The sequence below is a fragment of the Chamaea fasciata genome, unplaced genomic scaffold, assembly GCF_029207755.1.
Source record: "Chamaea fasciata isolate MVZ Bird 193981 ecotype frontalis unplaced genomic scaffold, bChaFas1.0.hap1 SCAF_12, whole genome shotgun sequence".
NCBI classification, from domain to species: domain Eukaryota; kingdom Metazoa; phylum Chordata; class Aves; order Passeriformes; family Sylviidae; genus Chamaea; species Chamaea fasciata.
The window spans coordinates 148,113-424,258 of record NW_027094097.1 but is presented as its reverse complement, the minus strand read 5'-3'; the positions used below and the strand labels follow the sequence as shown (position 1 = coordinate 424,258).

The window sequence follows — 276,146 nt, the reverse complement described above, 5'->3', positions numbered from 1 at the left end:
AGCAGGAACTGGGGAAACCTGTGCAAGGTACGGTTAGGTAGAGCTCAGACCTGGTGCACCAGCAGCCCCTTTCAGCTAGAACACATCCACGCTTTTGTTTTCACATACAGAGATTGATTTTCTCCTGTAGATGGATATCCAAATCTGGGTGAGATATATATATATATCTCATATATATATGTCTATAATAGAGAAATGAGATCCCATGTTCTTACCACAAACATGATAACCCAGGATGTGATTTCCTGACCATGGCTGAAACCATGTTCAGGTGGCATTGCTCTTAGGAAGTCTTTTCTGATTCATTTGCCTTGCAGGGTGTCCTGCAGGCCTGTGTGGCATCCACAGATGACTCACTGCTCTTTCTCAGACATTCACCCCCCAACAAGTACATCTCTTTGGGGCAGCATAGAAGCAACTATGTTCTGAAGTCACAGAATCACAGACTGGGTTAAGTTGGAAGGGGCATTTAAAGAGGACCTAGTTCATCCCCTCTGGGCAGGGACACCTTCCACTATCCCAGGTTGCTTGAAGCCCTATCCAGCCTGGCCTTGGACATTTCAGGGATGGGGCAGCCACAGCTTCTCTGGGCACCCTGTGCCAGGACCTGACCACATTTATCACCACCACACTTGGTCTGCTCAAGAACTGCAGAATTACTCTGGTAATATTGGATATTTTTCTGTCAGATGCATCTGAAGGAGAAAGAGTGGCTGTCAGGGAATTGTGACTACATGGTGTGAAAACCCTTCAGGTCAGCTGGAAAGTGTGTAACACAGTTTCCACTCTGATGAGTAAGGAAGAATGCAAAGATTGGTGGCAAAGTGTGGTTACGTGGATCAATAAACCACAGGATGTTTTGGATTCTGGAGCTGTAAGGAACAGTGGGAGGCATTGGAAAGTGTGTGTTCACCAGCACCTGGGGACTGCTCCCATGCCTGAATGCAGGTATGAAACTAAGAAGTAGGAAATGGTAACAGGAAGCCTCAAAATGAATTGGCAATGCCACAGAAAAAGTAGGGGAAAACAGGAAATGGGACCCCAGCACATCTTTAAACCTACTGTGCAGCAAGATGTTTGTCTGTGGAGTCTTTGTCCTTTACTGTGTGGGACGGTTAAAGTAAAAAAGGCTCTTACCCTGAAGTATGACATTCTTTCCCTCTGCTGTATTCCTAGATTACTGACATTCTAATTTTGAGCAGATGTCTCTAGTAAGTAGATGGTGGTTTAGTTTTGCGTTGTCCAAGTTCATGTTCTGGCTGTAGATAGGAGGGACACACACTGGTTCCTGTGAATGCATCAGAGCTCATTCTGTGACTCATTAAATTGACATGGCCAATGCTCAGGTTCAGTAACTGTAACAATTCTATTCCCTGAAAGTTACCAGCCATTGCAAGGAGAGAAAAACCATGCTGGGATTTCTTTGGCTTTGTGAGAGGTGACTGATTCCAAGGAGTATTTACACCTGCCAACCTTTGCTACTGCTACCAGTGCTCAGGGGATCAGGTAACGGTGCAAAAGAGAGGATCTGGAATATTGTGACTTTTGCTGTAAGTTTAAGAGAAGATAATTAGAGTTGCTGCCCCTGCATTCAGCTGGATCCAGAACAATGTTGATGCAGCTGCAAAAGGCCCAGAGCTGTTGGAGTGTGGCCTGTGATGTGGTTGACTGAGCAGCTGAACTGAGGAATTTTATCTCTAAGAGCTCTTAACCGAAACCAAAATATACCAGAACAGAAATCTCCCAGCACTTTTAAGCAGAGTCCTGGTTAAGCTGCCTGGTTAAACAAAGTAGTTTGTGAATTGAGGTGATTGTACTAATTGGATGTTGGACAGAGGCTGATTGAGTTCATGTCTCGTGGTTGGAAATCACGAACACTGAAAGTTTAATTACCATGCCTTTATCACATCACCTCCTGTTTCAGGAATCACGGCCTTTGTTCATGCCAGAATCAAATCCATGTCTGAATGGAGAGTGCTTCCAGTAGCCTGAGATGTGGACGCTTCTTTCAAGGCCAAGATGATGAAGGATCTGGGCCTTGATACTCATGAGCTGAGCAGCTCTGCTTGGTGTAAGAGCAGGGACAGTCACCTGTGTTCTCTGAGCGAGTGTCTGATACTGGGATGGACTGGGGAGAGTTCCCTGACCCCTTGTCCTCTGATGCACTCCTCTGGTCACCCAGAACGCAGGATTCTTGTTCTCTGCCTCAGCAAAGCTTCTCTGTTGTTAAGTTTTCACTTTATTTGCTAAATTAATTTTCTATTAGCTGAAAAGAGACAATAAGGTTTTATTTGTGTATGTTTTGTTGGGGTTTTAAAACAATTTTTGGTCCATCTTTCCTTGCTACTAGCTCTTTCAAATGAGGAAATTCACAGTCATTTTCCCTAGTGCTTTTCATACCCACTTACTTTGTTGACTATTTTGTTTATTGGATTTGTTTAATTTCTTAAATTTCTCTTCTTTAATTCTCTTTAATTTCCTCTTCTTTATCAGGGTTGCATGAAGGTAAGCTGAGTCCCAAAGCTATTCCATCCTAAATTCTGCTATTTTATATATATAAAACTTCAGGGCTGATGGTACCTATACCTGGGATTATTTATGGCTTTTCATAAAAAAGAAAGAGGAAACACAGAATTGCATGGCTCCTCTCTTCCTTCTCCACTTCCCAACCCCCTCCCCACAGAGGAGTTTAATGTTAAATGATAAATGTGGAAATTAGAGACCGTCGAGAAAATCCAATTTGGTGAGGAGTTTTAAAAATCCCATAATAAACGCCGAGTGAAATGTATGATTTAATGCGGGGCGCCAATGGCTGCTATTATGTGCTATTAGCAAATCGGGGTTGAGAGTGAATCTTTATCACGGGCGCGCGCGGGCCGGGGCCGCCTCTGCTGCTGCTATTGATTTGTAGCCGCTTGTCATAATGACATGGGGAAGCAATGAATGGAAGATGTGCTTTTGATAGGATTGAAGGGGTGCAAAGGGGGGAGAAAAAATTCAGCAAGTTTTCTATCTCTTCTGCCTGATTAGATTTTTTTCTTCTTTTAAGAGCTTTCACATTCCAATAAAAATGCTAAATCAGCTCTGAAGCAGAATTGTTAGGGAGTAAATAGCCAGTCACATTTAAAGGAGGAAAAGATCTGACTTTACAGCTCTGGCTTCACAGCAGCTGATGAGTCTAAAGAATATTTTTGGCTCCGCAGAAATTACAGTAGTGGGTGGTGTGAGGGTGCCTGGGACCTGGTCAGAGGACCTGCAGGCAGTAGGCATCGACATCTGTGGGCTGCATTTTGTCAGGATGCACAGGAATTAAATCCCCACTGCTGGTGTTTGAGGAGAGGAGGGTGTGTCTCGTGACCTCTGAAATAAAAGTGACTGCAATGAAAGAAAAAACCTATAAGCCTTTGCTTTATAGTAACAAATAATAAAGGTCTCATTTGCATCTGGAAAGAAGATTTTTGTCACTTTAATTACAGATGTTCCTTGTCAGAAACCCAACCCAGGTTTAATGGGAAAGGAGTGCAATCCCTGTGCTGTATGGGGAAAGTAGTGAGACTGTGTTGGGAGCTTTCCTGCAAATCAGGCTCTTAGGAACCACGAATAGGCTCCTGCCCAGCCGTGGCTCTGGTGCATGCAGGGAATGAGACAAAATCCAGGTCTGCTCAGGAGTGGATCTGAGGGTGGGTCTGTGTGTGCCTTTGCCTTTCTGATTAGTTGATCCACATGCTTTTAACTTCCTTGTCTTCCAAACATTTTGCCCACCCTGGGAAGGTGGAACCTGCCTACATATCAAGGTGCAGAGCTCCACTTGGAGCTCCGTTGCATCAGTCTGCCCATGTCTTCTCTCATTACTACTATGACTATTATTGTTCTTGTTATTCTTTTTATTATTATTACTCTGGTTGGCCAGGCTGAAGAGCTGTGGGCTGAGTAAAGGTTGGAGCTCTTATATTTGGGTCCTTCCTTTTGGCCCGACCAGCCTCAGCTGCTCTTACTTACAGAAACCCTCAAAGAGCAGCTGAGAGAACGTGGTTTCCAGGGCTCACTCTCAGAGTAAGAAATAGCAGATTAGAAATCAATGCAAAGAGTCCAAGTGCCACTTCATCACTCAGGAGAAAGAAATACAGTATTCCTGGTCTGAGCTGTGTGCTCATTAAAATCACATCCTTTAAAACAGCCTTTGAATTAAACAGTGATCAGTGGAGATGGGCGGATTTCATGTCACAGGCAGGCAGGCTGCTGGCGTGTCTGATGGGGTGTTCACCTCACCACCCACTGGTCCGACTGGGCTCTCCAGATGTGCCCAGCTCATGTCCAGCTAGAGGTGGCTGCACATCTGCTGCAGAAATTCAGTGCAAACCCTTGATGTGTCAAATGCTGGTTTTTGTGGCAGACAAAACAGAGAGGATTAGCACCTGACCTGTTCCTGCTCAAGAGCACTGACTATGAATCACACAGATTTGGACACTTTAGCAATCCATCTCACCCCTCAAGCCATTCCAGCACACTCACACAAACAGAATGGATTATTCCTACAGGAATGAATGAACAATGGACCAGTGGGAACCCTCTGCCAGAGGAAAGTGCTATTTTGGGGCAGTCTTTTGTGGTGTTTGATAAGATAACAACTTTATTCTCTACATTTTATTATGAAGGTAAATGTAGGCTGGGAATCAGCTTTGGGAAGCTTTTGGTGCTAATATGGTATTGCTTCTAGGATGGCTGCTCATACTTCTGAACAGATGAGTCAGCCGAAGTACAGAGGCAGTGTTCCAGCTCTGGTCTGTCCTGTCTTTTGGCTCCTAGGTACAAATTTTATGATAACTGCAGAGGAGGTTGATATGACAACAGCTTACAAACGTGAAGATGCTGCTACCAACGGGAAAGGAATAGTTTGTTTCCTGTGTTTAAGACTTAATGGCTTAAATAGGTTAGATCAGCAGCCTGGAACCTGAAGTCTGTGGACCACTTGGGTTCTTTTGAAAGCACTCTGGTCAATCTGTCTGTAAGCGTTCAGTGCAACTATTCATATGGTATTACCTGCTTTCAGGGAGCTCAGAGACACCTTTCTGCAAAATGACAGGAAAAGGCCAACTATGGTCCCTCCTTGTTCCTGCTCCTGTCAGGGGTGGGACCTTGGAAGGTCCCTTGCAGCCCGAACAGTGCTGTGAGTCTGTGATCTGTGTGTTTTATCCCAAGTGCATGGGAGTTGTGTGGCCCATGGCATTGGGTGCAAATTCTGTCGATGTCTGATCATTATTTAGAACCCTGTATTGTGAGACAGGAACAATCATGTTCTTTGGCTTAGTATTTCGTGAATAAACCTGGACACAGAAAACCCTAAACCCACAGTGACAAGGATAAACAACGGAAGAGCAAACAGTAACATAATTTTGGTAAGATGCTGTCAGGAGAGTGAAGCTGTGGAATTCCTGAGCTCTTGTTTTCCTTCTGCCCCTCTTTCTTATGTTTTTCCTTGGTTGAAAAGGGAGGAGAGAGCAGATTCTAACAGGAGCTTCTAAAATCACCTCTCTTCTTTCAGTGAGGACAGGTGATCTATCTCCACAGGCTCCTAAAAGCACATTGATCATTTTCAGTTTGGAAGCTTTTCTGTAATAAAACTGTTTTGTTACAGCAGACAAGTTTGAGGGTGTTTACTGTGTTGCTGTCTGTTGGAAGACCTGCAAAACCCTTTTCTGTCATGCTGAGCGTCCGAGGCTCCGTCATCCAAGCATCCCCTTGCATGTGCACCCTTCCACTCCCCAGTGCCACTGGGGCTCTGCCAGGCACAGCTCTCTGAGCCCCTGCCCAGGGCGTTCAGGGGTGTCAGCAGGCACGAGCACTCTGAGAGAAGGGGAATACAGGAAAAAAGATATTGGGATAAATCAGATGTTGACTTAATCACGATCTTTTTAACAAGACGCAGAAATATTCCTCTGCAGGCAGTCATGAGGCAGTAGGTCCTCTGCCAAATGTCCCTTCTAATTCTCTCATTAAAAAAAAAATTACTATCTGACCTCCTATAGCACAAGTTGCCTTCACCACGATGCCATCCAAGGTGGTGTGGGAATTGTCGTGGGTTTTTCAGGTTATCTCATTTCTGTCAGCTCAATGCAAATGTTTAAATCTGTCTGTCTTTGCTGCAGACCTCCTCCTTAGAAACCAGGGGTGGAGTTTCTGCAACTGTTTAAACCTAAGTAACTGACCATGCTAAAAGAAAGTGTTCCAGTGTTCTTCCCTTCTCAGCTTTGAAATTTTATTCCTGCACCTCCCTTGTGCTGGCATCAGAGCCAAAGCTGAGGCAGTCTGGTGAGTGTTGATGTGGGGTAACATCCCATGGGAGCTGAGAGGACATCCTCCTCCTCCTCCTCGAAAGCTTTCCCAGCATGTTAGGTCAAACACACAGTAAACCACTGCATGACAGTTTTGCAGGGTGCTCAGTTCCCACTGCCCTGGGGTGGAGGGGTGGCAGGGTGGGTTCCGAGCTCTTTTTGGTGCTCAAGGTTCGTGGTGGCAGCCACACATCCTGTTAGCCAACACGGCTCCCACATGCTCTGTGGGACATGTGCTGAACCGGCACCCCAGGGCCACAGATCTGGCTGGGCAGGCTGGAGGAGTGTGCTCAGCAGTAGCACAGGCTGCCAGGATGACAAATATTCCTTGAAGGAGACCATGAAGTAAAATAAACCCGTCTTAATTTATATAGGAAACATCTATAACAAAATATATGGTGCCTGTGTGTATATTTGCTGTATTTAAAACCTGAATTTGTGAGAGGGACACAGCATGGCCTTTGTCTGAAGTATGCTCAGAACCCCTCAGTGGGGACGACGTGCTTGGGGTAATGTGTTGCCTGCTGAAATATCTTCCTGTTCTGAGATGGGTGTGCAAGATACAGGACACAAACCACCAGTTCTCCTGGGAATGTGATCCAGCTGGTCTGTGTGGCCTTTGAAATGTGCACTTCATGCTGCTGGAGATGAGTCTGTCATGGCAGCATACAAGAGTGCTTTAGCTTTCAGAGGCACGCTGTCCCCCCACACCCCTGGGGCAGCTCTGCCCTGCACCACTACAACCCTGGAGCAGCTGCTCTCCACGTGTGAACAGTTCGTTCTCCATTCACAAAGTTCTGGCTCCAGCCATGGTCAACAAACAGGCTCTGCACATGTATGTGGGTAGGAAGATGTGCTTGGGAGGTTTGGAATGGCTCAGATGTGACCCCCTGAATGCCTGAGAGGACAGTCAGCTCCCTTGGTGCTGGTTGAAATAGCTGGGCTCACACAGAGCTGTGTGTCACTGTGTTTGTCATTACCTTTCTCCTGGGGTTTCCTGGCCTGAGTGAGGCACGTTAGCTGCCTGACTAATTCTTGGCACCAAACCGAGACCTGCAAAATGGTTACGGAGGAACAGCGAGCACACCTTTAAATATCTCCTCTTTATGATTCGGCCTGTGGGTCTGGTGCTTGCTTGGGCACACAGGTATTTAATCCATACTCTGCTGGAACTGCTTACCTCCATCCTGCAGGTCATAATGCTAGCAGGTGAGAACATGCCAATAAAATGTGCTGATAATTCTCATCCTGCCACATGCTCTCCGAGCAGTCTGTCTCTTCCTTGTTCTCCATGTCCTCACAAAGAAGGTAAGGTGAGAGCTAAGGGGTTGGGGAATTGCTGACTTTACAGCAGTTCAAGCAGGTGACAGAAAGGCCTCCAGTGGGATGGGACTGGGAGGAGAGAGTACAAAACATGTGTTAGTTACATGTCCATCCTGGTCTGAAAGTAGGGTGGGGTTCTTGCATCCACACCTGGGGAGCAGAGAGAGCCACAGCTGTGTCCAAAGTGGCTCTAGGAAAGAGGTTGGCTAAGGTGTCAACATTAGAAATGGATGGCAGCGTTGAACTGGCCCTGTGACAGACAAGGGAGAAGGAACTTCAGGTTCCAGCAACACAAAAACCCACTGAAACACCTAGGTGGAAGAGAGGGAGTCGGTCATGGAGAGGGATGTGAGGAGGTGTGAGTGCTGGAGGGTGCCTGGAGATGAGGGAAAACACTGAAGGAGCAAAGGATCATAAATAGTAACTTGAAATGTGTGTCAAATGTGAGGTCAGTGAATTGTGCCATGAACTGATGTGTCCTGATGGCCCTGAGGGGTTGAGCTGAAAGGAGGTGGGCACAGCACCAAAATCTGCCACAGCAGTGATGGGGGCAGGCCAAGAGCGGGGCTGTGTGTCCTGCAGAGAGCTCCTCAATGAAATGGAGGCACGACCCTGGCCACTGCTAAGTCCCAGTATATGGCACTGTGTTCAATGATTTTAGGACTGCAGGGAAGGAGAGGGATAGAATAATATTTGGTAAAACCACTGGGGTATAGAAACCTGTTTGAGGGTGCAAAATGTCATGGTGTGCTGATGTGGGGACAGGTGAGATCTGGGCTGGAGGAAGGGAGAACAGGGAGAAAGGAACAGTGAAGCTCAGCAGATATTGTCCTGGTTTGGGGTCTTGCTTAGGGAGCCTTGCAGGGCTTAGTGGTGGAGCTTGTGCTGACAGCAGCAGCTTTAGCAGCACAGAAACAGCAGAATTTGGTTATGATGCTCTCTGGGAGGTACCACACTTTCCTGAAGCTAACAGGCTCTGGGCTCAAGAGAGAGAAACCACTCAAGCAATCCATCTGGAACTAATGGGGTTTGTGCCTTTGATAGGACTGTGCTTTCCAATACACCTGCTGTAGCCTTTGAGTCTGGTGAGACCTGAACCTTGCTATAATCATTTCCACACAGGACAACAAAGGTTGCTGTTTAACCCAAAATTTAGTCTGATATACCCTCCCTGGCAAATAAGCGTGAATAATTACTGCAAATTATTGGGAAAAAAAAAAATCTGTCTTAATTACATCTCAGAGGATGGAAATCTCCCACCTTGTCTGAGTGCAGAAAGAGCAGCTGGCAAATGGAGGTTTCTCTCTGTCTACTAAATGGAATCTGTCTTCACCAACCCCAGACAGTTCTTGGCCTGCTTATTCTTGTGTTAATTAACGTCGGCATCTCATAAGGACTTACCTGAGTCAGGAAGGAGGCAACAGCCATGCTCCTTCCCCACCTGTGGGCAGATCCCACCCCTGTGTGTCAGATCACCCTCTGGCTGCTGCCTCGGCAGGGTGGTGGTCGCTGCAGTGCCCACCTGAGGCATGGGGTCAGTGGTGACTGGTCCTTTCAGGTGGGTCTGAGTCCTCATGGCTTGCAAAGAGAGTGAATTCCAAACAGTCGTGAATGCATGGACCCCTTGGGAGTCTCATCCACCCCACCAGGCTCGAAACTGTGGGGACAGCGATTAGGAATCTGCCCAGAGGTGACCAAAGGTGTTAGTTGACTCTATATTAAAAATCACTTCTGGGCCTGGGCTTGACTGCACAAAAATATATAGTCTGGAGAGTCTTTCATCTCCACTAGTAACAGAACAGCAGTCTCCTCACGACTGCTGTGACAGAAGTCTGCTGGAAAATGAAACCTGCTTCATGCAGGAAAAATGCCCATTACTACCATCAGCTGCCATTTCCCCCAGCGTTGCCAACAAAAAGGTATTCCTGTCCTTGGGGTCTGCCACGGCCTATTTGTTCCTCTTGAACAGTCTGAAAATCTTAGTTGTTCCTTGCAAATGTGCTGTGTCTGTGTTGGAGAGAGCTGCTGATCTCCAAATACGAGTCTGGATGCTCCAGAGGACGGCTGGGGACAGGGAAGCTGGTGCCTGGGGCTGTCTCTTTAGGGAAGGGGAGGGGAGGCAAGGGCTTTGCAGGGAGGGGACCTTAATATGGATCACAAACTTTAATTTTGTTGGAAATGGAAGATTAGCTGCAATAGAAAGCTAAAGAGGGGAGTGCCTTGAACTCTCTGAAAATTCCTGAACTTCCTATTAATAGATCTGTGTTTAGAATAACGTGAAGCATCGAGTTTGTCCGAGCACTGAATCATGTGCACTCCCACGAGTGCTCGGCGTGTCTACAGTCACACAGCCCCATCTGACCCCATCCCTCCTATGCTGGCTCTGGGGTCATGCTGCAGCAAGAGCCTTCATGGGGTCTGTAGCATCTCAGCTGTGGAGATTCATCACTGGCCTGGTGATTTTATAAAACATTTGTGTTCTCCATACTTTATTAGTCCCTGACAGACTCAATGTTTATAACATACTTCTCAGCAAGCTGTTTGCAACTCATCGCCCTGCTTGCTTTATAGTCTATAAATATTTAATTCTTTAATAAACTGCTTATATGTAATATCGAATGACTGATGTACTTCTCTCCCCTCTTCAGCAGTGCTACTATTTGCAAAACAATTCTTTTGGTGTTTTGAATAGCAATATATTCTACAAATGCTTGAATTTCCTTTTCCTAACTAGCAATTTCTTCAGGGTATTTGGTGAATTGACAAACAACACAATGGCTCCTACAGTGCTCTGGGAGCTGCCCTTTCCTAAAGTCTCCATGGAGAGACTTCCAAATGGTCAACTGACCATTCCAAAGGGCTGCAAGCTGAGTGTCTTGTACCCTGGGGGTGATATTCCTGGTAGCACGTCGGGAAGTGGCAGGAATCATTTGAGCAGGTTGGGCACTGTGCAGAGCAGGGTGCTGGACGCCCCATGGGGGTGTCGTGGGTTAGCATCCTGACCCTCACTGTGTGCTGCACCCCCACTTCTCCTCACCCACTATCTGCTCTATGCTCATTATCCCAGCACAGTGCACACTCTCCTTCCTGCTCCTCTTTGGCAGCACTTGTGGAAAGAATGACTCTGATTGGATTTGGTCCTAAGCTTCGTTCCATCTTCCCTGGGAGTTTCTCTACCTGAGGAGCAGGCAGCAGGCTCTGGACTCCTTGGTCCAGTCCCCAGCCTTTGGGCTCCTCTTGGAGTGCCAGATCCTGTCTGACATGCAACAGGAGCAGGGACCTTGTGGACTGCAGAAGTGTCAGCCAAGTGAGGCCATGGCTGGAGCCATCGATCTGCTCTGCACCCTGCTCCATGCCTGGGTCAGAAAACCCTCTGAGGCCGTCAACCAGCCATTGTTAGGATGGGCTGCACCTGGCTACACCAGGATCTATGGACAGAGTGGACAGGCCTGTAGAGCTGGCAGGGAGGGCTGTCCATCAGCATGGACGCGGGAAGGGATGGTGACACTGCACCACCATGTCTGTGCCTCTCAGCCTGTCCATGAGTCCTTGTCTTACCCTGCCCCTTGGGCAGGACATTCACACACAGCTGCTGGGTCAGATTGCCTGTTGGGTTATCCTCAATGTCCGAAATTTTTGCAGGCAGTTTGTAGTGGCAAGCCCAGGTTTGGAATTGCCCAGAGGCCGTCCTGGTGTCCTGGTTTTGATCAGGCCTGGTAGCCTGTTGCCTTTTCTCAGTTTCCTGGGTGCCCTTGCAGAAGAGGGAGTGCAGAAGGGACACATCTGTTGCCATGTGGGAAGGGGATGGAGGGAGGTGACAGCTGGATGGGCCTGTGGTCAGGAGTCTGAACAGCATGGGGCAGCAGCTGTCATCTTGTCTACAGGTCACTGCACCCTCTGCACTTCGGTCTTCAGACACACACTGGAATGTAACCCTTCTGTCTGGGCTCTCAGTGTTCTGTTGAGGCTGGCCTGCCAAGGTGCCCTGGTTACTGTGTGCCTGGGGGTCACAGCCTCCTTTGGGCAGGCTCTCACACCACTGCTGTGCCTGTGACAAGCAGCACATCCTTAAAGACAGTGGGGCCACCCTGCTCTGACCACCACAGGACTGCTCAGGAGCTTTTCGGGAGCCACAGGTATGGTCTGTGCATGCCCAGAGCATGGGAGCAGAGGAGGATCGTCTCACAGCGGGTCTCATCTGCAACTGACCTTCCTCTCCACCTGCCTCTCCCTTTTTAAATGGAGAGGAAAACAGAACTCTCTCCCTGGGACCACATCTTTCTGCAGCCTGAGTCCTGCCCACCACCAAGGGTGTGAGGAGGCTGTAGAGCTCTCCAGGATCAGAGCAGGGCAAACACATGAGGCACAGATCCCTGAGCTGATATCACAACAGTTGTGGTCATCCCAGTTGATGTCACAACAGCGTTGCTGTTGACTGCTGGCTCACTCTGCCTCTCTTTGTTCACTCCTTGCTGGTGGATATGGGTGCAGGTCCCAGCCCAGAAAAGCAGATGGACAGAGCAACCAAGGGGTCCTGTTGCCCACAGATGTTTTTGTAGTTATTATATCCAGGTACCATTCACTACTCTGAGGAAAATGGGTGAGGGTGCACCTGACCAGCTCTGGACTCCCTGTCCCCAGCAGGCTTCCCAGTGGCACAGTGGCCAGAGCTGCTCTGCCCCAAGACCCCTTGTCCCACTGACCTGTGGTGGGGACCCACGGGCCACCGTGTCGGCGCTCTGTCCCCTGGGAAGCGTGCACGCCAGCCTGGCATCAGCCAGTGCTTGGATGGCCTGTTGTCACTCCCTCGTTGAGCTGTCATCAGGCCCCTCCTTTGTCACTGAGCTGCGGCAAAACCGTCTCCCTCTGGTTCCTTTTCTCCTGTCCCCCTTCCACCGCACACTTCACAGTATTTCTGAATGATAACTAGGAATCATCCAGGCAGCTCCCAGCACTCCAGGTCTCCAGCAGCAAGCACGCCCGGTGCCCTGGCTGAGGGATGAATGATGATAAATAAGTAAATCACATGGTGGGCTGAACGATTTCCCCAAATGAGCCTGTTTGTCCCAGGCACAGTGCAAAACTCTCTTCTCCTTGGCGATAACCTTCTGTGTGCTCACATTATGCATGTATTCATGCGACTTCCTTTGCCTCACTGCCACCTCTTGATTTAAATAAAAATAATTTATGTGGACATTCCTTCAGTTAGGATTCCCCCCCCAGTAATATTTCGTTGATGCTCTCAACCCAAATGGGGTCGTTATGCTTTTGCATATCATTAGGGCTTTATGAAGAACAACAGCGACATCTGCATGTGCCGCAGTGCCACGGAGATGGGGGGAAAATACGGAAAACAAACCCCAAATGAGCTCCAAGCTCATCTGGCTCTGTCTTTCCTCAGTGCCTTTGGACACAAGTAATTGTACAGTGTAATCACATCACGGCTCATCTGAATATTCATAACCGACACAAAGACTTGGAGGAGAAGAGAAGTGGGGAGGAAAAGGAAGGTAATTTAAATATAAAACAGCATTTCATTTGGAAGCAAAGTTCCCCGTCCAGCTCAAGAGATTGTCTTGGTACTGATTCTGTCTGTCCATCTCCCATGCAGAAGCGTGGGGAAGTGGGAGCATCGCACCCACAGTCCCCGCTGTGGAGAGAGAAAATAAAGCACAACAACAAACAGCGGCAGAACTGCCCCCAGCCAAAGGGATGTTTGAAGAGTCGCCAACGGTGGCTAACCAGCTGCTGGTCTCCAGGAAAGAAATAGTCTATTGAGGGAGCTTTATAAAGACCCCAATTAATATGTTGTGCATGTATAAGATCTACAAAGAGCCCACTGTGTTCCTCCCCCCGCAGCCACCACCTTCTCCTCCTGATCAATGCCAGTGGAGAAGGATCTGTGCAACCAAATAATTGATTAATCACTTCAGCGGTGAAAACGCCCCTCTCCAAAACAGAGAAGAAAAACAAACACAAAAAGAGGCAACAGTTCGCTAATTAGCGTGTAAATTACTGCTGGTCCCATCCTTCTTTGTGCCTTTAAAAAGGAAAAAGAAAAGGGAAAGAGTAAATATAATCCCCATCTTAATGTATATGCGGTCTTCATTTCTTTTGTATTACTTTGGTATCCTTCACCAGTATGAACACAGCAGTGTGATGTTGAAGCTGTGGCTGGCTCTGCTAGTTCATTCCCCAAAGAGCTCCTATTTCCATTCCACTGGAGCTTATATTCCTTTAAATGTCTAGCGCAGCATCATTTCCCCCTTTCTAATACATCACTCTGCTGGAATTAGAAGAATCCAAGGTTATATCCAACTTCAAAGGTTTCCAAGTCATCATGATTTTAGTAAAAGTAGAAGACAGATCATGGAACAAGTCCCTGGCTTTTGAAGATAGACATCACAGGGACCTTCCTCCCTCTGTCTCATTCTCGCTCTCCCACTCTCTCCCCCCAACTTTGTACCTCTCCAGCTCTGAATGTCCCGCGCTAGCGTGGTTTAATGATATGCAAATGAAATATGCATAAAACCATTCTACTGTATGATGATTAAACACTGGAGACATTAGCCGCCGACGTTTCACTGTTTGACTATAATAATCTTCCCCGAGCATCCACTTTGATTGCGGAGTTATGGAAACCCATAGCAGTTGGCAGAGAGGGACTAAGAGAGAGCGAAGGAAGGAGAGGTGCAGGGATGTATCACCCATCTCTGCATTTATCCCACTCCAGGAGACATTTCCCCTCTTTGTACTGCGTTCCTACTGCTGTCTTTTGTAATCCATCCATGCGGTCGCACCAGGGCAATTAACGGGAAAAAACCCTCTTTTCTCTTAATGTTTCAAAGCTCATTAGCCAAACGATTATTCCTCATTAACAGCGAAAGCTCATTCATTAAAAGAAAAAATATGCCCAAAAGATGCCAGCACTGTTAATCCCGAGCCCTGTAGCTGGGCTGTAGATCCCATGGTAGTATTTTCCATGCAGAAGGGAAGTGCACCAATCCACAAAAAAAAAAAAAAAAAAAAAAAAAAAAAAAAAAAAAAAAAAAAAAAGCCACCAGGCAAATAGAAAATATTTTGTGAGTTTTGTAAAATCCGCAAGAGAGGCAATTAATATTCCCACTGTATGACTTTATTTTTTGTGTCTCCCTTTTGTCTCCAGTGCCCTTCCCTGGCTCAGCGCCCAGTGCCAACAGAACACCTTGCAGGATCCTCAGCAGCGCAGACAACGTAAGTAGCCAGCTGTCCCTTGACGCCCTTGTCCAGAAGACCCCGCGCCCTCCGGACCCCTGGAGCGCCCGCACGGCTCCTTCCCTTGCTCGCCCTCCGAGTGCCACCTGGGTCTCACAAGTAGCACCTTCCAAATCTCTCTGTCTTCAAGTTTGTGCATGTCTGTGTGGCATCCCTCCTCCTCCTTCACTCCCATAGTGGATCTCGTGAAGGGCTTCAGATCGGCCCCATTCATCTCCCTGGTGATAGCAGTGAATGTAGATAAATCTCTGCTGCCTGCTTGCTGCTCCAGTATGATTTTTATTTTGTCTTCCGTGTACACCTAGGTCAAAAAGTGGGATGTATACTGACGGTGGGTGAGTGTGTGTGTGTGTGTCTGTGTCTGTCTCTTCCTCACTCCCTGTCGTTCTCTCTCACTGAGGCACACAAACATACATCTCCCTGCGTGTGTTACACGCGTGCACACAAATAAATACCCCCACGCGGACGCACGCGTGTGTACACAGAGGCACACGCACATCTCCTCACCCCCACTCACACAGCTCCTCTGCACCGACCCGAGGCAGTGTGTGCATGTGTGTCTGTGTGTCTGTACGCACTGTTCCGTGTGCGTGTGCATACACAGGCATCTCGCTACACCGTCAAACATTCCCTCTCCTCCCAGCAGAGGCTGTGTGCAGACTGATCCTGCCCTGTCAGAGCGGTATTCCTTCCTCCTTTCCTTCCCTCGGCAGTTCGGAGACCTTTGCGTTCCCTCCTCGGGGTCCCTCCCGGGCTGCAGATTTGGCACCTTTCCCTGAGGTTGTCCAAATGGCAAATGGCATCGGCCGGAGCTCGCATTCTTGCAGCTTCTCTGGGCATTTCTCCCTCCATGTCGACTACTCCCTTTTGTTTGTTGTTGACTGGGCTGGGTGTGGTTGGGGTTATTTTGGCATTAATTGTAAACGAACCTGAATGGCAAAACACGCCAACAGCTTGCGGGGAAAAAAAAAAAAAAAGCCAAGAAAAAAAGCAAGCCCCACACAAACGCCTTCTGCTGCGACAGATGCCCATGTTGCCCCTGGCATGGAGAGCGGGCACGAGGGGTTTGTTGATGAGGTTTTTTCGATTGCTGTGTTTATTGTTCGCATTTCCCTTTTCCATTTATTTTTAAAGACTCCAAGATGCCGGCCTCGGCTTGGAACGGAGCGGTGTCATGGCGGAGACGACGGCCTTTGTCTCGCAGGGTGTGAAAGCATCCGTTGTGCTGGCTCCACTGCGGCAGAATGATGTCTAAAGGGGGGAAAAGTGCTGGAAGTCCGAGTGGTGCGGCGCTGGCGGGGGAGCCCCATCCCCATGGCGTGCGTCCGAGGAAGGGCTGGCGGCGGAGGAGCCTGGTCTGTAATCCTGGCACTTGCGCCTCCGGTCGCTGCCTGCCGTTTGCTCCTGGGGGTCTGGATAATCTCCCTTGGCTCTACGGCACTGTCTGGCCCGCGCTCAGGGCCCCCGTAACATATACCCGCTGCCGCGATCGCAGGGAGCTGTGGCGTTGCCACTGAATGGATGGCACTGTGCCAACTCCGCTGCCATCCGCCCTTGCAGCTCTTTTCCTCCCTCCTCCCTCCCGCTCTCCCCTCCTCCTCCTCCTCCCGTCGACTTGATGTTAATTAACACACGGGTTAATTGATTTTAAAAGCTGAAGAATTACAGTTAAGTTTTCCCACAGGGTCCGGCCGCCAGCCGCCTGGCACGGCTGTGCCTCGCTCGGGTGCAGGGGGGCCGGGAGCGCCCGCAGCTGCACCGGCCCCTGCCAAGGGATGGACGGCGGCCGTCGCCTGTTGGAGCGTGCCGGGGCGGCTGGCACTCCTGCCTCGTCCTCCCGCCAGATCACCGCTGCGTTCTGCTCCAAACAATCGACACAAGCCCTCCCCTCGCCTCTCCCATACACCTGTCGTTCGAAACGGGCGCTGCTGAGGTTTCAGCGGGGACGCCGTGCCCCGAAGCCCCCTGGCAGCGCACGAACGTCTCCCAGCGCACGGCTCCCCCGCCCGAGCGCCCCGCATGCATGGCAGCCTGGAGCAGCAGAGGCCCCCAGCCGTCACGGTCTCGTCCTGCCCGCCGGAGCTCAGTTCCCCTAATCGGCTCCGGTGTCTTGCTTGGGCTGAAGCATCAAAACACCAAGGGAAAGTTAGTTTGTTGCAATTACGAGGGAAATAACCCATGAGGGCTTTGGTTTTCCGCTCTCCCTCGCCCCAGCTTGCAGCTAGTGAGGGTGACAGTGTGGCAGGAGGAGGCGCAGCAGTGCTGGGAACTTGCTGCTTTCACCTTCCTGTGCTTTCATTTTATTTCATTTTGTTTTTTAAAAGCATGAAGCAAGTGAAGCGACAAGAGGAATCCATTATGCAAATCAGGTCACATTTGCATAATGTCTCATGACTGGAATATGCAAATGAGTTGTATAATTTATGAGTGCCAGTGTCTTTCTAAAAGTGTTTCCCAGAATTTATAAAAACTGCAGCGTGGGGAGGCAGCTGCCGGCTGCCCTGCCAGGAGGGTCCACACTCGCTTTGCAAAGTCTGCTTGAGTCTGGGAGTGCAAACGTCTGGGAATGAGAACTGAGCTCCCCTTCCCACCCTGTCCTTTTGCTTTATTTATTTCCCATTTCTCCCTCTACCAAGCTCCCACCTGCTCCCCTCGAACTTCTCTGAGGATGCAGGGCTAGGGCCAGGGCACCGGGCTGGATGGCCAGGCAGTCCCACAGGTGGCTCAGCCAAGGCTTGCTCGTGTCTCTCGGGGCTCTCACCAGCCACAGAGCCCCTGCATTCTTCAGGCCAGTGAGCTCGTGGGCACGATGTGCGTTGAGGAGCCGCCTCGAGCCTCTTCCGAGCTGCGCAGTGGGATTCCTGCTGGTTTGCTCCGCGCCAGGTGCAGCCCCTGCTTGGATGTGAGTCCTTGACCTTGGGGAGAGCTCCAAGCTCAGCACAGGCTGGCATTGCCAGCGGAGGGACCCTGAGTGTCCTGCCCAACGCCTCAGCGTTTGGTACCAGCACTGGAAAGGTCTCTGGAATATCCGGACAATCAGGACAGGTATTACGACATTTTCTTTTCTCCCTGTTCTTTGCATGTCTGGTGATCTGGGGAGCACCAAGAGACTGCATTTGGGCTCTTACTGCTGGGTAATCCACTGTTTTGAGCTGTCTGCGCAGGGAGAGGATAAATAATAATGTGCAGGCCCGTGGAAAGCTGTGTGGGTCACAGCCTGCCACTCTGGGCAGCATCGGACAAGGAGCAACGGGATGGGAGAGCCCAGGGGTCAGTGCAGCTCAGCGTCAGCCTTCCTCAGTTCTGTGAAGTCCCCAAAAGGGCTTTTGGGCAAGAAAGTGTGATTTGCTGTTCTTGAGAGTCTGTGTTTCAGTTGTAAAACCCAAATGTTTATCTCTCCGGTTCCAAATCACTTTTGGTGTTAGATGCCTCAAAAGCGAAGAATCTCACACTTTCTATTCATTTCAAAATACTGTGGCTGTGTGTGTGGTTTGTTTAGTGGATGCAGGTACAGGCTGTGACAGTAAGAGTCACACTGAGCATCCCCAGGACAAAGCAGTGAGTTCATAGACTGTGCTTTTGCCTGTGACTGGAGATTTCTGGTGTGGGAATATGAAGAGACCCTCCACATCAGGTACAAGGCAAACCAGCATGTAGGCTATGCGACACACCAGTGAGAGGCAGCAGCACAGCCAGACTCTGAAGCATCTTATGCTTGTTTCTGCTCAGGGTTGGTGCCTGCCCCCACACCAAGGGGTGACTGTCACCCCAGCACCAAGGGGAGACTGTCCCCATGCTGGTCCCTGCTGGCACAGAAAAGGAGCTGCGTCTGACCTGGAGAGGGTGCAAGACCAGGGCCACTGGGGAACAACTGGTGTGTCCCTCTGGAGGCTGGGAGTTTTATGGAGAGCAGGAAGGGCTGAGAGCAGTGGGAGGAAGTGGGATGGTGGCCCTGGGGAATTTCCCACAGCTCCATGATCAGTGGCCCTGCAATGTCAGGAGACAGAGATCTTCTTGACCTCAAAGCAAACCACCCTGCTTCACTTGTCACAAAGGCTCCTGCAGGCTGGAAAGGAGAGAAGGATGTCTGCTTCCCTGTTGGGGTCTTCAGAGTAGCACCAGCAGATCTTACACTGGGACCGGTGTGGTTCTCCAGATGAGATCAGGGATGGGCAGGCTGTCAGGGCTGACAAGCACCAAGGCTGGGCCATGGCTGGGAGGAGGAGCTCTTCCTGTGGGGCAATTAGCAGGTGTCAGGGGGTACTCACTCTCTGTTTGGGGAGAGCCCACTGCCGTGTCTGGAGCTGCCTCACCATGTTCTGGGCTCTGCAGATCCCAGTGCCACTCCTTGTGCCGAGGGCTGCGTGGGGAGCTGGTCCCAGTCCCCATCCTGCTCTGGGCTGTTCAGTGTCCTAGTTCTGGTCCTCCAACTCCCACTCTATGCTGCTTTCTGATATTTTTATGAAACCACCAAAACACCTGAATGTTCTGTTGCGGTTTTGATGCTGCACCAAGGGCTGGTGAATGTTTAGGGATGAAACAGCTTTTTTGGGGTGGGAGAAGGAAAGATCATCCAGAGTATGCATCAAAAGCTCTGTATCTGCCAGACAAGATTGTCTGGTCTCTGTAGGTCAGTAACAAGGGACTGTGCATGGGGAATCTCACACTGCTGCTCATTCATGGTCTGGTTTCTATTGAGGTGGCTTTTGCCAGCTGAACAGAGCATACCTGCCAGATTCCTGTTGCTCTCCTCCAGTGTTCTCCTGTGGTCCCTCACCTGTGGCATTGGAAGTATTCCCTGCAGTTCCATCCTTGGGATTTCCTTGGGCTTTTGCCTGCAGGACTTCCTCTCTGTCCCTCTATGAGATGAACTGTCTGAAACAACAGATCCAGGGACTTGTGCCTTCTCTGTGCCTGGGGCTCCCCAGCAGAGCATAGGTTAGCCATGTGCCTACTGGCATTACCTGTTATCATTCCCAAGAAAGGTTCCCATTCAACTTAGAGCCACTCCGCTGCCCGCTTCCATTCTTCCAGTACCAGTGCTGTTTTGAGCAGTAGGATACAGTTACAGATAACCCCTAGGCACTTCAGTTTCCTTCCCACCTCTCCTGGGTAAGGCATGCACCATCAGGCAATGCCAGCCTCGGCTGGATGGATAATCCCAATTTTCCACTCCTGTTGATGCCAAACTCCGTGGAAGTGGCAGCTGCTGATGCCAGTGCAATGACCCACATTCTGGACTGGCAGCTCTTTCCGCCCCTTACTCAGTCTTGCAGAAGAAGGATGATGTACAGACAGACTCAAAGCATTGACTGAGCAGGTCCATGAGGGCACCAGTGTGCCAGCAAAAAGCATCAGCCATTAGCATCACATCACCTGCCCTGGCACACCTGATGGATGTGCCCAGCATTAGGAACAGCTTACCTGCATGGGGCCTTTTGCCTGATGGTTATAGATAAAAACAGTTGTAAGCAAAGTGTGTAAAATCTTTAGATCTTTAACAAATCTCTCATTAATCCCAGCTAAGTAGATTAAAGCTGACTGCAGGCTTTAAAAAGAAGCAAGCTGATCACTTGCAGGACAGAGAAAATAAATAAAACAATCACAGTGTAAATGTGCAGCTCCTTTGTTCCTGGTGTAGATAAAATTAGGGTGGCAGGATGGCAGCCAGACCACTGGTCCTGGGTTTGATGGAGGAAAAGATTCAGTGAGATGAGGCAATACGGACAATTCTAAATCAAAAGAACTACTCAAAAGCATCAAAGATGCTACAGGCAGATTTTGTCAGGGTGCTGCAGATTTGGGGAGCAAAGTGGTGCTGTGTGGACAGCATCTTCAGCAAAACAGGACAGGCTGCTGAATTCCCAGGCAGCAGTCAGGATCCTTGTTAAGATTCATCCTGGTGTTAAGGTCCCAAGCATCAGACAGGTCTGTTTGTGGCTCTGGTACTCTCTCCACCGTGGTCACTGAAGCTGATCTGTGTTTGTAAAGATAGCTCTGATTGGAAATTTTATCGTTAAATATCTCGGCACAGTGGAATTCAGCCACTTAGACTTTTCTTCAATAACTGAAGGAGCAGATTTTGTAGGATTAGGCTCCTAGATGGAGAGATCTGGTGTTTCTCTTCCTTAGAACCATGTGTTCCTTTCTTAAGTGCGTTTTCCAAGGTATAAGGTAGAGGAACATCATTGGCTGTAGCTGCCACAACACGGGTGAAGGACCTCCAGCAAAGGCCAGCAGTTCTCCTACAGATCATCACCACAGTCACTCAGCATTCACTGCCAGATGGTGCCTCCCCTCTGTTCGCCTGCTCACACAGTGCCTGTGGCTCCTGCTCCCCCAGACCCTCTGTCACCCTTTCTTGTGTTTTGCCCAACCTAGCAGTGCCCACTCACTTGGCCAGCTCGGTGATTCTGTTTACTTTGATTTTGTCACTGTCACTGTGCTGTCCCCTGACCCAGGACTGGGACTTTCTGCTCCAGTACTTATATATGTGTGTCTCAAAGGCAGCACCATGATGACCCATGCTAAAACTGCAGCAGTATCTCCTGCCGCTGCAATGATACACTTGAATGTAAGCTCTGGTGTTTCATCCTGAGGATCCAAGATAACATCAGGTTTTCAGGGTTTGGTGGTGAGCCAGAGAAACAGGTGATGCAGGATAGATCTTCTGAAGGGACAAAGGCTGCTCAAACCTCATGAGCATATGCCCAGAGAAGGGAGATCTTGGCATTCCCCTGCTTTGGTAGGCGGTGTTTGGCTCTTTGAGAGCAGCTGAGATTTGGGAGGGTTTTGTGAGCAGGGTGGGTGGTCACATCCCTTGTCCCTCTCCCATCCCGTGCGATGAGCAGAACAGACCTGGCACAGGTGACTCGGGCTGGGCCCTCACTGCTCAGTCAGAGAGCTTCAATGGCAGAAGGAAGAAGCTGAAGGTTCCAAAGCTGCCCCAGAAGAGGGCTCCTAAAATGGTGACACTTCTGTTCCAACGAAGTTACACTTTGCCTAGTCACGGAAGGAGATGGCTCAAAACAAGGGTGGGAGGGTGCCCTGCCTTAGCCCAGCTCTGCCAAAATGACAAGAAGTTCATGTTGTTTCTCTCAGGTGACCACAGGATATTGTACTCAGCTATTACTGTACTGAGATCTGCTCCCCTTTCTCCCAAACACACAGCTTCCTCACCCTGCAAACTGCCCCAGGGCACAATAAGTAGGTTAATGCTTGCTTTAGGGTTAGCCTGAGGGTGAGGGTTCCCTGCAGGAACAGCAGAGTGAGGTTTCCTCTGTGCCTGTGTTAGTTCATGTGTAGGGATGCCTCCAAGGCAAATGAATTTCTACTGCTCCCATTTTATCGCTGTGTGCCTCTTCCTCCTTCTCTGGGATGGTGACGTTCCTTGGGATGACAAAGCTTTGATTTTAGTTCTGCCAGGCTCACATGCCTTTCTTTGCATGGTTTTTCCATTTGTCATTCATTCTTCCATTTCCCTGTATCCCAGTCCTCGTTCTGGCCGGGGCAGGGAGTGGGAGCTCCAATGGGTTGTGTTGGCCACGCCTCATGCTTCAGGCTGCCTGTTTTCTTCTATGGCTAGACTGGCTCCCAAAAAGGAAAACAAACCAAAACATGTCAGTGATTTTGAATTACAAATCTGGGTGTTCAAAATGCATGAAATGAGAAATTTCAGGCGCTTACTGCAACACGAATCCACCTGTGTTGGACATGAGTGGTATTTCCTATTTATGCTCAGACTCCTGAATACAAAGTTAAAACAGACATTGAGGCAGCTGTGGATGGGGAAAACAGGGTCAGGTTGGAGAAGAGGGAGGGTTTGGTGCACTCATCATTACAGACTTTGGTTGTGGCAAGGGAAAGTTTAAAAGATGCCTAGAACCAGATACTCAAAATTAATTTCCTGTTTATATAGTGGGAGTTGCCTTTAGTGACAGATAACAGCTATAGGGTTGTTATGGTTGTTATGTTACTGGAGGCAATAGACAAGCCAGGATCCTTGGAGATAACTCCTTGTCTTCCACAGCTGGAACAGGAATGCATTTCTTTGCAGAATTGCTGAGCACTCACAATTTTGCTTGAAACATTTGAAGTGCTGTGAAGTTGTCTAGTGCTTCACAAATTAGAACTAGACACCTTGAACCAAATGCCTAAAATTAGAGGACAAGTCTTGCACTTGAGTCTGTCTCTATTTGGCACTTGGAAAGAGCAGATGATAAAACTTTTTTCTTGCAGGGGTGTCGAGATTAGGGACTGCCCCTGGAGAACTGAGAGTGATGGATGTCATAGAAGTTCCACAAGCAGATTGATAGCAAAGTTCTGTGAGAGGTTTCAAAAGTGGGCACTAAATGCAAGTTGGAGCTGGAGCCACACACTGAGCTGTGGCAGGAGGCTCTGACTGATGCCTTTTCCTTGCCCATATGAATTAATAAGTACAGGATAGTGTGAGATGTGCATCAGAGCCCATAACAAATGCTTATGCAGAAGATCCCAGATTATGCTGGCAATCTTGATTCTGTCATATCCAGTGTTCCAATAGTGTCTTGTAATTGTAGTGTTTTTCTAAAATAGTTCTACTGTAAGCACTGTTCATAAATTAAGAAATTCCATCTGCACTTGTGCATGTTTCCATACTTAGTCCGCCTAATGAGAACTGCGAGGTTCACCGTCCTTTGAAAGCTTTCTCAGTAGTAAATGTGATCAGAGACACCAGAGCATTCTCCTGGCTATCAATCTGCAGATAATAGAAGGTCCATTTCTTAAGTACACACAGAAAAGGAGAAGAAGAAATACTGGCTATGACATAAAATGAATTGTCTTCCTCCATGCCCTTGTAACCTAGGGCATGTAGTGCAGGCTGCCAGCCATCGCTTTACAGATTTAGAAGTGCTGGAATCTCTCCGTCTGTAGCAGGCTGCCTGATGGATTGGTGAGTAATGGACTCAGGGAGTGCATTACCAGCGCCCAGACTAATGGCTAGCACTTGCCCATGGCTTTGGCTATAGATCATCCACTGTGCTATTCATAAGCTCTTGCCAGTCTGTCTCTGGCACTCGTGCAGCAGCTGTAACACCCTTTGCCTGACGAATTCTGCACCAACTGCCATGTTTTCAGAAGGTGAAGAGTAAACAAGGAGAAAAGAGAGAGTACCAGTTTTCCAATTCTCTTGCTCTTTGGAGGACAGGTTAAAGGATAAGGTGACAGACATGGTACTCACTCACCCAGTGTTACTAGCACACTAGCATGGAAAATACATTCGGGCTCGCTGCACACCGTGAGGCGCTGTCCTACCGCTGCCTGAGGTTCCTGTGCCTGGGATCTTTTCCTTCCCAGGCAGACCAATGTTCCGGGTCATGCCAAGAGAGGGAGGGGAGGGATAGGTGATTGGGGAATGCCTCTGACATGGCCTCTGGAGTGCTGGAAGAAGTGCCTGGATGGTGCTGTCAAGATTTGGCTGTTTGTGAGCTAAATGAGGTAGAACCAACCTTCACAGCAAAGACCATCTCCGGGGCTGATCTCTGGGCTGGCTCTGATGGACAGGGCAGGTGTGTGCAGAGAGGAATGAATTGCTCCCGGTCCTGCCTGGCTCAGGAGCTCTTCCTTTAGACTCCATGACATGAAGAGGACTCCAGGGTTGTGGCTTCCTTGTCTGATTGGAATGAGCTGGATTCCTCTCTCCTCCTTTCACTTGGACCGCTGCCCAGCCATGACAAAAGAGCAATCCAGTCAGCTATCAATTTCAACTGGTGACCCACCCCACTGCCAGCTGTGTGAACCAGGCAAGACCTGTTCCAGTTCCAGCCTGGTCGCTTTACTGATAGTGAAGGTGTAAGCCTTGCTCTGCTATTCTGGGCTCTTTGGCTTTGTATTTTTTTGCAAGAATTTATTTAAATAAACTTCTGCAACTTTTATTAACATATTCCTGATGAGTTTCTGGAAAGGATGAAGCCTTCATCTAAGGAATTTCCTCTACAGCAGTCACAGTAAAGATTGCTGCTAAAACCAGACAGCAGAAGCAAAATTGTAAAAACACTGCAGATGAGGGAGGGACGTTTTTCAGTTCCAGGGGTCCTGTGCAATAAGAAATAGCCCAGACTGAGCAACAAACACTTTATATTTTCTAGTACTACTTTACTTCGTGTGTTAGGGATGTTGTGCCTTTTAAGGGGATAGTAGCAATGACACGGATGTTCTTGGGGTGCTACATATTACACTCTTCTAGAGAAAGACCTCACCATGAATTCACCAGAAGTCTGGGGGTATTGTGCATACAGAAGCAGGAGGCAGATTGAGATTGTTGCAAGGAAAGGTGATGCTGCTGAACAGGAGAAGCTATAAACCCACAAATTCCCAGCGAGTATTATCCTTCAGTTTATTTGCCTGCTATTTTGGGAAATGTTTCTGGTAATAAAGCGTCATCAATCTATTATTTCTTTTGGCCAATCTCTCTCAGCCTGCCTATATAAAACTCATTGTGGCCTATATTTAACTGAGAATAACCTCTGCTTATTTCCTCTCTTCCACCATGAGTTTTATTCCTTTAACAAGCACAACAGCATGCTGCTCCGGCTTCAAAGAGAAAATTAATTCCGTCCACAAAAGGGTCAAGTGCTGGAAAGTGCATAGCAATGCAGTTTGCATGGCAGGATCCAGGAGATATGATGCTAATAAGATTCCAAGATGAGAACAGCAGGCTGGCTCTGGGGATTCAGATGAAGGGTTCTGTAAATTTTAAAAGAAATGGTCTCCAAAAACTAATGATGTCTGCTTTCCAATTCATTAATAATGTGAAGCAGGGAGATGGGAGTGAGAAGCAGGCCATGCTTTGAAATATCAGAATGTAACGAGGAAAAAAACAGCGAGAGCTCATCTCACTGGGGTCATAAAGCTCGGAGGAACAGGCGGGCTGCAGGGGAACACAGTGTCGGTGCCTGGAGGGAAGGAAATTGCACTGTGTGTTATGCCATGTGTAATTTATGCACAGACTCTTTGCCAGCATTGATGTAAAATTTCTGTGCAGAAAAAGATGCTGTTGTATTGACAGATCTTTTTCAGTGTTCTTGTTTAAGGTGACTTAGTACACAGGATATTTGATGAGTTTTAAAAACTGATATGAATTGCCTTAGCATATACACAAATGGCTTTTGGCAAACCTTCCCCTTCACCTTTCTGCATTGCATGCACGAAACCTTAAGCTTGTTTGTAGTTAATATTGGAAGAAAACCCCTCAGGCAAAGCCTAATGAACTGAGAGCAATTCTGAGCTTCCCTCTGCAATATCTTGAGAGCCTTTGCCTTTCTGAGGGCTCTTGGGCATATCATGTGACCTTGCTGCTTTGCATCACGACAGTCTTCCATTACTGCTGCAGGATTTGTTGGTGGTGCTGCTGTGCTGACTTGGTGCTGGAGTCTCTGCCTTGTGCCTGCAATGGGCAGTCAATGGAAAATGTCTGTGCCTGAGCACTTTCCGGAGTGGGAAGTTGTGAGGCAGCAGGATTTAGCTCTGACTTTTATTCTGACAAAGCTAGTATGCTTCTAGAGTGAGGTTAAACTCTTCGTCCTATCTTTTCCGTTTAGGTGTGTGATACTTCTCCATCTCACCTTGAAACCTGTCAGCAATGGCTGATGAGGTTCTGTGAGAACGTCACCGCCCCTGGGAGCCCTTCAGACGGAGAGGGGCTCCAGTGCCAGCCCTCAATCTGCCCACGGACTGCCACTCCAGTGCCACTCTGTGCCAGGCTCCTGCAGCTGGACCCGCCTGTACCAGGGCAGTGAGGGCACAGCCACGGCGCTGATCTTCCCTCCCAGAACTCAGCTCGGTCCTGCTGCTTGGCAGTGCAGGTTTTAGCCCAAGTAAGTTCAGTGTCTCCTCTCTGCTGCATCGCACTGCCCTGGAGCCCTTTGCCTGTGTCTGCTCTTGCAGCCTACAGGGCCCATCTGCTTTCTTTAGCTCGAGCTGCGTTCTCTCAGCCACAGGCTCTGCTCCAGACACGTGGCCTCTCTTAAATGCAGGATTCAGAGGGGTGTTCAGTAAGTGGCAGCATGTGCTGGGAATCCCTGTCCCTTCAGAAGAACTGTTTTCATGAGGGCTCATGCTGAGCTGCAGAGTCAGGGGTGTCTGGGGTGCGGTGGGTGGTTTGGGGTAGACAGCTCATACAACCTGAAAAGGAGACTGGAGCTGAGGTTTGCTTCCTTCCTTAGCCTCGGCTGTGAAAATGGGTGAAGTGGGGCTCTGCATCATGGCTGCAACATGTTCACAGAAAAGGTTTCTCTTACAGTGTTTGTAAGTACTGTGTATTTGTTTATCCAGAGATGATGGGGCTCTCAGTATTGACAGATGTGCCTCAGCTGTCCCTAAAGCAAGACACGGAGTCATTTGCAGCAGCTTCAAAAAACCACAGCCTTCACCTGCAGGGTTTTTTTTTTTTTTTTGCATGTCCTTGGTCTCCAGTGAACATTTATAGACTGACTTTAAAGTGAACAGCAGGGTGATACAGCCATGTGTATCAAGTTCTCATATTTGCATCTCAAGTGTTTCCTTGGGGAATGTGTGTCTTCAAGAAATCTCAAGAATTTCCTTGAGGGTTTTTCCAGTGAAGTTCTTGGTTGTTGTTCAGTATTTCCACACTTGCCTGCAGTCAGTGGAAGCAGGTAGATGCCCAGAGCTGCTGCAGTTGTGAGCATCAGGACTGTCTCATGGCAGTGGTAAAGGGGTGAAAACCAGCTGGTATGTGGAGGCCCTTCTTGGCGCTGTTCTTCACCCAGACACTGAACATCAGGGTTGATTTCTGTGTCAATGATCTTCCGTCAGAAGCTGCTCTGGTTTGCAGCTTGGCAGTAACATCACTGTAGCTACCAGGATCTCAGAATAAGCTGCTAAATTTTTAAGGCCTTTGCTTATTCCTGTGTTTGTCTGTGCTCCTCTGTCTATTCAGTCCAGCATCCATATTTTTTTCTGTGCTTCCCCTCACTCTCATGAGAGCATGTGCCTGTAAGTGATGAGTGTAGTCATTTTACAGCTTCTGCTTCCCCTTCCTCAGCATCCAGCATCCACGTGATTCTCAGATCCATTGTTCCTGAAAACCAGACCCTGTGCTTGCCACTTCAGTGAGTGCCCAGTAACCAGTGTTTCATGTGTCATCGCCTGATACTCCAGCCTGAGATGAGGAATGCGGCAGTGAGGGGAAATGAGCGGTGGGAGGAACATGTTTGCACCCTTTGCCCAGCAAATCGGGACACAGGAATGTCAGGCAGGGAAGATTTATATTATCTGAGCTGCCTAGTTGCAGATTTCTTGTTTTATCAGAAAACCCCAACTTTTCCACTGATGCAATCCAGAGCTCTGCCAGAGGGTCTGTGTCTTGCTGGTGTTCAGATGTTGCCATATGATCCCTTTTCCACTCCTTTTCGCACACACAGTGTGTGAAAACACACATTTTCCCAGCAGTCCCCTTTCCAATGTTTCAAACCAAGCCAGGCTGTCTGATTATTCCTCATGACAGGTGTAAAAATGCTGGATCCATGGCAGAAAACCTCTTGTGATGAGGAAGCTCTCGCTGCAAATAATGAGCCAGATTTCCGTGGAAACCTGCACTGTTCCAGACCCTGGACAGGTCACAGATTCTACAGCAGGATTCTGTTCTCCTAACAGATACCCAAAGGCAGATTTTCTTTTAATTAAATATGAAAATCTATAATGCAGTCAGCATGATGCCTCTTGCTATGTTTATTTTTATACTCCATTTATTTCTTTTGTTCTCAACATCTCCTTCCATTGGGAGGGAATTTTCCATACCATCTGTGTATGGGGGGTGGATGGGACTGAAGGACTATGAGAGCAAGACAGAGGTCAGTTGTGGTTTTTATTATCTGAGTGAAAATGGACACCATTTGCAGTTGTGGATTAACACACTAACTGGTCTTTTCTGTAGAATAGTATTGACATTGCAAAGTTGATATTTTTAAGCAGTTGTCTTTAGGTTTCAGTATTACCAGGCTTTGGAGTCCAGTGAAGTATTTCATTTCTCATTACACTAATGCTTCACTTTCTGTGTCTACACTCAGAAAAAAATATTTATTGTTTCAGTAATATTCTGACAATATTTTATTATTTTTCTCTGCAGCCAAAGGACAAAAATAATTTTATTTCCCCAGCATGAAGATAATGCGATGAATCCCAGCTCTGTGGAGGGAGCTGCTCCGCAGGACTGCTCAAGAGCCTCTTCCCCATGTACAGACTCCTTCGGGCTCCTAATGCCTCTGTGTCTCCCAGCTTTGACTCCTCCTTTCTCTTTGCCTTTTTTTCCTTTTGACTACTTTTCTGTGCTCGAAGGTCCAGGGTTTTCCCTATGGAAAGAAAAGGTTTAGCCTTTCCTAGCCTTTCCTACACCATTTGCACACCTGGCATCACAAGCAGCATACCAAGCCTGGCAGTGCTTGGGCACACAGGCACGACCAGTAGTGAGAACATCCTCCAGCCTCCCGTCCCTTCACCTGCAGCCCGGGGCGCAGGAGAGGGCTGTCACCCCTCACTGCTGTGCTCCCATCCTGGAGCTGCTGTTCCGCTGCTGGAGCCAGGCGCAGCAGAGACAATGTGCTGGAGCCTTCTGTCTGAGGGGAGTTCGGGGAGGGGAGAGGGGAAAAGGCTGTTAGATCTATCGCTGGCAATTTAGATTCAGAGACATTTCATCTGCAGTTCCCTCAAGTGTTGAATTGAATAAAACCAGAGCAGCGGTGGAAAAGGAGGTGGGGGAAGGGCTCCAAGCACTCTCAGCTAAACAAAAAGAGACAGGCGGCTCATAAAAAAGGAATTGCATCCTTGAGTTGAAAATCTGGATTCACAGGGCAGGGAGGAGGCTGCGTGGCAGAGCCCACCCATGGGCAGGGGCCAGGCAGCACTGCTAAGGGCTTCTGGCACTCCTGCAGCCGGTGCAGATCACAAAGGTCATTCCTGGGTTTCCTGATTTTCTGTTAATTTTTTGAAGCTCCTGTTGTAAAATCAAGCAGAAAGAACAGAGTCCCAGGCTTCGGTTGCAATTAAAAAAAACCAACCCTATCCCTCACTTTCCAGTGCTTCAGGAGAAAAGCACAAAAGCAAAACCCTCAAGGATCAAACAATCAGAAGAACAACTTATTTAGCACTTAGGATTTTGTCAACACTTTCTGCTGGGGGCCAGACTCATCATTCCTAAATATAGCTGTGGGATGCTAGAGCTGTAGATGGTAGATGATAGCTCTGTCATGTTCTCACCATTGGGCATTTTTGTTCCTCTGCCTTTGAGGGAATTGTTGCTGGTGGCTGCTCTGGCTGTGCACTGCAGCACCAGGATTTCTCTGGATCTGTTCTATTCCCCAGGTGTCAGGTGAGGATGGTTTCTCAGGAGCGCTCATCCTGGCCAAGGCTGGGACGAGAGCGAGAGCCACCAGAGAGAATTACAGCAGACAGTACATCCTCGGGGTCTCTCCTGCCTCGTGTGAGTGTGGTGCCAACACATCTGCTGTGCCACAGGGGTGGCTGTGGCCTCCTTTAGGGGGGAAGGCAGGTCTTTTGTTCGCCCCCCTCCCCGCCTTCCTTATTGCCCCTCTGCTCCCTTGTAACATGTTAGTGGCAGATCTGATGCCTTACACTTTGCTCAGCCCTGCTTCAGGCCAGGTACAGGTGTGCATACAAAGGGCACGTGCTCAGCCCTGCTTCAGAACACGTCAGACTTCACAGCCAAAGCCTGACCAGCACTGAGGTGATCCTGTGGTACACCTGAGCAACCTGGGCAGGTGTGTGGCACGGGGCTGATGGCAACTTGACCAAGTGTTGTTGTTTGCATTACAGTGTTCCCTGCCTAAAAATTGTCCTCTGCCTTCATGGTGCACCTGCAGAATCCCACATGAAACACAAAGGTAAGACCAGGGTGAGGAGCTGGGACTGCTCACAACAGCACTGACACCTTCCCTTCAAGTGATTTCAGCTGTAAAACGGGTCATGATTCTTACCTGTGTCCCAGAATTTGGGAGTCTGATTAGCCACATCCTGTAGAAGACTGAAGCAGCCTTACTGTAAATCCTGGACCAGAGACCACAGAACAGGAGAGGCTGCCTCACAGGCATGTATTTATGCTGCCCTGTTTCCCTGTGCTATCGATCCAGCAGCTTGCTAAGATACAGCCCTGCCTGCTGTAGTGGTCTAATTCATTTTTAAGCATCATTATTTTTCATGTTGTGGTCTTCCCCTTCTTCGGGTGCTTCTCCCCACCCATCCCCAAAAATGCCCATTCCTGTTTGTCTCTAGGCGCGCGATGCTCCCACATGTGTGTGTGCATACCAGGGAGATGGAGAGGCAGCTTCAGCTACACTAAGCAATTAAACTCCAGTAGCTCAGGGATGAGCAGGAGGCCGTGATTTTCTTTTCCTTCGCAGTAATTGCCTCTGCAATCAGCTTTGATCACCCGAGAGCAGAAGAGATGAGTGCTGCAAGTTGACATCAGTGGTTTTAATATATCCATTTACATATACAGGAGCAGTGCAGCATACAGCTTTCCATAGCGCCTCTGACCTGAAACCATCGCCGCTCCATAGATACCTCATTTAATTTAATACTTCACCACCACTGCGGAAGCCATACGATGGGGATGGGAGGGGGCATAATCAAGCCCTCACTCTCTCGCTCTCCGTGCATGTCTGTAAAAATGACATGAAAGTAATTGCTTTTGAAAAGCAAAGCAGAAATGGCACAATTGATTCCACTTAAATGAGAGGAGAAGGGGTGGGGGTGGGGGATGCTCACCCTAAACATGCCACCTTCTTTCCTGCTGCAAGCACATCACTGCATGGGGCTGCACTGGGACAGAAGAAAGGTGGGCTTGCCTGAGTGGCATGGGAAGGAGGGAAGCTAGGGCAGGCAGTGCTGCTTTGGGCAGGATGCACCCCTTGGCGACCTTGTACCCACAGGCAGATGCTGCTCTATGGAGCCATGTGACATGCCCCGTTGTCACAGGCACTCCTGGCGCCCCAGAGCTGGCAGGGAGCTTCACTGCTCTGAAAATCCCAGAACCACTCTGCCTCCCAAACCCACTGACCTGCCTGGCGTCTGGGGGAAGGGGGATGATGAGGAGACATCAGCTCCTCTCCATCTCTAATGTATCTCTCATTATCCCTGTTGACGAAGCCTTGTGAGCCAATGGTTTTGCAATCTATCCAGTCTGCTGCTGCTGGGGGATGCTCACCCTTCTGCCAAGGATCTCCCAGTGCCCCGTCTGTGACCTGGCACACCACTCAGCCCCCATCAGTGGAAGCCAGGACCTGGCTCCATGGGCTGTGCACTGCCTGTATGTGCTGAAATACATCTTTAATGTAGACATTAACACGATGTTGTGTTTACTACATGCAAATTGATTGTTAGTATATTTATTGAATTTTGACAGCTGGGTGACAGTCTTCAATAAATATGTTTTACTAATTAGTTAGAATTAATATCAAAATCCTCTCTAGGTTTAGCAAGTCAGTGAACATTGATGAGGTCCCTCTGTTACTGCCAGCATTGCTGGACATTGGCAGTGTTGCTGGCAGCACTCAGCTGTTCCTGGCAACAGTGTGGAGCACAAGTGGGCCCAGGGGCTCCAAGGGCAGTGGCAGTGCTGGATGGATGGATGGATGGATGGATGGATGGATGGATGGATGGATGGATGGGCACATGCCCAGAGAGACAAGCCCCTGGGAAACATTGCTCTTGGGGAGAGCCCCCCACGCATCAGGACCCACCTGAGGGCAGGAGGGCTGCCAGCTTGAGCCAAGGTGGTGGTGGCCAGGCAGGGCTTGCAAGAAGCTCTGGAGACTCCTTCCTCCAGGACACAGGGCTGCTTCCAGGAATATCTGAGCAGCAGAAGCAGGATGCTGTTCCCACCTGCAGTGACCATGTTGCTGCACACAGGACCCTTGGTTATGGCAGGGCATGGCACAATGCCCAGCCAGCAGTGCAGAGGAGTTCTTCTGCTGAATTTAAACCACCAAGCAGACCTACTCCTAAGCTGCGTGGCCAACATTTTCTCTTGCCTCCCTATCCTTAGCAGGGCAAGACCCCTAGAGTGCCTGCTGACTGTGGCTTCTCTCGCCCATGACAAGAGGAGGAGCAGCATCCCTGAGGAGTAAATGGCCAAGGCAGTGGGGAGAGTGGCTCTGTGCTAGGGCCGATACCTGAGTCTTGTCATGCTAATGCTCCTTGGTTGACATTTATGATTCTTCTCTGCTTCCGCCCTGCGCAAACACCTTAGAGCTGGGACACCAGGAAGTGAACACGCTGAACCCTTAGAGCTGCTTCTGTTCAGGCAGAACGGGAGGGACATGGACAGGCTGTGGAGTACCTGAGCCCCTTTGCTCTGTTCCAAGGACAGCAGACACAGGGAAAATGCCTGAAGAGCTCAACATGCAGCTGCAACAGGAGCTGGGTGTTTAGTTACTGGTTAGAATAATTTTGGTCTTGCTCAGCTGCTCTTTGCTTCCCTCACCACAGGAGTCTGACACCCCTTCTGTGAGCAGAGGCAGGTGCCCCAGTCAGCAGTCTCTGCTTTCCCGAGCTGGACATGTCTGCCTGCTGCAGGCAAGCATGTCAAATCACACCTACCATATTGGCTTCCTGTCCCCAGAACATCAGATTTTTGCAGCTAATGTGTGGGGGGTGTCTCCTCCTGCCAATCCCCACCCCCAGCAGCATCAGGTCTGTGCAGTTCGGGGTTTTGTTAAGCTGTTTAGTATTAATTGATTTTTTTTTCCATTTTTTCTTTCTTTCCCTGGGCGGGTCAATAGCTGGATGCTCAAGAGCAGAGGATCTATCAACTGCAGACCAAGCAGAGGGAGAGGCAGGCAGACCTGGAGCAGAAATGCAGACAGAGCAGCAGCTCAGCCAGGACGTGGGGGCCAGCCACCAGCTACGGAAGGGAGCTTGGAGCAGGTAGGAGAAGATACCGGTCCACTCTAGCTCAGCAGCCCAGGCTGAGAAGGGAACTCTATTTGATGCATTCACAGCAATAATGATAATCTGCTGCTCTGGTTTACATGGCAGCATAAGGAAAGGCTGAAGATGTGAGAGTTTGTCACCTCCCAATGAGGAGGGGAAGGTCGGAGGCAGCAGGGAGATGGCTTCAGCTCTGCTGGCTGTAAATGGGTGGTGGGACTGCAGTTGCTGTGGGGGTGTGATGGCTGTCATGCTCAGATGTTGTGGGTGTTGCTCTTGCTGCTGACCTTGGAGAGACAAGAAGAGGATGGCCACAAAGACACTGCCTCAGGACAGAGCTGTCCTGGCTAGTGGTGACATTTACACGCTGTGAGCCATGAGATTAGGATTGCTCAGACCTGTTCAGCCATACTGCTGTGGACGAAACCCTCAGCTTGCTCAGAGTGGGAGCGCCCTCGTTGCCTGCTGGAGGCCTGCTGGACAGCCTATGCCAGTCTACCCCATGCTGGGTCTCTTTGCCCCCGCCCTGCCACCAACCCCTGTATTTCAGAAGCTGTGCAAGTCAGACCCTTTGCTCAGCGTGTTCCCTGCGTGTGAGCCTGGCTTGGAAAAGCACATTGCTCCTACCTCTGCAGCCATCAGGCTGTCTGCCTGATGTCTGGTCAGGCAGACTCAAAGGACTCCAGCCACAAGGTCTCATTTGGATCCACATGGCAAACGGGTGGGAGAGCTGATCCCGGAAACCTGGGGAGCTCCGGCTGCCGCACACTGCGGCATTGCTTGCTCAACCTCGTATCCACTTGTCATCCCTTTCAGCACCACATAAGCCATTGAAAAAAGTGTTTATTTTAACAACTTGCTAGTGAAATATGCTTGGGGTTCTGGTAGAATAAACCAGGTACTTTTGACATTGGAGCACCAGGTACCAGCATATTGGATGACAGGATGAGCTCAGCACTGCTGGTTTGTCTAAGCAGCAGCTCAGAGGGCAGCATTTGAAATAAGTTTGGGGGGTGTCCCCCTTATTAGGCAAAGTGGGAACATTTTGTTTCATTTAATGTGGTAATGATAAATATATTCCTATAAGTATATTCATATATGTAATGATACATACATTGCAATATATATGAACACAATGCACTTTTTACATTTATTGCATTTGAAGGAAAGTTACAAGATGTTGTTGTATTGACTCCCACACCATCCATTGTTCTGTGTGTGAAGAGCCAGCCCAGCATGTGGGCTGAGCCGCGCATGGCAAGCCCACATTCCAACTGCCCACAGTGAAGGTGGGAGCAGGATGTATGTGCCTTTGTCTGTGTTTGTGGATGGTGGCAGATGGATGAATGCAGAAGAGGGTCAGCATGTGCCTTTGTTTTGCTCTGCATATGCATATGGATGACTGTGTGTTGATTGGGGCAAGGACAGCATGGCAGGGTGGGAATGACACTCTGCTTCTTCCTACTTCCCTTCCCTTCTCGTCCCTTCCCATCTCTCCACGTATTGATACCAAACTCAGCTGAGCCTTGTGGCTGGTTTCAGTGTGAAAGTGGCAAATAAAACAGCCTAGCTCTCAACTTTCTCTTACAAACCTCCCAATTAAAGAATGGAGCATCAAGCCTCTTTATATAAAAATATAACACTATTCTGTGGCAGAACAGTGTTCCACCTGGCTCTGTATATAGCAGCAGCGTATGGCCCTGTCTAGGAAAGAGCTCTTTTCCCCTGGGAAGAACAGGGGAACCTTGTGAAATTCACCCGGATGCTCATCCATCTTCTGTGGTGAAGGGGCTTCCTGAGCCCAAGGGGGAGCCTTTGTGTTTAACAGCCCTTGAGGAATTTTCATCCATAACTTGTCAAACTAATTCTGTAACTCAGACTTATCCAGCTTCTGCAAAGTCCTGCAGCAGTGAGTTTCCCTGCTTGACCATGCTTGGATAAGAAGCCACCTCCTTTGGTTTGTTTTGAACCTGTCCCCTGACAAATTCCACTGTTTTACCGGAAAAGGCCGCGACAGTCACTCCTTAATCACTTTCCTGTGACACTTCTGATTTTATAGATCTCTGTCATCTTTTCTTTCCAGTATCCTTCTTCCAGATAGAAGGACTCCAATCTATTTTTCTGAGCCAGCCCCAGCTGCTATTGTGGGGCCCTGGGCCTTCCAAGGCTGGTGGTCTGGGGTCCCTGCAGCAGGCAGCGGGACTCCTGAGCAAGGAGTGCCAGGTGTAATTTAGCACTGAGAGCATGAGTTATGGTCCTGCCCTTTACAGAGAGACTGGCAGCACAGCCCTCTTTGTCAGCGCAGTCCCCCACCTGATCATGAGCTCTCCTAGTGAATTAGGATTTGGCATATCATCCTTTAACACAGCCCCATGCTAATGTCCTTTTGAAATGAAACCGAGAAAGCTGTTAACCTCAGTTAGCCAGTTGTCCTCACCATGACCTGGATAAATCATCCAAGCAGGAGCACTGAAAAACAGTGCTCTGGCTGTTTTGCAAAATGGAGATGGAAGGGAAGGACTGTGCTTCCAGCTCATGCCATGAAGACTCCTCTGCACCAGGGCTGCGCAGCAAAAGGACCAGTCTGTTCTTACACCGGAGACCCTGATGGGGCTCCAGGCTGTGCACTGGCACACCCTCTCCCCTGGCAGCTGCTGAGGGGTCACAGTGTCACACCACGGGTGGGAAAAGGTGACGTGTTGTATCTGGAGAAGAGAGGATGGATTCCAACAGGGACCCCAGCAACAGGTTCCTTCTGCCCCTGCCATTGGGCATGTTTCAACGTCCAGCCCTTCTTCATGACCATGTGGTTTTCCACGTTCCTTCCCTTCAGCTGGGGGCTGGACTTTGCCCAGGGATGTCTCTTTCACCACATTCTGAAGGCAGCTGTCCTTGAGCTGGGAAAAGAGATGAAGAGGACACTGGTGGCTGCCACCAGAAGATATGGATCTACAGGAGTAGATCTGTTTTGACTCTGGGAGCTGTTATCTTTATAAAGGCCTCATTACTTCATCTGCTTTTACAGGGCATCTGCTCTCGTAGCTCCTGCTCTGTGTGGCAGTGAGTTCTACTAGACAGGGTTTCTTTTGTGATTTCTGATCTGGCTGCTTTGTTGGTGTTTGGGTTTTTGGTTTTTACTTCTGCGTGACTGAGGGAGATCACAACACCCGCTGTATGTAAGAAACTCCTGGAAAGAGGAAAAAAGCCATCTGCTCTCCATGTCCATGAAGGAACACTCAAGAACTACTGGTCAAAGCCTCCATCAGGAAAGATTTGGGTTAGGAACAGTTTTCTAAAGGGAAGGAGAACAGAACAGGTGAGCAGACTGCCAGGGCCTGAGGATCCTGCATCACAGGAGAGCTTTAAGGACAGATACACAATACACAGGGTACTTCAAGGTTCCCCTGTCTCAGAACTGGAAGACAGACTATCAGCCTCTTGACATTCACACCGGCATTGCTCATTCCCTAAATCTCTCCCTGCTCCTACCTTGTAAAGCAGCTCTGCCTCTCCCAGAGCCCCACCACAGTGTTTCCCCTTCAGTGTTTCCCCTTTCACTGCCAACCTGCCTGGTCCCAGGCTCCCCGGGAGGCTGTAACACATGCTGAACAGTGCCTGGAGGAGGTCAGTGGGTGAGGAAGACTCCAATACCACCATCTGCATTACATGTGCTGCTATGCCACAGGCTTTGGCCAGAGTCCCGTCCATGGTGGGGAACACATGAGTGGACGAGGCAGAGATGGGAGTGTAGATATTTTATCAGAACTTTTGGATTCAATTTCCCTTCTCAGCAGAATAGCTGTGTGCAGTTTCTGACATGTGCTGCTCTGCAAATGAGTTGTGCAGGACATGGCTGCAGTCAGAGACCACCTGGAGAGCTCGATCCGCTTGGGGCATGCAGTTTGGCTGTGCAGGGCTGGCACAGGCAAGGGCAGGGTCTGGCTGATGGACAGAGCTTGCCTCGGCTCCTCAGGGGCTGCAGGAGTCTGCTGCCTTTTGCCTTGCCCCACTGTACGGCAGCAGCCACGGAGTGTTCACAGAGGAGGGAGGAATGGTCACTGGCAGAATACCCTATACCATATACCATGGATTGTAGACCATCTACCAGGACTCGGGGCCGTTCACAGACACCCTGTCAACATCAGCAGAGAGACAGGGGCTGCAGCACATGGCCAGGACAGTCAGGTGAACTGTGAGCCAAGGTGAGCCATGTTATTTGTGTAGACATCAGTGAGGAGTCCCACGGGGTACCTGTATCTGAGAGCCAGTTCTACAGCACAGTCATTAAAGAGGGAATAAAGAAAATAATAGAGCATTGATTAAAATGGCTGGCAAGGCTGATTTCCCTCCATGCAGGCTCTGATGGAGCAGACTTTGGGGCTGGGGAGGAATAGGCAGCCTCCAGGCTGTGAGGCTAATGCAGAGCCATGGCTGTTTGTATAACTGCAAAGCTTTTAAGAGAGACTTGGGAAAACTAGCTTGGATTCCAATGAATATTTACAATTACACTGCTCCAAAGCTGAATCCAATCACAGCACTGCAATGTGCAGGCTTTGTGCATCAAAAGAAAATGAGAGGAAAACAGGAAAGATGGAGTTGCCTTTCGAGGGACTTAGAAACACAGATCTCTCTGCTTCTGGCAGAACTAAAATCCTTTATTTCTGATAGGAGCAATTTATTCTTCAGGCATTTTGCTTGATATTAGCAAGTGCCTGGTTGGTTTTTGAAGTGAAAGTCTTCAATAGAAGGTCTTTAATTCAAAATGAAAGTAAGAAATTGAGAGTGTTGTGGTTTGTAATTTTGATATTGTGCTAACAAACTCCAGAAATAGGGGAGCATTACCAAACTGCAGCAGGGGCCCCTTCCACTCCCTCCGTTCTTGATCACCATGTAGAAGCAGGCTGGGTATTTAAACCATGTGGCTAATACTGAATTTGGCTGGTTACCATGCTGGCTGAGCATTCACTGCAGCTCAGTATTGGCCTCTTCTTTTTTGAGGTAGAAGGTATACAAAAATAATGGTGAAGGGGAATTACCTCAATAAAAAGATGGAGGATCTGTGACTGCCGGATCACTGCTGAGAGCAGTGTGTCACAGACTAGGAAGTGTGTGAAAAAGCAGAGACACTGCCTGAAGTAATAACAGAACAACACCACACAACTGACCTTTGTCATCTGCTGCCCTGGTGCCCTGTCTGCATGGCCTACTCTGGGCAACCTGTCCATCCTGCCCACACAGTCCATGCAGCCTGCAGCTCTGACCTACAGGACTGTAAATAGTCAGTGGCCTCAGGGTGGTCCCACAGCCCAAAACAGTACTGCTCTCAATTAATTTGGAGTACTTAAGGTATAGCCTCGCATTCCATCATGCAGACACTCCTTAGGACTGCAGCAGCACAACAGCAGGTGCTTCAAAGAACCAGATTAGGTTTTACACCACAAGAACACGCAATTTGTTTGCCATGGTGTCTGCTTACAAGCACAGGACCCGGGGAAGGCCACCTCTGAAGTGCAAGCCTCCTCCTTCCCCAGAGCCCACCAGGCAATGTGTCCCACCCTGGACAGAGGGCAGCAGGGGGCTGCTTCCAGCCTGCGCTAATCCCTCCATGTGGTTTGAAGATGATGCTGTCTTCTGGTGCCTGTGACCTCGTGGATGCACAGATCTCTGCTGCTGGATGGCAGTCTGAAAGGATGCTGGTGGGAAATCCCAGGAAGCTGGTTTCTGATCTGAGTCAGTCACGCTGTTGGGTGCAGAGACACGCTCCATCACACGCAGGCATGGCACGGGGCATTCCCTGCAGCTTGGCACAGGCTGGAGTCGATAGCCCTCAGCAGGAAATTGCAGTCAGTATTATGCTGTCTAAGAGGCTTAAAATCAACTGTGAAGTTTCAGTATAGCTACAAAACCCCTGCTTTCTATTTCTCCACTGGTAGCTTGTTCCAGGAGAGGACAGTGCAATTTGGTGATTGATTCCTGGAGTCTGGTTGGTGCATCCATGCTGGGGTTTAGAGGCCACAGATCCCACGGTGCTTCCCGGAACACTCTGCCAGCCTCAGCCACCCGCAGCTCATGGGCTCTGGAAGCAGAAACAGGGTCTTGCCTTCCATCAGTGTGACTGGATATTTTCCCCCCATTAAAATGTTTAATTGATTTTTGAATTCATATGAGCTTTGGGGGCGCACCACGCCCTGTGTGAAGCAGTCCAACACAGCACATGACATTCAAAATAAGATCTAGTTTTTGGTTTTTTGTTATTACCTGCTAATTTACAGGGTGCTGCTGGTTCTTATATTGAAGGGATGACGAGAAATCATACTGCAGGCAACCTCTATTTGCTAAACTTGATACTATAATCCTCTTCAGTCTATTCTTTTTCCAGCCTAAAGAGACTTTTTCCTCACATGGAAAATACTCTTTGTATTTGATCATCCTTGTTGGTCTTCTCTGAAACACTTCCAAATCTTTTTCTTGAGAGAGGCAGACAGAGCTGCATATAGAAATCACAGTGCGGCTTTCACTACGAATCTGCTCATTGACAGAACTGTGCTCTGCTCTCCATTATTTTCCTGATAATTGTTAACTGTCAGTTTGCCTTTTGGGCTGCTCCTAGGCACTAAAAAAACGTTTCCACAGATCCATCCCTCCATCTTCATCTTATTTTATTCCAGCACAGCCCCAAGCCCTAATTCCTGAGGAGGAACAGAGCTACAGCACCTGAGACTGCAGTGAGATGTTGTGAGAAAGATGGTGCAAATGCCCCAGACCTTCAGTAAGGTTAGGACCACCTGCCTGTGTCATACCTTGGAGACTGGGGACAGCTGCTAAACATCTGAAAAAAAGAAGAAATTATAAAAGGTCAGTAGACCTGGCCTCTTCCAGACAGACATACCTCTAGTGTCTGCCCACCTAAGGGGATAAGTAATGCTGTGGAATGCCGATGTAGCCAGATGAATCAGTGCTGGCCTGAAGTCCTATCCAAGAGCACAAATAGCATCATGTTCTTGTGATCTTCCTTTGCATTTCCTTCCTGCAGATTCCCGGGGTGAGCAGGAAGGGATTGGGCTGCCTGACCTCCTGTACCTGTGGAAATTTCACCCTGTTACACTGAAATCAGTAACTTGTCTGACTAAGATAGCTTCAGACAGGCGTTTGGCTGGGCGTGAAGACATCAAGAGATGGCAAATGCATGACATCCTCCCCTGGCAGTCAGTCCCTTTACATCACTCCTACTGGGTTTTTTTGGGGTTTTGTTTTGTTTTGGTTTTGGTTTGGTTTGGTTTGGTTTTTTTCTCATGACAGCTATGCCAACAGGGCTAATGAAGCTTTCTATGCAGCAGCAATATGGTCTCAACTTTGTTTCCCTTGGGTTTTATCCTTTGTCCTAGAATACTCCTTTCTTTTTGGCCAGACTTAAGGTTAACCGTAGAGGGAAGGGAAGGGAAGGGAAGGGAAGGGAAGGGAAGGGAAGGGAAGGGAAGGGAAGGGAAGGGAAGGGAAGGGAAGGGAAGGGAAGGGAAGGGAAGGGAAGGGAAGGGAAGGGAAGGGAAGGGAAGGGAAGGGAAGGGAAGGGAAGGGAAGGGAAGGGAAGGGAAGGGAAGGGAAGGGAAGGGAAGGGAAGGGAAGGTCCTCTCTTTCTGCCTTGTCATCTACATCTGTATCCTCATGTCCTCCTACCCTTATGAGGCTCTCTCTGTGCTCCCCACCACCAGAGTCTCTTTCCATTTACCAAGCTCCCTCTGGTTTTTGTCTCCCCTCAGCCCCCTTGCTTTTTCTTGACCTCTCACACAACGCTGCCATCACTGCTGGCTTGGAAGGAGGCCCCAGAACTGTTGATGTGGCTGTCCAGGGGCACTATCCCTCTTCCAGCAACTTAAGTGACTGTAACTGCAAGAACCACCAATACTTTGTGTTCTGTGACCAGACCCAAGCAGCACTGCTTTCCTTTCATTTGTTCCTTCCATTCTCCAACAGAATTTCTACTTCCTGCTGATTCACATCTCTTGGTTTCTTAGAGGAACACATGACAGGTCCTACAGAGTTTGTGTACATCCTTAACCCACAGATTCAAAAAACTGAGATGCAGTTAGTTGGCAGAAGCAGCAGTGGAAATGGTGCCATAATGGTGAGAATACACAGCAGCACCAGCAGTGGGCAGGAGGCAGCCCCAGGGACTGCTGCACACCTGTGGGGTCACTCCCACGCCCATCTGCACCTTCCCCATGAGCCTGGGGGCGAGGTGTTTAAACTCAACCGGGCTAGGCCTGGGCGGTCTGTTCTGGCTGACGCTGCTTGGGCAGGACAAGGGGATGAGCCAGGTGACCCGGTGTTTGGGCAATGGGAATGCCAGCGGATGGCTCCTGTGTGATTGGGCTGAGTGGGCCTCCTCACGCACCAACACTCCCCACTAGAGGTTCAGGGGAACATGTGGTAGCTAGAGGAATAGAGCAGAAGAAAACCACTCGTGCACTCTGGGATCTGCCATGGCCTTTCAGCCTCCACTAAGAACACAGCAGGACAGAGCAGGTCCTGACCCGTTATTGCTACTGTGGGTGTTTCCCCCTTCTGTTTTTACACGTCCAGTTTGTTCTCTCTCCCTTCCCTGGCGGGGGCCCTCTCCCTAAAGCTGCTGTGGTTTTTTAATAAGTATTTTTCAAGTAGCTGGCCGGAACCCCCGCAAGGATAATGAGATCATTCGCACCGCGGAATGCAAAACCCTGCAAGTCCCGATTGTTGTCGCTCCCGGTGGACTGTGCCCACACTGCCTGTATTTCTGTCGCTGTTCCTCATCCTAAACACAGCAGCGTTCCCCGGGGAATACTGGATGGGGTCGGGCCGGGGTACGGCTCCCTGCCAGCACGAAGGGCCGAGAACTGTCACTGGAACCGCTCACAAATACCCTTTAAGGCTTATTAAGATTCTACGGACGGAGACGTTGACTCCGTTTCCCCGTTCATGAATCCCATTTCCAGTGCGGGACCTGCCAGCCCTCCGCCTTCCGCGGGCTGAGGCTGAGCTGCGGCGGGAGCACCGGGCACACTCGGCACGGGCACTCACATCACCGGGCAGCCCCGCTCCGGGCAGCCCCGCTCTGGGAACCTCGGCCCGGCGCCCCCGGCCCGGGCACCCCCGGCCCGGCACCCCCGGCCCGGGCACCCCCGGCCCGGCACCCCCGGCCCGGCACCCCCGGCCCGGGCACCCCCGGCCCGGCACCCCCGGCCCGGCACCCCCGGCCCGGGCACCCCCGGCTCGGCACCCCCGGCCCGGCACCCCCGGCCCGGGCACCCCCGGCTCGGCACCCCCGGCCCGGCACCCCCGGCCCGGGCACCCCCGGCCCGGGCACCCCCGGCCCGGCACCCCCGGCCCGGCACCCCCGGCCCGGGCACCCCCGGCCCGGGCACCCCCGGCCCGGGCACCCCCGGCCCGGCACCCCCGGCCCGGCACCCCCGGCCCGGGCACCCCCGGCTCGGCACCCCCGGCTCGGCACCCCCGGCCCGGGCACCCCCGGCCCGGGCACCCCCGGCCCGGGCACCCCCGGCCCGGCACCCCCGGCCCGGCACCCCCGGCCCGGGCACCCCCGGCCCGGCACCCCCGGCCCGGCACCCCCGGCCCGGCACCCCCGGCCCGGGCACCCCCGGCCCGGGCACCCCCGGCCCGGCACCCCCGGCCCGGCACCCCCGGCCCGGGCACCCCCGGCCCGGCACCCCCGGCCCGGGCACCCCCGGCTCGGCACCCCCGGCTCGGCACCCCCGGCCCGGCACCCCCGGCCCGGGCACCCCCGGCCCGGCACCCCCGGCTCGGCACCCCCGGCCCGGGCACCCCCGGCCCGGCACCCCCGGCCCGGCACCCCCGGCCCGGGCAGCGGTCCCGCCCCCAGCCCCCCGCCCAGCCCCGACCGCGGCGGAACAAAGGTGCTGGGGGGTGCTTGGGGCGGGCCCGAGGGGTGCTCGGTGGTGCTCGGCGGGTGCCCAGGCGGTGCCCGGGGACGCTGGAGGGGCACCCAGGAGGGCTTGCTCCGGGGACAGCCGGGGGCAGTGCCCGGGGGCGCTCAAGGGGCGCCCGGGGCCGCTCGGGGCGGAGCCGCCCTCACGGGCAGCGCCGCGCGGGCCGAGAGCGACCCCTGCCGGGCGGCCACCAGGCGGAGCCGAGACCGTCAGCGCGCATGCGCCAAGCTCCGCCCGCCGCCCCCGGCACTGCCCACCCCGGGGGGACCCATGTCCCGCTCCGGGCAGCTCCGCTCCCGGTCAGCCCCCGGCACTGCCCACCCCGGGGGGACCCATGTCCCGCTCCGGGCAGCTCCGCTCCCGGTCAGCCCCCGGCACTGCCCACCCCGGGGGGACCCATGTCCCGCTCCGGGCAGCTCCGCTCCCGGTCAGCCCCCGGTATTGCCCACCCCGGGGGGACCCATGTCCCGCTCCGGGCAGCTCCGCTCCCGGTCAGCCCCCGGCACTGCCACAGGTTGCCCAGGGAAGCTGTGGCTGCCCCTGGATCCCTGGAAGTGTCCAAGGCCAGGCTGGACGGGGCTTGGAGCAGCCTGGAAGGTGGAAGGTGTCCCTGCCCATGGCAGGGGGTGGAACGACATGAGCAATTGAACAATCCTGGCTCAGGGCACCAGCGGGGCAGTGAAGACCTCATTGTCTCCAACCACAGGAGCAGGATCAGTGTCTGCTTTGGGATCAGGGACTGATAGAGCTGGAAATGAGCCATCCAGACTTGGTTCCAAGTGGCCATGGATGGCCTATCCACAGTGTTCAATTTGCTCTGCCAAGAGGTAACCAACCATTCCTCTGTGTGCTGAACTCCAGTTTCAGCTTGGTTTGTTATCTCACAGACATCAGACCGGGGTGCACTTCTGCCTGCTGATGCATGAGCCTCCTTCTGCTCTGTTCCCACTTTACTCTTGCATTCTGATGTGTGACCAAAATACTGCTTGCTCTGCACTAAACCCCTCACACAACACTGCTTGAGTTGTGCGGGCTGACCAGTGCCCGTGGCTCCTTCTGGAGCCTTCCCTAGAGCTCCATAGTCCCCTTGCACCACGAGCAGTGGTAGCACACAGGTTCCCACTGCCACAAAGGGCCATGCCACTGCTTGTACAGCTTGTTTGGCTGCACAAGCAGCCACCAGCGTGTCACACACTGCTGGGATGTGCCAGTGCAGCAGCTGCCTCATGAGCTGCTTGTACATTCGTGTAAGTACAAGCAAGACCTTAAGTCATCTCTTTTTCGACTCAAAACAGGGATCACAGCACTTGTTTTGCAGAGGGACCCTGCAGTTTCATTCCTGAATATCAAGTGGTTTGAACTCCTGTGGTGGAAGGTACCAGAGATGGACAAAGGCCGAAAGCTGATGGAGGCCCAAGCAGTGGTCTCACCCAGCTGCACTGTGTTTGCTAATCAAGTGTGTAATCAGCACACGCAGGCAACGTGTTGGCTTGGGCTGTGTCACACATCAGCTCAGAACACTCACTGTGAGCTCGTGCTCCCCAAGAGGGGTGATTGGTGTCTGCGCAGCCATCAAGGCTGGGCAATGTGCAGGGGAGGACAGAGCTGGCATGGAGAACGTGCAAACCTCCTTCCTCCCCACCCCCTCTGCCTGCCAGCTCTCCTGAATGAAGTCCCAGCTTTGTTTTTCTGATTTCCATTTTGTATCCTAAAATATTCACTCCAAGTTCCGCTTGACAGACATGCCTAATCTAATCTCCATGTCTGCTTTCTAATTTTCGCAGCCAGGATAAAACAAATTGGCTGGCGTTAATTGCCTGTGCAGCGGCCTGGAGCTTTGAGCCGTGATTTACGAGCTCGGAGCAGGCGCTCTGCAACACATTTTTCTTAATTTATTTTTAATGAGTCTCTCAATTAATTTTCTTGGAAACATCTTAATGATGTTGGAGGCGGGTGTTAATGAGGTTTGTAGCAGCACCTCATTTTGCATATTTTAAAGTACTGAATGGCATGAAGCAAACTCCTTGTCCTAAAACAGAAAAAACCCTTAAGACTGGAGAGGACTCCTGGGCTGACATTGCTGCCCTGGCTTGAGGCTGAGGCACCGCGTGGGCTAGTTGGTGACTGTGAACATTGTGAGGCTGAAGCTGGTTGAGCCCACAGGGATGGTGGGACCCTGGCAGCATGGGGGTTCGAGGGGCCATGCTGGGTCGTGGTTGGTGGCCAGACACTTCTTAACAGATGGAATGAAAGCCTGGGCACAGAACCTGGGCCCTGGGACCCCCGTGCTGGCCTGCCCCATGTTGTGGGCACCTCATTCCCTGCACACCCCCAGCCAGACCTTTTGGGCAGGAGCTCTCCAAGACACATTGGTCTGCCTGGGGCTGATGGCTGCGGGGTGCCCTGGGGTGTCTCTGCCAGCCCGCAGGGTCACCGGTAACTGCTGATGCATGTGCCAGCAAGAGGCAGCAGCAGCTGGATCGCCTTTGTTTTCTCCCAGCATGTCAGTCTTCATTAAACTGGAAGAGAATGAAAAAGGATTCACTTTTGTCCTAGCCTGAACACGGCAGCTGTTTAATTTCAATTAAGGTGGCACTGAAAAGAGTAACATTACGGCAGTAATTAAAGTGAGACAACTCCCACCCCCAGGACTGTGCTCACACAGCAGAGGGGCCAGTTTGACCCCCCCATCCTCCCAGGACCAGCTGAGTATGGGCAGGCAGTTGTGGGTCAGGGCTGTGGGGCTGCCCCACACACTTACAAGGAGCTGGAGCAGCGCTGAGCCCTTCAAGGCAGGCACTGCCTGCAGCTCAGCACGGTGTGGCATATCTGTGGTACAGAGCAGCATTGCCTGTGGCACCATGCAACATCGCATGGCACAGCACACATGACATGAGGCTTTGTCCCACAAAGGCTCTGTGCACTGTGGGTGCTCTGTGTCCTGACTGTCGCTGCCTGAATGCAACTGAAGTCTGCAGGGAAATTTTATTTCCTTGCAGTGGCAGAAACTGTGGCCAAATTCAGTTGTGTTGTGGATGCAGGGTGGTCAGCAGCCCAGCTCACAGGACTGTTGGTGCTGTGCCTGCTCCCATCACCCGTGACTGCGACCTGCTGGTGGAGCAGGTCGTCATGGCAACTGATGATTTCTCCTATGGTACATCTGCGTTCACCTTCTGGGCCCAGTTCAGCCTTGGAAATTTCCAGTTAAAACACTTACCTGTGAAACTGCACTGAGCGTTGGCAAGGGATCACACGCAGCTCAGGGAGTCCCACATCACCAGCACAGGCCAGCAGCAGGTCTGTGCTCACACCATCACCGTGCATCCACAGTCAAGGCACCACTGGGACCCGGAGGGCCCCGTCACCGATCCGAGCACCTGGGCTCTGCGGGGTGGCCCCAGGCAGGGCGGGACAACAGGACACATGCACGCTCAGCCTCCCCTGGACACGCTCAGCCTCCCCAGGAGCCTGTGGCCTGTGGCCCTGTCAGAATGTGCCCCTGCAGCGAGTCCCCCCCAGCCCTGTCCCTTGTGTGGGTGGCGGAGCACGGGGCACAGCCCTGAGCACAGCACTGCTGCCGTCCCCACTGTCACCTGGCCCTGGCCACAGCCCAGCGCTGTGTTCTGCCACAGGCTGAGTTCGGCCTCAGGACGGTGCAGGGGCAGCAAGAGGGTGGCAAGGCCCTGCCCCGACACAGGGGTGCTGCCATGTCCTGGGCCAGTTCTGAGGATGATGCCCAGGACGTGGTGACCTCACAGAGGCATATGGGGTGGTGTCACACAGCATGCCAGGGACACAAGATGGTGAGGAGCATGGCACAGGAAGGCTGCGGTGAGGACTGCGGGCAGCAGCAGGACCAGGTGCTGCTGAGGAGGGCCACAGCCCTGCACAGCTCTGCCCTGCTTTCCCAGGAGCCCCAGGCTAGGCCTCTCCTGCTGTCATCAGGTTGCTCCTCAGGGAGTGGCAATGCCAATACCATGGGATGGTGGGGCTGCCCTAGGCAGGGCTGAGTGACATCTGTGGGACTAAGAGTTGTCTGGGGCCGCAGGACAGGTTACGGTCCTTCCAACAGCGAGAGAGTGGCCAAAATGTGGCACATCCGGGGAGGTTCCTGCACCTCAGGATCAGCCTGAAGGCTCCTGTAGAGGTCTGCCAGGGGCAAAGGAGACAACACCAGAGCTGACCAGCTCCATCCAGCAGCTTCAGCAGGAAACAGAGGCCTGGCAGCCCAAGATGAGCAGTGCCAACGGTATGCTCAACCCAGGCACTGGTTGCATAGCCACAGATTAGTGGCCAGGTGGTACCGGAGGCCCTGGTCAGCCCTTGTCTGACAGACACCTCTTGCCCAGGGCTGGGGAGAGCACAAGAGCTTAGGTGTATCCAGTCCTGCTGTGGCTGTGCTGGTCCCACTGCCACCATTTCCCACAGTGGCCACAGTTCACTTCAAGTGTGGAGGGCCAGTGGTGTCAGGGGCCTGGCTATTTGTGAGCCCAAAGGAACTGTCTGAACATTCACACGTGGGGCAGTGCTGCCTGGTGGGGAAGGGCTGCACCCACCCGCTGGCAACACGGTCCATTGCTGGTCTGCACAAAACTAGGACGGCCAGCATTGTCCGGCCCCAGTGCCTGCCCAGACAGGAGCTGCAAGATGGGCTGGCTGCAGCGGTGACCTGGACAGATGCTGCTCATGCCATGTCCTAGGGCCAAAGGCAAGCACTGGTGCAGGAGCCACAGCATGGGGAGCCCAGAGTGTGCCAGGACACGCAGCAGGAAGACCTGGACCCAGCTCAGGTGCTGGCCACGATACAGGCATTGCAGCTGGACCTGGACTTCTGCAGGGGCACAAACCACAAACAACTGATCCAGCTGCAGGAGCAGGAGTGTGGAGTGGAGCAGGAGCACCAGGACTTGGTCATTCTGATGCAACAGTTCCAGGCACTGATGGGCAAGGTACCAGTGCTGGGCACATCGGCCACAGACCAAGCTGCATGTGTCCCCCACTGCCACTCCACCACGGGCTAGGCACCATGCCTGCCCCATAGCCTGAGCAAACATCTGGTGACCCCCCAGGGGAGGGTAGAGAACATCCTGCCAGCCACACGTGGCTCTAGCAGCACCTGTACAGAGCAGCTGAGCCACAAGGCAAGCCTGGCTGGCACGGCCCAGTCCACCAGCTGAGCAGAGCTGGAAGAATGCAGACCCTAATAGCCCCACTGACACCCTGGGCACTGTCCCAGGGCTGGTGGCACTGCTGCAGCCCACAACCTTGCCAATGAGCTGGGATCACCACTCTGCCTGTGTCCATGCCACTCTGCCACTGGTCTGGGACCACAGGAACATCTTTCCAGGGCTGCTGGGTGCCCAACAGGGAGGGCACTGTAGGGACTGCACAGAGATGAGGGCCAGAAGCCAGCAGCCTTCCTGCCACCCACCTGGTGCAGGCCACATTCCTCTGTCACAGGCCCTGCCCAACAGCCCATGGTCCATGGGTTGTCCCAAAAAGGCTTCTTCGGCAGCCTCAGCTCTACACAGCGGGAGCACAGGGTGATGCCACACCCTGCGGGGTACTCACAGGTCAGTGATACACCCCTCCACCTGAAGGACCAGGCAGTGCAGACAGAGGTCACCTCCTACTTCGCTGGCCACAGTGATGTTGACACCAGCCACGACATCCCAAAGGAGAGCAGAGAGCTGCTCAAGCAGGTCAGTGCCAGCAGACCCCCAGCCACTGGGCACCAAGCCTAGGGGCAAGCAGCCAGGGAGGCACAGGAGCTGTGACAACCACACTGCAGAGCTGAGCCCTGCTCCACTTCCCCCAGAAGCCCTGGGACAGGGTGGGAGGCAACAATGTCAGCCTGCCCCCACCACCTCACACAGCCAGGCACTGACCAGCCCTGAGTGTCCTGTGGCAGAGAGGGCAGCTGTGCCTCTGCTCAGGGAAGGGCACACAGCACAAGGCCAACCCACGAACCACGGCCTTCTCTGCAGCTGGGGGCACAGCAGCTGAGTCAGGGCCTGCAGCGCAGCCCAGCCCAGCTGGAGGAGCAACTGGGAGCCACCCAGGCTCAGGAGCAGCAGAGTGTGCAGCAGCTGAGCAGAACCAAAGAGATCATCCAAGGCCTACACCGAAAAGTGGCAGAGCTGCAGCAACAGGTGAGGGCAAGGTAGGACAGGATAGGGATACAGCCTCAGTCCCAAACCCCTCTCCTGCCTCCAGGAGAGGCTCAGCCATGGCCAACGACCCTCCCTGCCCCACAGCTTTGCTGGCAGATGCAGGACGTGGAGAACCTCCAGGCAGAGCTGGCCAAAACCCAGCAAGAGAGCACCAAGCAGGTGGATAAGATTGCAGCCTACAAGACACACAGGCAGCAGCTTCATCGGGAGCTGAGGAAGATGCAAAGCTTCAAGGAGCAGAGCAAACGGAAGGTAAGGAGGTCTCAGGTCTTCCTGTGAAAAAGCAGGAGTCTGTGCTTAGCCTGTGTCTCTCACTGTGCCATGGGCAGACCTACTCCCTCCAGGAGAGGCTGCAGGAGCTGAGCAGCCTAGTCCAACACTGGCAGCAGCTACACCTGGACAGTGAGCAAACTCTGGCTCTGCGAGAAGAGGAGCTGGTTGTCTGCAAGGTGGAGTTGGCATTCCTTAAGGAAGAGCTCAGCAAGATGACAGAGCAGGTGCAGGCCACAAACAGGCATTCGAGACACACTAGGCAGGATGCAGGAGGAGAACCCGTACCTCACGTTCAGAAAACCTCAGCAGCCCCAGAAGTGTGAGCAGCTGAAAAAGTGAGCAGAATTCCTGGCACAGCCTGGCCTGAAGCAGGGTTGGGCTGATGGTCCCAGGTGTGCAGGGACAGCGGGCACCAGCTGCCTGTCCAGGGCATGGGCTGTGGGAGAACTACCTTTTCAGGAGGTCAGGCTTGGAACAGGGACAGGCTGTTTTTGTCCTCCAGGTCACTTTAATTTTGTGCCCTCTTCCAGGTTCTACAGGGCAACAACTTGACAGCACCAGCCCTGCATGATTCTCCACCCAACACCCACCTCCAGGACAAGCAGCAGTGCAAAACAAAGCAAGGATTAGACTGACAACCTTTAAACAAATAAAATTCTTTCTGTTCTGTAGCAAAATTAGTGCCAAGCACCAAAGTCTTCCAGGGTCACAAGCTGTAGAGACCTCAGAACACACTGATCAGGGTAGCTGGGCACTACCTTAAGCCTCAAAGCAACAAGTCGTGCCTCCTTAGAGACCAAAGCGGGCCGGGGTGCGTCGTGGTGTCAGGGGCTCCCCCTGCTCCTTTCGCCCAGGGGTATAGATTTTAGTAGATCTGTCAAAGAGGACACGGGCAATTAATGGAAAATACCACCTCTTCCTGCACCAGAACTCCCACAGGTAATCTGGGATCTGCCACACAGGCAAGCCATGGGCAGGCAGGGCTATCACCCACCTTGCACTGCCCAGTGGGTTACGGCGCTCCTGCTCCTCCCGGCGGGCACGCAGCTGCTCCTCTGCCAAAGCCATTTCCTCCTCCATGGCAGACACTTCCTCCTTGGCACGGCGCCGGTTCTCCTGGAGCAAGGCAGCAGCACGTCAGGGACAGCAGACTCCCTGCAGGCCCACAAGCTTGCTCCCTTTATGTCAAAACACACACATACAGCAGCAGAATGCAGAGGCCCTGCAGTTTGCCAGCTCATCCAGGACAGAATACTTACCTGGCGTGACTTGCCAGCATGTTTGATACTGTAGAACATGGGGCCCAGCTCTGCCAGCCACTCTCCATCCACAGCAGTGACACACTGCATGTATTCCTGCAGGGACGGAAAGACCAGGATAGCAGGATGGCATCCTTGGGGCCTAAGCACCATTCCCAGAGCCAGAGCAGCTTCCCCCCCTAGTTGCTGATGGCACTTCTCAGGCTGGGACTATACCCCTTCCAGAAAATTCCTCCTGGCCTCAGAAGCTGCTTTGGGTTGGATTTGATGAGACCACAAGGAGGATCAAACATATCTCACAGAAGTCAGAGAAAAATAATGGAGGGAAGGGACAAACAGATGACACAGACGTGCCTAGCTGGTATAGATGGGAAAGGCTGATATCTGCCACTCAGACAGATCTGAGTCTCACAGCAAAGTCCTCCCGTCTCCCTTGGAGCACTCATCACCCTTCCTGCTAGCCCTCAGCTCAAGCTCACCTTGGTCGTCATAACCAATTCATGGTACACAATGTAGTCTGGTGTGTAACCCATGCCAAACAGAGAGCTCGTGGGGTGCAGGTGGCAGGGCATGCCTGTGCGGATGTTCACATACTCCCCAATGCCCTGCAAAGACAACTGTGCTTAGTCCACCTGTTCCCAAGCAGCGCCTTGCAGCCCCCAGGCAGCTCGGACACCTCTCACCTTCAGCTTTGCAGCCTGATGGAAATAAGCAGCACAGATGCACTTCCTGACAACGTCCCAGTCTGTACCACAGGATGCCAGGCTCATTCGCTGCTGCACCATAATGTCCTTGAGCTGGGCACGCACCTCCCGCACCTGCAAAGGTGTGTGCTTGTCACATCCCTCTTCTGCATAACGCTGTCTCCCCCAGCCTTATGGCCACAGCCTCACCTTCCGCATGGCCTTGGCGTGGATGAAGTGCTGATTGCACCACAGGGTAGAATAGCTGTTGTTTTTCCACTGCAGGTAAACATTCAGGTAAGTTAAGTGATCGCTCTCTGGAACAGCAAATTTCTCCCGCACTTGGTCACTCTCCTCCTCTCGGCCCTGAAGGGTAAGCAAAGAACATGGGTTAGTCAAAGGGCAGGGAAGGGCCCTGAGCTGCTGGAACAGCAACATCTTGTACCTTAGGCCGGTAAAAGATGGCAGGCACAGACAACATGGAGACGACGAGCAAGATCTCAGAGCTGCAACCCATGTCACAGGAGACAATGAGCATTTTGGAGAGTGCAGGGTCCAGTGGGAACTCCACCATGAGACGTCCTGTAGAGGTCAGACCACCTGTAGGAACAGAACAGGGATCAGTGATCGGCAGCTGGGCAGGCCCCAGTTCCGCAAGCTGGCAGCTTACCCCAGCAGCCAATACCTGTGTTATCCAGGGCCCCCAGGATCCACAGCTGGTACATGGAGTTCAGCATATTGTCCTCAGGGGGTGGATCCATGAAGTGGAACTGCAGCAGGTCCTGCACACCCAGGGACTTGAGCAAGAGTACTACATTGGCGAGGTTGGTGCGCTGGATCTCAGGCACCGTGGTTGTCAGCAGCTCATTCTTGTAGGCACTCTGGGTGTAGAGCCTGGGAAGAGATGCCAAGAGCATGCTCCTCGTGTTCCGGCCACCGTGTTCCTTATGGACTCGACAGCCTCTGCCCAGCCCAGACCAGCCCAGCATGGCACAGGGCAGCAACCTGGCACCCAGCAGCACGACCCTGGGGAGGCACTCACAGTCCAGCCAAACTGCGGTCTCCCCAGCACATTTGGGGTGTTTGGGCTGCAGCACAGCCTATGACCAAGCACAGCCCTTCCCTGATATTACAGCATAGCCAGGGAAAAGCCTTTGGCCTGGCTCTTATCCAGGGCAGACCAGCCACAAGTAAAGACGGCTACAGGAACAAAGCGGAGCACATCCTTTTCTCTGCAGAAGCACTGGGTCCAAAGAAGGCCTTCAGGTCTGCCTACTGCCCACATACCCCCAAAGTTCAAGATAATGAACAGCTCCAGTGAGAAGAAAATATACATAACCTGATGCCAAGCTGAGGATACAACAGGAACAGGAACACCAGTGATTTGCCCACCTGAAGCAGTGGCCCGGGCCTGTCCGGCCAGCTCGGCCAGCCCTCTGATTGGCATTGGCCTGACTGATGGGGTAGATCTGCAGTGCATCCATGCCTATACGGGGGTTGAAAACCTTCAGGGCACAAGAAGATCAGACAGAAGTAAGAGGAAGGCTGGATCATGACCTCAGAACTCCCTCAACCTACCCTAGAAATCAGAAGACAGACAGTACAGAAAACCCTGGCTCACCTTCAATTTGCAGTAGCCAGAGTCAATCACAAACATGATACCATCCACTGTCAGTGAGGTCTCTGCAATGTTAGTGGCAACGATGCACTTCCTGACCCCATCAGGAGCCTGCAAGCACACTACACATCAGTCATGCCTCTGGGCATGGCTCTGCTCCACTGAGGAGGAGTGCAGAGCAGAGAGACACGGGTAATTTGGGAAGTGGGGCGGGGTACATGCTCTCTCTCACCCTCCACATGCAATACTGAGGTATTATCTACACCTCTCACTTCTGCTCTGTACTGTCTCCTGCTCCATTTTTCCCTGTCCCCACCCTCATCACAAAGCACACATCAGCACCTTCTGGAAGATCTTGGCCTGCAAGTCCGAGGGTAGCTGAGAGTAGATTGGCAGTACAGCAAGAGCAGGTGCCTTCTCCAGCTCCTCAAGGTGCTCCACAATTTGCTCCGAGGTCACCTAGACACAAAAAGGGGTGAAAACATCAGACTGAAACAAGGGGGTAGGATAGTGCCTGTCCTTCCAACTCACCTCAATATCCTCCTGGCCAGGCATGAAGACGAGGATGTCTCCAGGAGCACCAGACAAGTGGACCTGCAAGGCTTGTTTCACTGCAGCCTCCACATAATCCTCCTGTGGGGTCTGAACAGCACAGCCCAGGTTAATCTGGACCAATATCCTTACCTGCCCTGTCCTGTGTGCAAGACTGTAGCACCACAAGCTTAACTATACCTTGCTGAAAAGAATATCCACAGGGAAAGTGCGTCCAGGAATGTGGAAAATGGGAACGTTCCCAAAGAAGGAGGCAAACTTATCTGCATCCATGGTGGCCGAAGTGACAACAAGCTTCAGATCCGAGCGTCGGGCAACCACCTACAAAGCAGATGAAAGGAACAATATGGAAGGCACATTCATGCATGGCTGTGGGGCTGTTTTCATTCTTACTGAGACAATGGCACAGGACAGAGCTTCTGTTGTCCTCCAGAGGCAGTGGCTGTGCATGCCAGGGAACACTGATGCTCTATAGTCAGTGCAGTTAAAAAGACCCGCCAACCGTGGGCCAGGAAAACTTAATCCAGCAAAGACCTCTGCATCAGCAGTTCTGACATTCCGCCAGCAAGACTCTGCTAGCATTACAGGAGACTTAACCCCCCGGAACCAAGGGCCAGGATGCTGGAGCAGTCAAGCGCCAAGAGATGTGGCAGCTCTGCTTCCCTGTCCTAGGCCTGGCAGAGAAGGGCTGTCCCAGATCAGGCGCCCCATGCTGCTGTCCCCTAGGCCAGGATCACACACACCTCCCGAAGCAGCCCGAACAGCACATCCGTGTTGAGCGAGCGCTCGTGTGCCTCATCCATGATGATAGCACTGTAGTTGTCCAGGTCAGCCTCCCGCAGTGACTCACGGAGCAGGATCCCGTCTGTCATGTACTTGATCACCGTGTTCTCAGACGTGCAGTCCTCAAAGCGGATGGCATAGCCTACCTGGGAGGGCAGAGATACCAGAAGTCTTCCGGCAGTCCCAGGCACTCACTGTCATTGGGGGGCACCCTTGCACTCCTTAGCAGACTCACCTCCTCCCCTAGACGCACCCCCATCTCTTCACTGACCCGCTTGGCCACCGACATGGCAGCCACTCTGCGGGGCTGCGTGCAGCCGATCATGCCATAATCGGTGTAGCCATCCTCATGGAGATACTGTGTCAGCTGAGTTGTCTTCCCGCTCCCCGTCTCCCCCACCACAATCACAATGCTATTGTCTCTGAGGAAAAGGAGAAGGAAAAGGTTTTTCTTCATACACCTTCAAACAAGGGCTTTTGTGTTCTCTAGCTAAGCATCATCCTACTCAGGTGGGACAGCTGAGCAAAAACAAAGCAACGGGTTTGTTTGCTGAGAGTACAGCTTCCCAACAGTCATGATTATACAATTCCGCAGCTGAGGCGAATGCCCTGGGGATGCCCTCGCAGCTATACCTGAGGATGGAGAGCAGCTCCTGCTGTACAGCAAAGATAGGTAGGTATTGCCTCTGCTCCAGGATCGATTTCTTCTTGGCAAACTCACTGCTGGCTTCACTTTTTTCTTTCATGTGTTCAGCAAACTTCTGCTCTGTTCTAAGGAAACAGTGCAAGTCATGAAACTGCCTCTCCATACATTTTGCTATGCCCATAGCCCCTGTTACCAGCTGAGTAGAGTAAGTCAGAGCAAGCCCCTACTTGTAATCCACCTTGCCATCTTCTGTTACCATCTCATCCTTCTCCTCCTCTTTCTTGATTCCCATAATGTCTCCCAGTTTGGTGCCTGCCAGCTCCCAGTGCTTGTGCTGAGCCTGGAAGGAGAGAGAACAGCATGACTTTGGCACAGCAAGCACAGACAAAATTCTTCCCCAGTCCCACTCCTAAGACTACAAAAAGGATATTAGTACCACAGTTCCCCAATGCAGCATGCACACTCGACTCCTACATCAGGTTCCCCTCTTCCAAATGAACTGAAGCAGAGTTTTAAGACACTGGGATAGATACGGAGACTTTAGGCAAAGTCTGAACTCCTGGGCAGTCTGACAACTGCCTCCTAAGAAAATAGTTCCAGCTGCTGACTCTTCTATTAAGTTTGAACTTAAACCTACACAGATGTGAACCAGAGATAATCTTCCTGCCCTTGCCAAGTGCTTAAAGGCTTTCCTCCCACCTCTGCTATCAGTTTACCTACCACCACCATTCCAGTCATAGCGCAAGTAGGTCAAATCCAGCCCAGTTTCAATGTACAAGGAACACATCTGTACTTTCCTCACAGCAATTATGTGAGCCTTGGAGAAAGTCCCTAGAAAACACTCCCAAAAACTAATCTGCTACCTTACCACATACTCCTCCTCCTCGCAACTTTTCTGCTGAGAAATGACAAGGTACATCCTGCTGCCATACTGCCTGCTGACAGTCCCTAAGCTACCTGGCATTCTTCCACCTACTTCCTTCTCCCATAATCCAAATGCTGAAATGCACAGTGATTCATGTGGCAGCGCCCAAGAAAATCACACCACAGCAGCTGCTACGAGGCAATGCAGTAAGATGGGCTGCCAGGATGCCCCAGGTCACAAAAATATGAACTCCTTATCATCACTGTTCCCAAAGCCTGAATGCTGCAGAGTCCAAACAAGGCCGAAGAACTACAAAATGTGTACGGTGGGCAGTAAGCCAAAGGGCTGCCAACATACCCTCTTACGCTCCTTTTGCTCCCTGTGCTTGCGCACCAGCTGGCTGCCTTTCCGAGCTATGATGGCCAAATCCGAGGTGGCATCCTTCACAGGGATGACTGGCTCTGGCTGGAGGGAAAAGGCATTGCTTCACTTAAAAAGGCCTCACATGTATGGGGCTCCCTGCCATAAGTGCCTTCAGCCACAGCCTCTACCTGCTTGGTGAAGACAATCCTTCCATCTAGGAAAGGGGGCACTAGATTGTGCACCAGCAAATGCACTTTAGCAGAGTTATCCTCCTCAAAATCTTCATCCACTTCAATCCGATGGACCACACCACTGGTCAGCATGCGATTTGTCTCCCAGCGCTCATTATCCTGCGGGAAACACCACATCAGAAACACAATGAAGCCCCACAGAAAGTCACAGAGATCACACCAGAACACCAAGCTTGGGTCTGGGCTCTGCACTGGCAACAGGATCGTTCAAAACTAGTGAGCCTGAAAATAAGCGCAAGAGAAGGGACAGTAATCGTCAGCAATAGAGTACAGGGAACTGCCCATGCGAAGCACATGATCAACAGGACTGCCTCAAAGGAAATACACGATGGACATTGCCTGCAAGGCACTCAGAATACATCAGGAAGCCTGAAAACAGTCTCGCTTATGTAAAGAGAGAAGCTGCCCCCAGCATCCACTGGGACAACAGTGGACAGCCCCAGTAATGCACCTTGCACTCAGGACAGCAGGAGCGTGGTCCTCTGCACTCCTGCTGCCCTGGACACTACAATCAACCAGACACTTCAACATGGTAATTCTGCCCATGCAGGAGTTGCAGGGCTGGATTTTCCAGGGGAACTCAACCACAGTTTCCCTGTGAGCACTCCTTCAGCCTGGCCCGAGAGTGTCCTTCTCTACCTGAGAGCAAGGGCTCAACAAATGGATCTTTCAAGAGGCAGCAAAGCCCACGTGTTCAGGGCAGCCAACCTCGAGTCTCAGCCTTACCTCATTGATCTGCCGCCGCTGTGCCGAGATCCGCTTCTGTCTCTGCTTGTGCAAGTGCTGCTCACGCTTCTTCACGTACTCCTCAGAGGAGTAAGCCAAAGGGTTGTGAAACTCATCATAGCCCTCATCCATCATGTACCAGTCCCGGTCAGCTTGCTGGGAAGGCAGAGGTGCAGCACTGAGTTCTGTCCATCCCTCACAGCCTGGTGGCCCCAAGCCCCCGGCCCATCCCAGACTCTCACCCGCTGGTCATCCTCCCACTGCTGCCGCTCCTCTTCTGTCTCAAAGGCGATGCCCTCCTCCCCTTCCGTGCGCCGCCCTGGGGGGAGCCAGATGGTCCAGAATGTTCCCAAGGAAACCCCAACTCTGTGCCACAGGAGAGGGGATTCCACACTGCCCACGCCAGGCAGCTCAGCCCAGACTCCTCACCTCTCCCCCGGGACAGGCGTGGCGTGGCGCCCAGGTGCCTCCGGTCATCAGCCCATTCATTGTATTTGTATGATGGGGTTGGCAGTGGCGTCTTATCAGAGTACCGGCTCCTCACAGACCTGCGAACGCACCAGATGGGAGAACTGGTGCCCACAGCCAGACCCATCTCATACACACAGAGCCCCCTTTCTGCAGCTGCACAGCTCACAGCACAGCCTCAGGCACCGGTACCTGTCCCGCTCCCGCCGCTCCGTGTCTCGCAGCGATGGCAGCCTGTGGCTGCGCTCTGAGTCTCGATAGGAAGGTGTGGGAGACGGAGATTCCCACTGCGAGCGATGGGCACTGCTGTAGCCACCATCATCTTCCTCCCAGCTGGAGCGAGATGGTGTGGCTGCATCTGGCAGAAGAGATGGGGTTTGACAGCTGTTGTTCAAACAGCAGCCCTGGGCAGCTGGAGCCACCTAACATCTTCTAAGAAAGGAGCATGGAGAGAGGGTACCCACTGGCCCTCCCTCTAAGAGAAGGGGCTGACCCAGTGATTCCAAGGAATTTCCAAAGGATCATATTTCCATCACGCAGACCCCACTGTGCAGAGATCTGCCAGAGTTTCAAACACACACAGCTGGCACAGTGCTCCCAGACCCAAGTTGAGCTGGGAGTTTTATGCTTGCTTAAACCACAAACATTACAAGGTACAAGCTTTTCTACCACCCCTATCCCGTGAAAACAGCAGGAAGCATAAAACATTCCATGCCTTCCCTGTTAGATGTCACACTAGAGCTCTACTGGGTCCCACTCCCACCTTTGGGGCGATGTCGGGGGCTCTCAGGTTCACTCCTCCTGCCACTCCGCTCTGACGAGCCATCCCTCTCTGATCTGCTATGATGACTCCTGTCCCGCTCATCTGCACAAACAAAATAGGATCAAGTGCCTATTATCTGCTGCAAAAACTACCACAAACATTAGTGAACACTACAAACAGGACAAAGGACAAGTCCAGACCCAAACCAAGAAGCACCACAAGGATCTCTGAGCAATTACCACGGTCTCGCTTACGATCGTGGTCCCGATCCCTACTGCGTTCCTTCTTACGGTCCTTCTCCTCCTTGGAGGAGGCAAAGACTCCATGTTCCCGGCGCTCCCTCTCCCGCTGCCGGCTGCGTTCCAAGAACTCCTCGCTGACACCCCCTGTGTAGGAAGGTGTCTCCACGTGGACAGAGCGGTAGTGTCTGAGCAAGCAGAGCAGAAAGAAGAAATGCTCAGAAGCGCTGAGCAACAGCTTCCCTTCGGCTGGTCTCGGACAGCCCCAGTTGCAGCCCCTGCCATAGGGCCCCGCAGTCCCCCGCAGAGCCCCTCTCTCCACACCGGAGGCCGCGGCCCCGCCGGTGCTCAGCCTGCGCTCCCCACCCGCCCGGACGCGGCCACCGCTGGCACCAGAACCGCCTGCAAACGCCACCTGTTCCTGCGAGCTCTGCGGCCGCTCCGGTCGGCCTCGTCCTCTTCCTCTTCCTCGTCCTCGGCGCTGCCCGCCTCGTCACGACCCTCTTCCCAGTCCTTATAGGACGCAACTCGGGATCGCTTTCCCCCGGCCGCCTCCTCCTGGCGCTCCCGCCGCTTCTGCGCCGCCAGCACGTCCAGTCCCAGCAGGGAGACGCGCGGGGCCGGTGCCTTAAAGACGTGCTGCTCGGCGCCCCGCGCCCGCAGTACCAGCCCGCCCGCCTCACCGCTCGGGCTCGTCCCCGACAGCCGATGCAGAGACTCCTCGCTCGCCGCCGCCATCGTGGCCGCAGCGCCGCGCGGTCCCCCCAGCTCCCTCAAGAACCGTAACCCGGCTCCCGGAGCGCCGCCATAGCCGCCCCACAGTGCTCGGCGGGAGGAGCCCCTCTAGCCAAGCGCACCATAGACACGGTGGCCAGAGCCTATGGGAGAGCCGCGACCATAGAGTCCCAAAGCCGCTAGACAAGCCGCGCTCCCGGCAGAGGCGGACTTCCGGTGCACGCAAACTCCGCAGGGTGACGCGGGCGCGGGGCGGACTTCCGGTGGACGGGAGCCGCGGGGAGACAGCCCCACGCACAGCGCTCACCGTGCGGGGCGAGAATCCCCCGCGGCCCTGCAGCCCCCGAGCCTCCAGCCAGCGCCCGCCGCAGCCCCGCAGGACCCCGCCGGGAGCGAGGGCACGCACACGTTAACCCCCGGTAGACAGGCCCGTGCAGCGCCGGGAACAGAGACCCCGCACGGACAGACGCGCACACACAGAGCCTGCATGGACAGACACGTACACAGAGCTTACAGCCTGGTGCGCAAGAGTTTTATTCTCTCATGGCCTTGCCTCAGCCATCTGCCGCTGTCTCCTTCACCCAGGCCAAGGACATGCTTCACGTCCACGCCACACCTTGCAGCTGTGCAGGTCTTGTCTGAGCTGACGATGCCAGCTGTGTACCAGGCGGCGTCATGGGAATGCTGCACGGCAAAGGCACTGCCTGCATCCCCACAGCAGCTGGAGCTGAGGCACAGGAGCCAGGTCCCATCCCATTCTGTGCCTGGCTCTGGCCACAGACAAGGCACACCGTCCAGAGCTGGGGTGCCAGTGACGCGGGCAGTGCCAGTGACCCGGGCAGTGCCAGCCTGGCTGAGGGGTACAGTATGTCTCATGCCAGGGACAGGCTCTGAGGGACTGCAGCCAAGCCAGCTTCCAACCAGTAGCCACCTCTTCCCATGCAGCAGGCTGCAGCCCGTGCCCCAGCAGCCGCTGGCTCCTCGGGTGCAGGTGGTTTGTCAGCAGCGTCCAGGGCCCAGTTCCAGCTTACAGGAACTCACAGCAGCAACCGTCAGCTAGCGGCCAGCTGGATCTGGCCAGACGGCAGCAGGGGTGCAGTGCAAAGCCCATCAGCCTGTTCCCACAGTCTGCCTCCCACAGGAGCACAGCCGAGGAGCAGCAGGAAAGGAGGGAGCCAGTGCTGCAGGGAAGCTGCCCCAAAACCATTCAGAGCATGTGTATCCAGCCCCAGCTCGGAGCCAGTGGAGCTCGGCCTGCTGGGTATCTTGACAGAGCCCCCTTCCACTCAGATATTCCAGTCCTTCAGCCTTAAGAGGGACATCTCTGTCCAGTCCCAGACACCCAGAAGATGGCTTTTCCATCCTCTGTGAACTTCTTTCCGTCTCATGGAGCATCTGTGTCCCTGAACAATGCAGGGCTTGACATCCCTGGCCCAGCAGCAGCCATACTTGTGCCAGCACAGGATCCATCAGGGCTGAGCAGCTCTCATCTGGAGCCTTGCCAACACATTAGGAAGGTGCTGTGCCACCCTCAGACTGGGAGAGCAAGAGGCTCCCAGGCCCACTCCAAGACCAACACCATTGTCACATTCCTGACAGAACAGAGAGAAGTGCCATTCATCCAGGAAGAATCCAGGAAATGAAGAGGATAGTGCAGGGGGCTGCAGAAATGGGGAGCAGGCAGGCAACAACCCTGACATGATCCAAGGGCAACCACAGAGTAAGGGCAGCAGTTGTAAACAATTTTGGTGAAGTGCTGTTGTGCAATCCTGCTCTGCAGGGTGGATTGCAATGGGCTGCTGAGTGAATGCTTTGTGCAGCGTAAACCATTGCTGAGGAAAAGCCCAAGATGACTGCAGTGAGTTCAGGGAAAGGAAAAGTCAGCACCAGAAGTCCCAGACAAGCACCTTTGATCAGGCCCTTTCCACAACTGCCAAGGCATTACTGCAGCCATCTCCAAAGAGCTGTGTACTGGGCCCAGCACTATCACTGCCTTCCCACCCCACCCCAAGGGCCTGGCCTCAGACAGAAGTCTGCAGGGGAGGCCTGGTACACTTGTCAGTCCATCCCAGAGTTTGGTGACCCTGGTGGCTTCTCCCACCAGGAAAAGTGGGAGCATCATGGAGACTTGATCCTGCTCAGCTGAGAAGAGCTAAGCTGCATTCCTTCAGCCCATGGGGTGTCCCCAGAGCAGCACACAGGACCAGGTGAGCCAAATGTTTATTGACACTGTTCTGCTGTTCACAGGGAAGCCAAAACACAGCCCTGAAAAGCAGCACTGTCGTGAAGGCCCTGTCCCCTGCTCCCCACCAGTGCAGCCCCTGCTTCACCCATCAGACCTCTCCCAGAGGCTGGAATCAGGACCTCGTCTCAGTCCCAGTCTGCCCAGAACTGGAATTGTCACACCCCTCGGTGCTCAGCCACGGCTCCTCCCAGCTAGACCTTCATTCTGCAGTATGTCAGCAGCGGTGATCTGCTCCAACTGCCTCCATGACGTTCTTGAAGCCCTGCTCCCTAACAGCGACTGTGTGTGGTGGGACTGGGCTGGCACTGTGGCTCAGCCCTGCAGTGCCACTGCTTGGGCACCAGCACACACGTGTCCAGAGCTGTCCTAGGACCAGGGGCTGTCTGGGGATGTGCTTGGCCTCCACTCACCTCAGCAGCTCCTCCAGTTCCCGCTTCACTGCCCTCACCACTGGCGGCCCGTGGTACACAAGTGCCGTGTACAGCTGCACGAGCGAGGCTCCGGCACGGATCTTCTCCAGAGCATCCTGCCCACTGCTCACCCCACCCACGCCAATAATGGGAACCCGGCCTGTGGGCGGGGTGCAGGGTCAGGATGGCACAGGCAATGCTGGCATGCGCCCCCAAGCCCTGTTCTGCCATCACCTTGAGTGAGAGCGTACATCTCCCTGATGGTCTGTGTGGACAGCTCCCGCAGGGGCTTCCCACTGAGGCCCCCGGGCTCCATGCGCTGCCTGCTCCGGAGGCTGCTGGGGCGGCTCACAGTGGTGTTGCCAACTATCAGCCCATCCACACCTATCTGCAGAAGCAGAAGTGCGAGGCCACAGCTTCCACGAGCAGCCCAGCCCAGCCCTCCCCTCCTGCCAGGTCAGGACCACCCAGAACACAACCCAGAAGCATGCCCAGGGACAAAGCTGCCCCTCACTGCGTGGGTCACCCAATGCCTGGGTGACACACAAAGGGCCCTTGCTGAGTCTGACCTACCCGGGACACCATCCCTACAGCCACCAGAGAGCTGCAGGCGTACGTGTCTTTCAGAAAGGTGAATCGCCAGGACCACCACGCCCCTGCCTCCTCACCTCACAGACAACGCTGGCGATGTCCTGCTTGTCCTGTGCAGTGAGGTCAGGGGCAATCTTCACCAGCACAGCTGGCTTACGCTTGCAGGGCAGCAGATCCCTCTCCACCAGCACCTGTTGGTGCACATGGCAGTGCATGGCAGGGAGATGCCTCCTGCCCTAGCTAGGAGCTACAGACACCCACCATCACAGGCAGTACAGGGACAGGCCCTGCTCCTCTGCATGGCAGCGGGAACAGGAAAGGGACACTTGGCACAGGGCCTGGAGCACACTGCAGGCTCAGGACCCCAGGGATTCCTGAAGTTGTGTGGTGGATAGCTCACTGCCTCATGCAGGAGCAAGTGGAGAGCAATGCCTCACTGGTCCCGAGTCCTTTGCTAGGATACCGTGCCCTAGTACACCCCACAGCAGCAGCCAACAGGGACATCTCAGTAGTCCTGCCTACCCCGTGGGAAAGCCACCCCCACTCCTCCCTGTGCTTGGGCAAATCTACTGACCACAGCATTGCAGATGCTGCCAGGAGCTGGGACGCATCCAGTGCTGTAGCTGTGGTTTGGGCTGGCTGGGGAGAGGCACCCACCTTGCTCAGCAGGTCCCGCAGCTCAGCCTTGCCCTGCAGGTCCCGCAGCCCTGGGGTGTTCGGGCTGGACACGTTCACAACAAGGTAGTCAGCCAGAGGGCCCAGTGTTCGGACCCCAGCCACATAGTCAGCTGCAGCATCAGCAGAGCTCTTGTTCTTGCCCAGGTTGACTCCAAGAGGCATCCCAGCTGGAACACAGACACAGATGAACCAGGGCAGCAGGACCAACCACCACCCAACAGCCAGAGCACCTGAAAAAGGAGGTCCCAGGACCAGCTAAAGTTAAGATGACAATATGCAGCCCACGTATTTCGTAAGGATGGGCCTGGGACTGTCCTACAACCACAGAAGCATTGCCACAGCCACCCCAGTCAGCACCTCCCAGCACCACAGGCTGGCAGAGGTGGCCCTCAGGATCTGCCCAGCTGGGGTCCTCTTGGCTTTGGCTATGTTAGCAGACACATCCTGCCCAAAGCAGCAAGTGGAGCTTGATCCCAGAGAAAACAGCAGGAGAAATGTGCCTAGGCATAATGCCAAGGGTGAGACTACAGCCCCAAGAGAGTCTTGCTGTCCAAGCATTCCTCGCTCCAGCCGGGGTGCTCCTGTGTGTGGATACTGGCATTACACACCAATCCTGGCCTACAGGTACCCAGGAGATGCCCAAACCTACCCTACAGACCCCAAGACCAAAGGCTTACAAGCTTGTCTCACCCCTAGTGAGCCTGTTCTGTGTCTCCTGGCGGGCTCGCAGCCTGCGCTCCACCGCAGCATGGCCATGGCTGTTGAATCCATACCTGCATCAGGACAGAGGCGTTCAAGGCTGGGTTATGTCTGCAAGCTCTCAGCAAGACATGCGAGAAAGACAAGGCAGATACGTGGTCTCTGAAGCTTTGCTCAGCACATCCAACCAAAAGCCACCACAGCACCAACCAAAGACCTGGGACCACCCAAATCTGCACCCTCCCTCACAGTGGGCAGACTGTGGGACATGGTAGAGCAGCTGCCCTCAGATCTCACCTGTTGATGACTGCCTTGTCCTCTGCCAGACGGAAGACCCTGGGCTTGGGGTTCCCTTCCTGGGGCTTGGGCGTGACAGTCCCCACTTCCACAAAGCCAAAGCCCATCTTGTACAGCCCGTCCACAGCCTCACACTGCTTGTCGAAGCCAGCAGCCAGGCCCAACGGGTTGCGGAATTGCTGCCCGAGGACTCGCACCTCCTGCGGGGCTGGGGCTGGGTCAGAGGCCACAGACTCCAGGAACCATTGCCACGGCCTCGCTCCAACACCACTCCCGACAGACCCGGCCGCCTCCTCTGCCCCATGAGGTGTCCTTATGGGGTGCCTGCCCGAGGGTCCCTCGTTGCCCGCCACGGACTGCGACGGGACCCGGCCGCACACCGGGACAGGCGACCCAGCCCCGATCGCTCTGCTCTGGCCGCCCTTCCGCCCTCCCCACTCCCCGCCCTGGTCCCCCTCCTCCGCCCAGCAGAGACGCACCAGCGCGGGGCCGTCGGGAGGGGCGGCGGGCAGCAGCCCGAGGGCGGCGGCGCGCAAAGCCAGGCCGTGGGCAGTCTCGGGGGGCAGCGCCCGGAGCGCGGGCATCACCGCCGCCGCGTAAAGCCGCTCGTCGCCTGCCGCCAGCGCCGATCCCAGGAGCAGCCCGCAGCCTCCCAGCGCGAGCAGCCGTCCCTGCGCCAGGTGGTCAGCAGCGATCCCGCACCGCCAACCGCGCCCATCCCATCCCATCCCGGTACCGATCTCAGCCCGTTCCCTCCCCTCACAGCACGCCCGTCCCGATCCCACCCCACCCATCCCATCCCGTCCCGCTCCAGCCGCAACCGGCCAGTCCCGGCTGTCCCCAGGGCCCCGCGAGCGGCCCCGCCGGGACGGCTCCCGCTCCCCCCCGGCCGCTCACGCGCAGCGCCGCCGCCATCATGCTCAGCCCAACACGCGAGGACACTTCCGGGGGCCCCCCCTGTGATTGGCGGAGGCCGCACCCTTCCAGCCAATACGCGCAAGGCAGAGGCGGCGGCGGCGGAACGCCCCGGACCGCGCTTTATTGAAGGAGACGCGGACGGCCCAAGCCCCGGGGAGCGGACAGGGCCGGGACAGGCGGCGGACGGCCGCGGGCACCGTCACGGAGGGATACGGGAGAGCTGCAGACAGTGTCACAAATAGGTACGTACGTTACAGTCCCGGGACGGCTCGGGTAGGGTAAACAAGGTGCTGCTGTGAATCCCGTCAGACCGCCCTCCATGCCTCGCCCCCCGACCTCAGGGGTCCACAGCTGCTCAGCACCCGGCAGGAAAGCTAATACATCAAAACCCCGAGGCAGTGGCAGAGCCTGCCTAGCTCTGCCCTCTGTGGAGCCAGTCACACACCCAACAGGCCCAGGCAGACAGTGCCACCCTTCTGCAAACTGCAAAGAGACCCCACCGAGAACAGGCCAGCAAGGCCTCCCCAACAGAAATCCTCTGCCGGCAGGCACGGAGCATCATGGAGGCATCCAGGAACAGTGCCCAGGACATAACGCGCAGCCTCCCCGTACAACTACCCAGACTGACAGGGCGCTTCCCTGCCTCACTCTCACAGCATCCCCCACAGTTCATCTCCTGGAGCAGCAAAGATCAAGAAAGTGGCAGCACTTGGTGTAAGTACAGCAGGAAGAGTGTTCAAAAAGAAGAGTATGTTCATTGGAGGTTAATACAGGAAACCAATTTCAAAGGGAGTCTGTTTCAGAGAGATGTCCCAGCTCCTTCCCCTCCTTCCTGCAGCCCAGGAAGCTTTACGTTTTTTTCTTCAGCTCCTCAAATCTCCGTGAAAGATCATCGAAGTCAATGTCTTCTGAGGCAGAAGAGTTGGCGCCAGCAGATGCTGTTGGCAGCGTGTCTGGTACAGATGGCAATTCAGGCAGCACAAAGTTATCAATGGTATTAGGAGCTCCAGCTCTTGGTTTAGGAGAAGCTTCTGGCTTGGGCTCAGGCCCTGTTTATAAGAGAAGTATTGCACGTCACCATCAGCACACACTCACCAGGCCAAGTGGAGCCCCACAAAGGGACAGTCATTCCAGCAACAGGCAGTACCAATGGGTTTTTCTGAACAGCCCTTTAATACCCAACGTTTTCCAAACCTCAACATACTCACCAGGCACTGGTGCAGCAGTGTCCTTGTCAGCGTTAGGCTCATCAATCTGAAAAAGACTCTCAGTTACTACAGCTCTGTCCCACCAGGCATGGTGACACCAGCACAGAGGCAGAGCTCAGAGGCACAGCTCCAGAGCAGTGCACACTCCTCCCCACCCCTAGCAGGCAGCCATGGCTTTGCAACAACCCGGCTCTCTTCCCAAGAAACAATGGCATCTCTTCAGCTTTTCTCTCCCTCCTGGTCAACTAAAGCAGCTTCACTGACCACATTCTGGAACTGGATTAATCGAGCATATCCACTATCAGTTCTGAAATATTCATCAAGGCCACCAGTGGGAAAACATCACCCCCTTCATGCACGTCATCGCAGCTCCTTGCTGCCTTTCTTCATAAACCACTGACAGGCCCTTGTGACTAGTAGCAGGGTATGAAATGGCCCATCTCAGGTCTTTGTCTGTCTCAGAGAAAGGCTCATGGCACACTCAGCTGTGCTAGTAAAACTTCTTATTCCCTGCATGCTGCAGCCCTCAACACCCATTCCTACCCAGTTCACCTGCACTGCTGCACCTGTGAGAACACAAAGTGTCAGCACCCACAATGGTCAACTGTGCTCCTCCCTACTCAGGATAATGCAACAGCATCGTCACCAAAAGCAGAGTGGGAGGCACAATAACAAACTGCAGCAAAAAAACCACAGACAAGCATAGAAAGGGAAATCTCCAGCCTCTGCTTTGTTGTCCCCAAGGACTGAGGCAAGTCTGTGAAAGGAAGAGTCCTTAAATAAACAGCATCTGGGTCAGCCAAAATTGTCATTCAGGCTGTTAATTAGTTCAAAAGCCGTAATTAGACTCAAGACATTCACACTGCAAAACCCAGAACTTGTGGATTATGTTTGTTAACTGTTTATCACTTTAACAATGCATCAAGAAAAATCTCAGCTTTCCTTTGCAGCCAAAGCACAGAGCTGAATGAGGAACTTCCCTTCACAAGTCATCCCATCATGGCACTCAGGGATTCACTACACCAGCAAGCAATGCCAGCACCACCCCAAAAGCTGGCAGCAGTATCTCTGTGGCTACCACTGCACTCTGAGGATCCTTCAGCTGCCTGCAACTGCCATTCATCCCAGGCACTTACGGACTCGTATGTGGGTGGGTTTGCTGGAATTGGTGGTGGGTGGATGTTAGTGAAAGGCTGGTAGGTCCCCACTGGCAGGCCACTGAAGTTCTCCTGTACAGAGATATCAGTCATGCACCAGATTACTCATGTGAGACACGACACGCCCACAGCTGTCATGGGAGTCACTGGAAGTAGAATCTTAGATAAATGCAGGCAAGTATCCAAGTGGGTAAGAGTTCATGCTTACAAGGAAGAGATTTTGAAGTATTAAGTCAGATGTAGTCACCTGGAGCAGGCAGACCCAGCTAACTGGACTGTGGGTTTTTCTAAAGAACCAGCACAGGTAAACATTTCATCTTTCAAGGCACGAGAAGTACCAAGCCAGTAAAGAAAATACTCTGCCATTTCTGGCCCTGTGTGCAGTATTGCAGAATAAGGAAGAAGTTTCTGGCTCATACAAGGCTTTGAACTGGCCTCACTTGTAACACAATAGCGCCTCAAGGACCCAGACCTGGCACGAGACCTTGGCATGTTTATGGGCCAACAGCCAGCTGATGATACTTGGCCCAGATTTTCCACAGAAATCACTTCTGGGACTATATTACGACTCCAAGCCATTCCACTATTCTGCTCTTCAGTCTACACAGATATCCTGTAAATCATTTAATTCAGAGAACCGAGGAATTCTTCTCAGCTCCCACCTTCCACCCTTACAATAAAACATCTGCAAAAGCCATTGGCTCAGTCTTCTCCCCCTGCAGGACTGAAGGCAGGGCTCTTCTGCATTTTTCTGTGCTATTCCCACCCCACAACACTCACCTGATTTCTTTGACTGAATCCTGGCACACTACCAGCCTACCAACTTGAAAGTGCAGCTTTAACTCCTGGACAAAAGTCTGGCAGTCACAAGACTGCCTCAGGAGTGAAGTCTGGACTCCTCTGTTCCCTGAAGGCAAAGAGGGCTGGCTGGAGAACAGGGGTAGGAACATCCACAGTCAAGAAGCAACATTAAGCTTCAGCTGCACTGCCAACAGCCTCCATCCCATGCAGTCTCACACCAAGAACATGGCCTTCTGACACTGAGCTATCAGGTACAGTCAGCAGGCACAGGGCTAAGCACCACAATAAGAGTCTTTCACAGGAAAAGGAAACACACAAAGCTCAGGAACTTACCGGTCCCTTTGGAGGTGGATAGGAGAAGGGTGGATTTGTTGCTGGCATGGGCATAGGCATCATCACTGGCATGGGTACTAACCCATCCTGACCTATCATTGGGGCTGTAAATCCACCACCTCCGCCCCCTCCATGGCCACCCTTCTTCACATCATCCGTGAACCCCACATCAATTAGATCTGCCTCTCCGCCTGCCGGGGCTTCCGCCTGGAAAGGGTGGAAGAATTCTGCTCACCAACACATCTCTGTAGTGATCACAGCCCTCTGTACAGCATTAGATGCAGCATTTGTCAATAGACAAGATGGGAATACGCAACAGGAACAGAACAGAGAGCAGTTATACTGTGGTATTAATGGGAAACAGAACAGGAACCAGCTGCAGCACGTGTAACTACTGGCACATGCCATAGGGGTGCATGAAGGAACAAGGATCACGCTATGCTGGGGCTGTCTAAAGACACCAAAGCACAAGGACCACCCAGTTCCCTGCAATGCCACATCCTGGGGCTCACTCACCATCACCACTGAGTCAGGCTCATAGGGTACATTGTAGTTTTTTGCAATCTCGATCAGGTATCTCTCCACCAGGATCTTGGGTGGTGCTTCCACACTCAGCTTGTGCATCAGCTGGAACACAGGGCTGGAGAGACTTAGTAGGGCCAGGGCAATGCAACATCCAACAGCTCTGTACCAGTGCCAGCCCAGCCAGGGCCACCAGCTGCAGGGAGCAGCAGGCAGCCCTGGGGCAGCCTCTCCACCCACTACAACATGCTGCAGGCAGCCAAGACTCTATTTGCTCTTCCCTTCCCCATCCACAACCAGCAGAGCAGGGCATCCCTGCCTGGGGCCTTAGCACCATGCTCCAAAGCAGGTGGGCCCTGGCTGCACAGCACCTGCCGTGCTCCAGTGACTGCAAGCATCAGCCACTAGCCACAGGCCCAAGGAGCAGCAAGCCTCAACAGGCGTGGCTGCTCTGCCAGCTCCACCTGTTCTACCAGTTCATTACCCTGTCGTTGACTGTCCCAATCTGGTTTGTCCGGCACAGCTTCCCATACTCTTTGCTGTACTTAGCACACAATTGATCAGCAACCTGCAGCAGGAGAGAAACTCTAGAACATGCACACCCCTGCTTTCCCCCACCTCAAACCACACATCCACTCACCCACCTCCCTCTCCCTCATTTCTCCCACTGAGCACCCCAGTTCAACAGCTGCAGCAGCCCCAGATACTCCAAGGACATTTGGTTTCCATCTGCAGAGCCCATAAAGTCCTCTGTTTTAATGATACAAAGTCCCAGACAAGGGCTTCCATCAGCATCTGACAGCATCACCCCCACCCTGCATGTGCAACATCCCTCAAGCAAGCCTACTCACAATCTTCAACTCGGCCACTTCTGACTGCAGGCGTGGTGCAGCCCAGATCAGTGTCGATACTGCCTCTGCCAGGCCAGAGTCCAGCTCCCTACGACCAAAGAAGACAATTCGCTCTCCACCCCATGCGCCCAGCCATTGCTGCCCTCAATCTGCTTAGCCTTTAAGGTCCCATCCTATACACTGGGCTCCACAGCCCCTACACGGGGAAGGAAAGGTCTCTGGAGAGATAAACACAGGTGCCCTTCTGTCCCCCAGACCTGCCCCCAGCAGTGCTCCTTGCTGAATCCAGGACCCTCTCCACCAGAGCTTACTTCATGGACTGGATCAAGCCAAAGCGGGCGAGCAGCAGATCACAGTACAGCTCAAGGATCTCCATGGCCTCCACAAGGTAATCCTCACGGATGATGTGCTCCACACGAATCCTGGCACGCTCATCTTTTCCAGCTGCCAGGTAATCTGCAATCTCCTTCCTTGCCTTCTGGGCCAGCTCAGCTGCAGCACATATCCCAAGCCTGGTCACTGTGCAGGCCTGGGCTGCTGCCTCCAGACTGCCCACAGTCCCCATCACACATAAAGCCACCACCAGCTTCTCTCCCCTGTCAGATCTCTGCAGCATGAGACACTCAGCCATGGCTTGGCAGAGCCCTCATGTCCAGGTCTGAGCACACCTAACTCTTGGGAGAAAGAAAAGTGAACTTTAGGCTGCTGGAAACACCCCCGCATCTACAACCTCCCTGCAGAGTTAACTAGGACCACAGACCTTTCCTGTGGCAGGGCAGGTGAAGAGAATCTACCACAGCACCCAGGGAGTTCCCCTCTGTGCTGTTAGCACAGACAGCCCACAGCTACCACCCTACAAACTACACTCCAACAGCTGCCAGGAAGGTGGACAGAGGCCAGACTGTGGCCAGCCTTCTCTTCCAGCTCCCTGTGCACCAAGGCAGGTTGTAAGGCCCGGGTCCAGCAAGGAAGAGCAAAGAGATACTCCGTACTTGGCCCATGAAAGTACTCCAACTTGAGAAACACCTCAAGTCTCCTGATGGCCATCAGCATCCTGGTCCCACCTGCCCCCTTAAATACTCACTTTTTTTTTTCTCCAGTAGTTTGAGGCGATTGATGACCAGGCGCAGGTTGACTCGCAAGCGCTCCGCCTTGAACCCAGAGCCCAACATGACAAACACCTTCTGTGGAGAAGAGAGACAGTCACCGGAACCAAGAACTGTCAGCCAGCACAGCAGATGCTGTTTTACTGGGGAAAGGCCAAAAAATTCCCCAAACAAACAAGCCCGGGTCTATCAATCGTGAATTTGGTTATTTATAAGTGACTGAACCTCAGGCGCTCATTATTCCCTTTCCCATTTCACAACCCTGCACCTAACCAAGACCAACACTATTGGCCTTAGAAACTTCGAGGAAGCTTCCTGGACATTTTTGTTAAAAACAGAAAAGTCAACTGAAGAGCCAAGCCCACCTCCGTCCTATCAAAATACAAGTTATAAATCAGCTACGTAATTAATTCGAGGACTGTGGAAACTAAGGTTGTAACAATCTCGCCACGACAAAGAAACAGCTCCCGTTCCACATTCCCCACACTATTCCTGACTACTGAACACATGCTTCGTCTCGCACAAACCATTTAAACTTATTAACCCTACAGAAAGCAAACTCTAACAGTATTTAACTATAGCATTCTGTTTGCCAAGAACCATTCATCAAACAAAAGCTTCCTTAAAAGATAACTCACAGAAAGACCCCGGTTTGCATCTCACCTCCCCACCCCTGCTTGCCGGCGGCTGCACTGCCCAGCGCGGAGCGGGCCACGACCCGGCCCGGCTGCCAGGACGGCCGCCAGCCACACCAGCCGCTCAGCGAGACTCGCCGCGCCCGCTCCGGCTGCCCGGGGACAGCTCGGACGGTGCGCGGGAGGCCCGGCATGAGCTCCACCGGCGCAGCTCCACCGAGGACTGAGGGGAGAAATTCCTCTCCCTCCCCAACTAGGTGGCACCGAGGGAACATCCCACACGGCACAAGCGAAGCGGGTCCCAGGGGCGGGCCCCAGAGCTGGCGGGAGACCCTGGGGCAAGGCTCCCTGTCCCTCCTCGGCCGCCGAGCGCTCCCCCCGGCCCCGCTCCCCAGTCCCAGGCTCACCGCTCGCCGCTCCGCAGGCCTCTGCCACCCAAAATGGCGCCCGACGGCCGCAAGACTTCATCGCGTGCGGAGTGATCCTCTCAGCCGGCACTCCCCGCACCCGGCCTTCGGCACTCCCCGCACCCAGGCCGGGACACAGTCGACCGGCGCGGCGGGCGCTGGCGCGGCCCGCTTACTGCAAGCGCGACCCTGGCACAAGGGCGGCCGGGGAGAGGCGGGCACGGTCTGGGAGAGCGTCGCAGAGGGACTACATGGGCCGGCGGACGGACCCCATGTGCGTCCGACCAGTGCCACGCCTGATGGGCGCCCGCCGGTGCCCGCCCCCGGCGCGGCGGTTCCGGCAACGCGGCGTTCCGTCGGGTGCTGTGGCCCGGCCGCGGGGTCCTCGGCTCGCTGAGGGCCGCACGGCGGTGGTGCCACCGCGAGGGAGGGTCGGATCAACGTCCGGCCCGGGCGCGGGTCCGGTACCGCAGCCCTCGGGTAAGCGGGCCCAGCGGCCCTTCCGAGCGGGCACCCCGATCCCGCGGCGGCGCTCGGTCGCCCGCGAGGGGAGGCGGCCCCGAGCCCCCGGGGCGGGGCGGTGCTCCTCTCGGCAGGTGCGCCAGTTCAGAACGCGCGCGGTGGGTTTAAGTTAAAAGCGAACCCGTGCATTTTGGCCTTGCAGGGTACGCGAGATTCCGGGGAGCCTTGTGCACCGGCACAAGGGCTCCCGGTGAGCTGCCAGCGGAGGCGGCCGGGGGCAGGCGAGCCTCGCTGCAGGCACGGATGAGCTCCCTCGGGCGGCCGGGAGTCACGCGTCGGGCTGGATCCATGGCAAACAGGTGAGACGCCTCAGGTAATGAAAAGCCGGCGGCTGCGGTCTGCGGGCAGCCGTGCCGGGCCGTGCCCTCGCGGTGCCCGGCCCCCGTGCCCGCCCTCCGCCATCTTGCCCGTCCGTCTGTCCGCTGCCCTTTGTCTGTCCGCGGCTCCCGGCGCCCGCGGCGGGGCCGGGTGAGCCGGGCCGGGCCGGGCCGGGCTTGCCGCCCGCAAGCGGCGAAGCGGGCCCCGCGGCGGGATCTCCGCTGTCAGGGCCGGCCTGTGTGTCCGTGCTGTCCGGTCGGGGCCTCGGGGGCCCGGGCAGGGTTCCCGCCTACGTCCCGATGCCGGAGGAGCCGCATCCCTTTGTCTGTATTGCCCGGCCGCTTGCGGGCCCGGTCCTTCCTGCCGTCTCCCGTGTGCTGGGACTGCTGGCTGGATCCTGCTGTCTGGGGAGGTTGCCGAGAGCTTCGTGTCCATCCTTCTGAGAAGACTGATGGGAGCTCTGTGTCCATCTGGCAGTGCGAGGCTGACGGGATCCTTTTGTCCGTCTGTCTGAGAAAGCTGCTGGGATGTCTGTGTCTCTCTGTCAGCGAAAGGCTGATGAAATCCGTGTGTTTGTCCCTCTGAGGAGGCTGATGGGATCTCTGTGTCCATGTGTCTTGTGGGAAATGGGTTCAGCTCCTCCTTTTGTCTGTCTCTCTGAGAGGACTGCTGGAAATGCCACCTTCCTCTGTCAGTTCAACAAGGATGATTATTAGGCTGCAGGAATGGGCAGGAGGGAGAAGGGTGTTGGGACTGAGGTTGCAGTAGTTTTTGAAGGGGACACTCATCTTTCGGGGAGGGGTCATGTTTGCTTAGACCTTTGCCTGAGAACTGGGTAGGACTGCCCATGCACAGTGCTTTGTGACATGCTTGTGGATGGTGTTGGATGCTGGCCTGGAATCCAGCTGTGGTGATGCAGAGCGATACCAGCTGTAGGCAGAAGGGTAGAGAATGACCCTGGGACAGCCAGCGGAGCTTGGCCAGGGACTTGGAGTATTTCTGTGAGGTGTGTGACAGACTCTTCTCTTCTCAGATGAGCCCTCTGCAGAGGGGAGGAACACTCTCTGCTCCCAGGTCAGGGAAACATGTCCCGTCGGAAACAGACCACTCCTAACAAAGTTCACTGTGAGTATGATGTTATGCAGCATTGTGGGACTCTTGCTCTGGCTGGGTTGTGGAGTGAGGTGGGGAGGAGTGGAATGATGGGAGTGATGGAAAGGGACAGCTTGTGGGGAGTGGTGGTTACTCATGTTTTGTCTTAGGATGTGTAAGGAGAGGAACTGAGCTCTGTGCATCATGGAAGCTGTCTGTCCTGGCATAGCAGGACAGGGATGGGCTTGCACAAGCAGCTAATGCTGTAAAGGTAGGTGTGTATGTGCAGGGCCTGTAGCTGGGCTTTGCATTCACACTGTCAAAAGTACAAGTTAGAATACTAGAAAATGTGGCTTGGTTCTCTGGCCTCTTTTGGGTGGCAGAGGAAGTTCTGTGCAAGGTGGTTGGAGCATGCTGGCTAAAAGCCAGCAAGTTCTGGGTTTTGATCTTCATCCTACCACAGACTAAGCTGACTGGCCTTGGGCACGTTACTTAAGCTCATTGTACTTCAGTTTCCTACCAGATAATGAAATAAAGCCATTTGCTCTTTCCTGTCAAGGAATGGGTGATGGCCAATTAATTTACAGGACAAATAAATGCTGTCTGCCAGATCATTCCTGAGCTGAGGTGGTAAGATGGATCTTTGTTTCTCCATCATTGCCAAGCAATTATTAGCATTTATTTGACAGTGGAAGGGCTGAAGATGCTGTGCATCAGCACTTCTTGTGGGCAGGCTATAGCCAGGCACCAGTGGAGCTGGGAGACACAGATGGAGGTTTGGCTGCAGAGGGGAAACCACACATATATAGCTTTTGTTTGGCAGCAGAGGGTATTCGAGGGGCCTGAAACTATGCCCTTGTTCATACCCAGGTTTGTGACCGGAAACATGCCTGGAATTTGGGCTGCAATTAGGAAAAGAGGTTTCCATTTCTGTAGATCTGTGAGAGCAAGGCTGCTGAGAAGGTCTTGTGTTGTTTTTGGCTGCAGTAGCTGTCAAGAGTATGAGACAGAGCTGAGTGCTGCAGCCCTAACACTGCCTCACTGCTGGTGCTGCTGGCTTGTATGTCTGTGTGTTTGTGTGCTGCTGCTGTGCACAGGTACGCAACAGGCATCCGTGCATGCTGCTCTCTGTGCAAGGGAAACACTGGGCTGGAGCTGACACCTTGCACACTTGGTGAGTGCACTGGGAGGAGCTGCCTCTGTCTGTGACTTGCAGCCCCGCTGGCTGGGCAGCTTGGCAAAGCCAGCTGAGCTGTCCATGTTGGCCAGAGCGAGGTTCTCAAGGAGTGTGGCTTGTGGCACCTGCATTGCCTTGTGCTCTCCAATTCCTGCTTCTGGTTGCTGGGTTCTACAGTGGGCAGAGTATAGGTGTAATTTGTCTGATAGTACATTAGTGACTTTGGAGTTGTCGTTCTAAGAGAAATTTGGTATGTCAGGTATTTTGTTCTGTGATGCCAGTAACGTGCCTTGTGTCCACACACTTCTGTTTCTGAGAGTGGCCAGGTATAACTGCTGCTGTTGAGCTCAGGTTTATGTCATGTATGCACTTAAGCTGTCTCCCCTGGGCCGGAGTCAGGATCTCTTGAGTATGGAAACCAAGCACTACAGCAGCTCTAATGGTGCAGATAGAGTTTCCATGGTGTTTAGCTGGGTGCTTTTTTCCACTTCACTGCATAAGGGTTATGTTCTTCAGAAGCTTGTACTATGATATACAAAACTCTACATATCACAAAATTCAGCTGTGCACTGTTTTCACAGTGAACGTTGTTTTTTATCTGCAATACAAATGATTATATCTCCAGTCTTGCTTTCGGAGGAAGCTGTCTGACAAACACGCTACCAGGGGCAGGAGGTTATAGCATCAGGTATGCCATGGAGTGGAATTCTGGGACCTGTTCATCTCCTTTACATGCAGTATGTTGCTACAGAGCAACTGCTCAGCAGGAGCCATCGAGAGCAGCAAGTAGGACCACAAGGAAATAAGGGGACCAAGAGATACCAGGAACTTGTCAATGGTGATGTCATCACCTTGGGATGGAAAATCTTGTCTGTCTTATGATGAACACCACGAAATCGTTGGGACTTCTCTGTCTACCTAGCCTGCTGTGTGTCTGGAGGGCCCAGAAATGCCGTGCAGTGCCCTGACGAGGATAATCGGAGAAAACACCGGCTCCAAGAACGGGGTGAGCCAGCAGAATGAGGAGTCAGGCTGAGACATAGGAGACACGTTACTGGGACTTCTTCACAGGGACTGCAGTGGTTGGGAGGAGAGGAATGAAAGGGACAGCAGGTATGCAGCTTTTTACGCAGTTGCCTGCCGCTGGGGTCTGATTTGGCAGGCTACGGGGCTGGGGAACTGCCTTTTGGATTTGCATAAATACGACTGTGCATATATGACTGGACAAATTTGATGGGAGGATGGTGCCTTCTTCCTTGCATGGCCACTCCATCTTCTCTTCCTTCTTGGACTGACTAGGGCGAGTGACAGCTGCCGATCTCTTCTCCTTGGCTTGCTTGGTGTCTCCTCTTTTCAGGATTACTTTCCAGGCTTGGCATGGCCCTCATTTCACCTTGCTCTCACAACAACATGGTTTGTTGTCCTCCCTGAGGACAGAATCACTTTGGTTGGCAAGCAGAGCAACCAGCTAGGAGATTGTATGGTTACAAATCAAAACAGTTTTAAACAGAAGTTGATATATAAGGAAATTCAAAATAATACTGGAACAATGATAAAAATTGTGGTAAAAATTATCACAAAACTTTCTGTACATGATAGCCAGTTTTAATTGTAGTCATTTCCCCTGCAGCACATAAGTAGCTCTTAAGAATAAAATTTTATTTTGCCATGTGGTGCATAAAAAACACACCTGACAAACTGCTCACAGCAGTAATAGTGGAAAATACTTGTCAAAAATAAAATGCAGTTAGATTGTTTATGTGGAGATACCTTAATTGATTCAATTTGGTCTTTACTTTCTCCCAGAGTATGCAGTATAAAAGTATAAAAACTCTAAGCAATACATCTGTTCTTGCATTCATCTGTTACTGCGCTGTCACCCCATCAGTCATGGACCACTTGCTGTCTTTGTGCTTGCCAAAATTTGTTGCAGGTATTAGCATGCACTTCTCTCTCCCTGCTGTCCGCAAGCTGCTTTGCCTTCTATTGCTTGTGCCCTCTGCAACTGATGCTTATTTTAGAGCTCTGGAGAAGAGCTTTTGTTAGTCAGATTAATTCCTGCTTCCGAGCTCTATTTATCATGGTTCCAATATCCCATTAATCCTCTATTTCCTTCCCCCTCTCTCTAACACACACATGTTCTGTGCTCTTTGGTGTTCCTTGGATTCTCCTGTCTATAATATTCCCATTTTGAAGGAAAAGTATCTTGCAAGAAATAGCATCCAGCATTCACAACCGAGCAGAAATGTTACTTGCATCGAATCCCTTGGTTCTGAAGGGGTCCGTGGACTGCCATTGTTAACCCTTTCAATTGTGTTGTTTTTCATTTCAGTAACCACTACAGCAGTGTGGACAACCCAGAATAGCCATGGGGCAGGTGGAATAGATCCACAGTGGTGGAAAGACTTGCAAATTTCAGGTCCAGGAACACAGAGAAGACCTACATGAACAGGGACTTTTAATTGATGTACAAGGAGGGAATAAACTGACTCATCTCTGAGATAACTTTCTGTTTAGGCAGGAAGTCAGGAGAATGATGTAGTCCCTTTGGATTTTGTTTTGTGGATTTTGGGGTGGGAGTTGTTTGTTTCTGTGTTTATTTTCCAGAACACCTGAGAGTTATCCTGCATTCATACAGTTCAAGAAGGGAAGTGCTCAGGGCTGATACCCCAGCAGACCCTAGCAGTCATGCCTGTTCATGTTACACAGTACCACAGGGCTGTCCCCTACCTCCACCACTGCTCACCAGGCATCCCACTCATTCACAGCAGTATGGAGAGGAGAATGGAATACAAAGCAGAGGCATTTGTGTGATCTCTCTTGTCCTGCATCAATAGCTGTTTGTAAACAACTACAGTGACTTGTTTTGGTGTTGTGGTCAGCCTGCAGCCCTTTTTGTATTTAATAAAGAAACTTCTGGAGAAGAGTCTGTGAATTCACTATTGAGCATAACATCCTGTACTGATGGCAGTGATCCTAAAGCTGTTGCCTGTCTGACTCCTCTTCCAAATGAATGGAAGTGTACCTAAAGTGTGGTGGAGGTGGGAGTGTGTCTGTTTGTGAGCATGTGTGTGCAGAAACATCAAAAGTATAACCCTGGACCTATCAAACATTCCAGCTGTGAAGCTTCATCAAAGTAGGACTTAGCCCATCAGTAGATGATCAGGACACTCTTTCCTAAGTTCAGTTGTACACTATTATTATAATACATAAGAAATTTTGTGCAAGTGGAAGACAGTATTTTTCCACATTTGCCTTTCACAGCCCCATGATGCTTTTAGATACAGGCTGGGGAGGATGCACAGGACATGGCCTGCTAACAGCACGGGTTTGGTTAACAACTTGCATTGCTGGTGGTAAGCTGGTGGTTCTCTGCGCTGTGCTGAGTCAATGCTCACTGGGATTTGGGGGAGTTGTACAGAGGCTAAAGGCACACACAGTTGCTCTCAGTTACTGTGAGTGATGCCAGTGTTCCTTATGTGAGGAATTCCTCCTTCTGTCACCTCAGCTAAAGATCCCAGTTCTTAAATCCTTCAGGCTGTCCGTGTGGTTTGTACAGCTGAGCAGGAAGCTGCCCTGCCTTTGGACTCCAGGCTGCCTCTCAGTGGGCATGTGATCTGTCTGAGAGGGAAAAGGGGGAAGAAAACAAACATGTAATTGCTTCCACAAGCAGCCTCAGTGGCATTTGGGAATTCTGTTTTGGAACTCTGTCAAAGGCAGCAGCACATCTCCCATCGTACTTTTTACATCTGTTCTGTAGGTTTCCTCATTTCACCATGCTTTCTCTTTCTCTTGCAATGCTTTTTTGGTCTATGGACTTTTATTCTGGTGGTTTGTGGGTTTCTGCTTCTTGGAGAGGCACTGGAATTCTATGGTGTCTGCTGTTTGTACAGTCTGTATCTCAATCCCATCAATGTGAGGCTGTGGTCCAGACATAAAAACAGCACTCCAGGCAGGTCATGGAAACCGTTCAGTGCTGGAATGGCTTCTCAAGGGGTGTCACAGCAGTCATGATGATCCCTGCTGCTTTCAATGACAAGTAGACTTGGTGCTCCTCAGCATCTCTCCTCAGGCACATGGATTGTGTTCTCAAATCTCCTCTACAGCACCCTTCTCACATTTCTGAAACAGAATGATGAAAGCCTTCAAATGCTTTTGGAAACCTGCATGGGCACATTGGGAATTAAAAGTCTTCTCTCACAGTCTCAGTGAAACTTCTGAAGGTCTTTGAAATCTTCCATAAATTACAGCTTTTTAAAGCCCTGCCAAAATTGCAAGGTGGGCCCCAGGGGGAAGGCAGTATGAGTGAGAACATGGAACAGCACTGGCTGAAACAGTTCAGCACATGGGAATGCACCTGTCCTTGTAACAGGACTGGTGCTCTCTCTCAGGAGTTCAATTTCCTGGTTATGCTTGTGTCAGCTGTGACCCTTTACCAAAAGGTAACATTGCCTTCTGAAAGCTAGGTTTTGATTTTATGTGAAAAATGCACTGTGTTTCCTTGGCATTCTCACATTTGTGCTTTGAATGGTTCTTGAGCGCTTACAAATCAGTTGATAAATACAACCCAAAAGCCAGCCTGCTGGGAAGTTCAGCACCTTTCCCAAGCCTCCCAGCTCATCCACTGGAAAAGGTAAAACACGACCACAGCTGGAACAATGTAATTTGTTTGCTTTAACATGAAAATTAATGGTTGCCTTTTATTGTTATTCTCTGGAACCAAAACTACTTTGAGCAGGGATTGGTGTAAGAAGTTTTCATTCAGAGCACAAATAACTACTTTCTTTCAAGGTGTTTGCCGTCTCCCATTGGGCTGAGGTACTAGTGCTCCCTGCTTTCAACAAAACAAATTGTTTTGTCCTAAACATGCATCTCAGCTCTCTGGGTTCATTCCCTTAGGTTCCTATTCTGAGCACATGAAGTGCCAATGAGCTTTATTTTAACGAGAGCAATTCCTGGGCAAGGCAGGGTAGTTTTCTATCCATCATATACACAGGAGAACACCAACTCTGAGCATAGACACTTTCTGTAAAGGCAGCTTGTCCTCATTCGTCCTGGGCTAGAAGAAGGTGACAGAGGATGCCAAGGACAACCCCTAGTTTTCATATCACTGTGGAAGGCAGGTGAGGTACCAGGCACTTAGGATGGTGCTATTTTTGTGCAAAATGCCTGCTATACCTGGGAATAAGACTTAATAATTTAGAAGAGCTATACAGTACTATCCCTGATTTGGAATACTGTCATAGTCCCCAGGGGCTTCCCTCCACCCTGAACTGTGCCGTACGATATTGGTGGATAGCTTGGCAGCAGCAAGTCTCACCTGGCTATTTATGGCAGATACATGGAGTCACAGGTATTTTGTGGCTGGAATGGCGTGTACGTAGTATGTGAAGGGCAGCCCAGTGCTGCCCATTGCCACTAGTGAGACTCTTCTACATCCAGGCACTGGACTCACATCAGCAGGTGCCAGAGGCTGGTGTGGCAGGGTAGGCAAGCAGAGAAGTGACCTAAGTGCTTTCCAAGAAGTGACTCCAGAGGTTCTGCACAGTGCAGGTGAGCAGCCCCATGCCTGTTGTATTTTCGGCAAGCCTTGGTGGTGGAAGCAGTGGAACAGCACCAGTCTGACTCTTTGTCTTTGTGGCTGCTAGGGGAGCAAGTCTTTGCAGGGCTGGAGGAGCAAGCCCGCCAAGCCATGATGAAAAACAACTTTCCTGGAACTCTTGGGGACCAAAGAGCAACGATCCGTCCACTGCAAGAGCCTGACTCCAGCAGCAGTGAGTTCTGCCCCTTCCAGTAACACCAAGGTAGTAGACTGGCGAGGCTCTGGGAAGGGGTGAGGCTGAGGGCTGCACAGTGTGTGTGGCTCCTCTGAGGACCATCTTACCCAGCTCCTCCTCCAGGTTAGCCCTTTGCTCCAGTGCAGGACTTGGTCCTAAGGAGCAGACCAGCACAGCACAGACTGGGCAATGCCCTGGGACCCAATCCCAGGGTGGGAACAGCAGCAGCTCTGGCTGAAGGTCTGGAAATTGTCAAGCAAGGCAGTGTAAGAGGCTATGCCCAGGGACTCAGGTGCCCTAGACTGAGTTGAAATGGAACCCCTAGTTGGAGGGGTGGGCAGAGGTCCCTTGTAATGCTGGTCAGGACAGTTAATGCCCATGAGTGCCCTCAGGGACCTGACACTTGGAATAACTGTTCTGCCCATTTCAGGTGGCAGCGATGATGAGGAAACCACTCAGGATGAAGTTTCTTCCCATACATCTGAGGAAGACGGCTCAATGGTGAAAGTGAAGAAGGAATTAGAAAATGTTGAACGACCTGTGGCTGGAACCCCACTGATGAGAGAAAATGAGGCAAGTGTGTACTGGCTCTGCACTCACCATAGCCTCCTGGGAGAGACAAGGGTACTGTCTAAACATTTCCTCTCCCCATCATGTTTCTTTATCTTTCTCTCCCTCCCACCTCCTCCAAACAATGTCTCCTGGCAGGAGGAAAGGGTATGAAGAGCTTTTGGCCGCCTGGAACAGGAAATACCAGCCACAAACTGGCCAAGATGTTTGCAGAGTGCATCCCCTTCCCTTGGTTCTGGTGCCATTCTCAGATCGGTTTCCCCTTGCCACAGAACAGGCCCCTAGAGTCACTGTGCTGGCAAGAACCTGGGTGCAAGTGAGGCTGTGAGGCCCCTGCCTCTCTCCATGAGATGCAGGGTTTGGCTCAGAAGCTATGTGAAGGAGGTTTCTTTCAGATGTGAAGCACCCAAACCAGCCCTGGCACGACTGGGCACACAGCCCCCGATGTGGCAGCACTGGGAGGAGCTGAGGAAGGGCCGCGTGCCTGCGGGGGCTCTGTGTGCCTTACACCAAAGTGGCTGTTCCTCCCCGTAGGTGCCTGAGAGTTTGAACGCTGAGCCCATGCTGGGACTGTCACAATGCCCCCTCTGCCAGCTGGAGTGTGGAAGCAGAGATCAACTCATTGCACACGTGTACCAGGTAGGGATAGTTCCAAACTATGGAGTGTCTCTGGCCTGAAGCCTCAAACCCAGAAACAAGTCAAAGCACAGAGTAACTTTGTTCTGGTCTTTGCAACCACAAAGAACTGAGTTTCTAGCTAGGATGTGACTGAAGTTTACAGCTGTAAACTGTGTCCAGGGGGTGCCCGGGGGAAGGAATTAGCAAGGCCCTAGTCTACAGATCTGAAAAACATAACTCTATGCCAAGGCAGTCTCTGCAGGTATTTCAGGCTGAAACCAGGCAGTTCCTTCAAACTAAACATGGAAGCAATTTTTACATCATTCAGTAAGAAACCTTACTCCTGATCATTTATTTTATACTTCATTACAGTTCCTGTAATTACCCATGAGAATAGCTATTCTTAAAAATTATTCCAGTTTTGCAAGAAATCTGTGGAGAAATCATAGGTTTTGTTGTCAGTGCTTTCTTCATAGCACATCAAAGTCTGTAGCAGAAGGTATGAAGCAGAACTGAATTGGTCACTTACCTGTACCAGTTGTCTTCATCTAAGTGTTTCCTCACCAGCATCCTGCCTTGCTCTTAATTGAGTCATGCTTTGTCCTGCACCAGCAGCTCCTCAAATGCATTCCTGAAAACAAGGGTCAGGTCTTACATTCCAAGTGTTTTAGCCTTAATTTTTTCTCCTGCACTGGAGTTGAGCCGTAAAGGGGTTTCCTCCTTGTTTGACCTGTCACACCAAATTACTTGTCTTGAGCTTGGTCTAAAAGCTGGCAGACAGAGGTTTAGTGGTAAAGGGTTCCCATTCCAAGAGGCTGAACAGAATGGTTTGAGCTTGCCTTGGACTGGGCAGGGTGCTGGGCAATGTGTAACTACCACCGGAGTGGTTGTTTTGCAGCACACTGGAGCGGTGGTGAGTGCCAAGAGCTACCTGTGTCCTGTGTGTGGCAGAGCCCTCAGCTCCCCAGGATCCCTTGGGAGACATCTCCTGATCCACTCAGAGGACCAGCTGTCCAACTGTGCCGTTTGTGGAGCACGCTTCACCAGCCACGCCACCTTCAACAGGTCAGGGTCACCCTGGCCAGTGAGTGGGCTAGGGCAGCACACTAAAGATTAGGTGGGTTTCCTTGGATGACTCAGAAGTTGTGGCTCTGGACCCACTGAGGCCTGTAGGACAATGCTTAACACCCTCAGCGAGTGAGATTCTCTTGATCCCTTCCTGTCTGCAGCTCTGCATCCTCTGCCAAGATATCTGCAAGCTGTGCTGGTAAAAGAATCTTTCTTAGCACTGTGCAGAGATAGAGAAGTGCAGAAAGCACTGTGGGCTCTAGTCACTGGAGAACAATCCACCCCTTCCCTTGCCCAGCAATCCATTGGTGTAAGGCTGCACTATGCAGATGTGTTCATCCTGTCCAGAGCAGGACTACAGGCAGAGACCAAAATGTTCTTTCTTTGTGTCCTGCCTAGTGGGAGATGATCCACTGACCAGTGGAACGGGGTAAAAGGAGAAATTCAGAGATGATGGGGAGGAGCAGCCTGCCGGTTTATTCCCACCCTTGCACTTTTCCAACCCAGACAGATCCTGCTCTGGGCTAATGCACTTCCTTACCCTGGACAGGAGAGTGCTTTGTTTTAGATACTGAGACATATGTGTGGGCAAATGGTCTAGCAGAGGCCTCTAGCAGAGCCTTCTGAGGGCTGTAGTGGGAGCATTGCTCATGGCAGTCCGTGGGCACTCAGAGATGGGGACTCTGCCCACAGCACCAAGCCTCTGACTCCGTTCCTCCTGCTTTGCAGTGAGAAGCTGCCAGAGGTGCTCAGTGCGGATCGGCTGCCAGCACCACAGAGCCAGGGCCCCTCCAGCGCTGAGGGTAAGGATGTTGCTTTTTGCACCCCTGTGTATCCTGCCGGCATCCTCCTGGTGTGCAACAACTGCGCAGCGTACCGTAAGCTGCTTGAGGCACAGACCCCCGGCATGCGCAAGTGGGCCCTGCGGCGCCAGAACGAGCCCCTGGAAGTGCGGTTGCAGCGCCTGGAGCGCGAGCGCACAGCCAAGAAGAGCCGGCGGGACAACGAGACGCCTGAGGAGCGGGAGGTGAGGCGCATGCGGGACCGGGAAGCCAAGCGGCTGCAGCGCATGCAGGAGACAGACGAGCAGCGGGCACGGCGGCTGCAGAGGGACCGGGAGGCCATGCGCCTGAAACGCGCCAACGAGACTCCCGAGAAGCGACAAGCCCGGCTCATCCGGGAGCGGGAGGCCAAGAGGCTCAAGCGGCGCCTGGAGAAAATGGATATGATGCTCCGGGCACAGTTTGGCCAGGACCCCTCTGCCATGGCCGCTTTGGCAGCTGAGATGAACTTTTTTCAACTGCCAGTGAGCAATGTGGAGCTGGAGAGCCAGCTGCTGGGCAAAATGACCTTTGATGAGCAGAGCAACAGTGCGTTGCACTAAACCACAGCCAAGAACTTGTGCTGCCTTTGCTGCACCTGCCACATGTGCACTAGCAGGCGTCTGCACTCAGGGGGCTGCTGTGGGTCCCTGCCTGACCCTCCCTGACAGGTGGTTCTCGTTTTCCTCTGAACCCAGGAGGAGAACAGAGCTGAGAGATCCCTGCCAAAGCAGCTCTGGCGGGAGCAGATTCTGACGACAGTCTGCTCTGGGGGCCAAGTCACAGCCTGTGACAGAACAAAAATAAATTAATGTATTAATTAACATTAATCAATGTTCATATGTATTAGTCCCCTTCCTTTCCTTCTGTGCTTTGTCCTGTTTTTGGGCCCTTGCCCCGTGAATGGGTCTAGGCTGCTGCAGTTCTGTAGGTGAAACCCACCTCAATAAAAAAGGATCTTGTTTACTGCAGCATGAATTACAGAACTGAAGACAGACAGTCCACAAGTCCTCCAGGAGGAAATCCTTTGCAGTTTGTCCCCATAAAAAGGAAAAAAAGAAGGATGTCCTTCTGGAAATGCCTGTGCACACCCTTTTTTTAAACATCGTTATTACATATTTAATTGCAGTAGCATCCATGGAAACACTAAGAAACCTGAAGTCCTGTTTTAAGATACCCCATAGAAACAGGGAAAGAATGGCTGGCCAAGGTAAACAAATAGCAAACAAGTTTGCTGCTTTACTCAAAAGTTAATTTTCACTTAAACAGCATTTCACAGTTTGCAAGTGAGCGACTTGATTGAATGGTAAATAATAGAGTAACTAATACTCTATTTGCTAATAGAAATCATTATTAAAACTATGCAACTGTGAAAATTATATCTAGGCATCTTTAAACTGCAGAAGGCAAACCAGCGGCACAGAAGGACTCATGGCAGGGCAAAGAAGTGCGCTCTCCATTATTTGGACTCTTTAAGAATAAGCACCTGAAAATGCATGATGTAGCTTCGTGGTTTTTAGACATCAGCCCACCAAAAGCCATTGTGCCACACTTCTGTGTTCTGTAGCCTGAAAATCCCTATTAGCTCCATAGGATTTCCAGTTAAGGTCTAGAGTAATACAGTGGTTCAAACACCTTGGGAAGTACTGTCTTCTCTCTGATGGCTGTTCCTCTTCAAGTCAGAAATGGGGACCACAAGAACACTACTTGAGATCAGAAAAGTTAAAACAAGAAGCAAAACCTTTTTATCAAACTACTTAAACCCTCATTTCCTCCTCATTTCTCAGTTTGAAAAACGTTTGATTGCAGTCCTTTAAAGCCCTAGTTAAAATAGTTACCTTCAAAATGCATAATGTTGCATTTTTCTGGCAATAATGAACCGCTCTCACAGCCAGCCCTGGGGTGCTGCTAGGAAACAGCATTGAACCTTTTCACTGCGAGTTTTCTCCACCTGCCACTGCAACATCTAGTTTCCTCCCTGTACAGAAGCTGTTTTAACATGAAGTTCATTCATCAGGTAGAATTGACACCCAGGAGCCACCCCTGCTGTAAAGGAGCTGTTCAGTTCCATGTTCCTTTGTTCATATTCTCCTTTGTTCTCTCATCTCTCACTTTTATCCTTACTTCTGTTCGTTTTCATACTCAAACCCCCAGTTTGCTTCTGGCAGTATCTGCTTTTGCTCTGCCTCATGTTTCGCTTGCCCAGCAGAGATGTACCTTTACTCTGCAACCTGCAGCTGGTGCTTTCCCTGTAGCATCACTGACACCTTATCTTTATTCCAAGGGGTTCAGGAGAGACCACGTCAGTATCTGAAAACACAGAATTATGGCTTATAATCTGTCACCCTCTATCTTGACCTTGACATGAGTCTCCAGATCACTGTGTAAATCCAGAGAAGCCACATGCTAATGACCACTGATACTGCAGACAAGCAAAAAGTCTCAAACACCAAAGGAAAAGCTATTGGTTTATATATATATATATATATATATATGTATATAGATATATACTGTGTTTACAGAGTCAACAAGTTAAATGCAATATTCATAAAAGCATTAACAATAAAAATACAATCTGTTTGTAGGCAAGTACAGACTTAAAATGGTAAAACAGGAAAAAGGATCTCACCAAAGTACAAATATACAGTACAAATTGATTTATTTAAAACAGTTACAAAAAAAGCACAACAAAATAGAGATTATCCTTAGAATTAATGCTTTGTTAAAGATCAGGTAGGAGGAAAGGGGCAGGGACAAAGTTGGAGGGGAGCACCTGACTAGTTCTAAGGCTTTAGATACACTGCATCGATTACATGTTAATACAGCCATATACTGGGGGTTATAGTGAGGGGTCAGCACTTATCTACAAACATCTCTCTGCCTCAGGGCAGCCCAGCCAGCTCCTCCGTGTCTCTCTCTCTCTCTGAGCAGACCCTCCCTGGCGCTAAGGTGCCATGAAAGCCAAAAACAACTCAAGTGTGCCAGGGGCATGTTGGCAGGGTGGGCAGCAGCAGCCTAGAAGGACTTTAGGGGCAATTCTGTCCTTGATGGACAGGTGTGAAGGCCATGGAAGGGCCTGGACCATCAGCATTTTAAACTATATGTGGAACACCCTGGGCCAAACTGTACAGAATGTGTATTTGTAGCTGTCTTAGCAGCTTCTGACAAGTGTCAGGCTCTAGCACAGCTTGAAAGACAAGGAGCAGTTGTGAGTGATGCTGGGGAAAGGCACATGTGCTGCTGTGGGCAGGAACTATCATTTGGGCTACTCCAGCTGCTGTAGTTTCTTCTACAATATTTTCTGAGTAACAAGGATTGTTAGTTCTCTATGGGACAAAGTGACTTGAAATGTAGGGTGGGGACAGGGACACTTAATGTGAAAAGTGCAATATAAAAAGCTGCTCAGCAGCTGGAAGGGGAAGGCAGAGGGGCCTCTGCAGCTTCCTTCCCTTCCAGACAGAGCTTCCTCTGCATAGTCTGGTAGTGACGAGTGCTCAGTGCTGTGAATGCACAGCCCAGAGACAGGCTTGGCTCCGCCGTGCAGCGAACCCGAGGCATGTTCCATGCGATGGGACAGACGGCTACAGACACCCATTATTGCATCCCACGGACTCCTGCTACAGAGCACGAGCTGGACAAGATAAGGGCCTCCTCCTCCAGGCAGGACAGACCACAGCTCTCCTGCCCTTCACAACAGCAGCAGGAACATGGTATATTTCTCTGAGAAGTCTGTCACATCTCTGCCAGCAGAAAAGCCCAGGTAACCATCTCACTCTGCAGTGTCTTCCTGGCTTTATCTCCTCCTCCCCAATAAACCCAAGAAATAAAAGCCTCCTCCATGGGCTCATTCACAGCCTTTCTCCCTGCAGCAGAGCCTGTCTCAGACACTCCTGGTCCCAGGAGAGCCTCAGTGCTCAGCACAACCACCACTACAGTGCTAAGCCATACAGCCCCAGCCAGTGAGGACAGGTTCCCGTGATACCAGTACTGCTGAGCTGGGCTGGAGAGTTGCCAGTGGCCCCCTCCTGCCCACCCTTTGGGGCAAACAGCCAGACACACAGATTCTTCATCTCAGTCCCCCATCATGAGCTGTGCTTCAAACCACCGCTTCCAGGGAAGAGCTGGCAGCTGATATATACGACAGCGGGACTGACAGGAGTCTGGGTAAAAGCACCAAGGTCCAGTTCACCCTGGCCTGTTCCACAGAGCTCAGGACTGCACCCAACAGAGGTGCAGCAAGCCAAAGTCCAGGTCAGCAGCCAGGTAAACAACAGGGCAAGCACCTTCATAGCCTTTCACCTGCCTACGGTACAAAGCTATTTAAGCCACACAGCATCTTGCCTCATTTGTCAGTACTGCCCGTTCAGACCACTGCACAGTGCAGCTGAGATGGAGGAGTGACAGTAACACACATGGTGTAAGGCAAGTTCTCCAAACCCTCACTCTAAGACAGACTCTGGTGCTCAGAAGACACTCAAGGGGCTCTGCACCCTCCGCTGCTCAGACATTGCCTCTGTGGTGTAACCAGCCCCTCTACACCTGCCGTATGTGTGCAAGATCCCTTTCTCAAGTGCCTGTCGCAGCCCTGAATTCCTCTGCATGCACCGTGCATGGAACAGCCGTGAGAACCTGCGCTCCTCCGCCTCCTGCCTTTGGCCACAGACACCTCAGATATCCTGAGCATTAAGTACTAATTACCAACATTAACGGAGAGTTTTATGTAGAAAAGTTCAGTCAGCAGGAGCTGTGACACCCCCAGGTGACCAAGGGGCCCAGGTGGACACTTGAGTGACAAATGGGGCTGTGAAAACAGCACCTGTTCCCTCAGCTGCTGCGCCCGAGGAGGCAGAATCTTCACACAACATCACTGTGACGTCACACATCCCAAATGCAGCTGATGAAAGCAGAAGTAGTGTGTCATTTGGGAGCAGCTACGTGTGATACAGGCAGCATCCTCATTCTGGAGAACCCCATGAGGCACAAAAACTTAGGCATGACTAGCACACGTCTCACCTAAGGTGAGATGTCCTGGTGGGGGCATTTTAAAGGCAACAGAAATGGCTAGCAATGTGCTACGAAAACACGACTGAGGCCGGGATAGAAGAGACATTCCAGAGACTAACTTGCCTAACACACAGGCAGAGCACGTGTCCTTTGCACAGGCAGCAGAAGCCAACCAGTTACAGGACACACTCCTGGGGAGTGCAGAACAGCCCTGAGACAACACCACTGCAAGGAGAGGTGCTGACACACACCATCCTGTGACAGAGAGGAGTGGTGCCCCACGAGTCAGGCACACATGACAAATTTCAGGCAGATGAAAGCAGGGAGACAGGAACAACATTAGGACTCTGCACACTAAGAAAGGCCCCCTCCAAAGCCTGGTCCTAGCACAGAGATGGGCATCTGAACGCAAGGAATACTCAACCCAGGTTAAGTCAGTGAAAACAGTTTTCTCACCAGAACAGTGACTATTCTTTATCCTAGCTGAGCAATGGTGTCATAACACACCGTCAGAGGGCAGATTAGTGTAACTACCGGAGCCTTCACTCAATAGAGTGTTATCACCACAATCAGGTATTCATATACAATTATATTAAATCTCACCATGAAAAAGACTACTCTTGATTTTACCACATTGTTCTACAGAGGAACTCCAAAGTGAAGCATCAGAAAAACTAACACAAAACGATCCCAAAATGCCCTGTGACAGTGATATTTTTAGAGTCCGTACATTAATTATAGAATTGTACTTAGCACAAACTTTGTACCTTGCCTGCACATGCACAAACGTTTGTCTCTTGTCTAGAGCTTATTCAGGAAACTGCCTGCAGGGAAGGATTAGCCATCTGGAACATTTTTCTGACTTAATTACAAAATAGCATCGGTCTTCTCACAAAAGAAGAATGTTTTCACCCTTCCCTAGAGAATGCTGAATATACTTTGCTCCAGATTAAAAAAAAACCCTAAACCAATAAAATACCCAAACCCAAAATTCAACCAAACAAAAAAATCCAATCCCATTCGTCCCTAGGTTAAGCCTCTGCAAAAGCTATAAACCCAGGAGGGTTTTTTGGAAGTTATTAACATGGAAAGAAAGATTTGATTTGGTGGCAAAACAACTAAGTAGACTTTATAGCAGGAAACAAATGTCTCCCATCCCAACTTGTGTCCCATCTCAAGTGCTCAAGTTCCCTATTCACCTGCACCCAAGCCCGTCCTTTTGGTCCTTCCTCTTGAATTTCTGTGATTCTTTCAAATCTGTACATTCTTTGCAAGAAGAAAGAGCAGTTGGATTCAGTGGAAGAGACATTAATCAGAACCACCAGAGAAGCACCTCCATCCTGCCCTTGAGAGCTCCATCGGTGAACGGTCCTTTTAAAGTGCATGTGTGAAGAAAGGGGATGCTGGGAGTAAAGCCCCCAAACTCCAGTGGGGACCCATCTCTCCCCATCATGAGAAAGGAGGAATAAAATCTTCAGCAATTTTATCTGCTACCTTAAGCCAAGTCTGCCCTCCTCATCTCCCTACCTGCCCCGAATGCTCGGCCCCCGCCCCGCAGGGAGTCAGTTATCCCAGGAGGTGGGAGAAAGCCCCAGCCTCCAGCCTCTGGAATGCTCTCATCACACACTCATGAGCACATCCCTGCTCCCACCCCAGCTGGCCTGTCGCTGCTCCCTGAGGCACTGGAGCCCTCCTGACTCCCCAGGAGGAACTGGTCAGCCATGGAACTGGAATGGAGCCATTCCTGCAAGGCAGAGAGCAGCCTTTGCTGGTGAGCCTGTGACAGAGTCTGTGCAATTTCTCCACCTGATGGTGAGGCTCACCTGCTGTGGCTGCCCTAGCTCATACCTCCAAGGGATCATTTCCCTGCATTTGAACGCCCTTCAATAGACAGCTTGACCTCCTGGGGAATGAAAGAGGGACGGAGCAGAGAGGGCCGGGGCTCCTCTGCCTGCATGCTGTATCTTTGGAAGCCTGGGGCCAAACTGTACAGACTGCCAGCCTCAGGCTGAGAAGATTCTGCACAAGAGCTCTGGGCCGTGCTGGTTCTATCTGCGTGGCTCTTCCTTTCAGCAGCTCTGTCAGATGGCTCTCTGGGCCCCTGAGCTGTTCGTTCCAATCTCTCCCTAGCAGATACCAGCTGATCCGTGAGAGGGGAGTTGGCCTGAGAAGCAGAGTTGCCATTCATGCTCTGTAAACTGATTGATATGCAGACATCCCCCACTTGCAGCCTGTGACAGGGCAAAGCAAAGAGCTGAGCAGTCCTCCCGGGGCTGCAGGAGGACCAGCCCTGGCCATACACAAAGAAGGGGTGCTCCGGGGGCACATCAATGCTCACTTTACTTTGTTGCTCCCCAACCACAAAATGCAGTGTGACAAGCCCAGGCCACTGGCTTTCCTGAATATCCACCACAGTGCTGGAGTCGATCTTCAGGCCTCCACTCACCTCCGCACTGCGAACAAAGTCTTGAGTCTGCAGGTCCTCCACCCGCTTCAGCTCTCCCGTCGCCAGCTGGATGATGGCTCCTTTCATGAAGTGAGAGGGCAGCTGTGAGGAGCTGGGTGGCTGCAACTGGGCCACCTCCTTTTCAAGCACATTTCCTCGAGCCTGTGCATCTGGGCTCTCCCTCACCAGGGCTTCTGAAGTGGAAGACCTGACAGGCTCAGATCCAACGGGAACAAGTACTGGCTTGCCATTGGCTATCACCATTCCTTTGGCTAACTGTCTCTGTCTAACAGTTTCTTCGGGGGACATTCCACACGGGCTCCGGGACTGGCTGCTCCCAGCTGCAGCCCTGTCTGTGGTGTTCCTCAGCATGTCTCCCTGCCCATCAGGGATTTTATGGCAAAGGTTCAAAGGGCTCGGGTCATCTTTCTTCTGGGCTGCCAGAACATTATAATCCTGAGATGCCAACACCCCCACCACCCTCTGAACCTCCAGATCAGCGTCTGGGGTGCTCCTGTGAGTAGGCACAGAGATCTCTCTTCCCAGCATCTGGTAACTTGGAAGGAACTGTCCATCGCCCATACATCCTGTGGCAGCTCCTGGGGGCAGACAGTCCTCAGCTGCACTGCTGGCAGAGTCCACGGCCTCGCTGGGCCTCCCGGCCACACTCTGCTCCAGGGGCCTCTGCCCACCATTGGCTGCGGCCACCTCTGAGCTCAGCTGACTGTCCTGCTGAGGAGACTCCGGGCTCCCACCTGCCACAGGTGCCTCATAGGCTGAATACCCTGGTGGGAGGCGGGACATCTGATAATAAACAGGAATTCTCCCCGGTGCCATGTCCAGTGGTTGGGGTGCAGTGTGGTGCTGCATCTGCCCAGGAGAGGCTGCAGAGGCAGATTTGTTGAAGCTGTGGGTGGGAGAGGTAGTCTGGGGGGAAGGAGCAGCTTCTTCTGTGAACAGGGAGGCATATGGCACAAAGTGGGGGACGTGGGGAGCAGTGAGGTTGGTGGAAGGAGACAGGAGAGGACTGGGCAGGAAGGCAGGAGGGACGGCATAGGGCACCGTGTAGTGGGAACCGATGAGCTGCAGGGAAGCCGAAGGGATCTGTGCATAGTGGATGGAAGGGAAGGGCACTGCCGGATGCTGGATGATGGGTGAGGTCACGTTGAAGGCAGGGGGCAGGGGGCTCACGTTCACCACGGGGTGCAGGCCCGTGGGGGAGAAGGTGGCAGGCGGTGCTGCCACTTTGTAGAGCATCCCGTACTGGTCCACCGTCAGCCCCGCCGCCGCCTCGGGGGCCTCAGCAGGACCGTAGCGCGGTGCGGCGGGAGCCGGCCGAGCCGTGCGGGCCCACTCGGGTCCCTCGCCCGAGCCCTGAGCTCCCCCCGCCCGTCCCGCCTCGGTGCCAGTGTTGGCGGCGGCAAGTTCCCGCTTCTTCGGCGGGAGACACTCCTGGCTGCGCTCGTGGCCCGCTCTCATGGCGCCCCGCGGTGTCCCGGCAGCCCCGGCCACGACGCTCGCTCATGGGGGCACCCACTGGGGCTGCCACGCGCGGGCTCCTGGATCCGCGCCGCCGGCCGCCGCCTCACCTGTGCCAGGAACAGAGGGAGCCGTGAGTCCCAGGCCAAGGGCAGCCCCAGCCCCGGGAACGGGCAGGGCGACGGCCCCTGGCCCGGGGTCGGAACGCCGAGGACAGAAGACGCCCGAGCCCGTTCGCCGCCCCCAGCCCCGGCCCCAAAACCCTGGCCGCGCTGCCGCGCACCCCTCCCGTTACGCGTCCCGCGGGCCCGCCCGGTGCCCGCCCGGTGCCGCCCGGTGCCCGCGGCTCACCCGCCATGGCCCGGACCGGCCCCGCGGGCCCGCCCGGTGCCCGGACCGGCTCCTCCCCACCCGTGGCGCGCGGCGATGACGCGTCGCATGTCAATGACGCGCACAGCGCCCGCCGGAACTGCTCGCCGTTGGGCGGGGGTCGTGACTCTCCGCGCCCGGATGGCGTCACGGGGCGCCCATAGCGCCGTTGCTGTGGCAACCAGCTGCGTCCGCTCGGGGCTCCGTCCGGCCCGGTCTGCGGGACGTGCCGGGGCCCGGCCGCACAGCGCCGGTCACGCAGCGCCGGGCAGCGTGGCCCGGCTCCCTTGCGGGAGCCTTCGGTCTGAACGCGCCCGTGCCCTCTCTCGCACCCCCGCAGTGTCCGGCCGGCCCCGTGCTGCTGGCCGGGCTCCGCGGGGTGCAGTTCCTCATCATTCGGTGATCGTTAATGTGACATAAGGTTCCGGAAGTGGGGACAGGAGAGCTGCCTGGGGCGGGGGTGGCTCTGTACCCGCTTCCAGAGACGCCCCATTTACTGCCGCACACTGAGCTCCCCCCTCGCCGGTGGACGTTTAAACAGTGCGAGATTCCCCGGGCTGGGAGCGGCTTGGCCCCTCCGGCCTCGGAACCCCCCGGTCCCGGAACCGAAGACACGGCCGACGGGTCCCGCCCGGCCCCGCCGTGGGGAGCGCGCGCTGCCGGGCCCGCCCCGAGCGCGACGTCATCAGGGGCTGCCACGGTGCAGACGCACCTGCCTTCTGAGACCAACCTCACGGGTGCTTCCGCTGAGAAAAGTAGTGCGAGCGGCATTTTCCGTCCCTCCACCGGCGGTGCCGTACCGCCCTCTCGCCATCCCCGCCCCGTTCCCGCCGAACCCGGCGCGGCCGCGCTCCCGCCCACGATAGGGAGAGCCTGAGGGGTCGCGGGGAGCGAGCCGGTGCGCGGATCCCTCCGCCTGCGGTATCGGTGCTGCGGCCGCGCCGCCGCCATTTTGAATGCCCGGCTCTGTCCGCCGCTGCTGCCGTAGGGACCGGCCCGGTGAGTGGGGCAGGTTCGGGCCTCCGCTGCCCGCGCCGCGCCTCCCCTGACCTCCAGGTCCCGCCGCCTGGGGCCCCGGGAGTGCTGCGGCCTCTGTCCGCCCCGAACTCCGCGGCTGGGCCTCGGCCGCTCTGCCCGCGAGGCCGGCCCGTGCCCTCTCGCCGCCTCTGCCCGGCGGTCCGGCCGCTTCCAACTCCGCCCGGCGCCCTGGGGCCTCCTGCTCGGGCGCCGGGAGCGGACCGTGCCCGCCCTGGCCGTTCTGTGCCCGGAAGACGGCGGTGCGGGTCCTGCCTTGGCCGCGGTGCCCGGAGCTCGGGGGCAGCCCGCGGCTGCGGCGGGGGCGCAGACCTCAGGGGCTGGTTCGTGCCGTGGCCCGGGGCCGTCCTGGGAGCAGCCGGCTCCCCTTGGTCTGTTACCGCCTAGGTTGCACAAGCGCTCCGACCGGTCCAGTGTCTGCAGTACTTGCCGTTCGTGGGGTTTAATGGAAGCAGGGCATGTTCGGTGTGGCTAAAGGTATTTGCAGTTATCTGCTCTCTGACGGCTGATCTGTAAGGGCGCCTTGAGTCCCTTCTTCAAGGCTGGTTGAGTTCTCGCACGTGCTATAAGATAAATTATAATTTATTTCATAGTAGGCATTATTTTTAAAGTTTACAGATGGAACAGGTGTGTGTTTTATTATGTTGAGAGTGATGCGTAAAAATACTGAGTGACAAATTTCAGTTTCTCATGCTTGAAATATTAACGGGGCAGCACAAAATCCCAGTGGAACATCTTTGAAAGGATAACAATGTCACAAGTGTGGCCAAAAGGCGTTTGGTCCGTAGTGACTTAAACAGTAAAATATATGTGTTTTCCCCTGTAAATGCAGGGGAGTCCTTTAGGGATGCACCTCGCATCCTACATTTAAAATAGCAGAGAAATTTGTGCTGTTTCATTTCCCCCCCCCCCCCCCCCGTTTTTTTTTGTGTGTGATTCACTTCTGTGTGATAAAAGCACAACAACTTTTTGTACCCGTTTCCCTGCTACAGGCTTCTCTAAAGTACACTTGGTATTTTTTTCTTTTGTTTGTTTGCATATCACATTCTGTTGCCAAATTCTTTCTTTTGTTTGCTTGTGTGCTCTCTGGTGTTTAGCGCTGGATTTGAAAACTTTTTGGGTACTTGAGAGCTGAATGAAGGTTGGAGATTTTATGGGGTTTTTTCTGAGGAGTTTGGTGTGAACACTTCCATTCTTCTGTGCTGGGAGGAGGAGAGAAAAGGTATTTGGATTCCTGTTTCTTGGGAAGGGAAAAGTAAGTCTTGGGTAGTTGTTTTTTTTTTGTAAAGGGATCTAGCTTATGTGTTTCCAGTGTGTAAGATAACTTTCAGATTTCCTCCTTTTATGATAAAAAAGCATTTTCCTCCTTCCCCCCCCCCCCGCCCCCCTTTCTTTTCTGTTCCTGTGAATGCCGATCTGTTTTCCTGGAGGTGGCACGGTAGAGGTGGAAAGATGCTGTAGTACCTTTGTAGTGTCCTGTGGAAGATTAAGGGATAACAGAAATTTTCTGGTTCTCGTGGCTCCTTAGTGTGCAGCGTTTTGCAGTGGCGTCAGTGCACAGTGAGGTTAGTGAGTGTCAGCTGTGGTGTGAGGAGGTTGTGGACGGTTGTGCACAGGAGTCCAAGCTGGCTGTTCTCAGGCACTCACAGCCCACCCTGGTTGGTGCAGTTCAGGTGTGTAATGTCAGCTGTCCAAGTGTTCACACAAATCTTTACTGCTGCTAAAAGTGGCGGCACTCGGTAAAGCTGCTTGTGCCTCTCCAGTGTGAATATCTTTATTTGTGAGCTGGCCCTGTATAACTTCAGGGGATGGATTGTTTGATCTCATCACATTTTTTAATGGTAGAGCAACTTCTTCTGAATGCAGGTGATGCTAATTTGTTTTAAATGGTACTCAGCTATTCTCTGGGAAAAAGGGTCTGTTCTGCCTTGGTAGGAGCATTACTTCACTGGAGGAGAGTTTTGGAGTTAATAAGTAAACATATGATGAGGCTGTTACTTGAAAAACAGAGCAACAGTAATGTGAGTACAAGTGAATATGCTGATATCACAGGTATTAGTGCAACCTGTATCTACTGTTTGACAGAAATGCTCTGGGTAAAATCAAAGATTAGAACTTCCTAGGCCATAGCTGAAGTTATGTGGTTTGTTGTAAAGTTTATATTAATGAATGTAAAAATGTGGCATCTTGTCTTTCATCTGGCGTTAGCTAGTACAAAGAAGGGTGTGGGGTTTTTTTGCCAAAGTAGTGGCTTTTTAAAATTTTATTTAAAGTTTAACTCTGCAGGAAAGTGAACAGGAAGTAAAATAGCCAGATTACCTCATAGATTAAACTAGTGAGGAAATTAGAAGCAGGTGATAAATACAAAGATAATGTAGGTCGGTTGTCACTGAAGTATTGAAACAGAAGCCAGAAAATCTGGAATTCTGCTTGTATCTGTTGTGGTGATCAGCTATATAGCTGTGCTGCTAATTTTTTTTCCTACATTTTTTAGCTTCTTTAAAAAAAGGGGAAATATTTATTTTCTTTTTTGGCAGTTGTTGAGGTTAATGTTTGTACTGATTGGGAGCTCAGTGTGTCTTTTGAAGGCAGTGCAGGCGTTGCTGGGTTTGGTGTATGTGCACAGTTGTGTAGGAATGGGATCCCTCATCCCAAGTGACTTGTGCTGTGGGACCATGCAGGGAGCGGGGAGGGGTCTGCAGGGGGTTTGGCTGGGATCTGTGCCGTGTCCTCAGTCTCTGTCCTGCCTCTCCTCTTCCTCTCAGCCCTTAGCAGCACTGAGCCTTCTTGAATACTGTTGTGCTGCATTTTTGGTGGGGTTTTTTTTCAGTGTAACTCAAAGTGGGACCATCTCTTTTTTCAAGACTATTTTTTGCTCTTGTTTTGGGGTACTTTTTTCTTATTTGACCTCCCTCTCTCTCCTCCAGCTGTGTCTGCATAAAGGAAAGTGTCACTCTGATGCCTTCTCTTATAAGAATGCATTTTGAAGCCCCCTGCTGACTTAATTGCTTTCTGATTTTCTGATATTGCTTTCTAGTTCTCTATTGCATTCAATAGTTTTTTTCCTCATGGGAGATTGTCCCACTAAGCATGTTACATGGTAGGTTGCTCTTTCTCTCAACTCGTTTGTGTTGCCTTTGCCCTTCTTGATGATGATGGTGCTCCTTGCTTTGGTGTTTATTGTATAAATAGTTACAGTAGTTTAATATTTATTGTTATCTGTATAAATATTGATAATACTAGACCATATACCAATATCTCTGCATTTGTCGACACCTTCCTCTCTACTTGGAGAGTATGTTTCTGGTTTTACTCCTAATACATTTTTCTTTTGAAGTGTCTGATAGAAGTGGGAAGCCTACTGATAGCAGTGTGGAGGTGAGACCATCAGTATTGGGTCTCAACACGGCAATTACTCCTTTCATGGAGTCTGGACAGATCCTCTGCTCTTGTGTGTACTAGGTTGGATTCCGTTGTACCTAAGCAAGGAGGGAAGTTCTGTTATTGTTTTCAGTTGGGAGTTGGGTCTGGCTTTAGTTGTGTAACTTCCCAAAAGTTGGGGTTGCTTGAGGAGTGTGATTCCTTACACGTGCGTTGGGGTGGAGCAACTGGCGTTGTGTATTTTAGATGTGTTTGAAATGTGTGCTGCTTCAAGCTTGGGGTGTTTTCCAGACAGAACTAAGTTCAGAAATGCTGTTTACAGGAGAAGCTGTAACTTGGTGTCTATATCACCACAACTGAAAATTCAGATAATTTCCCCAAACAGTAGATGTCTTCTGTGAATAATTCCATTGATTTTGATGGCCTTTCTGTCTTAATGTTTCCAGAATTCAAGGCTAAATAATAATATTAAAATGTTCAATGTCTGATAACTTGTCCTAAAAAAGTTTTAAAACAACCGTTAGTTTTTAAAGTTTTGTTGTCTTAGAGACATATTAGATATTTTAGACATAAGCTAACATTTCTGAATAGCTTCCAGAGGACACGTTCTCAACTCAACATTTAAGGACCGTCCTTTGTCTTTCCTATGCAATTCCTGATAGAGGAATATAGTTTGACTGAAGCACTTGAGCATTTTCAAGGTGGGTTGTGGTAATATTAGGTGTGTGTTTAAATATAAAAGGTGACCTATCTTATTTGAATGTGACTGTATTCTAAGAGAGACTCCTGGTAAAGTTCTATACTCAAATATTTTTGGTACAATGGCCTGTTGAATAAAAGCTTTAACTTTTGAATGTGACAAGCTTCACTAGTAACAGACCATAAAAGAGGAGAAAATAGTGATTTATCAGTACAATTTAAATGAAAACTAAATGTTTTAATACATGAAGATTTTTTGTTTGGGTTTTTTTTTTCACTTTTGGGTAGTAGGAATGAGTTACACAAAGAGAAAGAATGCCTTTTTATTAGTTTGGGGGAAGGATTCCTAAATAGCAGAGGGAAGAGAATCACTGAGGTGACGCCTTTCCTAGTCTCTGTCTTGCAGGAGAGAAGCTGGAGTTCTGTTTTCTAAGGAACTTAAACACCACCCACCTATACAACTTGAACTAATCTGAATTAGGTCTCCGACTCTGAGAAGTTTTGATATTGATAGTAAGTTCTTCTAAGGAGCAAGGCTTTTGGAATGAGAAGAGGGAAACAGCTCTGATAAAGTTGAAGAATTCTGTGTGCAACCCTACCAGATATTGTAAATATTAACTAGTAGGCTCTTTTCAACTCTTCAGAGATCATCCTCGATTTCTGGAGCTTGTAGTTAGCAAAGAAATGGGTGAAGGAAACTCCTGTTTTAAACCCAAGGAGGAAACAGGTAGCAACTTCTAGAGACTGCCTTGTCATTTGTGTTGATGTGCAAAGAATGAAAGGATGTGTCTGTACTGATGAAAAATGTTAACTAATCCTGAAGAACAAGATTTGCTTCTTTGGAGAAAGTTCTAAGTAGCACTTAGGCACCAGCTAAAGTGAATCTCCACTGTCTGCTATTGCTGGATGATATAGTTGTCCTCCCATTGTTGCATTAAAGGTCTGTTGGCATTATCATAGACTTTGGAATTGCTGAGACTAGGTAGATGTTAATCTCTTCTGTAATGTTTCTGAATTTAAGTGTTCTTATGTCCAGAGTTTCTTCTCATCTGCAGTAACTACTGCTTAATACTTACGTGTCTGAAACTCAAAACTGCAATGCGATTTCCAATATATTAGCATGCAGAAGAATCCTAAAGTCACTGAAGGCAAAAAACGGGTACCTGATGCAAGAATTTTTGATATTAAGAGGGCTCTTTCTTATGGAGGGAAAGAAAACACAATGTGCTACATTGCATGGGAATTATATTGTATTGAAATACTGGAAGAGTGCACACAAGAAGAGCTCAAGCTTCAAGGATAAACACGTAAAGTGATTTGTGAGGGGAAGACACCATTTTACATAGGTGGGTGCAAAACCTTTTGTATGGGATGGATTCAAAGGTATATTAAAAGAAAAGCTGAATGATTTGATATTGACTAAAAAAAAGTTTGTAGTTGCAGCACAAGGATAGAAGTTTTGAATATCGGAAAATAAATTACAGCTCTGTCTTTTGTCCTTGATGTCCACCATCAGAGCAGTTCTGAATTGTTGTCTTCTCATCAGGCAGGAAGTGTGTGTGAGATACAGTTGCTCTTTGTCAGTCCTTCATGTTAGACTCTTGTCTGTGTGTGTTAGTTGTTACACGAGTGAGAACAGCAGGAAGCCTCAGAAATTGGTTCTTGAGTCTTATTCATCAATTCTTTACTTTCTAAAATGCTGGTTCTGCTTGCTTTCCTGTGGTTGTGAAGTGAGGAGAAAAAATAATCTTTACAGTGTGCCTTGCTAATCCTTTATTTATGCGAGGGCATTTGTAAATACTGACGATTAACTTTGTTCAATATCTGAATGATGTTCAGGTGAAGTCCAGCTAGATCTTCAGTTTGTTGTCATTGTACCTGCCTTCTCGGTGAGACAGGAAGTTCTGCCTAAACACCAGAGAAGGATGAGAAAAAGGTATTAATAAAAGGCTGCACTTCACATATGTAGTAATGTTGTTGAATTCTGTTTTTCCATTGACTAGAATTGTTTAGGCAGTCTTTCCTTTTATTTTCTGTTGTCCAGGGCCAAGCTTAAGATGCCTCCATGGCCGTACCTCCAGAAAGTTTTTGGTCCACTGGCAAGGAAAGAAGTGTGCTTGTACAGGTCACAGGCTGCAGATACCAGCGTTCAGCAATTTATAAACCTTCAGATGCAGAGTAGGAAAAAACCAACTTGTGGTATTGAAACAATTTGTTGGCAAACTTCTGTGTGCAGGTTACATATTAGTGTTTCAAAAACTTTGTAAAGAATACTTTGTTTAAAATAAAGGAGTTAATCATGGTTGTAATAGCTAGAGTAGTAGTAGCCACTGCTTATCTTCTCAGGAACAGCAGCATTGTAGATGAGCTTAACTAGGGTGCACAGCCATAGCATGAGAGTGGATTCATGCTGTAGTGAACCTTTCACCTCTTTTTCACTCCATCTGAGGTCTCCCAAAGCTGAATTCTCACTGCTGCCTGTCTTTGCACAAGCCAGGCTGATGTGTCTGAGTACTGCTTTGGGAAGAAGGGGGTAAGCTGTTTTTCGCGTGCGCAGGTTGGTGCGCTGTCCCTGGAACGGCAGTGTGAACACAGTGGAAGGACTGGAGTCACCTTTTTCAGCATGAGCCTGCACATGAGTGATCTTAGTGATTATGAAATTATTGCCTATAGACTGCCGAGGAATTTTTCTGCAGTAGTGCTTTTGTCTTTGTAACTCCTGCCCCATTTTCCAACAAGAGCGTGGCTTACCAAGATCAGTTTAGAATCATGTGATATATGTGTGTAGTAGGTGCGTCCAGGCTTAAAAATTCAGCACAGTTGCCCCCAGGAAAGAGATTTTTGAGTTTCTGATATTGTTTTGAAATACACAAGCTGAGCACTTTGCGGCAATCAAAACTCCACAGAGTGTTACCAATTTTCAGGAAAATAATAGTGTGGCAAAAAACCAGAAGGCATTTTATATAAATGCATCAATATTACACCTACCCCTTAGATGCTGCGTGCAGCATTTTGCATTTCTTCCCCTTCAGAAAGGATGCAGAACTGTATTACGTGCAGGCATGGCAGCAAAGGTAGTGGTCATGGAAGAGCTTGTTCTGGAGATGGATTTCTTACTTCTCCGTGACTATTTCTGTTATGCCTGTTAGTGCAGCATGTGTGCATAGCAACCATCAATTTATTCATATCACAGTAATGTGAGGAAGTGTTGTGAATTCACATGGAGATACAAGGCAAGAATAAGCATTAATATGTCCAATATTCTTTATCCTACACATGTCAGTGTTTAGGGACAAAGTCCTTATGCAGGAAGAATATCTCTACTTTTCCGTTTTCAAAACTGAATGCTTTATGTCTCTGTAAATTAAAACTTTTAAAAATATGAAGATGGGGAACTTCAATATGAGGAGTCTGCATGGTTTAGCTGAAGCGGCCTAGTGTATGTATGAGTTTACAATTGGGACCCGGAGCTGCCTTTGTCTGGCTTACTGTAAGGTCACCTTTACTTGGTACATGCATCACTGTCTGCTTTTCTGCCAGCAAAGAAGTCCGCTGCTAGCTCTGTGTCCCAGTCTCTCCGTTCTATGGTATGTAAGCCAGTTAGTGCAGCAACTGAATGCACATCTTTTTCTTATATGGCAATGCTTAAAATATGTCGCAGGGTTCAGGGGGAATGGTGACCCAGACAAAATCTGTAGCAGACTGGTGTGGTAACTTTTTACAAGTTGGTCTGATACCTGTTATCAGAAGGGCTCAGTTCTGTTTGCAGGCTGGCATGGATGAAAGAAGGCCGTAAAGATGTTTATGTAGTCTGAGCTCTCTGAAAGTCGGAAGTTGGCTTTGGTGAGCATGAACTAAAAAGTTCAACTGTTGAACATAAATCCTAAAGTTTGGATTCTGTTTGACAGCCACTTTCCTCTTAACAGGTACTTGGCAGACTAAATTGCTTTCTGGGTCAAACGGCTCCATCCGTATTCCATCTGATGAGCTGAAACTACTCTGAGTGTTCTTATATACACCCTTCACACCCATACTGCCAGACAGTAATGTCACAGGCTTGTTTGTTTCAAATAGTGTTGTTCTAATTAGGGTGTAATAAAATGCTGTAAACCTGTTTATTTTTGAAGCTGGATTCTCTGAAATATCCACACACCTAAGATTGCTCTTTGTTTGCTTTTCTGCTGACTTCCACACTTCCAAAGAGGAAGTGTGTATGGCGCAAGTTAGCAGGATTTTTGAAGCATGGCCGTCTAAAGCACTTACGTGAAATCTCGTGCAAGTTATTAAACAGAGTTGTGTTTTGTAGGGGATTTCTGTCCCAAGTTGTCGTGATTCTGGGATCAGTTCTCTTTGGAGCCTGGCTTTTCTGGAGAGAGGCAGATGATATGAATATGAGAGTACCTTGCAAAGTACTTCTGCCTGTTTCAGGTGGGGAGTCATGTTATGTTCACTTGACTGTTGTCTCAAATTGGAGTAATTCCCATTTCTAATGTTCTAGAAGAGCAGATGTGAGGTACAGTGAAGTTTTCAGGTTCTCAATTTTACTCTTAACCATTCTACTGAAGTAGCCTACATTTTCTCCGTTCTTTTACTTACGTAATTGTAGGGTAAGAAAGAAAAAAGAATACCCGGAAGTGTGGGACCATTCTGAAGCCTTTAGAGACAGCAGAAGTTTTACAGACCTCTTTCTTCTCTCAGAGGATGCCAGCCCCCATCAGACTGCGGGAGTTGATCCGGACCATCCGGACAGCAAGAACCCAGGCAGAGGAGCGTGAGATGATCCAAAAGGAGTGTGCTGCTATCCGGTCATCCTTCCGAGAGGAAGATAACACATACCGATGCAGAAATGTGGCAAAGCTGCTCTATATGCACATGCTGGGATATCCTGCACATTTTGGACAGGTAGGTTAAAATTTAGTGCCTTCTGTGCCTAAGCCAGTCTGTCTTCTGTGTTTTGGGCACATTGACTTGTTCACAGCATTCCCAGGTGCAGTTCTGCTGTCCTTCAGGATATTTTGAGGTCTGTTTTCACTTATGTTCTGAACCTATGTTAGTTAGTTTAGACTTTGTTGGTGAGATTTGCTGTTTGGGGCTTACATATTTTGTTTTGAAACTTAAGGTTATTCTGATCTTCCCATACTGTCTTCTCCTCACCATCCATGTTTCTGCAGAGCAGTAGTGCTTAAACCACTGTCCAAGACATAGGGATATTTTTAGATTTGAATGAAAATAGCACTTTGGAGTTCTGTCTCTGAAAAATGCCACATACTTCAAAGGAGGTTCTATACTCTTTTCCTTATAAAGCAATGTATTTGAGATAGAAAAGAGCTGGTCTGTTCTGGCAGTCAGAAGTGGTGTTCCTTATCCCCATCGTAGTGAGGTGACATGGAGAATGCAGGTGTGAGTTTTCCATCACTTGGCTTATTTTTGGTGTGCTGTTTTTGACAGAAATTTTAGGAAAGGGAGACAGGAAGATGGAAGCTCTTGATCTACATGGTGTCCCTCAGGTTAGCCTTGCTTAGTCTTTGGGGCATGGTCAGTTTTCCTTAGAAGTCAGTAAGTGTCCTCTTAGTAGTAATCTAACCTAGGTCTTCAATAAAGCTTAAATTTGTCAATTTGTTGTGTCCCTCAAGTAGCTTCATGTCTTGTGTGTCTATCCATTTATGGTTGGATTTACCAATCCTCATATGTCTCACTGAAACAGTAAGCTCAAACCAATGAAATGAAATTGCAGATAGCATTAGGATTACTGAGTCTGGGCTCTGCTATAGCACGTGAAGTGCCTCCTCTTACTTCTATATTATTGGATTCTTGTCTCAGGGTAATGAGTTTTTGGAAACGAGCAAGTGAATTTGTTTATTATTCTGTTGTTAACACTTTTCATAGCCAGGCTTCTTGGTCCAAGAGAAACTTCCTGTCACAAAAATTAAGGCTAAGTATCTTGGAGCCTTAAGAATAATGAAAAGTGTTACAGATAAGTGTCATCTAGAATTTCAATGTTTGGCCTATGTTAAGAACATTATTTAAATTGCATTCTATCTTGTTACTCAAGTATTTAATCCCATATAAGGAAGATTATAATTTACCATTTAATTTAATAATTTAATTTACCATTGCTAACTAATGCAGAAATTTTCGGTTTCTGCTTTGGTTAGTAATGGTAAATTCACTGTTAATCAAGGAAGGCTAAAGCAGATTGTTCAGTATCCATTATTGCCGGGCTTGCTACATCTGGAAAAGCAGCATCAATTCTGACTATTTGGGGAGCAGGGTACTTCATTCAATGCCCTTGGTTCTCTTGTAATTTATTTAGCTGCATTTTCAGGAGGGCATAGGGCCCAGTGCTGAAAAGGGGTTTTAACAAGTATTCTCCAAGTGAGTGAAGTAGAGACCTTTGCCCGTCCTTCACAGTTATCACTGGAAGGAATCTTCCAAGATGCTGCTGTTACAGGACTGCAGTTAGTGTGAGCTGGGGACCTGTTGAGGACACAAGCTGTTCCAGCAATGCAGTCTTGCAGATAGATAGTCCTGCATTGTAGACAGTAAGCTTCTGAGAGTGGCAGCATAAATATGCAGGAAAGATGTTTTGCTGAAAAACAGGAGAGCCACAAGTGGTGTTACGGTCTCTCTTAAAGCTGTAAGCAGACTGCAGCTAACAGTGTGGGTAACCAGTGGTCGATCTACTTCTGTCCAAGCCAGGGCTCCTCAGCTTTGACCTGGGGTATCTTGTACACAAGTATGAGAATGAGTGCCTTATTTAGCCAGTGCATGCTGATCTGCACTGGGTGGCGTGCTGTCTCCTGAGCATATGCAAAGGCCATTTGTGCAAGTTTAGAAGTTGTCGGACAGCCTGGACAAATGGTCAAATAACTTTATTATTGTCATTGTTTCTATTTGAAAAAAATTCCAGTTGGAAGAGTGGCTATGTCAGTAAAAGTTGGGTCAGTTGTAGTCGGCTACATGCCAGTAGTATCTGTTACAGTAGTGATGTAGCAGATTTTAATTGTTCCTTTGAATGAAATGGATTTAACAGCATCAAGATTTTTTCCACTAATTACACCTAGTAGCAGCTTCAGCTGATCATGTTTCTTAGTACTGCTGTGCATGGATCTAGTTTGCATGTTTTTATATACAAGTGAAACAAGAACTCATCAGCCTTTCGTGGGGTAATTTTCACTAATATCTTTTAAATTCAAAAGTACTAGAAATGTATCTTAGAGTATCTGTTGCAGTCATCAGTTTCCTTATGCTCTTCCTTGGTCATTCATCTTCTGCCTTTGTTGGCTCTTCCCTTGTAGCTTAGATGTCATCAATTTTATGTTGCATTTTTGCAGAGGGTTATATGAGTATCTTGTAAGCCCAGGAAAGCAGATTGTTTCAGAGGTGCATTATTCTCTTACAGAAAGCACTGGAAACATGAGAGCTTGATATCTAGTGTTCTGTAGGTTATCTCTGGCTGATCTTGAGCATTTGTGCAAATTCCTCTTTGCAGAGGACTGGTCTTACTGTTCAGAGGTGTTTATTCGAAGTTTTCATCCCCTTTAACCTTGCAGTTTAACTGAAAATCAGTTTCTTTCAAGCCCTTTCTTACCAGTTTGTCACCCTTGCACTAGCTGGGCTTTCACATATGACAACGTGAACATGTTGAATGTGTGTTCTAATACCATGTAGTCATGAGAACTTGCAGGACTGGAACTAGACCACAGCACTCTCTTTCTCTGGCACTTCAACTTTAATTTTCTTACCAATGCACTGTGCAACCTTAGTCTGAGATGTGTGTGTTTCTTGCATCTCATCTGTGTCTGTTGCCCTGTTGAAGCTTCTGTCTGGCTGGGGCCATGAATCCCTTTTCCTGACACCTCATATCTTTGCCTGTGCATGCCCCCTTTGTGATGGATCTGTTGCCAGCTTTGTCTGACCTGTCCTCAAACCTATTGTGTATGCTTACTTGCTGCCCTGCTTTGTAAGGCAGACTTACAGAAATTGTTTGTGGGGGTAGATCTCTTCTTTCCTGTCAGGAAAGTAGACGTAGAGTATAGTTGTTTAGTTATCTGTTACAGAAAACTCTTTTAGTGCATAAAAATGTCAGCATATCTCTGTGGTTGATGGTTTTTGTTTTTCATTTTAAAAGTGTCAGATGTAAATATGAGCTAGCAATTAAATTTTAAATTGGCAGAGTGCAGGTGGAAACTGTGTATGTTGTCTGGGAAATCTCTTCTGTGCTATTGATCACAGTTGCCATTTCTACAGGGGGAAAGGGAAACTTGTAGTGGCTGGAATGCACATTATTTTAGTACACTTCAGGTATTCCAGAGATTACAGAGAAGTGCAGAAACGGAACTATCTCTGACAATCTACATTTTACCTAGCTAGCAAGTTAGTTACTGATCGTAATAAACAAAACCTGGTTTTAGAGTCATATAATCCTAGAATGGTTTGGGTTGAAAGGTCATTTAGTTCCAAGTGCCATGGGTAAGGACACCGGCTAGTCCAGGTTGCTCCAAGCCCAGTCCAGCCTGGCCTTGAACACTTCCAGGGATGGGGCAGCCACAGCTTCACTGGGCAACCTGTGCCAGGGCCTCACCATGCTCATGATCGAGAATTTCTTCTTGACCTAAACCTGCTCCTTTTTCCATCTTACCCAAGTCATTACCCCTTGTCCTATTGCTACATGTCCTTGTTTTGTCAGCTTACAGAGCACTGATCCTCTTTCTTGTAGATAAATGGAACCTTTAAAGTCTAGTTAAAAAATTTCACGTGTGTATCAAACATGACACATGGTCTAGATTTCCAGATCTTTACTATTTTGTGTATAGTGATGTATCTTTCATCTCTATCAATGTGTTATCATTTACTTCGGTGATCTGACATTAACCCACGTATCTGGTATATCTGAGGTCATGGAAGACCAACAACAGTGCCTGGCCACTTCAAGGCACCGGAGCTGCTAATGGCCTTCCTGCTAGCTTTGTTGGAACTTTGGGCAGGTCATTTAACTTTTCTTGGTTTTCCACATCTCCAAAATGGGAAACAAATACACCTTTAGAAGTGCATTCTGAGATACATACATTACTATGCATCAAAATTCAAACTGTTTCTTCTCTAGCTAAGAAGCAGTTTCAAGCTAATTATGTACTTTTTTCTTCTTTTTTTCCTTTTTTTTTTCCAGTTGGAGTGCCTCAAGCTTATTGCGTCTCAGAAATTCACAGACAAGCGCATTGGGTATTTAGGTGCCATGTTGCTGCTGGATGAGAGACAGGATGTTCATCTTCTTATGACCAATTGCATCAAGAAGTAAGGGGACCACCTCTCCATCAAACCATGCTTGAGGTTTCAGAATCAGAAAGTATCCTTCTGACAGTAATACTGAGAGTACTTTAGGGTTTTTCCCTTGTGTTAGAAAACTGGTATCTTGAAATTGTTGTATGCCGTTAACCATAATAAGGCTGTTGTAGTAATGCTCTGTATTGGGCCATCCTGTCTAGCTTCTTCAGTGGGAAGAGAACATAAAATTGCATTGGTTTTGAAGAGGCATATGTAGCAAGCAACACATGTGCTGTGTGTGTTTGTTTGCTTCTGCTGACAATCTCTGAAGAGTTGTCAAGGAACAAGGCTGTGTATCTTGCTTTCTTTTTAAGATCTAATGCTCATGATGAATGGTTTTTACTGGAAGCAAAGCAGCAGCTTGGGATGTGCTGTCATTTTGCTGAAATCAGACAAGAGGAGATGGGAATTACTATTTTTTTTAATATTCTCTCAGCAAAGCGCTGAGACTTTCTAGCATCATAGTTTAGTGGATGACAACGAGTGTATTTTTTTTTCAAGATGAATTGGAGCAGGTATGGAACAGCTGGGTTCTGGGTGACCTACCCGAAGGTTGTGTGTGGTGTACCTGTTTTTATTATTATGTACTGTTAGCACATAAGCCTCTCAGGTATTAGCAAGTAAAGTATTGATCTTGGATTAGACTGTGGCCTCAAAGTACTTTGAAAGAAACTTGACAAAACTGTGGGCCTGAGGATCTGCTAACTTCGGACCTAGTGTCCAGGAGACGAGATTTTTGTTTAAAGATCTTTCATTGAAATGCCATACCTGTGAGATGCTTCCATTAGAACCAGGCTGCAGGTTAACACATCTTTTGATTGTTTATGTTATAGTGAATTTGGTAAGGATATAGTGAGTTTGAACTGGAAATGGGTCAGATGGGAGCTGAGCAAAAACGACGGACAGCTTCCCACCATCTCCTGGGTTATATATTGCTTTCTCCTTCGGCTTCTATATCTGCCATTGTCTTGCTTTTTATCTAGACATTAAGGGATTTGTTTATGGCATTGTTTTTCACTGTTTCATAGCATACCCAGATTTTTGAGATGAAAAGGAAAGCAGCCTCTTGAAGCATGTACTTGTGATACACACAGCTTTATATAGCTGCCAAAAATTGCTAAAGAAAGGAAACAAAAACCCATTCTATTTAGTAGCATGTGCTACCTGTTCCTTCATCTGCATGTTGCCATAACTGCTTCATGTTACAGCCAGAATACTGTCTTTCCATTCTGCACCTCTTGCGTGTTTGGTTAGGGACCACTTCTTTCCCCAGCTCGTCCATCTTGCAGTCCCCAGCTCCCGTTGCCTCCCAAACCAGGAGCTGTATTTTTGCTTTTTTCAGCATTGAATCCTGGGTGCTGTGGCAAGCATAGTACCAAACAGATGGAAAACCGGTGTAGAAGTCAATTTTAAAGGCTGTTGGGATTGCCATGTAGAAGCTATGTTGTCTTGTGCTTAGTGTGACATTGGTAGCTAGCCTCATGAATAGCATCTCCTCTTAGGTAGTTTAGCTTCTGAGTGACCACTTTTCACAGCTTCCATAGACATATGAATAGGAAAAATTGCTAAACTTTGAGTGGTGAGTGGTGGGGTTTGTGGGTTTTGGTCAGGATAGAGGATACTTTTACACAGATTTTTCTATACTGTTTGGTTTGTAAATGCAGAAGTTAAAGCCTGTTGTAGAACATCTTTAAACTGGGACAGCCCACAGTGTCACTGCAAGTCTGTACTTTGTATGCAAGTTCCAAAGCTAAAACCATTTTAAATGGAATTCTGTATAGTCTTTCCTCTTCTCAGCTCAATCCCTGGATGCCCTGACAGGTCAAGCTGATAGCTGAACCAAGTATTTTTTAAATTGAGGATTCTAAGTGGAATTATTAGCAAACCCTGTGTTACATGCACTTAAAACTTCTTTTGCTCCCAAGTCGTGCTCCCACACAGCTGTGAATCCAGAAAGTTCTTCTGGGCCATGTGTTGCTGGTTAGATGACTCTAGCTATAGATGCCCTTTTCCGTGTGCTCAGTTTCTCTGTGTGCATGCTGATTGACTTTTTTTTGTTCTCCTTTACAGTGACCTTAATCACAGCACGCAGTATGTGCAGGGGCTGGCACTTTGTACTCTTGGCTGCATGGGCTCCTCAGAAATGTGCAGAGACCTTGCAGGAGAGGTGGAAAAGCTCCTCAAAACTTCCAATTCCTATCTTAGGAAGAAGGTACTTCAGGAAACTTTTGAATACTTTGTTATGGATTAAAAGGCAAGATTGATTGAATACCTTGCTAATATCTGGAATACTAGATGACTGAGATCACACTGAGTGAATGTTTTCCCAGTGTGTGAGACATAGCTCAAAACTCCCTGTCTGTTGATAGCAGGAATGCATATAAGCCTCTAAAAGATAGGCCTCCAATTGGCAAGGCAGTTTCTTCTATTTTTGTACTCTCTCCCAAAATGTTATTGGTGGTAATGTGGACACTTACTGCCTCATGAATGTTAGCCTCAAAATTCCGGTCACCAGTTTTATTTATCTTCTCAGACAAGTCCAGAGAAACTCTGGTTATTTAGCAGTACAGGCTGGTATCAGAAGATTTGAACCTATTTGATGTCTTCTGTTGATGATGGTGACAGTAGCATGAGAGCTAGAAGGGTTAAGGTCTTGAAATGGACAAACACTTATAAATTGTCTCGTTTCTGCAGCAAGTGTGCCATAGCGTCAGTGAAGTGTGATCACCCCCATTCTTCTAGATTTATTTATTGATAAGTCTTGGTGAGAGGGCGAAGCAGTAAGATTTAGGAAGAGATGCATTGTCACATCTTTGTCTAGTGCTGGCTCTAGAGAGAGTTTGGAGAGAAAGCAATGCTAGGATGTCTTGGTGTGTTCTGGAAAGAGGCTAGATTTTCAGTCAGGTGCCAGGAATAGTGTCTCCTGTTGCTTCTCCATCCTAGAAGAAATAGGCATTTGTTTTTTCCAAAAACCCTGGATGTGTAGTTTTGTTTCTCATAGCACCCATCACCTACAGGAGGAAGTTGGTTTTTTTGGAAAGGAGGGAAAGTTAATAAGCCATAATTTGGTAGTAAGTTTAATTATTTGTTTCCAATGCATTGTCTCCTTCCCAGGAAGAGGAAGACAGGCTAAAGTAGCCCTATTAAAGGCAGAGTTGCTTTGCAGATAATATCACTTCTCATGTGAATAATGTAAAAATGAATCATTGCTAGGGGGAGTATTAGTTTGTGCTCCCCCTTCATTGAACTTTCTTCTGGAATGCTGTTTAATAACACTTGTTATAGAGAGATGGAAAAATGTGCCACAAACTTTGCAGACCTTTGTTTATCATAAAGATTGTATAGTTCCCACTATGCTAGATATTCCCAAAACTGATATTATTGTCATTGCAGCGTGTACTAACAGAAGTGTTTTTCCTGTCCAGGCAGCACTGTGTGCTGTTCATGTCATCAGAAAGGTGCCTGAACTTATGGAGATGTTCTTGCCAGCCACCAAAAACTTGCTGAATGAGAAGAACCACGGTAATAGCTGTGACTGTACTTAGCAAGGCTAGGTCGTTCTCTAGAGGATAATGCATTTGCTACCTAAGCCTTTAATTTGAAGGGAACTTCAGAGGTGTATTTGTATGATTTGTTTCTTTCCACTTCTGGACAGTGAATGCAAATGTCATTTAGAAGAAAGGGATGTGTATGACTCTGCTAGTCAACAGGACTTTAACATGTTCCTTTTGTCACATGCCCTTTTGACTCTTTCACTGTGTTTTGATACACCTCAGAGTGGGTCAAATGGGAAAGTTTGATTTTTATCCTGTACACTGCCTAAAGTGGCTCTAAGGCAGTAACTTCTTAGGTTTGGTGGTATTTTTTTCTGTGTAGTCTTTCTTTAAATGGAGTACCGAGGTCTCCTGAGGAAGGTGACATAAGGTCACCTGAGCTACCCAAATCAGAAGGGAAAATCAGGAAACGTGAGGAACTTGACACCGACAATGCAATTAACACATGCTGTCATTCTGGAGTCTTAGATTTGTATAGAATCATAGAATGGTTGGATTTAGAAGAGGCCTTAGGGGTCAGTAGCCCAAGTGTGACCATTACTGTGTGTTTAGTATGCAAGTTTCTGCAGACCAAATCCAATATATCTCCTGCTTTGGCCTTTAATTGCAGCTTTAAGACATGAGCACGTTGCTGTCTGCTTTCCCTTGGACACAGCTGCAAGCACAAATATCTGTAGTGGTAGATATGTTGAATTCAAGAATATTTTTTTAATGAGTTCCTGTTGTTTTCTTGTGATCTTTATCAAATGTCTGGAGCCAGTGGAATGTCGTTAAATGGAGATATATTTTTCTTCCCCCCTTCCCTCACCTTTAGGTGTTCTTCACACATCAGTTGTCCTCCTCACAGAGATGTGTGAGAGAAGCCCAGACATGCTTGCACACTTCAGAAAGGTAAGTGGACACTGGTAATATTGCAAAGTTAATATTCATAGCCTTCTAGTAAAATTCTTACAATTGCTGGGGTGAAGAATGTAATGATACTGTCTATTTGCTAATTTTTTTTTAATCATTAAATGTTGGCATTTTGTGTGTATCTAGACCTAATTCCCTTCAGTAAGTGGTTAACTTGCAAAACATCTGTCTTAAGATTGTGCAGTATAAAACTCATCCTAGAGTTAGATTTAAAGTTGTCTTTGATGGTCCCTTAGGTTTTTCCCCACTCCTTGTATCTAATTGCATAGTGACACTTGAATCACAAATGAAGTAAACATAGAGACAAAGATGAAAAACTGAAGCTTATACCAACACCTGAATGCCTTAACCACAGCCACACGGTTACATACACTCAGTTCAAAAACACTGATCTAAATTCTAGTTGTATAGATACCTCATGCCTGGGGCATCCTGTGCTGCACAATTTTCCCTTTTAACTTTTGGGTTTGAGAGTCAGTGTCACTCTTTCTCCTCTGGTTAGAAATGTTTGCTTCCCATCACCCTCCTGACTTACTTACGCTGTTTGCTATAAGTTGCTGTATTATTGCCATGTGAAAGACATTGATAGAAGGGCATCTGAAATTTGCCTTGATTGTCATTTTAAATTCTTGGTCAAAGAAGGAGAAATCCAACAAAACTGGTAGAACAGAGCAGGCCATTTACTCCTCTTAAAAATCTTACAGGCACTTGTTTATTTGCATGCCCAGTTTACTTTCTTCCTTGATTTGTCTATATCATTAGGGATTTAAAACAGTACATGCTTTGGTGCATCTTAGCATTTTGGCATGCATCTTCCCTTGCCTTGATCATAAATGTCAAAGCAGGAAAAAAGAGGTTCATTTTGCAGGTACCACCCCTGCTACTAATTGCTCAGTTAACATGATAGTTGTGGGAAAAAGAGAGAAGATCTGAGTCCACAAAATTTTATTACTAGGTGCTTTCTTTCTAGCTATTTCTTGTAGTTGTTATGCTGTGAATAGTATAACATTGAACTGTCCCTAATGCTTGCTTCGTCTGTTTTGTCCCTTTTGTCTGTTTGGAATCCTGCTGAGTTAGAATGAAAAGGTAAGAGTTAATTTTTCTAGATGATGCATGTTTGCCTTGAATCTGTAGATGTTTGTCCCATGTGAGGCAGTGCCTCTGAATGGCACAGTCGTGATTGATGCCACATGCTTAGATCATCTGTTCTTGTCTAATGCTTTTTGTGTGCTGGTTTTGTCACTAAACCTCTACATCCGTGGCAGCCTTGAATCTCAGTTGTGGCCTTCTGTGAACATCAGCCTGCTTTCCTCAAGTTTTCCCTCATTTGAGGAATACTTTACAGATTTTTTTGGTTTTGTGCCTGTGCAAGTGGTAGCCCTGGGGTTTCTTCTTACCACAGACTGGGCTTTGTGTTTTGTCTGAATCATGGGGCAACTTTGGGTGATTCCTAGAAGAGAGCGGGACAGACAGTTAAATTAACTGCCTGTAAGAGGCTGTAAAGGCTTTTTGTGCTGCAAAGAGCTACCCAGTCCAACTGCAGTGCTGATAGTCAGCATCTAGTTAAGGTGTAATTTGTACTCCAGAAGATGGGGGCAGTGACCCTCAACCAGTCTCCATGGCTGTCATGTTTCCCTTTGTTCTGCCCTCAGTCCTGTGCATACATGCATGTTGGAAGGCAAAGCTAACCTGAATAAGGGTTCCAGGAATGCTCAACTTGTCCGTTACTCTTTCTGGAAGGAAGATGTTGCAGCACTCTTCAGTTTCCTCTTTAAGGCAGATACAGGAAGTTCAGGGTTCATTTTGTTGTATGTTTTATGAAATGCATGTTTTCAGAGAAGTATGTAGTTCCTGAAGAGCGTAGGTGGGAACAAAAGGAGATGATGGGGAAACTTGGCTAGTTTTCTTCTTGCACTATACCCCAAATGCAGATTTACTACTTTAGAAATACAATATGGTGCTCAGATCCCAGATTAACTGTTTGTAGTCGTATCTTAGCCAAACTGTGGGTATTGATACATCATCAGCTCTAGGTGTGCAGGTTTGAACTTTGTGGAAGAATCCAGGGACTCTCTTGCTTTCAGATACAAGATTTGTTCTTTGACCTGTGCTTCAAAACTGGGGTCAGGGAAGCAACAGTACCCTAATAGGACAACTCTCTTCTTCACAGCTTGTTCCCCAATTAGTTCGTATTCTGAAGAACCTTATCATGTCTGGATATTCACCAGAGCATGATGTGTCTGGGATCAGTGACCCCTTTTTGCAGGTAAGAACTAATGCAAACAGTGACTGATAGCTGTAGTTCTAGGACTGTGTTTTGAGCCTTAGGTGTGGTGAGGTGGTTACTGCTACGCCTGTGTTGATTTTAAGGCTCTTTTCGTCTTCCTTTGAGCTGATTGTGCAAATGCTGTTCATCTGCCCTGTGAAAGACACTTGCCTTAGTTTAACCAGTAGTTGCAGTGCTTTATCATGTTACATGACAAAAGAGAGAAGCAGCACAAATTGGTTTTGGAAGGCTGTGCCTGGTAGCAAGGGGACTCTGAACAGTTCTGGCTAGTGGGTAGAAAATAAGCGCAGCAGAAACCTGATTTTGTTGATAAATTTTTTACCTGGGATAAGCATTTTGCTTAAGAGTGGAAATCAGCAGCTTGTCTTGCTTTTTTGCCACTATGACCCCATGTCAAACACTGCCATCCAAGCTTTTCTTTGCTTTCTTTTACCAAATAGGTACGAATCCTGCGATTACTAAGAATTTTAGGGAGAAATGATGATGATTCTAGTGAAGCAATGAATGATATACTTGCACAGGTAAGGTCTGCAAGGTTGATGATTGGTTTAAACTTTCTCTTAGTTTCTTAATAATTTGGGTTCAGCAGCACTGAGGATACAGCTGCTTGCCATGCTGAGTGAAATTTTGGTGGAAGAGATGCATATTCCCAGGTGTGATGCTGTTTTGTAAGGCTTGGTTACTTTCACTGCCTGTTCTGCAGAACAGAGCAAAGGGGATCTGCTTTAAATTCATTGAAGTTATTTTGTTTCCTTTCTCCAGGTTGCCACTAATACAGAAACAAGTAAAAATGTGGGAAATGCCATTCTCTATGAAACTGTGTTGACTATTATGGATATAAAATCTGAGAGTGGCCTGAGAGTAAGTTGCTTTTGCTATGGCCTTTGTTTTTTCCCCTAGGGTTGTATTAGAGTAATTTGTGTGGAGGACATGAGGCAAGGTTTTTTCACCATAACATAGCTCTGCATCTGACTCTAGATAAGTCTGTAGCCTTTGGAGAAAGGGTGCTCATTTTGAGGGAGGGAGGGTGTTTGGGTTTTTTAAAATAACAAAAATTAAAAGACAAAATTTCCTGCAGAGTGCGTGTCCTGAGTGCAGTTGAGAGCCTGTGATGCATCTCTTAGCATTTCCTCTGCTTAGGCAGCTTCTAGAGTTCTTTTTGGCTAAGAACTGCAATGCTAGCTTTGACATGTTGCCTTTGAAGTCATCATGAAATGGTGAAGATGATCAGCAGCCCTTTTAGATCATTGATCTTCCCTAACTCTTTCTGCAGGTCTTAGCCATTAACATCCTAGGCCGTTTCTTATTAAACAACGACAAAAATATTAGGTAAGTTGTACAAAGTGTTTTGACAACACCCAGTTTAAAATGTATGAGAAGCTATTGCACAAAGATGATGCTGAAGTAAAGCTTTCCAGGAGACCATGTTGGGATCACTGCTCTTGGGGTTAGTGTGGCTGTTGAGCTTGCTTCTTTCTTGGTGAGTCCTTTTCTCTATGGAAATCTTAACTGTGGCCCTGCCCTTCTTAGTTGATAACTTGGAATGTATGATCTGTTTCTCAACTTGTGATTTCTTAATCAGATCCATCTTTTTTCCTGTCTTGCCCCAAGTGGTCTGTGGTGCTATTCAAATCAGAGTTGGCATTGGAGATCTGACAAATTAGACAAAGACCGATTTTTCTGATTTTGTGCTGGTGGCAACAAAGGAGTTTACTTCTACTCTGGTCACTCTTAATCAGGATGTGGAATTGCTGAAACTGCTAGAATTGAATACCTTTTCTAAGGAGTTGGACAGCAAATCATTATATGGGTTTCAGACTCTAGCCCTGGGAGTTTTGGCTGGTGCTAGTTTGAGTGTAAGATCTGCAGAGGTGCTTGGGACAGATGCTTATTTGTCTGGGCAGCAGTGTTGTTAGGCATGTTACAATTTAGTGTGGTAGCTCACCTGTGAAGATAGACCAGGAAGTTCTCTATGGGATTTCCATTCTTTACCGAGTACAAGAGAATCCTGTTCTGTTGCGAAGTAAGACTAGGTTTGGGGCAAGGGGACAGTGTCTGTGCATAGAAATTAAATGACTACTGTCAGCTACTGATGACCGTATGTCCATACTGCAGATATGTAGCTTTGACGTCGTTGTTGAAAACTGTGCAGACAGACCATAATGCAGTACAGCGGCACCGAAGCACCATTGTGGACTGCCTGAAGGATCTGGATGTCTCCATTAAAAGGTAATCATATTATCAGTGAAATAGACTCTTGAGGCTGACAGTCTGTGGAAAGTGAGCAGAGCATAGGGGAAAATGAAAATAATCCTGGGGAACTGTAAGTGAGTCTACTATGAAGGTATAATATGGTTCCATAATTCAAACAAGATAATGAAGATGTGCACCCACCTTCTTTGGAAATCTGCTGTTACATTTCATGGGGAAAAATAAATTCTGTTTGCCTGAATTTTTTCAAAATGCATTATCAGTGGAGATCAGATTTGTGTGCTCTCAGTGAGATGGAAAGCCTCTGTGCCCTATGATTATGATCAAACCTACTTTGATGTGCTTCACATTGGTTTCCTTTCCCAGATGAACAGGCAGTGCCATGCTGTCTTGAAGCAGTGTTAAGTCATCCAAATAATGTATTCTTAGATACATTGGAGAGTGGTAGAATTCAGACTTAACTTGATTGCTCAAACAATTTGCATACAAACCATGTCCTTTTATTATTCTTGGTGTTCATCTTTTATTTAAATAGTGTTGTGCTGCTGCTTCTCTGGGCACTGGGAAAGCTTACAACCTTACTTGTCATTAGAGAAGTACTTTGTGTGTTGTACTGTGTCTTAATTTCTCCCAGTTTATTCTCATCACTTCAGTTATGTTCCTTTTACTCACGATAGTAACTTTCTCCTGTTTCTGTCACTCATGGAAATTCTTGAACTGTTTGGTCTCACTTTTGCCCAGCCTATGTGGAAGGCTGCTCTTCTAAACTGAGTCTTTCAGCCTCTTGATTCCTTGTTCTTTCTTTCAGAAAAGAATTCCTTGTTCTTTTCTTTCTCTCCTCCTCCTCATTTTTCTTTCTGTAACTGGGTTACAAAGAAAGGTCTGGGCTCCGTGCAGTATACAGCATGCAGTGTTGGGGGCAGCAGTATTTTTCCTTTTGCATTTCATGGAATCTCTCTGCTATAGGCCAGAATTTCATTGAGGACTTGTCACGTGAATATACCTTCAGAATTGTTCAACCTGTTCTTTTCCATCTATTCAAACTGATTAGATACACTATATATCCTCATTCTGATAGTCATTCTTCAAACTTATGTCCATCTTTGAATCAGCTCTAGATTTTTTTTAATAGCACTGCTCAGACTAATATGTGTAAAACATGAAAGAAACTGGATTTGTCTTGCTTCTGAAACTTAGTTTTTAACTGCTATGTAATGGGTATCATGTAATCTCTTTTTACAGTTGTAACCTATCCCAAACCACAAATTTGTATCTTAAATACTGAACAAGTCAGGCTGCCATTGCTGTTTGCTGTCAGAGCCCCAGATGGGGCTCGGTTGTGGAGCAGCAAAGCCTTTTCTAGGTTTTGAGTAGAAGGCAATGAAAACATTTTATTGGCACCTGCTAGGAAAACACAGGTATGCTACAAACAACTGAGCTTCATGTCTGAGTGCTGTTGGAGGATGAAGCCTTTGAGTGATCCATCAGCAGAGCATAATGTTGCCGTGCTGACACTCATGCTGCTGACAATGCACTGTCTTCATTGAAGCATTATATTGACTGGATATATGTCAGAGTCCCCAGGCAGCAAGCTTCAAGGACTTGAGGGAAAGACCTGGTTTTGGTTATCTGAAGCATGGCCTCTGCTCATCTTCTTGTAACTGGTGCAGTTCATCTTTGGTCCGTGTAGTGTAATTCATAATGGCTTTGCCATGTAATTAAAGTCTTTTTGTCTGCTTTATTTGATTAAACTACATGATTAAGAGCTTTGTGACAGACATGTAATATGACTGAAGGTAAGCAATATATGCTGAGATAAATGCCTGGTATGAAGACTACGTTGTACTCCTGCACAGCTGCAGTATTGATGTGTCTGCTATAAAGTGACTGAAATTTTAAACATAAACATGGAAAACTTGTAACCCAGGAAGGTCAGGTGTAAGGAGTTGGGAACTAGTTGGAGAGATGGGAGCAGTTCTAATAATGATATAGGTCATCAACTAAACACAGATTTATATGTTCAAAGGTAGCAATTTAGTTTGGTATTTCCAACCTAATTCTGAATACTCCTGTATTTTTTCAGTCCCTGGATGTGTAAAAAGCTGGATAAAAAGCGAAGTAACATGATAATAACTAGAAAAATGTAGAGAAGTAGTGCTGTCTAGACGTTCTCAGATTCTTGAGAACAAATAGCATGTGCCCAATACCATTTTAAAATTCAGCCAGGGTTATTTAGTGAACCTGTTTTAATGCATTTGAATACAGCTGCTGCAAAGTTGTGCAGAAATCAATCGCATTTGAAGTTAGTGGTCTTCCAAAAAATGACAGAAGAACAAGAGACCTGTGCTAGAATCAACTAGAGAAGCTTCAAGCAGAAGTTCCTAAAAGTAGCCTCTGAGCTCTCAATGTGCTCAACACAGAATAGCAAGGAGCTAGTACTCTGGCTAGTTGTGGTGTCAACACATCTGTGGTGAGGAGGAATTGACAACAGTAGGGTAACTTTGGGTTCTAGAAATCTTAGGTAGTTTATCCGACTGGATACAGTGAAGCTTCTCAGTTAATATTTTAAATCTCTACTGTGTTTGAATCTCTAATATATGGAATTGGAAGCAGGTGTGTTCTGGATCCCTGAAGCCGGTTGTGGCATGCTTTAATTGTTACAGTTGTGTGTCAGAAATGATGAGCATTCAATTATACTTGGACAGTCAGACTTTAATCCCGATGGACTCTGGCTGCTAAAAGATACTGCTAACCTTATGCTATCTTTAACATATGGATAGATGTTTCTAGAACACCCCATAGCCCCACTTCCCCTTAATTTTTTGGAGGGTGGATGTTTACCTATGAACAAAAAAATACTGCACGTTAAATGTGGAGGGCTGTTCTCACAGGATTAGTAAGTAATGATCTGTTCTTAAGTAAACGCTAACCGCATTTTTGTAGCTGGGTTTGGGGTTTATTTATTTCCTTCACTAGGTGAAGTTACTTGATTGGTTTTCTGTCTTTTGCCCTAGGCGTGCAATGGAACTGAGTTTCGCTCTTGTTAATGGGAACAATGTCCGTGGAATGATGAAGGAGTTACTGTATTTCCTAGATTCTTGTGAACCAGAGTTCAAGGCAGACTGTGCATCTGGAATATTTCTTGCAGCTGAAAAGTATGGAATTGTTTTACTTGCTAATAATTTTTGGTGCATCCTCTGGATCGTGAACATCTTGTATGTTGTTTCCCTCCCTGCTTGCTCCCAAGAGAGAATGTGTTGATTAATTTCTTCTCTCTTTGCTGATTTATGTGTGGTTTGTTCACAAACCACACATGTGGTCATAGCCCTCCCTCAGTATTGGTGTCCTTCCTCATGAAGCAGTGGGCCAGGAAGTAATTGAAAAGGGAGGTTCTGATGTTGGTGGGTTTCTTGCTGGCATTGAAAACTGACAGTTATTGCTCTAACTTGTTTTCTTAATTTTGTCAGATATGCTCCTTCCAAGCGCTGGCACATAGACACAATTATGAGAGTCTTAACAACGGTAAGTGAAATTGCCTCTCTTGTATGTGACTACATAAAATTTTCTTAATTCTGGAGGAAGTTACTCACCATCAAGTTGGAGATGGTTCTAAAGGCTGGCAGATAACAAATGCTGAAATACATAGAGGAAGTGTACTTATGGTAGTCACATTTGCTGAGTTTGCATATTTCTGACTGGCTGCCTTGGATCACTGAGTGATTTTTTTAGAAGAACAGTCCTATTTCAGAAGCACACAAGAGTAGCAGTGTGTAACAGTGTTTCTACTGCAGTAATCGTGTCACATTAGTTTCGAAGGACTGCTCTTGTACTGTCTGATTCCAATATACAGTCCTTTCAGAGGAGAGTGAATGCAGCCTTAAGTGACTTGCAAAGAGAAAAGGGGTGAAGGAGTTTCTTGGAATTACTCCAAGTTGAGTTTATCAAAACTTTCTAATGAAACTGTGTCAACAGCCTTCTAGTTCTCCTTCTTTGGGTTTAATTATTACTCTTTATCTACTTGAATTTATCTATAAGCATCACCGCTGAGGCGGAACTGGAGCAGTGCTTTGCCAGCCGAGGAAAGAGATCTTGGTAACTTGGCTAGGCAGTGTGTTCTGTCAGGCAAAAGAGTGGGAAGAGATTTGTCAGTGTGAGTGTTCAAATTTGAGAAGTTTGTCAAGAAGGAAATCTGGCTGTGCTCTTTGTCACCTGAAACAGAGAGAAGTAGATTCGTCTGAAATGAGAATTAATTTCCATTGGAAGGTTGGCTGTAAGAATTGCTCTCAGATTACTTTCTTCAGTAAAGTAATTGCCTTTTCTTGTCTGCTAGATAAACCACTCACAAAGTTGTATTCATTTCTGCACTCTATCCTCTTGCAGCTTCAGGGTATTTATAGTATGGATTTCTCTGAGTACAGTTGCCCCCCTGAAGTTGCTCAAAGTCAACCATAAAGTGCTCATGGATGAGAGAGTTGATTTTTATTTCCAGGTGCATCAAGTGGTTTTGTGAAGGGTATCACAGCTGCTAAGTGTTACTTAAGAAGGTCTGTAGTGAAACCTAACAATTGTTCTTGCAGGCAGGAAGTTATGTTCGTGATGATGCTGTTCCCAATCTGATCCAGTTAATAACTAATAGTGTGGAGATGCATGCCTACACTGTGCAGAGACTCTACAAAGCCATCCTTGGAGATTACTCCCAGGTAAAACCAAATGCAACCGGCTTCAGTTTCTTTGTTGTACTGCAATAATTATGCGTGTTTACTAAGCACCTCCGGGAAAGCCAGCATCACACTGTCTGGCTCCAAGGGAAAGACTGCAAAGCAGGCATGTCTTCTATAAGTTCTTGTTCTTTTTAGTTTCTCCAATTCTCTCATGGGATTCTTGATTGAATTGGATATTCCTCTTTCTTGTGCTGTGGAAGGCTAAGCTTGCTCCTGGAAATGCGGATGGTTTAATTTATCGTGCAGGCAGCCATTTATCTCTGAGTCTTCTCTGGTTTTTCTTCCAACAGCAACCCCTGGTACAAGTTGCCTCTTGGTGCATAGGAGAGTATGGAGATCTTCTGGTGTCCGGTCAGTGTGAAGAGGAGGAACCAATACAGGTATAGCTTGGGAAGGCTGAGGCTGCACCCACTCGGTGCTTGGCTAGGGGAAGGGATTGCTTTCAGCAGTTCCCTAGCACTGATGTCTGTGATGTTAATGGACCCTGGACAGGAATCTCCCACTGTGTAAACACTAGGTGTGTGGAGTGCTGCTACAATTGGCAGAGTGGTGTGGTTTCAGTGCTAACTGATTTGGAAGAAATCTTCTTGGGTCTTAGCATTGTATTTCAGTGATAAACCTGCTCCTCAATGTGTGAAACAGGAACTGTAGTTTAAAACTCATACTGTAAGAGCTCCACCTGTGGATGCATATCTCTCACATTCTGAACATAATGCTACAGGCTTAGAGTTGCAGAAGATGTGTGACATGGCCATTAGGCAAGAGACAGGTTTTTGCACTATGGCCTGGAAGGCTGGCTGTAAGCTCCTCTCGGTCTTAGCCTAACCTCGCTGTATCTTTTCAGGTAACAGAGGATGAAGTTCTTGATATATTAGAAAGCGTCCTGATATCTAATATGTCTGCATCTGTGACACGAGGCTATGCTCTCACTGCTATCATGAAGCTTTCCACAAGGTTCACCTGCACTGTCAAGTGAGTTCCCATTGGTGGTTTACTGCACAGGGCCTTGTTGCAAATGTACCGACATCAGTTGTCTTCAGTAGGAGTATTCCTTAAACACGTTCTGCTTCCATGATTTAAAAGAGTCATCATGTTATTTGTTTGCCATGTGCAGTCATCCTTTGCTCACAGGGTGGAAGATGTCTGCAGTGGGTGCTGTTTTCTCTAGGGATGCCCTCTGCTCTGTGGGGACTTAATCCATGTTGCTGTTTCTTGAGAACTCCTTACAGGGAAGAGAAGTCCGTACTTTCAGTGGACTCTTCTTCCCAGTTCCTTTTTTGGATGATGGAGAGAAAAATAGCCTTGTTTCCTGTTGGGCACTTCTTGGTGTCAGTAGTTGAGCTTTTTTATGCTATACCCTAAGGTGGTGTATTAATCACCTGCTGATGGTTTTGTGAAGGGACAGTTCACGTATGGATATTACATGGATACTGCTGTTTTACACGAGTTACATGGGACTCCTGTTGAACAGACTAGGTAGTATCTTCAGGATGACACATGCTAATCCCTTGCTTATTGCTGCTAATTCCGTGGTGTGTTTGTTTTCCCTTACCCCCAACAGTCGCATTAAGAAGGTAGTTTCCATCTACGGCAGCAGCATTGATGTGGAGCTGCAGCAGAGAGCTGTGGAATATAATGCACTTTTCAAGAAATATGATCACATGAGGTAAGTGTTGATAGAGATTTGGTGTTTGAAGAGGATCATTATCTGTTTTGATCTCCTGTGGATGACAGTGTGCTGTGAGAACTTTAGTGATTTTAGTTAGGGTTACAGAGGAACTAGAATCCCTCCTCTTCTACAGTGTTAGCAAGTGTTTTGAGGAGTTAATGTTTCCTGTATTATTGTCTGTGATCAGAGACTCTCTCTGCCAAAGCATCTGTCCTGCTTTGAGTCTGGGCTTGTCAGGTACTGGGGGAAGCAGGAGACGGGAGGGCTTATTCGTCTTTCAGCTATCAACTAGTGTATTTACACTGGCACAGAATGCCAGGGATTGCTTCTGACCACCTCAAACTGTCACGCATTCTTGCAGTTCCCCTGCATTGGAGCTCAGGGGAAAAGGCAGGTTGTCCCGTATATATCAGCTCTTAAATTTGGATTGGGATCCAGGAAGATGGCACAGTGTAACTGTGTCAGCTTCTTTTAGGCCAGCACTGCTTGAGCGAATGCCAGTAATGGAGAAAGTCACCACAAATGGCCCTGCTGAGATTGTGCAGACCAATGGAGAGACAGAGACAGCAGTACTGGAAACCAAACCTCCACCCTCTGGATTGCAGCCTGCTAACCAGGTAACAGAAACTGCATGTAAGACCACGTTCCAGCCAGTGCCAACAGCAAGCTGAAACCATCTCCCTTGCCCTCTCTAATTTTTTGCTGTTTCTGACTGGTGATGATTGTGTCCTTGCTCTGCTCTGATGGCTCTAGTGTCCAGAACAGGTGTGTGGGGCAGGTCATTGTAGGCTGCTCAGGAGCAGAGTGGGATTATCTGTTTGTTATGGTGCTAATAATGCCAAAGTTGTGCGTTTCATCCCCTTATGGGCTATTGACTTTAGAGTTGGACTCAATGATTCTTGTGGGTCCCTTCTAACGCAGAATATTTTGTGATTCCCCAACCTGTCTTAGTGTGCATGAACCCAGTCCTTCCCTATTTTTCAGTCCCTCAAGCATGGAAACTAGACTTCTGGTGGGGCATGGGATCACAGTAAAACTAAGAAACCCTCTGACTGGCCATCAGCTCTGGTGGTCTTCAGTTTGAGAACAAATAGAATACACTGCATTTGCAAGGGAAAGTAGCAGAACGTTGAATATATGTAAGTATTACATCCACTCTCTCACTAGGCAAATGATTTATTGGACTTGTTGGGGGGAAGTGATATAACACCTGTAATTCCCACTGCACCTGCAAGCAAGCCAGCCACTGCTGGTGGGGAGCTGCTTGACCTCCTGGGAGACCTCAACCTAACAGGTGAGCAGGCTGCATTTCTTAGAAATCTACATTCTCATCCCTGGGATGGGATGAGGGTGGGCTACTTCTTCATTGTCTTTTAAGTCCTAATTTTTACACTTACTCTTACCAAGATCCATATTAGCATACAGGTGGGAGTCAGGGAATGAAGTCACAGGTTGATTCTGCATGATTAACTGGTGAGACTTGAGCATTTTTCACACCTGAGTCTGGGAATGCTGTGAGCCTTTCTGGAGAGGACTGAGATGCGAGGAATTAATTCCCTTTGAATGCTTACTAGTGCAAGAGGAGCCAGTTCTTGAAAGCAAAAAAGGGGAGTATGACAACACAGGTGATTTATAGAGCTTCATGTAAAGAAATACAATATGCAGCAGTCAGTCTTCAGCAAAGGAGTAATTGCTCTTCATTTCCTGACAGCAAAGTATTAATCCTTCAACATTTCTTGTAGGTTCTCCGTCTCCAGTATCTGCCCCTGCACCCCAGATAGCACAGCCTCCGTTCCTGCTTGATGGACTTACATCTCCGCCTCTCTTCAATGATATTGCTGCAGGTTAGGGGCATGTAAATCCTTTGCCTAAAGTGCCCCAACACCAAACTAGAAGAGAAAACAAGGAATACTGTGGGAAAAAAAAAAAAAAAAGACGCAATTTGAAAATGTGGCATAGATACTGGAGCACAAAGGGGTGTGTTTAATTTTCAGAAGAGTCTGGGGTAAAGTAAATGCATACTGTGATGTTGAGAATGATCTCCAAGATTCTGTAGGTCTGCTGCTCTTTTGTTTCCTACAGGAATCCCCTCCATTACTGCATACAACAAGAATGGGCTGAAGATAGACTTCACCTTTGAGAGGTCGAACACCAACCCTAGTGTCACTGTAATCACGATACAGGCCTCCAACAGCACAGAACTGGATATGACAGATTTTGTTTTCCAAGCTGCAGTACCAAAGGTAGAGCCACTTAGTGCAACTACAGTGAGAAGCTGAGGGCCAGTTGCAAATACTTCCTGATTGGTGCTTTCCTGTAGATAGAAACTTGCAAGGTAAACAAGGCTGAGGACTGTTCCAGGTTTCTCTTAGTGCCCAGTTAAGTCATCTCTTTCCAGTCTGAAAGTACATGTTGTAAATGCAATAGAACATAGATTCCAGTCAAATTGGACCACTTCTGCTTGGACAAAATAGTGTTTTGAAATCACCACTTTCTAGAAAAAGAGCTAAACCTCAGGCAAAAAAAAAAAAGCATTTGGGTCAAAACCAGTATTTTGGAGACACTAATCGTACCCTTTATTTTTAATTTCCAAGAAATATGCTGTGGTCTTTGGAGCTATGAATACATGAAAGAAATTACCTTTTGAAGCTATTAGTTGCTTATAAAAATTTAAATGAGTCACAATATGGTGATTAACGGCAGTCCTCATTTAAAGAAGCGAATTGTTTCCCCTTGCACTCAGCTGCAGCACAAAATGTGAGAGAGATATTGCCTAGTTTATAGCAGAGCAGACACGTGACTGTAATGCTCTCTAAATGTGGGAAAGTACATTCACTTCTAGGAACTAGTATTCCTCTAACTTGGATTCAGGTAGGTTTTACACTACCATATAGGAAGGAATCTGAGAAAGAACAGGCCTTCTGAAGTTACAGGTGTGCTGACAGTTCCTCTGAGTGCAACACATGGAAGAGAAAGCATTGCTGCTCATCTTGGTACACTACAGTAAGCCCTCATCTCCTGTTATTTGTTACCTGGCTCCTACTTGCATGAAAGCAGGTGGGCCAGTGAATGTGTTGTTCTTAGGGAGCAGCAAGGTAGGGAATCCAAGAACTGATTATTTAGGGCCAGAAACCAAACTTTTAATTTTCCTTGCTTTCTTTCAGTTCAAGCAAGTCACTTCTTACTTGATTACGCATCAAATTGTTTTCTTTTTGCCCTATTTTCAGACATTCCAGCTGCAGCTTCTGTCTCCCAGCAGCAGTGTCATCCCTGCATTTAACTCTGGGACCATCACACAGGTCATTAAAGTCCTGAATCCACAGAAGGTGAGTGATTCCAAGAAGAACTGTTGAAGATACTGTCTTGTAATCATTCATTTAGTGGTAGTCAGGGATGCATCTCTGATGAGAGGTAGGGAGTAGTGAATGGTAGATTTTTCATGGCAGTCACTTTGGTTAGAGTTAGGGAAAAGTTACGAAAAACACAGGACACAGATTCTGGACACAGGTTTGGTCTTCTATTTGGTTACACTGCTAAAACAGTGTAACAGCTTTGCTGCCTTGAATTCATTCACGTCTTGCAGTGGTTTTAAAGTTTTCAAATGGCCAGAGGAGCTTAACCTAGTGTTTCTATGGGTGGTAAAAGTGATATTTGGAAGGCAAGCATCTTGACACATAAAGGTATTCAACATTTGTTCTTGCTATCTGCAGCAGTGTTGTTGAAATATTTTTACACAAAAAAGTAGTTTGATCCATATTCTTAAAATTGTCTGTCAAGTGGTCTCATTTTTTTTTAGTGTGATGAGTGTAGTTTTTAATAGTTGATGGAAAGAATCTTTAAGTGTGATGTAGTTGTAATTCCATATGTTTTGCAGCCTTCAGAGACAGGCTTCAAGACTGGGACACAGTAGACTTGAGGGAGGGATGTGGCCCACATTTCCTCCTTAAGAGGGTTTGCAAGTGCTCACATGGCATTAGAAAGAAAAATAAAATTGAGATCACATTTCTTCCTTTGAGACAGCCTTGTGATCTTAAATGACTATAGAAACTTAAAACATCTGAAACTTTTCATAGGTTAGAACTTACATACTGCTCTAGATGTAAAGTGTTTCTGCTAGATTGATGGCCAAGTGAGAAAAAAATTCACAAATTTCAGCCCAAGTTTCACTGAATGGTAGTCTTCTAGTGCATAGTTTTTGTGGTTTTCATGAATCTCCCTTTATTTCCATGTAGTCTGCTCACTTCTGCCTATGTTAAGCCACAAGACTGATTATTCTGTGTCTTACATACATTTGATACCAGTTTGTCTGTGGTGCTGTAGAGCACCTTTCAATGATCACCTTGAAAGATATTTCCTGAACTTTGGAGGATTTAGGTGTTTTCCTGTAATGTGCCAGAATGGCACCCACAGGGTGAAACACACCCAGGGTAGTGGCACGCTTTCTTGTAGGAATGCCACAACTCGTAGGAACACTTCAGAGTACAGAGGTGCAAAATAGAGCCATCATGCTGGGTTGAAACTAATGGCTAGTTTTCCAAAACACCAAATAAACCAAAAAGTGACAGTGATGATGTTGATCTATTAGTGATACAGCATGACTTCTTTATCCTGAACCTGGTTGAAGCAGTCATTTCTTCCATTGTCTTCCCTTCTTCCCTCTGCTATCCCTTTTGTGTATTTGTCCGTAGGTATGAAGAAAAGAGACAGAAATGGTCAGCTTTTAGCTTTTCGTTTTTGGATTTTTTGAGAGAGAGGAGAATAGGGAATGTGACTGGAGCATGCTGTACTCTAGCTGTTTTTAAGGACCACCTAGTATCTGGGTGACAGCCAAATGACAGTGTGAAGCATCTTCTGAGCTATTCATTCATTTTGTTACAGCAGAAGGGAATGTTCTTGGAGATTCTGTTTCCAGTCTTTCGTAGGCTATTTCCTTCACAATGCTGCTGAGCTGTGCAGTACTTGAAGTTTCTAGACTGCTGCATTGAATGGACAGCCCATCTCTCCCTGCAAGCCCAAGTGCAGTGCAGCAGAGTACAAATCTGCTACCTGCTGTCTTCTGTTGTTAACTGGAATTTGAAGGTGGTTAATTTTGTATTTAAGGACATCAGTGCTTGCAAGAGCAAGGCCACTGCAGACACAGATGTAGGTAGAAGCTGTGCTGTAACTTTTGTAGGAGCTTGTACCTGATCTGAGAACTACAGTGACCAATCGATGTCCTGCCAGTTTGAGCATTTATCTGCTGTGTCATCGCTCACCCTGCATATACTCCCAGCAAGCTTTTGCAGTCAGGAAAAGGCTGTGTTGAATATTTATGGGGTGGGGAGGGGAACTGGATGAGGTGGGAGTCTCTTACCTTTAATGAAGACCTGAATTTGTTTTGTTTGTTTGTTTTATTCCCCCTTTTCTCTTGTAGCAACAACTACGTATGCGGATCAAGTTGACATATAATCACAAGGGCTCAGCAATGCAGGATCTAGCAGAAGTCAACAACTTCCCCCCTCAGTCTTGGCAATGAGGCTCTGGCACCATTCTTATTCTCATCCCACCCAATCAAAAGAACTCTGGGAAGAAGGTTGTGATCCTTGGCAATCCCCCAAACTGCACCATGGGCATGGGGAACAAATGAGACCTGCTGATGAGGAGGAATTTTCCTGAAGTGATTGCTGACTTTGAAGCATATCTGTTAAGACTAATCTCCTCTCCTCTGCTGATGAGGCTGGCGGCTTGTGGAGGCTACTGTGCACTCCCTCACACATGCATTCACAGCCAGAAGCAACATTCCCTTCTCCCCTTCCCCACCCTTCTTCCCCCCCAAAAAGGAACACAGCCTGGTTGGAAGAGAAGTCTGGAATTTCTAGCAGGGAAACTTTCTTCTCTCTGCAGCAAGTGAGCAGTTGCTCCTTCTTTCTGCTGTCTTTTTTTTTTTCCCTGGGGTGGGTAAGGCGTGTTGTCATTCATTTCTAGCTGGATTCTTTCAGGCATTTTCATCTGGGACTCAGATGGGGTCTTGGGTAATGTCAGGCTGCCCTGCCTCTTTCTTCTTGTATCCCCTGGGCCTTAAGGGGCTGGAGGCTTCTTATGACCTACACAGTGCATTATTGTATACACCCACTTCTTAGTTAAGTGCTGCATACCAAGAGCAAGTGAGGCCTTTGGAGTTCATCTGCTAACCTGGGACGCAGTGCAGGAGAAGTGGTGCTGGTAAGAGTTGAGAAAATTGCTTTGGTGCTGTACTTGGAAATGAAGCCCTTACACCTGAATTTTCTTTCCTTCCATCAGTAGCCACAGCCATGCAGATTCAGAGTCTTCTGTAGCTTCCCCAGAAAGTGAAGTGAGTTATGAGAGATGCAGAGATAAAAGGAGCAGCCGGTTTTCTGCCACATACGGTTTCAAAGTCTTTCAACCTGTTAGTTGTGGTTTATGGGTAGAAAAGACACATTCAGTTTTGTAGATCAGTTTTTGGGCAAGGGCTTTGCTCCTGGTGGGAGACTCATCAGAGACTATGCTGCAAAGTTGCTCTTCCTGGTTATTCCAGAACTTCTCCCCAATTTTATTTCCAGAGCCTGTTGTAGACCCCCTGGGTTCCATTTGAGTTACTTCTGACTGGGATATTTGTGTTGTATCTGTAATATTGGCACTGAAATAAAGACCATGCAGTTTAAAGAGAGCTTTTCCCATTTTTTTACTCAGCTGATCCTTGCTCCCCTTTCAGAAGAATATGCCAGTTGAGGTTCAGACTGCACATAACTAAACTGTGTTTTGAACAGAAGCTAGTCATTTGAGTATTTGGATCCAATGGTGCAAAGTCTGGTTGGTGCCCCTCTGAGCTCACAGAAAGCTGTGTTCAGGGATGTCCCTGCAGGAACTCCTGGGAGGTGGTACAGTTCTGGTCTCTTGGAGGTGATGTGTAAGACAGACAAAAGCACAGTGTGACAAACTTCAGATATTCAGTGCTCTTTAGGATACATCTTAGGATCTATCTTAGACCTTCATTTGTGAGTGTGCTGGTAAGCTGAAGGGCACTTCTGCTTCAGTTCTGTTCTAGGGCTTCCCAGATCATTGAGTGCTCTGAGGGCAAGCTTAGACATAGCTTGTGTCCACAGAAGTGCTAACACTGGACTCCTGAACTTGCCAAAAATATTGCAAGAGTGATCCACAGTGTACATAGGGAAAGCTGAAAACCTGTTCTGCCCTTGAATTGGGAACAGGAGGCCACTAAGGGTCATTCAGTCTGGTCCGGTCTTAACTGCATTCAGCAATATAATGTAGGACTGTCACTGATTTAACTGCTGGTCCATGTATAGTGGAGTAAATTTACATCTTCTGTTGAAGGGTATTTTTGCTGCCTTACCAGTTGAACTGGTTTGGGCCTTTGGATTGCAAAGAGCTTTTTTCTCCTGGAACTGGCATCAGTGTAGGGTTGTAAAATCTAGAAGAACAACGTATGATTTCCTTAAAATTAACTTTGGGTTGTGGTAGGGTAATGCCTTGCTATCAGTGGTGAGATATATCCTGTGCTTAGCTGGAAGCATCACAAACCAGGCAGTTTTTCAGGAAATGGCTGAATCAGGGTCCATTTCTGGTGCTGAGCATTTAGCTTAGTTGTTTTCACTGCATTTGTGGCTATTCATTGCCCCGCTAGCTCAAACTCAACGTTGAAGACTGAGCACGTTAAATCCATACCCCAGTGAGCTCTGAGGGCATCCCAGATAAAAAGCTAATGGGAAGTCTTCGCCTTGGTTCCTGAACTCCTCACAAGCTCTCCCGTTCTCTTCACAGAGTTGTACATGGTCACTCGTACTGAAAGCCAGCATGCCTCGCTCTCCCTTTGGTTATGCTGGGAAAGAGCACTGGTACAGGAAATTAGATGGGAAGGAAGAAGAAAATGGTCTCTCGCCTGGCCAGTCTGTTGCAGCAGAGTTGGGAACAGTGTATGTTGTCCCTCTTGTCATGCTTGTTTTCTGTCCCCTAGAGCAGCTGGGGTTTGCTGTCCGTCTCTGGTAAGCTTACAGGGTGAATTCTTACTGTGTTCTTGGCTCCTTCAGCCACCCTTGCGCTGTGTCTGTGGGGAAATGGGCATTTTGTCATGTATTTGAGTTGAGCTGGAGGAGGTGATGCGTGTACTGAAAATATGTTTTGCAGAAAGCCATCCCTTGGCTGTGAAGTACTCTTTTGTGTCAGCCAAACATTCCAGTTGTGCTTGGTGCTCTCTCCTCCTCAGTAAGGGATGGATGCTGACATTACACAAGAAGGAAGGCCAGGCTTCACACCTTCCCCTATCTGCAGTATCAGATAATGCTGCTTGCTCCTTGACCCCCATGTGCATTTCAAGCTCTGTGCTGCTGCTGCTGTGGTTTTCCTCTGGAGAGTACTTGCACATCTGAGGCACTCCAAGTATACACTGAGTCCTCTTCCCGCTGTTTGAATGCAACAGTTCTTACAGGTCTGGTCAATGTTTTCCTTGTTTCAGTGTAAGGGTGATCTAAAAGGCAGCAAGATACGGACTTCATGGCTGTCTTACTAGGATCTGCGTGGGAGGCTTTGGAACTGGGAGACACTGGATGTCTGTTTTTCCAAGTGAATGTATTTTGAGTCAAAAAATGACAGAAACGATAGTGGCCATAATGGGCCTGAAGGGGGAGGAGACATGGAAAGGTCCTAAAAGTCGACTTTGTCCAGGTCTTGATGGCAGAAAATATGGCCTTGAACAACTTATTGAAGCAATAGCAGTGAGGGAACTGTCTTTACAGTACCTTGGATCTATAACTCAGAAGATACTGAAGCAGCTGGGAAAGGTACCAGTGCCTTCCCTAAGGCTGGTACTAGCTGTGAGCCGTGGCAGCAGTGACGCTGGTGCACTTTCGTGCGTTCATTTTCTACTTGGAGGCTGTGAGGGAAGGAGCTGCTGGACTGCTTCCCTTTTAACTTTCACTCTATTCCTGTATATTCCTTTTCCTTTTGTGATGTTGTAATTTAAATTTTACAGAGCCCCATCCCACCTGTTTGACAGTGTAGAGAAAAAGAAAAAAGGCAAACAAGAAACTACTAGAATACAAACCCCCAACAAACCCACCAAATTTAAAGTGAAAAACATGCCATTTGAGGCAGAGCACCTGTTGGCACTCAAAATTCTGGAGACCTATTTTTGAGATGTGAAAAATGTAAGTAAATGCTGAGTCATAGGTGACTGAGGAGCTTAACAGATGTAAACATTTACATGGGATGCATTAGACTTCTGCTGTGTGTATTGTCTTTTGGTTGAAACAAATTATGAAGTGACTAATAAAATGAGTCAATATTCAATGATTTAAAACTGTGCCTTGTTGCTTTTTGCAAATACAGTGGGATGGAATGTTTTGATTCTTAATGTTTGGCCATGGCAATGTTAAATGATGCAAAATAATAGGGGCATATTTACAGGAAATTTTGTCCAAGATGAGTGGACAATTGCAAAACACTTGAGCAGTTCCTGTGGAATACTACCCTGAGAGAGAGCATGTTAGTTACGAGCAGCAATGCTTGTCCAGGCGCTGGAAAGGTGTGGTGGGATCTGAACACAAGAAATGTGTTTGGAGCCTGCTCTGGGAGATCGTTAAAGACCCCTTTAATTCTCCACGTGCCTCTTGGACAAGGATTGTCATCGTGTCTCTGTCCCCACATGTGCCTGCTTTGTGTTTTCTAGTCACAGTTACATTTCAACTAGATGACCTTTCATGTCTTTCCAAACATGTAATTTCACTGTGGGGAAGGGGGGGTGGCTTTTTTTAATGTCCTGGATCCTGTTGGGGCAGAAGCAGTGGCTGCCCTAAAACATACTCAGATTCTTGCAAACTGTCATGATGATGTCGTTGGTAGATGATTACGTCACTAGTAGTTAATGACATTATTAGTAGCAGCCGCTAGTTAAGGCTGGCAGAGCTTACGTGATGGGCCTGTAGGGCAGCAGGAGAATGGTGATGTTGGGCTCCTCCAGCTGCGGGGAGCTGACGGTGACAGACCCTGGAGCTCTGTGAAGGGCGAGCGGTGACAGGTGTGTTTGCAGCGTCCACGTGAGCTTTGCCTTCGCCCCGCCGGGCTGGCGAGCGGCTCGCCCTCGGCACCTCTCGCTGGCGGAAGGACGCGGACGCACAGACGGATCTCGCAGCGCCCGGCCCGGAGCGGCTCCGGCGGGGGCAGCGGCGACTGCCGGTGCCGCCGCCGCCCGGGGCGGGGCCTGGGCCGGACGGCCCGTGCGCTTCCGGGGCGGGGCCGTGGAGGCCCGGGGCGGCGGTCCGGCCGGCGATGGGGGAGGCCGGGCCGGGGCCGGGGCCGGGGCGGGGGCTGGCGCCCAGGGAGGCGCAGGAGCCTGAGGAGGACGAGGCGGCGGCGCCGGGCGGCGCACGGGGGGGCCGGGCCGGACCCCGCGGCGGCATTCGGGTGCTGAAGGTGAGGAGGGGTCCGAGGCCTCCGCCGTCCGGGCGGCTCGGTGGGGCTGCGGGACGCCGGGGGCACTTGCCCGCCGCGACCTTGGTCTTTTGCATTCCGGTGGCTGCTGCGGAGCGGGCCGGTGCGGGCCCGGCTCGGAGTGCGGCCGCGGCCGGAGGCGGTGCTGACGCTGTGGTCTGGGCTGCCTTGCAGAGGAACGCGAAGCGCACCGGGAGCAGGAGCTGCCAGAGCAGGAGTCGGGTTGGTTCCCGTGAGAGGGCCTGGCTGAAAGGGGACGTCGGACGAGGCTGCGTGTACGTTTATGGAAGAGACTCTGCAACTGCGGCTCCTTCGGACTTGCGCCTGGTCCTCTGCACAGTGGACACGCAAGCCTCGGAGATCTGTGACGGAGAAGGGAGGAAAAACCTCTTCTTGCAGCTCCATGGAGACTTGGTCAGGTGAGGGCCGAGAAAAGATGAACCTGACTGAGAAATGTTTTGGGTAGGTTTGCGAGGCTCTGTTCACCGTGTGCCTATGCCTGTTGGCACGGCAGGTAGGGAACAGGCTGAGGCAGTAGCTGGCAGTGAGGTACAGCCTTGAGTCATGCGCTTCATTAAAATTAGATAGTGGTGAAATAGAGGTTACACACCTTGTGGTTATGTGTTTTAACAGGGAGGGTTTGACGGTTGCTCCAGCCAGAAATATGTCATCATTTTCTGGGTAGAGGCACCTGTTCATATATCCCTTTGTTATGTTTTGTGTTGTGGGGATTTTAGCATCTGGACAACCTGCTCTATTTAAGAGGCTGTAAACGGTTATTTTGAGTCAACAAAATAAGTAAGGTGGTATTGCAATTATGTCATGTAATATTTCCATGTTAGTAATTTTTTTTTTTTTTCTGAGAAGAGTTGTCAGCTAAATAATTAAAGACAGACAGAAATTGTAGTAAGGGTTGTATAAAGAAGGCTTAAGCATCAGATGCTATGTTTTATCCCTGAAGTCAATTTAGGCTGAAAATAGATGGCTCAGGGTTTAATGTGCATGAACTTTGTGCTGTGAGTGTGTTATGGACTCCTCTAGGTTTAGGAGCTCCCATTCAGTTTGTTAGGATTTAAACTTCGTACTGATTCTTCTGGACTTAAGATTCAGTTATAAAATTGCCACTCCCGTTCTCTGGGGCAAATAATTGCTGTGGTCTCCTTAGTTAAAGGCTAAGCTGTAGATACAATGCATTTTGAACAGAGCTAGTAGCTGGAGTTTTGATAGTGAAACGAAGGTTACAGGTCGCATGTGTCCAGATTTTAAACCCGTGGTGTGTTTTTGCTCTGTAATGGGGTGGGAATGCTAGTGGTGGGAGATGCAGAAAGAACAGGACCTGTTTAAAACTGACTGTTGGAAAAGGTTGTTTAGAACCGTTTGCCTTGCCCTGGTCAGGGTTATAAGAGTTAGGGATGGATTAGTTAGAAATGCCATATGAGAACAGATGGACACTTGAACATAACCACTGAGGCAGCTGAAAACCTCTGTCTGTTGCTTGAAAAATTTGTAAGGAAGTTGGCATGTTTTGGACCCTAATAGTGAGCAGACTTTCCAGTATTTTTAAGGAAGAGCAGATCCATTCGTGCAGATCGTGAAAAAGCTTGGGTAAAGCTTGTAGATGTGTTCAGAGAGATACATTTTGACTTTATCTAGCTTTTCGACTTTATTTGGCTTTTGCATTTGAATTCTTTTTGATCTCTCTTTTCTCATGCTAGCTAGCTGTGTCTGTCTTTGATTTGTGGCAAATTTTGCACTGGATTAGAAAATTTGATCTGCTGCCAGTCCTTTGGAAGCAAGTACTGAGCTGTAAATCATTACTTCCTACTCTTTTTGCCTGTTGATATGTCTAGGACTTGGTCAAGATTTGTCATAAGTTTTGTGAAGAGTTCTTGGTTATGATGTGTCTGCTCTTTGTAATTCTCAGTGTGTTTGTCACAGAAGAGATCCTTGAATTCCTTCCCGCTGGAGTTGTTCTTGGTGGGAAAATGGGAGTTAGCAGTATTGCTTCAGTAACACCTGTGTTAGCAGCAGGAAGGAGGCCTGGATGGCATCTACTTGAATATCCATGGGAAGGTGACAGAATGCTCAGGATCATCCTCATGCCCTGTTGAGACAATTACTTCCTCCAACAAACTTTACAAGTTACTTTAATAACGTGTTCACAATACAAATTACTTTGTTAAATATCTGATCACATCCCACTGTAAGTACGTATGTCTCCCAGACAGCTTCTGAATCTTCACCCTTGTAATATCAGCAGGTGACTTTCTTTCCAAAGCACGGCAGACATTGGTTTGGCACCTGACTTGGAAGACTGAAAGCTGTATGGAAGAAGAGCAGAAGCTCTTTTATGTATTCAGTCTAAATATTCCGTTTCCTTTTCAATTCTGTGAATTCGAGTCAGTTTTTGTAAGAACAACTTCTTCTCCACGATGCACTTCAAGGATCTTTAGCTTTCTTCTAGCCAGAATCTTTCTTTATGCTTGTATCCCTTCATATCCAGGAATTATATCTTCCTGCAGAGGGAAGGGTTAAACAAGAATTGCACAGATACCTTCTTTGGTCTGGATACTGCTCCTAACAAAAATATAAGCTTCAAAGATTTGAAAACTTGACCCTTACTTTTGGAGAGCTACAATTGCAACAGGAGTGAAATTGAAACTGTTGCTCCTTCTTGTTGGCTTTTCTGTTTCCTTAAGCCTTTGCACCTGTGCCCAGGAGAGCTGCTATGAGCCTAGGAAGTATTCAGTCCCTGATGTGTGATACTGCTGAGGGTGTCATGAGCTGTTTGTGCCAGATCGCAGCTGCTGTGACAACCGCGTGTTCTCGCATGTGCCAGCATTCAGAGCTCGTTGTGTTGGGTACAGGATGAGCTTGTGCAGTTCTAATGTGATCTCATGCCAGTTTGGATTTCACGCCACATTGCTTTCTCTTGAAAGGAAAGTGTATTTTTCTACTGCACTTTAACTGTTACTTCTGGAATCTGTTGGACTTGACCAAGTTAGTGAAGAAATTCCATGTGGAAACTGCTGTTCCATATACAGGTTTTGGTTTTCCTTTTGCTCACTTGTCCAAGGTTTTGCTAGTGAGTCACATGGCTCTTGATGAGAACTTGGACCAGTAATCCATTCCTCCACGTCTCCAGAATGTCTCCAAGAGCACTCAGGGAGCTGCTCCCTTTCTCAGTGTGAGCATGGTCCATAGGCAGTGGGCTGGTTTGCTCATGGTTTTATTTACAGACCCTGTGAGCGTAGTTAGTCACATACCTGGCTCTGCCCCAGTTTTCCTCGGTCACAGGTCCAGCACACAGCAAAGTGCCTGAAGGCAGTCAAGCACCTTTTCCACCATGTCTTTGTGAAATACCTAACCTTGAGCTCCACTTCCTCTGCAGAGTGGCAAGTCATTGCCTCCATGGGACTTTTTGGGTGTAGATCTTTCTGTAAACTCAAAACTCTCTTGCCAGGTAGTGAGGTTTGAACAGCTTGTGATGTTTTACAGACAGCTTCCAGAAATCAGAAGACTTTTTGGGAAGGCTTTTGTCCTGCAGCTGCTGACCAGCAAACCTAGTTGGTGCAACAGAATGGGCTACTCATATGATTGGTTTTCAGATAGGAATGGTGCTATGGCACTAGAGGTACCTTTGTAGAGGACTGGGCTTGAATAGATATTGCCACCAATGTTCTTTTGTACATGGCTTTCATAGAAAAGAAAAAAACCCAAAGGTGTTGTTTTTGGTGTCTTCAAAGAGTAAATCAGTTTCATTTATATGGACAAGAAAGAAGGTTAAGGGTTTTTCAAATTAGCATTTTGAAACCCTGCAGCATTAATTCTTGCTGAAGTATAATATGAGAAGAATAAAAAAGAAAAAAAAGCAGATACTATCTCCAGAAGGGTAAGTATGGTACAATAGAGTATCCGGCTTTTCCAGGAGAGTAAGCCACAGCACTGTACCTCTGAGAGCACTGAGCAACCTGTACAACTGTGACTTACGTGCTTTCCAAATGATGCAAATTATTCCTCTACTTCATTACTATTCTTCCTGAATTCTGATGTGCAGATAGGTAGTTCAGTGTGTACTCAAAAAAGCCTCAATCCATTCAGCAATCAAATAGTAGAGGATTTGTTCCGTTTTTTCCTCGGAAAGTCTAGGTGCAGACTACTTGACATGTTCTTTTTGTGAGTGACACTCAAGCATTTAGCATTCCTGAGCCATGGGTCTCATGCTGGAAAGGCTGTTTTCTGGCAGGCATAAGGCTTAATAGCAGAAGAATAGGGGTAGCCAGGGGAAACTTGAGCCACATAGTTGGAGATCCAGTCAAATCTCTCATATTCTTGGATTCTATGCTGAAGGGTATACAATACCTCAGGTGTACTGTATTGGAAGTCAGCATTGTTCAGTGCAATCTATTATTTATTCATTCCAGTTTCTGATGGCTTGCCTGTTACAGGAAACAGATGCACAGGTTTGTCATTTCTAAGATGACCCCAAAAAGCTCTTTTGAAAGTTTGGTGTTGTGTTAACTGGTATCTGTTTCTACAGCAAAAGATATTAAGTAGTAAGATAAACCTCAGCCACATATTTGTAGATGTACTCGGCTCTTAGCTTGTAAATCTTGACAGACAGTGCTGAAAAGGACTGAGATCCTTCATTTGAACTTAAGAAATCTGCGCAAAGAAAGAAGAATTGATGTCATTTCACTCTTTTGAACCAATCTCGTCTTGTGTCCATCTTACAAAACAGGCAAAGAAACAGCATTTAATAAGTCAGCTTTTCATGCTCATTGTGCAGGAATTCTGTCTTAGCTGACATCAGCTTATTAGTGAATAGGAGCTCCAACAGACAATTTCTGAAGAGAGACGAAAGGGGTTATTTGGTATACAGGCTTCTGGCTAGTAAGTAGATGTATTTCTGTGTAAAACAAAAGCAGGGAGCAGACTTGCCCTAAACAGGCTTAGGAAGCATTGAGCAGTAAGAACTGGTTTTCTGGGTCAGCTGCATATCAACTACATTACCTTTTCAGGCTATAAACTTAGTTTGAGAGTAATCCTTTTTCTGATCCTGAGGTCCTGTGAGTGAAGTGAGAGTTGCAATGTATCTGCTTGAAATTCCTGAGGTCATTTTACTTCTTGAGATGTGTCTTTGTGACTCCAAAGGAAGCTTGGATGACCGGGTACTTGTAAATGGTGCGTGTTCTATGAATTCAGTCCTGCCTTAATTACTTGATGACATTTGTGGAGCTGTCAGTAATAGTGGAAATACTCTGACATAATCATTAAAAACAATCAGAAATGTTTTTGTTCTTGAGAAGAGGTGAGAAGATGTGGAAAGATTTGATACGTGGAGCAGTGAAATGTTCCCTATTAAGACATGCTGTATAAATTAGGTATGCTAGTCAACAAAGTTTAGAGGAAAACAGTTCCTAGCTAGCAAACTCAATCTTGATGCTTCAAAATTTCAAGCTTGGTTGCCAAAGGTATTAGTCATTCGTTGCAGTGAGATGTTGGACCGGGCTCTGTGCAGCCTGTTCAGGTCAAAGATGTCCCTGTCCATGGTGGGATGGTTGGAGTAGATGACCTTTAAAGACCCTTCCTACCCAGATGCCTGAGGTTCTGTGTTCTGATGTCATAGGGAGAAAAGCGATGCACAAACCAGTGAAAATCATTTGGCTAATATCTTACAAACTGGAAACTGTTATTCAGTGTAAGCATCTTGTTTTGGGTGAAGAGCTGTTTGAATGAAGAAGCATAAACTTGCATCGTTCAGTTTGCTCTGTCAGTAACCTCTGGCTAAATGGTAAGAACTCAGGGGGGTGTGGATGGAGGGAGTGATGGCTACTGAGAAGCCAGTGCAGCAGATTCCTTTAGATGGTTTAGCATGCAGAATTCCCTGGAAAACACTGCTTTTCAGTATCACTAGGTATATTTATGTAAAAGACAAGTGTACTAAATACTGCAAAGGAGAGGAAGGAGGCTGTAAGTTGCCAAAAGATGCAGTTCAGGACTGAACTGCATTGTGCATTGAAGGAATAAGAGTCAAGAGCAGGTTTGATCCAAGAACAGAAAAGTGTTTGAGTTGAACCAGTGTGTGTGTGTGGTTTTGTGTAGTCAGTGCATGAATACAGGGAACAATCATGTTAGTGCTTACAGAGTAGGCATAAACTAAAAAAAATTGGTGGTAAAAATCCTTTTGAATCAAAGTAGACTCACTCTACTGCAAGAATAATTTTAAAAGCACCTTGCACCTTATCTTGAAGAGGAAGTTTGAAATGTTTAGTGACATGGTTTTTAAACTCCTGTCTAAAGAAGAGGTGACAATTGAGATCCAGTGACCATAATCTGAAGCTAGGCACTTTTTGATTAAAAATGGGGATTTTTAATGGTGAATATTGAGTAGACCATTGGAACAATATATTTTAACTTCTGCCTAATATTTTCAGTGCTTAGTGTTCTACACTATTTTTTTCCCCTAAAATCAAACTTGTAGTTTAGCAAGAAACTGTTGTTTTTATTGAAGAAAATCATAGTTCAGGGTCTCTGGAAGAAGTGAGAAGACAGGATCAAAAAACATACTTTCCATTCTGAATATACTAAATCTGATGTTTCACAAGAACTTTCTCTTATTGCTGTTTATTCAAGCTAGCCACTGAATCCTTCCTGTGTTCTGCCATAGTTCTAAAATGTCCTTCTAAATGTACTGGTTAACTTGCCAAAGCAAAAGACTCTAGCCACTGATGTGAGCTGAAGAGAGTAGGAAATTTGTCTTTTTTTTTCTCTTTCTTTTTTTTTTTTTTTGTAATTCTTCATGAGGATTCTTCAAATACTTTACTTCAAGCTGAATTTGGAAGAAAAATTTAAGAGTTCTTTTATATTTTGAAGCATTATGCATAGCGTTTTTTAATTACTTGGCATCTGCCTTTTTGTGCAGTATTTCCAGTTTCGTGTCTTGTCATGGATTCCTCCTGGTGCTCTTTAAATCATGAAATAGAAATACTCACCATGAATTGTGAGGCTTATGCCAATTACTGTTTTGCTGTGTTTCTCTTCTGCAATGTAATTCACAAGTGCTGCAGCCCTTAAGCGCTGGTTGTCAAGCAGGAAGCAGAGACCCAAGAGTCCATGCTTGCCAGACCTTTTCCGAGGAGCAGAACAGACGGTGTGTCACGCTTTAGCTGTACTGAGACTTGTTTAATCTTTTTTGCATTCTCAAACTTCTTTCATGTATGTTTTGACAGGAGGCTGGAGCCCACAGAAAAACCCCTTCAGATTGTATATGACTACTTGGCTGGGTTGGGTTTTGATGATCCTCTCAGAATGCAGGAAGAGGCAACAAACTCTGATCTCAGCTGTATGATTCGCTTTTACAGTGGTAAGAAATTGTGTGTGTGCACACTTTTCACTGTTCCTGCAGCTGTAACTATGAGCTGGAACTCGGCTAAAGCCTGAGTCATCAGCCTGTTGGGTTTATAGAGGGCTACATCAAGCACCTGCAGTACCAGTAAGCATTTCTTAAAATAAAACATTTTCAAGATTAACAGGAAAAACATCACACTTCTGTAGTTTTCTTGATCCTGTCTATGACTTGAGTAAAGACAGGTCCACAGGAAGGCACAAGATTGCTCTGCTGTCTTTAGCTTCAAATATTGCAACTGATGACTTGGAGCTCCCACTGGGATCAGAAACATATGATGGTTTCATTTAGATGTGCATGAAGATTGTATTTACAAAAAGTTTTGGCTGTAGGCAAGGAAACTCCTGGTCAAATACGTCCACAGCCTTTAAATACTGAAGAGTGAAGGTGCCAGCTGGTTAACAATAACACAGGCTGCCATCAGAAACCTAGGGCACTGGATTGCAGAAGCAAGACTTTGGGGCCTGAGCTGTTGAATTGGTTTGGGCAGGATACAGTATACACAAGGAGCCACAGATAACAGGCATAGGCCTGTGGGGTTATGGTGCTAGCAGTCAGAAAGGGAATTAACTGAAGTAAAGAGGAAATATAAAAGAAGTGAGGGGGACGGAAAATAATAAGGAAATTATTTCCTTACTTGTAAGTATTTCACCTGTATATTTTTTGCACTTCAGAAAAAGAAAATCAAAATGCTTTTAATGGAAAATTGTTCTTGCATTGTGGATCTGGGCAGCCAGGCTAAGCTGCTAGCCATCTTTTGGTTATTCAGTATCAAAAAAAAAGCATTTATAAGAAATCAGCTTCTTCACCCTGCTGTCTGAGACAAAACCCTTCTGTCCAGGAGCTGTGTGTAAGAACAGGCAAAACAGTGTATAAACACTGTATGTATACAAATATATATATGTGTGTGTGTGTGTGTAAAACACAAAGTGTAACAGATGGAAAGAAGTGTGACATGCATAGTCTGGATTTATGGGGCAAGGAAGAGGGAGTCAGAAGTTACTTCGTATGGGAGGAGTAGAGGCATCAAGGGTAGGGGTATGGAGAACTTCTGAGGGAAAAACAAAAGCTTGGGTATGTCAAGCAGGAACTGCTGAGGATTCACAAACTGCTACTCAACTTCATGGAACCAAGTAGATAGAAAATGTAATTGAGTAGTTTCAATCAGCATGGGTGGCTGGTCTGCTTAGAAGAAGGCTATGAAGGAAGAAGTATCAGGGTTGAAGAGTGTTCAGGACACGTGTTTTTGGGAAGTACAAGCAAATGCTGACAAAGTGATTCTCAAAGGTAGGGGAGAAATTAGAGGGAATGCTATGGAGGATGATACAGTAAGTTTGCAAAGCCTGCAGCTGAGAACATGAGGAAGTAATGGATTTTAACCAGAGAAACTTTACTTAGGATCATGGCATCACAGACTGGTTTGGGTTGGAAGGAATCTTAAAGATCATCTAGTTCCACCCTCATGTCATGGGCAGGGGCACCTTCCACTAGACCATGTTTCTCCAAGGCCCACCAGCCTGGCCTTGGACGCTTCCAGAGATAGAGCAGCCACAGCTTCTCTGGGCAACCTGTGCCAGGGCCTCCCCATCCTCCCCATCAAACATTTCTTCCTTATGTCCGGTGTAAATTTGCCCTCTTTCAGTTTAGAAACATGGCCCATTGTTCTGCCACTATAGGCCTTCGTAAAATGTCTCTTTATGCCTTTCTTATCAGCTGCCTTTATATATGGAAAAGCTGCAAGAAGGTCTTCTCTTCTCCGGGCTGAACAACCCCAACTGTCCCAGCCTGTCTCCATAGGAGAGATGTTCCAGCCACCTGACTGTTTCCATGGCTGCCCTTTGCCCCGCTCTAGGATAGGTGTCATGGTTTTGGAGCACAGGGGCAAAGTGGAGGATTGGTGTTGCTGCATAGTAATGCTTAGGACAGTGCTGCTGTGGCAGTTAGTAGTAGGATACCAGTTTTAGTCCCATAATAATGTTTTCTTACATGTGTGCAGCTGATCTTTCGGCTTGGTGAAATCAAAGTAATTTTTTCTGTGGATTCTTACAGTTTCTCATCAGTAGAGGACATCTTATGTTAAACTTCATGTCTGTGAAACAAAACTATCGTGAATAAACAAATGTTTCAGCTACATTCAGGCAGACACGTATATCAAGACAGCACTTTAGATTTGGCAAGCTGAAGATCCTGCTGTCTAACTGAGAAACAATATTACAGCTTGAGTTAGTAGTTAACCGTTTGCTCCTGATAAAGGTTTGGAGTATGGTTTTCTTACTCAAGCTTACTGTCTGATCTGTGTGACCTGCTGACTCCACATAGCATCAGTTTGAACACCCAGTGCAGCACCCCAGTAGGGTGCCAGGAGCAGCTGGACCTCAGTGCCAATCAGCTCTGAAGCAGCTCAAACCCCTTCATATGCTACCAGTATCTCTTTCAGTTAGAGTATTGTGAGCACCAAATCCTCTGTACCCCCGACTCCAGAAGCTGAATAGTTGACCTGAAGTGTGTCTAGTGTGGCAGCAATAGGCAGCAGTCTGACCCCAGTCCAGAGTAGTCGCAGCGGCTTGTCACGGGGTTGGAGTAGCCACAAATAGTTGCTTCTCCCTAAACAAGACCTGAACTGGATACATGGTGCCTAGCAATAGGAAACCACACTGGTTTCAACATCCCAAGGATATTAAAAATTCCCAAATGCTGTTGTAATTAACCTGGAGGAGAAAAGGAGGATGTGGGATGTGTCCACTCCCAAGGTGGGCTCTCTGAGGAGAAAAGGCAAATGGTGTCATTGTTGATATTTTCCACTAAATGGCACCAGAGCACAGAGGTAAGGGCCATGCTGAGCACACAGACCAGATTACAAAATACAACACCATAACCTTAACCCAGCCTTTACAGCAGATGAGGTGTAACATAATGCAACCTTGAGAACAAGTGCAACAAAATGGAGCAAACAAATCAACATTGTGACCAGCCACTGTTAAGCCAATAAAATAAATGCTTATAGCAAATTTGTTTTAACATGCTCTGGTCAGATCTGTCTCTGCCGTTTCTGTACCAGGTCTGGCACCTAAAAGGATTGTTGTGGTTTAACCCCAGCCACTCAATAAGCACCACTCATCTGCTTACTCACACACTGCTTCCTCCATGGGATGGGAAGGAGAATGGGAAAAAGGTGATACCTGTGGACTGAAAACAGTTTAATAATTGAAATAAAATAAAATAATAGTGATTGTGATGAAAAGGGAAATAACAAAAGAGAGAGGAATAAAACACAAGTGAAGCACAAAACACTGCTCATCACACTGGTGCCCTTCCTCTAGCAGTGCTCAGCCCTCGCGTCCTAGTTCCTTCAGTTTGTATACTGGGCATGATGTTCTGTGGTGTGGAATATCCCCTTTGCTAGTTTGGATCTGCTGGTCCAACCACTCTCCCTTGCAATTTCTTGTGCACCTGCTTGCTGCAGAGAATGGGATACTGTAAAGTCCTTGACTTGCGTGAGTGCTGCTGAGCACCAACCAAAACAGCAGGTTTTTTGATTTTTTTTTAATGTTATCAGCATTATTCTCGCACTGAAGCCAAAACACAGCCTTGTACCATCTGCCAGGAGGAAAATAAATTCTATCTCAGGCAAAACCAGGACAGTCATCTTCAGGGAAGGAACTTCCTTTGTAGTTGATTTTCCAGGCCTTCCTTGAAAGTCCAGTAGAAGCCACTTATTTAATGGTTTCTGTGACTTTAGCTGGCTCAACAAGAGTTTAAAATTGCTTTTCTGTTGGATTTGAATAAAGGGTATTTGGCAAGCATGTGGATTTGCTAAGGTCTGTAAGTACCTGTGGATTAAAAACACACTTCATGGCAACCATTCTGACATTGTTCTGGGAGGCACAAATGGTGCTGCTCAGCCACCGTTCCTGCACTGACTGAGGATGTTACTTGTCCTCTGCATGAGACTTTTCTTTGAAGTGCAATTTTTCTGCTTGTTCTTTACAACAATTGGTTTTGCATGTTAAATCTGTTATTTGTACTCATGGATGAGAATGAAGAACATATGGACAGTAAATGCTACTGCTCCCTTTTTCTTCAGAAAAGCCATGTCAAGTGGAACAGTTGGATCGCATCCTGCTCTCTGGAGTCTATAACGTACGCAAAGGAAAGACCCAGCTGCACAAGTGGGCAGAGCGGTCAGTCACTCTCTGTGGTACATGCCTCATTGTGTCCTCAGTGAAGGACAGCCATGCGGGGAAGATGCACATCTTGCCTCTCATTGGAGGGAAGGTAAGGCTTTTTTTTGGTTAGCTCTGTGTAGACTGGGAAGGAAGAGGAAATGGTAGTGATGGGAATTGTCCACAACAGTTTAATGTAGGCTTTTTTAACAGATTACTGCATTAATGTGCCCAACCCCTTTCTACTTGGTTTGCTTAGGTAGTAGTCTGAATGCTAATAAAACTAAGAGACACTAGTTCAGCTTTCACAGCAGTAGCCAATGTCGTGAATGGGCACTCTGGAAATTACTACTTCTTGTATCCATTTCAGCAGAAAGATGTTAAGCAGGATTTACTTCTGTGTTTTTCTCCAGTGACTTTGCAGCTGTATTTTCAGCAAAATGCACTGTTAGTGGTGGTTAGTAATACCTCACCCTAGACTTCAGGTCAGTTGTAATTGCTGGCACTTAGGCAGACCGTCGATGTCAATTCTCCCTTTGCAGGTGGAAGAGATAAAACGTCGGCAGTACACCCTTGCTTTCACATCGGCTGGAGCACAAGCTCAGACATACCACGTTTCCTTTGAAACGCTGGCAGAGTGCCAGCGGTGGCACCGGCAAGCATCCACGGTGAGGCCATGGGGACAGTGTGGTTTGGATGGTGGGTGCAGGGTATGCCACAGGAAGGGTATTCTCATGCAAGCTTGGTCTGCAGTCAGAGATGAAGTTAGGATGCTGGAGAAAGTACCCAGGACACTTTCCAGATTTATTTCCTTCATGCTCTGGACTACAGAGATTTTTCTGTTCGCCTTCTCTTTTTTTCTATGTGTGCAACAATGTCGAGCAGTGGTTCTGTGCTGTTTTAACCTCTGCTGTGCCTACAAGACTAACTTAATCACAGGTCCCTAGAGCAAGCCACAGGGACTGGCTGACTTTAGAGCCATAGAAACCTACAGATTGCGTTTATTGCCATACTTGAATGTACCTGAAGTATGGCCTGGACTTTCACAGGGCTGCCCTGATAGGTTTAAATTACCAAGAGATCGTAGGTCAGCAAGGATATTATGAAATACAACATAAATACAGGATAAAGCAGGTCATAAAATGTCAAATTAAGCACCAAAGACCTCAAAACAAAACATACTTAATGAAAGGACATTTGAGATTTCCAGAGACTTTACGAAATGTTGCAAAAGCATAATTTATGAAGCCTTTTTATAGCAAGTTATGTGTCAAATTTTATACCCTCAACAAGCTAATAAAAGAAGGAAGTAGCTAAATGTACAGAAGAAGCGTCTAGGCCAGGCAGAGGTTCTGTAAACCTCAGAGAACTGAACTGGAAAATTAACTGCTTCCTGTTGCTTCTTGCACCTTTGGAAGGCACTTGGAGATTATGATATCTCAACAGAGTTTCCTGAAAGATCTGTTCTCCTCTATTACATTGGCTTTCTTACAGCCTAGCCTTTAGGCAGTGTGCCCAGTGCACATACAGAGCAGGGCTTTGTATGAGTCCTGGCAGCTATGCACCCTTGTCAGAGATGTAGCAAAGGGCACAGGCTTGTACTTCATGGACTCACATTTCCTGCATGGACTCTACCTGGTAGGTGCAAGGGGTTCTTTCATGTTCTTGCAAATTGTTTACTACTTGTATTCTTTGGCCTTCCATTAGTCTTCCGGAGAAAATTTGTTGCACAGCTGCAGCTTTTTCACTTTCTTTTCAGATTGTGTCTATGCGATTTAGCACGGTTGACCTTTCGTGCTACAGCCTTGAGGAAGTACCAGAGCACCTCTTCTACAGTCAAGATATCACCTACCTCAACTTACGCCACAATTTTATGAGAACAAGTGGAGCAGGGAGTCTTGACTCTCTTTACAGGTCTGCGAAGAATAATTTTTCTTCTACATTTGGAGTCCTTGATATGTGGATACAGGAGTGAAGTATTGCTTGTCCTCTTGGGAATGGTAAAAAAATTGATGTTTAGGAAACTCTAACAAGTGAGGGGGTTGGAAGTGGAACTGGGCAGCACAAGAAGGAGTAAACTTCCAAGTATTTATAGTATTCATGAGCTATCTTCCACAGATTCTGTGCTAACTCTGATTTGAGATAAGCCTTGTGGGGTGGCATGCCATTTGTGTGGACAAGATACAATAGTAGTATTAGGCTAAGCAGAGAACATCTTGGGCTATAAAATAAAAGGCAAGGAAAAGCATAATGCTGCTATTGTGAGTAAGTGTTTGTAGGAAGAAGTTTAGGTCTGAAGAACCCTGTTTCGGCAAGTTCTTAATGTTCATTTGGAATTGGCAGTGGGCCTGTGAGACTTCAGCTTTGCTTTGGAAACTTGTGATGATCTGCTTTTAAGAGAGTAGCAGTTATGTGATGGTATGGAAGCATGATGTAGTCATCTTAGGTAAGTGAAGGAATCATACAAAAAAATTTTTTAGATTAATTCCCCAAAATCATAAAAATCTAGGGGGAGATTAGTCTGTTGATATGTACACCAGCCACGGTAAATAGAATTCAAGGAATTGCTCTATGAATTTTGAAAACTGATAGGATGCCTGTAGTAATATTGTCCAATGGCGCTGTTCGGAACACATTATGCCCTAAGGAAAATGTATTTGGAGAAACTTTGCAAAACTGCTTTTTTGTTGTTTGGCTGTTTTGGTTTGTTGTTGTTGTAGTTTTGAGGTTTGGTTGTTTTTTGTCATTTTGGTTTATTGGGAGGGTTTTTTGCAAGGTGGGGTGGGGTGGAGAGGGGTGTGTTTTTGTTTTCTTTGTCTCTAGGGGCCTACTACTACACTATTTCATTTTTGTTCCTAAAGAGTAATGAAATGCCCAGGTACAGAGTGTACTATATATACTATATATACTATAAGAGTATACAATGAAAAAAATTGCTCACTTTTGGGAATTCTTTGCAGCTTCATTGAAAGCCAGAGTCTTGTCTGGTTTTCCAAACTTGCTTAAAAGTTTTCCATTTAATAGATTTATTCCATAAATAGATTCCATTACTGGAGAAGGTACTTAAAATAATTTAAGATTTTGCTTTCTACTTGTCTCTTCAAATACATTGTATGATTTTGACAAGCACATCAGAACTCTATTTTCTAAAATGCAGTATCCTTGGTTCACAGGATCAGCAAAGGGGCTTGAAATTTCTTTTGACCTTGCGTGTAGTCAACAAGAAATCTGACATGTCAGAAACTCAACTCTTTTCCTGGCAGTGACTATGTCTGATGAAGCTGAAATCCTCAAACAAACAAAAGCCGTAAAAGAAGCTCTCACTTCACACAATCTTGAATAAACAGGTAGCATTAGGTAGCCCACATAAGGCTGCTCATTGCCTTTTGAAAAGATTTTTTGTCTGAGGTTTTTAGGATGCTTCTAAGATTACAACACCACAAGAAGACCCTTGCTCACTTGCAGAAGGTGTTCTCGGTGCCTCGAGGCTGTCAATTCCCAACAGCAAAATTTTTTCACAATGATCAGATCTCTTCCTCCGAGCAACTTTCAAGCTGTAGGAGTCTTAATTACCTATAACTGTCATAATGGAGCAAAAATAATTAGCTAAAGGGAAAATGTTAAGCAAAGGAGATTAAACAACCCTATCTGCTTTGTTACATCTCCTAGCTTACTTTTTATGCATTGTAGTACCTTTCAATTATCTCCCTTGTCTGGAAAACATTGAGATCTGGTCTTTGTTGATATGTGTGTGCGCACACATGCATACATCTGCATGTCTCTTGTCAGCATTCTAACTAGCTGATACAGATTTGTGCTGGCATGCTTTGGTGGCAGAACAGGACGTGCTAAACTGGGAATATTTCAGGGCAGCACCAGTTTGGGCTGCTAAACAGAGGGTGGTCATCCCATGGAAGATTCACTCCTGTGTTTCCATACCTCTTTGCTGTCTCAGTATGCCCAGTGAGAGCACAAACCAAAACCTGAGGAGCCACAATAACTTTGGGATCTTTATCCCCTATAATACTTGCTTCACATATACTGCTTGAATGAGAGTTCCAGTTCCATTCCACTCCCCTCCCATGTCACTACATGAGCTTACTGAGGCAAAGAAGAAGGAACAGAAGGAGAACTCAAAAGGCTTTTGAGTATTGTCCTCCTCACTGAGTATGGAAATCTGCTTGAGGAATCTCAGACCAAGATGTGCCATGTACCCCTCAGCTTTTGGAAACTTTAATGCCCCTCTTGTGCTTGCTTTGATATTTTTGCAGAGGGATGAATTCTAAACATCAGTTGTTATGTTTATGCTGTTATGTTTAATGCTGTGTCTCTCAGAGCAGCTTCTCACCACGCTGTTAGTGAGAGAGAAGTGGCACTAAGAACAGATGTAGCTAAAGGTGTAGCAAAAGCCATTGCAGAGCTCCTGAGAAAGCAGTTTTATTAAAGCATTTGCTGATTTCAAACCCTGAGAGCCGTGACCTGTCCTAAAAAGTTGAACCTGCTAATGAGATAGCTCAAATCTTTAGGTTCATCCTCATTGTTTTCTTCTTTTCCAATGCTGTGGTGGAGTTCTGTGTGCAAGTTTCTGATTTTTGTATCATTGTTAGGTCTTTGCATTATCCTTCCTTTGAGGAAGGCTTTTACCGACATAGCATCTTTTTCTCTTTGGCTTTCAGTTGCAGCACAAGAGAGTCTGCAGCTGCAACAAACAAAAATGCCTGTGCCCTTACTCATATGATGGGGTGCTCAAAGCAAACAAACCATGTCCAAGTTTCAGCTATGCTCCCTCTTGCAAAAGAACAACACCCCCCCAGGTTATAAAGCAAAATGGAGAAATACTATGCATGGTTCCTACACAGATTGTTACAAGTATTTTAAATCTGAAAAAGGTCACTATGAAGAAGAAAACAACTCCAAAACCTTTCAGTCTTATATTTCAAGACATCTCAAGCTAGAAGTCATTCTCCTTCAAGATAATTTACCTTGGTTTTGTTACTCACCATGCCTGGGAAAAGTCGGGTAGGTGAGGCAGATGAATAACTGCGTGTTTCCAAGAAGTAGTTCGTGAAATTTGCAGTTATCTCATAGCAATGAGATATTAATTTTCCCACTGAATTAATTTCTGTTGGTTCCAATTTTGGATAAAGACGTTGTTACTTGGAGAACAATACTTTTGCTTCCTGTAGAAGGAGGCAGGAACTCCTGCCGGAGAACCCTGCTGTAGGTTACCCCAGCCACGCTAAGTTCCTTCGCTCTCTCTTTGGACCTGGTGATTGAAGGAACTAGAAATAGGTAACCATTTCTCAAGCACTGGTGGGACTGTAGTGACTGTGGGGCTGTTTGCACTTGGGGCAACACACAGGATGCAGTGTGCTGAGCAAGGGATGCTGTATTTGTGCGGTGTTGTTCAAGGACCTCTGGGTGCAGGTCTTGGGCTTTCCCAGCATGATGCAAGGGCTTTCCTAGTTTTCCCTTTTACAGCTTGGCTTGGCTTTCTGTTGCACCCAGCTTGGAATGGGGATTTCCCTATTCTATTTTATTCTCAGAATAGTCCCAATGAAAGTTTTCAGCTCTTCTTTTCCCAAGCTATGTAATTGTACACTCTTACTGTAGTTAATTCTTCTGAGGTAAATTTTTTGAACAGAGCATTTTAGTCACCTTAGTTTAGTCACTATGAGGAAGCTTGTCAAGCCAGGGTAGAAGGTTGTTAGCAGTTTCTGCAGTAAACTCATGGTATTTGACCACTTTCAGCATGACCATTGAGAAAAATATCAATGACTTAAACCCAAATTTATGCAGGTACTTCTCTAATGAGTTAGCTGGCTGTATCACCAGTGTACAAAGAATTAAGATTTTTTTATGAGTGTTTTGTGTATTTTTGCTTTTAGACATGTGGGTTTGTGAATTAACTAGTGTTCTTGCCAATAGGTTTTCTCAGTTGAAGAGTCTGAACTTGTCTCATAATAGACTGGGAGAGTTTCCTGTATCACTGTGTGAGATTTCTACTCTGACAGAGCTTAATATTTCCTGTAATGGTCTTCATTACTTGCCAAGTCAGATTGGGAAACTGTTGAAGTGAGTATGTTCTTTACATCTGTGATCATAAATATCCTTGGTGCCTCAGCTGAGCACTACTGATATGCAGGTACTGTTTCTATAAGTGTGAATTCTAGGGCAGCCTGTTTTGCCCATGAAGGCTGAATGATTAATTTGACTCCAGCAGAAGGTCAAGAACTAAGATGTGCAATCCCTTAATCACTACTATTAAAACACCACAGCTGCTGGTGCAGGAAAGATAAGGAAACGTGTTGTATATAAAGCACTGAAAGCAACTGTATTGTTTCTCAAATAAGTCTATGTGCATTTTTCTGCAGCTGCAGAGTTGTCTGACTTTCTGCATTTATTATTTGAATTTAATATTTTCAGTACTGATGCAACTTCTATTGAAGTTTTAATTTATTATAGAAAACTCTCCTGTGGTAACTTCTCACAGGGGTCTAGTGATTTTGGTCAGCACTGGTATGTTTGATTGTGTTTTACAGATTTGTCTTAAAGTGTTTGCTGGAGCCTTGTCCATTTTCCTCAGTAGCTACCCCAAATGCATAAGAGCTTAAGCTTTGGTAAATTTGATTGCAAAACTGTTAGTAGATTTGTATAGATAAACATCAATATGGAATTGTTGGTTTATTGTGGCCTGCTTTTCCTCCAGCTTGTATCTTTAAAAAAGGATTGTCTGCAGCCACAGGGAATGTGAGCAAGTAATTTCCAGAATGATCTTTTAGTCATATGCAAACTGTGAGGAAAAAGCCAAATGTGGGCTTAGAGGTTTGCAGCTTAGTTATTGGTTCAGTTACTTTGATGACTCCTTGAGCTCTTATTCATAAGAACTTTTTGTGGCCTCGGGTTTCATTTCTACCACCACTAAACGCAGAAAGGTCTCTGTTGGAACATAATAAGGGAAATGTATATTTGAGATCTGAGTCTCAAAAGCCATACAGCCTTTGAAACAACATACAACAGAAATCACACAACATAGAGAATCATACAACAGAAAGCTACCTTATTCTTTTCTGAGTGTGTGTTGGAATGGACAACTAGAGTGTAAAAATCTTCTACTAGTCCATTAGTGTGGTAGGAGGTGTGATTAAACTGTGCCATTTGTAGAAAACCAAGTAATTAAGTAAATATCTTTCATTTACAACTTAGGTACTGATTTGTATTTTGCTTGTGTTGACTTACAATCTTCGGCACAACTGGAAGTTCCAAGTCTATTACATGTGTGGTAAAAGTACTTCAGTGACTTTACGTGTATAAGGATAAAATTAGCTGTTAGGTACCTTTAAAAATAACCACATTGAGACCAGCTAACTATACAAAGAAACGCACTGAAAATACTAAATGTGATGTTCACTACTCTTTGCAGAATTATTTTCTTTCTCTTTTTCACTGTTGCAGTCTCCAGACCTTCTGGCTTGACGGCAATTTCCTCACATCCTTACCAGAAGAGATGGGAAACCTTCAGCAGCTCAGCTGTCTTGGGCTCTCCTTCAATAACTTCTGTGAACTGCCAGCAATTTGTGAGAAACTTGTCACCTTAGACAAACTAGCCCTGGCAGGGAACTTGCTAGAGACCCTGGACCTGACGGTGCTGAACCGTATGAGTCACATCAAAAGTGTAGACCTTAGGTAAGGGGTGAAACTTGCTGTTGTCTATAAAACAGATTGCTACTTTCCATTTACAGCAGAGGACCTGTGTAACTTCTGGTACATTTTGCAATAAACTAGGCTCAGTTTTTTCTCTTACCGTTTCTGTAGCTTTTATGGAGTTCTGTTTCTGAGGGTGTGCAGAATCCACTTGGAAAAGCAAGCTTAATTGAGCAGTGCCAAATGTTGAATGTGACCCAGCCCTTCAGCTTCCTGTTGTGATTTGCTGTTACCTTGAGCTTTGGTAGCTCGAGATACCAAAACCTTGATCTCTCCTTCCCTTTTTTGCCTTCCTGCCCTAGAGATGTGATCCTGATTCACCAGGCTGCCTGCTGCAGATCTCTCAGAAGGGACAAAGGGCTTTTTGTGTGTGGCAAGGCAGTTACCTGTTCTCTGCATTAGCTTCCTGTGTCCATACAGAGTAGCTGCCCCTTGGCCTGGTTTCTGTTTTCTAGACTGGATCTTTCTTCAGAATCTCTTAAGAATTTGGGAATCATTAAAATGGTTACATGTAGCAGCATAGGAGAAGGAAATGTTTTTGTTTGTATTCACTGCCTGAAATTCACTATTGCTTGTCAGGCATTTCATTCACTGTGTGCACCTTTGGTTCTTCTTTCTTCTTACTGATGTCCAGTGTTCAGTGTCCTATTTTCTGACTTTTTAACTCATCTCTGAGTGTTTAGGCTGAACAACCTGAAGAGAGCAGCAGCTGACACTCTGGAGGGGAACAAATCTGTGGCTTACATGGATTTACGAGACAATCAGATGACAGATTTGGATCTGAGCTCCTTGGTCAGCCTGGAGCAGCTGCACTGCGAGCGAAATAAGCTGAGAGAGCTGACCCTGAGCGGCTTCTCCCTTCGGGCCCTGTATGCCAACAGCAACTGTATGTCTCTTTGTCTTCTTCATCTGCCTTTTCCCTTTAAGCCCTGGGAGCAAAGGAAAGCAGCCTTTTGCCCTCTCTCACACATGACAAAAACACCTACACTGATGTTTTTGTGGTGAAACCATGTGATGGGTCCTCTGAGGTTAGCTCATATGGATCACATATGCATGTGTGTACACAGGCTGTGTAACACTGTGGAGGTCGTGGTGTTATGTCCAAGGAATTCATCTTCCATTGAGATCTGTCTGGGAGCCCACAAAGAAAAGTACAGTTCTCTCTTGTTCTGGTGCTCCACATGACAGATGGAGAAATGGGATAGTATGAGACATTGTAGTGCCATATGGCAGATGTATGAAGTGTGAACTCTGTGGTGGGATCATTGGGGACCTTGAGTCTCTAGAAAGAAAGACTGGGAGTCTCATTGGATAGCTAAGCTGCTTCTCTGTGCTGTTTTCTCTCCAAAGCTCTGCAATCATACTTACTTGCTTTACTTCATCAGGTCTGACAGCTGTCAATATTTATCCGGTTCCTGGTCTACTGACGTGTCTAGAACTCTCTCAGTAAGTGACAATACACAACAGAATTTAAAGCAAGTATCTGGACACCTTTTCTTTTTTCTGCAAAATTTTCTAGAGGTTTTAAGGGTTTAAAACAGTTGATAGCAATCAAACACAATAGAACTTCAAAGCCCAGCACTAAACAATTATGAAAGTGTCCCAGACCAGAAGCCCTTCTGAACCAGTATGACCTTTCCAGGTGACTTCTCTGTCCTTCAGCTGTAAGCTGTGTTCAGAAAAAAAAAAGCCAAACAGGCACCACTGAACTTGTGGCAGCTTACTGAACTGAATGAGGGGGATCAATGGATCTAATATTTAGAGTAGCTGCCACTGATCTCTGCTGTTGGTTTCATTGCTTACATCTCCTCTTGGAGCAGCACTGTGAGACCTCTAAGATAGGATGCCCTGTTAAGTCATGAACCAGTTCGGTTTCCATTAGCTGTGAGATAAATTCCACCTGACTAACTCAGATGCTGTTCAGTTTTTGCCTGTTGCTTTTAGTTTGGCTGTCACTAAAATCCTGCAGCATTTAGAGTCTATTTCATATAGAGTACTGGTTTCTAGCTTTTCCCACTTGCTTTTCTCAGCAATCAACTACAGTGTGTCCCAGACTGGGCCTGTGAAGCAAAGAAACTGGAAGTTTTGGATGTGAGCTACAACCTACTCTTGGAGCTTCCATCAAGGTCAGAAAACTTTTGTAAACAGAGCTGAGCTTTCTTCTACAATGGGCTGTCTGGGAAGAGAGAAGCAGTGCTATTTCGGTTGCTTCATTCCTTGTTGTGTTGAGATATAATCCACTTACTTTATCTATGCAGCATCAAAAACGCTCTCTATTCAAATGTTGGAAAGAACCAGTTTCTAGGTCAGCCTTTTGAACAATAGGGGCTAGGTAATTCTGTCCTGTGCTTTTGGCTGCTACTGCAGCTATTTGCACCTGACATAGAACATGCTGCTGTGATTTGTATGTGTTATCCTACTGTCTGTGAACACAGGTCATAGGTGAGACCCTAATACATTTTGCATCATCCCACAGAAATTTCATGTGTTACCTTTGACATGGAGGTATCACAAAGAGACAATTAGGCTGATCTCAAATGTAGCTTTCATGGTACACCATCAGCCAGCTCCTTTCTCCCTGTTTCCATTTCAGTTTCTGCAGAAATGCAGTGAATGAGAGCCAAGAACTAATACAATTTTGCAGTTATTCATCCTAGGAAGAAGCAAAGCATGAACATGCTCAGCCTAACAAGGGTGTTTGGTGGGGGTGTGATTTGTTGAATGGCACAGTGTCTAGGGTAAGTTTTACTAAAATTGAATAAAGAAGTGGTTAACAGGAAAGAAATGTAGAAGATGGGTAGGAGAAGTTGAACCAAGAGGCATAGGAAGTGATCAGCAATGACATCCTAGTGATTGTCACAGAAGAACTACATCAAAAGCAAGAAAAGGACAACGAGGATGTGGTAATGAGAACTTAGAAGAGAATTTTAGCCAATCCAATGGATTAAAGGGACCAAATTTTAAGTATATTATGCAAAGAATAATTTACTGCCTCAGAAGTAACACAGGAGTGCTAAAGCTCTGAATTTATGTTTGCACTGTGGAAGCACTTCTTTCTACCTACAAGTGACAACAGGCATTTAAAGCCTTCCTTTGTGACTTCTTTCTTTGTCTGCCTGACAGAATGCTGGGCACATGCACACCAACTCACGTCACCAGACACCAATCAGCAGTAGTGTAGAGGGAAATGTAGGTACGCTTCCAAGCATTCAGAGAGACGGAGTCATCTTACCCTGTGTGTTGTTGTGCTCTGTCATTGTTGTACAATGTCATTGTTTACATTTTATGGATCAGTGTATTTTCATTTTTCCCCGCTGTACAATCAAATTAAGTGGATTAAATACTACCTTCCCCACTCCGTGGATGTCAAGAGGAATGAACCAAGTTAAACAGAAAACCCTTATGTCTTTCTAGGATCCTCAGAAGCTTGAGTCTTCGGAAGCTGATGGTGGGGCACAATCGTCTGCAGAGCCTTCCACCTCTTCTTGAACACATTCCACTGGAGGTGCTGGACCTTCAGCACAATCTGTTGACTAAGCTTCCAGAGACACTCTTTGTCAAAGCTCTGAAGTGAGTGTCAGTAGCAAACATAATTTGTCTGCATTATCGTTTGGAGTACAAGGGTGGAAAGTGGCACCTGTGTGACTGTCCTTGCAAGGTGCCATTTGCATAAGAGATAACGAAGTGTCCTCTTTATGAGGAGGTTATTCAGGTGCCATAAGGGAAGCCATCAAGCTGATTTGAAGAAATCAGTCCGTGTTACTGTGTAATTACAGGAAAACAGAGGCTGCCTAAAGAGCTTTGTCTTTAAAAGTAGTCAAGCTCAAGTGCAAAGAAAAGAAGCCAGGCAGATTCGGGTCATTGGAGAACAACAAGAGAGACCCTTAACAAATGAACAGTCCCTCATAAGTGTCAATTCACACAGGAGTTAGGCCTTCTTTAAAGAGTCTAGGTAAAGTTTTACATTGTCTGCTTCCACCAGAATTACCTGTGGGCTTTTCAATACTCACTGTTTACTGTGAAAACGATGTGTGCATCCACAGTACATATAGCTAGCAAGTCATTAGTAGACTCACAAATCTTGATGCGAGTAGGGATGTTACAGTATTGTCCGGCCTCCTGTCCACACTGGCATTTGTACACCTCCTTTTCCTGGTGTTAATGGAGTGGTTTGGATGATGTGAAGTCTGATTTTTGCACTTGCTGTGGTTAGCCTCAGGTACCTGAATGCATCTGCAAACAGCCTGGAGTCCCTGCCCTCTGCATGTACGGGGGAGGAGAGTTTGAGCATGCTGCAGCTGCTATACTTGACTAATAACAACCTCACAGATCAGTGCATCCCTGTCTTGGTGGGACACCCAAACCTACGGATCCTGCATCTAGCAAACAACAACCTGCAGACTTTCCCTGCAAGGTAAGTCAGTAAGGCTGTTGGGCAAGACAGTGCTCCCTAGGAGCAGGCTGCCACCTCCCCATGATTGTACGAGTCAAAGTCAGAGTGAGATGCTCTCCCTGTAGCTTGATGACAAAAGCCTGCCATTTCTACACACAAAGTGAGGAGAAGCGTGTTAAGGTGGAGTGGCACAGGGTACTGTGGCTTGTAGGTTTTCCTGTCCTAGCTGAGGTGCTGTCCAGAGGGACCTAGGGATGTAACTAGTTGCGTTGCATGTGTGTGTGCGCTGCAAGGGCCGTCTGTTGTACACATCCAAGCCAGGCTTGGGGACTGTGCATCTTACTAGAGCATCTCTTAGGACTTTTGGTCTCCTATCAGTAAATCAGAAAATGGATACCGCATGTGCAGCTTCTGAAAGTGACAAGTTCATGTCTGTAAGATACAGTATTTTTTTGTTTCCCTTTCAGCAAACTTAGTAAGCTGGAGCACTTGGAAGAACTGAATCTGAGTGGCAACAAACTGAAAACAATTCCTACAACAGTTGCAAACTGCAAGCTACTTCATACACTTATTGCACACTCTAATGAAATCAGCATTTTTCCAGAAATCCTGCATTTGCCCCGTATTCAGGTATTTGTATGGAGCAGATAAAGAGATATCTGGGGAAAGTTTGGGTTATAGAATGAGGAGTAACTGCTAGGAGAGAACAGGAGGTCCCAGCAAGGCCAAGTGCAAGGTGCTGTACCCGGGTCAGGGTCGCCCCTGGTATGAATCTAGGCTGGGGGCTGAATGGTCGAGAGCAGCCCTGCTGAAAAGGGCTTGGGGATGCTGCTGGATGAGAGGCTGGACGTGCCCCGGCCTCGTGCGCTGGCACCCAGAAACCCCCCACATCCTGGGCTCATCCCCAGTGGCTTTGACAGCGGGTAAGGAGGGGATTCTGTCCCCCCTCCCACCTGGAGGGCTGCATCCAGTTCTTGGGTCCTCAGCACAAGAAGGACTTAGACCTGTTGGAGTGGGTCCAGAGGAGTACATGAAGATGATCAGAGAGGGCTGGAGCACCTCTGTTGTGGCGATGGGCTGAGTGGTTTGGGGTTGTTCAGCTTGGAGAAGAAAAGGGTCTGGAGTGACCTTATTGCAGCCTTCCATTGTGTAAAGGGACCAAAAGAGAGCTTGAGAAGGACTTTGGACAAAGGCATGGAGTGACAGCATAAGGGGGAGTGGCTTTAAAGTGAAAGAGAATGGGTGTAGGTTGAATATTAGGAAGAAACTCTTTCCTGTGAGGGTGGGGAGGGCCTGGCACAGGTTGCCCAGAGAAGCTGTGGCTGCCCAGTCCCTGGACGTTTCAAGGCCAGGTTGGACAGGTTTTTGAGCAAGCTCTTGTAGTGGAAGGTGTCCTGCCCATGGCAGATGTGTTGAACAAAATGAGCTCTAACGCCTCTTCCAACACAGACCATTCTGTGGTTCTATGACTTTGCTTGAGGAACTTGAGAACAGGCCACAGAATATGCATTCTAGATCTCTCACCTTTCTGAGTTGATCAGAGATCATCTCATTCACCTTTACCATCTGTCTCTGCCATTTTTGGTTTCTTGCATTTGAGACAGTGGGCAGTGTTACATAGCTAGGCAGGTTTGCATATAGAGGCCTTCTTTTATCTTTGGCATGACCTAGTCTTTCAGTATTGGAGCAGTGACTATTGCAGGTTGCTTATGAATCATTCTTCTTCTGACAAGTAGATCCATTTTCATGACCTGTGTGTGGGATACAGTAAGTAGCAGGGTTGTATGATATTTGTAAGGAGCACTGGAGTAACTGATGACATGACACAACAAAAGAGTATTTTCTTTGTCATGCTGTTTGTTGCTACTGCAGTTTGTGGATTTGAGCTGCAATGAGTTAACTGAAATCCTAATCCCTGAGGCACTGCCAGGTGCCTTGCAAGAGCTGGATCTGAGTGGAAACACAAACCTGGTGTTAGAACACAAGACGCTGGATATCTTCAGGTGAGCCATTGACATGTCAACCCAGTAGTGACCTGCACAGGGAAGTTGGTAAACCCTTCCCAGGAGAGGAAACGGAATAGTAAAGTAAAAGTACTTTATCACTGCATAGTGGTATAATGTTCCCTGCCTGAGACATCTGAGACTTACTGTCTTTGGGAAGGGAAAAGTCTGGGTCTGAAACATCAGAGCGAGGAATTTTTCAGGTGATATGAAGTTTTCCCACGTGTCTCTGTCATAAGCAGCCAGACATCTCCAGAAGACCTAGACATTAAACTCCTCTCCTTGAAGCAGTTCTTTCCCCAGACTGCTGTCTAAAACCCTAGAGACAAGGTCCTAAGGCCTGTTCAGCAGGTTCTAGAAAAGTGTAACTTCTGTTCTCTCTGTAGTCACATTACCACACTGAAGATTGATGCTAAGCCCTCCCTCACGGCAGACTCGGCACTCACTTCTGTCTTCTGGAGTCATGGAGTAGCTGAGCTGGCAGGCCAAAGAAATAAGTGAGTATTGTGGTCTGCTGAACAACTGACACTGTTTTCTCAGGATGCTGGCCAGAGTGCACTGCTGAGCACTCAGGCAGACCTGTTTTGCCCAAGGGCTCATCCATGCGTTTGTCTTTCCGGATCTGTTACTAAGTCTTGGTAACTCAAGTCTCCACATTACCTTTTGCCTCAATTTTAACGTTTATCTCAGTACACTTGGACTCTTCTTCCCTCTCCAGCAAAGATGCTTTGTCTCTTGCCAGCTGTGCCTGTTGCCCTCTCCTGCATGTGGTCAAGGAGGGTTTGGGAGTTCCAGTAATAAAATGAAGCTGTACATCTCCCAGTCTAGTGAATGTAGGGACAGTGGCTTTGCTGCTGTTAGAATGGCACTCACAGCATGGTGCCTATGGCTGTGGCTTTGAGAACAACATAATTTTTTGAGACATGTTAACTTTGCTTGTATGCTTTTCTGACAGGCTGTGTGTGTCATCCCTGGCACTGGGGAGCTTTGCAGAGGGGGTGGAGGCTGTGTATGGCATGTTTGATGGTGACAAGAACGAAGAGCTGCCACGCTTGCTGCAGTGCACCATGGCCGATGTGCTCCTGGAGGAGGTACAGCAGTCTGACACCATGTTCATGTCCAACACCTTCTTGGTCTCCCACAGGTAGGACAGTGAGCAAGCTGGTCTTGGTGGGACTTGCATAGGTATATCAATATGTTAGGTGGGGTGAGGCAGCCCTCCAGAATGCCTGTCAGTAGTCTGGAGCTTCCTACACCTTCTCCTCCAACAGGAAGCTGGGCATGGCTGGGCAGAAGCTGGGTTCCTCTGCTGTCCTTTGCTACATTCGTAATGAGGCGGCTGATCCAGCCAGCAACTTTTCTCTGACGGTGGCCAATGTGGGGACGTGCCAAGCCGTTCTGTGCCGAAGTGGAAAAGCAGTGCCTCTCTCCAAAGTCTTCAGCCTTGAACAATGTTCAGAAGAAGCCAGGAGAATCAAGGGGCAAAAAGCCATTATAACAGAGGTTGGTTTGGACCCTTTCCACTTCAGCTTCCATGACCATGTAAAAGCTTGGTACAAATAAATGAGCTCAGCTGTCTGCAGAGCATTACAGGGGAAAGGGTGACATGAAGGTTCTGAATGACTGACTTGTCTAGCGCTTCCTGCTCTGCTTCTTTTGCAGATTAGCTGTTCAAAATGGAATGCTCCTAAAACACTATGGCCTAAGAACTATGGGTACAGGATGACATGTAGTATGCAAAAGTATTAAAGTGATTTCTAGAGAACTCTGTAAAGGTTAACTTTCTAAACACTTGGAAATAACAGGGAAGTCCCAAAGAGTGGGTAAAGTACATCTGTAAAGATCTTGAGAATCAGTGCAAATCACTTTAGTTTTATGCTCAGTCTTTTAAAAAGTATTAAATTGCTAGATAGAAGTATTTTTCATAAGCATAATGTGTCACTGTAATACATCTCTTATAGGCGTTGTAACACTGTGACATAGCACTCTGACTGAAAATAACTGTGGGATTAATGTAGCACATTAAATACTTTAAAAACTGGCTCATTATTGGGTTCTGAAAGAGAAAAGTGAAATTATTGTATAAAAAACTACCCTGTGCATCTCATCTGCTGGGTTTTAATACTTGGCAGCAGCAGCAGTGTTGACACTCAGAGGATACAGAAACGAAGAACACTGAAATTAAATTCAAAACACTGACTTGGAAATAGGACTGAGGGCTGTGGGCACTTCTCTTTATGGGAGACCACTGCCAGGCTGGCCAGGGGACCATCTAGCAGAAGAGGGTAATACATCCAGGTTACAGAAGCAGTTTGAGATACCTAGTTGTTCTTTTTTTCCTCAGGATGTAGTGTCCACACTTCAGAATGCAGTTATATACTAATAAAGAGGAAAATAGTTCAGATAATACACAGAAATTGTTTAATTTCTGGGTAATATGTCTTGCACTGAGATAGTCAAAAGTCACTATCTCACTTGTACTAAAAAAATAAGTTTCACATAAGACTAATCAATGAGACTCTCTGATCAGTGTACTGCAGGTAGTCTAGCTGCACATTTCAGAATAGTCTGCTACAATTCTTCAGAGTGCAACAAAAAGTCTTGTGGGATAAAAGTCTGTTATTGCCAGCATGGGTGATGGCAGTTACTGCACCTGGTCATCAGGCACAGTGAATGTCTGAGCTGTAGTACTTGCACCTAGATCCCTTTCTCCAGTGCTGCAGCTGTGTACCTGGCATTTCTCGAGGCTCCATACCAGCATATGAGCAGGGGAAAGTTTGCTTTCTAAATGATCTAATAGCACATCCAATGTTACTGCCATGTTTCTCTTGTCTGCAGGACAATAAAGTCAATGGTGTGACTTGCTGTACTCGGATGCTGGGCTGCACGTACCTGCATCCTTGGATCCTGCCCAAACCACACGTCAATTCCATTCCATTGACTGTACAAGATGAGTTGCTGCTTCTAGGTAACAAAGCTCTCTGGGAACACCTTTCTTATGCAGAGGCTGTCTCAGCTGTGCGGCACCTACACGACCCACTAGCTGCTGCAAAGAAACTCTGCACTTTAGCCCAAAGCTATGGTTGCCAAGACAATGTTGGTGCAATGGTGGTGTGTCTGAACATCAGTGAGGACAACTGCACGTGCGAGATGCATGGCCTCACTCTGACAGGCCCTGGGGGATTTAGTTCTACCACCACCAAACCAGCAACACCTTCGTGTAGCAGTGGAATTGCTTCAGAGTTCAGCAGTGAACTGTCTGCTTCTGAGGTTAGCAGTGAGGTGGGCTCTACTGCATCAGATGAACACAGTGCTGTTGGTCTCGATGGCAGTTTGCTACCACGACAAGAACGACGTTGCAGCCTACATCCTGTGCCCCCCTCAAGCATCTTTCAGCGCCAACCTTCCAGTGCCACCTTCTCTAGCAACCAGTCTGACAATGGTCTAGATAGTGATGATGAGCAGCCTGTGGAAGGTGTGATGACAAATGGCAGTAAAGTGGAGGTAGAGGTGGACATCCATTGCTGTAAAGGAAAGGGTCTGGAATTAGAACGTCCTGCTGCAGAGTACAGCTCTTCTGCTCCAGGGCCAGAGGATGACTCTGGGCTTGTACTCGTCATTCGGAGGCAGAACAGTGTAAACAGCAACACAGTGCAGAGAGGGGTCAAGGAGAAGTGTGAACTCCAAAAATCTCTTTCCACATGTTGTCTTTATGGAAAGAAGCTTTCCAATGGCTCCATAGTGCCCTTGGAGGAGAGCCTCAACCTCATCGAAGTAGCAACAGAGGCACCCAAAAAGAAGACAGGCTATTTTGCTGCTCCATCCCAGATGGAGCCAGAAGATCAATTTGTGGTGCCACCTGATCTGGAAGAGGAAGTGAAGGAACAAATGAAGCAGCACCAGGAAGACGGAGCAGATCAGGAGCTGAAAGAAGAACATGCAGCACCCCTGCCAGAGGAGTTTGACACGGCTTTGTAACCCTGCAAGTACCACTCCCACATTGTCTGTCCCAGGAAGCTCTGTTTCATAAGGGCTGTCTTGCCCTTTGAGGGTGCTGGGATCTGCAAGGAGTACAGGCACCTGCTGCTTCCTTAATGGAGTTGAGGAAGAATCAGGAAGGCCAATGTCTGGGCTGTCCACTTGACCATTGTAGGGTGTCAGTTGTTCTATGAGCACACAGATCAGTAGCTGAGCTCTGTGTTAGGGACTGTCTGGTAAGTCCTTGAACCCTGAGGTTCTGCCAGCTCTGCAGGAAAGGGGCTGGTGTACGTGTGTGTGGGGCGAAGAGGCTGCTGAGGGAGAAATGCTCAGTGTTTAGAGTCCTGTGAATATTTCTGATGCAGTGTCCCACCCTCCCCCTCCAGCACCTGACTTTGTTATTCCTTGAAAGAATACAGCCAGTTGTAATGAAGCTGACCTGAGAATGGTTTCCTACATTAATTGCAAGCACTTTTATTTATTGCACTTAAGCTGTTCTTTTCCCCTTCAGCCCAGCACTTTATTATTTAGGGTTAGGGGAGAAAGCACTCCACAGCAGGTTTGCTGTGGACTTTTCCCAATGGATGTTCTTAGGGCAGTGGAGGACTCAGGGTACCAGTGTTCTGATGAGTACTGGTGTAGGGCAGAGTGAAGGTTATGGTGGGATCATTCTGTGTGGGATGAGAAAATACATAGCTGAGTGATAAGCAGGTGCCAACCAATGCATTTTATATGGAGCATAGGAAAGATCAGCCCAGGACTGGTTGACTAGGGCAATGTGTAAATCTAGTGCTTATAGCTGCAGAGCACAGACCCACCTCAGCAGCAACCTGGCCACCATCATGGATGCTTCACAGTAGAGGCTTCCTGTATCCAGAAGACATAGGATAAAGCCAGGAGCTTATGCTTGTCTCAGTGCTCAGTCATAGGAGCCAAGCTGTAAACACTGGTGTGCTGCTCTAAGACTGGCGGAAGCATCCAGTGCTCTTTTCCATCAGCGTAAATCTCTGCATCATCACTTAGTGTCTTTGCTTGCCTCCGAAAACAGGAGTCATATTCCAAATACACAGCAACCAGCATTTCATGGTATGTGCCCAATTTGGCCACAAACAAGGAGAAAGTGTACTTGTTCCTGCTTAGCCTTCAGCACAAAAGCAAAAATTGAACCTTTCATCTTGTTAACATTTTTATCAGCACCGAAAAAGACGTTTAAAACAGTCCCACTAATTATGAACTGGCCAGTCTGCACTCAGATGCCATGTGTTTCCATTAGCATTTTTGGTGCAGGGTGTAAGTTGGCTGCCCATGTCATCATCTTGGATAAGCGTTGTGGAGACCACCGCCTCTGCATGCAGACCTAGCATGCAGATCTGTCTTCCTTTCTGACATAGCTGGAGAGCAGCTGTCTGTCATGTCAGTGGTGCAATAATCCTGACTAATGTGGGCTAGTGCCTTTTCGTCATTAATTATATTTATGAAGAAAACTTAAAAGTTTCTTCTGAAGAGATCTGAGGGCTTGAGTTGTCTATTTTTGGATCAAATTTGGGCCTTGCTCAGAAGGAAATAATGTGCAGACTGTTTGTGGAATTCTGTCAATATAGATCTTTTGACAAAATCTAATGGGAGTTTTACGGAGATTTCAGAGCACTTTGAATTTCTTCTCAATAGGAAAAAAAAAAAGGCATTTTTATCATGCATGAGGAGCAACATTTTAGGATATACTTTGTGCTAGTTGCAGTGTAATCATGAAACAACCCAACTTTTTCCAAAGTTTAAACTCTCACAGTTTCTGGTTGTTTAAACGCCTATTTCATTTGGAACTGGAGGTTGAAGCAAATTCTTAAAATCACAGAAACAACAGCACTTGAATCCTTTAGGCAGAGGAACAACAGCAGGAAAGATGCTAAACCCCAAAACTCTTTCATGTTATCATCATACAAGTATGCAGGAAAAGTTCATCCCAGTGTATTTGACTGCAGCTTTTGATTCTGTTGCTGGTGATAATTTTACCAAATATCTGTGCCTAGCCTCACACCTTCTGATATCTGGAAGGGCTGTAGAACAGCCTTCATTCAGTATGGGACTGATGCAGAAACCACTATTTCTGAGCAAGACTCTGACAAACCCTGCACTCATTAATGAGTGGCACATATTAATGCAAATCAAGTCTCTATTTCTTGCACTGATACGGAAAGTCCAGTGCGTCCTTGCCAGTCTGAACCAGTAGTATTGCATGCAGAATTGCCACAAGGAGTTAGTAATGAATGGCCCTACCTAGTTCAGTGTTGAAGGACTAAGGAAAACACAGTTCTGCAATGGAGCATGCAGATTTCTGAACTGCACCTCTTAAAGGTAGTGGCAGAATGGAACAGAAGGAATTCCTACTTAGACTTTTTCCTCTAGTGCTGTTTCTGGTTTTGAAGCAGAAAGGGAGTTTAAATACAGCCAGCTCCTATTTTCTATGGGTGTGAACTGTCATGGAAGACATGGCTTGTTACCTTTCCTACACTCCAGGCAGAATCTACAGATTTCTCTGAAGCTGGTACTATGAACTCTGGGCAGCACAGGCTGAGTTGACTTTACCTGTTCCAAATAATCTTCCTTTATTTGACTAAGACAAGCACTGGTGTCCTCAAGCAGCTTCTGTATGTTTTCCATGTGCTTCTTCCAAGGATTAAGCTTTTCCTTTTCCATTTCAGCCACAGCATTGTGATGCTTTTTCTCCAGTCATCCAAAATCTTTTTAATGCATTGAAAATAGTGCCTGTTCATCACAAAAAGTGCTGCTTTTTCCTAGGCCAGTTTTGGGTGTCATCAAAGACACTGGCATCATTTTTTCATGCAAATGTCTTGGATTTTCTAACACAAGATTCGAACTGCTGAGACATGCTTTAAGGTCACTGTCATCCAAAGAAATGAGGTTTTTTTTTTCCCTGATATTGGTCAGACAGTGGTGTGGCTGGGTTATCTTCATCTGTCTGGTGAGGACAACTCATAGAACAGAGTGATTCCCTCCACTACCTTTTGTTTTTCTGCTTCCCTCTGTGTCTCCCCTACCTTATTTATTAACACTACCTTAGATTTCAAGCTCCCAAGGAGCACTGCAGGTGGGACAGGTATGAAAGGGCAAGTCTACTGAAGGACTCCGGGCAGGGCATGGCAGGGTAGGGTAAGGGTAGGGTAGGGTAGGGTTGGGTCAGGTAGGAAGTCTTTCCAGTTATCTTCCTGTTCCTTGATTTTTGTTTTTGGAGTTTGCAGAGATACTATGTGATCATCACATAACCACATCACTGAGAATGTCCCACTCATTCACAGACTTGCTGTAAGAGAGAGGTTCTCACCTTGAGGTCTTAAGGCTGTTCTGTCCCTGTTGAGCAATGCAAGCCCTGCCACACTGCACGCAGCCACAGCCAAGTGAGGCTGAGGAGTTTGTTGGTCCATCTCTTTAGTATTTCTAGCTCTGCTGATAAGCATGCTTGCTGAGAAGGGTACTCTGAAGGCACTGCTCTGTCCTGTCCTGTCCCCTCCTGTCCAGAAAAGCTTCTGTAAAAGGAACCCATAAAGGTTTTATTAAGTGGTGGGTAACTGGGGCTCAGGTGTTAAAGAGATAGCCTCCAAGTTACCCCCAGAACAAGGAACAGGCCCGATGGAGGGAGCATCACAGACTGTTCATACCAGAGCAGAATCTTCAGTTAGATGGGAGGGTAGTATCTCCCTCCTGGGACAAGCTGCTATGAAGTCTGAAATCTTTCCCGTGGTACACAGGACCTTCAGCCACACCTACGGCTTTGGACCTGTGGGGTTTCTACACCCTTTCCGGATAGATGCTGGTGGCTTTTGTGTCACTTGCCAAAGGCCTTTCTTCAGGCAGGTCACCTCTTTGGTCTTGTGCAATCATTGTCTGCTGTTCTACTGCTCTCTGAAGACTCAACTGTATTTTTCCTCTTTTTTCATATTTTAAAATGTTACCTTTTTAATGACTCATATGACCTAGCGCATGTTAAATATTGCAGTGTACCAACTGTTTACTAAAAATCTTTTTTCATGCTTTTTGTTTTTGAAAAGGAGAATATTTTCTGTATCCCTCTCTAGCATGCACCTATAGCAAGCCCCGTTTTTATTGTATATGGGAGTAGGTTGTCCAATGAATGCGCCCTCAGCACTGTGGCCTATGTATTGCTTTGGAAAGGCAAATAACGTAAGATTGTTGGAAAACCCTAGTCCATTGATTCCTTATTCAGATGTATAGAGAAGTTCAGGAAGGAAGAGTATTTTTGCATTGAATTTTCAGCTGACTTAGCAATAAAGATTTTTACTTTCATCTAACAGGTTATTCTGATTCTGTTACTGGGCTGGAAGAAATCTCTGCAGTATCCCAAAGGTAGCTGTGTTTTGCAGCAGCTGTGCTGCAGGTTATTCACTGAGCTCTATGTGCTACTTCACTCATCAGCCTTCCATACAAAAACTTCTTTCAGAACACTGCAAGGGTAGAATTAGGCTTACCAATATTAAGGCAGCTTTCTGTTTCCTGCTAGAGGAATCCTGCTCTGTGAACTTGCTCTCAATAGCACTGTACAGCTCTAGATGTAGCTGCAGCAAGAAGAAATACAGAAATGTTAACAGAATTAGGACTGTCCACCCTGTTCTGTGGACACTCAATGCTAAAAGGTGGGAGAAATCAAACCAACCCCAAAGCACCTAGTGTGTGTTCCTATTCGGCATCTATTTTACTTTGGTGTCTCTAGTTCTAATAGTGTTCCATGGTTTTGGTGATTGTGAGGATTTAGTCACTGGTGCCAGTGAAAGAAGAGCTATGTCCAAGGCAAAGCACGTTTCTGGCGTGTTTCGTTTTTTTAGTATGGGCAGAACTCATCTGTGAGACTGTAGTGGCTCCATCCTCATATGAACAATGCACATAGTAGACGCTGCTCTGAAGTGGCATTTCATTCTGAGGCATGAGTTGGTGATTCTAGTGCTACTTTTCCCAGTTAAATCCTATAAAGGTTTTTCTAAAAAAAAAAAAAAAAAAAAAAAAAAAAAAAAAAAAAAAAACCCACCAAAAAAAGCAGCATTTCATTTCTCCAACTTGTACATTGAAAACGTATTTTGAAAGCAATATATTTCTATATTCATTCACCCATTTGATCTCATAAAGCTTTTGTCTGATTTCCCAATTCAAGGAATCTTTTTAAGCAAAACTCTTGTATACAAGTTACATAAAAAGACCATTTCATACAAAAATGCACCCTCTCCAGGAGTTTGAAAAGGCACTGTATCACAAGTAAGACTGAGTTTGCAAGGTTTTTTCAGGATTTTTTCATGGCCTTATAAATGTCATGTTCACACTGGTCTGTTAACTCCCAGATACCTTCAAGGAAGCAATATTTCGCTGTCACAACCCTGGCCTTGATCACTTGTTTTTAAGAGCTCTTTTCTCAGCGAAGTCACATGCCTTTTGTAAAGACAGTCTCAGCTGTTAACTGGCAGAAGCGTGTAGTGGCAGTACTTTTAGCAAGGCCTCACTAGAGAAGGTACACCTGAGAGTGGGATGGAAGGGCTGCCTGTGAAGCAGAGACAACCCACTGCATCAGCTTTGAGTCACTAATAATTCAATAATGCAAATTCAAGTTAGGAATAGCCTGACTCTACCATATTTGGAGCTATGCCAGCTTGGTGAGTGTTCTGTAGCATTAAGGCTGCACTGTCCAGAAGAAAGGAAAGCATACTGCTTCATCTCAGTAAGGATACTGGCAAAAAATCAAGACCATTACTGGAGTGGAGGAATAATTTGAAAGTTCTTATAATTGCAGTGGCTTCCGTTTCTGTTCATGAACTGTCCTGTAATCTCTGACAGCCAGGCCTGCACTGAGCAGGTATGCCATGGCAGCCATGCAGCACAAGAGGCCAGCAGCAATCTCTGCCCCATGCAGGCTGCACCAGAAGCCCTGACAGCCTTTGCTTTGATAAAGCTGCTCTCTCTCTTTGCACACCGATGAGTTATAAACGCTCAGCAGAGAATGGAGGAAATAGTACAGAGCAGGCACTGTGCCAACTGCAATCACTACGTACAGGGTGCATTCAATTAGCAGCCACGCTGGGAAGTGCCACGGGACCCGCAGAACACCAACCAAAATAAGAACACAAGGGAAGACCAGGAGACCCCCTCCCACGGCCATCGCTGCCCTTGCAATGGGCAGCTTCAGTAGGTAGAAACGCTGGTCGAGCTGCTGCGCTCGCTCTCCATCCGCTCCACTGAAGCCGCTGTAGGCCCCGCCGTACTGGTAGTAGTAGATGCCCCCCAGAGCGGCGAGGCCGGTGTATCCTCCCGCCGGGCCACAGGACACGGAGCTGCAGACCAGCATCAGGGCAGCGAGCAGGACCTCCACCATCTGGCAGCAGGCTGGAGGGGAGGCCGAGGTCAGTCGGCGGCCGCAAATCAGCGCCCGGCAGCGCCGGCCGCGGCGCCCGCAGGACGGAGGGAGCGGCTCCCGCCGCCCGCGCTCACCCCGGCCCGTGCGCAGGTACAGGCAGCGGCGGCGCTCCAGCGCCCCCGGCACGGCGCGGCTTCCCCGCGGCCCCTCTGCCTCTGGTCCGGGTACGGCGCTAAGGAGAGAGGATGGCGGCGATGGCAGCGACCCGCCCAGGCCGCTCGCCGCCGCCCGCCCGGCCCGGCCGCGGCCCCTCGCCGCCGCAGGTCCGGTCCGCTCAGGGCCGAGCCGAACCCCTGCGGCCGCCCGCCCGCCCGCTGCCCTCCCCGCCCGCTGCTCTCACCGCCCACCCGCCCCGGCGCGTCCCCCACGGGGGCAGCCCCGCTCCGCCATGGCCCGGCGCGGCCCCGCTCCGCCGGCGCTGGCGACGGGGGGCCGGGCCGGGCCGCCCCGGGGCACTGCCGGCGCGGGGAACTCCGTCTCGTCCGCTCGCCTCAGCCCCGCCGACCCTTCTCCGAAGTGGTGGGAGCTGTGGCCCGGCCAGGCCCTGCTCCGTCTGGAGGTGCTCAGCTCCTCGGCGCAGGTGCGCGGTCTTCCGGCACCTGCGCACGGTTCACCGGCTGTTGGCGTGTTTGCCCGCTCCCCTTGGCTTCCACGGACGCTGTCCTCGCAGCCCCTTGTGGCGGTAACGTCTCGAGGTTTCCCACCTCCCACAGAGCACGCTTGTTAGTACCCATTGGAAACTGACTAAATTTAACTAAATAAATTTTCACAAATCTGCAAGTTTTACTTTTTCCTGTACTGTGAGTTTTGGTGAGTATTCTTTATGCAGCTTTTCTGCCACCTTGTGCCGCTGTAAACTTCATCTGTGCCTCTCTGTTCCCTTATGCAACCCCACTCCCAGCCTCTCTGGACCTGCCCTAACTGCCATCCTGTGATGCAGTGACTGCACCTCCTTGCAGCCCTCAAGACGCAAGTGCACCAGCAGTTTACATCACAGCAAAACAACCATCTCTGTCTTGTCCTGGCAATGCACGGCCTTTCGTTGCTTCTCCAACTGCCCCGGCACAGAGCCTGTGTCCAGATACAGTCACTAACACCTGGGATCTGTCCTCCAGTGCAGCTCTCAGATTCCAGTTCAGCCCTTGGCAGACCACATTCAGGTAATTTTCTTTAGATGCATTACCTTATATTTAGCCATACAGAACCAAATAGACCCCTTTTGCGTCTTTTTGCTGGAGGCCACTGCAGACTATACGATGGGACCTTTTTACTGATGATAATGTCCTGCTGCCAGTCTGTCCTCCCATCCTGGCAGAGCCCTTAGCACAGCAGCCATCACCTGCCAGCAGAGGTGACAAATTACTGTTGTGGTTATTGGTGGTGGTTGGAGTGAAGGCAGGTGTCGAGGATCTCACCCATGCATAAGTGTCAGCAGTTCTCAGGGCTGGTGGGGACAGCTGATTCAGGAAAGGGAGAAAATTAAACAGCAGGACAATTTGGAAATACAGAAAACTCCACATTCAGAGCAAATGCTTTTATTCAAGAGCTTGACCAAATACTGCCTGTAAAAGCTTTTTGCTTTTACAGAAAAAAAAAAAAATTGCAAAGAAACACTTTCATTATGTTTAGGAAAACACATTTTTGGGAAAACAGTTACAATGTAAGGTTTCAGACATAGTACCTGAATGTGTGCCCTGAGAGGTCCAAGTTTGTCTCTAAGATGCAGAAATACATTTCCTCCATCTGTAAGACTGGTGGCAGCGATAAGACCATTTCACCCTTCTGTCTGTACAGGAGCAACAGCAATAACCCTATAGACTTCACATGGTGAAAAGCCTATAAACTGCATCTCAGCACTGTGGGAAAACACTCTCCTCAACACTTCACCTGATTCCAGAAGGACTGGAGATCTGAAAATGCATCTTAAAATTTACTTTGGTTGAGAGACGGAAAACAAAAGTACCATTGTTTCGATGTTCAGTTCACATAGAGGGGACGGAAGTTGTGTGCTAAGTTAGAAAATTGAGAATCCATAGGGAGCTTAGGACCAGGACTCTGGAGATAGTGCAGGTGCTCAGCAGTGAGGCTATTGCACACACCTTTTCATCTGCATATGTTGCGTCACTCGTGTTGATGTGCCAGAAAGCAGGTCTCTTTGCTGGATGGGTTTAAAAGTTTTAGCAACCCTTTGTGAACTTTTAGGGTCATGCACAGTGCTGTTTTGCTTAGTAGAGCTTTTAACTGACATGAAAGGGATGTGAAGAACTAAGTTAAGTAATCATAAGGCACAAGAAGGGATGAAGTAAGTGTTTCCTATGCAGAGTGTTGCTGCTGGTCATCCAACAAACTGAGATAAAGCTTTCTTTGGATTTGTGGGTGATTTACTTGTTCAAAGACAGAGCCAGGAGGTGTTGCTCTGTTGGAGATGTGTTCAGTGTTTTACTAGAGTGTTTGCTGCCAAAAAGTGAGGTGCGAGCTTCGAGATACTGTAGAAGTGAGTCAGTCTTATTTAATTTCTGTTGCTATAATGAGAAATCTTAAAAACGTGCTTTGTGTCACTTCACTCCTGCTCAAAGTACCATAGCTGAACTTGGCCATTGTCATCTTCTGGGTTCCTGTTCTCACTGTAACAAATACCAGTCAGCAGAACAGAGCAATAGGAAGTCAAGGATACCAATATTAGTCTTCACCACTGTTTTGGCATCTCTTTGAAATGATTTATTATTATTATTATTATTATTATTATTATTATTATTATTATTATTATTGGCTTCTTTGTTTCTGGCTACTTCTGATATTGCTGCGCTAAGGGAGGGAAGGGCCTGGTTTGGCTTGCCATGGACCAAGAGCTCTGACCTGCTTCAGTGCCCTCCCTGGGAACTTGGAGGGTAAAGTGGTAGGAGCAAGTCATGAACTGCGTCGTGTGTCTCAGTTTGAGGCAGCTGGGAGCTGCAGCACAATCACTGCTGAGCACCACAACCAGATTTATTGACTGTCCCACATAAATAAATAATCACAGGGACAATGAGTGCAGCATGATGACGATAGAGCAGTACTGTAGAAAAGAACTGGAGGTTATTGTGAATGACAAACTGAACTCAAGTCCACAATGTCATCCTCTTGCGAAAAAACTAACATTTCTGGGGTGTATGAACGGGAATGTCACATGTAGGACATGTGAAGAAATTCAGCACTGGCTTGGCCTCAGCCTTGCACACTGTGTTTCCAGAGGTGAGTGGATCAGCTGGAGGGGATTCAGATGAAAGCAAAAGAAATCTCTAGAAATACAACCTATGAGAAAAAGATTGATCACAGACATCTCATTTGAAATAACAAGCATCTGTTAATAGCTTGTGAGCTTGTTAATAGAGAGGTGTCTAAACAACTTGCAAACTTGTAAAAAACTGCTGTCAGGAGCAGGGAAATATTTTGTTCACTGTGTCTGCTGTTGGCATGGTCAGGAAACAGAGTTTAGCTTGAAACAAAAGGGATGTATTTTAAGCACCCTCAATGTTTCTCACACACACTCCAACTCCACCATTTTATAAGGAAATGAGCAGGAGTTGTTGCAGGAGTAGATTGGTCAGCAGATGGTAGGTTTCCATCACTGGGACCCTAATTCAGTCATGAGAAGGCTGTCCTGTCTGTGTTCTTGTGAGAAGGAAGTGCTGGTGCGGCCCACGCCACTCACTTCAAGCTCACAGTGTCATCTCACCCCACAAAGCCACTGTGCCCCTTTCCACCCCACCCCCATTGGCTGGTCACTGTCCCAGTGGCTCCAAGGCCACTGCAGCACAACTGCCACAACGTATCATGCAACAGCTGAAGTCTCTGAAATCATAAGTCAAACACAGGATATGCACCTACCTGGATAATATTTACCTGGATGTAAACAGACACAAGTCTGGACAAGATGTTTTCTTTCACTGTGCCTGTACTCGGGAACCAGTAACATTCCTCTCAACATCTCTAACAGGAGCTGCAAGTCTCACTGTGGCTGTTGGGCCTGTAGCTCACTGGTGCTTCCAACTCCCCACAAACCTGGAGTGCACTCTGTGTCTCTCAACACGCTGGCTGTGGACTCAGTGCCCAGGCTGAGCAAGCGAAGGCTCCTGTACCTGCTAGACTCTGTCCCCTCAAGCTCCGCTGTGGTCGGTGGCTGGGGAGTGCAGTCTGCTGTGCCCAGCACAGCTGCTATCAGGTTGCTGCAGTGCATTTTCAGGTGCTGGTGTTGTGGGAGGCACACAAGATGCCAGTCATGAAAGCATTTGGTTTTTAGATTCCCTGGTTTTCTTGATGGAGGGAAAAGGCAAACAGTAGGAGATGGTACTCATTAAAGTGTGTTAGTGCCGCTATTTTCAATCTGCCCAGAGCTTGGACAGGAGAGTTCTACCAGGAGCCTAGGCAGGGTCGCTGTCCCTACTGTGGTGCCCTCCATTTGTGCACTGTGGGAGCCACCTTGTTCCCTTTCCAAAAGAAATGCAGAGACCAGGCAGCCCCTAGATGCCAGTGCTCCACTTTCCAAAGCCCAGCTCACACAGGTGGCAAGAGCATCCTGCAAACCACTTCCAGTACACAGGATGCTTTTCCAGAATAGGTATCTCTAGCTAGACCGTGCAATTTCTGTGTATTTGAGATTTTTATTTCTGAGATCAAATCAAAATTGAACCTGAATACAGGCAGATAGATAAACCGTAGCCAAAGAATATTTTTTAAATTACCCCATTACTGGCTTTGAGCCACTCTTTGTGGATTGTGCCATCTTTCTGGCTCTTAAACACAGTGTTTGCACAGCTTTGGAGAGCATAGCTGGGCTTTTTTTGGAGCTGATTTTTCTGCTCTGATTATGCAAAGAGATAACAGGTGATATGCTCCATGTCAGCAATTAAGATTGCTGGAGGCACAAGCATCACCATCACTTGATCAGAAGCTCATGCAGATGTATGCAGGTTTGGCACAGCAACCCTGCCTACACCATCAGACAGCTTTAACTTTGAATATATGCATCCTCAGAATTCCCATGTGACCTGGCCTGTCAGGAACAAGGTTTGTGCCTTGTGTTTCAGAAAACCTGCTGCAGTGTTACAGTGATGCTGTCAGAATCAATAAACAGACACAACATCCATGAGAGACATGGAGGCTTTATAGCTGTTTGCTTATCTGAGACCTTAACAATAAATTGATTTACACAAAAAAAAAAAGAAGGAAATATCATAACAATCATATAATTGGTTATTAAAAGCTGATTCGAGTGGGAATACAGAAATTAGGATGCACACGAAACCTGAACTGGCTGGTGCTGTACCAGTGTCTGAAAGGAGCAGACATAAATTGCTGGAAATAAAAGCAAAAAATAAGGAGGTAACAAGTGAAGTGATTTGAATCCTGGTGGATTTTTATGCAGAGTAATAGTTAGGTGCCCGTCCCTGCAGCAGTGCACCCTGAACTGGCAAAACTATCCTTGTGTGTTACCTACCTGCAACCTGCCCAGCGACAGGTTTGTCAGTGCAGCAATGCTTGAGCCTGTGCTCCCCTCAAGCAGCTTTCTCAGTCCTGCTTTGTGACTGCAGCTCAGTCTGGAAGCCGAACTGCTTGGTCTTACTGGCTTCACCTCTGCTCACAGAAATGGGTTTCTGGGAGTCTTGGTACCAGAGAAAGGCAGTACCATCAAAAATGCTGAAGTTATCGCTAGTTTCTCCTTCCAATGGGAAGAGATAAATATCAATTGCTCAAGCTGCACACGAAAGAGGGAGCTGAATAGGTATGCACAAGATACCTGTGGGGTTGACCTGCTGGGACAGAGGAGCAAACTACAGAGGGTGGAGGCAAGTCAGTGGGGTGGGGTGCTAGTGGGGAGCATAGGGCCTGACAGTCCAGAGAGACAACAGCCTTACTGGCAGAAATGCATCCTGCAGGGTATGGCTGCCTCTTACACCGTACCATGGAAGGATGGCTTGGCCAAATTTCTAGAATACGGAGTGCTGAGTTGTATGTTCATGCTTTGGTCCTGGGAGGCCCTGTGCACAACAAGTGGTGGGAGGATAGGGGCTGCGCTCTCCGTGTGAAAGCATCTGGAGGAGGATGGAGTCATGCAGGGAGAGGAGAAGAGCATTGTAATAGCAGGAGAAACCCACTGATGCCATTGTACGCTTCTGTCCTCACCCTGCTTCTCACCAGGTTCTCAGCCTTATGTAACTGAGGCTCCTATGGCTCCAGGGCCAAGTTTCCCCCCCTCTTGGCAGCAGGCTTCCACTGTGGCCTTTCCTGAACCCCACTGCTGTGTGCAATATGACGGGTAGAGCTCCAGTTGCGTCAGTTTGGGGGTTGTTGCTAGGCAGAACATAGAGCATCGTCCTTGAGGCCTCCCAATGCCATGTCTAACCCTGCCAGGGCTGCAGCATGACAAGAGATGGGGCCAGCTGGGGGAAGTGAGAAAATAACCCGTAGGTGCTTGGAGAGGGCCTGCATAAACTTCCGAAGGTTACTCATGTCAGGTTTCAGTTGTCAGAAAAGAGAAACTGTGCAGCCCTCAGCAGAAAACAGTCCAAATAGCTTCAATACAAGATGTTTCTCTGTGAAAGGGTTTTGAAAGGTGCTGTTCCTTGGGGCTGGTTGCAATGAGAAGTCTGCCCTCTAGTCTAGGGCTAAGGATCCTGGCTAGACCTGCTGTCTGCACTCCACGGCCTTCCAACCTGCCTCCAAGCCCTGAATCCTTGGCCTCCATTGTGGCCTCAGGAGTGTCCATTACAGTTCTGGGGTCAACAGCAGGTCGTGGCTCCCCAGCAGTGTCAGCCCAGCCACAGCCCTGAGGGAAGGGGTCACTCATTGCACCTGGGGAGGTGCAGCCTTTCTGATGGTTGTGTAGTAAGCACGGGTTGAATGCAAGGTCCTTCCTCCTCCAACTCAGGTGCAGGTATAAACAAGTAAAATTCACAGTGACCACTGGCCTCTGCAGTGAAGGCATCAGCAGTCTGTTTGCTCAAAGCTTGGCAAGTCCCTCTTGTCCCTGAGCAACTCTTCAGTCCCTGGCCATTTGCTGCCATGGCAATGAGGGAAGACTTGGAGCAGCCCTTGGGAGGCAGGAAGAGTGCAGATGTCTCATTTATCCTAGCCATGCAGGAATTAAGAGGCAGGAAGCCATAGGCTCACATCACTTAGCAAAAAAGGGCCTTCTGGGAATGGTATCATCTGTGGTTTGCAGTACCGTCAAAGAGGGAAGAATTTTTGCTGGCTGCCAGAATTACAAGTTTACTTGGATCTTGTAGCAACCAAAAAGCCACAAACAAACAAACAAACAAACAGAAACAAAAAAACCCTACAAACCAATGACAATTTGTGCTTACTTTAATCCTTCAGGTCCTGGTGCCTCCAGGCAAGTGCTTTCCTCCCTTTAGTTTATTGAGGAAGATGCCTCCCAACTGTAATGAAGCCACAAACTGGTGTTTGTCAGCTGGTGCACTGGGATCCCAGAAACTCTTAGGCCAGGACAGACTGATGGCTTCCTCAAGCTTTATGGTCCATCAATCCACTCTCAGTGAATTACAAGGTGCCAGTGCTGGAATACCTGGGCTCTGGAGACTTGCCCCAGCAGTGTTTGCAGGCTGAGGAAAGTGGTAGCAAAGGATGGCAGCCCAGGCTCTCCACGAAGCCAAGCTGTGTCCTTCGGCTGCCCCAGGAAAGAGTTAATGCACAGCCATGTTCCAGGTGTTTGAAGTGACTACATTTGCAAAGGGGAGGAGAGGTCATTTTTGGGTGGGGAGAGCAGCCCTCCCTGTGAGCCAATGGCTAAATGATTTGGTCTCAACGCCCAGTTTTGGGGATTATTTCATGGGCAAGAATTCACTGGACTTTCCTCTCAAGGGGATTTGTTCTGGATGAAGACTAGGGACTGGACCCCTAAGCTTGGTGGTGTCTCCCAGCCTGTGCTGTAGAAGGTAAAGTGCTGTCTCTGCTGCCTTGCTTCTTTCAGGTGGGTAGTGGGGAGTTCTTCCCTGGCTGCCTACATTGATGGTATTTATTGTGCCTATGTCAGCAGCTCCCCTTTTCAGAAGAACCATGCTGCAGGGTGGTGTAAGGGCTCTGCTAAGATAGACCGTGTGTTTGGGACACAGCCCAGCTGCTGAACTGAGATACATGGCTCGCGTCTAGGCTCAGTTTTTTGTGCAGCCCTGCTGTATATTTCTTCAGCTGACTTGCTTCTGGTGGAAAGGACACCCTGAAGGTTTCAGCAGAAAAGCTGACGTCTTGCTTTGTTACCCTGTTAGATCAGTCTGGGTTGGTATAAATGGCCTAATAAGGCTCTGCTGGTAGAGTAACTGCAGCAGCATGGGGCATCTCTAGGTGCAAACTTCACTGAAACAGTGAGAAGTTTGTTCAGATAGCAAATCCTGCTTGAACCAGGCAACACTACAACACTTGTGGCTCAGTCTCTGTGGCAAGGAAGGGGAAGTTGTGTTGTATCTGCGAGTGTGGGGCTATGTAACCACCATTAGGAATGAGGCACTGTTCACTGAATTGCTTTTCATTGGAGCAGAGAAAGAGGACAGAATAGAAAGCGTAAGCAGTTTGTGGCAGGATTACAAGGTAGTGTGCCAGTATCAGCACAAACAGACTTTGTGTCTCAGAAGGTCTGCCTCTTCTGTGCCCTATCCCTAAACTGCAGTTGGAAAGCCCTGAGTCATCATCAGTTTGTAAGTTAAGCTTTTCCTGCCTGGTCTAGCTCATGTTCTAGATATAATATGCTGGCATGTGTAAGTCACTTTTGTGTCTATTTTGGGGTCTTGAAGGCAGCTGTTCGTCTGCTGTGCCTTGCTTGTTACTGATTTTCAGGTTGAACTACAGGCCCTTAGCTTGGAGCAGTGCTGCCTGCTGGATTTTCCTCTTGGCCATACCAGTCTTGCTCCATTTCCTAAGCACTGCCTTTTGCTCTAGGCTCTCTGGGCTATGCTGACAGAAGCGAGTGGCCAACCTCTATTCTGCCACTGCCCAGTGCATCCTGATAACACTGAAGAAGAACTACCTTTTTGGCATCTGATATTTGATTTATAGTGCTGCACTTCTGTCTGTAGACTGGAAGAACGTTCTGGATATGAACAGACATAGTGGGCCGGCCCTTGTGTTTGGAGGTTGAGGTGTGCAAGCTGATAGCTGGGGGGAGAGAGTGGGTGACCTGGTCCTTCTGTCAGTGGAATATTGAATCTGCAGTCAAGCAATGACTACAACATGCCATTAATTCTTGGCTGCTGGATTCAGTGGGGCTTTCTCCTCTTCAGTGCAGGAGGTCCATGCTAGGCAATGGTGCAGCTAACACAGAGAAATGCCATCTTTCCTACTGTATTGCTCTCTCACTTATGCATGGGGTTTCACTACGTCCTGGCACCAAATATGACCCTACTTGCTGCTGCTGCTGCTTTGTCCATAGGCAGTAGGTAGTGTCTACAGCTTTCAAAAGTTTTACTTATGGGCTGCATCCCCAAATGGACAGATTCCTCGTTTGGTATGTGTTAACTAAGCCCAGGAAATTCACTTTGCACTGACAGCTCTCGGGATGGACTCATACCTGATCCAAGTGAATGGCCATGGAGATCATGCCCCTATGCGAGATGTTAATCTCAAGAACACTGGGAACATGATATCACCAGGGAAGGTGAAGAGCCGGAAGCCAAGATGGGCTGTGAGGGCTTCTGAAATGTCAAAGAAGACTTTCAATCCTGTCCGAGCCATCGTAGACAGCATGAAGGTGGAACCCAACCCAAAGAAAGCCATGATCTCCTTGTCCTTAGGTGAGCATAGTCCTGTGGCTGAAGCCTCCAGGTATTTGGGTCAACTGTGTGGCTGACAGATTGCAGGGCTCTGAAGCACAAGGTTTGTGCAAACACCAAGGGATAGGTCAGATAACCACACAGCTCTATGCCTGTCACAGATCAGTGAGAACTTTACTATTTTTTCGATCTTTAAAAAGGAGACCCGACGGTCTTTGGAAACCTTCCCACAAATGATGAGGTCACACGGGCTGTGAAGGAGGTTTTGGACTCAGGACAGTACAATGGTTATGCTCCATCTGTTGGTAAGTTGACAAAGCTCATACTGTGAGAGTTGGATGAAGTCCTGTGCCAGGTCCTACACCACAGCAGGTATATGGAGCCCACAGACATCTTTCCATTAGCACCCTACAGCGGTCCCCACCAATAGTCACATGAACACACAAGTATGTGTATCTCCCAGACACACCTATGTGCTCTTTCCTGCATGAGCTGTTTAGGGCCCAGAGCTCCTTCAGAAGCTGTTTGCTGCCCCAGCCATTGGGGGCAGACAGGGTAGCAAGAACCCAGAAGGCCTTGGGAGTGTGTGTCCCTGCCATGAGTTATAGCCAAGCTGCTTTCTAATCTGCCCTAACCAGGACTCCTCTTGGGCTCCCTGACTTCACTGACACCTTGTTTGCAGTTAGTGCCAGAAGCGTGCACAGAGCATAGATCATGCCTCTATCATGGGACCCTCCATCTGGTGACAGGGAGGGCTGCCCCAGTGCCATCACTAAACAATAGAAGCCATGTAGTCACGCTTGGCTTCCTTCTGGCTCAGAAAACTCCCTAGCTGCCTTCCACTCTGCTCCCGTCAGTTCTGTCCCTGGGACATGCTGGGGCCAGAGTTTGCCTCCCTGCCCAAGGTTTGTCCCCGCTCTTGGCCAATCTGGCCCAGCCTTGAGGTTGCATGGTGCTTGGCTTGAGGCAGGACAGTCTTTGCCACCCTGGGACACCACCAAATGGGCTTTCCCCAGCTGGGCAGCAGCTGTGAGCCTTGTACTGGTAAAAAGAAAGAAACAGTACTGGTAACAAGAAGGAAGGAATCTGTAAAAACCTCCCTTCCATGTTTGACTCCTCTTTCCTCAGGCTACCAGTCCTGCCGGGAAGCTGTGGCTGCATACTACAACTGCCCAGAGGCGCCACTGACAGCCCAGGTACTGGTGCCCAGCCAAGGCACTCCCACTGCAGCGCAGACACAGGGTGCTGCTGCCTGCAGACCATGGGGCATGGGGGCCCTACCCCAGCTCTCCCTCCCGGCCACGTTACAGGAGTAAAAGCTAGCCAAATCACCTTGGCCCAAGGTGGCCTCCTGCTGCTCCCATCCCTTCCCTGAGCCCTTCACCTTCACTCTCCCCAGGAGGAGGTTGTGCTTTCCACCAGCTGAAGTTTCCCTGCTTTCAGTCAGGCTCTGGCACTGTCTTTCTGGCTAAGAAGCTCTGCCTGGCAGAGTTGAGCCTGGATGTTATGTCACTCCTGTGTGTCTGGAGTACTTCAGAGTGGCTATGCTTCCCACTGACCTCTCTGTGCTCTTTGCAGGATGTCATCTTAACAAGTGGCTGCAGCCAGGCCATAGAGCTTGCCTTGGCAGTGCTGGCCAACCCAGGCCAGAACATCCTGGTGCCGCGGCCTGGCTTCTCCCTCTACAAGACTCTGGCATTATCTATGGGGATAGAGGTCAAACTCTATAACCTCTTGGTAAGTGGTGGCAGGCCTGGAAGGGGCAGCCCTGACATTTCTCCTGTCAGAAATACCCTGGCCCTGCCTGGGAAGTGGGTGAAGGTGGCATGAGTAATCCTGGGTGCCCTGGCACACCTGAACTTGTGTGGCAAGTCCAGTTCCTCAGCTTTTACTTCCCCTTCTCTTCACTTCACTAGCCAGAGAAGGCCTGGGAAATTGATTTGGAACACTTGGAGTCTTTGGTGGATGAGAAAACAGCTTGCCTCATTGTGAACAACCCATCGAACCCCTGTGGCTCTGTTTTCAGCAAGAGCCACCTCCAGGAGATCCTGGCAGGTGAGCCTGCCTGTGTGTTTCTGGGGCCCGGGGCATGGTTGCAGTCTAGGATCTGTCCCCATTGCTCACATCTCAATCACTGTAGTACCATGGCTCAGGGCTTTGCTTCTGACCGACTCCACCTCAGGAATGAGGGCTTGCTCAGTGTGGAGGTGCTGTCTTACCTAGGCAAGAACATGCAGAGTATGTGTCTTCCTCAAAAGCTCTGTGTGACTTGGACTGCTCATTTCTCCCCTCTGGCTCTGCCTGGGGAGTGTTCACAGAAGCCCTGTGCTTCCTGAGCCCTCTCCTGACAGGGAGAGCTGTGTTGCCAGTCTGGAGCAGAACTAGGCTCAGTCAGGGCAGGGATCCCCAGTGGTCAGGTTCTCCAAGCAGTCTGTAGGAGGAAGATAGAGACCCTGTGCCCTGAGACAGAGCTTTCCTCGGAGCTCTGCCAGGCTCTGCAGCAAAGGGCAAGCCTGTTCCCATGGAGGATGCAGGTGGCCTGGCTGAATGCCCTCTCTTCCACAGTGGCATCAAGACAGTGTGTGCCTATCCTGGCTGATGAGATCTACGGAGACATGGTGAGTGTCTGTTGCAGCCCTTTGCACTCCCAGTGCTGCCTGTCCTTTTTGATGCACCTAATCCTTGGCCATGGTAGCCAAGTCTCTAGAGGTGAGGGACAGCTTCACTCCCCTTTGGCTGGGTCCATGCCTGGAGCTCCCAGTCCTTTGGTGCGTGGTCCCTAGGGGAACCTCTCATGTCCAGCTCCCTTCCTCTTCCCAAACAGCTTGCTTTTATGTGTGTGCACTTACTATCTTCATACTTCGAAGCTGTGAGTTTTCGCCATTGATTTCCCATCGCTTCCTGCATCCCTTCGTGTTAAGCCTCACGCACATGCCCAGTTCTCACAGTAAGAGATGTGGACAGCCCTAACACAGTCTCCGGTCGTAGGTATTTGCTGACTGCAAGTGTGAGCCCATTGCGACCCTCAGCACCAATGTGCCAGTCTTGTCCTGTGGTGGCTTGGCAAAGCGATGGCTAGTCCCTGGCTGGCGGATGGGCTGGATCCTAATTCATGACAGGAGAGACATCTTTGGTAAAGAGGTGAGAACCGCTGAGTTACTGTCATGGCAACAGATTTGCAGAGACTTCAGTATGTGAATTACCAGGTCTTTAACTGATACAGGCAGGTACTGCTCTTCTGCTCTCACGTGGGTGTCGCCCAGTTGTGCTTACCAGCTTTTCTGCCCCTCTTTCATGTCCCTTCCTTACTCCATCTACTCCCAGACATGGCCTTCTACCCACATCTACACTGTAACTCACTCAGTGTCTCTGCTGCTCATTAATATATGCCTTGTCCTTTTTCTGTGCTTCTAACTTCTCAAATAGCTCCAGTGTGCACTGAAAGTGTTGCATGGCTTATCCAGCATGTGGAGTCCATGTGTGGTATCTATGTGCTCTTACGTGGTTTCTTTTAAAAGTAAGAACAAAGCACCTTGCAGTGCTGCCAGTACTTTATCTGGCTATTTTTCAGCTGTGTTACAAGGACAACCATCTACTGCAGTGACCTTTCCACCTAGAAGGCTCTCTGCAGAGGAAGAGGGAGAAGAGAGGACCAAATGAGTGAGCAGAAAAGCTAATGTTGATTGTCCTTACCTGGCTTTGAAAGTGTGGATTGTGGGCACAAACCTAAGGGAAATGCAAAGTTGAATTTGGAACAGCTCTGGCTTTATTTGTGTTATCTATATTCCTGGTTTGAGTCAGATTGGGAAGCTCCAAAGGTTGTCTCTGTTAGCATTTCAGTCTGCAACGGAGGAACAGAGAATGACACTGTAAATAGTGTGCTAATCCTGGCATATAGTCAAACCAATGTTCTTTAGTAGTCTGTATGCTCACTGAAGAGAAGGGTGTGAACAGCTGCAGGAATACAGGAAGTGAGCCTTGGAGCTGTTCCTTTCCTTTAGGGAAGCATCATCTAAGCTGCAATTATGATGTTTTCTCAGATCAGGGATGGCCTTGTAAGACTGAGTCAAAGGATCCTAGGACCCTGTACAATTGTCCAAGGAGCACTGGAGCGTATCTTGCACCGAACACCACCTGAGTTCTACCACAACACTCTAAGCATCCTCAAGGTAAACAGGCTGTTAGAGATCGAGGTCTGTTCACAGATTGTTTGGAGGGACTCCTTTCTCTCTAGTTCATCATTCTTCCTCTCCTCCCCCCCAACTGGAGGTGCAGTTTTGTCTGTTTAGGATGACCCATTAGGTTAGGATGACCCAACAAATCAAATTCCAGCAGGACACAGTGTAATGGGCAGAAATACTGGCTGTGATAAGTTTCAGGCAGCCTAGCTCTGCAGCTGGAGCTGCTGCCCAAGGAGATGGAGTTTGGTCCTGACTCGCTGAGCTCAGCTCAGTAACCCCTGCTGTACTCAAGGCCATGATCTCCCGTGCTGTTTGCATTTGTTGTTCCTTTATTTGCAGGAGGCAAACCTGTTCAAAGACCTGGTCCAGAGTCTGGCTTCCAATCACTGAGCTGCTTCCTGGAATTTCTCCTGTTTTGAAATTTCTCCTTTTTGCTTTTCAGTCTAATGCTGACCTTTGTTATGCTGCCTTAGCAGCTATCCCTGGCCTTCAGCCTGTCAGGCCTGCTGGAGCCATGTACCTGATGGTAAGTGAGGATTGCCAACTCTCACACTAGGTCTGGTTGCCAGAGCTAGTCAGTGTTTCAGATTGGTACTTGCCACCAGGTTTCTGTTACTGTGCATTTTCATATTTCCCTGTGTGGTAAATGCATCCCTTGGTCACTTTAGAAGGCCAGGTTATGCTGTTCACTGCTCACAGAGCAGAGGCCACTACACCTAACCGACTTGCTCCTGCACAGAACTCCATGACTTGTACTTTGCAAGACAGGGCTGTTTTACCTGGATATGAAGCCAGCTGCTACCTGGAAGCCCCTCTAAAAACAAGGCAGATTATCATACATATCTCCTGTAGAAGTAGCCTTCTTTATACTAGCATGCCCGTCTCCTGCTCATGGTGTTGCCTCTTCCTCTGCCTTTCCTTTAAAGTTTTGCCTGTTTGCTTTGAAGTTTATAATGTGCTGAAATTTCCCTTTTCAGCTCATCAAGCTCAATTGAGACATTTATGACACTTTTACACTTTCTTTTTTCCTTTTATTTTGTTCCATCTCATAATGTCTCCAGTTTTTCATTCACTCTTACAATGTGGACTCAGAACTGAACAATACTGCAGTATGTCTCACTCATTTCTACAGAAAAATCCTTATTACTTGACCCTGTTTCAAATTTTACCCAGAGCTACACAGGTCATTTTACTTTTTATGTGGAGGTACAACTCTAAGATTGTTTCATACTTATTGTACTTCTGCAGTAGCTGACTATCTGTTTCAAATTAAATCATGTGTTTATTTTTGTTTTCTACTAGCTCTTCCAGAACTTCTGTATGCAAATTATCTCTCAAATTATCTGTTTAGGAATATTTTCATGAGATGTTTAAAATCTTCTTCGGTTATAAATGTCAATCTAGATGGGGCCCTGAACAAGCTCTGCCCATAGTGGAGGCATTGGAACTAAATGAGCTTTAAGGTCTCTTTCAATCCAAACCATTCTAGGATTCTGTAAACAAATGGCCAGAATAGCACTGTCTTTATGTGAAAGATGGACAGCTGCCTTCTTTCCAAATACAGAAAATAAATATTTATTGAAGATTTTACCATTTTCATGTCATTTTACCAATTATATCATCCTAAAAGGATTTATTTTGTTCATGATATTCTAGACCTTTCTTTTTATTTTAACCCAAAGCAGGTTTTTTCTTGCATAACAGTATTATTAATGCGTATTGAGTTCTCTGTCAAGCTCTGTCTCAATGTCTTACTTATTCCTTTCTACTTCTAATTGGTTACCGTATCTTTTCTATCAGGTGTTCTTTTACTGAAGCAGCATTTAACTGAGATGCCATTTTAGGTAGTTAATGAAGGCTTTTTCAGAAGCCCCGTTTTCATTTATATGTTTCTGTCTTGCATCCCAGGCAGCCCAAATCTTGAGCAAAAATTGAGGGCAGGCAGTTGCACTTGACTGGGAAGTCGTTGGGCCATGTGTGTAAGCAATGACAATGTAGATAGTATTGGTGTCCTTGATTGCCACGTTACATCTCTCTGCTGCAGGTTGAGATTGAAATGGAGCATTTTCCAGAGTTTGAAAATGATGTGGAGTTCACTGAGCGACTCATCTCGGAGCAGTCTGTGTTCTGCTTGCCAGCCACGGTGAGCCTAACACTGAGAGCCCCCAGGAGCTGTGAGGCCAAAACATGGTGGGAGAAACTGTAGGGGTTTGCATTCCTGAGCTCTGCGGACAGGCTGGGAGTTGTGTATGCAAGTGTCCATGGTCTGTAATACTGTGTAGGAGCTGGCTGTCAGCTCCCCATGCTGTGTGTGGCAGTCTCTGGCTCACTAGCAGCACTCAGTCAGTTTGCCAGGATCTTCCCAACTCCAGGCTTGACCAATATTTCTCAGGCTGGCAGAGCAGTATGCCTGAACTCCATATACCCCCATATCTCCTTGCTTGAAGGTGCTCCCTCAGAGGGGTGCTCCCACTTATGTTCCTTTCCTCAGTCTGTTTCCAGTCCCCCACCCCTGCAGACATAGGGAAGAGAAGGCTGAGAACATCTGTACCTTGCATTCACTTCCAACACTGGATATGGACAGGGCCTTAAATACTCTCCATCCCTCTCCTTTGCTAGCTCCTTTCAGCCCATTCCCTGCACAGTCTGGTCTGCACAGTTCACACAAAGTCCTCTGGCCTGTTCCCCTCACAGCATCGTGTCTACGCAGATGAAGATAGGAGATTTGCTTGGAACAGGAAAAACAGTCTAAGGGACAAGAACCAAGCCCTGCTGTTTTACAGTGACTATATTCTTGTGCTGATGCAGCTCATGGTGCCAAGGCGGGGCTCTAAAACTGGCACTATCCCAGGTAATCTACCAGCTTCATCTTTTCTCATTTCAGTGCTTTGAGTACCCAAACTTCTTCCGTGTAGTGATCACCGTGCCTGAGGAGATGATCTTGGAGGCCTGCAGTCGCATTCAGGAGTTCTGTGAGATGCACTACCAGGGTGCTGAGGGGGCCCAGGATCTGGAGTGTGACAAGTAGCTACAGCTGGACCCCTGCCCCCGTCAGGCTAGACCTTGTATGAGGCAGCAGCCAGGCAGGCAAGGCTGCTTCCAGCCAGCCCCACCTTTCCCTGCCTGTGAGCAGCCACTGTCCTGCTGCTTCACTTTTTGTGCTCCACAGACTCCTCAGCATTACGGAAAGAAGACACTTCTCTCTCCTTCTCCACTAGAGCTTGCACATCCTCTTGCTTCCAGTCCCCCATGTCTCTGTAGACTCAACATCTGTGCCCTGTCTTGGTCTGTGCTACCTGTGAAGCAGCTGCAGGCAGGGGCAGAAGGTTGTTCCTGGGTTGGGCCCTGTGGCAAAGGCCCCGTTGGCCTGTCGCTCCTGTGCTGGTCACACTTCCCCTTGGGGACAGGAGAAGGCTGCTGTCTTTGAGGATAAGAGGAAAGTACCCACCTCTCACTTCCCTATGTTACCCTAGGAAGCCAGAGCTCTTTATACCGAGCCCTTTGTGTGATAAAGGGAATAAGTTATTGTAACTTTTTTTATTAATAAAAATTCTGACATGGCAGTCCTGCACTGTCTTACTGTTGCACTAGGTTGGGCGTGGTCACTGTGTGGGTCACCTTTGCTCCCCCCATGTTGTTGCAGCGCCCCAGGCATGTCCCTGCCTCCCCAGGGCCATCCTGTGTGCCAGCAAGGATATGGTGAGAGTGATTCAGACCCCCAAAGAAACCCACCAGCCCTGAGCAGCAGGATGGGCCCTGCAAGCTTGACACAGGCTGGAGCCAGCCCCTCCCGCCCTGATGATGTTGGCAGCTTGCTGTGGCAGCCTGTCTGCTCCCCACAGAACAGTTCTGTCTGCACCTTCTCCTTGGCGCTCACAGCCTCCCCCACTGTGGACCCCAGCAGACCAGTGGGTGCTGTGCTTGCTGCTGCAGGGAGGCAACTGTCCCCAGGGCTGGAGCCAGCCATGCCGGAGTACTCAAGGCTTGGCATGCCTTTCCTGCTGTAGTGGTGAATCACTGGGTGGCACACCATGGCTCATACTATATGTGGTGTTTGTGACATGCCAGCAGTACCAAAGTTACTGATTGCTGAGTACGTCAGCTCTATAGAGTAATAAGGAACTGGTGGCCTGTTGTCTGTTTATTCAATGGAAATGGGAGGAGATGATAATGCCCATTGCAACATGTGTTCTGGTGAGATGCTCAGGAGCCATTTCTGGAACTGTCAGGAGGGCAACTTGTGGAGTGCCTCATGTTGCCACCTTCAACTCTGTTCACCTGTCCCCCCACAGAGTTCAGATCCACAGGTGAACCGTGCCTCCTCAATGACAGGAAAAGTGAGATAGCTGTAGACTACATACTGCCAGTCCTGCCAGGTTCTATAACTACCTAATTGTCTCCCCTTATCTTGCCCAGTACAAAGTCTGGGTACCATTAGAGGGGAGGGCTAAATGAGAAAGATAGCAGTGTATTAAAAGGTCTTTGACCCGTCAGCTGAGTGTCCATGCTACATCTTTTCCTTTTGAAGAAAGCAATCCCAGAGCAAAAAGAGAGGGAAGCTGGGGCTGTGGGTGAATGGTACACAGCTTCAGAGATTTCATGCCATTAGACCTTCAATAGAGCTGAATAACCAGAGCTGCTTAAGAAAAAACATTGACAAGTAACAAGCAGGGTGGTGTGTGAAGGGTCTGTTGGACCAGGAGACCTTTACAGCATGATGTTGCTGCATTGTTATGCCATCTTGAACCTACTACAGCTTTCAAGTACCTTTTGCTTCCTTCAACTCTTCACATACTTTAGGTTCCGCGGCTTTAATCCCCATTACTAATAAACATATCCTGGTTTTCCTGGTTTTAGAGAAAGCTGATCCTTTGAGATCACTCTTCCTGCAGGAACTCCTTTTCTTTCAGTGTCCCCTCAGAGATGGCTGGTAACATGCCAATATTCTGCAATAATTAACACGATCCTGTTTCTTTTGGACCCAGCAGCGTTTGACTGGGAAGGCTGAGAGAGCCAGAGACATAGGCATATATATACCTCATAAATCTCAGGATATTTAGATTTCTCAAGGCCACATCCTCCATTGTCATATTTTGTAAACATATCACTGCCTTTTGACCACACCTAGGTTTTCCCTGATGCAATAGCAAACTAGCATTAAACCACAAATGTGCTGGTATCATTTTTCAGGTATTATACTCACAGATGCTTTGCGTCATGGTGTGGGTGTAGGTTAGAGCACCCTGCCAGCCATACAAACTAGCCTGAGTCGGAGTTTGGAGGTACTCTGTGCCAAAGAAAACCCCTTTCAGCATTAACACCAAGGAAGAAATCACAACATGGGTCTGAAACTGCTCTTTGGGGATGCTCAGACAAGATCTGCAGAGCTTTAGCAGAATGCCTCAGTGCCCTTATAACTGATCGTGGGAAAATAAGGGAAGATTGGCAAGGAGGATTGTAAATACACTCAAGTGTCTTGCAGGTGAAGTGTAGAAAAGCACATATATTATACTAATAGTTCTTTAGTCTTGTGTGTTTGGCAAGTGGTACATCTGTCTTTATATAACACAGGCCTGTGCTAGACTTAGAACCACCCCACTGAACATGCTTGACATTTCTGCTTTGCTGAAGTAAATCTCAGTGGTAAACTATGCCTGTAATAATCCCTGATATACATGTGAAAAACAGCAGGTTTGGTGATCCTTGAGCATGGACCAGACTCCACAGTGCTTGCATTCCTGCTTGTGTGCGTCCACCTGGGTTTCCGCTTTGAGGATCCCCTGGTTGGTGAGGTAATGGAAATAAATTTACTCTGCATTTCATCTGTGGTTTTGTAGTTGTTCCTGCATCCTGCCTGTGCTGGCTCACACACCAATCCACAGCCATCCTTGTTGCCGTAGCTGGGGAGCAACAGTGATATACCCTGGCACAGGCTTTTCATTGTGCATCTGCTCTTTGCTGTCTAGGGTGGCCATGTTTAGGATTAGGGTGATTTACCTCAGATATGGGGACCTAGGCAAGGAGGTAACCTCATGCCTAGTGCTCTCTTTGGGAAAGGAAGGAACTTTTCAGCTTGAGGTGTATTAGTCCTCAGCTTCCAAAGGAGCTGGTAGTGGGTTCAACCCCAACAGGGAAACTGGCACTGCAGGCAAGCTGGGACAAATTGCACCTGCCTGCAGTGAGACCATCAGTTCCCCTGGATGCTTTAGGAACCTCAGTGTAGCCCAGCTCCTGGCTCTGGCCTCACTCATTCCCTCTTCCAGCAGCCCTGACTGCCTTCAGCAGGTCTGTAGATCTGAGGGGTCCCTGAGGGTCTTCCTGCCTTGGGACTATGGCCTTTGGCTGCAAGAGCCTGTCTACACAAGCCTGCTCTCTACCATCTGGTAGCCATGCTGTACATCCGCAGTGGGAAGATGTGGTTTTCACTGCTTTGGATCCAGAAAGGTTGCAAGGAAGCAGTCTGGGGGATGATGGTGGAGGCCCTGGTGAGCCAGAGCCCAGTCTTTCCGGGAGCTCAGGTAAGGCTTGTATATTGCATGGCAGTGGAACCCCAAGAGAAGGTGTCTGCGAAAAACTTTGTATGTGGGGCCTGCTACATCCCAGGGCATGCTGCTCTGTCAGAGCCCAAAGGAGCTGACCTGCTCTGGTGGCATTACCCACCAGAGGCATGTATAGGTTTCCACAAGCCTGAGAAGTGGCCAGGAAGAAAGTGTGGATGTAAGAGGAGGTGGCAGCAGTGGGCTGGGAGACAGTACTTATTTGAGGTGACTGGGAGGGATTTTGTAAACCAGAGTGTGAGAGTGTAGAGGAGCTCTTCAGGAGAAGGAAGGCTTAGCATGGTCAAGGTCATGCCATTGACAGGACAGCCACGCAAGATGCGTCCTCAGCAGGGTTCCAGTAGCTAGAAGGCACCTACCAAGCTAGCTAAGCTTAACAACCAGTCAGAACAAGGTTGAGGCTGTATGTTCTACACCAGCCTTCAGCCTTGGTCCCCAGCCCTGGGAGAGCCTCCCCAGGGGCAGAAGTGCTGGGATTTTCCTCATGGTTTGGCTGTCTGGCATGGGCTCTTACAGTCCTGGGAGCCCAGATCTATACCAGCCCTTTGCTTTGTCTTATATTGTCTTTGTTTTCCTTATTTGTCTTGGGTCAGTGTTCCCTGAAGCTTTGCCAAAGCAAAGAGGTGTTGTCAATAAGTCTGAGTGACTTATTTCCTGGATACCTGACAGAAGCGGTGGTGGCACAGGGTCTTCTGCATTCCAGTGCATTGCACAGGCTATGCATGCTTCAGGTCTGCTTGTTGCTGTTGTTACTCTAAACTAGCTGTTCTGCTCCAACTTCTGTTCCTGTGCTGATTTCCAGTTTCAAACTGCCTATGTGCATAAAGAAGGCAGAAGCTGACCAATGAAATTAATTCAAAAGTTGAATAAATACTTTTTTTTTCCCTTAGTATTTTTCCCATTTCTGTAATGTGTTTGTAAAGTATTATGTGACCTCCTTCTTTCTCTCCTGCTTTCTCATTTTCCTGTTCCCCCACCACTTGATACTAGAGTGCTGTATTACGATGAAGACAATAAATGATACTGCAACTGTGCTAGGGTGAGAGAGGGAGAAGGTCAACCACTATCCTTGCTCTAGCTTAACACAACTTTGGGTTCCTATGTGCCAATTCAGACAAGTCTACTTATCTCAAACTGCTTTTAAATAAAAATATAACTTTAAAACTTACCTCAAACACAAGAAAGAAGCCACAGGCACACCAGCCTGTCCTTGGAGAGATGCTGCCATATAGGACATCATATCAGTAATTTGTCTCATTTTTCCTTGTTCTGGAAGGCATATGGGGCAGCATCTACTCTGACCCAGAAAGAACTTGCTCTGACTGGAATTTAGCATAGGCATTGCACCTCTGCTCCTATGCATTCTTCCCTCACTGCTGCATTCTTTCTATGAATGACGATTTCTAAAGCAACCAGGGTGACTTTATGCAGCATCCCTACTGAAAAAGGCTCTTTTCTGAAAGCAGAGTTCCCTTCTGTTGCCTTCATCCCAATGAAAGTAATGAGCAATTGACACAGAGACTTCTTTTTTATTTTTTGTAGATTACTGTCAAATTTCTTTACTGCAAGGACCAGTTTTTTTCCTGTGCATTTCAAAACACAGCATAGCAGTACTCAAATCCACTGGTCAGCACAGGAGATTGTGCATGGCCCTTGTGTGAGCAGTGACACTGTAGCTTTGTGTCACAGTCAGTCTTGCAGAGCCATAAATTCTCATTTTCCTCTACAGCTTCAAAAGTGTAAGCTAGAAAACAACTAAAATCCCTCTGCTTTGAAAGAGAAATATTCACCAATGCATAGTCACAGCATTGACTCTTACAGCAGCTCCCCAGTGTCATACCTTTGAGATGCAGAAAATGTGAACTATCCCATCACACACCTGAAAGTGATAGAGACTTTGACAGCATGATTACCATGACCTGCTTTCCATATCAGCCTGGTATGAGTTGTGTTCTTCAGGGCATATAAGAGCAGATACTAAAAACTTGTATAGCTTGAAGACTGCAAATAGGGAGAAATTACTCATTGTGTCTCTTGAGTTTAAAATTTGTAATTATACCAAATACAGTTTTGGTGTTGTTTTGTTTTTTTTTAATGAAGGTTCACAACAGAGGAAAGTAGTTCTCACAACATGCAGCTAAACATACCCATATTGCCAGGAAATCCTGTTGATGCCAAAAGAATCTAAGTTCAAAACAAGTCTTGTGAAAAGTGAATAGAAAAATGTCTAGGTGCTATAAATGCAAAGGCAAGCTTGATCTGAACAGATTTTAGACAGCTTCTGTGCCTACTCACAGACATCACTCCCCACTGTTGTCACAGCAAACAGAAAGAAACAGGAGCTTCCAGGGCATCATTCACTAGCTTATTTTGGACATCTGCATTCAGAGAGGTGAATCATGTACTCCAGATCCCTGGCTTCTCGTTCTCTTCCCTAGGCATCTCCTCTAGATGATGGCAGAAGACAGGGCATGGGGTTAGTCCAACCTTACAGCTGATCAGGTTTCACTGCCATAGGTGTGCCTGGTTCTCTCATCAGCTGACAAAAACATGCTCTCAGGTAGGGAGGCATCTCCAGTGTAAGCACTGTGGAGTTAAACTCTAGTCTATACCATTGGCGTTACTCCTCAGCCTACTTCAGTTGCTGCTGCACTGGGTCAGGTGTAATCTTTTGTGCATGCTTGGGAACACAGTACCTATTGCTTACTTCTTCAGGGTGTATAAGAAATACAAAGTGTGATTGTGTGAGCAGTTCACAGAGCTCACAAGTCTCTGAGACCACAGAGGGAGGGTAGAAAATAGAAATGTGTCATTCTCTGGACATACTCCAACAGGCCCTTGTCTTTCCCGTGCCGAGGACCCCAGAGCTGGATGCAGTATTCCAGGTGGGGTCTCACCACAAAAGAGTAGAGGGGAAGAATCTCCTCCTCCATCCTGCTGCCCATGCTGCTGGTGACACACAGCCCAGGACATGACTGGTTTCTGGGCTGTCAGGACACATAGCTGGCTCATGTGAAGCCTCTATTCTGCCAACACCCCCAAGTCCTTCTTCTTAGGGCTGATATTAGTCCATTTTCTACATGGCCTATATTTGTGCTTGGGATTACTCCGACCCCTTATGCTTCTGCTTTGCATCATAAAGCTTTTGAGTTAGACACAGGGGGAGCATGACCTTTGTTTTCAGGAGCCAGAGGTTTCCTTCTTCAAGTGTCACAATGTGCATGTCTCAGGAAATACAGTGTGTCAAAGCAGCTTGTCCTCCCAAGTCTCAAATCCAAAGAAGAGCACATTCTCCTGCTCTGTGCAACTGCTCATACCACAGAGGATGCCTTGTGGAAAGCTCAGACAAATAACTGGAACATGGTGTCCAAATAAGTAGAAAAATCTGCTCAACCCCTTGACAAGATGACTGCCCAGTAGTATATGGTGCTATCATAAAGCCTACATACTGATGCCAAGGGATCAGCATAGCTTGGGCAAACGACTTACAGCTGGAACAGAAGTTTTGAAACATCTCTGTTCATGCAACTGTTGACCAGGGAGGAATAATCCTTCAGGTAGAGCCACTGAAGTGGTATGGCCTTTACAAAGGTTTTCCAGCACCTAATGGCATGCAGGTAAATCCTGTGTGTCAGTGCAGGGCATGGGAACACATAGCAGAAATCCAGGTTGCACCCAACATTGTGTGGTCCTCCACAGGGCCCTACCTGGACCAGTGCCAACTTCTCACCTTGTTTCCCAGCCCAGGGTTACCAGGGCTTAACCATCTATGTTTGCAATGCAGCAAGTGAAAGGGAACGTGACCTGCCCCATTCAGATTGTCCCTCCCTGGAAGCACCAGCCTTGCCCAGATTTTTTCTTTTGCTGTCTCCTGTACTCCACTTGCCCTGAAAGGAGCAGTGAGGTCCTTGGGAACACAAAGAGGACACCATTAAGAGGTCTGTATCTCTCCAGACTGTGTGACAGAATCTATGAGATCTGGAATAGGAATGACTCAAAGCAACTGTCGCTGGGTGCAAATATTTCTCTTGAGCCCAGTGCTTCCCTGTTTCACTACCTTACCTGGCACAATCCCATTGCAGCTCCAGCACCCTTGTGAATCATTAACAGGCCAAGTCCAGCTGCTCCTTTCACAGCTTGTCCTTTCACACATTTTTCTTTCCCAGCCCCCAAGTGTTTAATTCAAGCAAGGTACAGACAGAGAAGAGTCAAAAGGATTTTATGTGAATTTGCATCTGCTGACAGCATGACAAGCAGCCAGAGCAATAGTAGGAAAGTAAGCCCTATCTCTGCACTCATGGTGGGCAAGCTGGTCCTCCTTGCAACTTGTTTGTCCTTTGTTCTGACACTCTACAGATAGCCCTGTTCCTGCTCCTACAGGCAGCAGTCTTTTGGGGGGCTTGCAATAGGAGTTAATAGGAGTATCTCTCAGTCTCCTTCATGAACTTTCTGGCCCTGTTCCTTTACTAGCAGCACCTGGTCATTCACAACCCTGCAAGAAACTGCCCTTTCTGTACTTTTTGCTTAGTGCAGGGTGGAGTTTCCTAGTTCAAGGCTGGTCAAAGTAGGCGGGCAGTATAGAGCAGTCAGTCTTAGAGTTGGGATGTACACGAAGAGGACAGGGAGGGGCAGGCACAGGTGTAGGTAGGAGCTAAGTATGCATGTATATGAGACCCCAGCATGAAGGCAGAGCACCTGTACATGAATGCACAGTTGTCCGTCTGACTGCCTGGAGACGTGTGTAGCACAGCAGTGAACGTGTGTGAAGGCAACTTTGCTTGAATCAGGTCTGGTGGTGCTTCAAGAGGACTTGTTAAGGTGAGATTTTCAACCATTTCTTGGTATCTAGTGTGGATGCTCTTCATGCCAGCAAATTGTGACAATTTTCTGCAGACAGAAGCTGTGGCTCTGGCTTAGAGGGTAGTTCCTGCTTCTCCAGACAGTCTTCTCGGTGCTCCTGCTCAGCTTTTCCTACTAGTGACAGTCATGCCAGCTGCTCACTTCTGCATTGGCAGATAACTTCTAATTCTGCAGAAACTGACCAGCCCAAATTGAAGCAGCATTTGAAAAAAACTATGAGCAACCATCAGTTCCATCAAAGACCAGTGACTGGAGCTTCTCTGGTGCCAGATCCTCTTTGCTATTACAGTAATGGGAAACCTGTGCATGTCTGGAGAACTCCCTCAGACTCAACATTAGTTTGCACAGCACAAGGCGGTTCTGGGCTGTAACTGTCTCACACCTGCCAGAGATACGCACATGTTCAAGAAACCTGTAATCTGGGGATATGGCACTGAGCGTATTTCATGGGTACATTTCCCTTGGGCTCCTTGCTGCTTTCCCTAACACTTGCTCTTTGCCGGGATCAAGCTTTTCCAAGGTCCATGTATGTTTCTGAAAAAGACTACGACTCTGCTGTTTTTTTTTTTTTTTAACAAGCTGCTCAGGCAGTATTTTCATACTTTTGCTGTGGGAGACACTAACATGTTGACAATGGATTGTTGTATTTTTTGGTAGTTTCTATACTGCATCCTTTGTGCCCCGAGATTCTTCCAGTTCTTTCTGCTTTCAGCCAAATCTTAGCTCATCTCTGTTAGCACACAATAACAGTGTGCTTTTCTTGCTCTGCAGCTGAGATTGCCTCAGTCATTCTGGGCTGATCTATACTTGGCAGCTCTCTGAGGGCTTCATATTTCCACTTTTGGTATATGACATTAACTCAATCACTAGTAACTCTGAATGTTTGCTGCAGAGAAAATGTGGTTAGGCTTGAGACCTTAGTTTTGAAACACAGCTCCCATGATTGAGAAATACAGTGGTGAAAAATAAGGTTATATAATTAGTATTTCTCTCATATTAGGGAATGTATGATAGATTATATAGTATGATGCTGCCCTTTCTTTCCTCTTCATCAGGCATACAATTAATTTCAGTCCTTCTACTCTCTGTGGAACAGACTTGTGATGGCAACAATTACCACTATTTCTTTTATGCGTGAAGAAGCTGTTGAAACTGTGGTCTCACATGAGGTCATTTCTATCAAAAGCAGTCACTCTGTGAAATGTCTAAAACATCCAGCTATCCCACCCTGATTTCATTCAAGATAAAAGTATACTCTTGCTTCCTGAAAAAAAAAAAAATTCCACTCTCATACTCAGGCACTTCACATGCAGGTTTCCAAAGAATCAACTATTTCTGTGGTTTTAAATCTGCCTGGGTATCTACCTTCACGCCATTGTTCATGTCTGCTTAAGAGAGTTTTTCTCAATTAATAGCTTCTGGCTATATTCCAGGAGCTCTGTGAGGAGTTAGAATAACAATATTAATGGTGCCAGGTGGAAGAGATATCATCAAAGTTCATTTGGAAGCCAGGACTTTTGGTAAACACTGCTTGTATTCATTTGGACGGAAGAAGCTGATATATCACTTATTTTTACAACAGTCTTTGTTTGCAGCTCTTCATAAGGTTGGTCCAAATAGCAACATGATTCAGCTCCTTGTCAGACCTGGACACTACAGGCCATTTGTGTAACCAAAAAAAGCCAGAGAGCTTCTCGTCCAGGAGACAAGAATGATGCAGTCCTTCACTAAATGTACAGCCCCATCCTTGCAAAACATTACTAAAGTTAAATCCATATTGTAGTAGCACCTGTTGACAACAGCCAGACTTACCCATTGGGCTGGGTATTTTCCTTACTCTGAGAAATTATAATTACTGTCTTATAAACTCTAAGCTCAACACAAGTGCACAGAAGGTAACTTAGATAAACAAGACAATTTATGAATGTATGTTGGAGGCACAGATCACTACGTTCCTCGTTGGTTAGCTGCAGTGACTGTACATGAAAATCTAAAACATCATTACTAGAGGAACTGCAATCATGGGAAGAGGCACGTCATGCAAATTCATCTAAAAATTTTGCTGCAGAGCAAAATTGAGGTAGGGCATAAGGAGGAGGTTAGGGAAACTTTGGGAACATTCATAATCACTGTGGTCCCAGACGACATGGCAAGCATGTAGCAGGGAAGTGGTGTCTGCATTGCAGCTGGCTGAGTCATTTTATACCTCTGCTGCTTGAGTAGGGGGGCTGCTGCTCTACATGGGCATAGCTGCTTGAGTCTCATGCAGTTGTAGACTGCACAAAAGCAGTCTACAAAGCTGTAAGGGCCTGGGCTCGGATGCTGTCCAGGATTAACACCCTGCTCTAAAGGTCCTGCTCTCTCTGTCCTGTCTTGCTGTGCATTTCCCTGGAAGGACTGACCATGACTAGAAACCAGAAAAGTTTTTTCAATTTTAGTTCACCTTGGAAAATATAAAGCATCTGCACTAGCAAGAGAGGCCTGTCTCCACTGTGGCACAGCTAAACTGCCAACCTTGCAGGTGGTGATGGGGAGCACTCCCTGCTGCCAGGGCTTCAGTGCTGCCCAAGGAGCCTGTCCCCAGGGGCAGCCCATGCTGTGGACACCCAGCCTGTATTTGAGGTACAGTCAGGCACTGCTGGGGGACAGGAGGAGAGTGCACAAGACAGGAGTAATTGGCAAAATGAGCTTTAATGTACTTTAAAAAAATGTAATGAATTCTCTCTGCCTCAGATCCCATCTTCAGTGGTGTACTTCCTGCAGATTCCTGTGCCAGCTAGTATTCAGGCTATGAATACTTCCTGTGGCATTTTCATGCCATGTCCCCAGTGGCATGAAAATTATTAGACATTTTCCAATAATTCAGTCATTCTCTACAGGCAGAAGAGAGGTTTAGTGTATGAAACAAGGAGCCAGCTTTGGGCAGACCTTTGAGCTCAACTCACACATTCTGTTGTATGTCTTCTCATAAAATATGTATAGGATGAGTGGGGTTGGAGGGAGGGAGGGATAGCAGGTGACAGTTTTTAAAAAGGAGTTAGGCTAAGAAGGGGGTTAGTAGGGCAGGCAAGCAGTTAAGCCTGTCTACACAAAGATGGGTCTTTCTAGCAAAATTGCCTACAAAGCTCTGTCTGTGGAGATGCTGTTGTTCTTGGATTTATTACAGTGCCAAGCTTCTTCCTTTGGTATGTGAAGTTTTGCCTGTGGTGACAATAAATGTTTCCCGAAATTTCAAAAGGAGTATAATCAAAACAAAAGGAAACCTACATTGTATGTTTACAGCATTTTGGCATAAAAATAATTGTAAATATTGGTCAGAGTAGTGTTTAAAAGTAAAATGTGGAACGGTTGAATTCTCCACAAAAAGCGAGGTTTTGCAACTTTCCTTCATAAAAATTGTCAGGATTGTTTGCAGAGATTATAAATGAAGTACACATTTGTCTGTACCGACTTACTTCAGTGCACTCAACTAGCTCTTAAACTTTGATAAAAGTGCAGACAAGCTTTTCAGTATCTTCTAAGACTATATTAGAATGGATTACTGACAAACGGTGGTTTTGCTGCAGAAAACCTTCAGCCCTGCAGTACTGATGTCCTTTGCAAAGACACCTTGTGTGGTGGTGGCACAGTGTCACTAGTAGTGTGGCAGCTTTTCAAAACCTTGTGCCTGCAAAGAGATGCACAGGAGCCAGATGCACAACATCCTGCCTTTTTCATCATCTTGTGATGCTGAACTTCCTCTGTCTCTGCAGGTCCCTTGCAATCATGGTGAAGTCTAGAAGAGTGCAGGTGCTCCTGATTCTGGTAGTTCTGTCCTTCCTTCTGATCCACTTCCTACCCTGCAGCAACAACACCCACATGGAAGAAAAACCTTCTCCTGTCCACATCCTCATTCTTTCCTCCTGGCGGTCAGGATCCTCCTTCACTGGACAAATCTTCAGCCAGCACCCCAGTGTCTTCTACCTGATGGAACCTGCATGGCACGTTTGGGTTAAGATGTACCAGAACAGTGCCAAAGTCTTACACATGGCAGTGCGGGACTTAGTCAGGTCGGTCTTTCTGTGTGACATGTCTGTGTTTGATGCTTACATGTCTAGCCAGAAGAAAAAGTCTGATTTATTTCAGTGGGAGACAAGCCGAGCCTTGTGCTCCCCGCCTGCCTGTGACTCATTCAGTCGCAGTGACATAATCACTGCAGGCAATTGCAAAACGATCTGTGGCAAGTACCCATTCAGCAAGGTGGAGGAAGCTTGTAAAACCTATAGCCATGTTGCCGTCAAGGAAGTTCGGTTCTTTGACCTGAAAGTTCTCTATCCCCTTCTCACTGATCCATCCCTGAACCTCAAAATCATTCACTTGGTACGTGATCCTCGGGCTGTGTTCAGGTCCCGAGAGAATACAATGGCAGACCTGAAACGCGACAGTAACATTGTTGTGGGGTCTCAGAAGACAAAGGGAGAAATGGGGCCCTACAACACAATGCAAATAATCTGCAAAAGCCATGTTGAGATATACAAGGCAGGAAGTCAGACTGCTCCAAGCTTCCTGAAAGACCGGTATCTGCTAGTTCGCTATGAAGATATTGTCAGAGACCCGCTTGCAAGGGCTGCTCAGATGTACAGGTTTGCAGAACTCCATTTCACACCAGAGCTTCAGAAGTGGGTCCACAACATCACCCATGGGAAGGGTCATGGAGCACAGGCCTTTGATATTGGGTCGAGAGATGCACTGAGAGTTTCCGAGGCCTGGAGAAAGACACTTCCCTTCCAGAAAATAGAAAAAGTGCAAAATGTGTGCAAAGATGCAATGGATTTGCTGGGCTACCGGCTTGTTCAGTCCGAAGAAGAGCAGAAAAATATGTCTTTGGATCTTCTGTTTGCCCAAAACTCCTCTGAGTATCAAATTTTGAAGGCAGAAAAGCTGATCTCTACACCTACTCTCTGAAAGCTGCAGAGTGCTGAACTAGAACAAGAGTGTTCACTAGAACAAAAGAGGACAGAGGTGCAGTCATAGAAGTATTGGAGTGTATGCACGGATGTGCATGGATGCAAGGACAAGTGGTACAAGAACCCTGACTGCATTCAGGAGAGCTCTGAGCAGCACAGGGTCACTCTCCAAGACCCCTGGAGATTCAGCCACAATGAAGGCTAAAGTAATGCAAGATTGTTTTCCAAATTAATTATGGTTAGGTTGGAGCATACAGAATGCCAAAGGAGTAGGACCAGATAGCAGAAGCTCAAACCCCCCAAAGACCACAGCTGAAGACTAGAGAAACTACATAGAGGAACTGCACTGCAAAGGAAGAGGAAATATAAAAGGAAGCTGAATAAAGAAAACATATCTTACCATGCTGCCAACACAGGATATGTAGTGCCAGAAAAGACACAAGGATGACCAGACATTTGATTTCTGGAAAGATGTTGGGTTTGGGGTTTTTGCTTTTTTTTTTCTTTGAATGGTTGAGTTTTCAAGTCCAGTTTTCCTTTTGCTCCATTCATGTGCCTGAGTATCCTGCCTTGGTGGCAAAGGTTTGTGTTCACTTACTGTATAATGGGAAAATGGAATAAACCAGCTATTGCTGAAAATAACTCCTGAGTTTTCATGTGGGAAACCATTTCTGGGATTATGTGAACCCATTTATTTTTTAGCTGAAATAAATCTGTCTTCTAGCGTTCAAACCCAAGAACAGTTGTTTTCCTGGGAATTCCCACAGTTCACATGGGTGACAGAAGAATTTATGCTAAGGTTGAGATCCTAAAGACAAGGTAGAGACACAGATTTCCTTGGCATAAATACTGAAACCGAGAAGATAGGTTGATGGGAGTGGATCGAAGAAACCAAGAGAAGATCAGGATCCTACTGAAATATTTGGTGAGAGTATTCCTTGTCTTGGAGCACAAAAAAGTGTTTAATGGACTATGCCATTCTCCACTCTCTCCAATGGAGATGCCGTTCTCCCACCTCCGATGGGAATACATAGTCCAAACCTGAACAACAGAATTGCTTTTACCTGGTTTTAAGTGTTCCAGAAGATAAGGAGAAAAACTTGCTACCAGATTTGGGGAGGAGTGAAGGCCTACAGATAACTATTGCTGAATATCCTCTTTCATGTGTAAACTGCAGAGTCCCTTTAAATGGCATCTACAGAACACTCGCTACCTTAGCAATATGGGTATCTGCATTCCTAGAGCTAAACTCCTAATCCCTGAAAAGGGTGGGATATTGTATTATGGAAATAGTAATCTTATTACTAGGGATCTTGTTGAAGGCAGCACTGGAATTATGGTAGTAAGTTCACTGAAAGCAAGGTATCTTCCTTTGCCACTGTGTTTGTGCAAATTTAGGGCAGACAAACTGACACAGAGAAGTGGGAGTTGCACTGCCCCGAGAGGAACACAGAGCCACTGTTTTTTCTTTATAGTCCCTTTAAAATAGACCTTAACATGTTCAACTAAAAGCAGCTGAAAGCCCATTCTCAATGAAGTTACAATTAAGAGCTTCCTACTTTAAGTGCCAAGAAGCTGGATCCTGAGCAAAAATAGATTCTTTGCAGTACATTGCTAATTATCTCTGCATTAACCAATGTCAGCTTGAGTGGCTTAAGTTTCATTATGAATACTTGCTTTCAGTGGATGCAATCAATTCTGTGTCTCAAGTGCTTACCCAAATGAAAACCTTCAGTGTTTCCAGTCAGTAAAAAGATGTCATAAAAGGAACATATGATGCATTTCCCTAATGTACTGTCTTGAAAATTACTTTCACTTCTGCTTCCTAAGCTTAATCAGAGAAAATGCAGGATTGTTGATTTCAGTATATGTTTATTACAGTCCTTTAGGTATGTTTCCTCAATACAACAATTTGTAAGATTTTCTTTTTTTCTGGAAACAGCAAAGTCTGCTGCCAGTCTGGTCACATGGAAATTTAAAGTTGTCTTAATGCGGGTAAAGATAATTTCAAATACTCTTTGGAGGAGGAAAAAGAAAGCTCAACAAAACCCCCTCAAAATCTCAAGATGCTGATGATGTGGTGTAAAACTATGACTTCTGTCCTTTGGCATATGCAATAAAGATCACAGAAGTCTCTTTAGAAACAAACATTAAGCTTACATTGTACAAGTTTAGAAAAGCAAACTGTTTTTATCCCAATGAAATGTAAGACACAGAAGTCTCCAGTCAAAAGGACATTTAAAAGCTGACTCTGTGGTATTCCTGTCTGTTGCTCTTCAAACTGGTGCATACCATCAGTTTTTCATTGGTAACTCTAGGTATGAAAGCACAGAAATTAATTGATTTTGATGAATGCTGGCTAACTCTGAAAGGAAGCAAATAGGAAATACCCAAATTCCAAATAACTTGCAGACCCAGAACTTCTGGTTTTTACTTGAATTGTCTTTAGAATTGTCTTTAACTCGAAGTTCTTGTATGTGCATTGCCACTTTGCTCACTTTTCCAGGTATACAAATATTGCTGCTCCAGGCAATAACAGAAAACTTCTTTGAGCTACAAAAACAACCTTCCTGACCTTTTGTGATAGTGCAGGAACCTGATATGAATATTGAAAACCAAACTGTCTCCAGCATGCTGAAAGGAGCATAACTGCGTTGTAGGCAAGACAAAGCACAGAAAACAAGGGTTTCTTTCATGGGAAAAGACAGAACCAGAAGTAGAACCATACAATATGGTGTCATCTCTGGGTCCTCCAGGTTTTAACCCGGTAAAAGAGACCTAGACCTATGTGCATGCACAAGCAAGTGAATCTGTGGATAAGCAGTGCCTTCCAGGAGTTCATAACAGATGAACGAGGGCAACCTTGAGTGAACTGTGGTCTTTGTATCTTAGCTCCTACACCTACTGAGTGCACCAAGTACACATGAAAGATTCTCAGCGTTAGACAATGTGTCCACACAGCTCTGCAAAGGCAAAAACATTGTTCGCGGACTCAGAAGTTTGCACTGCACCTTAGACTAACTGCCCCAATACGAAAAACTCACCCTTAAAATAAGTGTCACTTATAATTAAAAAACATAGAGTAAATCTGACCATTTTATATTGCAGCTATTTAATGTGTTCTACCTCTCACTTTGAATTCTGGAGCAGTTTTGTTAAACAAGACCATTGCAACACTATCGTGCTGCTGAGATGAGTACACAGCCCAAGCCAGAATGGGAGTTTTCAGCTGCAAGAGGTGACAGGTCTCCTGTTCATGAACCTGGTCGTCAGCAAAACTTGGATTTCAAACCAAGAGGGTAACATTTCTAATTTGGAAAAAAAAAATTATTACTTTATTTGCTATGTTGTCTTGCACTCTCATTAAGTGCTTGTCTGGCTTCCACATGAATCTCAAATAACTGTTCAAAGTCTGAGTAGCATGACTATGCCAAATAATTCTCACTTTTTCAGTCCAGTGAAACACTGCATAGTGCTGTTTCAACATTTATTTGGTTACATTCATTAACTCCTCGAATAATCAGTAGGTGTTGCAGTGGCTTCCTGAAACGGCAGTCTCACCATATTGTTTTTTATTTTCAGTATAATTTTAATGTCACTTAACATTAGCCATTTCCCAATACACATTAGTTTTCTGAATGCCACAGTGCAATATGCTAAAAACCCAAAACGTTAACTCTTTAGAAAGGTACAAACAATGCCCACAAAACAAAACCAAAAAATAACCTTTGCCTTTACCAGCCCATTTTATTTCCAAAGAATGGAAATTTATAGCAAAAGAATGAATTCCAGATTTTTAGGACACACTTCAAATAATATTAAAATAAGTGACCAGAGCACAGTTTCAGGCTAAAAGTAGTGAGTTTTTTAGATAATGACTGTATCCTAGCAATGGTGTTCTTTCTCAAACACAATTTTGGTGAAAGATACATAACCTCTGAGCATTCTCTCTTAACTTTCATTTCCTACTTCAACTATTACTCATAGCCCTGAAAACAGGTGTACTTTTCCCAACGAGAACATACAGCCTGGTACAAGTGTTATTTTGTTTGGATTAAAGCAGTTGCATCTCTTAGATATTTTTCCTCAGAATTTTTCCACTGCATTTCTGAAATGACTATTAAATTCATGCAACCGTACCGAATCAGTAACGTCCCCTTGTTAACTCTCTCTAAACAGGATCCGCTTTGCTACATTTTCAGCTCCGAATTTGGCTATCAGTTTATTTCTGACATGTTCATCATCCTTTTGCAATTCTAAATCATCCTCTCTGCTCCATACAGGGTACCCATCCAAGCGCTGCCCTGTCTGCAGAAAGTATGAAGTAGCCTCCACGTCACCACTGTTTTTCAGAAAGGCCTGTGTAACAGTGAACAGGTCCACAGCAAACTTCTCCATAAAGTACTCCATAGTTTTCACTACCTGTCCCACCACACTGGAGGAACAAGTGCTTTTTGGTCTTTCTTGCCTTTGTAACTGAACATCAGGGAAAGCAGAGTCCTCTGGCCCAGTTTTCAGATCAGATGCTGCTTCTCCTGGGAACCTTTCCACTCCATCTTGTGTAGAAAGTTCTGCAACATCTGAAGAGTCACTTTCTGACTAACAGTAAGAGAAGTGGAATCACCAGTTAGACACGGTATTTTCTGGCAGATCTTTTACCACTGCAACCAACCACCTTTTACTCTGACTCTACAGTATATTAAAACCTCAGAAATTACTAGGCATAGTAAAAGTCAGTGATTATGGCAAAGCCATATCTGTTAATGAGGCTGCACATGATCCCAGAAATGCACGATCTATAAGGAAGAATTTGAACAAACTAAGCATAAAAGGCAAATTTAAGTGTTGATGCAACGGCAGGAATGTTTTTTGCCTGAGGTGAAAGGACGACCTCCGTTTGCCAATACAGCTGTTAACGTGACAACTCCCATCACATAAACCTCCTCACGTTAACTCGGGCAGGGAATCAAGAAAAAATGCACCCGCGAGGCACCATTTATCGCAAACCACATAGGTGACAGCTTACAGGAAGTTTAGCCACAGCAGAAGGGATATCGCGGTGCAAACTCATTTCACGTGTTAATCGTGTGTTTCTATTGTGCCATCTGTGGCACGGGGGAAGGGCTCCCCGAGCACTGCTGCTCCCCAGGCTGGCCCGGTCGCTCACCTCCGTGCTTTCGAACTCCCGATTAGCTGCCGCGAACAGACCCTTGATCTGCGCGGGATCCTCCGTCGGCGGGGGCTCTGTGGAAACACGCGAGCATCGTCTGCCGGGCCTCAGCGGGGCCCGGACCCACGCTCGTCGCCGCCACCAGGGCCCCTCGCAACCCTGCCCCGCCGCTGTGGCCCCCGCTCACCCCAGAGCCGCGGCCGCAGGTGCCGCAGGTAGCGGTCACGCATGGCCTGCCAGCTGTGCCGCGTCAGGCCGCTCCGCTCCAGCTCTATCCACAGCGCACGGCCGCTCACCCGCACCGTGCCCTGGCCGCGCACCGCCTGCAGCAGCGCCGCATCCTCCGCCTCCGTGAAGGCCAGGCGGCCGCGGGCGGCCAGCAGGAAGGACTCCAGAGGCAGCCGCTGGTTGCGCTCCACGCACTCTGTCACGTACTCGGTTGAGACGGCCCCGTCGGGAGCCGCCTCGCCGGGCTGCACCAGGAGCACGGCCCCCGGCTCCTGGACCCGGCACAGCCTCCCGCCGCCCGCCAGCACTAGGGGCGCCAGGCGCAGCTTGGCCAGGCCGGGCCGCAGGTAGAACCGCATAGGACGCCCGTCATCCCACAGGAAGAGCGATCGGGACCGCGCCGCTCCTGCCTGGCCGCCCGCCATCGCCGCCTCAGCCCCGCCCGCCGCCATTGCCGCCTGCGCAGGCGTGCAAGGGCGGAAGGGCGGTGGCGGCGGCGGGGAGATGGCGGCGGCGGCGCGCGAGTGCAACGCGGCGGAGATTGAGTCGCACATCAGCAAAAAGTGAGGGTGGGCGGGTGGTCAGGTGGGGCCGCGCCGGGCCGGGCTGGGCCGGGGAGGTGAAGGTGTCTGTCCAGCTGACCCGGTGCGTGTCTCCGTCAAGGCGCCCGTCGGAGCGCCATGCTGAGCCCCGGCGCTGCGCGGCTCCGCAGCTGGGTCTGGAGGTCCGCGCCCGCGCTCCGATGGCAGCAGGCGCTTCATGACCAAAGCAGGTCGGTGCTTTGCGTCTGGCTTGGCCCGCTTCTTTCCTTATGGAGTCGCGGAAGGCGCGGTGAAGAGCGCGGCGGGAGCCTGAGGGCCATGGGGGAATAGGCTGGACCGCGAAGGTGGCTTCGGGAGCCCTACGTTACTTCGGGGGAAGTTTGCGTTTTTTTCACTTAGACGCTGCGTAGGGCTCATAGGCTCTTACCGATAAAATGGAGTGCGTCAAGTCCTTGAGCATGTTGGCACGCGTCCTCAAGGTCTTGTCTTAAACTACGTTTGATTTTGATTTCGCTTTCGCTTTCTCTGGGTGTTTGTATTGAAGGGGATGAGTTGAAAGAGTTCGAAGTAGAAAATCGTTAAACGTGTTTGAGAATTACTTTGACTATTGGAGAAAGTAAGAGAAGTGACAGGGTTATTTGTACTGTTAGATTTTTGGCAGAATCCTGCCAGTCGTTTCCCTGTAGAAGTATTAGAGTACTTGCTGCATCCGGTTTCCTTCTCTTTTGCAGTGAGCTGAAGAGACGTTTAAAGGCTGAGAGAAAAACAGCTGAAAAAGAAGCAAAGCAGAAAGAGCAAAGTGAAAAACATTCAAATAAGCCTTCCTTGACTTCTGAGGATAATGTTGGTACTGATGAGGAGAGCTTGGATCCAAATGTGAGCATCTGGTCCCATGCCTCTTAAATGTTTTGGGAGTAAATCTTACTGACTTGCATTTGATTTTTTTATTCATGGGTAATTAAATGGCTAAAAGGGGAGAGATATATATTCCTACATTAGGGCAGCTGCATTTTAATTCACAACCTGTAACATATTCAGATTCTAATAAAATCATTTGATTTTGTTTGTTTCTGGTGACAGCAATACTACAAGATCCGTAGCCATGCAGTCCAACAGCTTAAGGGCTCCAGTGAAGATCCCTATCCCCACAAGTTCCATGTTGACTTATCTCTCTCAGATTTTATAGACAAGTACAGTCACCTGCAGCCAGGAGATCACCTGACAGACAAAGTGAGAGTGGCAGGTAAAAGTTTATCTGGGATACAGAAGAATGTAGTCTTAGCTGCTTTTATTGATGGGTTGGTCTTCTTTGAGTTTTGCTGATCTCAGTCATGAAGCTGTGTAGCAGTTAAACTATTCAGTACATATCCTTCAGACTGAGTGAACCTCTGCAACATCCCTTGCAACTAGAAGATCAGGTGGTAACATGGGTTCCAGGACCCAAAAGTTTTTACAGTCTTTTTTGCACTAGTTTTGATTTTGAAACTTAACTTCTTCTCGTTCATGTAGTGAATAGTTCAGAGCTGATGATGCTAAGTGATAGTACTGTGGCTTTTGCCCCTGTATCCTTTCTGCTAGGACCTCTTTTCCTGACGTCTAGAATACTTTGTTATTTAGGTCGAATCCATGCAAAGCGTGCTGCTGGAGGGAAACTGATATTCTATGATCTTCGCGGTGAAGGAGTCAAGTTGCAGGTCATGGCAAATTCCAGGTAAGTAGAGGTATTCCTAGTAGCATTCTAAACTGCACTGCATCCTGGGGTCTAGATATCTGTATGTGAATATTTTATTTCATCTGTGGTTTGTCTTAGGCTGCCAAGTAATGTTTTGCTTCAGATATTGTGGTTGACTTCCTTTCAAATAACTTATATATATATATTTTTTTTTTAAATGGATTTTCTCTTGTGAGACACTTGAGGACGGTTTGGACTATTGAATTTTAAACAAACATGCTTATATTTGTTTTGCAATTACAGCCTCTACAAATCTGAGGAAGAATATTTCCGTGTTAACGGCAAGCTGCGTCGTGGGGACATTATTGGTGTGGAGGGGAATCCTGGGAAAACAAGGAAGGGGGAACTGAGTATTATTCCTTATGAAATCACTCTCTTGTCTCCATGCCTGCACATGTTGCCTCATCTTCATTTTGGCCTCAAAGATAAGGTATTTTTTATACCTGTCAGTCTTGGAGGCAATTTTACACATAATAGAGTAGTACGGGTTGGAAGGGACCTTCAAGATCATTTAGTTCCAGCACCCCTGCCATGGGCAAGAATGCCACAGATAGGTCTGAATGGATGATGTTTGTTACCTGCTGATATTATAAGTCAACAAAGGAATATTAGTTTTGTTTTGGTATTTTTTCCTTTGGCATGACATTTTATCTAGTTTGTTCTAAAGATACATGTTCTTTTCAGGAAACGAGATATCGTCAGAGATACTTGGATTTAATTCTTAATGATTATGTGAGGCAGAAATTTATAATACGTGCAAAGATCATCACTTACCTTCGTAGCTTTCTAGATGAGTTGGGCTTTCTTGAGGTAAGGCATCAGTGTTTGCTTCTCTCTGCATACTGAATCTGTTTACAACTTCTTAGCTTCAAGGATGTTTTATATTTAGGCTCATATACAAAGAACTTACAGAATGGACAATACTTGCCTCAGCATGGTGTATTTTGTCACGTTAATGTAATGGGAGCAATTCCTTTCCTCTCTTTGTAAAATTAAGATTATTCATCAGTTGGTAAGGTTATGGCTTGGGTACCTTTTGTCAAGGTAATACTCCAAACTACTGCTGTCCTTTCCATATTTCAGTAAACTAGGGTGAAAACAACATCTTTGAAGTGCCGTGTCACCTCTGGAGATAAAAGCCAGTTCTACATCCTGTGGGCAGAATTGGATTGTGTTGACCTAGGTGCAGGAAACTGCACTTGGCCTTGCTGAATTTAATTTTCTGCAGTGTAGAGAAAGGACTTTGTGATAATGCCACAGCAATGTTCCCGGCTTTGATAACATCAGCCCAGTAGGTTCGCATTTGTAGTAAATATGAATGACTCTTCAGGGCAACAGATAAATTAAGTAATTTGTTACCACTGACTGCCTGAAAAAAGTGCAGTTTTGTTCAGTGCACTTTATTTCAGAATTGTTTTCATACACTGAAATGCTGAACAATAAGTGAAATACAGATTTTTAATCAAAACGAGCTGTTTTGGTTTGTTTGTTTGATATATGTATTTCTGGTTTGGAAGCAGATTTCAGGAAAATGGAAAATTTTTTTGTTGTTACAGGTTGAAACTCCTATGATGAATGTAATTCCAGGCGGAGCTGTGGCAAAACCATTTATCACGTACCACAATGAACTGGATATGAATTTATATATGAGAATTGCTCCAGAACTTTACCATAAGGTAAAATGCAGGTCTCTCATGGCTAGGCCTATATTCTTCAAACTGTATTAAAAAAAGTAAATGTAGTTAAAATGAGGATGATTTCTGAAGAAAGGTGGACTTGTCTCATAAATGAGATTTGTAAAGTTGTGATGCAGTTGCATGTGTTTGGGCTCTCTTAGGTTCTTTTGAGAAACTATATTTACTAGAATTACATTTTGTTTAGATGTTGGTGGTTGGTGGTCTGGACAGAGTATATGAAATTGGGCGCCAGTTCCGGAATGAAGGAATTGATTTGACTCACAACCCTGAGTTCACAACTTGTGAATTTTATATGGCTTATGCAGACTACCATGACTTAATGGAAATTACGGAGAAGTTGCTTTCAGGTAAAATATGCAGTATTATTAAAAAATGAGTAAGAATCTCTGGAAGAATTGGTTATTATGTAGCATACTCTTCTAAACCTCGCATTCTTTTTGTAGGGATGGTGAAACATATTACTGGGAGTTACAAGATCACTTACCATCCAGATGGTCAAGATGGACAAGCCTATGAGGTAGATTTTACTCCTCCCTTCCGGCGAATTAGCATGGTGTATGATCTGGAAAAAGTCCTTGGAGTGAAGTTTCCGTCAACTGAGTGTTTTGAAACTGAAGGTTAGATGCTGAGTATAAATGTCCTATAATTCTTCCTTAACAGAAAGTGGGCAGAAGGTTGCAGGTTCTCAAGCTGCAGTCTGCCAGATGCTTTTTTTTCTAAGTAGTACTAACACATGAGATTCCTTTTCTCTGGTTTTGTTGATTTACCTGAGTCCAGAAAGAGGCCTTCATACTTTGCCATCTTAGGCAGGATCTGACTGTTTTGCCTCTTTCTTTGTTGAGTACATGTGAAAGGATATACTCAAGAGGCTTGATGTTGGGAGTTCTTGATCTGTTGAAGAGATCCAGCTTGTTGCTTCTTATTTATTCTCTCTTGTGCAGTTCCACGCCTGTTATTGTAGCTTGGGGGTGTGATTATTTGGGGCTTTCTTAAAAATGTAATTACATGCTATTTTATTCCTGGAATTGAGAGACGTAAGAAAACAAGTTCATCTAATTTATAGTGACTGTTTTTCCCCCCAGTTCCCTCCTCTCTCCCCCCAAGCCCCCAAATAATAATTTCCAGCAGTTATGTGGTGTGTGCTTATCTGTTGTCAAATTTTTGAAGTATAAAATAACTATTATTTAACTGAAAACAAATCAAACACTACTTCTGTAGACTGACATTTAAGCTCATGTTTTCCGTGGTGTCTACCACTGAGATCTTACAAGTCACTCTAAGAAACGTTGAAGGATCTAGTAAGAACAAAAAGTGGTTGTTGGGATGGCTGTTCTAATTTTTGTCTGCTATTTCAGAAACTCGCAGGTTCTTTGATAACCTTTGTGTGGAGAGAAATGTTGAATGCCCACCTCCCAGGACAACAGCCAGGCTTCTTGACAAAGTAAGTAAAGGCACTATTTTTATAATCGTAATGTCTTTGAGGATCTCTCTGTATCAACAGAAGTCTCTTAAAAGAAAAGGTTTAGCTGCACCAGGAAAAACATGCTGCAATGCACTTCAGCTATTGTTGTATTACAGTGAGAAAACTTCCTGTGTCAAAATCTTCTCTCATGTCATCTATAACAAAATGTAGGTTACTTATGTCTACTTAACTAGAGCACTAGGGGATTTTAGTTGGATAAAAAAAAACCCACAAGCTGGTCTCTTGTGGTTAAAACAGATTTGCTTTATCTTGGATCAGTTTTGCCTGTGAGATGTGTGCATCTGTATGTAGACAAAAAGTGTAGGAGTACTGTACAGTTCTATCAGCTGTATTCCTTTTTTACCCAAATATTGTCTGATAGCTGTTCTTCTGATGCTTTTCCTGTTAGCCCATACTGTAATGTGCAACTTGAACTATTATACTGTTTTTACTGTGTCATTTTTCCTTACCTGACTAGGACACACTCTCTGTTGATGAAGACGTTACTATAACCAGAAATACTTCGGAAACTCTTCAGATTTTTGGTATCTTCTTCAGTAGCGAAAGAGAGGAAATTGGGGTGCTTGGTGAAGGCAGTGCTGGAAAAGTGCATAATTGTACACTGCATAATTGTTTCACTTTTGTTTTCCCAGTTAGTTGGTGAATTCCTGGAAGTTACTTGTATCAACCCCACATTCATCTGTGATCACCCACAGGTCATGAGTCCGCTTGCCAAATGGTAAGAGTATGATACACGGTCAGTGTGTTACTCAAATCTTCTAATTTATTTTAAAAAAAAAATTGCTTATGTGAAAACAGAGATTTTGATGTTGTTGTGTACTAGTTTGGGAATTCTAACGCAAACCAAGATAGACACCGGTTTCTGAGCTGTGAAACCCACCATCCAGGGAAGAGATGTGTCGATGCTTAGTACCTAGAAATTTTGACTGCTGTTAGTGCTAAGTGTGAATAATGCCCCTAAGTAAAGTATGTGCTGTTCACTTCTGTAAGTATGATTATTTTAAGGTACGTCTGTTTTGTCTACTTCACATAGGCATCGCTCTCTTCCGGGACTAACAGAACGCTTTGAGCTCTTTGTAATGAAGAAGGAAGTGTGTAATGCGTACACAGAACTTAATGATCCTTTCCGACAGCGTCAACTTTTTGAGGATCAGGCCAAGGTATGGTGTCTTGCTGATAGTGAATGTAATACAGGCATGTAAGCAAAGAGTATTTCCTATGTCTGTCCTAAATCTGTCATTAGTAACTACTTTGACGAGTGTTTCTCACTCAAGTGAAAGCCTGTCATGAAAATTCAATTCCTGTTAAAGGAACCTTGCTCTTTAAGGTAAACAAGGTCAAACACTGCTGTTGATTAGGTGTTTTAATACAACTTTGTTTTGGAATATTTTCCCTTTTATTCCACCCAAGGTACTAATCTGGAAAAACACAAATATGCAAAAAGTTTTCTGTGTCTTTTGGAGCTTGTAAGGTTTTTTGTGGAATCCGTGCAGCCCCTCAACATAATATCCAGGGTCTGGCCTTGGCAGGACAGACCATGGTTACCTGCCCAGCCTGAGAGAGGGACTTCCCAGTGGTGCTCTGTACACATGGTTTGCCCCAGTTCCTCCCCCCCAGCAATGCCCCTGGCCCTTTGGTTTCTCCTCTCCTCTGTGTACCTCCATTGACTGTGGGGCCCTGTCTCCCCTATGGAATACCGACCTTACCTGCTCTTTGCTCTGCCCCATGCCTCAAGGTCATTGGCTGCTGAACCCTATGCTTAAGTGGGGACAAGCAGATGACTCTGACTCTTGACTCTGGGTCTCCCTTTTGGCTCCTGGAAATAACCCTGGTGGAATTGATCTGGTGTCAAGGCCTTCTGCTTCTCCTAGCTGAGCTAGCCATGTGGTGTGTGTGGATGTATGAATTTGACTGCTTCGCCTGAGTTTCCCCAAGTGGCCTTTCTACCAGAGAGGCTTATTGGGATTTAGGCTCCAGCTCAACTCTTAAAATCCACAATGTCACAGGTTTTTGTTTGGTTTTTTGTTTTTTTGTTTTTTTTTTTTTTCCCCAGTTAGGTATTTATGTAGTCATACAACATTATACTTCTAGGTTCTTAAACAGATTTTCATGTGCAGTAAGAGTTTGAATGCTGTGTGAGAAACACCTTAATTTCCTGAGCAGAGTACTAGGATTTTAGGTTGACTCACAGGATAGGGGTGCACATTGGGAACTATTAGGCTTGAAGATTTATAATACTAGATTTCTCTATGTAAGCTTCCAAAAGGAGTGATTGAAACTCATTTTGTTATTAATTTGGTATACACATGCATGAATGCATGCTTGGCCACACGACTGACGTCAAATGATCTGGTCTGTAGAAATAGAGTTCCTGATCTTCCTATTCTTTCTAATGGCTTCACAGTGCCTGAGAGGTTTAAACAATTGTAAAAGCCAGGAAAATAGATTTACTTTAACTAAATAACGTGATAGTAAATTTCAAAATGTTCAGTCAGAATGGATAACATTACAGGTATCTTTAATTTTTGGTCTGTTGTAATGTATGCTTGCTGCAGTTCTCTTACGATTATAGCCAGACTTTGCAGACATATGATTATATGTATTAAATGAAAATTAGCCTCAAAATTTAATGTTAAGGTGGAGACTGAGATGAAGGATGACAATTTGCATTTCAGGGAGAAAAATTTGCCATAACAGTCTTTGCAAAGTCTTCCTTGAACCTGTGAGCAAAAATGTTTGCTGTTGTTTTGACACTTATTTTTGGCATTTTTAAAATTTGAGGTGGTTGGCTAATCTGTGTTTTTATTATTACAGCTTTTGTCACTTGGAGGCTGTCAGAGTCAGGTGCATTAGTTACCATCTCATTGTAGGGTTTTTTAGTCTTTCTACTTGAGAGGAAAAACCAGCCTCTATTTGTGGAGCAGCTACTGATGATTCAACCAGTTATGCTTCTTTGCTGTTTCTGCAAACATTGACAGGGCAGTTGCTACCAATAAAGAACCTCATAAGCCTTTGAAAGCATTTCAGTCTACTGTCATCTGCTGCCATATGGCTCTGAAAGATGGCTTTTACTGAAGTGAAGAGCCTGGGCCTTGGCCAAGACAGGAAACTTACAGGTCAGAAAGGAATTGAGTCTAGAGCTATTTTGGGAGCACCTGTACAAAAGGACCTCCAGAGTTCTCTGTGTGCTGAGGTTTCTTCCTCTGTTACTCATTTGCACAGCGCTATCAGGGTTTGGTTTCATGAGTTACATCGCTGCTACAAATGGCAGCATTCCTCCTTTTTGGTAGGCGTTAGCAGGAGTGGCATTGTCTAGCTCTGTACAACTCACATTTTACTAATAATTTCCTCATTTAGGCAAAAGCTGCAGGTGATGATGAAGCCATGTTTATTGATGAAAACTTCTGCACCGCACTGGAGTATGGTCTTCCTCCTACAGCTGGCTGGGGCATGGGAATTGATCGCTTGACCATGTTCCTTACGGATTCCAATAACATCAAGGTAAGCATAAGCAGTGGCAGTGCCTTCCTGCTCCTGGTTTTGTCAGGGAACGAGGAATGGGATTCGGCAAAAAATCTGACGGAAACCAGTGCCTGGCAGTGCAGCTGTTTGAGGTTTTTTAAGATGCAGAATCCCACCTGGGAAAAGCTCCTTGGCGCACTTGCTCAGCTCTCTGAGGCCCGCGGGTGGGCAGCGGAGCCGGGGTTAGGGTAGCTCTCGCGATACCTGCGCACGGGATGTGGTGTTGCGGGTGGGCGCGGCCGCTGACGCTATCGGTGTTCGCAGGAGGTGCTGCTTTTCCCCGCCATGAAACCGGAGGACAGCAAGAAGGAGGCGCAGCCCGCCGAGGGCACCTCTGTGTGAGGCTCCAGACCGCCGCGGGCACCTCCGCGTGAAGCCCGAGCGCGGAGAGGGCACCTCCGCTTGAGCTTCGGAGCGGCGCGAACCTTCAATAAAGGCAGCTTTCTTTGCACCCGTCTCTGAGTCTTTGTGCGCTTGCGTACGAGCTGCCGCGCCCGGCGGCCGCTGCGCGCGAGGAGCGGCTGCGCGTGCGCGGGCCCCGGCGGTTCGGTTAGCGCCGCGCGGCCTGGCGGGGGGCGGCGGCGCCGGTGTCCCGGCGGGTAGGGAGGGGCGTGCAGGGACTGCGCCCGGGCTGGAGGGAGGTGTGCCCGAGCACGGCGGCAGCGCCCTCGGAGCGTGGGGTGCCTCTGGTCTCTCGGCAAGGGGGAGGCCTCTAAAGGAGGCAGGTGGTGCCAGGGGCCTCAGCTGGGCTCCAGAGACCGCACCGGGACGGCGGCGTGATGCGTGTGGTTGGTTGCCGCATAGTGAGAGCCTTGGGAGCCCAGCAGCTTCACCTGCTGCTGCACTTAAAGGTTCTAGCACTTTTTTTATTTCTTGCGATTTGGAAAAAGTTATTTGCCATAAGTAGGCCTGAAAGGGATGATGCAGTTAGGTCTTTGTTATTGAATCGTGGTGCGGGAAAGTGTGCAGAGCAAGATGGTAGGGTTTGAAGAGATGGGGGTTGTTATTGAAGTGTTGTGATGGAATCCAATTCTGTGTAGAACCTGCACTTGAATCAAGAGCCATGTGGTCAGCTGATGAAATTGCCGGGCTATGTTACCTGCATTATAGGACCAGACTTCCTAAGCAGGGGAAACCAGATCCAAACAGAGAATGGACTTCCCTGGCAGCTGTCGTCAAAGTGGAATCTGCAGCCCAAAGAGAGGCTTTTGGTAGTCCAGGAAACTTGCAGGGTAAGAATGAGTTTTGGCGATAGGGGTGGGAGAGAAGGGAGGGGCAGAGAAGGTTCTCGATGCTTTCTTTTTATTTCCTTTTTTTTTTTTTTTAAGATGCCTTTACAAAAAACATACACCCCTTCCTATTCCGTTTCAGTCTTCACCCAAATTCTTTACTCTTTGTGATTGTGAACTTTGTGATAGTTGTGATTCTCAACTTCTGTCTGGAAAGAGGTGGTTTTAGTGAAATGCTGTTCTTCCCAGACTGTAAATGTGACAATGAAAGCCTTTATTTGGCTGTTGAGTATATGGTGCAAGTCTAGGCAGGATCTGAATTCCTAATTTAAACTCTTGAAAATCCGTGTTTAATTTGATAGAATCCTAGGAAGGTTTGCTCTCCTGTAACAGGTTGCATTACTATGTACTGTGTTTGTGTTAGTTTGTTATCATCTTCTTTTCCCTTAGTGGCACTTCAGTGTTGTCAGGCAGATTGTATCCCATATTTATTATTTCTTATGTGCCTGAGGAACACTATGGCTGTGTCTTCTGTGTACTGTCCAGCATATCAAGCCTGTATTAGCCTTCTTCCTGTGTGGTCATAGACTTCCGAGCACTGGTGCTTCTGACTGCTGTATTCCGTTCTCAATCTGATTCTGTTTCCTTTCTGTAAGGTTGCATGGTCTGCCTCTCTGTACATTTCCTTCTACTCAGTGTTCTGTGTATTGTCTTACCGGAAAGACTGTATGAGCAATGCTTCCGACAATAGATAGAGGTGATAGTTTTTTCAGTTAATGTTCTTTCTTTTTCAGTAACTAAGGAAGTTGTTGCTATGGGAACTGGAACAAAATGTATTGGTCAAAACAAAATGCGAAAAACTGGTAAGTATAGTGTAAAATTCAAGAACAGGCTACCTATGCTACCTTCTTTCTTGCTGGTGTCATAGAATCAATGAAAATGTCTAAGGCATTCTGCTCAGACTTGTTCAGGATTGAAGCCAGAAGTGTAAGGTAGACCTTCCTTCATCAACGAGAGAAGAGCTTAGGCAGCCACAATGGCTGCCATGAAGGTTTGCTGCACTTGCTGCCTCAAAGGTGAATTAACCTTTTATATCTGGAAATGTGTAGTTTAGACCCTGAGTCTGCATACTCAAAGACTTCGTAACTAAAAGCAAAACAAAACATAAGGAAAATAATTGTGCTTTGGTTACCTGTTGCAGTCTAATTTTGTTGTGGTCCGATACAAGGGGTACCACTGCTGGTACTAACCAGCAGGAAGGTACTAACAGGGTTTTTTTTTTCCTTACTGCATGTTTCCTTCCTTACTGCTTATTACTGCTAGATAGTTTCAAGTGTGGTACAATAAATGTATGGGATAGATACATGGCTTCTCACAGGTACTATTTCTCACTATGTATTGTAGGAGACTTTCCTTGCTCTGTGTGTCCATTTTTTAAATTCATGTTGTGTCTGTCTCCTCTGTTAGGACAGGGAAGAAGACATAGTAAGGATGAATGCTGCAAAAGTGAGGAAGGGGGAAAAGTGTTCATGCATATGTAGGTACAGGGCTTTCTGCCCTCTTTAGACTTCAGAGGAGGACTAGACTATGAGACTCAGTCTCATAGACTGAGATATGAGAAAGGGTTTTGCCTGTATCCGGTTTAGGCTACTTCATGTTCTCTATAATGTCCTTCATTTTGAAATTAATTAGTGGAGCAAAAGAGAAGAAACTAGATTCTGTATCTTAGATTTTTTTTTTGATGTTTCTTGTGATTTGGCCATCTCAGAAGAGTTTTAATACAGACATTTTTCTGACTGATTTAGGAGAATTATGATAAAACTGTTGTACCATTTACAATCTGGATATTAAGAAAATTGACTAGGAAAAAGTAACACTAGTTTGTTTTGTGTTTGTGTTTGTCTTCAGTAATCTCAAATTTAGAAAATATTCTCCTCTTATGATAACATTTTAAACTTGGTGGTAGGTTATGTTAATGGTTATCTGTTAGATCCCTTTTAAACTTTTAAAACTGTTAAAGAGGATTTCTGGCCTTTTACGTCTGAAAAAAAAGATGATCTATAGCTCCTGTTCCTTTACATACCATGACAAGCAGATAGTGTAGGAAAGCTGAAGGTGAGATGTGCAAACTTAGTAAATATCAGAATTATTTGCAGGAAAATAGTTTAAATTGTAGGACATAGTTTAAAAAGGAACTTCAACCAAAAGCTTAACAAACACTTGAAATTTTCTGGCAGAATGTGTTTTGCGAATATCAAGATTTACCCTTGAAAACAAAAGTCAGGAAGATTTTGAAGAATGGTAGTGTTTATTCAACTCAAAGGGTTTCCAGTATCAGAAGAGTTAAAATTTGGTATTCAGTCAAGACTCTGACTTGCTGCAGACTGAGTATTTTTATCTTTAATTTGTGTAGGCTGTTAACCTCCTTTTGTGGTGATTGGAAATTTAAATATCTTGCAGTACTCTAAAAGCAATGGTAAACGTTCAGATACTAACAAATATGGAGAACTGTCCTATGTAATATTTGTTTTGTCTTCTTTTTAGTAATGATTTAGTATTCTCATTTGGATTTTGCTTTAGGAGACATTCTGAATGACAGCCATGCTGAAATTGTGGCCAAGAGGAGCTTCCAGAGGTGAGGCATGGATGAAGTTTTACTCAGTGCTGTTACAGTGCTGTTACTCTGTGCCACCTGAGGTTGTTGTGATACAAATCGTTTTGACCTCTTGCTGAAGTAGCCACGTTTTGTACCGTCAGATATGATAATGTAGTGAAAGACTGCATTACTTCTGCGTGGGCAATGCTCTTTTTTCCTGTTGTCAGCAGGATTTCAGCCTAATTTTTATACTTCTAGGTAGTGTTAAGGCCTTTTCACAAAAGCTTGCTTTTTCCTTGTTCTTGTGGAGTCTCTGTATGAAGAATTAGGATCTGATTTCATGTGACGTCAATGCAGATCTGATGACTACTAGTCCCATGCGGCAGTCCTCTTGTTTACATGGGATAAACTGGTTCAGGGAACTGAGCCAGGAGGATAGTAATTCTGCGGAAATGAATACGTTTCTTGCAATTTGATGCCACTAAACTGAGTCTCATTGAATCAGATGAGTTGCAGAATTGGTAAAAACACACGCAGGGGGAGGTGAGGACCTTATCTATACACTTTGAGATGGTTAACATTAACTCCACTGAATCCAGCTCTCTGAGGTCTGTTACTAAATTTCCTATGATGTGTTTATTATGTTGGATGCCATCTCTCTGTAAAAGCATAACTGATTGGCTCCTGATAGACTCCCATCAGGAAAGAACAGGCACTAGAGGGCATCTAAGTCTTGTTGTTTTCTCATGCATCAAAATTGAAATCAATGTTTCATGAAAACTTTCTGCCAAACAGGTATCTTCTCCATCAGCTGTGGCTTGCAGCTTCCCATCAACAATGTATCTTTAGTCCAGGAACTGAAACTGGGAAATGGAAACTCAAACCAAATGTCACATTTATTTTCTTCTCCAGTCATACCCCATGTAAGTATGCGGGAGTGAACCAAGTACATCGCTCCCACTTGTAGAGTCTTTTCTGCCCCTTGTCTTTCTTTAGTCTCTCTTTGGTCTGGGTTGAGAGTGAGGCAGTAATTCATGTTACTGATACGTGCCTGAAGATGACTGGTATATATACACAGATATATATATATATATATATATATATGTATATACACAGATATGGCATTTTGTCTCCCTGCATGTGATTCATGAGACCTCAGTAAGTCGAATGTACTTCTCATTATATAGTGGAATGTTTCACTTTAAACAATAATAGCTATTATTTTCCTTTCCAGAAAATAATATACTTGTCAGAGGTCCTGCCATATTGCCTGGCTGCTTTGCTTCAAACATTGTCCTTGGATAATAATTCTATTAAAATACACTGACATTTACCACCGTTCCTAAAAACAACCAAACAAAAGATAGCCCACACCCAGCCACGACCACCCCCAACCCCATGAAGCAAACAAAGAAAAAAACCCCAAGCGAACACCAGAAAAACCCCAAACCAGCAAGCAAAAAAAAAAACCCAAAGCCAAGCAAAAAAGAAAAATGGAGAAGAGCTAACACCGACTCACACAAAACCCCCCAAGAAACCAAAACCAGACTCCTGAAAAACAGGAGACAAAACCCCATTCATGAAACATCACTAGTTCCTCAACACAAAACTTCTTAGGGAATGTAATGAAACTTCTGTAATGGAAAACGTTCTTTGTGTGTTTAATAAAAACAGCACCACAAAGACGAAGATCTAGTGACAGAATGAAGGAATGTGGCCTCGCTTTACCAACGTATCAGGCATTGTGATGTTACCATACACTCACCGGTGTGTTCTTCAACTACTAGTCTGTTACAGAGCAAAATACACCTCATCAGTATTTCATAGAGTGAGTTAGTTGCTCGTACATCTTCCTGATTTTGAGTACATTGCTGGAATATGCCGTATTATTTTTCTTCATTAGTGCATTTGAGAATGGAAATTACGTCTTCAAATTTATTAGTGAGAATAATTTAATTACTTTCTTTTTCTCACATTGTGATAAGTTTCTCACATAAATCAGATACAGGCCTGTCAGGCTTGCTTCTCTTTGAACTGAGCTTCAGAATTTTGGTTCTGAGCTTGTTCCCGTGATACAGATTAAAGTTTTCACCCTTACTTGACAGATTATTCTTACATTATTCTTTTGAGGGTCATGTTGTTTGATCAGATCAGGTTTTCCTATGAGTTTTCAGCACTGCTTGTAATTTGTCAAATGCCTTTGTTACCTTTTACTTTATAGGTTGTAAATTTTGCTTTCTTGATTATTTCTTACATAGAATGCAAAAAGCATATATTGGCTCAGATTTCAGTGAGATTTGATTCAGTGTTGCACAGGACAATGTTTCAAAAATGTGTTCTCATAGTTTATAAGTTTTCATGAGTGCAGATCTGTGGAAGCTACTAGTAGTTGTAGTATTACTGGTATGATGTGTTCCAGTCACAAGATGATTTTTTGGCCAGTTTTATGTTATTTCTTTTGTTCCAGGTGGAGATGCTTCTATTTTTCCAGTTAGTGAACCAGAGAACCAGCTTTCTAAGCCAGTGACTGGAGGTCATGCAGCTGGACAATCAGCAGAATGTAGAAGTAACCATAACCACTTGTGTCCAGAAGATAAAAGGAAATCAGAGAAGATGGCAAGTAATCATGTAGTCAAGAGAATGAAAACTGATGATGGTGATTGTTTTTCCATAATCCCTGAAGACCTGGCTGTTCACCATGAATCTGTGAAAGGAGAAGACAACACAAATCAAAAGATCTGTAAACGTTCTGCAGAGATGCAAATAGCTAATAAGGAGACTGGCTTAGTGAGACCAAAGGTAGTAGATGTTCACAGAACTGGAGCAAAGTGTGTACCTGGACGGCTGGATGATGCCCGGTTACCTGGGCTGGGGTACCACTGTGTGGGATTATTACGAGTGAAGCCAGGTCGAGGAGACAGAACATGCTCTATGTCCTGCAGTGATAAACTGGCTCGCTGGAATGTGTTAGGGTGTCAAGGAGCTCTTCTGATGCATTTTCTGCAGTATCCAGTGTATCTGTCAGCGGTTATAGTGGGGAAGTGTCCATATAGCCAAGAAGCTATGCGGAGGGCAGTTATTGAAAGGTAAGTGCTCTCCTCAGATGGTGCGTATGGAGACAGTGAGCTTTGGAAGACAATGAGTGTCATACAAATATTAGAACTTTAGTAGGCTTTTGATAATGTGTCTTGTAAGATCCTGATGAAGAATCTGTTCAGGTGTGAGCTGAATGAGCAGATATGTGGATTGAAAACTTATATGTATGACTGGGCCCAGAAGGTGATGATCACTGGGCAAAGTGTAGTTAAAGGTGTAAGTAGCCATGTACTCCAGGGATCAATACTAGGTCCAAACTTATTAAATACCTTCATTAATCAATCATCTGGATGATGGTGCAGACTGTATGCCCAGACAGTTTGCTGAAGACTCAAGACTGAGGAGTGGCTGGTTGGCCAGGGTATTGTGCTGGCATCCAGAGTGACCTCAGCAGGCTGGAAAAACATAGGAACTTCATGAAGTTCAGCAAGGGGAAGTGAAAACCTGCACCTGGGAAAGAACAGTCCCATGCACTGTTATATTCTGGGGGCTGCCCGGATGGAAAAGAGCTTCACAGAAAAGGACTAGGGGTTCCTGCTAGATGTGAAGTTGAAAATGAGCCAGTAGTGTGCTCTAGCAACAAAGAAAGCTTAATGGTGTCCTGGACCATTGTAGGCAAAGTATTGGAGCAGGTCCAGGGAGATGACCCTTCCCCTGGACTGACACTGGTGAGGCCACATCTGAAGGGCTGTGTCTTGTTCTGGGCCTCTCAGTACAAGAGGGACGTGGACATACTGGAGAGAGGTCAGCAAAGGGCCTCAAAGATGCGTAATGGATTTTTAGCATCTCTCGAATGAGGAGAGCTGGAACTACTCAGCCTGGAGAAGAAAAGGCTTCTATCAAGCCTTTCAATCAATTTGTATACATACCTGAAGGGGGGTGGCAGAGAAAATGGAGCCAGGCTGTTTGCAGTGGTGTTGGTGATAGGACAAGAGGCAATAGGCACAAACTGAAGCACAGGAGGTTCCCTTGGAACATCAGGAAACACTTGTTTACTGTGAAGGTGATGGAGTACTGGTAGGGGTTACCCTGGGATGTTGTGGACTCTCTCCCATCTTTGAGTTACTCAAAAGCGTTCTGGATGCTCTTCTGGGCAGGTGGCTGTAGATTGCCCAGCTGGAGGAGGAGTGGTTGGACTAGATTACCTACAAGAGGTCCCCTCTCACCTCAGTTGTTCTCTCATTTACTGAAGTGTTCAGGACACATAGTATGTGACAGCTTGTACTGGTCAGTTGGAAGAAGACAGCTGTGTTACGTTGGAGAGGCAAAGCTTATGTGCATTTTCATGGTGGGAAAAATTCATCTGCTTCTTTAATCTCAGATACATCCAAGATCTGATCTTTCTCCCTGCTGTGAGTAGTAGAGCTCTCACAACCTGTCACCTCAGGGAGATCTATCTATGTGAGAGATGAAGTGCACTGCTACAGAATGAGGAAAGTTACCTGTTGCACACTGGCCTTGTTTCTCCTCAGGTTCTTCGGTTCATGAAAACTATCCCAGCAACAGGGTTAGGTAGCGGATGTTTTTCTTATTTGGGAGGTTAAATCAGTAGAGTATAGAGCAGTAGAGAACAGTTAAGTGGATTTGGGCAGAGTAAAGGGAAAGAAGAGCAAGAAAAAAAACCAGGGAGCTAAACCATTAAGTGGCAGTTACTAGACCAGTTCATATGAAACGTTTGACTTCGTTTAGTAACTCCTTTTCTCTATACCCCTGCATGCTTCTAGAATGATTATAAAAGAGGTCATCAGTCTGTTAATGGAGAAGCTCTAGTTATGTACCTGGTGGAGCTTTCCGTATAATCCTTTCCTCGTTTGCCAAGCCTTGTTAGTCCTAGTGCAGTCAGGCACTTTTTCAGACTATTACATCTCAGTCTTAATTCCTGCTCGGTGTGAATATTGTAGTGATTAAACACATGCTGTTTTTTCCTTGTATGATCCTAATGTCATTCATTATGCAACAGTAATTTAAGGTAACAAATATAAGATTATACATGGAACTGCAAGTATATTTTGTATGTTTTTAGGCTTCGATTATAAACCTTTAGGCTAATAAAACAATTCCCAATGTAATGCAGTTGACTCTGTAAATGCTTGATGATTTCTATTGTTTTTTGTGATTGCAGAAGTATATTGCCGTTTTTGTCCTGCATACATAATTGAGTCTAATAGCTTTTAACTAGACCTTTTAAAAAGCCAGTTTATTAGTTTATTAGGACATGGTCCTAATAAACTAATGTGGCTTTGGGGTTTTATTTAAGAAATATTTTTCTGACGGGAAAAATGCCTCCAGACCTCCTTGTCTTACCTATATAACTCATGTTCAATTCTGTTTTAATGTAAAAGAAATGGTTTTTTAGATATTGAAGGGGAATTGTGCAAAATTATCTTGTTTGGGAAGAACATACTGAAAATCACTTGCGTTTTTCTGTGTTTACTTTAGGTGTCAGCACATCTCATCTTTACCAGATGGTTTTCTCACTCAAGAGGTTAAGCTGCTGCAATCAGATCTTCAATTTGAACATAGCCGTCAGGCAATTCAGGAAGTTCAAACTAACAGAAAAACAAAACTTGTTCCTTGCAGTGCAGGTGAGTTAAGTTGGGCTAGTTGCGTAACTGTGCGCAAAAGTCTGAATAAAAATGAGGTGGGTTTGGTTGTTTGGAATGAAACATCATTCCTTGCCAGTATACTAGCAGCAAAGTATGAAAAGCAAGAATTTCTTTTCAGGTCATGACTTAATTGTTAATAATATTTGTCTCAACCTCTAATTTCCAGTAGGGAGTTTTCAGACTGAATAAACACTTGGTTGATGTCATTAAGAATTTTTAATCTAAACACAGAAAATAATCAGGGGAAACAAAAGTTGAATACAAGAAGAAAACAAAAGACTTCGTTTCAGTTAGTTCTGCATTCTCCTTAGTAATGAACAAAAAACTTGCCATGCTGAGTTATGTTTGTAATTGCTCCAAAGATATGTGAATGAAGAAAGAATAGAGAGTGGTATGGTGTAAAAGTTGTGTTGATAGATATTTTGGGCATGGCATTTTTTGTCGTTGTGGTGATTTATGGTGGTGGTCTGAATGTGATTCAGCAACATGGTCTTATTTGGAAAACGAAAAAAGCAACTGCCACTCTTTGTGTATGGCTAAGCAGTTTCTTTAACTTGGACATGCCTGCCTTCTGCTGTTGTATAATTTTCTGTCTGAACCACAACTGGAAGTTTTTCTATTACAACAGACCTAACAATAAAATAGAATGGAGACAAGGGGTTCCCTAGTGGCATTCACATTCATTAAATTTGAGTTATTTACAAGTGCCAGGAAGAAAAATACTTTTATTTTGTGAGATAGGAAACAAATTTCATCATTGAAAAACAGTGCCAGTTGAGTTAGCAAAAAAGGCCTGAAAGCAGCTGCGACTAAATTCAGTAGATGTTTTTCTTGTTGTACATTTCTCAGGTCATTCATAAAAAAATACGAATGCTGCCTTAGCACACTTTTTTATGCCAGGTGGTTTATTTCTTGAAGGAGTAAAAATCAGAATAAACCCAAAATCTAGGGATATTACACAGAGTATTGAAAGATGCTTGATAGGAACATTTCAGCTGTTATTTTAAGAAAATACCTGTTCAGTTTAGTGCTTTGAGATCATTATGAAAAAGTGAAAGAATGGAAAATGTTGTAATTTTTAAGTAACTTTGTATCTGCTTGTTAGAAATGGATATCCTCTAATCAGATGATTTTTAGATATTTCACATGGGGAGGATTTAATACCAGTCATGTGTATCTAATGTTATTTCATGTTTCAATTACATTTCATATTTCATAAATACATTTCAATATTTCAAATACACAGGATTGTAATTTAGTAGAGTAATACCGCATTGTAGTTGAATCACTGTGTAAGTACAATTGGCACTTAGCAGAATACAGCACTTGCAGCGTACAGCTGAATTGTAATACAAGGGTGAGTAGCATAAGCAGTCTTTGAGCATCTTGAATAACAAGATGGTCTTTAGAGTGAATGCATGTGCAACTGTTTTGCCTGTTAGAAAGACAGAGAAGAGGGAGAGTTTAGGAAACACAGCTGTCTCTTGGTAGTAGAAGCTGAAAAACCTGCTGTTATGCTACCGAGGGACAGATTGGAAATGTCAGTTTTTGTTGACATACTGCTGATGCTTTGCTCATTACAATTGTAAGGTGTTGTATGCAGAGTTTCAGCATTAAGAAGTTTACAGTCTGAGATGATTACAAAGTTCTCAGACTTGGGGTAGAGTTTAAGGCTGTTGGCACTTGCTATCTCTTAGAACAAATTATTTTTATTTGACTACTAGATAATAATGTTTTTCAAGTGAAGTCTGCAAATATTTGGTGTATGTCAGTTATCAAACATGAAACTACTTAGAGAACACAATAAAATAATAGCAGACAATAAATTAAGAAGGAAAACATAGAGTGACTGATGCGAGTAGTTTCGAGCAATATTTCACAGCCTGATGTGAAAATAAGCCATCTAACTTGGAAATTTCTTCATGTGTTGTCCGGACAGGATGCACAGAAGAAAGTAGAATCGCTCTAAGAAATGGAGAATTACAAAGCTGAAGGCCAGATGTTTAGAGGCATGGATTGTTAAATGATCTTACTAAGATGAAAGTTCTGTGTGTGTGTGTTTTCATATTTTTAAAGTAAACATTTTTTTAGGTACTGGAATTCTGGCCCTAGAAAACCATGGTCCTCTTCCTAGTTTGAATTATTTTGGGAAGAAACACATGAACAATGAAACGATAGGAACTGTTAGGTTCTGCTTTTGTGATAAGAGCACCTTCCTTTGTTCATAACAATTTCTTCTACAGCTATCAGTTGGAGTGCGGTCCCTGAGCAACCTCTGGATGTCACCTCAGATGGCTTCCGCCAGGGAACCACAAAGAAGGGGATTGGGAGCCATCAGAGCAGGTGTGAGAGTGTTGTATTATCTAGACATGTTTTATTTGTTAGCTTACACGCCTTTGTCAGCTTATGTGATGTTGTCAGAGCAGGAGGAGATCTAGAGAGTGGTGAAGAAGGGGGAAAGGTAGAGAGCGGGGGAAAAGGAAGAGTCGGTGTGTAAAGGAGAGAGGGCTGCTGGAATAATGAAAGCATTGCTGGCGAGGTGAAGGAGGGAATTGTCCCGTTCTGCTCTGCACTGGTGTGGCCTCACCTCCCGGGGGCAGTTCTGGGCACAGGAATATAGGAAGATAAAGCTGTAAGCGTCCAAAGGGGGGGGCCATCAGGATGATGAAGGGTCTGGAGGGAAAGCCCTACAAGGAGCAGCTGAGATCACTTGGTTTGTTCAGCCTGGAGAATGGGGAGACTGAGGGGAGACCTCACAGCAGGCTACAACCTCCTTGAGAGGTGACACAGAGGTGCAGGCACTGTTCTCTGCTCTCTCGTCACCAGTCATAGGGCCTGAGGAATGGCTGGAGCTGTGTCGGGGGAGGTTTAGGCTGAATATTAGGAACAGGTTCTTCACCCAGAGGGTGGTCGGGTGCTGGAACAGGCTCCCTAGGGCAGTGGTCGCAGTGGTCCGAGTTCAAGGAGCATTTGGACAGTGCTCTCAGGCACATGCTGGGATTATTGGGGTTTTCCTGAGCCCGGACTTGGACTTGATGATCCTTGTGGAGTTTCTATGATACTATGCCATTTTTTGATGTTCTTAAAATACATGCTAGCAACATAGGAAGGTGGGTTTTTTTTGATTGATTTTGTTTTCAGTGCTTCTAGAGAATCAGCTTGCACTTGTTGGAGAACCGAATCAGTCACTGTTAAGTATGCAAAGATAATTAAATAGGGGAAACAGCTGGGCCATTCAAAACCAATCTACACTTTTATAAACAGTGATTCTGGTTGTCATTCCCTTGGGGAAATGAAAGGGCTCAAAGCTGACAGGTGTATATAGTATTTTCTAAAGATCTTTCTCACTGACTCACTCTATTTTTTGATGAACCTCTTTGTATTTAACTGCCCTGCGGCTGTTGCTGAATGTGTTCTTCTCACCATTGTGAAAACATCAGCATTGTTCCAGATATTTCTGCTCCTTCTTTTATTTGTTTTGAATAATACAAAATTTAGCTGTTTAAAAAAGCCTTTGGAGTCCTGTGCTTGTTTGTCCTTGATCTGTTCTGGGAATAGTCCTTCTGGCTAAACCTTACTGCAGCTGTGAACTTTTGACAATGCAGTTTCATGCAGATAACAGTGTGATATTAAAATGTTCATTCTGCAAACTGGTGAGTGCTGCCTGGGAGAATGGGGGCAATGCAGCTCTTTGTCAATATAGCATTTAAAACTAAGGGAAAAGGCAGGTGGGTAACTTAAATGGGGTAGGAAAAGTTAAATGGTAGAGAAGTTTTTACATTCTTTGAGAAGTGAACATAATGCTTTCTATCAAAAATTTTTAGCTGGGGTGTGCTGCTGTGAGCTGTAAGGTGGAGTGAATTTATGATTTTTTCCCATCAGAATTTCTAATTTTTATTTTTTTTTTTTTATATCAGATCCAAAATCTGTAAAGTGGAACTCTTCCATAAATTCCAAAAGCTGGTGACAAGTATTTCACAAGAGGATCTACCAGACACTCTACGGTAAAGACATATCATTGCCTTTAGAAGAGTGAATTTATCATAATGAAACTGAAGAATACTGTGATGATACAGTATCTGCTCATGAATCTCATTTTAGATAAGTACATTGTTAAACTTTGATACTTGAAAAATGTGAAAAGAGACACAAGATGAGGAAGTAGTATCTTTTTTGAAAACATGAGCTATTAGATCAGCTGCCTGCAGCTCTCTGCCTTGGTGGTGTTCAAACCTTGCATTCCAAGATTGCCATGGAGTGTTTGGTATCTACTTGGTGTTCAGTAATTCTATCAAATTCCATTTCTTTGATTCACAAGAAGGAAGAGTTTGAGTAAACCAACCCCCCCCCCCCCCCCCTTTTTTTTTAAGTCTAGGTTAAAATCAGTTTTCATCTTAGTGTACAGTGGAGTAAGAGCTAGTAAGGTGAGATAGAGTATAGGGCTCTTTCTGCACTGCATACGTTGCATATACAGAGACCTTCTGGAAAGAAAATAAAGCAGCTTTTGTCTGAGGAAGCCATAATTGGAATTTTCCTTTACATTATTAAAAACAAATTTGGTTTATCAGACTGGGTTTAGTTACTTGCAGTAATCATCCAGTATGGCATAGTATTAGGTGCATTATGTATTTGGTGGTATACTATAAAGTAAAGCATGGTTTCACATGTACAGAAACTTAGTTCTCTTTGGCTTAAGAGATTCTGGGAGATGCAGAAGGTTCCAAATCCATAGCCACAGAAGGTTTATTTTATTTTAGTCTTACTTCCAGATATAATTTCACTAGCTTTAGGATGCAATTATCCCAACTCTTGAGCCGGTTTAACTGCTTGTAGCTGCTGATGGGGTTGGTCCCACAGCAGTTCTCTGCTGCTACTGGCTGTAGATTACTATTTTCTCTCTTGTATCAGTAGCACTTCTCCAATCTCATGGTGAGCCAGTCCAACTAGGTAATGTGGCTGAAAACAATTTCCTTGTCTTCTGTGTTTTCTCTCGGACTAATGGAAATCTGAAACAGAGAAAACCCATGCCAAGGAAGTAGGAGGCATATGTGACTGGAAACAGGTGAGATAGGCCATTTCAGCCTTTCATGGTACTAAGACAGTAGATGCAACAAACTTAGCCAAAGTAAGTGCACCCTGGATCTTTAACTAATAGATCTTGCCTGCTTTTGAGTTTTGTTGAATTAAAGACTGCAGTTACCTTCTGTGTAGAAGTGTCTCATAACTGTTTCAAAGTTTTGGTGTCAACACGAACCATGCTATTGCTGAGATGCTTTCAACTGATTCTATAAATAGGGATACTTTGTCCTTAAATCAGTTTGAAATGTAAATTTAACTTCTTTTGTCCTCACTCCTTTAGCCATCATAATTTCCTCAAAACAGATTGTGAACTTGTGCATTTGTTGGGTAGGTGACTCATGATCGCATGCTGCTTGCATAAAGTCACTTCACCTCAGGGCTTTTCTAGACCATTGGCTTTGTCATTTCCTTTGACTTTTTTGTCCTCTACTGTTTTTTTGTCTGGGCTTCTCCTGACCAAGTCCAGCTGATTCACAGATGTGACCTTTTTTTTACGCTGCACAAACTCTACTTTTACAGTAGAGGCGCTAGCTCAGTAGCCAGCTTGTGCAACTGATTGCCTTTTAAGGTACTTTCGGTTTTCCTCCACTTAAAAGGCAAAATAAAAAAATATCTTTGTGTTGCTTTTTTTTTCATCTTCCCTTTTCCTTTCTACACAGCATTCTGATGTTTTGATTTTTCTTTCCCCCATGGAGTCTGAGTTTGAGCGAACTTCAGATAAGAAATCTTACAGTCTCAAATTGCTTCTTTAAACTTCTATGTATTTAACTGTTACTCAGTTTTATATTTTCTTTGCATTCAAATGTATCTTGTTATCTCTTCCCACAAATGGTTGGCTCTAAAGCTGTGCTGTCATCCAGTTTCCTTTTTCCACTTTGACCCTAAGTTCCTTCCCTGACTCTTCCAGTCCACTTCTGTGTTTCTTGCCTCCCATCCTTCTGCTCCATCAAGGAAAGGTCATTCTGTAGTACTTTCAGATTTGCTGAACAGCTCATTTTGTAGTTGTAGGGTATATTAGGACAAGGGTTAGTCTTCATGTAACGCTGCCTTCATTTACTGTTGTCCACTGTTAGACTTAGGAACTGGGGAATTTAAAACTTTACATAGAACTGAATCTGATGTTCTTTTTTTCTATCTTTTTTTTGGGGGGGTGGGGGTAGGGGAGTGTGTGTGTGTGTATCTAAACCTGCTTCTCTTGCTTTTTGTGACTTTCTTATTCTTCACACAGTGGATCGGTCTGGGTGCTGTTAATTTGGAACAGGTAGACAGCCTGCTGGAGGCAGAACTTTGCTGGCTCTTCTAAAAGGCAAATTTAGGCATTTGTAGTAGTATAGCTCATCTAAGATGTTAAGCATGGCATTCATCAATTAGTTTTTTTTCAGGATTTAGTTTATTTGCTTTCACGTGAGACTGAGAAGGAGGTGGTGTTTGGCTGGCATGAACTACTTCACCAAGAACCAGATAGTACTGTATTATGCTGTCCCACCTTCTTTCTTCCTTTGCGATAATTCTTATGATCTGTCTTCTGTGCTTTATTTAAATTCTCACTCATTTCTCTAGCTAGACTGACTCTAATATTGTTTTTTTTCTACCTGTTACCACCACCTGTCATACCAAATTTTCTTCTGTTGATTTCCTCTCATATGTTATAATTTTGAAATTACTGGTGCATAAATCCATCCTTTTTTTTTTTTTTTTTTCTTTTCATGTTTTCCATGCTCACTGCCAAAGGAATGGTGACACACCACTGGACAGTGTTGTGCTGTTGCTAATCTGAACTGTCCATGAAATCCTCTGCAGTATTGTTTGCAGATCACTTGATGTGGCAAAGGAGATTTTTTGCATTAGTGGGGTTTGTTCCCTACTGTTAGGAAAAAAAACATGCCTTAGTCTCCACCTGGGGAAGTGAAAACCTTCTCTTGTCATACAGTGGCATCCACTGTAGAGAGTCTCCAGGCATCACTGTTTGTACAAGGTGTGGCTGGCTGTATGGCCCTTTGTCTGAATCCAAGGGAGGCTTTGTAAAATAAACCCACCCTTCTTTCTTGCTGGGCTTATTAAATGAATGACTAATACTCTTTTCTCTTAAACTGTAGTCAGGAGCCATCACAATGAGGATTGTACTATTACTATTTCTTCCTGCTCAGTTCACAGTATGGAGGATTCCAGTTCCAGATCCAGTACTCCTAATGGGGTTCTGTGGCCATTCCACTGGACAAGTTGGGGAAAGTTCTAGGTTAGGGGTTAGGGTTACATGAGACTTTTGAGAGCAGCTCAGAGGTTAGTTTCAAAGAATATGATTATTGTGAAAGAGATGGAGAAAGCAAAATGGATTGGCTGTGATAAGAGTGCAGGACAGGTTTTTTAAGAGACTGCATCTCCCATATTCAGCCATGGCATGGACAGGTTCTCCATGCTTGCACCTTTCTGAACACAAGGTTTGAAGGATAGTTAACATGTCTTGCTTTGCATGTCATAGTGTTTTAGAAATAAATTTATAGCAGAATGCTGAGTGCCTCAAGCAGAGCTTCTGATAGTCTGCTGTTATGGTGGAGCTGTGGGGGTTTTTTGGAGGTGATCATAATTGCCTTTGAGCATGAAAGCGTGTTTTAGAAGTTGGTGGAGTGGTTCCCAGACCTCACAGATTAGGATTCCTGTACTAGTTTGGCTCTTCCTCTTTCATGTTGCCCATGATCTTCCCTTCGTATTGGGTTTGATGTATAAATATTGCGTATCACATGTGGCTGACAGATGTTTTGACAAAGGAAGATAAAAGAGGTTGGGAATGGAATGCAAGGAAAGGAAAAAAAGTCTTGATGAAATTGTCTTACAAGCACTTGTGTTCAGATAATCTAGACCTGAATTTCTCTATTTTGAAAATCATTGGTATAATGTACTCAGCAGAATGACCAATTGTTCTGCTGAGGCTGTGGGGCATAGTTACTACTTGAAGAAGGGGAATAACACCAAAACTGATGAGTCTCTTTTGCCTTAAGGCAAAAGAAAAGAGATTATTTTCTCCTTTGTCTCATTCTTCCCTGTTAGTTTTTTGTTGGACAAGAAAAACGATCCAGTTCATTCTGTCCTTTTCCTTTACAGCCAGTTTTCTAGCACACTAAGTAAGGCTACTTCCACCCAATTCAAAGCACTGTAGCCACCTTTTCAGCTTTGCTTCAGCAGTTTTTGCTGAGATAGAAGTTTTCTGTAACCTGTGGTGTCACAGTCAAACACAGACATTTCTACTGCTAGAGAAGAGTTGTTTTGCTTCCTTTTGTAAGATTGATGACCATGTCTAGCTGTAGAGCCTGGACGTCTCCAAGTCACCCTAGAAGAGAATTTCGCTAATTAGCATGGAAGAGTTCATAGGAGGGCATCAGGTTCTTAGGTGTTTGATTTCTTTTTTCATTTTGTGACCTCATATTCAATAGGATCATAGAATCATTTTCATTTTTGTGCATTTTTTGTCAGGATGAAGACTCTAAAAACCTACTGGGACTACAAGGAAGCTGCGTTAAATTATCAAGAAGCCTGGAGAGTGCTGCGTAACCAAGCCCTGCTGGGTTGGGTCAAGAATGCCAAGGAATACCTGCACTTCACATGAGAATCCATGTGACTGTGTGAATCCAGGAATAAACTCTGGTCCACAGCAGATACCTCTGCAGTTCAAGGGCCAGAAAAAGTCACCCTCTAGTTTGCTTCTAACTGGAAAAACTAGTTCTGTTAAAGTGCCTTTTTTTTCTGGGAATCCTTCATATATGCTGCTGTTTACTAAACATAGCCACAGATACTGCCACAAGCAGAAGCAAAAGCACTGGGGAGGAGTCTCTGTCAAATAATACCACGTGTGATATCCCGTGCATCGCAATTTCAGGACTTTGCCAGATAATCTTTCAACTGCTTTGTTTCTGTAGGCAGGAAAGAAAACTCCTGAATAACTTGGTTCAAACTGGTTTGTCCTATGTCATTACAGGCAAACATTCACCTGCTTTTAAGTGTTTCAAGCACTGTCCATCTCTGTGCCCCCCTGTGGGAAATGGTCAGTTAAAAGCAGAAATGCCTCAGCCGTTTATGTCACTGTTCCTTGTGTTCATTTATAGCCTGGCAAAGGTGGAGGTGCTTTGGGGAGTATTCCAGGTAGTCTCTGGCATGTCTCTTCTAGTCTCTTGTCATTACGCTTTATTACTAACTAACATCTGCATGGGGAAACTGTAACAGCAAGCCAGTCAACATTGTGAGCAGTTGTGGGGGAAGAAGCGTGCAATCCTCCTTAAACCTTCTGTCCCAGTTATTGACTTTTGTGAGCAATTTCAAGACTGTGTAACTGCTACTGAGCACATTCCTCTTTTGTATTTTTCTCTTGTAAACCACAATTCGTAAAATCTTTGGACAAGGCAATGGGCAGGATGAAAGAAGTGGATAATTTAGAACTTAAAAATTCTTTAGTGATTTGAATTTTTTTTTTCTTCTTTGGTATCCTATACTTTTGGATTTGAAAAATGAGCACAGCAGTTCTCCAAACAGCCTTTGCTGTCAACATACTGAGCTACATATTGGACCAAAGAGTATACATCACATTACAGTTTGAGAACTGATAGCAGCAAATCTTTTTTACTTCACACTTGGGTTGACTTTTCAAGTAAGAATAATTCTCTTGTTGAAGAAATAACAACCTGAATTCTGTGCATAGGATTCCACTTGAATGGGCGTATATGCCCATTCTCTCAAATGCTGCACTAACATGCAGAAATACCAGTTGTACTGGTGAGGGCGAAGTAATTTTGTGTTTGTAGAGGGCAAGGGATTATGGAGATTAGGGACTTGCAGTAGGCATCAGAGGATAAAAAAATGGCAAGATGCCATTGCACATGGGCTACAGGGTGAGCTGCTGAAGATAAATGGTAGCTATTCCTGTAATTGAGCGAGTAGCATTCCAAGGGCAGATTTCTTTAGTGTACCTAAAGAGCTGTCAGTAGATTTCCATGTTCCTGAAATTTACCTTTGTTCTTCACTGAAATCTTGCAGAAACTATTAACTTACCATACCTCATTTCCCCTAGTTAATCAACAATGTCAGCAGTGAACCTGCTGACCAGACTGGAATGTTCCCTTTTCCTATTCAGCTGCAATATTAAAATTGGTTATATAAGACTAGTTCTGTATTCTTGCATCAGTTTTCAGATAAGCAGTTATATGGTTTAAATTCTTTTAACTCTTTTCTAAAATTTGAGCCTTGCTGTTGGGATTGTTCCTTGCAAGATTTTTTGTGCATTTCTAAAATACTTACGAACTGTAGACTGCTGCTCTTCTGTTACTTGTCAGGTTTAAAAGTAGTTTTTGAGGTGCTGATGAACACTGATGCTAACCTCACTTTTTGGATGGAGTTGAGGACATACTTAAGCCTAGAGCAAGTCAGTGAATATGCAAAGAGAGGGAAGGAGCTGAAACAGAACAACATGTAAAAGGTTGAGAGGCTAAGCCTGCGGGATCTCATCCTCAACCGAATGGCATTTCTGTGATGGAAAATCATTATTTAAATGCTGCATCTGTTTCATTCCAAAATGTCAGGAAATGCTGTTGGCAGTACCATGAAACTGCTCTAAAAATCAGAAGGGAAAAATGCAGAGATAGGAAAGAACAGTCTCTGCCTTTGCAAAAGGTAGCAAACTAAACTTAGGTCATTGTTAGCAGTTCTTTGGAAGAATTGCTCCTGGAAAGTAACGGTTGACGTGTTTCAAGCCCGTATCACTCCTTTGCGCTGGGATAGCTGACACCCTGAAAAACAAAGGTAGGCAAAGGCCCAGGGAGGACAGTAGAATGCAGAGACTTCTGCCACGGGAGAGCAGAGTTAGCAGGGAGGGAAGTAGCAGGAATGAAGTGCGCACAGCGCATGGTTAATGAGGACAAGCAAACAACTGGAGTGGAGCACATGGGAGGGCACCAAGATTCCCACCCTACCTGTAAAATTAGCACATCTGTATTACAGCATATAGGTCCTTGCCTGTCCCAAACTTGTCTGAGGCCCAACGGCTCCTAATTGCCAGGACAAAGAAACTAATCATTGAGTGGGTTGTCTTTAACAGCGTCACTATTAGAGACATCACTCTGTTTTTAGTCATGGTAAGAAGGCAAGACAGACTGCCTGCTTATCTTTAAGGAAGTCGAAAACCAGAGCATAGAAACAAGTGATTTTGTCCAAGGGTAGGAGTAAATCAATCTGTTTGACCTTGAGGCTGCAGTTCCATGAGACCAAATGCTAGCATTCCACTGTCTTTGGAAAAGCAAGGTTTTGAGCTTCAGTGTTCTTCCACTGCTCACCTTAACATAGGCTGGAAGGCTTACTGATCTCAATACATTTCAAGTAAATCGAAGACTGTTTAAATTACTGTATTTGTAGAAAAACAAACCATGAGTCCAAAACAAGATGTAGCCTTTCACTAGGAGTTAAAAGACCTCTGCAATAAATCCATTAAGCACTAGAGGAAAGGATGAGCTAGGGTTATGCTGCTGAGGGCAGCGAGGCAAGGAGAAAAGAAAGGTGTTGGAGTTCTTTCTCTCAGACGATCTAATAATGTCATAAGAGGGCTGCAGCAATGATAGGTACATTATATGTACAATTAACATAAATACATGTAGAAGCAAGATAATTTTTGAAGAAAGACCATCTAAATGGTCTAAATCTGGCCGGAATACTAAATATTTACTGAGTGCTAAATTCTTCCAGTACTGGTTTAGTTATATTTTAAGATGACATTTCAATTTAGCTTAAAGATAAGTGACATAGAGGTGTTGCTGTAGGAATAGTGAGGTATTTGTTCCGTTTTTTATTCAGTGCATAAATTGAAGGGTATACAGAAAATGAAGATCAAATAGGATCAAATGCTTTATATAATTTGACAAGCACGTACTATCTAAAGGCATGCATTTCACCTATGCATTTCAAAAGGAAACCTCTTGATGTTTTATTGCCATTTTAAGTGTAAATGCAGATGAAAAGTGAGTTACTGCTGTAGAATATTTATCCTTACATTTTCTGGAACTACTTTCATGTCTGGGCTCCTAAATCTAAACTAATAAATACAGAGATGTTAAACCCCCACATAATGGCGATTATGTGGGGGTTTCAGGGGCTTATGAAGGGTAATCCAAAAGTTATCTCAATCATAACGTGTTCCCTTGCTTTTAGATACATCTATTTGCTACCATGCAATTAACTTTATCTAGCATTTTTAAGTGTTTCTTACTCCTCAATAGCTAAGAAAAAATATTACTTGATAACTGTTGAAAAACTGGGAAAAACTCAGCATAAAGGAACGGAGTATTTTCTAGTAATAGTAATTTAAAAAATGACAGGTGAAACCACTTTCATTCTGAATCAAAAATTCTGTTAAGAGTAAACATTAATGCGTGAAAAGGGAGTTGAAAGTAATTCAGGATGAAAGCACTGACAGAATGTTTCCTAAAGCACTGGTTTACAATGCAGCGCTACTCTGAATAATGAAAGGCTTACTGAGATCAACAGCACATTTTCAGATGCAGTAAGCACATGCATCACAGTTACTGGGACAAGCCTCAGTAAATAGGGTAGGGTCAACAACTCCTATGGTCACATTTTGGAGGCCTTCTGCCAATACTTGTGAATGACTGCAGAGCTAAACAATTATAGGCATAATGGATCTTCATGGGGATTTGAGTTAGTATGAATTTGATTTAAGTTTGGAAAGTGGTATATTTCCACTGTAACTAGAAGGATTTTAAAAACTAGATTCTTACGCACCACGTAGCATGTACATGAATTAAAACTTTTACTAGGAATCTAAACTGTATTTAGCGTTTCCATGCTGGCTTAGGAAGGTCAAAGTGATGCTACTTCTTCAACCCAGTGTTACCCTTTAATATCAGTGTGAACTCCAGCACTGTGCAATTAGGTCAATTAACTGTTTTTTCCACTCTCTCCCACACAATCCAAGGGCGCCTGTAAGTAGAAATAGCTGTGAGATATGGTAGCACTGAAGCTATTGGTTTTGAAACCTACAAAGAGCTCCTTGTTTTTTCCTGGTAAAATCAGCCACACACTAAAGTCTGAGAAGCTGTACAATGTCTAGTAAGTAACAGAAGCAGCTGTGTAGCATGTGATGAGTAACTTTCTGGCCAAAATGAAGGTAAAGAAATGACAGCACTGCCTGTTTGTGACAGGAAGTTTTATTGTACTTGTTTGTTAACTGGGAAAGTGGAACATACTAGCTCAATTCAACACAATCAGCATCTTGCTCCTGGCTTTGGATAAGCTAGCAAATCCAGTGTTCCGAATGCTAATTTTTTTTTTTTTTTTTTAATACTAACATCTCATAACAGAATAAATGCGTATTCTTCTCTTCATGTTTTAGTAGCCCAACTACTTTGCTTTATTATTTAATCAATGTCATCAAATGTATCCCCCCAAAGAACTGAGGCTCTGGGAATTCATAGCCATGAGGAAAAAAAAAAAAGCACAAAACCAACAAAACTTTCTTTTTATAATTTAACAGTCTAATAAAACAAGACCTAGCAATATATTAAGAAATAAATCCAGTTACAAATGCATGTATAGAGAAAGAACTTCTGAGGATGTCAGAACAGAAAGTGATCAGCTATTTACAAGATACACAGCAGGATGGTACAGTAGCCAAGACCCACCATTCAGAAACCAAATGTGTTCTCTCCACTGTAGGCAACATACAAGAATCCATCCTCATCCTTTTCCTTCTCATAAAGTTGTCCCATAGTTAAGCTGGAAAGGGAAAAAAAGAGAAATGGTTTGCTTGGCTCATGCAAGTTGCCAATGTTAACAGTTAGAACCTCATATAAACAAGGATTAATAAAAGCTAAAACTTGTAAGTCTGTGTATGGGTTAAAATACAAAAAATGAGGATAAATGAAAAGCAATTGAATCCTTAAGTTAGAGAAATGATCCTGGACTCTGCAGAGTAAATTTTTTATATTTCTTCACAAATGCCTCGGTCAGAATGCTTCATTATTTTGTTGGAAATTGGTCTCTATTTTGAAAACAAAAAGAAACCCTAGCAAGTACTTGGCTGGTCAACTGCTCTAACCATCTATCTACAGATGGTTGGAGCAGTAGACATCAGTCAGGTGCACAAATGAAGCCTCCTCAGCTCACTTTTCTCTGACTTCCCAAAACTGAGAAAAGGCGAATGAACTGAAAGATGGAGACTGGATGTGAGTGACAGGGAAAACAACGATGTCATTCTGCCCAAAAGAGCTGGGAAGATTTGTAAGCAGTACTTGAAATGGAAGAGAATTGGTGAGTAGTAGATAGGTCACCAACCCCTGACATCTTATCTCCTCATACAGAAGTTTATTACATAAACTCAGCCTGTGAGATGAGCGGAGCCATAAACAGATTGTGGTTTTTGTTTATCGGTTAAGAAGTTACCATTTTTACATTAATATTGAATGATCAAAGCCCTGTTTTTCTAGCCGAGATGTGACATCTCATTATGAACATGTGGAAAGAGACAATGGATCTCTCTTTACTGCTTCTAGCAATTCTACAGTACTGTTATAAAGATGATAAATAGGCATTCTCAGTACTGTTAGAAGAAAACAAGCAGAAAAGGATGGTTCTCATGGGTCCACATTGTGTATCAGGTTACCTGGAGGGACTCTTTCTTAATACAATTAAGTATTAAGGATAGTATCGCATCTAAGGAATGTAAGGACATACTAATTCCTTAAATGTTACTGAAGTATCTTGTGTAGAAAGTTGTAGTAGCTGCTTCTGTTATATTCTGAATGTAGCAGAAAACAATTAAACAAACTCCTATATAAAAGCAATGCGAAAAACCTTTCTATTGCAGTTATTCCTTTTTTATAGAAGTAAATAATTTTAATAAAAGAACCAGCAACTAGTCTGTAATGTTATAATTTCTTTGTAAATGGACAGGTTATTGGTTTTTTCAGAATAGTTTATGCTATTTGCTCTTGAGTATTTAATGTGCAACTTTTTTTGTTATACTGAGAATCATTGTTTTTTTTGACATTGATGATGTACGTGTTTTGCACGCGACCAAGTGCCACAACTTCGTAACTGCAAAGCTCATCCTTTTGCCATGGAAGTAAATAATAATATATTTTTCAGTCACCTTTCCTTTCAGCCTAGCTCAAGAAATAAGATGTTTATCAAACTCATGAGAAAAAAAAAAAACTTCTGGTGAGATTAAGATGTGACAAACATCTCCTAAAATCACCAAATGAGCCTCGAAGAGTGGTGTTACTGACCCTCTAATATGCACAGGCTTGCTGAAATGATTCTGAATACCAAGTGAATAGCCTCTCACCTGGATTGTGGGACAGTCTTGTCTACAAAGAGGAATATTGCCTTCTCAGATGGCAGTTGAATCCTCTTCCTGATGATCCACATGAACTGGGCCACGGTGATGTCAGACGGAACTAAGTACTTCCTCTTGTCAATATCAACAATCTGAGATCCTGAGACCTTCTCCACTATGACCTGTAAAGTGCAGGTGTGAAAGTCAGGCTGTTCAGGATTGGTATGAATAGACAGCTTTGGTAGATCGCTTGCTCGTACAGGCTTACAATGGTGAGCAGAGGGGATGAACAAAAAGGTTTCCTGACCGCAACCAAATCAGAGGTAGAACTGGCTCAGCACTGTAAAACCTGATTTTACAGCTGCACTGAAACCTACATTCATGTACGCAATGGCTTGAAACTTCCTGTGCCTGTGTTTGGCAGTCATGGGGTAAAAAGGCGCATTATGCCTTAAAGACACCTGTGACAGGAAAGTATGCACATCACATAACCTTTTGTACACTGATGATATGAAATTATTGCAATGTGGACCCGAAGTTGAAAATGAATCAGCAGTGTACCCTGGACACAAGTAAGGCTAATAGTGTCCTGGATTGCATTAAGCAAAGGACTGGGAGGTGATCCTTTCACTGTACTGGTACTGGTGAAGCTACCTTTGTATTCTGCTGAACTGACATTGAGAGTATTTCATCGTTGCTTCAGAAATCAGAAATTGACTACAGGAAGGAAAGATAGCAAGATGGCCACAAACAAAAAGCAACAGGTAGAGGGGGGAAGCATAACTAAGTATTGCTTGAGAAAAAGACCCGATGCTTATTGTATTACACAGACTGATTATAGAAGGAAAAATACAGCAGGTCAAGAAATAAAGTTTACAAGAGGTTCCAGGGTCTCCATTCCTTAGCTCTGCATTCCACTTGAAACATTAAGTTTGAAAAACGCTTCTGACTATTAAATTGATACCAACTATTTGGTACCAATGGTATGCGGCTCAGTTTGAACCATCAAGCGGAAAACACATCCAAAACAGAAAACACGGTCCAGACAAAGGATTGCTGCAATTTGAGATTTAATTCCTGTATCTATCTATACCTTGCTGTCCATTCCTGATACAGCAGCATGTCATTCTGACTCACACTATGAGTTTCTATGATTCTTTTTCCCCTAAGGTTATCAAGGGTATTTTTGAAATGGATAAATGGATACTGTGGGGATGTACGGTCATTAAGGATGCTGCAGTCTACGTGTGAGGGGACAGTTAGTCAAGAGAGAACAGCAAGGGCCATATCAGCTTGCCAGACTGCAACTGGAGAAAATCTCCAGTGACTAGGTGCAACTGAGCAGCAGGAAAAGTCAATGGGAATGAAGATTCTTCTTTGGGCTGTGCTAATGGAGAAGTTACTCACCAAAAGGTGAGAGGCGGGAGTGGCACTAACTGGCCCGTGTCAGATGGGATGTGGGAAATTTTACACTGAAGCAAGTTAAGTTGAGAATGTGGACATGTTGCTAGCTGTTATATAAGGATGTGAACTGTGGTCTTTTAGAGACTGAAACATGGTAAAAGGGATTGTGGAGGGAAGAGAGGTCATTCACTATTTATCAGATTGGTAGGTATTATGCAGAAAGGAGGGGTCACACCACTTGCACTGGCTCTTCAAACAACAGGGTTTGCACGGGGATATTCACCATGATGACAGGAATAGGCGTGGAATACATGAGGGATATCATCTAACTCATATAGCCAGGATGGAAGGTGGTCAAGGTTTCAAGAGTCTTCATAGACTTCCTAAGGACCAGGCAGAATCTTCAAGACAATGAAGGTGTTTGCTGGGATATAACTGCCATCAGAAGAAAGCAAGACCATGATATATCATAAAAATCCCTATGAAGTGTTTAGAAAGCTTATTTGTCAATATGCACTGGGGCAGAGGAGGAAATGTCGGAGTAGTTAGATGTGTTTAGGGCTTCTTTAAAACCTCTAAGGACACAATAAGGGCAATTAATTTACTTAACAGGAGCTCATCAGAGTGGGCAGGATGGAAACAGTTTATCCACCTTTGCCTCTAAGTACTCTGTTGAAGTAGGCTTGGTTACTCACCGGGACACGGTCGGGGTATTTGGCTCGGATTTTTGCGGACTCGACACATCTGTGCTCTGTGAACAAAACTCGTAATTAGTCACTGCATAGTAATAATACTGCCGACGTCCTAGGCCGAGAGGACAGCGCCGGCAGGGCCGTGAGCCTGCGGGGATCGCGATCATAATCCCGCCTCCGAGTGAGTTCTCTAGCATTTCGGGGAGACCGTCCCCGGGCATCGCACCACCCTTCGGCGAGGGCCGCCAGCGGCTGTCCGCTCACAGACAAGATGACCGCCTGGGGAAGCCGACCGCGACAGATGGCGACACGGGAGACTGAGGGCAGCGGGGCCGCTGCCAGGCAGCACCTGGCCCGCACCCACCCTTACCCAGCGCGTGGTCTTCCTTGAACATCCACTTCATGGTGCAGGCGGGCGGGGAGCGAAGCCAGAGGCGGCGAGGCCCGTGTGCGGGGGGCGGGGGCTCGTGCCGGGCCTGTCGCTGTCACGGTCCCTGTCACAACAACAGCTGCGGCTCGGCAGGCGGAACTTCCGGCTCGCCTGTTCCCCGGCAACCGCTTGAGCAGCCGCGCTTCCGGCCGGGGATCGCGGGGTGGGGCTGTGGCATTCGAGCACGGAGCCACCTGCCGGGTGCGAAGCTGCCCGCAGCGCTCCCGGGGCACTCGAAGCCGCTCCACAGACTTCGCCGCCCCGGCAGGTGTCCCTGTCCCTCCGTCCCTGTCCCGCTGCCGGGCGCTATCTCGCCGGCGGCCCCGGGAGGCAGCGATGCGCGTTTATTGGCTGATGCGCCCGCGCCCTCGGTCCCGATTGGCGCGTAGTCTCGTCAGTCCGACGCTCCGCCAGTGCGGCGCTGAGGGCGGGGGCGACCGGAGAGGGCGCTGGGAAGGGTGGTGCGGTCGGGCGCTGAGGGCTGCTCGGCATGGCTGGCGTGGAGCTGTTCTCGCATCCCGCGCTTTACACGCGTTACCGGGCTGGGCTCTGCTCCGCCGCTTCGCTGGCGCTGTTGCTCATCACGGCGCTCACCTATGTGCCGCCGCTGTTGGTGGCCTACCGGAGCCACGGTGAGTGCCACAGGACCCTACGCGGCCCGGCCGGGCCCGGCGCAGCCCTGAAACCTCGCGCTGTTTCTGCCCTCAGGTTTCTGGCTGAAGCAGAGCGCGTACCTGGAGCAGCCCACTGTTCGTTTCCGGTACGAGGTTCTCTTCGTCGCCACCATCGGGTCTAGCCCGGGCAGCTTCTTGGCGTGGAGCACATTCCCAGCGTTCAACAGGCTCCAGGAGGACCGGCTCCGAGTCCCGCTCCTGTCGGTAGGCCTGCCCGAGGCGGCCCGGCAACAGTGGCGAGAAGCGAGGCTGCAGAGTGGGGCCAGCGGATCGGCAGCCCGCTCAGGGCACGAGTGCTGATGGCGGTTTTGAGCGGGTGGCCCGTCAGGCGCTGCTGCATTCAGGTGTAGCAGCAGCTTGATGTATAACCTTGTGCCTCACATCGGGGATTCGCTGGATTTTTAATGAGTCTCGTTTCACTCCCTCTCAGTGTTACTGAATCATAGCATTACTTAGATTGGAAAAAGCCCGTAAGACCAAGTCCAGTCATTAACCAAACCCTCCTACCAATTTTGCTACTAAACCATGGCAGTAAGCAGCGCTGGTGGTTTGTGTGAGCACATCGGTTTACTTTCATCAAATTAGTTCTCCCCCTCGGCCACATGGCTTATCATGACGTGAAGTTGGCAGGGCAGCCCTTAGATTTGGAAGCAGATACGTGCCTTCAGAAGCACATAATCTGTGCCTTGCAGTCACTTTTCGTTCTGGGATTTCACAGTGGCAGTTATTTTTCTGTCTGCCTCTGTTACAAGCCCTGCTGTATTTCCAAGTAGCTGAAGTACTGGACACTCTGGCACACAGGGATAGCAAGCCTTGACTCACAGCCAAGAATCAGTATACAGAGGCCATTTAAGAGGCATGCTGCAGTGGCAGGAGGCACAAGCCTGACCATCAGTCATAGATTTGCAGTGTGTCTTACAGAAGATCCAGCACTAAGACATGCTTTGTATAGCATGCAGGAGAGACAGTTGGAATGGTGTAGGGGAGAAAAGACCTTGAAGTAAACTCTCCCTCCCTGGAGGGGCGTACGGGACATTGTATAACAGACAACAGTGTAGACTTCTTGTTTGTCTCTAGTCCTCTGTCTGTAAATAGTCAAGTAGCTTTTTATTGCATTCCTACCTATGCAGTTTATTTGCTTCCTTGGTATGTCCGTACTGCAGTTGTGGAGGTCCCCTGGGGTTTTACTTTTTTTGTTTATCTTTCTAACAGAAATTCTTATCTTTAAAAAAAAATTGTTCAGACTAGAGAAGAAGACAAAAATCAAGATGGCAAAATGGATCAGTTGCATTTTAAATTGGAACTTCCACTACAACCAACAGAGCATGTAGTTGGCGTTCAGCTGATTCTACTCTTTTCCTACCAGCTTTACGTGAGCATTTTTTGGTTTCTTTGTTGTGATGTATAGACCCATTGTAATATTCCAGTAGTGGTTATACGTAAGATGAAAAGAAACTCTCCACATTGGAAATTTCTATCTAAAATATGTCTTTTACTAAAAAATACTTATTTTCTCCTTCTCTGCTGTGTCATTCCTAGTCTAGCTCTCTTGCGTATTTTGATACACTTTGTTAGGAATTTTTTTGTTTTTTAATTTTTAAGCTCTGTATTCTCTGGGACTGTAGTGCACCATATAGGACAGAAGTGCACCACAGTGAGTATCAGTGTGGGTGGCACCTGGAAATAACTGAGAGTCTTGCAATAGGCAGAAGGATGTACATTCCTACACACTGCCGTGTCTTGACGTAACCAGTTCATTTTCTGAAGTAGAGAGTCAGGCTCTTGCAGCAGCCTAAAACTCCTTAGATTTTGCTTAACAAAATGAAGCATTGTAATCATCTGGCAGGATCTTCTGTATCTTGTAACTGGGATGAGAAAGCAAGTGTTACAGAAAGACAGTAAGATTCCGCTGCCATTGTACCTCAAGTGGCAGTGCAATTAATACCTAAAGCAAAGAGTAAACCACCAGCGCACAGAGAAGCCAGATACATCTGAAAGGAGCAGTAATACAGAGCTGCGCTGGGTGCAGCTGCGCAGACAAGAAGTTGTTTTCCTAAGGGAGATTAGGCTGTTTCTTGGGAGAGTCTTGCTGATTGCAGATGGACAATCTCAGCAAGCATAGCTGTGTGGTGTAGAAAATGTTCTTAAGCCTGAGGCCCAGAATAAAGGCCCAACAGTCCTAAATTTGGGCTGAAGTATTTGTTCAGGTATTAGTACCACAGAGAGTTACGATATTCACCCCACTTTTTATTCCACTGTAAATGTGGAAATTTTGCTTCAGACTGAGTGGTTGATAAGAACTAAGGACCTACCTTCTTTATTTCGTTCTTGTTACAGAGTACAAGTCCTTGATTTTGACTGTTGAGTTTTTTAAAGTGTGTCTCCAATGAATGTGTTTAATCACCTTGCTGCTTTTTACATGTTATGGCTAGTCAAATCTTTCTGCCGTTAGCCACAGCCATTGGATTTCACTGAATTTCCTGTGGAACTTATGTTGAGTTAATAAAGTTAATAAACTATTAACTAAGGTAGTTCACTTTTTTTAAAAAAATGGTATTTTTTTATTTGGCGTTCCCTTGTTTGGACTAAGGCGATGATCTGAAACTTGGGAGCTGTACAAAAATCAAATCCGTGTAGAAAAATTTGTAGATACGAAGAAGTAGAAAAGTGTATTGTGTCCCTCCTCCTCCCCCTAAATTTTCCTTTTTTGTGTTCACTATTTCAGAGAATGTCAACATTTGTGATGCAGAGCATGGCTTTTCTTCAGTTTTTTTCTCCTGTGCCAGGGTCTCAGCTCTATGTGAACGGAGACTTGAAATTAAACCAGAGGCAATTACTTAACCACTGTGGACTGGATACCAGATACAATGTGAGGAAAAGTTTTTCCCTTCACCACCAATTCACCCCCCCTGACCTCTTAATCCTCCTAGTATCATAGGTGACACACGAAGTATTTGTAGTACTCCACAGAGTGAACTGTAAGACTTTGGAACTGGTATTTTCTTGTTAGATTATGAGAGGGAAGAGGTTATTCTGCCGAGATGTTCAGTGTGATGTTTATGTTCATTCCTTGAAGGGCATGGTTACTTTGTGTAAGAAACTCAGTAGAATTACTGTCTTGAAGACTGGACAAATAATGAAAGTGTCTCCTTGTTGTAATAGGTATCTGTGGTCAATGGTACAAGTCCTTTTGCAAGTGACTATGATCTAGCAAACATCATTGCAGCATATTGGGATAGAAATGGTAAGCCTGAATATGTAGCTAAAGGATTGTAGTAGTTAGCATGCTGGCAGCTGTTCTGTGAGGTATATGACTTCTGTATTAGTACCTAAAAGCCTCTTAACCTGGATGTTGCCTTTCTCCATTTTAGTGACAACAGTCTTTTCAGATCCCAGCCCTGTTTGGATGACTGGAAGAGCAACAGATACGCCATTTATCATTAATGCCACCATTCATTACCCAGTGGAAGTTATCTTATATCCTTCAAAAAACTGCACGAACTGTGACAAAACAGGGTTATATTATTTGAGCCTCCACCACATACAGGCCAAATGAAAATGGATTTCTCCTAGATGTGTTGCTATACTTTTTTTTTTTTTTTTTTTTTTTTTTTTTTTGTTAGCTAAGCATTTGCTGCAGTTCTGAAGTAATGAAATACCTATTTGTCCATTCCTTCAGATGGTTGTGCTTGCATAACCACTTTTTGCCTTTCTTTAATGGGAACCCATGTTGCTTTTCATCTTTGCTAAAAAGGCCTTTAAAGCAGTTTGTTAGCTATTCTCAGGGAATATTCGTGGTACATCTTGCTTTGGTTCTGCAGTACCTGCTGTCCCTATCTGTCCATAGGCCACTTACAAAGCATGGTACTATAGTCTGTGACCTAAAGCAAATCATTAGAAATTTGTATGCAAGATCATCTCACGAAATAACAACTCCCAGAGTGGGAGGTTGTCACATGCGTTCATGTGCAGACAGACCTGAATTTTTTTCTTTTTTTTAACAAAATAATTCTTCGTTATGTTCTTCACTCTTTTTCTTAGACAAGAACAAGTCTGCGTTTAGAAGAATCTGTATGGAGCACACTTCTTACAAGATTTGTTTATCTGCCTGAATATTAACAATAAGTACTTCCTGATGACTCATGCACAAAGTAGGTACTTTACTCAGAATTGGTTTAAATGTCTTCTAGGACAGACATTTTCTCCAGCTTTTGTTACCTACCATGGTAGAAGGCTTTTAAGTGTTTTTGTGGTTCAGAGGCTTAGCGTGTGTGACACGAACTGATGTCTTAACAAGGTTTGTGCCTTTCTGCCTATGAGTTTCTTTGCTTAGATATCACAGTGGTAGCATCAGAAGCTTCTCTATTAACACTCCTTGACTTTCTTCAAATATCAGCCAGGATTTTGGGAAGTTATTAAATTTGCCTGGATCCAGTATGTCAGCATCCTCCTTATCTTTCTTTGGGTGTTTGGTAGGATTAAGACATTTTTATTCCAGAATCAGGTGTTGACTACAATTCCAGTATCACCAGTTCTGCCTGTATCTCCAGTACTGTCCTACAAACAGCACCAGTCCTGAAGATATGCCTGAGAACACTTTACAGAAATGCCATTCAAAAATAGTTGCCTGATTTTATTCTCTAGACACTTCTTACTTCAGAAGATCAGAATTTTGTAAGTATGTTCCAAGTATGTTCTGTGCTTCCTTTTTAAAATACACGTTCATTCATCTAATTTCTGCTGGAACACTGCTTTGAAACTGGAAAATTTTATATTTTTGACAGTTCAAGAAGAGCCTAGTTGTTATTTTGCAACTGGAACATGCCTCAAAAGCCATCTTAAAAACTGAAAATAATATGCTAAAAGTAACAACATTAACTGTTTTTACTTCTTGTAAATCAATTCACTGCAGTCTTAGAGTTGTCAAGAGTTATTTGTACATGCATTTATGTGCCCTGTGAAATGAAAAAATGCATGGATAAGTTAAGGTCAGAGATGCACTTCTGTAACTGTGGCTATACTTACTCAGCAATTTAATTATTAAATTGGATGATGAATAAATTCAAGGTTGATGTGAGAAACCAGGTTTTGGGTGATAGTGTGTGCAAAATTTGCACAACCATTTACTACTGGCATTTACTGTAGCACCAGACCATTAATTGTGAATTGTGAATAGTAAAACAGAGAATCCTTGTATCTATTGAAAGAAAACTAGCAAAAAATTCTACCAGGGAAGCCTCAGTATTTCAAAGTAAGTGAATAATTATCTTCAGAACTTTATTAGTTTAGAATAGATAAAAATTATAATCACCTGGTAGACATTGAAAGACTGTGTCCCTCGTTCTTGATGGTGGTGGTCGTAGGGAAGATAATTTTATCTTCTTTTTTTGGGCTTTTTATGCCAGATAAGCTTACAAGAGAAAACAACATAATTTCCATTATGTTTTCAGTTTTGTATTAAAGAATTAATTCTAGCAAAGCAGTGTTATGGTAGGACAGAACTTAAAACAATTCTAGGTGCTAGAATTCTGCAAACTATTCCAAGTGTGGTTGGTTCTCTTGAACTCTTAAGACATGGTGCAGCTATGAAATATGAAAGAGCAGCTTAGCAGTATGCCACCTTTTGGCCATTGTCCTCTAGAATTCAACATCCTGGCAGTTAGGAGAGCTACCTTTTCCAGAAGTCTCCAGTTTGCTTTTGGATCTTTGAAGTCTCTGTGTGGCAGCGTAGGGCTACTGATAACTGGCTTTGTATCAGCATCTCCAGAGTCAAAGCAACTGTCTACTGCTTTTTAGTGCTTCCAGCCACTGCACAGCAAGAACGAAGGGGGCTGTGAGCTTGTTTCCCCCATATCTCAAGCTAATGTACATTTGGTATGCTCTCCCTTGCAGCAGTAATGGGGCTTGTGTGACTGCATGAGCTAATTCAGGGAGTTCATTATAGTGAAGATGATCTTTACCAAATTAATAATCACTTTTTCAGACAAGTCAGTTCCCTGACTGAACTTGGTATGTGCACAAACATTAAGGTGGACATGAGAAAGGGGTAGAAATTCCTGGGGAGACCACAGGACCGCAGTTTAAGGGTTTGAATGTTCTACTCTCACAAAAATGGAATGTGTAATAGTCTTCTTCTGAGCTGAACAGAAGTGTGTTTAAGGTAGTGACAGAAACATGGACAAGATTAATGCTGGAAAGCCACAGTACTGGGAAGGCTCCATTAATTCCTCTCTCACTTTTCTCTCCTGTTGTAGCCTTTCACATTGTTAGAACAAGTGATGCTTCTCAGAGCAACAGCTCAGCGAATACATGTGAAACAAAAAATGGAGATTAGGTCTAGTTCCAGAAATACAGAGAAAAATATCCTTAACGTTCTCTTTTCCTTTGGGTGGAAAAAAATGGAAAAAATCCTCTATAGTAATGTAAGCAAAGAACTGCATACCTTAAAAGGAGGCAGTCAAAAGAGTTATTTACTTGCAGGTGGCATGTAATTGTTTAATATGACATAAAGCCATTCCTCCATTTCTTTTCAAAGAGGTGTTTCATAGGACTGGGACTAATAACTGAATGCAGGGTAAATGGAGCCGTAAAGGCAGTTGTTACCGCAGCAGGGAAAAAAGCCCTGTGATACTTCTGCTGTGGTCACTTCCTGGATCACTTTTTATACTGACCGTAGTTCTTGGTTCATAGTTCTGACTCCTTTCTCAAGCTTGAAGAGACATTCTACTTGGATAAGTAACCAAACAATAGAAAAAAGGCAAGGTTTTATAGCTTAAGTAACAAACTGAACTACACGGAAAAATACATACCTGAGGATCCACTCCAGCTAGCATTAAAAGAGGTTTAAGAAAGAAGAGCCTTTCTCAGAAAGCTATATGCAAGGACTCTTCCTTTAGCTTGATAAGCAACACAGAAAGTCAAAACCACTACCATGCACCACAGTGCTACTACACAGATCTTCTCTGTATACATGACAGAGCAATCCAAATGCTCGTCATTGAGGAAGGACATGGTGGCTCCCTAGGGTTAATCAAGGTTCTGTAAGAAGGAAAAAGAAAGCAGCTTTAAGTTAAAAGTCCTGTGCATAAACCGATGTGGGAACATGGCCGGCCGTGTAGGAGCCATCCTTCAGAAGTCTTTTAAGAGGTGGAACCAGGATACAAGAAACCACGTCGTTGCTTCTTAACTCACCAAGGCAGCCCGTTTGCAGGGGGCACTATCCTCTCGTTGTACTCACACGAGGCGAGCGGGACGCGGCCGCGCCGAGCTTTGTTTGCCTGGGGGTGCTGGGCCGGGATGGAGGGAGGAGGCGGAGGCCGGGGGAAGGGGGCTGCTGCGACAGGAAGGCCCGAGGCACGCGGAACCCCGCGGAGGAGAGGCCGCGGGGCGCCGGCTGCTGCGGCGGCCAGGCAGCGCTGCCACGAGCCGGTTCCGGCGAGCCAGCCGGGACCCCGCGGGCCGGGCGCTTTCTGGATGCAGGTGCCTGGATGCGGAGCGGGCGTCACCGCCCCGCCACGCCGGTCCCACCCGTGCTGGGCGGGGCAGGCGAGCGGACCGCCTCTGCCAGGCTGCGCCTTTGCCCGGGGATGCTCCGGGTGCGGGGCGGATCGGCTTCTTCTCGGGCTCCTCCCGCTGCCTCGGCGCCTCGGCCACGTCTGAAAGCGGCTCATTGTCTCTGTCGGGAGCTCGGAGCCGCGGCTGTGGCGGGAGGCGGCGACAAGGTACGGGCAGGCTGATGCGGGTGGGGGTGTGTGGTTATTCCACCGGATTGGTAGTCCCTGTCAGTCCTTTTTTTTCCTTTTTCACAAACAACGGTGCTTTAAAGGAGATGTTTTTGAGCGGGTCACACACGCCCCTGCTTGTGGTGGCGAAGTAGCGGTAATACCAGTTGCGGCGGAGCCGATGTCGCACCGACAGAGGTAAAGCTATCGAAAATCGGCCTTTTTTTTTTTTTTTGTCCTTTCCCTTTCCTTTCCTTTTCCCTTTCCCTTTCCTTTCCCTTTCCTTTCTCTTTCCTTTCCCTTTCCTTTCCCTTTCCCCTTTCCTTTCCTTTCCTTTCCTTTCCTTTCCTTTCCTTTCCTTTCCTTTCCTTTCCTTTCCTTTCCTTTCCTTTGCTTTCCTTTGCTTTCCTTTGCTTTCCTTTGCTTTCCTTTCCTTCTTTGCTTTCCTTTCCTTCTTTCCTTTTTTTCCCGTATAAAATATGGCTGATTCAGGTTCAGGTGGTTTCGTTTGTTGGAGTTAGATGGTGAAATAAGGTGCTTTAGAGTACCCTCCCATCACTTCAGGAAATCCCTTCCTATTTTTCTGTTGTGTCCTGCCTCTTTCTAGGTGAAGGTGACATGCTGATCGGAAGCATTTGGCAGTATTTCTTAGTTGCAACAGTTGCTTCAAGTGAGGCACACAGGGCGCACCTCAGCCCAATCGTCCTTGGACTTTGAATTTGAGGACGCTATTGTAACGGTGCAGGCAGAGTGTCAAGTAAGTAATAGCATTCAGTCACTGCGGATGGTCTCTTTGTTGCCCCAGTTTTGCCACAGTAAAAATTCCTAACAAAAACTGCAACTAAGCAGACCTTGTTTCTTGAACCCCAATAATTCTAGTAACTGAAAACACTTTGTGATCTTCTGCTGCAGTGCATGGAGAAATAGGTGCTGTTGGGCTATGCTTTGACACTGCCATTTGCTTAGGCTGGACAACTTTATCCAACTCTAAAAAATATAAAACATCTCACAAAGGAAACAGTACCTTTTAGAAAAAGAATTTTAATGATCATGTAATTAAATGTATGGTATGTTTCATAGTGTTGAAAAGTGTTTAAGTGTGATGATTTCCTGGAAACAATTCTTCAAATCTTATTTTCCACTAGACTGTAAAAAGAAGTATATTTCCAAAAGATCAATTAGCAGTATCACCTGAGATGCTAATATAATGTTATAATTCCAAATTACTGCAGTACATTTACTGTATTTTATTATTTTCGTTGCGGTGTCACTATTCTATTAAAAAAATTACACGGGCTTACGACTTTCAACTATTTAGTATTGGAATGACTTTCAACTTTTGGGACAACCAGCGATTCTAGAGCACACCCTCCAAACTACCTTTTTCTTTTCCCGTTCAAATACTAATCTGCATTTTGTTGTTGATAGAGTGACCTTTTACCTTATGAAGATGTGTGATTTCTAGCTGCAGAAGAATACTGGAAAGTGATGTTTTGTCAGTGGAGTGATTTACTGCAAGAATTACTAGTAATATTGTTGCGTACTATTCTTTTTCCTGCATTTCACTTTCTTGAGTAGCAAACTGCGTTTCTAATGTTAGCTCGTAGAAGCCATTTTGGTGGTGATTGCATTGGTGCAATGTCTTATAGGTGAAGTATGGAGTGAGTAAATTCCATGAGGAAAAGCAGACCTTCAGGTGATCACCCTTATCATGCCATGAATAGAATAAACATTTTCCTATTCTATAAAATGCATGATGACATTTACCATTATCGTTCTTTTTACCATCAGTACTGCTGCATTTGGTGAATTTCAAGTACATAAGTGATACTTACATTCATCTCGTATGGTTGCTCTGAAAAGTCAGCATACAGAACAATCATTTTTAGGTAACGAAAGGTTGAGGATATAATCCAGCATTAGGTATTAATTTTTCAGTGGAAGAGATCAATCTGGGTAATCAACAGAATCACAGAATATTCTGAGTTGGAAGGGACCCACAACTGAGTACAGTATTGGATGCAATTTCTGTGTAGTCTTTAAATTTCTTTGACTTTAAAAATGCTGCCCAGATTGTTGAAAAGTATGCTGGAAATTTTCTTGGGCAGAAAATGGCCAGGGAAGATTTTGACAAAGACAGCTAAGATTCAGTTGCTCCAAAGTCATTGTAGAGGAGCAGGTATTTGTAATTCTTCGCTCAAATGTTTTTGCTTTAATCCAGCCTGTTTTTTCAGTCTTCCCACAACAGACCCAGACTGTTTGTTCTAAAGGAGTCTTTCATCCCAGCCTTTTGTCCAAAGCTCAAAGAGAGAGCATGTTTATTTGCCAGCTCTAATATGAGGCACAGTATGAGGCTGTGTTTCTATGGTCCTTTTAGTATCCCAGAAAAAAAATTAGGAGTTTAATAGGAGGGTCTTTTTAAGCTATAAAGTTAGTTTTTGCTACTTTATTAAGTCTCTTCACGTTGAATTCTGTGCTGAAAGAAAGTTACTAAGAAACTGTACTCCTTTCAGACCTGACCTGAAAAGATCTGATTACTTGATTTCAACATTATATGTCTTATGTGACAGACGAACGAAAGTCCCTGGAAGCAAGAGCTAAATGATCATCCAGTGGACAATTTCCTTCTTTCTTTTCTGCCTTTCTGGGTCTGAAAAGTGCTGTCCTTAGAAATGACATCTTTTTGGGATCAATACTACCGCTGACTGTAATTTTACCCTACTTGGTAAAACTGGATAGCTTTCTGTAATGTATATAGTTTCTTGGTAAGCAAAGGCAGATCCTAGTGGCCCTGTGGCTCACCAATCTATCAGATACAGTTTAAGTTGTGAAGAAAATGATTGCTCTGTTGGACAGTTTGAATAATTAATTTCCTTTGGACAATATGTAAGAATAGTTATTGTGGAACTGTCCAAGGGATCATCTAGTCTTGGGTCTTGTTTCCATTAGTAGCTGTTAGCAGGGAAGCCCAGGAAAAGAGCTTAATTCGGGACTGGCAACTAAACCATATATGCAGATGCTTTTCAGATCACATTTTGAACATTTGTGTTGCCCTGTGAAGAGATGATTGTGCCTCAGGAATTTGAGAGGCTTCTGAATGTTCTCTTATTCTCCAGAGCTCTTCTTGAAGAAATGGTCACCAAAGGAGTACTACTTCTATCACAAAAAAGGAATAACAGTGTAACTGTTAGTAAAATAACTTATACTAAGGACTATTCATTATTTGCAAAAGCACATATAGTTATGCCACTGAGTGTTGCCATACTTTATGAGTCTCGGCTGAGAGATGTGAGAGGTGTCGGAGTGCTGTCTGCTGCAACCTGACGCCCGTTACAGCCTGTTTTTCTTCTTCTTGTAGATCCCTTTCCACTTGAGGTCAGTCTGATTGCATGAGTCAATGAGGAGGTGTTTTCTAGAGCTTTGTCACTGAGATGGCAGCTGAAGTGGCAGTAATGCTAGAACATCTGGCCCCTCTGCTGCTTCTCCTTTTCCTCCTCTCATTTGCAGCTGACAGGCATGCTATAGTCAGGCAGGTGCAGCTACGAGGAAGCACTTCCGTGGAGCAAAGCAGGAAAAAAGGTGTAACAAACCCCAGTTTTGCTTTCCTGAAGGGAGCTTGGGCAGGTGGTGCCTCTGAGCCGGTAATGGAGGACGAGGAGGGCACTAGCAGAAAGAGGCGAGGCAATGCAAAGCAAGTCACAGAGTAGTGTTTCAGCGTGCAGCTTCAGTGTGCAGTTTTGGCATACTGCCTTCCTGTGCTGAACGAGCAAGCTTGCCACAGCACCATCTGGCGAGTCCTGCAATGGAATAGCCAGAACATTAGAAGTAATCTGTATGGCAAGGTCCTGTTCCTCACATTTGGAATTGTAGAATCATTTAGGTTGGAAAAGATCAAACAAAGTCCAACTGTTAACCCAACAATGCCAAGTCCACAACTAAGGCAATGATATAATCTCTTCAGTAGATTTATAAATACGTGTATATGTGTATACATAGGTAGATCTTCAGCAACTCTATGAGAAGGTTGGGCTACTCAACAGCTGCTTTCTGCCTCAGCTAAAGTTTATCAGAAATCACAGAAGAGCTTGTTGGGTTAAAAAAAAAATTGTACTTTAAGGGAATGCAAATTTAACCTGGGCTGAAATCACCTTAACTGCAGAATGCAATTGCAAATGGTAAATGGTTGTTTACATGAAAATAGAACTACACATACCCAACGTGAGAACTGCAGAAATAAGGGCACTGTTTATGGAGAAAGTGGTGTAATTTGCCTTATGCACTGGGAAGCACACAAGAGAATTCTTTTACAGATGCTATATTTTGTTGTGCAATTATGCTTTTTCTTTGGTGGTGTCTACACGTGTGTATATTCCTTAGAAACACTCCAGCTTTTCCAAAAGGGTAGAAAATTAATCTTAAATATAGAAAATGAGTATCTACTTAGTGGTTTACTTTGACATCACACTTCTTTCTTGCAGTGTCTATCATATTGAAGTGTAGGGAAATGCTTCAGCTTACAGTCATTTGATGTTATTTGTAGCGTTTGAGTCTGATTAGTTCAGACACATATTGTGGACTAATGCTCATGTAATCTGTTTTTTTATTGGCACAGTGTTGTCTGCAACACTGCTTGCATGGGAACTGGAGCGAGGAGAGATCTGAGAGACAGTCAGGGCAGAACTGAATTTTAAAAAACAGCTTTTGGCTTTTATTCCTCAGTCCCCCACTCTCTGCTAATAACCTGTAAAGTGCAGTTAATGTTGCAGTTCTGCAGCATGATTAGAGTGGAGCTACAGTTCTTTGCAGCTAGAGTAGAAACACATTAATTCTTTAAAAAGCGTACATGAGTCTCTAAAAGCTACATAAGGGGTGAGATTGCAAGGAGCTGCAGAATGCAGTCTTAGTGTCAATAATGACTCACATTTTGCACTCAAGAAAGAGATCTGAGATAGTTGTGTCTGTGTGACTTTCAGGCGTAGGGCCTGTTTCAGGAAAAGTCTTTCAATTAGCAAATGCAACTGTACTTGAACTTCAGCTTAGATTCTTTCATCCCCTCTGTTTGGTGAAGGGGTCAATGCAGGTGACTGAATCAATTGAAGTGTCAATGCAGGCTGCTGGATTGCTGGCAATCCCCACAGCAAAGTGAAACTTACAGATGCTTCTGAAAATGTAATATGCCAAAATTCAGTATTTGAACAAGGCACATTTTATCTATGAAGAATGGCCAAGCTGAATTAAACTAAGGATTTATCTATCTGCTCTTGCACCTGAGAGTAGCAAGTAGTGGTCTGCTAAGGAAGAAGTAATACAGTAAGCCTTGCTTCTCCTAGTGTGTCACCACAACACAGGCGTATACCATGTGCTGTCCACAGTTTAGGTAATTGCTAAGCCATGGGATGTAGCCTCATTTTTGCCTTTAAGTCCTTGGAAGGCTTTTCTTCCATTACTTTAAGTCAATGTAATTATTTATTGAACTCTTGTATACTTTTGCTGCCACAGAGTTTTGAAGCAGAATGTCATATTTTATATACAGTGTACATAAAGACTTTGTAATGAGTGATCATTTAATTCAATTCAATTTATTATGTCAAATGAGAATGTATCTATGTCTAGTCTCCATGATTTTCTTTCAAGAGTTCAGAGTGTGTTGAAAAATGTATCTTTCACTGTAACAAGAAAAAATTGTAATTGCAAATTGTAAATGCAGCTAGATAGCAAATACATATATGTAGAACTTCTGAGATGATCTGCATATGTGAGGAGTCTTACTTTCCTACAATGTTGCCTGCCAACATTTACTGACTGCTTACAAGTGGAATATGCATGAGTGAGAGCTCGGAAGGGTAGGTGCCAAAATCCTCTAGTAAAAAGCTGTGAGAAATGCATGTGCCTTGAACTTTGACTGCAAAGTAAAGCAGAAATCCACTTGGGGTTGACATGCCTAAGGTTTTCTCGCAGTTATATGCAGACAAATCTAACTCCCAAGCTAGTAATTCCTTGAATGCAAACTCAGGATATTTGGTCTTGGGGTGTATGCACTCCAGACCAAAGATACATGTTAGCAGCTTTTTAATTTTATTATCTGTGGCTAGTTGTGGCTTCTGATTGTGAGTTTTCATCCATCTTCTGCCTTCTGCGTTTTGGAAAATAGAGGGTTGTGGACAAGCACCAATTGGTACAGCAACCTATGGACACTGTAGGGTACAGCACTCACATTAAATAAGATGATTTTTATTTCAGCACCCACAGTTACCAGTGTTCGCATCCACTCCTTTTAGGGGATAGAAATCCTTGTAATGTTAAATTGAAACAGAAATACAGTTGAGCGATTCAGAAAAAAAAGTATTCTTCTTTTTTTAGGACAATATGTACCAGTATTCAAGTTGAGGGCCTTGTGTAATTTGTAGTTTTGTTTGGTTTTGGTTTTGGTTTTGTTTTTTTTTAATAATCCAAGGGTTGAGCTGTATCGACCCAAGGTTTTCTTCAACTTGGAACATTTACTTATTTGCTTATTTCAGCTTTCACCTGCAGTGATCATCCCCCGGAGCAACTGATTAAGGAAGCAGTTAATCCCACATACATTCATGCACATTTGAAGAAAGGTTTTACTAACGCAAGAGTTTGTATTGTCTAAGTTGTATCGTTATTGTGCCACAAGAGCAATGGTTCACCAGTATTTCCCTTCTCTTTTTCAGCTTTTCTCATTGCCTTCTGTCGGTGAAAATGGCAAGGATTCGGATTCCTAGCACAATTGTTATAATTTTTGTTACAGTTCAGACTGGATTCTTACTCTTCATGTATGCCCGGTACAGTAGCTTCATGCTTCAGTCTGAGGAGAAACCATCACAAGTCCACATACTTATCCTCTCCTCTTGGCGGTCGGGATCTTCTTTTGTTGGTCAACTTTTCAGCCAGCATCCCAGCGTCTTCTACCTGATGGAACCTGCATGGCACGTGTGGGTTACAATGTACCAGAACAGTGCCAAAGTCTTACACATGGCAGTGCGGGACTTAGTCAGGTCGGTCTTTCTGTGTGACATGTCTGTGTTTGATGCTTACATGCCTTGGAAAAGAAACTTATCCGATCTTTTCCAGTGGGCAGCAAGTCGGGCTCTGTGTTCAGCTCCTGCTTGTGACTCTTTCCAACGTACTGACATAACCAGTGAATTGGCATGCAAGACTCTTTGTGGACGGTATCCCTTCAGCAAGGTGGAGGAAGCCTGTAAAACTTACAGCCATGTTGTCATCAAGGAAGTTCGATTCTTTGACTTGAAGGTTCTATACCCCCTTCTCACTGATCCATCCCTGAATCTCAAAATTATTCACCTGGTCCGTGACCCCAGGGCAGTTGTTAAGTCACGGGAACAATCAGTCAAAGCGTTAGCCCGTGACAATGGAATTGTCTTGAGTACCAATGGCACTAAAGTGGAAGATAGCAAATACAAAGTAATGCAAGAGGTTTGTAGAAGTCACGTTCAGATTTATGAAACAGCTACTCTAAAACCACCTTATTTCCTGAAAGATCGCTATTTAATGGTCCGTTTTGAAGATCTGGTAAGAGATCCATTATCTGAAATCTCAGAAATGTATAAATTTGCAGATCTTAGTTTGACTCCCAGGCTCAAAGGCTGGATCTATAATATCACACATGGACAGGGACCAGGAAAAAAAAAAGAAGCCTTCAAAATAACATCTCGAGATGCAGTTAGTGTTTCACAGGCCTGGAGAAATGTTCTTTCCTTTCAGAAAGTGAAGAAAATACAGGAAGTTTGCAAAGGTGCTATAAACATTCTTGGTTATCAGCTGGTGGATTCAGAAAAAGAACAAAGAGATCTGACATTGGATTTGGTGTTGCCAAGACGACAAAATCAATTCAGTTGGTCAGCATTTAGTCCAAAGTACTGAGACATTTTTGAGAGATCTGGGGAGGTGGGGCAGGGTAGTTTGAATATTTCTCTACTGTGCAGCATATAGTAGTTGGAAAATCCTTGGCTGATGACTTTATCTTTTAGTCTACTCATTTTTTGTTACTGTAAGTAGGTTTTTTTCCTGAGTTTTCTACATGAAAAAAGACAACAAGATACTTGTCAGCCTGCTACTGTGCTGCTCACAGCATTGTCTTAAGAATATAATTTAAGCACTTTCTATTAAAATATGGATTCTCAAAGATGTCTTGTTTATTGATAGTAGTTCACTTCTGTTTTTCATGCTTTAATTATTTAAGAATCACAGTTCTCTATTTGTGTATATGGAACAAAGTAGATACTAAATTCCTTCACTTGACTTTCTTCTTTAAAGTTGTTGTGCAGTTGTGTAATTTTTTTTCAGACTTCTTTTGATGTTTTCAATTTTAAATATAAGTTTTCCAAAAGGTGGAGCAGCTGCAGCAGCTGTCCTGTAGAAGGTTTAAACCGGAACTTCATTTATTGTTAGATTTCATAATGGTTTCCTTGGAATGGCAATGTTTACAATCACATACTGGAATGTGATGTTTGCTTGGAGTGCAAAAACCAAAGGACGTAAGGAAACTTTCAGTGGAATCACGGTGGAAATAGCGTTTTAATTCTGCCCCTATTGTGTTCTAATACTGTGACAAAGAATAAGTGCACGCTTGCTCCTGCCGTGCAATCCATACCATTATCCTCTCTCTTCAGAACTACAAGTTCAGAATTGCAACTAAGATTGGCATTTCTTTGGATTGTTACTCCCACAAAATACAGACTGTTCTGAGATAGGAGTAACTAGACCTGTTGAATATCCACTTCCCTTTAAAATCAGAGCAGAGGAAGCAGATTTTAAGTTGTCATTCCATGAACTTCCACCACATTCCTGACTGTTCCAAAAGTTTTCAATGTTAGAAATTCCTGAGCTTGTTTTCCAGGCAAGCTGGGATTTCGATGTTATTCCTTCCTTTTATTTGATGTTTTTCCTCTCTCTGATTTCAGTAAGGGAATTTTTATTGCAAATGCCAATTTTCCATCCTAATTGGAATGTTTGTACATCGTAGGACACATTTTCAAGGAAATTGACCCAATTCATGTTAGTAAATCAGGAATTGTTCAGCACCGTATCCACAGAATTCTGGAAATTCCCAGGAAAGCATGCTAAGTGTTTTATTGCCATAATGCATCTCTTTGTAAAGTTCAGTTTACGGTATTTTTAATTACATCAATCCCATTAAAACTTAAATCCTGGCCTAGTTGCTGTTACTTGGATACAGTGGGGTGGTTCTTCCCTGCCTTGGCACATGTGGATGTTCATCCAAAGTGTGCTTCCCGCTAAAATAGAATTTGTTTCCAGGCAAAACTGGGAGTTATCTAGAAAACCTTATTTTCTGGGAGGCACTGGGTTTGTTTTCGCTATTGCTGCATAATCGAGGAGACTCCTGGAGCTGTGTTAGGCAATGGCATGAAGGGAGAGCTGCATTTATTTAATTTTGTCTCCCCTTTTTTTTTTTCTTTTTGATTTTTTGTATTTTCATGCTATATTTTTTATTTTATTGTGTTTTATTTTTTCATGTTCTTTTATTGTTTTATTTTTAAATGTTTTATATTCTTCTATTTTTACATTTTTATAAAATTTTTAAATTTAATTTTATTTCTTATTTATTTATTTTACTTTTATTTTATTTTAAACTTTTTTTATTTTTAAAAAACTTTTAGATTTTTGATTTTTGTATTTTTTAATATTATTTGGGGTTTTTTATTTTCATGTTATTGTATTTCTTTTGTACTTTTAAAATTATTTATTTTATTTGTTTGGTTTTTCATGTTTTCTTTGTTCCTTTTTTTTCCCCTTACTCTTTCTTACTCTGAGTATCTGGAAGTTTGGCTGTTGGCAAAAAAGAAGTCGAAAAATGACATCCGTGTCCACTGGACATCTGGATATAATTGAGCGTGCAGTTAGCAAAACCTCTGTATTTTCTGCTAAATTAAAAAACCTGAACTAAGAAAGCTGTGAACACTGTGGTGACATTTTTTTTTCCTTTTAACCCCCCGAACAGGTCCCATTCTACCCATGCACTGCTGTATTACCAGCAGTAACTTTATGTCCAGGTGTTTTTCAGAGGTAGCAATAAAAGAAAGTAAACTTTTTATTTTGTAACTCTCTAAACCTCATTGCTGAGTAACAAAGAAATCCAAAACAAGGTAAACCAAAAAACCCTCCACAAACAACACCCTTCACCAGAAAAAACACAGAGAAAATATGGCAATATTATTTTAATGAAAATTAAGTCTTTACTCCTTCGAAAATTAGGCTAATTTAATTCTGATTAATTGTGATTCTGATGTTTGAGGTTAATGAATTCCTATAGTTTAAAATATAAACAAATAAAAACAAAATTTAAAAATAAATTTTAAAATAGAAAAATATAATTAATAAAAAGAGATATATAAAGTACAAAAATAGTATCAAAAATATAAATTAATGCAATGTATAATATTGCATCTTACATGTATTATATGTAATATACATAGAAATTAATATAAAAGATAAATGGTAATGATAAATATCAAAATAATAAAGTTAAAAATATTGGAATATAGCTTAAAATAAAGGCTTTTTTGGTTTGAATTTGGTTAGTGGCGAGGTTCTTGTACCTGTGGTTGGGGTTTTTTGGGGGCATTTATTCGAGAGGATGTTTGGAAGGGCATTTTTGGCCACGTTCTTTTTTGCCTTCGCTCTGCCATCGTGTGGACAGAGAGCGGTACTGCAGCTGCCCCTGTGCCCATCCCTCCTGAGCTGTGCGGCAGTGCTGCCATCGTGTGGACAGAGAGCGGTACTGCAGCTGCCCCTGTGCCCATCCCTCCTGAGCTGTGCGGCAGTGCTGCCATCGTGTGGACAGAGAGCGGTACTGCAGCTGCCCCTGTGCCCATCCCTCCTGAGCTGTGCGGCAGTGCTGCCATCGTGTGGACAGAGAGCGGTACTGCAGCTGCCCCCGTGCCCGTCCCTAACGCGCGTGGCAGCCCTCGGCCGAGATGTGCGGCAGTGCTGCCGCCTTGTGGACAAACAGCGGTACTGCAGCCCTCCCCCCCCCCGTCTCCGAGGCGCGTGGCGGCCCCGGGCTGTGAGTTTGGGGGCAGTGATGCCGTCCGACCTTCCAAAGTTGCGGGCAGAAGGGCGGGAAAGAGCAAGGACCCTGGGTGCTTCTAGCCGGCTGTCTGCGCGCGACCCCGACCACGCCACCTCCCTGGCGCGATTTTCCGCGGCGTTTCCAAGTGTGCGGACACGGGCTGTGAGCTCAGCCGCGCCGCGGGAGGGTTCAGGCAGTGGATTTAGTCAGGCGCCTGTCTGAGCAGCCGGGGGGGGGGCCTTAACGGGGTTGCCACAAAAAAGATGGCGGCCCGGCGCGATGCGCTTGACCTTCCAAAAATGGCGGTAGAAAAAGGCGGGAATATGCAAGGCCCCCAGGGGCAACTACCCGACTGCCTGCGCGTGAACCCGAACACAGCGCCTCCTGAGCGCGATTTTCCGCGACGTTTCCGGGTGTATAAACACGAGCTGTGGGCTCAGCGGCGTCGCGGCCGGGTTTAGGCAGTCGATTTAGTCAGGCGTCCGTGTGAGCAGCCGGGGGGGCCTTGGCGGGGTGCCACAAAAATAAATGGTAAGGACTGAAAACATGAGAGGCTGGCAGGTTATACGCACCAAAGACAACTTTTTTTTTCTTAAATATTAGTGCAACCTATATCTTAATTTTGAGACTCTTTTTTGGTCAACTTTATTGTAAAAAAATCTTATTTTCAAGTTAGCTGCTTCAATAATGAATTTGTTTTACAAATACCCGCTAATGTCCGAAGGTTAAAGCACTAACACCAACATCCCACCTTTTATTTTTGCAGCAAAATTTTATCTTTTCTAAACTTAAAACTTGATGTTTTTGCAGGTAGTAAGTTAAAAAAGGTGTTTATCTGCCCATCACTGATAGTCAAGGTCATGAAGAAATTGCTCTAGTGTTCTAAAATAAATACAGATTTTTAGGCCTCTCCCATTCTCTCTGACTAGCAACATGTGAATTGATTTTTGATCTCCTTTCTGTTGGTGTCTGTGGGTTTTAAGCGGCATGGAGAAGGTGTCTGTGGACATGGCACCCAGGGAATGGTGCTGGGAAGGGCAGGATGGAAAGGAGCTGCTCAGAAATTACATATAATATTATATATAATAATATAATATATAATATATAATATACATAATTTAATACATGATGTATAATGTACATCATATAAAAGATACACTGTAATGATTAATATAAAGATCAGAATTACAAAGATAAAAAATACTGAAATAGAGCCTGAACGAAAGGCTTTTTTGTTTCGGTCTGGTTGCTGGCGGGGCTCTCGCAGGTGTGCTCGGGGGTCTTTTGGGCCATTTATTCCGGAGGCTGTTCGCCAGGGCATTCCTGGGCACGTTCGTTTATGGCTCCGCTCCGCGCCGCCGCGCGGCAGTGCTGCCACCGCGTGGGCAGAGAGCGGTAGCGCAGCTGTCCCCCAGGCCGTGAGCTCGGGGCCGACGCTGCCGCCCGCCCGCCCGCAGCTCGGGGCCAATGGGAGGGAAAAAGGCAAGGAGAACTTAATGGAAACTTTTAATGCCGAAAGGTCACAGGAGCAGAAAATATTTCTTGGGTGAACTGGTTTGCTTTTTCATTAGATCCACTTGTTTCTGTGGTTGGGTCAGGAGACTAAGTCTGTGGAGTTAAAGTGATGCTCAGTTCTGTCTGAACTGTTTTGCAAGAAAAGACAGAAAACTTGACACCAGTGGATAGAGATTAAACGGTTCGAGCCCTAAGCAGCGGCTGCTTTCTGTTCACATCCAGAAAGTCATTCCTCACCCCAGTTATGCAATCACAATTACTTCGTTTTTGATCTTCAGTTACAGCCACATTTCTTGAAAGCTGCCCAGAAAACGTGGCTGGGACTCAGGTAAAGAAAGGGAGACTGACTGGTGAGTGAGCCAAGGAGGCGAGGTCAAGCCTGAGCTCAGAGCAGCAAGGAGAACATAAAAAGAAGGAAGGAGCACTAAAAAGGGGGTAAGTGGGTGTTCCTCAGTGTTGCCAGAGAGGAGGAGTTTGTTCCCATTTGGACAAGGGGTCAGTTCGCTTCGTCAGCTGTGGGAAATTAAGGCACAGAGAATTCTCATGACAGGGAAAAGGTGAGAGAAGGAGTGGGGATGGGATGGAGAGCTAAGGCCTTTCCCACTGGAGAAGCAAGGGGATGAGGAGATGAGGGGCAGTGATCCTTGCTGTTGGGAAGGCACCCACAAAGTGCTTCCATCCCCAGCCAAGCCAGCTGTCCCTCAGCACCTGGGCTTTCTATAGCACCAGCACACCTACAGTGTGAAATACTGGAAAGGAGTTGGCTGGTTTGGCCAGCTCCTTGTTTCGCCTGTTTTGGGAACCAGTCCTCGAACACAGGAGAGTTGTGAAGAAATGGCTGTCATGAGGCCCTGATGTCGTGAAAAATGGCTCTTCTGACAGTGTCCTGGGAGCCCAGAGTACCCTCAGACTGGAGAACCAGCAAAACTCACAGGAGCCCCTGGAATGGAACCTGATCCAAAATGTGGAAGCTACTAGTGGTCACGGAGAAAATAAAGAAATATTTTAGGTAAGAGGTGTGTTTTGAAGAACAGGCATGAGGGGAAAAAAATTCTGTAGTTGTAGAATCACTCACATTCATCAAGGTCTAAGGAAAGAACCGTGGACTAAATCTCTCTTCTTCCAAACCTTCAGCTTTCAGTTTAAATTTGGGCATGACTGCTTGGATTCCACTTTGAAAAATTATTCACACAGAGGACTGCAGACCTCAGAGTGCACCTCAGCGTTCAGTAACCAGTAGAACTAATAAATATAGATTCAAAGAATCATTAAGGTTGAAAAAGACCTGCAAGATCATCAAGTCCAACCTTTAAATTTGTTTGTTGCTTCAAGCTGCTAGAGAAATATAGATTATGCAGATTTTATTGTGTCAACATTACTTCCAATAAGAGAAACTCAATTGAGTTGTTCTCACAGAGTTGAATTTTGAACTGCTGCTGGTCATTCAGAACTTCAGAACATTTTTCTTCCCTAGAAAATACCAATGCACAAAATGTTACAGCACAGTGAACAAATGTCTCTCTTAAAACAAACAAACAAACACACCAAGGTTTTTTTTTCACTCCTAGTTAAAAGCTAGACAGATGAGGGCAAGAACCTGCAGCTCTAGGTAGTAGAAAGGATATAGACCAGAAATACAAGTCAAACTTATAAATAGTAATAATAACTTTTCACTATACGCTCTTCCCTGCTCCCCTTTGCAGTACATCAAACAGATCCCATGAGGGAGCATCTTTGGGTTGTTACAAGCAAACACTGGGGGCTGGTGATGAACAAATGGGCTCTGGCCAGGGTGGAACCGCTGGCACAATTTAACACTTGCATTAAGGGAACAACAGAGATTACACGGGCAGGTGTTGGAAGCCGGCACCAGTCTAGGAAGGAACTCTGGAAAGCTGGCAGAATGGTGGGGAGAGGGGGAGAGAGGAAAAGGGTTTAGGCTGTTGGGGTGGAGGCCTCACTGCACTTGGCAGCTGCAAGGCGCTTTAAACAGGCCAGGTTTGCGGCCATGTGTACTCAGCAGAGTTCAGGAAAATTGAGTTGCTGTTCCTGCCGAGGGAGAGAGCGAATAAGGAAAATCAGCAACTCCACAAACTCCTCTCGAAGCCGCTGTTACGGAGCTTGTAATTCTTTAACAGTGCTAAACAGCCTGGGGATGGCAGTGCAGGGCTCTGTCTCACCTCTGGCAGCTCCTGGTCCACAGCACCTGGTTTTGAAGCAGCTGAACACTTCTCCCTATGCTCTGGATGCATTGTTTAAAAAGGTTATGGTAACATTTTGGTCTTTTCTGTCATTCTGGATTAGATCTCCAACTTAAAATGTGAGCAGATTTTGTTCTGGCCTGGGAACTTCCCAGTCTGGTAGGAATTCTGGAATCTGCTGTCCTTCTCTATGTCTTATTTACTGATACCTCTGCATATCATGTTTAATACTGATCTCAGGTGTGAGAACTTTTTTCTCTGGTCATTCTACCTATTTGGAAAGCTCAGTGCACAAGGAATACTGAAGACAGCTGTTCTTCTGAAATTAATCTCGGATAACCTTATCTAAATAACATCATCTGAAAAATGAACAGACTTTTGTGAGAGGAACTTTCTTACATAAAGGGATATTTTTTAACTCAGTGGCTAGTTGAAAGGGACAATTTGAACATTTGTTTTATGTTATTGTGGAGAACCACCGTGTGATTCCAAAACTAACATCCCAAACCAGCAGTTAAGTAAGAAAACCAAAGAATGAGACAGCAAGCATTTAAAAACCTTTTACATGTGAAGGGAATTTAAGATGAGAAATGTAGCTTATCCAAGCACATAATTCTGGTCTTTATATTTCGTGGCTGCTTGCTTGGAAATTTTCATGCTTCTGGAACTGGACAGAATTTTAAAAATTACAAACTGTATTTTTCTCTTACTGAAGAAATATTTTCTACAGAACCATGACCAGCATTTTGAACTGTATCAACACAAACAATATTAAAATGCAGAACAACACATTTTGGTTGTTAATTGTATATTAACTTTGTTCCAGTGCACTCGACTGACTTTTGGGAAGTTCTGCTCTGTTCAATACGGGTAAGGTTTGCTTTCTGCCCTAGAGGCAGTTCCTTAAGCTTCCAGCTGCCAGGAATATGCTGTGCTCCCTGTGACACATAGAAACAGCTCTCTAAATAACTTTCTAACAGCAGTGGGATGTCCTGGAGCGCTAGAAAAGGTTCAAGAGTGCAGTTTTCATAAACAAAGAATAGAGATTTCTTCTCATCCTGTTGGAAACAAGGATACTTTCCCAGTTCCTGCAGTCACTTCACTTTGCAGTGATGCAGCACCTTCCTAGGGATCACGTCTGTGATTTCTGGGCGACAGCTGGTGCCTCTGCTCCCTGGGCAGGGACTCCCCTCATCCCGGTGCTACGAGGCTTCCCTCCCAGCAGAGAGAAGTGCAGCACTTGTCCGCTCCCCAGTGCCCGACTCCAAGTCTCCAGGAGAAAGTGGGAACCTTTCAAGGGACTTCCACGCACTTTTGGTCAGGGCCTGGCCGATCCACGCCCAGCGTTCCCACCGCGCAGCGACCGCTCGGCTCCTCGTGTCCCTTCCCACCCGGCCCCTCTGGAAGCCCTTAACCCTCTCCTCCTTCCTGCCTTCGCGGCGCATTGGAGCCGCGCTCCCCGGGGTGCAGGCCCGGGACACGGCCCCGCAGAGGGGGAACGAACACGGAGCGCTCCGGCCGGGAGCCCGCGGCCCCTGCCCTGGATGTGGCGGGTCCCCCCGGGGCATTGCGGGGGGCTGACAGCCCCCGCCAGACCCTGCCCGCGCCGCGTCCGCCTCCGCCCGGCCCCTCGGAGCCCCGCAGCCCCCCGCACCCGGGAGCCCGTCACTCGGTGCCCGCCCCGTACCTGAGAAGTCGGCGAGCGCCGCGACCTCCGCCCCGCACACAAGGACCGCGCAGGACAGGAGGCGGAGGAGCCGCCCGGGCTCTGCCTGTGCGCGGCGTGGGCGCTGCCCCGCATCCCCGTCCCTCATGGTGCGGGAGAGGGCGGCTCGGGGCGGGCGGCAGCCCCGCCGCCTCACACGGTACGGCCGGTCCCGGCTGGCGCCCTCGGGGCTGCCCTTGCCCCGCGGGCGGAGGAGGAGAAGGGGCAGAAGGAGGGCGAGGGCGGAGCAGCCCTGCCAGCGGCCGCGGCGGGAGCGGGTCCGGCGGGCGCGGGCGCTCGGGACGCGGGGGCGGCGGGGAGGGGACGGGAAGGGACGCGGGCTCCCGGCGGCGCCGTGCCGGGCGCTGCCCTCCGCGCACATCGCGCGGCCGGGCTGACTCAGAGCCGGCTGCACCTCGCCCGCCCTCCCCGGCTCTCCCCACCCCTCTCCGAGCAGTTCGCGCCTCCCTCCGCTCTAGAGGCTCGATCTCACCGTCTCCCCCATCGTTCTCGCCTGGCAATGGTTGGAGGACTGTCACGGACTTGCACACACCGCGACTCGTGACCGCGTTTCCCCGCTTGTGTTTTTCCCGAGGCAGGTGCGAGGTGCTCCCCATCACTCCCCGTCCCCCGCAGCCCAACTTCCCTGCCTTGCCTGCTCCAGGCGCCCTCGGCCCTCGTGCCAGACCCTGCCAAGTCTGCCGCTGCAGCCCTTACACCTCGGCTCACGGGTCTCTGAGGGGACCCAGCTGGGACCTACGCCTGGCAGGATCTCTGGGTGAGGGATTTCAGTGGGCAAACAGCACTGACTCTTCCAGGCTGCAAAAGGACCTTCTCTCTTTCCTCACACCGGTGGCACCTCCTTGCCTCATCCCCGCAGCGTTCCGACTCCAGCGGGTCTTGAGTTTGAAGTGTGTAGGCTTGGCTTAAAACCTTCACTGCAAAGTGGGGAAACAGCTTGAAGTTACTTTGAGAGAGTTCAAGTTGTTCCCTGTAATCTTTTGTGATACAGAAAAGTGAACCGGTGAGAAGTTCCAACAAATTGTCATTACTACCTGCTAAACTACCTTCAAATGTCATTTGGTGCTTCTTTTAAGGTATGAGGGACTCAAAGGGATAAATCAGGACACTCATTTCCCAGTTCCTGTAAGAGCTGTCCTCAGGAAAGAGAGCTTAGAACCAACTCTGGAAATGGGGAATGAAAGCATCTTTTCTTCCTGGGGCTGTGCTGCGGTATACAGCGGGTAAACATGAATATCCAACTGTTTACATCCTGCTATGCATGTTCACACTGATCTTTCTCCTGGAAAAAAAAAAAAAAAAAAAAAAAAAAAAAAAAAAAAAAAAAGACAAAACCCCATGAGTGAGTAAGTGAAAGATGATGGAACCAAACTAATTGTGTTAAAACTATTCCTCTCCTCCTGTTCCAGCTGAAGTTGGAATGCATCCAGATTTGAATTTCCAAAGTCTGGCCCCTCTTTTCAGAGGTTACACTGAACTTTGACCAACTTGGTCTTCATGTTAGAATCTGAACCCACTTTTATTCCTCACCTTGTCCCTCTTAACACCCAGAAAAACAACGGGGTATCACATATATCAGACTATGCCTCCGTAGTCTTGGGCAGATAAGAGCAAAACAGGTTTCACATGAACCTGTCTGAGGTCAGGCACGTTCCATCAAGTGTTACTGAACTCAGATAAATGGGATCAAAGATTCCCAAATAACAGTATAAAATCACTCTGAAACATCTGCAACTGCAAACACAGATGGGCAGAGAAAACAGTAGATCTGCAGGTGAAACCGTTGCCTCAGGTAAGGACAGTGTTTGCCTTTGAACTCAGCCAGTTACCCTCTGCCTTCCACCTGGGGAACTGGAAGGAGACTTGTGGTTGTCTCCCCCTACTCTCCTCCTTTTTCCCCTGGACCTTGCCTTCAGGGTGATCATTCAGTTGGACACTTCCTGCACTTGCTGTCTCAGGTCAGTCCCGCCAAAGGCAGAAATGAATGCCGGGGTGTGGGAATACGCAAGACAGAGAGGAAGACATCTCTAATTAGCACAGCTGGTTTGATAACCAGGATGCCATGGCAGGGACAAACAGAATTTTGAGATTATGAGAAAATGGGATTAAACCTGCTTAGGGGAAGAGGACGTGCTGTATCACATCTCAGCATCCCACATGACAACACAAAGTGACTCTGCAAGGCAAAGACTTAATTTTAACAGGTCTCATTGATACTAGGCAAGCCTGATTGTTATCTCAAAAAGCCATTGGCGTAATGATTGGCCGTTAATGCCCATCTCCCAGGCTCTTTCAGGGGGGGGTGGAAATAGTCAAAGCCTGCAAAGGACACTTAATGCAAATTGCTGCAGTCAAACCTTTTCTACTGTCTGTCCCCCGGTTTTGTGGGGGAAGATTCTCTTAACACAGCGGGGTTTTAAAATTCAAACAAATTTTGTGGGGGGTCATTGAAGCGCAATCAATGCAGAAGAATATAGACAGCATCCAAAATCACTGGGAAGTATCCCATTCTTGTGCTTGAAAGGCTTTGAATCAGAAGGTCTGCCAGGGCTGTTGCCTGATGAGTATTTGTGAATCTTCCCAGTGAGATAACGTAACTTTTTCTAGCCTGGTGATGCTGTAAGCAAAAGACCATCCCAAAGCGCAGGAATGAGCCTGGCATGCTTTTGGCAGTGTGCAAGTATAACCCGAAGGCAAAGGCAGTTTCCAAGTGGAATGACTGAACTGGGAGAGGTTTGAAATGCAGGTAACCTCCAGGGAGGTGAAGCGGGGAGGGCTGAAGGACAGCACAGCGCAAGAGGCAGCTGGGTGCTCCGGCTTGTACACATCTTCCAGGGAAGCCTTCCTGTGGAGAAGGAAAACTCACGGACACTGTGGCTGACAGGAACTGAAGACATGCTTTCAGTAGAATGGCACTGAGATATATATATACACTTTCTTTTTCTTTTCCCGCTGAATGGGGGCTACTTTGCTGTTCAACATTAACCTGAAAACCATGTACCCTAAAATATAAAAAGTATTTTTGCGAATCTCTGCTATCCCCCGTGATGGGTAGTGTGTGAATAGAAAACTTGGAGACAGTAGTATAAAACACAAAGGCAGGAAGGGAGCAAGTGTTTATCATGATGTGCAGAATGCACCTCTCTGCTACAGCCTTGAAAGCTGCTTCTACAAGCTGGCAATATTCAGTTGCTGGAAGACAATATAACTAATCCAGACATGTTCAGCATGTAGAATTACAGAATCTCAGCCTTGTCCTTCCCTCACGAGCAACAGGAATTGGATTCATTTTTTCCCCAAAGAAAAAAATCACTTGAAAGTCCAGAGGTTAGAATCCAAGAAAGATATCACATCTGCTTCAGTGAGTTTCTCTCTTTTGAACTTGGAGAGGAATCATTTTACTGTGCCAGAAATGCAGGAATTGTGTTGTTACATGGAAGCTTTAAAAAAGCAAAGACAAAATTTGAGCACTTCACTTCTTTTTCTCCTTGATATTCATTTTCCCATGAATTTCAGCCAAACTGCCAATTCAAAACTCATATCATTGCTTAGTGTATGGAAATTCCGATAAAATTAGTGTGTCAGTTAAGAAGTAAACAATGTGAAATAAAGAAAGTGAATGTGAAAATAGTAATTTGAAATAAAATAGTTCAGTTAGATGGCCTAAAATCTTCTATTAGTGAAAAAAAAATCACTAGATCTAATGTAGAAGAACAAGAGTTGTCAGAAAAATATCTCAGAAATACTTTTTCTCACACACACTCACACACACACACACACACACACACACACACACACACGCACACTCTCACTCGTCTGTGTGTGTGTACACTTCTCCCCATCCTACTGCTGCTTCTTCCTGCTTTCTCCCCTGTAATTTTTTAAGAGCTGGTATTTGTCATTTTCATTCTATTCTCACAGAATAAAATTTCCAAGAAGTTCCCTAATGTTCTTTTTGGCTTTTGAGGATTAAAACAAAACAAAACAAAACATTAAGAGCAAAACCCCAGGCCTTTCCCACATTTTTAAAAGCTTTATATTGCTGCATTCTGACACAGACAGAATCCACAGGACAGTTCAAACAAGTGGGCTGTTATCCTCTCTCTGTTTCTATGGAAATGAGTGTCAGACCACTTAAAACAAAGCACATACCTTACAGTAATCACTATATTTTGATTATTTAAAATAACAGAGCGCATTTTCCCCAATCCAACCTCTATTTCTATGGACACAAACTGAAAATCGTTGTAGAGAAGCCTGTTCCATAGTTTTTTCCAATTCTGAATGTGTTTTGGATGCTGTAAGTTCTCACAAGGCGCTATGGATGATACGATCTAACAAGAGCTTCAAGTGTGCTGTAATTTGAACTGGAGAGGACCAATTCTGTGAGCCAGAGTAAGGAAACATTCTTGTGTGTGTAAACAGAAATTGGAATGAATACTGAGTGAAGTACTCCACCCAGCAGGTTTAGAAGGAGGGGAATGATTTGCTGTTTTCTGCTATTTTTTGACTTGCTTCAGAGAGAGCGAATTCAGCTAAGCAAGTTCTGAGTTTGATGATCATGAGCTGCTCCTTGGCCAAACTAGTCAAAACACCATAGAGACCCCCACCACTTCACGAGACAGAAGATGTGACCCATGAAGTTTGCAAAGCCAGTCTCCTCACGTTTCATTTGGAATGAAACTTCACTCCATTTCCTCAGGAGAGGCAGCAGAAGGTCCCCGCTCCCCACCCCCCTGAATGCTGCCAGTCTTGCTGGCACTTCTCCTGTACGCAGATTATTTTTTCTAGCAGTGCACCTGGCACTTGTATAGACATGAAGTGAGAGGCATGTCCCATCTCAGAGAGCTTACTGCTGCAAACAAGAGAAAACATTACCTAAGGTGGAGGCAGAACAAATGCATCAAGGAAAAAGTCCTGGCTTTGTTGCTCTTGCCCTGTTAAAGCACCCAAATTGTCCCTGGTCACTTCCTGACATGATGTTTCAAAGACACACTGGGAAAGACTGTGTGTCCTGCCCCTCAGTTAGGAAGGACATTAGGCCACAGTTACTGGGTGGAGCACGGTCAGGGAAATCACCCTCTTTGTCAAAGTGCTTTACTACGGTTTTATGAGCCTGCCTCTGATGGGTCGTTATCATGACACTGTTCCCCTTCCGTAAGTATTTAAGACAAGATTTTCCAAAATGACCAATGACTACGTACTTGAAATTCAAGACAGAAGCTTTTCAAAGCCACAGAATCAATGTCAAAACACTGAAAAAACTGTGGCTTTTCCAAGAGCCTTGAAAAAATCGGGCTTCCAGATGTCTCAAGTTAGGTATGCAAAGGCATGCAAAACTGGTGGTGTTTCAGAAAAGAATAACCCGTATCAATATCTAATCAGTGAGAGTTAATAGTTTTGAGATCCAGACCTCAGGCTAATTCGACCTGAGCACGGTGAAATTAGAAGCATATAACAAAAATTTAAAATGATATTGCAGTGCTTGTAAGTGCCTGCTTTTCCCATCAAGACTGTAAGGGCTCCCTGGTAAATTCTGTGACTCAGTGACTTTGTCAAACTCAAGACTGGATGATGCTTGAAGATTATTCCATGTGTATAAGGTGGGAAGGATTTCAGTACACAGAAATACCCGAGAATCGCAGTAGATACTCAGAGGTGCTCTCAGCAAATGCCTCCTCTGGCTATGCACAGCCTGCTCATTGACACTTTTCTGTCCTCTTCCCTTTTTTTCTGGTCTTTCCACCCATCTTCAGCACCTGGGCATGCAGCCCAGTTCCAGAGTCTCCCCATGCTCTGACTCAAACCCCTGATGCTCATAATGCCTGGTCGGCAGATCCTCCCATATCGACAGGCTTTAATATTCCTCGTGGGAGGAAGATAAATTGCCATTAGTCAGGCTTAAAATGCACTCCTTGCACTCCAGCTGAAATAACTACGGGACTGGAGGAGGAGGAAGAAGAGGAGGAGAGATGATTTTGTTTTACAGCATCTAGAGTAAAAAAAGTTGTGGTTTTACCTCAGCCTTGCCAGCCCACTCGTCTCCTGGGTCCATACACGGACCTTGCACATACCCTGGACTCCTCGATGCCGAACTCCTGGAATTCAAGCTCTGCAATGACTGTGTCCAAGTGTGTGAGCTGGCACTGGGCTGATCCCAGCAAGGATCATGGAGGTGCAGGGCACAGGGCATTTGGACATGTGATGACAAAGAAGAGATAGTGTTGGGAGCATTCCCTTCTTGGGAGGCTGTGCCGAGGAGGTGGTCCTGTCAGCCCATCCCTGGGCAGGGTCACCCTCTCTCCTTCTGTCATCCCATGCCTCAGGGTGCCTAAGGCTGGAAAGCAGGAAGATTTGACAAAGAGCTCTATATCACACTTGAAATTTGGGGAAAAACTGAAGGAAACTTTTCTGTGTAATAGTTGTGTAAACTGAGAGCGAACACTGAGAGCTGTAGTTTTAAGGTGCGATTTTGGATTAAATGTATTCCCTCTGAATGCTTTCTATACTTAATTTATACATAAAATGAAACATTTATTTTAAGACACTAATGCGTTTCTTACCAAAGGAGTGAAGGGTGGGAGATTGCAACTCACAGATGAAGTGAAGTGAAACCACCACAGGGGTTACTGTAACTGTAAGTGGGGTATCCCAATAGCAGGACAGGTTTGGGCTGGGATTAGCATGGGCTGTATAGCTGGGGTCATGCAAAGGTCTGTCTGCAGCCCTTCTCATAGTCCCTCATCTGCAGGGAGAGGCTGTAGGCCTGGAGATCAGGCTGAGTTTGGGAAGGGTCAGGAGGACACGGTTACGGAGTGATGTAAATGCGTATCAAGAGACTTGAGGGGTGGCAGTGTCAGCTAGAGAACAGCAAGGATCCATGGCTAACGGCTGGAGATAGGGGCTGCCTGAGAAGGACAGGAGTGCTTAAGGCTGAAATCAGAAGAGAAACCTCGGTGAAGATTTTGTGTTAGAAATGGTCTCATCTGCCAAATCAGATTTTTGTCTTCAGGATTGCACGAGTAAGGAATCCCACAGCAAAGAGAAAGGTTCAGGTTTGGGAGCAAAGGCAAGTTGGGCAGGACTGCGGGGCTGGGGCTTGGCTGTTTACCTTCTGTTCAGGACAGTAAAGGCCTCAGAGGTCGTAACTGAGGCAGGAAAGGGTCGCTTGGCTCAGTTAGTCTTGTATCTAGAACTGTTCCTTGAACAAGGGGGGGAGCTGAGGTTCATGCAAGGGACCAGGAATTGCTTTTTAGCCTTGAAAATGCCAGAGGGGTGTGTGTAACTTGGATATGATGATAAGTTCATCTGGCAAGAATCACAGAATATTTTGATTTACTGAAAAACCGGGCAGCTCAGAAGTTACTACTCGACTCATTGCTGCTCCCATCTGTTGCACACGTAAGCACAGCAGAACAGATGATTTTTTTCTGAGCCTGAGGTCTTTGACTGACCCTCCGTAAATCCGTTTTGCCAAAAAGCAGACTTGGGGGAGGAAAGTTGTCAGATATAATAGAGAAAGAAAAGGACACAGGCTTCAAAGTCCACTCCAGCAGAACATGGAAGTGACCTGGCTGGAAATGAAACCCGTAGTCTGCTTCCCCAGCCTCCTGGAAGCCTCTAACAGCTCCACAGGCAGTGAGGTGAGAGAATAATTGAACTTCAAGTTGAAATAAAAATAATTTTCAGTAGCATTCTGCAGTACTTTTAAAATACTAGAACCGTGAAATATGGTGTGATGATAACTATCAGGCTTGTAAGCCTGGTAACTAGGACTTTTACCTTGAAGATCTCAGTATGGGTACTTTAAGCCTTTTATAACAGAGTTAAATCAAATTTTTTTTTCCCTAGTTCTGCTAGCACTAGCCTTTCTTTTCACCCCCTCAAAAACAGAGCAACTCCCTCTTGAGAATGTTATTTACTTTCCATATTATGTGCTTACCGATTTCTGGAATTGCCAGTGTATTTGGATACCTGCATAAATTTAAGTTTCAAGAAAACTGTAAGGCTGAAACAAAAGAGAGAGACCGCTGCAGATGGGATACTGGGAAGGAATTCTCGTCTGTGAGGGTGCCGAGGCCCTGGCACAGGGCCCAGAGAAGCTGTGGCTGCCCCGGATCCCTGTGGCCTGACTGAACTAGAGGTAAAGCCGCCTGGGTGTCCTGCCCACGGCAGGGGGTGGGAAGGGATGGTGGAACGAGATTGAGGTGAATGTTTTGAGATTAATTCGTGGGTTTTTTAATAATATACTTTATAAGCCTGTGTAGTAGATATTTTAGAGTTAGTTTGTGTTTTACTGGATAACATCACTTTCTTAAGCGTAAAGGAATGCGGGGTTCCTGGAAGACATTCCTCTGCCGAGAGGGAAGATAATCACCCATCGCGGAGAGAAAGGAGGGTGCGACCCCTGGCTGATGGAGCTGAGCACCGCCATCAGCCACCGTCAGCCGAGTGCTCAGCGCCCCACAGCCATC

General features: G+C 46.7%; 16 protein-coding genes, 1 long non-coding RNA gene and 1 other non-coding gene across 41 annotated transcripts; 11 read left to right on the top strand and 7 right to left on the bottom strand.

Moving 5' to 3' along the window:
• Positions 1 to 29,592: 29,592 nt before the first annotated feature.
• LOC136295793 (uncharacterized) lies at positions 29,593 to 41,873 on the top strand. 3 transcript variants are annotated; one of them, XR_010722799.1, is made up of 5 exons: positions 29,593 to 30,384; positions 30,738 to 30,805; positions 33,704 to 33,848; positions 40,520 to 41,056; positions 41,609 to 41,873. It is a non-coding gene; the product is annotated as an uncharacterized lncRNA (long non-coding RNA). The 3 variants fall into 3 exon arrangements; XR_010722800.1 differs by lacking the exon at positions 41,609 to 41,873 and having other exon boundaries at positions 40,520 to 40,706; positions 40,885 to 41,180; XR_010722798.1 differs by lacking the exon at positions 41,609 to 41,873 and having other exon boundaries at positions 40,520 to 41,180.
• Positions 41,874 to 50,875: 9,002 nt separating this feature from the next.
• DHX38 (DEAH-box helicase 38) lies at positions 50,876 to 60,329 on the bottom strand. Its single transcript, XM_066194306.1, has 26 exons — positions 59,870 to 60,329; positions 59,455 to 59,642; positions 59,216 to 59,317; positions 58,645 to 58,810; positions 58,414 to 58,532; positions 58,227 to 58,303; positions 57,985 to 58,140; positions 57,196 to 57,357; positions 57,002 to 57,109; positions 56,007 to 56,119; positions 55,767 to 55,904; positions 55,369 to 55,555; positions 55,094 to 55,279; positions 54,531 to 54,671; positions 54,330 to 54,440; positions 54,141 to 54,257; positions 53,802 to 53,909; positions 53,573 to 53,685; positions 52,866 to 53,074; positions 52,626 to 52,780; positions 52,391 to 52,546; positions 52,181 to 52,315; positions 51,977 to 52,102; positions 51,498 to 51,593; positions 51,233 to 51,354; positions 50,876 to 51,112 (listed from the first exon to the last, which is right to left on the bottom strand). Exons 1-26 carry the CDS (start codon positions 60,190 to 60,192, stop codon positions 51,028 to 51,030), a joined length of 3,699 nt encoding a protein of 1,232 aa, XP_066050403.1. The 5' UTR covers positions 60,193 to 60,329; the 3' UTR covers positions 50,876 to 51,027.
• Positions 60,330 to 60,704: 375 nt separating this feature from the next.
• Positions 60,705 to 66,031, bottom strand: DHODH (dihydroorotate dehydrogenase (quinone)). 2 transcript variants are annotated; one of them, XM_066194295.1, is made up of 8 exons: positions 66,007 to 66,031; positions 65,110 to 65,309; positions 64,804 to 64,886; positions 64,093 to 64,280; positions 63,513 to 63,626; positions 63,079 to 63,232; positions 62,845 to 63,004; positions 60,705 to 62,696 (listed from the first exon to the last, which is right to left on the bottom strand). In XM_066194295.1, the coding sequence occupies exons 1-8, from the start codon at positions 66,025 to 66,027 to the stop codon at positions 62,606 to 62,608; spliced, it is 1,011 nt and encodes a 336-aa protein (XP_066050392.1). In that variant the 5' UTR covers positions 66,028 to 66,031; the 3' UTR covers positions 60,705 to 62,605. The 2 variants fall into 2 exon arrangements, with proteins under 2 accessions (XP_066050392.1, XP_066050391.1); XM_066194294.1 differs by lacking the exon at positions 66,007 to 66,031 and having other exon boundaries at positions 65,110 to 65,859.
• Positions 66,032 to 66,100: 69 nt separating this feature from the next.
• On the bottom strand, positions 66,101 to 73,312 carry IST1 (IST1 factor associated with ESCRT-III). Of its 3 annotated transcripts, none has more exons than XM_066194299.1 (10): positions 73,048 to 73,311; positions 71,984 to 72,083; positions 71,211 to 71,391; positions 70,900 to 70,987; positions 70,533 to 70,616; positions 70,043 to 70,153; positions 69,527 to 69,733; positions 68,372 to 68,464; positions 67,236 to 67,281; positions 66,101 to 67,076 (listed from the first exon to the last, which is right to left on the bottom strand). In XM_066194299.1, the coding sequence occupies exons 2-10, from the start codon at positions 72,069 to 72,071 to the stop codon at positions 66,877 to 66,879; spliced, it is 1,098 nt and encodes a 365-aa protein (XP_066050396.1). In that variant the 5' UTR covers positions 72,072 to 72,083; positions 73,048 to 73,311; the 3' UTR covers positions 66,101 to 66,876. The 3 variants fall into 3 exon arrangements, with proteins under 3 accessions (XP_066050396.1, XP_066050398.1, XP_066050399.1); XM_066194301.1 differs by having other exon boundaries at positions 71,984 to 72,080; XM_066194302.1 differs by lacking the exon at positions 70,533 to 70,616 and having other exon boundaries at positions 73,048 to 73,312.
• Positions 73,313 to 73,369: 57 nt separating this feature from the next.
• On the top strand, positions 73,370 to 86,644 carry ZNF821 (zinc finger protein 821). 3 transcript variants are annotated; one of them, XM_066194296.1, is made up of 8 exons: positions 73,370 to 73,527; positions 73,712 to 73,868; positions 74,921 to 75,012; positions 81,805 to 81,930; positions 82,364 to 82,506; positions 83,038 to 83,142; positions 84,020 to 84,186; positions 84,919 to 86,644. In XM_066194296.1, the coding sequence occupies exons 3-8, from the start codon at positions 74,973 to 74,975 to the stop codon at positions 85,571 to 85,573; spliced, it is 1,236 nt and encodes a 411-aa protein (XP_066050393.1). In that variant the 5' UTR covers positions 73,370 to 73,527; positions 73,712 to 73,868; positions 74,921 to 74,972; the 3' UTR covers positions 85,574 to 86,644. The 3 variants fall into 3 exon arrangements, with proteins under 3 accessions (XP_066050393.1, XP_066050394.1, XP_066050395.1); XM_066194297.1 differs by lacking the exons at positions 73,370 to 73,527; positions 73,712 to 73,868 and adding an exon at positions 75,150 to 75,250 and having other exon boundaries at positions 74,924 to 75,012; XM_066194298.1 differs by lacking the exons at positions 73,370 to 73,527; positions 73,712 to 73,868; positions 74,921 to 75,012 and adding an exon at positions 81,660 to 81,709.
• ATXN1L (ataxin 1 like) lies at positions 80,170 to 94,352 on the bottom strand. Of its 4 annotated transcripts, none has more exons than XR_010722768.1 (4): positions 94,291 to 94,352; positions 92,461 to 94,049; positions 83,651 to 83,752; positions 80,170 to 80,278 (listed from the first exon to the last, which is right to left on the bottom strand). XR_010722768.1 is itself a non-coding variant. In XM_066194293.1 (3 exons), exons 2-3 carry the CDS (start codon positions 93,937 to 93,939, stop codon positions 83,741 to 83,743), a joined length of 1,491 nt encoding a protein of 496 aa, XP_066050390.1. In that variant the 5' UTR covers positions 93,940 to 94,049; positions 94,291 to 94,352; the 3' UTR covers positions 83,610 to 83,740. The 4 variants fall into 4 exon arrangements, 2 of the variants coding, with proteins under 2 accessions (XP_066050390.1, XP_066050389.1); XR_010722767.1 differs by lacking the exon at positions 80,170 to 80,278 and adding an exon at positions 83,474 to 83,553; XM_066194293.1 differs by lacking the exon at positions 80,170 to 80,278 and having other exon boundaries at positions 83,610 to 83,752.
• Positions 94,353 to 95,180: 828 nt separating this feature from the next.
• On the top strand, positions 95,181 to 130,764 carry AP1G1 (adaptor related protein complex 1 subunit gamma 1). Its single transcript, XM_066194240.1, has 23 exons — positions 95,181 to 95,307; positions 104,122 to 104,325; positions 108,593 to 108,717; positions 110,818 to 110,959; positions 112,173 to 112,269; positions 113,116 to 113,192; positions 115,384 to 115,479; positions 115,941 to 116,021; positions 116,263 to 116,361; positions 116,774 to 116,829; positions 117,616 to 117,729; positions 120,726 to 120,866; positions 121,179 to 121,233; positions 122,289 to 122,411; positions 122,723 to 122,812; positions 123,277 to 123,404; positions 123,994 to 124,098; positions 124,577 to 124,718; positions 125,269 to 125,395; positions 125,844 to 125,945; positions 126,184 to 126,344; positions 127,329 to 127,427; positions 129,515 to 130,764. Exons 2-23 carry the CDS (start codon positions 104,125 to 104,127, stop codon positions 129,614 to 129,616), a joined length of 2,463 nt encoding a protein of 820 aa, XP_066050337.1. The 5' UTR covers positions 95,181 to 95,307; positions 104,122 to 104,124; the 3' UTR covers positions 129,617 to 130,764.
• On the top strand, positions 119,161 to 119,247 carry LOC136296165 (small nucleolar RNA SNORD71). The gene has a single exon (XR_010722875.1). It is a non-coding gene; the product is annotated as a small nucleolar RNA SNORD71 (small nucleolar RNA).
• A 3,603-nt stretch (positions 130,765 to 134,367) lies between the features above and the next one.
• On the top strand, positions 134,368 to 165,858 carry PHLPP2 (PH domain and leucine rich repeat protein phosphatase 2). 3 transcript variants are annotated; one of them, XM_066195005.1, is made up of 19 exons: positions 134,368 to 134,526; positions 134,719 to 134,963; positions 141,777 to 141,910; positions 146,037 to 146,227; positions 146,658 to 146,783; positions 147,875 to 148,029; positions 152,044 to 152,190; positions 153,571 to 153,801; positions 154,503 to 154,705; positions 155,205 to 155,265; positions 155,850 to 155,945; positions 157,234 to 157,389; positions 158,033 to 158,233; positions 158,680 to 158,842; positions 160,085 to 160,215; positions 160,602 to 160,712; positions 161,171 to 161,359; positions 161,487 to 161,718; positions 163,054 to 165,858. In XM_066195005.1, the coding sequence occupies exons 1-19, from the start codon at positions 134,383 to 134,385 to the stop codon at positions 164,191 to 164,193; spliced, it is 4,056 nt and encodes a 1,351-aa protein (XP_066051102.1). In that variant the 5' UTR covers positions 134,368 to 134,382; the 3' UTR covers positions 164,194 to 165,858. The 3 variants fall into 3 exon arrangements, with proteins under 3 accessions (XP_066051102.1, XP_066051104.1, XP_066051103.1); XM_066195007.1 differs by lacking the exon at positions 163,054 to 165,858 and having other exon boundaries at positions 161,171 to 161,306; positions 161,487 to 161,633; XM_066195006.1 differs by lacking the exons at positions 134,368 to 134,526; positions 141,777 to 141,910 and having other exon boundaries at positions 134,741 to 134,963.
• A 3,393-nt stretch (positions 165,859 to 169,251) lies between these two features.
• On the bottom strand, positions 169,252 to 173,221 carry MARVELD3 (MARVEL domain containing 3). Its single transcript, XM_066194863.1, has 4 exons — positions 173,203 to 173,221; positions 170,964 to 171,342; positions 170,698 to 170,795; positions 169,252 to 170,592 (listed from the first exon to the last, which is right to left on the bottom strand). The coding sequence occupies exons 1-4, from the start codon at positions 173,219 to 173,221 to the stop codon at positions 169,991 to 169,993; spliced, it is 1,098 nt and encodes a 365-aa protein (XP_066050960.1). The 3' UTR covers positions 169,252 to 169,990.
• A 5,219-nt stretch (positions 173,222 to 178,440) lies between these two features.
• On the top strand, positions 178,441 to 188,128 carry TAT (tyrosine aminotransferase). Of its 3 annotated transcripts, none has more exons than XM_066194549.1 (12): positions 178,444 to 178,557; positions 180,163 to 180,405; positions 180,585 to 180,689; positions 181,513 to 181,580; positions 181,963 to 182,121; positions 182,301 to 182,439; positions 182,950 to 183,002; positions 183,373 to 183,525; positions 184,425 to 184,553; positions 185,008 to 185,091; positions 186,610 to 186,708; positions 187,450 to 188,128. In XM_066194549.1, the coding sequence occupies exons 2-12, from the start codon at positions 180,171 to 180,173 to the stop codon at positions 187,591 to 187,593; spliced, it is 1,368 nt and encodes a 455-aa protein (XP_066050646.1). In that variant the 5' UTR covers positions 178,444 to 178,557; positions 180,163 to 180,170; the 3' UTR covers positions 187,594 to 188,128. The 3 variants fall into 3 exon arrangements, with proteins under 3 accessions (XP_066050649.1, XP_066050646.1, XP_066050647.1); XM_066194550.1 differs by lacking the exon at positions 178,444 to 178,557 and adding an exon at positions 178,572 to 178,592; XM_066194552.1 differs by lacking the exon at positions 184,425 to 184,553 and having other exon boundaries at positions 178,441 to 178,557.
• A 7,784-nt stretch (positions 188,129 to 195,912) lies between these two features.
• LOC136295697 (carbohydrate sulfotransferase 4-like) lies at positions 195,913 to 201,622 on the top strand. The gene is made up of 2 exons (XM_066194290.1): positions 195,913 to 195,940; positions 199,735 to 201,622. Exon 2 carries the CDS (start codon positions 199,748 to 199,750, stop codon positions 200,924 to 200,926), a length of 1,179 nt encoding a protein of 392 aa, XP_066050387.1. The 5' UTR covers positions 195,913 to 195,940; positions 199,735 to 199,747; the 3' UTR covers positions 200,927 to 201,622.
• A 2,776-nt stretch (positions 201,623 to 204,398) lies between these two features.
• TERF2IP (TERF2 interacting protein) lies at positions 204,399 to 206,880 on the bottom strand. The gene is made up of 3 exons (XM_066194230.1): positions 206,286 to 206,880; positions 206,096 to 206,172; positions 204,399 to 205,527 (listed from the first exon to the last, which is right to left on the bottom strand). The coding sequence occupies exons 1-3, from the start codon at positions 206,878 to 206,880 to the stop codon at positions 205,090 to 205,092; spliced, it is 1,110 nt and encodes a 369-aa protein (XP_066050327.1). The 3' UTR covers positions 204,399 to 205,089.
• KARS1 (lysyl-tRNA synthetase 1) lies at positions 206,784 to 215,753 on the top strand. Of its 2 annotated transcripts, none has more exons than XM_066194229.1 (14): positions 206,784 to 206,889; positions 207,600 to 207,744; positions 207,949 to 208,111; positions 208,486 to 208,579; positions 208,844 to 209,030; positions 209,285 to 209,410; positions 210,157 to 210,276; positions 210,482 to 210,644; positions 210,741 to 210,914; positions 211,653 to 211,738; positions 212,413 to 212,498; positions 212,814 to 212,940; positions 215,138 to 215,281; positions 215,567 to 215,753. In XM_066194229.1, exons 1-14 carry the CDS (start codon positions 206,831 to 206,833, stop codon positions 215,642 to 215,644), a joined length of 1,752 nt encoding a protein of 583 aa, XP_066050326.1. In that variant the 5' UTR covers positions 206,784 to 206,830; the 3' UTR covers positions 215,645 to 215,753. The 2 variants fall into 2 exon arrangements, with proteins under 2 accessions (XP_066050326.1, XP_066050325.1); XM_066194228.1 differs by lacking the exon at positions 206,784 to 206,889 and adding an exon at positions 206,973 to 207,098.
• Positions 215,754 to 215,822: 69 nt separating this feature from the next.
• On the top strand, positions 215,823 to 238,242 carry ADAT1 (adenosine deaminase tRNA specific 1). Of its 3 annotated transcripts, none has more exons than XM_066194850.1 (10): positions 215,823 to 215,901; positions 216,343 to 216,534; positions 217,326 to 217,394; positions 219,112 to 219,166; positions 219,923 to 220,050; positions 221,595 to 222,213; positions 224,663 to 224,808; positions 227,073 to 227,172; positions 228,747 to 228,833; positions 233,377 to 238,242. In XM_066194850.1, the coding sequence occupies exons 2-10, from the start codon at positions 216,366 to 216,368 to the stop codon at positions 233,507 to 233,509; spliced, it is 1,506 nt and encodes a 501-aa protein (XP_066050947.1). In that variant the 5' UTR covers positions 215,823 to 215,901; positions 216,343 to 216,365; the 3' UTR covers positions 233,510 to 238,242. The 3 variants fall into 3 exon arrangements, with proteins under 3 accessions (XP_066050947.1, XP_066050949.1, XP_066050948.1); XM_066194852.1 differs by having other exon boundaries at positions 215,849 to 216,153; XM_066194851.1 differs by lacking the exons at positions 215,823 to 215,901; positions 227,073 to 227,172 and having other exon boundaries at positions 216,078 to 216,534; positions 233,377 to 233,465.
• On the bottom strand, positions 229,739 to 242,883 carry GABARAPL2 (GABA type A receptor associated protein like 2). Of its 4 annotated transcripts, none has more exons than XM_066194855.1 (5): positions 242,702 to 242,883; positions 242,335 to 242,390; positions 240,245 to 240,417; positions 238,581 to 238,674; positions 229,739 to 229,835 (listed from the first exon to the last, which is right to left on the bottom strand). In XM_066194855.1, exons 1-4 carry the CDS (start codon positions 242,733 to 242,735, stop codon positions 238,584 to 238,586), a joined length of 354 nt encoding a protein of 117 aa, XP_066050952.1. In that variant the 5' UTR covers positions 242,736 to 242,883; the 3' UTR covers positions 229,739 to 229,835; positions 238,581 to 238,583. The 4 variants fall into 4 exon arrangements, with proteins under 4 accessions (XP_066050952.1, XP_066050953.1, XP_066050951.1 ...); XM_066194856.1 differs by lacking the exon at positions 229,739 to 229,835 and adding an exon at positions 232,997 to 233,233; XM_066194854.1 differs by lacking the exon at positions 229,739 to 229,835 and adding an exon at positions 237,757 to 237,879.
• Positions 242,884 to 243,217: 334 nt separating this feature from the next.
• Positions 243,218 to 248,124, top strand: TMEM231 (transmembrane protein 231). The gene is made up of 7 exons (XM_066194252.1): positions 243,218 to 243,393; positions 243,470 to 243,639; positions 244,679 to 244,807; positions 246,161 to 246,304; positions 246,598 to 246,679; positions 246,807 to 246,917; positions 247,830 to 248,124. The coding sequence occupies exons 1-7, from the start codon at positions 243,252 to 243,254 to the stop codon at positions 248,012 to 248,014; spliced, it is 963 nt and encodes a 320-aa protein (XP_066050349.1). The 5' UTR covers positions 243,218 to 243,251; the 3' UTR covers positions 248,015 to 248,124.
• A 2,970-nt stretch (positions 248,125 to 251,094) lies between these two features.
• On the top strand, positions 251,095 to 261,668 carry LOC136295675 (carbohydrate sulfotransferase 5-like). Of its 4 annotated transcripts, none has more exons than XM_066194249.1 (3): positions 251,095 to 251,156; positions 251,764 to 251,913; positions 257,852 to 261,668. In XM_066194249.1, the coding sequence occupies exon 3, from the start codon at positions 257,880 to 257,882 to the stop codon at positions 259,059 to 259,061; it is 1,182 nt and encodes a 393-aa protein (XP_066050346.1). In that variant the 5' UTR covers positions 251,095 to 251,156; positions 251,764 to 251,913; positions 257,852 to 257,879; the 3' UTR covers positions 259,062 to 261,668. The 4 variants fall into 4 exon arrangements, with proteins under 4 accessions (XP_066050346.1, XP_066050348.1, XP_066050345.1 ...); XM_066194250.1 differs by lacking the exon at positions 251,095 to 251,156 and adding an exon at positions 251,190 to 251,354; XM_066194251.1 differs by lacking the exon at positions 251,764 to 251,913 and having other exon boundaries at positions 251,127 to 251,156.
• Positions 261,669 to 276,146: the final 14,478 nt, after the last annotated feature.

Coding starts and splice junctions, on each gene's coding strand:
- LOC136295697 (XM_066194290.1), top strand. CDS start 199,748: ATGGTGAAGTCTAGAAGAGTGCAGGTGCTCCTGATTCTGGTAGTTCTG.
- AP1G1 (XM_066194240.1), top strand. CDS start 104,125: ATGCCAGCCCCCATCAGACTGCGGGAGTTGATCCGGACCATCCGGACA. Junction 113,193..115,383: donor TGCTTGCACACTTCAGAAAG/GTAAGTGGACAC, acceptor TCTTCTTCACAG/CTTGTTCCCCAATTAGTTCG. Junction 122,412..122,722: donor TCCTTGGAGATTACTCCCAG/GTAAAACCAAAT, acceptor TTCTTCCAACAG/CAACCCCTGGTACAAGTTGC.
- DHODH (XM_066194294.1), bottom strand. CDS start 65,837: ATGGGATGGGATGGGCGCGGTTGGCGGTGCGGGATCGCTGCTGACCAC. Junction 64,281..64,803: donor ACAGAACAGGCTCACTAGGG/GTGAGACAAGCT, acceptor TCTGTGTTCCAG/CTGGGATGCCTCTTGGAGTC. Junction 63,233..63,512: donor TCGCCAGCGTTGTCTGTGAG/GTGAGGAGGCAG, acceptor CTGCTTCTGCAG/ATAGGTGTGGATGGGCTGAT.
- DHX38 (XM_066194306.1), bottom strand. CDS start 60,192: ATGGCGGCGGCGAGCGAGGAGTCTCTGCATCGGCTGTCGGGGACGAGC. Junction 51,594..51,976: donor AATTGGTTATGACGACCAAG/GTGAGCTTGAGC, acceptor CCGTCCCTGCAG/GAATACATGCAGTGTGTCAC. Junction 51,355..51,497: donor ATGCTGGCAAGTCACGCCAG/GTAAGTATTCTG, acceptor GCCTTGCTCCAG/GAGAACCGGCGCCGTGCCAA.
- GABARAPL2 (XM_066194855.1), bottom strand. CDS start 242,735: ATGAAGTGGATGTTCAAGGAAGACCACGCGCTGG. Junction 242,391..242,701: donor CAAGGAAGACCACGCGCTGG/GTAAGGGTGGGT, acceptor TTTTGTTCACAG/AGCACAGATGTGTCGAGTCC. Junction 238,675..240,244: donor AAGACTGTCCCACAATCCAG/GTGAGAGGCTAT, acceptor TTCCCTTTCCAG/CTTAACTATGGGACAACTTT.
- TAT (XM_066194549.1), top strand. CDS start 180,171: ATGGACTCATACCTGATCCAAGTGAATGGCCATGGAGATCATGCCCCT. Junction 182,440..182,949: donor CCTCCAGGAGATCCTGGCAG/GTGAGCCTGCCT, acceptor TCTCTTCCACAG/TGGCATCAAGACAGTGTGTG. Junction 183,003..183,372: donor ATGAGATCTACGGAGACATG/GTGAGTGTCTGT, acceptor CTCCGGTCGTAG/GTATTTGCTGACTGCAAGTG.
- ATXN1L (XM_066194292.1), bottom strand. CDS start 93,939: ATGAGAGCGGGCCACGAGCGCAGCCAGGAGTGTCTCCCGCCGAAGAAG.
- MARVELD3 (XM_066194863.1), bottom strand. Junction 170,796..170,963: donor CGCGCCGGGGCGGGTGGGCG/GTGAGAGCAGCG, acceptor CTCTCTCCTTAG/CGCCGTACCCGGACCAGAGG. Junction 170,593..170,697: donor GTACCTGCGCACGGGCCGGG/GTGAGCGCGGGC, acceptor CCTCCCCTCCAG/CCTGCTGCCAGATGGTGGAG.
- KARS1 (XM_066194228.1), top strand. CDS start 207,007: ATGCTGAGCCCCGGCGCTGCGCGGCTCCGCAGCTGGGTCTGGAGGTCC. Junction 209,411..210,156: donor ATGAGTTGGGCTTTCTTGAG/GTAAGGCATCAG, acceptor TTGTTGTTACAG/GTTGAAACTCCTATGATGAA. Junction 210,645..210,740: donor TACGGAGAAGTTGCTTTCAG/GTAAAATATGCA, acceptor TTCTTTTTGTAG/GGATGGTGAAACATATTACT.
- ZNF821 (XM_066194296.1), top strand. CDS start 74,973: ATGTCCCGTCGGAAACAGACCACTCCTAACAAAGTTCACT. Junction 75,013..81,804: donor CACTCCTAACAAAGTTCACT/GTGAGTATGATG, acceptor TGTGGCTGCTAG/GGGAGCAAGTCTTTGCAGGG. Junction 81,931..82,363: donor AGAGCCTGACTCCAGCAGCA/GTGAGTTCTGCC, acceptor TGCCCATTTCAG/GTGGCAGCGATGATGAGGAA.
- IST1 (XM_066194299.1), bottom strand. CDS start 72,071: ATGTTGGGCTCTGGGTTCAAGGCGGAGCGCTTGCGAGTCAACCTGCGC. Junction 67,282..68,371: donor ACCCACCCACATACGAGTCC/GTAAGTGCCTGG, acceptor AGTCTTTTTCAG/ATTGATGAGCCTAACGCTGA. Junction 67,077..67,235: donor CACTGCTGCACCAGTGCCTG/GTGAGTATGTTG, acceptor TCTTATAAACAG/GGCCTGAGCCCAAGCCAGAA.
- TMEM231 (XM_066194252.1), top strand. CDS start 243,252: ATGGCTGGCGTGGAGCTGTTCTCGCATCCCGCGCTTTACACGCGTTAC. Junction 246,305..246,597: donor GACTGGATACCAGATACAAT/GTGAGGAAAAGT, acceptor TTGTTGTAATAG/GTATCTGTGGTCAATGGTAC. Junction 246,680..246,806: donor AGCATATTGGGATAGAAATG/GTAAGCCTGAAT, acceptor TCTCCATTTTAG/TGACAACAGTCTTTTCAGAT.
- PHLPP2 (XM_066195005.1), top strand. CDS start 134,383: ATGGGGGAGGCCGGGCCGGGGCCGGGGCCGGGGCGGGGGCTGGCGCCC. Junction 148,030..152,043: donor AGTCTTGACTCTCTTTACAG/GTCTGCGAAGAA, acceptor TCTTGCCAATAG/GTTTTCTCAGTTGAAGAGTC. Junction 161,360..161,486: donor ACCTTCTTGGTCTCCCACAG/GTAGGACAGTGA, acceptor CTCCTCCAACAG/GAAGCTGGGCATGGCTGGGC.
- ADAT1 (XM_066194850.1), top strand. CDS start 216,366: ATGTGGTCAGCTGATGAAATTGCCGGGCTATGTTACCTGCATTATAGG. Junction 224,809..227,072: donor ACTTGTTCCTTGCAGTGCAG/GTGAGTTAAGTT, acceptor TTTCTTCTACAG/CTATCAGTTGGAGTGCGGTC. Junction 227,173..228,746: donor ATTGGGAGCCATCAGAGCAG/GTGTGAGAGTGT, acceptor TTTTTATATCAG/ATCCAAAATCTGTAAAGTGG.
- TERF2IP (XM_066194230.1), bottom strand. CDS start 206,880: ATGTGCGACTCAATCTCCGCCGCGTTGCACTCGCGCGCCGCCGCCGCC. Junction 206,173..206,285: donor CCTGCGGCCGCGGCTCTGGG/GTGAGCGGGGGC, acceptor GTGTTTCCACAG/AGCCCCCGCCGACGGAGGAT. Junction 205,528..206,095: donor GGGAGTTCGAAAGCACGGAG/GTGAGCGACCGG, acceptor TCTTACTGTTAG/TCAGAAAGTGACTCTTCAGA.